Here is a 288,358-nt window from a genome sequence, read left to right as displayed (position 1 = left end):
TGATTGTGAGGCCTTCTGGGCTATGACCAATACAATGATTAGATATACATTAAAATAAATCCATCTTGATACAACTATGATCATATATTTTCATTCTATCTCACTAACTTCTAAAATTCTTCTATTGATCTCCTTCACTAAACCTAAACTAGACTCATACCTTATACTTTTCAAAATGACTTACAAAAGGTCCTAGATCTTCACATTAGATAAGGTCAACCTCATAATGGTCTACATGAATCCAACTGCATGATCCTTACATTAAGTTTACAACTCAAATGAAATAAACAAGTTGGCTCTGACTAAGAATGAGATGCAGACAAATGTGGTCAAAGAAGGAATCGAGCATCAAAAAACCACCAGGGTCACTCAAAATATGAAGGAACTTGGAAACCATAAGAACTTGGCCAAAAGTAAAAGAACTTAGATAAAATAGGAACTCAACCAATACTATAGGAACTCAATTAAAATAAGAACTTAACTAACACTGCAGGAAGTTAATAGAAATAGGAGCTTGACCAATGCTACAAAATGAACAAATATGAGTAGAATCATCGAGGATGCTCTTACATCAAATGACCAGGGTTGAAATAAACGATTCTCCTAAATTTGAGGGTATCATAACCTAAGTTGAATCCAACTCAGATTGGGATCTCCATGTAGTATCTTCAACTAGTCATTTCTTCCATTTTACCAAATATTCATAGTAATCTTTTCCTCTTGTGCTATTTCCAACTCTCTGATCCAATACTTGTTCAATCTATTCACTTCACTTCTTAGGATAATCACTAGGGATAACAACTTCATCATGTGACTCATGATACTCATACAAATCAGCAACATTGATATAGAAGATATATCCATGTCATTAGGTAATTCAACTTCATAAGCATTACCATTGTAAAAATTTCTTAAGAGTTTTTAAGGACCAAACTTCTTCATTTTCAACTTACTCTATGTTCCAATAGGAAATATACCTCTTTTCAATTAAACCATCACCTCATCACCAACTTCAAAAACATGGTATCTTCTAGACTTGTTTGCATTCTCCTTCTACTTCTGATTACTTTGGTCCAACCTCAACTTTACTTCCTCATGCAAAGATTTCATAACATTAGAAAACACTTCTCATTCAACACTTCTCTTCTCTTCATTAGGAATATCCATCAAATATGATATACCTCTAGGTTGTATTCCAGTAACTATCTAAAAATTTGTTTTCCCAATACTCCTATTCACTAAATTATTATATGAAAACTCATTTTGTGCCAATACCATATCTCAATTACTTGGCTTATCTCCAACTAAAAATCTCAAAAAATTACCAAGCTTCTATTGACAACCTTTCTTTGTCCATATTTCTATGGATGGAATATAGAAATAAAACTTAACTCAATATCCATCTTCTTCCACAAAGTCTTCCTAAAATAGCCAAGAAACTTCTTGTCTTTGATGGAGACACAACCAAAGACTAGAATGAACACACAGGAAAAGGGAAATATTATTATCAATAAAAATTTCCCTACGGGCTTACAATAGTATGATTATGGAGAAAGAAATCCTCCACACATTACCTTCTCTCTAACTCCACTAAGAGCTACCTTTACAATGCCAGAAATGTTCTTAAATAAGCCCCAAATGGTTTAGGGTTAGGAATACATTCTAGAATATGCCAGTTGGCATCCACCACCAAAATAGAAGGTTCCAAAAATTAGAAGAATCTAGAAATAGGAGTCCAACTTCTAGGAGGCATAACTTTTGAACCATAACTCTGATTGACAAACCGTTTACATTTCCAGAAAGCTCTCAAAGTTCTCTATAGCCCTATAGACTAGATTTTATCATCCCCCATTTTTTGGCCCTATACAAGGCCATTTAGTGCCCCATATCTGACTTTGAAGTGCTCTTAGGAGGTCTCCAGGAAAATTAAAACTACAATAACTTTCTAACCATAAAGCCTTTTGACCTAATTCTTTTTCTAGAGTGTTTTAAATTACAAGTACAATTATCTCTCCAAATTAAACCCTCTAACTCATCATAATTTTGGATCAATTACAAAATAACTCATTTTTTACATTTACATATATCCCAAGGTGCTTAAAAAGTAATAAAACTCTAACCCAAAAAACTAATAGTAGAACTGTGAGAGTTGGAACCTTTATTTGACCCAAATGGGTATTCAGAAATGAAAACACGTTAAATAGAAATTATCGCTAAGCATATTTTTGGGTGATACAGGATTTGCCCTTACTCCACTGGATGCTCCTACATTAGACACCCAGGGTAGATTAAAAAGTGACCCTGTCACTTTATGGTAGAGGAAAACCCAAATGGACAACCTCTGTTGTTGATATCCAAGTTGAGTCCTCTATTTGTTGTCCTTTCCACTTCACCAGGTACTCTTCACACTGCCTATTTTGGGTACTCCTACCCAGATGACTATCCAAAATCTCTTTTATCTCCTCCTTAGAAGTAGGAATTGGACATGGCTCTAGCATCAACCCCTCATCTACACCATCATCATGATATTTTGTTAAGTCTACAATGTTGAAGATAGGAGAAATGTGAATCCCATTTGGCAACTCCACCTCATATGCATTTCTTGAGTCGCGTTTCTTCAAAATTTTGTAGGGGCCAAATTTCTTCATCTTCAGCTTGTTGTAAGTACCCACTGGAAAACTTCCTTTTGTAAGTGTACCATAACTAGATCTCCTACTTGGAATTCCTTATGTCTCCTCCTTTGATCTACCTTAGCTTTATACTATTGATTCATCTTGGTAATGTGTGCATGGACATCCTCATGTAGGCTCTTGACATGTTCAAAAAATTCTTCTACCTCTACACTTGTCCTCACCCCTTGCTCCATCTTCCTTAATTTTGGTGCAGTCCTTGGGCTATTGCCATACACAATTTGGAATGGTGATCTACCAGTACTCCAATTTACAGAATTATTGTAAGAAAATTTTGCCTATGGTAGAATCAAATCCCATCCGTTAGGCTTATCTCCCACTAAACACCTCAACAAATTGCCCAGACTTCTATTTACCACTTCTGTCTGTCCATCAGTCTATGGATGATGTATAGAACTGAACTTCAATTCCTTCCTCAACTTCATCCATAAAGTCCTCCAGAAATACCCCACAAATTTAGTATCTCTTTTGGAAATAATACTCTTTGGGAGACCATGTAGTCTCACCACCTCTCTGAAAAACAAATCTGCAATATGTACAACATCATGAGTCTTGTTCCATGGAATGAAATTTTCCATCTTGGAGAACCTATCAACCACCACAAATACTGAGTCATTACCCATTTGTGTCCTTGGCAATCCAAGAACAAAATCCATACTTATGTCCTCCCATGGCTTTAATGGAATGGGCAATGGTTGATAGAGTCTATTATTGTAACTAAATCCCTTGGCTGCTTGACATACTTGACAACTCTATACAAACTTCTTCAAATCTTGTGACATTTGAGGCCAAAAATAATGTTCTCTAATAATGGAAATGGTCTTATCTCGACCAAAGTGTCCTGCCATCCCCCCCTGTACTTCTCTTTGATCAATTTTTCTTTCATGGAACTCTTTAGAATGCATAATTGACTTACCTTGAACATCATGCCATCCTAAATCAAATAATCTAGCCCCCTGGTCCTATCTACATTAACAGGTTCTTTACAAGCCTTCCATGCTTCAACAAAATCAAGATCCTCAGGGTACAAATTCTTGAGTTCATCAAACAAAACTACTTCAAATTGCATTACTGACAGCAACAACTGTCTCCTACTCAAGGCATCTACAACCCTATTAGACCTTCCACTTCTATTTTTCAACACAAATGTATAGCTCTACATGAACTCTACCCACTTCAAATGTCTTTGGTTCAATTTACCTTGGCTATTTAGGTACTACAATGCCTGGTGATCAGTATACAAGATAAATTCTTTTAGAAATAAATAATGTCTCCATTTCTTTAAACCGTAAACAATTTCATAGAACTCCTAATCATAAACAAAATACTTCTTCTTTGCATCATTACATTTTTCACTAAAATATGCAATAGGCTTACCTTCTTGGCTCAATATAGCCCCAATAGCATTGCCACTAGCATCACAATCTACTTGGAACACTTTACTAAAATTAGGAAGTGCCAACACTGGTTGTTCTGTCACCTTCTTCTTCAACAATTTAAAACTCCTTGCAACTGTTGTAGTCCACTTGAACTCTTTCCTATCCCCCCTTATTGTTTCAGTTTGGGGTGCACATATGCCACTGAAATTCTTAATAAACTTTCTGTAAAAACTAACTACACCATGAAATGATCTCACATTAGTAGTAGACCTTGGAGTAGGCCATTCCAAGATGGCTTTTACCTTCTCTGGATCCATTTTGAGACCCTCATATGATACAACAAACCCCAAGTAGACTAACTCCTTTTTTACAAAGCTATGTTAGGATAAACCACAGACAGAAATAAAAACTACATGCAAATATAACCAATAACAGAAAATAATAGAACACACAGAAATGAACACAAGGCACCAAGATTTAACGTGGTTCACCCAATCCCTGGGCTACGTCCACCAAACAGCAAGTTCGATCTTATTACAATCCAGTGATTACAACCTGATTACAATCCGTAGTCCCTTACAACTCAATACCACTGCCAGAACCAATTTCATATCACCACACATGAAAAATACCCAACCCTAAGCCCTTTTTATACAAGTATTAAACCGCTTTAGGGTTATAACATGTCGGCCATATGTCGGCCATAATATGTCGGCTACCATGTCGGCTACTTCCCAAATTTTTTATTTATGAAGTATGTACAGTACTTTCCTGATCAGTCACCACAATCTAACAAGCTACACTTCTTCAAATTAATCAAAATTTTCTCTTCCCTCAACCTTTCAAGGACTCTAAAAATGTGCAATAAATGTTCATCCAAAGTCTTGCTGAAAATTAAAATATCATCTAAATAGACAATAACAAAATTTCCCAAGAATTTCTTTAGTACCTCATTCATAAGCCGCATGAAGGTGCTTGGCACATTGGTTAGTCCAAAAGGCATGACTAACCACTCATATAGACCCTCGTTGGTCTTGAATGCAGTCTTCCACTCATCTCCCTCTCATATTTGTATCTGGTGGTGGCCACTCTTGAGATCTATCTTTGTGAAGTACTGAGCCCCACTCAAACAGTCCATAAGGACGTCCATTCTTGGCAAAGGGAACTAATACTTGATGGCTATTCTATTTATAGCTCAAGAATCTGTGCACATTCTCCACTCTCCATCCTTCTTTGGTGCTAGTACTGCAGGTACTACACATGGACTCATGCTCTCTCGAATCAACCCCTTCCTCAATAGCTATTGAACTTGTCTATTTAGTTCCTTAGTTTCAGTAGGAGTCATCCTATGAGCAACCTTGTTAGGAAAACTAGCTCCAAGGATTAAATCTATCTGATGACTAATTTTCCTTATTGGTGGTAAACCTTCTGGAACATTATCAGAGATGATGTCTCCATACTCACTTAATAGGCTTGAAACTTCAGGTGGAATTTTAGTACTACCTTCCTTATCTTTTCTAAGAATCAAAGCATGACACATATGCTGATGTTTCATACCATCCAAAAATTTGCTTCCATCAACAAGACATATCCTAGCACTACTACATACCTTTTCATCTTCTTTTACCAAGGGCTTTAGTTTGTGGAAAACTCCATCCTTCGTCAGAGAGTATGTATTTTCATGACCATCATGTACAATATGCCTATCAAATTTCCACAGTCTTCCCAATAATACATGGTAGAGATCCATTGGAATAATGTCACAAAGAACTTCATCATGGTAACTCCCAATCTTGAACTTCACCAAACATTTTTCACTGACCCGAACCTTATGATCATCCTTCACCCAAGCAATCTGATAGGGTTGGGGGTGTTTCTCCCTCTTGAGCTCTAGCTTAGTGACCATCTCCTCAGACACCAAGTTGTCAGTGCTGCCACCATCAAAAATCACATCACAATACTTATCCTCACACTTGCACCTGGTTCGAAACAAACTCCTCCTTTTTCTAGGTTTAGTCTCACCACTTAGTAAGACCCTTTCATTTATGAGAACCTCTCCTCTTTCTACATCTTCATAATGTGATGACTGTGCATCATCATCCACATGAGGAACCCTTTTTGACCATTAGATCTCCTATCTATCCTTCCTTGTCATTGAGGGCATTCAAAGGCATGATGACCTTATTCATTGTAATGAAAATGGGTACCATGAAAGCCTCCTCTTCCTAATATTTTTCCACATCCTCTACCTATTCCTCTCTGATCTCCAAAGTTTTGATCACAAGAGCGGTTGAAACCATCATTTCTCTAGTTTCTGCTAGTACCCACAACTTCAATTTTCTTTTGGGTCTCATTTCAGCCTCTAGATGACCTACTACTACCCCTTCCTCCTTGACCACACCCTCTTTTCCTTCCTTCAAAACTTTTACTTAGCTTTTCTTTGACTCGTAGGGCAAACTGGTATGCCTCTTTAATACTAATCATTCTAACTAGACTTAACTCCTCCTAAATGCTAGGTCATAACCCATTGAGGTAACGGGAAACCTTCTCCTTATTTTCTTTTGCACACCTTGCCCTAATAAGAAGTTGGTAAAATTCCTTTGTATATTCCTAGATAGATTTTCCTACTTGCTTTAATCCTTGCATTTTCTTGAACAAATCAAGCTCGTAGTCAATAGGAATGAACTGCTTCTTTAGTTTGTCCACAATGCAATCCCATCTTGTGATTTTCTCCTTTCCTCTTCTATTTCTTTCTAGTTGGATCTCTTACCACCAAATTTTGGCATGGCCTTTGATTTTGGCCTTTGCAAACTTAACCCTATCTGGATCCCTAATATCCTCATACTCAAAATACTCCTCTAGTTCATTGATCCAGTCGATCAACTCATTCGGGTTTAGATTTCCTAAAAACATATCCACATCAATTTTAGGTCTTTTTCCAAGCTTAGAAATGGCCCTAAAAAGCCTCTCCTCTACCTAATTTAGGACTTCCTCTTCTTCTTCCCCTTCCTATCCAATATTTTCTTCTTCTTCATTTTATTCCTCACTTTTGTTGCCTGTGACAAGATTTAATCCTCTACGGATCTCCTCCTGCAATGCTTGAACTTGTTGCTTGAACTTGTCTCTAGAGGGGTCTAACCTTAGGAGTAACAACTCTAGCCCTTCCACCACATTCCCTTTGTGGAGGCATCTTCTTTTCTCAAACCCACAACCACACAGTCTTGATGCAAACTACCTCACGATCGGCATTTTGTCTATGCACTCAAGAAAACTTGCTCTAATACCACTTGATGAAGACACAAACAAAGACCAGAATGAACACACAAGGAAAAGGAAATATTATTATTAATGAAAAATTCCCTATGGACTTACAACAATATGATTTTGGAGAAAGAAATCCTCCACATAGTACCTTCTTTCTAACTCCACTAAGAGCTGCCTTTACAATGCCAGAAATGTTCTTAAGTAGGCCCCAAATGGTTTAGGGTTAGGAATAAATTCTAGAATATGCTAGTTGTCATCTACCACCAAAATAGAAGGTTCCAAAATTTGCGTTAGAAGTTGGTGTAAAATTAGAAGAATCCAAAAATGGTAGTCCAACTTCTGGGAGGCATAACTTTTGAACCATAACTCCAATTGACAAACTGTTTACATTTCCAAAAAGCTCTCAAAGCACTCTATAACCCTATTGACCAACTTCACTTGTCTCCCATTTTTGGGCCCCATATGATGCCATTTAGTGTGCTATATCTTACTTTGAAGTGCTCTTAGGAGGTCTTCAAGAAAATTAAAAATGCAATAACTTTCTAACTGTAAATCTTTTTTGACTCAATTCTTTCTCTAGAGTGTTTTAAATTACAACTACAATCATCGCTCCAAATTACACCCTCTAAATCACCATAATTTTGGCTCAATTATAAAATAACTCATTTTCTACATTTACACATATCCCAAGGTGCTTAAAACCTAATAATGAAACTGTGAGAGTTGGAACCTTTATTTGACCCAAATGGGTATCCAAAAATGAAAAAACATTAAATAGAATCTATCTCTAAGCATATTTTTGGGTGATACAGGATTGCCCTTAGTCTACTAGATGCTCTTGCATTAGTCTCGGTCACAGATAATGCTCCTTGGAAACCCATGCAATCTAACAATCTCTTTGAAGAAAAATTATGCAACATGTACCACATTAGATGTCTTTTTACACCATATGAAATGTTCCATTTTAGGAAACCTATCCACAACAACAAATATTGAATCATACCTTATTGTTGTCCTAGGTAAGCCAAGGAAAAAATCCATACTAATGTCACTTCAATGTTTCTCAAGAACATAAATAGGTGTATATAATCCAATATTCTAACTTACTCCTTTTGCAACTTGACAAATTTGATAACTCTTCACAAACTTTTGAATATTCTTATACATTTGTGACCAATAATATTTGTCTTTAAGAAAACTCAATGTCTTATCAATTCCCAATTGTTCGACCAATCTTCCACAATGCTTTTTCTTAATCAAATAAACTCTAATAGAACTTCTTGGTATACACAATTGAATCACTTTGAAGAACATACCTTCTTGAATAAAATACTCAACATACTTAATTGGTTAATTTGATAGATTCAATGTTCTACAATCTCTCCATCCCATATAAAAATCAAGGTCAGTGTCATACAACTCCATCTCATCAAAGCCAAGAATTTGAAGCTTCATTCTAGTCAATAAAGAACATTTTCTTCTTAATGCATCTGCAACTTGGTTAGTGACTCCACTTTTATGCTTTATCACAAATGTTAAACTCTATAAGTACTCAACCCACTTCATATGTCACTAATTCAACTTATGTTGACTTACCAAGTACTATAAAGACAAATGATTAGTGTACAACATAAATTACATAGGAATCAAATAATTTCTCCACTTCTTCAAGGCTTGAACAATGACATAGACTATTGATCACACACAATATTTCGTCTTACAATCATTCAATTTATCACTAAATAAAGCAACATGTTTACCTTCTTGACTCAACACAACTCTAATTGCACTTCCACTTCCATCACACTCAACCTGAAATACCTTGTTGAAATCAAGTAAATCCAATACTTGTAACTCAACAACCTTTTGTTTCAAAGTCTCAAAACACTTGTTAGCTCCATGTGTCCATTTGAAGTCCTTTTTATCTTCTCTCATAGTCTTAGTCATAGTATTATGAATAGAACATAAATTCCTTATGAACTTTCAATACAAACTAATCAAACCATGAAATGATCTTATATCACTCACATTCTTAGGTGTAGGCCACTCTAGAATTGCTTTAACCTTCCCAGTGTCCATTTTCAAACCATTCACTAAAATCACAAAATCCAAATACAAAATATACTCTTGCATAAAGAAACACATCTTCAAATTAATTAGCAACTTCTTCACTTTTAGCATCTGCAACACTTGTCTAGTATTCTCAAGATGTTCCTCCTTAGTCTTACTGAATATTACAATATCATCTAAGTACATAATTATAACCTTACCCATGAATCTCTTTATAGCTTTATTCATCAACATCATGAAAGTACTTGGTGCATTAGTGAAACCAAAAGGTATAACTAACCATTCATACAAACCATCTTTTGTTTTGATTAAAGAAGACTTTCACTCAACATCCTCTCTGATTTTGATCTGATGATAGCTACTCTTCAAATCAATTTTGGCAAAGTATTTTTCTATAGTCAAATAATTGACTACATCATCCATCCTCGAGATAGGAAACCTATATTTTACTGTTATCTTGTTAATAGCTCTAGAATCAGTACACATTCTCCATTCTACATTCTTCCTAGGTGTCAATACAAATGTAAAACACATGGACTCAAGCTTTCTTTGATCAAAACATTCTTCAACAACTCCTATACTTGTGTGTTAAATTCTTCGTTCTTGGTAGGTGTCAATCTATATGGTGCTTTATTTAGAAAACTAGCTCTAAGAATCAAATCCATACAGTGACTTATACTTCTTACTGCTGATAAACCATCAGTTATATCTTCTTCAACAAGCTCATTGCACTCCTCAAGAAAATTTTTCATTTCTACTAGTACTCAACTAATACTATCATCTTTTGTCATCGCTTGACCTCTACTACCTTCTGTCACTTAGCCATTACTATCATGAAATGGTGCTCTAGGAATTACAACAAAGAAAATTTGTTATTATTTATGTGCTTTTCAAATTGTTTCTCATTAACCATAAAAACTCCAATAATAGTACAATTTACCTCATATGGAACTTCAATAAAAGATAATGATGTTTTCTTTCTTCCATTCACCCATAGGGTATATCAATTCAATATACCATCATTTAAAACATGCCTATCATACTTCAAAGGTCTACCCAACAAAATATGACAACAATCTATAGCCAAAATATTACACAAAAATTCATCAAAATAGTTTCCAATCTTGAATTTCACAACACATTAATTACTTACCAATAACTAATACACATCCTTAATCCCTAAAATGAGATAGGTTTAGGGTTTCTCAACTTTGTAACTGTGACTTTGTAAATAGCTCCTCAAATGCCAAATTTGTTGAACTTTCACTGTGAAAGATCACTTTGGAACATTTCCTAGCCATCTTACATCTAATGGAAATACTTATCCTTGGCAAAGGTTCCTCATCCTCTATTTCCCTACATAAATTTCTTCTTACCATCAAGTTTTCTCTAGCCTTAGCTCGACTTGATGAACCCTCAAGATATCCTTGACTAGAACATTTTGGCTACCACTACTTGTATTCTTCCTTCCAAAATGTTTACATTCGAAGGCTCAATGTCCTTCTTCACCATATTTAAATAAGTTACCTTTAAATCCTCCTCTCCATAACTACCTTAGTAATAGTTACCTTTTCCTCAATAAGAACTACCTCTTCCTCAACAAGAACTACCAGATTTCCACTTGATCTCACCTCTATCATCACTTTCTCACTCAAATTTTCCCTTATCTTGCATGTAATTGTTAGATTTACTAATTTCTTCATAAGATCTACCTGTGCCTCTTTGAAAAATACCACCGCTACCTCTTTGTCTATGTTCAGGCTTCTTTGTCAAGATCTCCTCAGCTTTCAAGGCATATTTGTGTGCATCTTCCACATAATCTAGTTTCATAAAGCTTATTTCATATTGAATTATAGATCTCAAACTATTCAGATACCTTGCAACTTTTTCAACCTCATCATCAAAATGTCTAGATTTGATGTCCAATCTATAGTCACATTTTACATCTTCCTCAATAAAATAACTTGGTAATCAACATCAATGAACTTCTTCTTCACCTTGTTCACCATTCATAACTACGTTATGATCCTTTTTTTTCCTCTTCTCTATCTATTAGTTTGTAAATGTTCCCACCATAGTGAAGCATGACCTTTCAACCTAGTGACTACAATTTTCACCTTCCTATTATTAAGAGTGCTTTCAAACTCAAAGAAATTTTCCATATCAAAGATCCAATCCAACATAACATTGGCATACAATCTGTTATTTTAAGGAAAAACTTCAACAACATGCTTCACATGTGCCTTAGACAAAAATCTTAACACTATTTCCTCATCTTGATCTTAGTCATGCTCAGGATTAGGGTTTAGTGTTATTGCTTCATCATCACTGACATCATCAAGATGTGCTCCTCTCCTTGGGGCTGTCTCCACAACATCTAATCTAGATTTAATATATCTCAACATGTCCTTATGATATTATCAATGTTTCCTCTTCCCTGAGCCATCTTAAAAAATAGGTTCACGCAAGATCATAACCCTCTACAAGTTATAGGTTAAATCCTTTGATCTGTCATCCTACAACCAAGATCTAGGGTTCTACATGATCCAATCCCATGAACAACTAGGTTCTAATACCACTTGACACAAGGGTAGGTTAGGTAATTAGGGCTAGAGGCATGCCTAACTATTAAACCACCTTGCCGAGTAAACACAATGAAATAAAAATACAAAGAACAATACCAAGGAGAGACAAAAAATAATATCTTATTGATTCATGAAATGATATGCAAACATGCCCGACTATGAGGCCTTCTGGGTTATGGCTAATACAATGATTATATATACATCAAAATGAATCCAACATGATACATCTACGATCATATATCCTAATTTTAGTTCACTAACTTCTACAATTATTCTACATGATCTCCTTCCCTAAACCTAAAGTAGACTTGCTACTTATAATTGCCAAAATGGCTTACATAAGATTCTAGATCTTCAAATTAGAGAAGGTTGATCTCATAATGGTTTTCACACATCCTAATGCACAATTCTTACCTTAAATTCACAACTCAAATTAAATAAACAAGTCATCTTTGACTAGAAACCAAATATAGAAAAACTCGATTGAAGAAGGAATTAAGCATAAGAAAACTAACAAGCTCACTCAACATATGAAGGAACTTGACAACTACAAGAACTCAACCACAATAGGAATTTGGCCAACATTGTAGGAAATCAGCCAAAATAGGAAATTTACCAACACTATAGGAACTTGATTGAAAGAGGAACTCGACCAAACTTGTAAGAACTCAAGAGAAATAGGAACTTGAACAACACTACAAAATGAACAAAGATTACCAACATAACAAGGCAACTTAGGATGCTTCTGCATTAGACCCAGATAGTTGCAAGCCTCACTACTTGAGGGTAGCTCAAATAATAGTCATGAAGTGCAAGAACTTGTGTGAATAACCATCAAAGGGACTAAGTAAAGCACAAAAAGAGAAAAGTGATGTTGCATTGCACTAAATGAAGTTGAAAGAGCACTAAAATAAAGCCATGAAAAGAAAAATAGTGGATGAAGAGAATTCAAAACAAAATAATGAGCATATTCAAATACTAACTAAGGAACTAAGAAGCACCAATGAAATAAATGAGAAGGTGAGAAATTTTAATGATAGCTCCAAGAAGATAGATGAGCAACTCAATGCTCAAAGGAAGACCAAGGACACACCTAGTCTTGGCTATGAAGGATAAATAAAGACTAAAAGTGATCATACATTTGAGAGAAAGAACCCAACCAAAGAAGGATAAGGGGAAACATTTTCTAAAGGTAAGACGACTAAGAAACCAACTTGTCATTGTTGTGGTAAAGTAGGTCATGCCTCAAATATATGCTGGTACAAAAAGACTGCACCTAATGCACAATATACTTTCTATGGTTACTACAACACATGCCACTAGTATGGTCACTCATCTCAAGAGCATAGATTTTATTCTTATGAGAAAATATTTGATGGGTACTATTACTACAATAACAAGTACATACACAAGGTAGAGGTATGTAGATAAAAATAATGGACAAATTAGTAGTCTCAAAGAACCTCCAATCTAGGCTGGAAGAACAGATTCATATGAGAACAAAGGATATACAACATATCACTACCAAACAAGGAACCAATAAATATCATGAAGAAGAACATGCATGACTTATTACTACTACAACAAGATAGGTTATCTTGCTAAAGATATTAAAGCAAGAAAGGCAACCCAAGTAGAAAACTTGGATAATAGAGGGAAGAACAAGACAATGGATAAAGAGGAAATAATAAAGGACTTCAACAAGATATGGGAAGGAAAAATAGATGGAAGAAAAGAGGTCAATTATGAAGAAATAAGAAGTTCATATGTTGCTGGTGAGACTTATATGAGAAACTAAGCTAATCTAAGATTAAAAGGGGTTACATGATAAAGCAAATATCATACACTAATCTCCTATCAGAACATGTATAAAGTTGCATGAAACAAGAACAAGGATCCTATATTGAGGCAAGATAATGTAGAGATTATGATAATTGCTACATAAGTTACTCACATTAATTGCAAAAGGATGGGTAGGTAAGCATTGTGTTTACCATTGCTCATTAATGTTAACCTAATGATAACTCATCAAAGGATATAAATAGTTTAAGAGGGGCTTGATTTATTACTTTGCAATCATGAATTATTGAGTTTAGCAAAATTTGAGAGAACATAATGAAGAAATTGTGTACCATTTTGCCCACAACAAAGTTTCCTAACACTAGTGAGCACAAAATATAAGGAAAATGAGCTAATAAATTTAAGAAAAGCACAAAGAGCATCATGGAAGACAACATTCACAAGATTGAGCTTATCAATAGAAAATAATTGATAAAATTAGAATATGTTGTTACCTCAATAAAGGGAGATGCACAAAACAAGACAATGACACTATCCTCACATCTTATAGATATTCTACTAGTACTAGAAGATGTTGATACTTGTATAAGGGAAAGAATTGTAGAGCTATGAGAAGACAAGGTGTATGAGGTATTCACTAAATTTTTGGAAGATGATATATTGAAGAAAGAATGGTAATACCTGATGAACACAACATTGAATCACATAATAGAAATCCCCAATTTTTTTCACAAGGACTAGGTAGGATTAGTACTAAAAAGATTACATGGAAAATACATATGGCTTAATAGGCCCTATGAAATTAAAAAGTGAGTTATCCTTGGGGTAAAATGATTCAACGACATGGGAGCAGGGCTAAACACATGGATGGTCACACTAAGAAGCTACAAGGTTGACTGGAGAAAGGAAGGATGGACACTGGCCATTGATGAAATACCCGACCATGAAATGAAGTTTACCAAAATGGTAATTGCACACATACTCTATTTTTTAAGTATGCCCAACAACATACCTTGTGGAGCAGTACATGTGTACCAAATCATTTATGAAGGTGCCCCACTTGATTTAGGTGAATGGTTGTATGAGCAACTAATGTTGAACATGAAAAAGATCAAAGAGAATCCCAAGATACATCCATTCAAATTTGGAGCTCTCCTAGTATGTATATTTTTCTACTCTTTACAAAAATTTCCTAGACAAGGTGTAATTAATTAGTTTATGGATAAGCATGTTTGTGAAAAAATCTATAAATCTTACATGATGTTAGGAGATAATAAAGATAATTTGCTCAAAATATATTTTGAAAGATTTGGGAATGTAGTGAGAAAAAGGGAAAGGATACCCTTTACCATAGTAGAAGAATACAAAAATAAGGTATGTTTCCTAGCATGGACAAACATTGGCATGATACAAACTATGAAGCCAAAAACCCATTGGTTCACAACATTCTAGTATGAAATGATAGAGAAAGAGGAAAGGAATGCCATAGAGTTGATACTGTCAATACCTATTCACAACAAGCTACCAACACTTGGTACAAGAACAATGAGAAGGAGTACAATTTCCATAATAGAAAAGATAAGGAAGCGAATTTGAAAGAAGCAAAGAATGCAAGAAAAATGAAGAAAAAAACTAGAACCAAGCCCTCACATTCTAAGAGGGAGAAGAGCGAATAAAACAATATTAATCTAGGAAAAGAGTCAACCTCACCAAACCCAGAGTAAATTAAAGAAGGTGAAAACAAGAAGAATATAACTGAAAGGAAAGATAAGGAAAAATTAGAACTTGCATAGAAAAGAGCAAACCCATCTACAAGTGAGTCACCATCAAGAATAGTGAGACCTATAAGAAGAGGTAGCAATCCTACTTCTCCACTTTCCAACAATGACATAATAAATAACATTTTTCACAATGGAAAATATAACATGATAAGATATAGATACGAAATTATGCATGAAAATTGTCTGAATAGTATTATAAGTGCAGTATTATTTAGCATGAGAACATACAACAGAATTCCTAATAAGGTAAAGAAAGTGCTACCAAAGGACTTAGTAGAATTCATCAAAAAGAAGTGGTGAACTAGTGTAGCCCAACTTAAAGGAATTCCCAATGACTCACTATCAAAGGTTAGACCATAATATACCCCAAAAGAGAGACAAACATATGTGGGGGCATACATCTTTGAATTCCTAACTTAGGAAAATGTTTCATTGATTAAAAAAAGAAAAGAAAGGGAGGTGTTCAAAAGAGAAATCAAAGGATGGATCCTAAAATCACTCCAACATAACACAAACAAGTTGGGACCTCCAAGCCAACTCAGTTACCGCCATTAACAAACAAAAAAAAATCACACAACTCAACTTGAAGAAAGAAGAGAATAAGGTGATGCTCCATAGAGTACACAAGGACATGATCCAAATATGGAGAAAATCGCATCCACAAAGATCAGAGAAGAAGAAGAAAAAGAAAAAAGTATTCCAAGAAGGGACACAATAGAGAAATCCCTACAAGAGTAGAGAGATGTACAAGGGGAAGTTGACCAATTGATCATGCAATCAATGTTAGTGAAGTCCAAGATCTCTACAAGGCCCAAATTTACAAAGAGGAAGCTAAAAATGGGAAGAGATGAGTCTTAACAATATAAGGGGAAAATTAAAAAGAGGATAAGAACACCATCCTCCTTGTCATCATCTTCAAGCTCTAAAAATGAAGGAAAACTATTTGAGCGACATGTTCAAGAAGTAAAGGATCCTAAAAAATTTCAAAATAAATTTGAGAATTATGTCAGAAGAGTGAAGAATTTGAGCATTGAAGAGATCACTCATCATAATCACTTTCTAAAAAAAATTAAAGTGGATAAGAAAGCTCATTTGAAATAGGAATAAATACAAACATTAATCTCGACAACAATAACAGTCACATGAATATTTGGTGATATGCAATAGGATGTTGATATAGACCATATTGGTCAACAAGAGCACATACCCAAGAAAAATAACATCGGAAAAGCACCAAGCTCACTTAGTAAAAGAGGAATACGAGAATCTCAAGAAACTCATTGAGCATCACTCACAAAAATGTGCATAATCGAGAGACACCATAGTTGAATCATTGAAGGATGTCTCTCTAATACTTTACAAGATAATTTCTAATAGATCTAAATGATACCTTGAGAACATCTCATGAGGGTCTCAAAGTCACTCAAACATCTTTCAATGTATCAACTAGTTAAGCCATCATGTATATTGGTCAAATTCAAGAAAAGATTCATCTGATCAACTGGGTTACCATAGAATAACACAAGAGAAACTGTACACTATTTGAGTTACAATGTTTCATATTCCCAAAAATGACTTATCCAAGGACATGCTAAGGATGTAGATGTGTTGCTATCCATAGGCCCTAGGGACACCATCAAAGAAATGGAACAAAACCTCCCGATAATTATGAGTTTGATATTAGCACTCTAGAAAGTCCCAAACACATAGAAGACACAACTAAAATCCACAAAGATAAGATATCATTTTTCATTGATGTAAAAAAGAGGGAGATCAAATAGTAAAAGATACAAAGTAAGAAATGATTACAAAGGCTAAAGGTGAAGGGGGAGATAAAGATGAGAAGAGAAGACCAAAGGGGGAGATAAAGAGATAAATCCTAAAGAGGATGATAAAGAACTTATAACTTGATAAAAAAGGGGAGATAATAGGAAAGAATAAAATATGAATAAATGATAATGATAGGGGGAGTTGACATTGAAGAAAATTGAGAGAAATTTTTTTTGGAGATACATCTTAGAGGTAGTAAAATAAAGGAATATGTGGAAAGGAGGAAAAAAAGATTAAGTTCATTTAGCGATAAAGATTCTATTGGTATCAAACTCAATAAAATATGTTATATGTTTTTCCATCAATACTAAAGGGGGATATTGTTAACCCAACTAGTCACATTAGGATAATGAAGAGTAGTTGGTGTAAGTGTGTTTTCATTGATTAGAACATGATCAAGGAGAATACATCATCTCATGGGAATTGGTAGACATCTTCACTGGTCTACATAGGAGAATGAGACAAGGCAAAGACTATCATAGTTAGCATGAAAAGTCATCACTATGACATGATAGAGCTGGTAGTGAGAAGATTCATATTTTGTTTGTATTCTCAAAAGAATAACAGAGTGCAAAAAGGACAACTAAATTGAGGCGAGACCCAAAATAGATGGAAAACACTACTAGCCTAGGCTCTACATCGTAGGTGTCATAGGATTCTCATGAACCACTCAATAGTCTGAATTCAAAATTTGAATTTACTAGTTTGATCAAATAATCTCCCAGGGTTTTGACACCCATAGATATAAGGATACTTCACACTTTTTTTTTTGCATGTATATGGTATGATGCTAAAGAAATAGAAAGAGCTAGTGTAAGAAAAGGAAAAATAAATGTGAAAAAAAGGTGAAGGGTCAAAATGGTACACTAAGCTAGTTTGAAGGAAGAACATAATGAATGATGAGAGCTATTAAGAAGAGGATTGAGACTCAAATCTACATCTAACCAGAAGTAGAAGTATGCACTACAAACAAGAGTAACTAAAGAAGAGAAAAATAGACTGATATAGAAGGAGATTGTGAAATCTCAAAAGGTATTCACTAGAGATTTATCAAGAAAGAAGTGCTATAAGTTATAGCTCACATTTGATTACTCTCCAAAAATTGTAATCATCTTGTAAGCTATTAACTGAGCATTCTTTCAAAGAAAGAATGTCTTAAATCTTTAACAAGGTGCCTCTCATTAGGAGTGCTAAATCTTGTAACTAGGTAGCTATAGTAGGCTGATTGTAACCCTGACCCTCTTTGCCTTCCATCAAACCTTTTGTTTAGCTTCTCCTCAACTTGCAGGGCAAACTGGTATGCCTCTTCAATGCTAGTTATTCTAACTAGACTTAACTCCTCTTGAATGCTAGGTCTTAATCCACAAAGGTAACAGACAACTTTCTCCTTGTTTTCTTCTACATGCCCTACCTTGATAAGAACTCTGTAAAATTTCTCTATATATTTTTGGACAGATTTTCCTACTTGCTTTAACCCTTGCATTTTCTTCAACAAATCAAGCTCGTAATCAACAGGAATGAATTGCTTCTTTAGTTTGTCCACCATGGGATCCCATCTTGTCATTTTCTCCTTTCCTCCTCTATTTCTTTCTAGTTGAACCTCTTGCCACCAAATTTTGGCATGGCCTTTCAATTTGGCCTTTGCAAACTTAACCCTATCTAGGTCCCTAATATCCTCATACTCAAAAGATTCCTCTAGTTCATTAATCCAATTGATCAACTCATCTAGGTTTAGACTTCCCAAAAACATACCCACGTCAATTTTAGGTCTTTTTCCAAGCTTAGCAATGGCCCTAAAAAGCCTCTTATCTACCTAGTTTAGGACTTCTTTGTCTCCTTCTCCTTTTGGCCCAATATTTCTTTCTTCTTCATTTTCTACCTCACTTTCATCACCTACAAAAATATTCATCCCTCTACATATCTCCTCCTACAATGCTTGGACTTGTCTTTGGAGGGCTCTAACCTCAGGAGTAATGACTCTGGCCCCTCCACCAAATTCCCTTCATGGAGGCATCTTCTTGTCTCAAACTCACAATTGCATAGTTTTGGTGCAAACCACCTCAGAATCAGTGCTCTATCTACATACTAAGGAAAACTTACTCTGATACCACTTGATGAAGACACAAACCACAACTAGAATGAATGCAATAGGGGAATATTATTATCAAAAAATATGCTGCTACATTTAGTACATGTAAACAGACCCAAATACATGCCCTATGGGCTTACAATGGTCAGATCCTAGAGAAAATCCTCCTCACAGTACTTTCCCTTAAACTCCATCAAGAATTGCCTTTACAATGCCAGAAATGTTCTTAAATAAACCCTAATTAGTTTTAGGGTTAGGAATATATTCTAGAATATGCCATTTGGAATCCACTACAATAACTTTCAAATCATAAAGCCTTTTGACTTGTTTCTTTTTCTTGAGTGTTTTAAATTAAAAATATAATAATCCCTCCAACTTACACCCTCTAAATCATCATAATTATGGCTCAATTACAAAATAAACCATTTTCTACATTGACACATATCTCAAGGTGATAAAAAAATCTAACCCAAAAAACCAATAGTGGAACTATGAGAGTTGGAATCTTTATTTGACCCAAATGGGTATCCAAAAATGAAAACACTTTAAACAAAACCTAACACTAAGAATATTTTTGGGTGATATAGGATTTCCCTTACACCATTGGATGCTCTTACATCACATGTTATGTTGCCATTAATGCCAAAGAGGGAGATTGTTGGAACAATTGATTAAATGTGTATTGCCTTCGATGTTACACAAAATGTCATATCATCACTAGTCAATCTCACTCAGGCATTGAAGATAGTTACATTCTAAAGTTTTCCTAGTTTAAAAGATGGTATCCACTGAGTTCACTTGAGCATCTAAGAAAAGTCTTGCAAAAGTTGAGTGTTAATTGAGTTGACTCGATTAATGAAGGAATATTGGGTGGAACCAGTATTAAATAAGTTCACTCCATTACAAAAGGAACATTGCAAATATGCAGTGTTGACCGAGTTCACTTGGTTAACATAGGAAAATCATTTCTAAGTTAGTCTCTACCGAGTAAGGTTGGCTAACAAATAATTTTCTCATTTTGGCATATTAAGTTTAATTGATTTATCTATTGGTTCTAGCCGACTAAGAAGATTAATATTAATTATTCTTAGTTATATTCTAGCTAACTTGACAACATGAAAAATATAAATATAAGGTCAAGTTAGGAATTAAAAGTGTGTATGCATGAAAGATAATTGAAGATAAAATGATGCTAAGAGGAAGTGAATTAGAAGGATAAGCAGAATATCCTTGAGAAGCTGAAAAGACACATTCGATCAAGAAGGATCAAGTATACAAGCCAAAATTAAGATCCATAATTAGAAATTTAGTTGCATCCAAATTAGGTCATCTCATTGGTACTCCCTAACCATTGTAGCAGTGATTTAAATCTCTTAACATAGTTGGCTTAACAGTTATTTGTAAATCCTCTAACAAGGTGGCATTTCTATTGAATTGTCCAAAGACCTCTAACAATGCCACTCCTAATAGGGTGATTAAATCCTATAATAAAATCACACCTAATAGTGTGTTTTGTAACCTTTAATAGAGTTGGCTCCTAACAGGGCTCACTTCAAAAGAGTGAAAAAAGTAACTCATTGCAATTGGCAATTTTCCCAAATTGGATTTCCACGTTAAATCTTGGTGTCAAATGTGTTCATGCTATTTTTCTTATGTTTTTGCACCTAAGATAAAATAATAATAATAATCGTAGATAATATTTTAAGATTTGCATGTTAAGTATTTGTTGAGCATTTTCAGTGCTTACTGAGTTACAACATTTCCTATGTGTTTGCTAAGCTTCAGTAGAGTTCAGTTATCAGAGGTTATTTTGTATTGACATTTAAGGGATCTAGGATTTATTTTGTAGTAATTGATTCACCCCTCCCCTCTCAAATACTCTTCTTATATTTCCAACACCTACCCCCTCAACAATGGCGATGAATGAGGGTTTTCTATGCTTGGTGAATGTGGCTCTAACAAAAAAATGCATTCCCTTTATATGGAAAACAAGATTAACGTGGGCAACCGAAACTGACCATGGATCAAATTTGGTTTAGGAAAAGGTAGAGTTGGAATTGGTTTTCCAATTCCACCTTTTGAAAGGGAAGACTAGTATGCCCATTTTGAGCTAAAATTAGAATTTTCAAATCCTAATTATATTTTTATTTTTAACAAACAAACAATGAATTTGAAACTTCAAGTATTTGCATTTCCCAATTCTACATCAATTCCTGCTACCAAATGGGTCGTCAAAGAATAGATGTATTCTAAAATCAACTCATGGATAACAAATCCACATAGCAATAGTGAGTAGATCCAACACAATAGTGATAAATGTACATCAACTATTTACCAAGTACAAATAAGTTTCTTAATACAAACTATAATAAATATTTGTTTCCAATAGTTTTTGAAATTAAAGGAAATATATTTTAATTAGTCAATATGGGAAATAAGTTGCATTCTGGCACCAAACCCTTGTTGTAGAATTTTATACAAGATCTTCTATTGTATTAGGAGGAATATAATGGTTAATATAGTGATCAAAACATGATAATCTCTACTACTACTATTGCAAATTGACTAAGAGTTATGCCTATATTTTCATAAATGAAATTACACTAGCACTTGCACCTTTTAAAGGGCGCACGGGTTATGCTAATAGTTTTAATTATATTAAATGATACTATTGTGTTGTTGATGTGAAAAACATGGCCATTATATCTATCCTCCCTATCTATTTCTCCTTATTCATTAATCTAACATTAAATTAATGTCTCAATATAGATTAATAATAAGATTATTTGTATTACTTTGGTGAGAAGATTTCATAAAACTCCTATCTTCCTCCTTGCCTATGCTTAGGTAGGGATCCCATGATCGGGGCTTGGGCTCTATTTTTTTAGGAAATAGAGGTCCCATGAGATTTTTTCTTGAAGGCTAAAGAATTATTTAGAATCTTTTCCAACAAAATAGGAGCCCCTATTTTTAGCCCTTTTAACTTAAGCATGTGAAAATGAAAATCTTTGTGCCACATGTTAAAAAATAAAAGAAAATTTGGAAAGAAATGGAAGTTTATTTTATTTTATTTGATATGTTAAATTTAAAATCATCCAAATTCCTTGAGTTTAGGAATTCAAAATTTTAAGTTGTAATACATTGTATGAGTCATGAGACCATTCAACTTTTAACATTCCTACAAAATCTCAACAGTAACTACTCTATTTTCTAGGAAGTCCCCCTCCATGGGACCCCAGGCTTAAGTTCCTATTTTTTTCCCAAAATAAATAATCAAGATCAATGCAAATAATCTTGAACATTCTAATAACTATTATTTTTATAAATTAAATAAAACTTGGTTTACATATGATAACTATTGATTATTTATCAACAAACATAAGAATGAAATCATTAGAAAAGTAGTAATAAAAGAGATATAATTGAGTTGCATATTCTTATTGTAAATTATCATAAAAAAAATGTAAGTTAGAATTTTTCAATTCCTCAATAGTAGATATACATAATTTGCATAACTTTGAAGTACACAAGATAAAGTGTTTGATGTAGATGAGTAGAGAGGCAATGTATGTACCTGATGAAGTATTACAAATAAAAAATCTTAACAATGAGAATAATTTATAGTAAAAATTAATACATAGTAAAGATTTTAAAAGAATGACAAAAATAAATAGCTATTTTGAAACATATGATGTGCTTTAAACTTCTACCTTACTCTACATGTTTCATTAGAATGAAAAGATGCCACATTTATTAACTTTGTGGCAAAATTTTACCATCTTCTAACAAAAGCTAATAACAAGTGTGGATAATCACTTTCACAATGACCCCCATCTTTTCATGTTGATTTTACCAGTAGAAGGGAAGACAAATATTGATGTTGAAAATTTGAATATTTTTTTTTTCCAAAATAGTATATGTTTTACTATCATTATTAATAATATATACTATTTTGGTAATATTACACAGATTGTTAATAATCATAATAGATTATTCAGGTAACAAATGTTACACAGATTGTTGGTCAGGTAAATGTGACAAAAGATTGTAGCACAATCTTCTATATTTGAACATGAGTTCCAAATTTTGTTCAAATATGCTGTGTGAATATGAGAGTTCATTCAAACATGTCCTACAAATATGAGAGTTGGGTTTTTTATCCAAGTCCTAATGGTATATGACTTTAACAATAGTCCACAAAACTTGAAAAAACAAAATGGCTAATATTAGACAAAATTTATTTGTTGGGATTTTAATTGTGATGAATGTGCATGTGTTAACCTAATAGACTAAGAGTCAGACAACATATGTGATGTCATTAGTTTTAATAAACTCTATGTGTAGAGAAAGAACTTTGACAAATCAGTGTGGTAGAATGATAATTTGTTTTGGAAGGTAGAAAAAATCTTACCAATAAGCATAATAATATGTACCTCTCTTCTTCTATATGGAATTATTCAATAATATGCAAGGTCAAAAAACATTGGGTATCGATAGTCTCCTTCAATATCATTCCAAATTATAAAATGAATAACAGATATTCCACATGGGAGTGAACCATTAGTCTAATTATAAATGATGACCCATAATCCTATTAATAGTAATTTGCTTGATTAGTGACAGGTGTTTGGAAGGAAAATATACTTCCATCTCCATTTATGTTAATTCTTGGAATCAATTAGAATTTAAAAAGTCATGATGGTTGACAGTTATGATCAATTTATAAACTTCTTTCAAATTCTCTAAACAATATAGCATTGATGACTAAGGGCCCATTTGGTTCCTAGAATAAGAATATAAATTTTGGAATACATTTTCTATTCTTTGTTTAGTTCGTCAAATGGAATAGGGAATAGGAATACATATACTCATTTTACCTCTAAAATGAGCTTATAACCATTTCAAAAAAATAGTTTTTATTAGAATAGCCATTCCTATTCCCAATATTGCATCCCTAGTCTCCATTCCTATGCCTGTAACCAAACAGACTCCAAAAGAATTCCATGATGGATAGAGTTTTATGTTTGGCATATTAGTTAGATGACAGTTTGTAACCTCTTCAAACTTTCTTCCTACAACGCTCATTATAAATATTCTCTTCATTTGAAAGGTAGGAACATCTATGAAAAATAAAATTGAGAAATACATGAATATAGTAAAGGATATTTTTAGTTAAAAGATCATTGATAAGAAAGATATGATCTTTAATAAGAAAGATGTGATCTTTAATAAGAAAGATGTACATAAGGTGTTGAAATTAATAAGATAAGATAAGATAAATATATTAATGTCTAATAACAAATAACAAAAGGGTCTAAAGGACTAAAAGCATACAAGGAAGGTGACTGCCAACAACAGAATCACCAAATGATGACTGAAGAAGAACTAAGAAAAGAAAAGACCTAATGAAGGAAAAATAGGCAAGGAAAAGTCCACACTAAAGATGATGTCTAGGATGAAGTAGAGATGGAGTGTTGGTGCCAAGTGCACCTATTGTGAGGTCTCACAAGCTTGGTGAGACTGGAAGGAGGGTCAAGTGGTTGCTTTGTGCCCTAAGCAATAGACATTGGCAAGAAAAAGGAAATGATAAGTTGATTAGAAGTTTGTCTTGAAGGGAATAGATCCTATAAAGTTCAGCCATAGAGCCACATGGCCTCTAAGAGGTAAAAAGAAAGGGGACAAACTAATCTCTAGACAAAATACACTAAAGACAAAAAAAAATGTCAAACTTTTGTTTTTTCCAGATTCACAAAAATGTAATGATTTTTTGTCCAAAGTTTTTGTTGTTTTTTACTATAAACTATGTAGATCATGAAGATCAAATGGTGAAATTTTCTGAAAAATTCATGATGTTTTCAATTTTTAAAAAATTGGTCAACTGTACAATATTTAGGGAGGATAGCCATGTCCAAAAAAAAGACACTAATGATCGATGTTTCTAAAGAAAGATGAAAGAGATATGTACTATCTGAACATGTAGTGAAACCTCCCCCTAATGTCATAATAGGTGAGACATTGGATGGCAAAGGAGAAAATCCTAGTGCTTCATCTAGATGTGTAGTTGATGGGAACTGGCTTTGAAGGAACCCAAGGAAATGTAGAGAGAATTCCTCTAGCACTGTAACATATAGAAAGGGCACATAATGAACCCACCTTGAAAGACATCTGCTTTTTGGGGAGCAAAATTATTATACAAAAAGTTTCAAATTAACTATTGTGGCTACAAAACACATGCCTCATTTTTTACTTAAAAAATGGGGACCCCCTTTTTTCTTTTAGGTCATGGAAATAATCTCTTCAAAATAGTGTTGAGATAATGGGTGTTGCACACATTGCATAATATTTTTATACTATATTATTATATTTTATTATGTAATGTTGCACCTAGATGGACATGTAAAGATTCACATGGGATATACTTGATGAGTTATATTGTAACATTGTGATAATATTTCATGTAATTATTTAATATTGGGAAAAATAATTAAATTTCTAATATTAAATGTGGGCTCAATGTGTTAGGTAGCACATGGATTATGTAATACCACTTAGTGGTTTTGTGGGACTATATAAGCAACCACAAGAGTAGTTGTTGATGTGAGAAGAGAAAGTGAAAAAGGCAAGAGTCGAGTAGGACAAGGCTTGATAGGTTAGCAAGGGGATCATTTGTGAAGGTTGGAAGCATGGAATGAAATGTGTGGATTCATGCTTATTCACATGGATTGTTTGGTTGTGGCTGTGACTTTGAAGGCTTCCATGGTTGTATTGCAATGATGTTTTTGTTGAATAATACATGGTGATGGATGCTTTTGGAGGGTGGGTTCTTCCCTCAATGAGGGTTTCCCAGAGTATATCTTGTGTCACAATTTTTGTGGGTATGTTGTCTATTCTCTTGCATGTGAATTTTAATTTCATAGTTATTTCAGATCTATTATGGGTTATGTGGAAACAATTATATTTTTTGTTGCAACTTTCCTTACAAGTGGTATCAGAGCCAAGTTTTATTATTGTAACCCTAGATTGGATCCATGAGAATACATGAGAGGATAAAAGAAATGACAAGATAAATTTTGGGTTTGCTATTATGATGGGATATTGGCAGATTTTGGGCATGTGAAATTGTTGGACACAAGGGTTTTTTTAGATGTTTCATTTAAATGAGGGTTTTAGAGGGAGCTTGTAGAAATAACATCCTAGATAAAAATAGACCTCACCATTGGATTTGAGTCAATTTTTTCATAAATTTGATATATAATATGCCCTAGTTTGGCCATGTTTAGAGGAAATAAAAGAGTTTTTTAGTTTTAGCCCATGATGACCATCAAATTTAATTCCATAAAAATTTTTGTCAAAAAAAAAAATTAATAAAAATTGCAATGAGAATGGTAAAAGACTATCTTAATAAAATGACCATAACTTTCTATTAGGATATCAGATTTTAGATTTCTTATAGGCATTGGAAAGCTAATTCAGAGCACTACAACTTGGTGTAGGTTTGGTTCTATGATTTGGACATTTTGTCAAGTTTTAAGAGTCCTAAAGTTAGATTTTATTTATTTTGAGCACATATTAGGGCATAACTTGGGCATATGAAGTCAAGTTTTGGACTATGAGTAGTCAATAGAAAGCTCTTGGAGAGCTCTACATATTGGTTCATATTTGGTTTAAGTTTGGCATGGTTTATTTGGTGATGTATTAATATAAACAATTTATGATATATATTGAATATGGTAGCATAGTGGGTTTATGAAATTATATGTTTGGAGATTTAATATTTTATGTCATTGTATACTTAGTTCATATTTCAAATTGGTCTCATGATAATATGGTTATGAATGTTTGATTTGGATATGTATGATGACTTTTTTGGTCTAGAAGTTGTGTAGTGTTGTAAATGGTCTATACTTATAGGTTGCATTTATAGCTTGGATATGAGTTGTATTTTACCATTGATCTTTCATTATTGATGCATATTAGATTGGTGGCTTGGATTTGGGTTGTATGTGCCCTACGTCACATGATTTACTAATTTTTTCTCCTTGTGTAAGGGATGAGATGTTGTTACCATGTATAGTCATAGTGAAGCATTATGGTTGACTATTTTATGTTAACATGTTGAAAATATTGAGAACTAGATGCTCAGTTCATGGATGTGATCATGGTGCCATAAATTTTTGCATGACATGATTGGATATACAGGTACATCTTTGATGTTCATTGGTTTGGATTCTTGATTTGGTTATGATGGTATATCTTCTTGGTTGAGGATCATGGTTATTTGGTTTCTTTTGAGGAACTCATGATTTACACTTTGAGTTCTTTTATGATTTTATTCCTTGATTTTTTTCTCATGGTTAGAGGATGTGTTTCATCATGATGTCATGAATAGCTTGGATACACAATTTAGTGGGATCTTGTGACAGTGATGGGGTGAAAGTGCAGGATTAGTTCTTGGTTGGGTTTGTATCTTCTTAGTTCAGAGATCTTGGTTTCACTTTGTACTGACACTTTGGTTGTGTGAGTGTAGACCTAGAGGATCTTCATGTAGAAGATGGGTTTTTTGATTCCTTGGTACCATGGTTGAGTGGGAGGTTTTTTTGACACTGATATAATGATTGAGTGTTTGAAAATATCATAGATTTATCTTAGATTCTATTGTTGCAAAAGAATCTTTCACATTTGCATGGTGCACTTGTTATTTTCATAGTATGTGAAGATGGTTAGATCTTGAGGACTCATAGGGTTCTTGGTCATCTTCATGGTGTGTGGAGATGGTTGCATCTTGAGGACAAATGAGGTTCTTGGTAAAGGTGTGGTTTATGCTTCCATTTGACATGTCATCCTTGGTGTGAGGATGGTTTCATTTTTATGTTATGATATACTCTTGATATTCTTTTAGAGTTGTGATATGTTATGGTATGTTCATATGGAGCATATTATCTCTTTGGTTGAGATGGTTAGATTATGTTGTCATGTTTATGTTCCTAAGGCCATGGTTGGAACTTCGACATTGATCCTGGTTTAGTTTTTTGGTATTGAGTACATTGATCATAAGCTAGATAATTCATGATATTGCTATCTTGCATTTGGAGTTGGCATGGATTAATTGTTTGTAGGTGCTCGTGGATACTTAGAGGTAGTAGTGATGTTGATTTATTTTAAATTAGATAAGTATTTTTTGGGAGGGTTGATGGTTTTAGTAGGAATTTTGAGTGGCATTCATTTGATATGGACTTGAGAGGAGATTGTTTGTAGATGAGTCTTGGTTGGAGACCTTGATATCTTGATGAACATTCTCATTCCCCACTCTTGTTCTACTCAATTGTTTTTTACTTGAGAGGTATAGCCCATTGTTTCTCTTAGGTGCATTATGTTTATGCTTGTTTTTCATGGATATGGATCTTGAGCTACGATACATGAGTTAGTTCTGGAGGGTTCATTTGAGAGATGGTTTAACATTGGTTATCTCTGTGTGCATATGTAGTTATACTAGTTGAGTTTGGGATATGGTTTTATATTGGGCATATTCCTTGGATTAGGAATGGTTTATGAGTTTGATCTTCTTGTGAGAGGCTTACACCCATTATTAGTTATATGATATGGTTTGGGTATTGTTGAGGCTTCTTGGTTGGGGTTTTATGGAGGAGATCATACTTGCACAGTTTACATCTAGAGGTGTGTGTAGAAGGAAATGATATAGGTTATTATTTGGATGATTTCTCTTTGGTCTTGGTTATCTTCTTGGATGTTTGATTTTAATTACATTGGATTTGAGATTGGTTAGAGATTGTGATCACTAGTTTGTACTCGTGTATGTTATGTGAGAGATGAAATGGTTTTTCCTTTATTGCTTTCCTCTGTTGGTTCTAGAGAGCTTGAGAGAGTGTTGGAAATTTTTATTAGATTTTTTCTTGTAGGTTCTTGTTCTATGTGTTGTTAATGTCCTTGAGACTATGTGGATTCACTTCTTTGAGATGTTCTAAGTGGATTGGTTATAGATTTTACATTATCTTTTGCATTGGGAGCTTCTTGGTATATATGTGGAAGGTATTGCTCTTGAGACTTGTGATTGTAGGTTATAGATTGGATATGTTGATGATGTGAGATTCACTTATTATATCTTTGGAGGTATGGATAGGTTGGATGGGTTGGCACTTGTTGTGGGTGTTATTTCAGCTATGGATATTTTGAAAATTATAGATACATACAATTACCTTTGGGTTAGGTTTTTGTGCTTGGCATTTTAGTTGGTACAAGATTTTATGATCTTTTAATGTGATAAGTTGGGTGGCTTTCTCTTTGGATGGCTTCTATTTATGTCTAGTGATAGTGGCATAATAGGAGGTGGCTTCATTCATGTTTGAGATTCTAGATACTTTGATTTTTTTGCAGGTACAAGTATGGAGCACTTTGTGTAGATTGATTCATGATGGTGGATATGCTAGGAGGGATTGTTCCCTTGTTCATTTATGTAGGTACAAATTGACCCTATGCAATGTATACAAAAAGTGAGAGATTATTGAGATAATGGGTGTTGCACACATTGCATAATATTTTTATATTGTATTATTTTATTTATTATGTAATGTTGCACCTAGATGGACATGCACCATGTAAATATTCTCATGGGACATACTCAATGAGTTGTATTGAAACATTATGATAATATTTTATTTAATTATTTAATATTAGAGAAAAGAATTAAATTATCAATATTAAATGTGGGGTCAATGGGTTAGGTAGCACATGGTTTTAGCACATGGCTTATGTAATACCACTTAGTGGTTTTGTGGGACTTGCTACTATATAAAAAAACACAAGGGTAGTTGTTGGTTTGAGAAGAGAAAGGGAAAAAGATAAGAGTCAAGTGGAACATGGCTTGGTAGGTTAGCCAAGGGAGAATTTGTGAAAGTTGGAGCATAGCATGGGATGTGTGGATTCATGCTTGTTCACATGGATTGCTTGGTTGTGGCTATGACTTTGAAAGCTTCCATGGTTGTATTACAATGATATTTTTGTTGAATAATATATGGTGATGGATGCTTTTAGAGGCTTGGTTTTTTCCTTAGTGAGGGTTTCCCAAGGTATATCTTGTGTGACAATTTTTTTGGGTATGTTGTCTATTCTCTTGCATGTGAATTTTAATTCCATATTTATTTCAGATCTATTATGGGTTATGTGGAAATGATTATATTTTGGTTACAAGTTTCCTTACCAATAGAGGGTCTTTCGAGATGCCTCAAAGAGTAGGAGTACCTTGGTTTGGGTCTGGTAGTTGGGAGCAAGTAGTGTCATTCAAATATGGTGGCAAAGAAAGTTAGTCTTTGACATAATCTGCATCATGTGCACCTTACACACTTTCCCAAGGTAAGAAATAAAAGTTACCATCTCTATAATCTTTGCACATGTGCATGTTTCTTAGGTTTGTACCTCTCCCTATAACCATTTTTGCTAAGTGCACTTGCATGCCTTGCGCAGTTGCCCAAGTGCACATGTGTTCAAGGTGCACAAAAATCAACATCTTGCATTTTTTCCAATTTTTCTAGAGCCTTTGCTTTTTTCCTTCTTTTTGAGTCATTAGGATTCTTTTCACCTTCTAAGTACATGGCTTACTGACATCTATTGTTTTTGTGCATATTAGTGTGGTATTGTATGTGCAGATTCAACATAGACACCTTAGGAATTCATATTAAAGAAGTAGTAGTTGAAGTCCATATCAATGTTCAACAATAAGTAGGGCATAAATCATCAAAATGATCATTTATAAGTACACAAGAGTGCTCTCAGATCCCATTTGAAAAAAATCTATAAACTATTTTCAAATCTAGGTACTTTAAATTTTTTGCAAATTGTGCACCTTCTACAAGTCCCCAAGGTTCATAGGTGCGCAAATGGACTTAAATCATCAAACGATCAGAAATAAACACAAAAGAGTGGTCTAAGATCTCATTTGAGAAAAATATAGAAATCCTTTTCAAATTGGGGATCTTTGACTTTTTGGCAAATTTGCACACCTTGTGCAGGTCCCCATGATGATTACTTTTGAATTCTTAAAGATGTTCAAGTGTAAGGTCTCTAAGGTTTGCAAGGTACGCAGGTGTGTAAGTGTGTAGATCCACATTTTAAAGATTTGGTGGAGGAATACATTTTGTCCAAAGGTTTGTAGTTGGTCATGGTGCCCAAGTGCATAACTTTGTAGGTGTGACCATTTTTGAACACTCCCAATTGCACTAGTAGTTCTAGTATTTGAGTGTTTTCATGAAACAAAAGCGTATTTTGACAATAGCTTAACTTCTAGAGACTAGTAGAGAAGGTCAAGATACCATTTTTAGAAATCCCAGAGATTCCCAATCCATCTAAAGTCTTCTTTCTTCTTATCTCCTTTCTGTGGTAGTTTTGAAGTCATGTAGAGGTCCATATAATTAATAAAATAAAGAGTGCAGACATTATTATGGTCTAGTTAGGAGTTTGTTTGTACATTTAATTTCCTTAAAATTAGTATTTTTAGCATGCTTTTTGTAAGGAAAAAGACCTGCATTCAATAATTGCATGAAGGATTGGGTTTCTTATAAATACAGATATATAATATGTATTTAGTGTTGGTATTTTGATACAATAAAGTATGCTATTAACGCTCTCATTCCATGTATACTGTTTCTTATTGGAATGCATGTTTCCTTTATTAATTTTATGTTCATGAACAATGATGGAGCCAATATTTTTTTTGTATGTTAATGCTCGTGTAATCAATTAGTTTTGGTGTTTGTCATATTTTTTAACAAATTCCTCTATTATGATGAATTGGAGAAAAGATCACCTTTGAGTTCGCATTGTTGGTTCTAATGAGTTGAGTTGAGTTAGAGGAGTCAAGTGATGCTCTTTGTTTTTATTTCAAGCTTCTAGTTTGGGTTCCAAGAATCTTGAAGAGAGCATTTATTTATAGTAAGTCTTCCTATCATGTCCATTTGTTGTCTTTCTTCATTACGATCACTCTGGTGTTGCCAGATTTTGATTTTGATGTTGTTGTAGTCATTTTTGCAAGACTGGTGATTTATTATTATTCATCTAAATATGTTGAGGTTACTATTTTTGTTGGTGTTCTATGTTGCTCACCTCAATATCATAGCTCGTTGGAACTAGGTCAAGAAGTTTTAAATCATGAGCACAAGAAGCAATGACCTTATGTGTCAAAATTATCTACAAGGAATTTCTATCAAGGAGGAAGTAGAGTCATGTGAGGACTATGACACAACAAGGGCTTCTATTTCATCAGAGGTGTCGATTGAGGTACCGAGTAGTTGTAGTTTGATTGTAGATGTGTGTGAGGATGGTAGTATGCTTTTTGTAAGGAAAAAGCCCTACATTTCATAATTGCATGAAGGATTTAGTTTCTCATGAATGCAAAGATGTAATATGTATTTAGTGTTGGTATTTTGATGCAATAAAGTATGATATTAATGTTCTCATTTTGTGTGTAGTGTTTCTTATTGGAATGTCTGTTTCCTTTATGAATTCTATGTATAGAGTAGTTGTACTTTTATTACAGGTGTGCATGATGATGGTAGCACATATCAAGTGAGTGATCTTGGGGTGGTAATCTCTATTTCAGTTTCCTATCATAGTGTAGTTAGTGAGACAAAGAGCTTGGATAGGAGGCAAGGGTTACAAAGGCATCATGTGACCAGTTTACTAAAGGTAAGTGATAGTGACGTTTCTCCATCTTTTGAGAATTCTTATGTTATCAATCAGATGCTAGCTACATCTAGTTGGGGTGCTCCTATGTCAAATGAGAACAATGATAGTAGTCTTTCCCTAATAGAGATTCATGAGCTATAAGAGGTTGTCAGATTCATGAAGCATAATTATTCACAGTTAGCTACTAACAAGGATTATATTTTGGAGTGGGGTGTGACCTATTATGAGGCATTGTTAGGGAAAGAGGAGGAGGTGGTGGAGCTCACCAAAGAGATTGAGATAATTATGGACTCTCTTCAGTATACTCAGATGACTCTTTCAGAGTGATAGTCACAATTGGATGAGGTTACCATGGATTTGGAGCATGCTTGATCCACCCAAACCTTGGATCTAGTTCAGTTGCACATTGTGGTGGTTGTTAGTGTGTTTTCTTCTATGATTAGGGATGAGGGATGTGATGATGTGGCATACATATTCATCTAGGATATGAGTGTAGTAGGTACAGAGGAGGTGAGAGCATCAATGGATACATGCTCTCATGGTGATTTACTTCCTTCTATTGGAAGTGAATCTATATCTTCTTTTAATTTAGTTGATACCATTAAATAGTTTGCAGTATTACATTTTCAAAGGGATCAATTGTGGATTGTGAGGGAGCAGGTTGATTCTTCTACATATAATTTATATTGTACCAAATCATTCATGGAGTATTTTCTTGAGAGAAATATTTGTAGGAGGATTCATACAGGGTATTTGAGGGTACTATCATTTGGGATTATCATGTTATACAATGATTTGTGGGGAATATTGTAGAGACCTTGGCTACAATGCTTCCCAACAAGGATTTTTTGGTTGGGTTTGCTAAGAGGGTTGTCCAACCAATAGTTTAGAGTTAGATATGGGAGCAAATATCTTGACTCCTAGTTTGATATTTATGAGCCCTTGATAGAGATTGGGAGTTTTTATTGACATTACACTGTGAGGAGTGCTCATCACTTCTCTCTCAACCCACGAGTAGAGGATTGGGTTTCACATTGGTGCGGGTTGGCTCTAGTTTCATATCATCCAGTATGGGATGGGTTAGCACCATCTTTTGTGGATGGGATCAATAGTTACAAGTTAGATCACTTGTAGTATCCACACACCTAGAACTATTCATCAGAGGTTGGAGTTGGTGATAGTGATTCAAGTACTTATGGTCATTATCATCTTCATGGTGCATTTGGTTATGGTTGTCAATTTGATAGGGACTCAGATGTTGGCAGAGTTGGTATTTATGTTGGATTGAGTTCAGATGAGTTGCTACCACTATCAGTGCCTAGAGTTAATTTCCAAATGATTTTTCCATTGATATTAGTTATTTGGGTGTTGATGTTATAGGAGTTTCTTATACACAATAGGGACAATACACAGTTCTACCATTGGGATCTAGGTGGATTATGATGTTCATTTTGCTTCAAGGTTGCTAGGGGAGAAGCAATCTTAGGGAGGGAGGAGTATAATGTTCCCATTTTAGTAGGTTCCTATAGTTGGCTTGGTTAGTTCACCTTCACGACCCTCATGAGCTGACAATGGGATTTGAGGGTCTCAATTGTGGGATTATAGGCTTTCCAATAACCCATGGTGGGTTTTGGCTCCATTTAAGGGACTTACTATTTATAGTAAGTAGAACAGTTGGTTCCAATGAGCTAAGTTGAGTTTGACAAGTTGAGCGATGCTCTCTATTTTTATTTTGAGCTTTTGGTTTGGGCTCAAAAAATATTGGAGAGAGTATCTATTTAAAGTAAGTCAACTTATCAGGTTTATTTGTCATCTTTCTTTACTAGGATCACTCTAGTATTGTCAGATTTTGATTCTGGTGCTTCTATAGTTGTTTTTGCAAGATGGGTGATTTATTATTATTATCCATCTAAATATGTTGATTTTATTATTTTTGTTGGTGCTGTATGTTGCTCACTTCAGTAACATAGCTCATTGGAACCAGGTCGAGAAATTTTAAAATATGGGTACAAGAAACAATGGCCTTGTGTGTTAAGATATTATGTTATGGTGGATAATGATCATTTTTGGGAGCCAAAAATAATTAAAATTATATTATAATGTTGAGTAGTTTATTTGGGAGATTTTTACCATTTGGAGATTATAAATATGAGCCCATTTTATGAGAAAAGCATCAGATAATTTGATCATCTTATTTTCTTTTGTTGTCTTGGTGACACTTCTAAGGCTTTGATTTTGTACCCTTGTTGAAGTATAAGGGTTTGGGATCTACAATTGAAGTATTACAGATTCAATTATGAGATTTATTCTGATATTGATTGGAAAATTGTGATGAGGTATACAATTTGTCATTTCTCCTATTGTATTAACTATTGCTAAGAAGAAGTTTAACTTATCTTGCTATAAGAGGTTGTTCTAGAATTTGTAAAGGATTTGCAAGAATTGTTATATAAAATTGCGTGTTGGTTGATTTTTTGTTGGTTTAGCACCCATTTATATTTGTTGTTAGGCATTGTTTTCTTCTTGCACTTCGGGAATAGTGTTTTCCATAGCTACAGTTGCATTTGTTGGTTGAAGAATTAATTTGATGTTTCTAGTCTTCGTTTAAGAGGGTTTCAAGGCATATCTTACCTATAATTTCATGGATTGTAACTTCTAATTTTTTCTAGGTAATGTTGATTTTCATAATTGGGGATATTTTATCAATTGGGTTGTTGGTGTTTTCTAAAAATACTAAGTATCTAAGTTGATATTAAAATCAAGAATTTTCAATCGTCTATTCCCAATGTAATATCCAAATATTTGAGTTTAAATTATTATTGCAATATCTTCTATTTCACTGCTATATTGTATCAAAAATCATAAAACCTTAAAAACAAAAATAAAATCAATTCTTCAACAAAAATTGTTTGAGAACCAACAGGGCTCATTACAATGGTATCAAAGCAGTTTCCTAGCATCCTATTGGGTAGGAAAGTTACTGTTATTTTAGATCTTCTTGGTATTGGGAATGACCAACACTCTCGCATTTGCTAGTCATGGACAAACATAGAAGAACTAGTAATTCTATGAGTCGATGGAATAATGTGGATAATACTGAGAAAATAAATGCCTTGAGGGAGAGTAAGGAGAAACTTGAGCTTCATCAACAAAGGATGGAAGAGAGCTCCTCGAATCTACAGATGGTTGCTAGGGTACCAAGGTATATGGTTTATTCTTTTAGGAGACTAGAACTAAGGATGCAGGAAAGAAGGCTTGAGTTAACTCTAGTTGACATTTAAGAGGGAATGACACTTGTGTTCATTAATCCTATTCGTAATTTTGATCACAAAATTTTGACACAAAGACATGTGGATGTGCCAGTGTTATTGGTGGATAGCATCACTAAGCTTCAAAGGGATGGGATTCTAGATTTGTCACTATTGATAGTGTGGGTGCTATTGGGAAAGTAGTTACTATTAATTGTTTTGATTCTCTCGAGGAGGGGATTGTTATTGGAGATTTGTATGTTAGTTGTCATAGTGTTCCTCCTTTACAGGATGCAATTTCTCCCTCAAATGGGACTGATGTATGTACGAAGTCACCTAGTTGTGTTATTGGTCATTTGGGCTTTACAATAGAGTCAAAAAATTTTGGTTTATGCTCTAGCATTATTGCTTCATAGTCTATGATAAAGTCATGTGTGTAGAGTCAGGTGACAATAGCTAAGGCTCTATTAGATGATGGGGATACGTATAGTATGGATAGGTTTGATGATCTATTTGAGGATGCTATGAGTTGCATTGAGTATGACCATCATTGTAAGATATTGGGAGATGACTCTGAGGAGATTTTGGACGGGTCCCAAGAATAGGATTTATAATGACTTTTTGTTGTGGAGAAAGTAGAGTCAAGTGAAGAGTGCAATACAATAAGACTTATGTTTCTTCAGAAGTGTTGGTTGAGGGATCAAGTAGTTGTACTTCAATTGTAGATGTGTGCAAGGATGGTAGCACACATGCAGTGAGCAATGTTGGGGTGACCAATTCTAATTCAATTTCCTATCATAGTGCAGTTAGTGAGACTGAGAGCTTGAATAGGAGGCAAGGGTTACAAACGCATCATATGAGCAGTTTGTTGAAGGTGAGTGATAGTGAAATTTCTTCAACTCTTGGTCATTATGATGATATTCATTAGATGCTAGCTACATTTAGTTACGGTTCTATGAAAAATGAGCACAATGATAGTAGTATTTCCCTAGCAGAGATTAATGTGCTTCGAGAGTTTGTCAAAATCTTGAAGCATAATCATTCATAGTTAGTTACTAACATAGATTGCCTTCTAGAGTGGGGTGACACCCATTCACAAAACTAGAGAAGATGGTGCCTATAACTCATAAGAGGCCCTGGTTGTCATTGGAAAAGCATTGAATACCCAAGTTGGTCATATCTACCCCAAAAGTATATATTCTGTTAGACTCATAGTCATGGAGGGAGCTCCAAAGATCTCTAGTTTGTGAATTAAAATCTCCTAAGATGATGATGTCACCCATGGTCATAAATTTGGAGATTTACTAGTTTAAATCAACAAAAGGGTCACCATCCTCCACACTATGTACTACATAAGATGAGGAGACTAATAGAACATAATAAAGTACAGTGAAGATATCTTTGCAATACCGAGTGGTGCAAATGATATGGATCCACAAGAATCTAGCCAATGTGTGAGAGTGAACAACAAAATTAGTACTGAAGAGAGGATCACAAATCAAGTAGACAACACCACTTGGTCCCCTAACCCCACCAAAAGTCCTGACCTCATACCTACAAATAGAGTAACTGGTATCCACTGAGTCCAAGTAGAAGATGCGTTGAACACTCATGAGTCTTGGTAACAACAAGAATATCCATAAAGTCGATAGCATCCTAAAAAAGACTCAATAATGATCATAAGGTGTCATTGCTATTCCAATATTTGACAAGAAGGGAACCACTAAGAGGCTTTCTCTTTCCCAACTTTTGTCAAGACCATCATTTGTCCTTGATGGTTGATCTTAGTTCCCAACCACGGGGATCATGAATAATAGCTCCAAGGTTTTGAATAACTACCCACTTGTTACATATAGCCTTTGCAACAAGTTGCCAACATTGTTTTAAATCTACCACCTATGATTTTGTGAGATCCTCATCAAGATAAATCTTAGTGGGAAGAGAGAAAATATTACTCTTTTCTCTAAGAACTCAAAGTCTATTAGTCAATGAAAGGAACCCAAGGGAAAGAGTGCCATTAGGACAAACCCAAACCATATCAAGTGTAATATTTGAGATTTCTAACTGGTCATTAAGGAACGAGTATCCAATCAAAACTAGGTTGGTCAAGGGAGAAAGGATCTAAACTCTCAATTTGATCTTCTAGGCATGTCTAATATGCTCATCAACCAACTTCTCTTGTACAATAGTTTGACAACCAAAATGAGGTGTAATGCTAGTGATGTTAGAAATTGAGGCATAATATTTATTCTATTGTTCTATTTTCAAAATTAGGTAGTTGGTTTGTTATCGAGTCTAGTTTGTTCATCCTTGATGATATTGATTTCCCCAATCTATTTGATAATGGATTCAATTTTGAGATTTGATGTCTATTATTTTTCTGGTAAAGGTTACAAAGAAGTCATTGATAAGCATAGAATTAAAATAAGCTCATTATTTCAAATCATTTATAGATGTAGTTAGGGACTAAACAATATCTTGAAGATTTTGGTTTTCAACTTTAATCTTAACTATCTAGTCTATCAACTGCTGGTAGGTAATAGATAGGTTGACAGATAGTGGAGAAAATGAAGCCTAGAGAAACAAGACCACTAGTAGAGACAAAAAGATGTAGAGGAAACTACAGGAGCATAGTGGAGTAATAGAGCTATAAGAAAGAAGAGAATAGGAGACAAGAAAACCTAAGAACACCAAAAACTTGCAGCAAAGAGAAATTAGGAAGGTTTGATCAAATCAGGAAAAGCAAAGCAATAGCACACTAAAACCATAGAGAAACTATAACAATTACAATATATCAGTTATATTCATGTGAATGAGATTATCAATTTCTCTAAAATAGTGTTGGGCCCAAGGTTTTAGCATTAACCCAACACTTTGATACCATATGTAACACCTAGTTTTATGTTACATCCTAATTTTTTACCAAATTTAAATTGTGCATATAGCCATTGAGGTTCACATGAAGTTAGTTGATAGTTAAATTTGTTATACTCCTATGAAATGGTAAGATGGTTAGTTGTTATAATTTCATTTGAAGATAACATGCTAGTTAATTATTTATCATGAATTCATGGAATTGAAAAGGTGGTTAGCCATTATTATAATTAATGGTTAATAACCTATTATAATAATATGACTTAACTACATAGAATTTCCTTGTAGGGAGCATGTCAAAGGGGTGGAAGCATTGTTAGAAAAGAATTGGGCACATGAGCATCACCATCACTAAGCAAATGGATATGAATCGTCAATCACCATGGTTGAGGACCTAGCAACTGCATAATAGGATACACACATTAGATATGCATGAGCTATTAAATAAAATTTTAAAATATTAATCATTTTAACTTAATTAATGCGTACCTCTAATGGCTTTTGGTTGACTTTTCCACCACATTATTATAATACATATTTATGTATGTACAGAGATATAAATTAAAGGTGACATCATAGTATTATTTTTATACAAGATTTTATCTATTTAATACGTACATTTAAATGCATGTACAAGAAGACAAAATAAATCTTCCAAGATGAAATATGTATTTAGATATACATATTTGAAAGATACAACCTTGGATAAACATTTTACTATGTGCCAACTTAATAAGATATATTTATGTGCAAGTAAATAAATGTGTTTATAATATTATTTTAATTTATAACCCTCAAGTTCTTTTCCATGTTTATTTATTTCCTTTTAAGAGGCCGAAATGAACATTTGACATTTGATAGTGATGATTCAAGAAGACAAATCTTTTAATTGCTCATGAGTTACAACTTTTTGGAAGCTTTTGGTATTTTGGATGCCTCCTTATTTATGGAAATTGAGTGAGGCCATTGATATATTCTTCTTCCATGATTTTACCCTACTCCTTACGTTTTTCTTTTACCTATATAATGCATGTTACTTAGACAAGACGTAGTCTAGATCTGTTCTGAGTTTTCCATTTGGAATTACTCACATCCAAGGAACCGACTACTTGAAATCAAGCCAAGGCTCATGTCTAATGAACCACATATTTGAAACCAAGCCAAGGCTCATGTTTTCCATCCTCAGACCAGGTTATGTGGTGCTTTCATATTCAAATTGTTGTATGTTTTTCTTAAACTATTTTTGTATTTGCAGCAGGAAGAAATGTGTCATGAAATTTTGGTACATTACTTCTGAATTACAATTGAATGGATATTTGATAGTCCAATCTCTCTATGTTGTTGACTCAAGAAAAAATGTGTATGCTATGTTCATACATTTTTTTTTTATTGAAGCATATCAAAATCGAATTATATTTCTTGCAAGCCATTAAGATCATTTCTCAAGTCTTAAAGATTTTGATATGACGTGCTGAAAAATGTAATACATTTACACCAATTGAGGTTCAGCAAAAAGACTTGGTTCACTCTAAGATTTAAACACCTAGGACTCACTTGGTTGTATGGCCAAGCAAGAGGTGAAGAGGTGAGAGAGAGAAATCTACAATAACATGAAACATAATAAAATGTGACATAACAATATATATTATTTTTAAAAGGATTCATTTAAAAGCTCATACATGTCCAATTCATTCTCTATTGTCAAGTCAAGTGGTGTAATTAAGTACTAGGATGCTAAGTGGCTGACAAGGTGTTCCATTTCTGTTCTAGGTAGGGAGGGCCTTTCTAGTTAGAGAAAGTGTGGGGATAAGTTTGAGGTTTGTGGTTGAGAGGTTAAGCCCTTGACAATGTTTCCCCTCTCCATGAGATGTCAGGATGTGCATTATATAAAGATAAGTTGAGCATTCAATATTTATTGGTAATAGGTATTTTTATTTTTAAATATTTATACAAGTAGAAGATATGATGGATTAATTTATATTGTTCAATTCGATTATATAATTTGATGAAAGCAACTCTTATCGTCAATGTAATTGGCAACCAATTAGATTGATTGATCTTCCAACTAAACATGGAATATATTTAATTGCAAGAGATAGGTTTATCTGATGGATTTTTATTTTAGTCTTTCATTTATAAGAATATTGATTATAAAATATCTTCTAATCTTAGGTTATTGCCATAGCTAGCAATAGAAAGAAAAGGAAAGTTACAATGGTATTTGATACCGTAAATGATACAGTAGGATTTGATGTCCTAAATGATATAGTGGTATCTGAAGCCCTAGATGATCCAATAGTAATTGATGCCCTAATTGATATAGTAGTATTGGATGGTAATTATCATTTGATCCTAAGTGGTATTTGTGGACTAACTTGGATTTGGCAAAAGGATCCCTAGATTTATTTTGATTTCAAATTCCACGATATATATATATTTTAAATTCTTGGGTACATTCATTGATAGTATCTTCAATTATTATGAGTTTTCTATTTAAGTAATCATAACTGTTAATCTCATTCACATGAAAATAACTGATATAATTATCTTCCTATGAATATGGAGTAATAATTGTATATCTTTGATATGTTAGTTGTTAGTTAAGACACAAAAAAGTGGTTGCTACATATGGTATCAGAGTGTTGGGTTCGACACTGAACCAAGGACACACTACTTAAATAAAGACTAGTAAACCTAAAAATTCTTAGATTAAATATACATGATGCAAGTATGCAAAATACCTTGAAAAAAGGCACAACATCCCATATTTTTATACCTAATTAGGAACATATTGAACCATGACTACACTTGTTGTTCCATGCCTCAGAAAAATGAAACTCTAAAGTAGGCTTTTCAACGAATGAGCAAAGAAAGAGTTAGGTGGACTCCTGCTAGTAAAGCATCCTATAGAAACAAACTAATTAAAATTCGGAATACCCACCAGACCAATCCTCTTATGCACTTCCATAGATCTTGGATGGCATGGGATATGTAAAAGTCTCAAACTAAACTGAATGCTTAAAATAAAGAAAATTTAGAAAGACTGAATCTATAATGTAAACACTCTAAGGAGGAAATTTTTGTAAATAAAGGTTGTTGTAAATACAACATAAAAAATATTAAAATTGATTAAATAAATTGGTTTATTCTTATGTTTTTATCTACTCACGATCTCTTTATCTTATAGAAAATAAGTTTTTTAAAATATATATATAACTCAACAAATTGACATAAGAATATTGATAATTTTCAAGTCAAACCAATAAACAAGAAATATGAACAGCAAAGAAAACATTGTAGGACAAGACATGGTCCATGAAAATATCCCACATTCTTCCATTGATTTATTACTTCAAATTTCGCAACAAACACAACTGAAGCTAGATAATATGGAAAAAAAGAATGAATGAAATGGAAACCCAAATGGGGCATCACCAAGATGAAATGCAATCATCGTCCCCTCCCAGAATAGAAACAAAAGTCTCTAAACACATCAAGAAAACCCCTCAAACTTCACCTTCCCCCCCAAAAAAAGAAGAAACTTGAAATAGTAAGTGATCTATCCACATATATTAAGAAGATTAAACCACCCAAGTTTGCTGGTTCTAAATTCAGAGAGGATGCAAAGGCCTGGCTATCAAAATGGAACAGTATTTTGAAATTATGATTTTTTTAGAAACTTCAAAAGCAGTTTGGGGAATATACCATTTTACTGGAGAAGCTGCTACATGGTGGGGAAACACCAAGGTTGAGCTAAACATCAAAACCATTGAGATTACTTGAAAAAAGTTTGTACCATTTTAGGAACCATTGGTTACCACAAACCTTTTATGATCAAAAGTTGTTGGATTTTCAAAATCACAAGCAAGGAGATATGACCATACTTAAGTATTGGGAGGAATTCACTTGACTACTAAAGTACATACCACTATACCAATAAGACAGGAACCTAAAGGTGAGGAAATTCATCATGGGATTGAATAATAGAATAAGAGGGGCAGTTGATGTTCTCACTCAAACCATGGAAGAAGCTCTAGAAAAAGTTGTCTGATAGGGATATAAAATCAAGAGAGATGATTCCATCTGGGATAATAAAAGGGAAAAAAATTGTAATATAGAAAGTACAGATACTAGATCTCAAAAGAAATAGTTTAAGGATTATAAATTTAACAAGCTAAAAACAAAAGGGAATGGAATCAAGGATTTAAAAAGTAATTTCAATAAAAATAATAATAAGGGTAGTGGAAAGGAGGGTCCACCTTCAGGATGCTTCACTTGTGGAGGAGATCATTATGCTAATGAATGCCCTATTAAGATTAATACCAATTAACGACCCTGGCCATGCCTTCCACCTCAACAACATGTTTATTAGTAAAGGATTCATGCAACACTTGACAATCGACAAGTAGAACAATAGATAGACATGATCAAAACTCTGGGTAAGATCTATGGGAACCTTGTTTCTATTTTAATTGATATTGGAGCTTCTTAATGATTTATATCACCTAAACTATTAAGTAGATTTCCAAAGAGAACTAGTTTTATGGAAAAACCATGGATAGTCGAGTATGCAAACTAGTCAAGGGCTAAGGTAGAGAAGTGTCTGTTTGAGGCTCAGGGTGATTTTCTAAATTTCTCTACTGAATTGAATTTGTATGTAGCACCTCTTGGGTCTTATGATATTATTATAGGCATTAATTGGCTCAGTAAGCTTAAGGCCAAAGTTGATTGTCTTGCTAAAATTGTAAATTGTTTGGACGACCAAGGAAAACCTATAACCATTAAAAGGGGTTATACATGAAATTAAATAAAAATAGATATCCACCACGCAACTCAAGAAATGTGGAAGAAAAGGTTGTGAGATTTTTGCAATAAGAGTTGAAGATATGAGAGATCCTATAAACACCACTGATGGAGATGATTACATTTTTTAAGATGGGGAGATTAGAGAAAAATTAAAGGAATCTTTGAAGAAAAGTATCCCTACCTAAAATAATATTAGGATATGTTTCCAAAAGAACTCCCTGGATTACCTCCATTTTGAATCTTTGATTTTACCATAGCTCTGATATTAGGAGAAGAACCCATCTCTCGAGCACCTTATCAAATGACCACCATAGGAATTAATGGAGTTGCAAATGTAATTGCAAGATATGTTAAATAAGAAACTTATCTAGCTAAGTGTTTCACCATAGGGAGCCCTAGTATTTTTTGTCAGGAAGAACGACAGAACTATGAGATTATGCATAGATTATAGAATGCTCAATAAGGTCAAAATCAAGAACTGATACCCACTTCCCATAATAGACGACCTCTTTGATAAAATGAAAGGCACTACAATATTTTCAAAGATCGACTTAAGGTCAGGTTATCACCAACTCTGCATCAAGGATGAAGACATTCACAAAATTGCATTCAAAACTAGGTATGGGCATTATGAGCTCATAACATTACCCATTGGGTTAACCAATGCTCTGACAACTTTCATGAATTTAATGAATATTATATTTCAAGATTGTCTAGATAAGTTTGTACTAGTTTTTATAGATGACACCCTAATGTATTCGAAGAATGAGAAAGGACATCAAGAGCATCTAGAAAAAGTCTTGCAAAGGCTAAAAGAATATAAATTATATGGAAAATTGTCTAAATGAACATTTTACCAGAAAAATTTTTAGTATTTAGGACATACTTTATCAACACAAGGAATAATCATAGATCCTTCAAAAATCAAAGAAATTAAGGAATGACCTATACCTAAGAATGTGACAGAAGTCAAGAGTTTCATGGGATTGGCAAGATTATATAGGAAGTTTGTTAGGAATTTTTCCAAGATAGCTTACCCAATCACATCACTTTAGAAAAAAGGAAAGAAATTCGTATGGACTGAAAAATGTCAATCAACTTTTGAGTATTTGAAAGAAAAGTTAACTATTGCAACCATAGTAAGAGTACCCGACCCACAAAAGAAATTTGTAGTCATAACTGATGCATCAAGGAAAGGAGTAGGAGGAGTGCTAATGTAGGATGAATAGGTGATTGCATATGAGTTAAGGAAATTGAAGAATTACAAGCAAAATTATGGCCCCCATGCTCTAGAATTGGCAGCTATGGTACATGTCCTCCAAATGTGGAGACATTACTTGAGTAAGAAATCTTTCAATCTTCCATCTGATCACCATGGTCTAAAATATATCTTTACTCAAACCAACCTTAATGCCAGATAGAGGAGATGGCTAGAATTTTTAGTAGATTATGAATTTGATATTAATTACATCAAGGGTAAGGAAAACAAGGTGGTAGATGCCTTGAGCAGAAGGAGACACATTTCTATGATGGTTGCCATAAATTTCAAACTAAAAAGATCAAGTATTGCAACATCTAGAGCATGATGAATTTTATGCAGAGATTGACCAAGCTCTCATTAGAGACCCACAAGATTTGAGGTATTCAAAATTTAGGATAGAAGAGGACGAATTGTTAAGATATCATGACAGGATTTATATACCCAACAAAACTTAACTTCCAAGAATGATTCTGGAGGAATCACATTCAACTCTATATTCAAGACATCTCAGAGTGACTAAAATAATGTCAGATATTAAACCACTATATTTTTGGAAAGGAATGAAGAGGGAAATAAAAAATTCTATGGTAGGATGCCTGGAATGCCAAAGAGTAAAAGTAGAACATCATTACCCAACTAGCCTTTTACACCCAAATGAAGTACCAAAATGAAAATGGTTGATAATTTCTATGAATTTTGTACAAGGGTTAACTATGACAAACAATAGACACAACACCATTCTAGTAGTAGTGGATAGACTAACTAAAATTGCTCATTTCATACCAAGAAACTTAACCGACAGAGCCCTAAAAATCACTCATAAATTTATAAAGAAGATCTTTAGACTACATGGAATACCGGACAACATTATCTCAGACAGGGATGCAAGGATAACCTCCAAATTTTGGCAAACATTATTTTTGGCATTAGGGACTAAGATAAACATCAGCTCAACATGTCATCCTGAGACTGATTGTCAAACAAAAAGTGTAAACTAGGTTTTGGAGGATTTTTTAAGAGTTTACTCTATGGATTGACAGTACTAGTGGGAAATGTATCTACCCTTGGTAGAATTTTCTTATAACAATTCCTATCAATCCATAATTAAAATGGCTCCCTTTGAGGCTTTATATGGCTGCAAATGTAGAACTCTTGTAAGCTGGAATCGATTAAAGGACAGAATTATTGTTGGACCTAAAATGCTTAAGGAAATGGAAGAATAGGTAATCCAAATTTGTCAAGATTGCAAGAAGCCAATAATAGAGAGAAACATTATGCAGATGAAAAATGGATGCCTAGAGAATTCTTAGTGGGAGAAAAGGTGCTATTAAAAGTAAAACCTCAGAAGAGTACCATCAAATTTGGTAAGAATGCAAAGTTGGCCCCAAGGTACGTAGGACCCTTTGAAATATTGGAAATCATGAACTTGGTAGCCTATAGAATTGCCTTACCTCCAGCTCTTGCTAGGATGCATGACGTCTTCCATGTGTTATATCTTAAGAAGTACTCACTCATCATGATCATATAATTGATTGGAACCTATTACAGGTGCGAGATCTAGAGATGGTGGAAATAGAACCACTCAAAATACTCAAGGTGCGTAAGTTACACTCATGAAATTGAGATGTGACTCAATGCAAGGTTCAATGGGATCAGTCTGTAGAGGATAATGCTACTTAGAAAGATTATCATGAAATTTTCCAAAAATACAATCATCTTTTCTCTAGGGCTAGAGACTGAACTTTTACTTTTTAGTTCTTTTCATTGATATGATGGTTTGGATAGATATTAATTTTAAGTTTTTTTTGTGACATTCATCAAAGATTATGAAAAATTAAGGGGGAGGGTGTGTTACATCCCAATTTTTGACCTAATTTAAATTTATTATAGTCGTTGAATTGAATGGATTTTGTTTCATAATGATGCGAAAAGGGTTGTTAAATATATCTATTATATCTTATGAAAATGTTGTTGTCATTATTTTTTCTAACTATTTAATGATGATGGTCATTATCCATTATTTGTCATATGATGATGATAGTAGTTAGTAGTTTCTTGATTTTAGAATTATGATTAATAATTAAATTCATTACTAATATCTACGTTAAATGTTATTATGGATTTATCATGGAACTTGTTATTATTGTGAGAAATGTTGCATGGGTGATTGTAGGAGAAGATGAAGGGGAGAAGCATAGCTTAATGGGATCATTGGAATGGGGTACTATATTAGTCCATTTATCTGGTTGATAGGTATGACCTATAACTATCTTGGTAAGAACCTAGTGACTTGTATAGTAGGGTACAATCATTTGGACATGCATGATCTATTAGATAAATATTTAAAACATTAATGGTTTTAACTTAATTAAAGTACATACCTTTAACGGCTTGCCGTTGTTATTTCCATCATTTCATTGTTACACATATTTATGTATGTGCACATAGATATAGAAATAAAGGTGACACCATAATATCATTTTTATATAAGATCCTATCTAATACATACATTTAAATACATGTATAAGAAAATAAAATAATCTTCCAAATAAAGCATGTATTTAGATATAGATAATAAAAGATATGATCTTGGATAAAACATATAATATAATTCCATCTTATAAATACATCTATGTGGAAGTAGATAAATATATAATAAATTTTTCTTTGATTTATAACTTTCAAATCCTTTTTCATTATTTATTCAATTCTTTACTAGAAACCAAATTGCACATTTGGCATATTATATCGGCGTCCAAGAAGGCAAAATATTCTTTAAGAGTTACGACTTCTTAGAAGCCTTGATATATTGAATGCCTCTATATATTTGGGAGTCATGAGAAACTCAAGAACAAGAATTTATTTTCTCTTCCTACCCTATTTCTGATTTATCTCTATATTTTTTCTCACGTCATTTCCTTCTCATTTTGAACTCTACTGAAAGTCATGATTGATAATCACTCTAAGTTGTGTGATTGGAATTACTTCAGTGAAGGAACTGGATTGTTAGTGTCCAACCAAGGCACTTCTTTCTTCAAACAACCAAGTCATGTGGTCAGGTTTCTATATTCGATATATATATATATATATATATATATATATATATATATATATATATATATATATATATATATATATATATATATATATATATATATATATATATATATATATATATATATATCAAATTACTACTACATTTGTACTTACAACAGTAAGGTATATTTCCATGAACTGTTGAACTTCATCTTTGTTAGGTATTACTGAATAGGTTCTCAGTGAGTCAAATATTTCCATGCTAAGTCGAGACCAATTATTCATGACAAGTTTATACATCTTTAATTTCACTACTGTATTATAGAATCGAATTGTATTGTTGCAAGTCTTAAATTTATTTCCCTCAAGACATAAAAGTTGATTATATACTGAAACATGTAATATTCATACACTAGCTACGGATCAATAGAATGAGTTGGTTTACTCTAAAATATAGACACTAGGGACTCACCTGACTATATGGCCAGGAAAGAGGTAAAGAGGTGATAAAGAAATCTACAATAACATGGAAACAAAATCAGATATGACATAATAATTATATATTTTTTTAAAAGAACAATCATTTAATAGCTCATGGATGTTCATATTTATTGTTTCCCTGTTGTCAAGTTGAGTAGTGTTGATCGGGTAATTGAACCCATCCAAAAACCTTGGCCAAGGTTGTTAAAGGCATGTTTGTCATCTATGATCATTTGATGTCAGTAGTGCTAGTTATTTAGATGTCCATCTATAACTTTACAAACATTTTAAACATTGGAAATGCTCAGGTGGCTGGACTAGTAGTACCCTAAGCTTGATCCTAGGGTAGGGAGGGTCTTTCTATTCAATAGATTGTGTGGGGATGAATATGGTCTAAGGTTGGGAGGTTAAGCCTAAGTCAATTCTTCTCCTCTTACCGAAAGTCGAGGCTTGCACAACTAGATAAAGACTCGCCAATTACTTCTTGTATGTTTCTTCTTTCCATTCCTAATATACATTTATATTCCTCTTGTAACTGATCATGTATTTACTTTACTATATAGAAGAAAAGATATGAAATTGTTATTTCAATTACTTTAGTTAATCATTATTTCAGTTGCTTCAGTTAATCATTTACAAAGCACAATGAGAAAAAGCACAAAAAAAGAAACAACAAAGAAACATGCCTACCTACTGCAAGAAAAAAAAAGCTTAGAGAAACCACAAAAAACTATCAACAAGCAAGAAGAAGAGAACAATGGTAAGCAAGGACATGGGATAGAGCCATGACCAACTAGTGACATAAAAAAAAAAAAAAAACCCTATATCTACTCAACCCACATGAGGAGCATACAAGAAGGATAGAAGAGAAAATGTTGTGCACAAGTAGGAGACATAGGTAAAGATTTATTCCAAGTTGGAGCTTTGAGAATTGTTTAAGTTTATGCTCAAATTATCCAAGTGGGTAATTAAGTTATGAGAAATTTGATATCTGAGAAGAACACATGCTTGTTTATAGAAGTTGTTGCTCTTGAACTAGGGTTTTTTTAACTCCTTATGGTTGGAGCCCTTAAAGTTGTATTTAAATCTGTATTGGATTTTTTTGCCCCTTTTCCTTAAGCTAGACATGTTCCTATTGACCATTCTTCTTTCATTATTAGAAGGTTGGTATTAGATTCAAAGGAAGACTAACAATTCATAATAAACAACCTTGGGTGAGAAGCTCAAAAGGTTGATATCAGATTCAAAGGGAGTTTGACAATTCATAAAAGGCATCCCTGGGCAAGAAGTTCATAAGGTTGATATCAAATTCAAAGGGAGTCTGACAATTCATTAGAGGAAACCTTGGATGAAGAAGTTAGAAGGTTGATATTAGATCCAGAGGGACTTCGATAATTCATCAAAAGCAATCCTGGATGAAGAGGTCAAAAAAAGGTTAACATATGCTTCATGAGTTATTCTATATGAGGGATAAGTTAGAGGTACAATCCCTCGTTAATGAGTTCTTCTCTATGAGGGATAAGTTTGAGGTACAATCCCTCATTAATGAGTTCTTCTCTATGAGGGATAAGTTTGAGGTACAATCCCTCATTCATGTGTTCTTCTCTATGAGGGATAAGTTCAAGGTGCAATTCCTTGTTATGCATTCTTCCTCTAAGAAAGAAGTTTGAGGTGAAAGCTTTTGTTCCACCCTTTGGAAGTAGCTATGGTGGATCAACCCTCTAATATGATTCATGGTGGATATCATGTGTGTTGCATCAAGCCAATGTTAGAGAATCTATGGTGAATTTCCTTGTACTTGTGATGTGAATATCTTTATAAGGTAATGATATTACAACAATAAAACTCTTGTCCATTGTTACCTTCATTTTGAAGTGACAATCTCAAAATGATGGTTGATATCTCATAGAATAATGGGTATTCATTACACATGTAAATATTTTAAAATCCATTATGGTGGGCAATGCATGTGGTGGTACCCAAGGACATGTCACAATGGTAGATATCACAAATATATTATGCAAGATAACATATAGAGTGGTATCCAAGGCTATTCCCTAAAAGTGAGCTTTATATCCATTATGATGGGTAGCATATGTGGTGGTATCCGAGGACATGCAATAATAGTAAATCTCATAAATTCATTATGGAGGATAGTGTATACAATGGTATCCAAGGACATGTGAATATCGCATAAGGTGATGTCTAGGCACATGCCATGTTGTACATATATCTAAAATGATCATATCACGAGAGGTGATATCAAAGGATGTCATATGAAGATATCTAAAATTTACTATAATGTTTATGGTAAACCTTAATGATAAATTCATTATGACTTGACCTAATACGGAAGCCTCCCTAGCTAAGAGGGAGTGTTGATGTTAGTGTAGCTATGGTCATATTTCATAAGAACAACATAGAAAAGTGATAATATAATTATTGTCAATTTATATATTATATAATATAATAATAAGATATGATAATGAAAATGTGGTATCCCTTGGTGAAGGGGCACCAACCACATATATTAATGAAGAATAAGCCTTCCTCCATGATTGAATTGAATCGAATGGAAACATACACACTAAAAATTAACAAGATGAAGTATGTTTCAAATCAATCTTGCAAAAGTTAATGAAACAAAAATATCAAGATTGACATGGACTAGTACTATGGTTTAAACTCAGACTCCTTCATTGGATAACATCTAACAAGCAATTACTAAACTCTAATATGATTTCTGACTAACAAGAACAACAAAAAGTCCCTGACATGAATCAAATAGATCAGCAAATTAAAGAAAGAGCTTGAGAAATAGCAATGACACATTAAGGGAAATTCAAGATTTAATTCACAACATAAAAATGGTTTGGTTTCATATCAAAAAAGATGTAAGAAAAACAAAGTAAAAAGAAGTTCTTGATGATAACAACTCGAGTATCTAGAAGTTTTGATATGTACCTCTAGAACAATTTTTTTTAATAAGATTCAAAAGAAAATTAGGAGCTTTATTTAAACAAAAATTCAAATGTGTAAATACTAAAAGTGCAATAAATCTCAAAATTCAAACCAGCAAATTAGCCATACAAATCTCTCACCAATTTGTTCATACAATTCACCCCAAATGGCTGGGAAAAATCAAATCTAGCATGACAACAATTAAACTAAATTTGAAATTCCTTTGACTCTGATAATTAAAATATTTTGCAAGAGGAATTGAGGATTTTTATCTCCAAGAACTAAGAGGGTTTTCTTTCCAATTTTTGTACTTGAATGTTGTAACGCCCTGCTAGGGAACCCAAAAGAAATTAACCTAAAAAAATTCAAATCTAGCATGACAAAAATTAAACTAAATTTGAAATTCCTTTGACTCTGATAATTAAAATATTTTACAAGAGGAATTGAGGATTTTTATCTCCAAAAACTAAGAGGGTCTTCTTTCTCAATTTTTGTACTTGAATGTTGTAACGCCCCGCCAGGGAACCCAAAATAAATTAACCTAAAGTTTCACTAAGTTTGCCAAACTTTTTTTTTTGAAAGATTAAAACAACAAGAGATAACATAGCAAAAGCAATAACTCATACACATACTAACCATCCATAAATAGATTACATCTCCTAAGGGTTCTATGATGTTGAATCACATATATATAAGTTTCATTAATACTAAATCCGATACACAACAAATCCACATCATAGAATATTCACAAGTATGAATCTAATTAAATAATATACAATTACATAAGATGTCTCATGGCATAACCGAAATACATAATCATGCTCTCTACAAGTCACATGGTATGAAAAGATTAAAGAATATACATCATGAATGAAATACATCATCTCATAAGATCTCTAATAATCAAGTACAATACAATAAAATATAACTATCCATTAGAACCACAAGATTAGAATGAAAGGAACAACTACACAAGCACATCCAACAATGACATCCAACTGTCGAATCTCAATGGTATAAGAAACACTACCAACTGACTTGGTAGAACCTAAAAGGGTCACTCTCACCATGCTGAGGAGAAAATCTCAAGTCCCATACGGATATCAATCCATAAATAATAACCAACATTTAGGTCAAGGAAAACATGATAGCAATCTATCACAAAGGTACCAAGACAAAAATAACATCTAATCCCAAAGGCAACAAAGACACATAAGAAATCTACTATGTAAGTGGCCAAGTGTCATTACATGAGCCAACTCTAAGGTTACCCTAATAGCCTCTCTGGACTTTGGCCCCCTAGTGTCTCTATGTGGCATTAGTATCCTTTTGTACAAGCAAGGTATACTAACAAGCAATGCCACAACCAAGCATCATCTCTACTCCCATCCTAGCATATACTAGCACTTGAGGAATGGGCGAGGACAAACACTGACTCTTATTAATTCATTTTAAAACTATTTAATAAAATGTTATCACTTATTAAAACAACTTAGAAGGGGTTCCCCAAGCAGCCTCTATGGGGCTCTAACCTCCATTACAAGCCACTTCCCAACATACACATAGATTACCTACCTTAAGCTCATAAAAAGTACAACTCATAAAATCATAATTTTCACCTCAGTCCTTTACAAGCAACTAGAAAGCACCTAAAGAAAAATCACAATATTCACCTTAGTCCTATGCAAGCAACTAGAAAGCACCTATAGATAAATCACAATAATCACCTCAGTCCTATAGAAGCAACTGGAAAGCACCAAAAGATAACTGATCAAAAATTCAAAGGTTACAACAAGAAAGTCACAATAATCATCTCAGTTCTATACAAGCAACTAGAAAGCATCAAAAGATAATTGATCGAAACTCAAAGGTTATATGAAGAAAATCATACCATTCACCTCAGTTTTATACAAGCAATTGGAAAGTACTAACAAACATCTGATCAAAACTCATCATAGAAAGAGTGAATACATCACCATGGTCGGGTATAAAAGATTATGACTAAAATATACATAACATCATCATAGAACAAAACTCCCCAAGCCTTTGATAAACATCCTGATTGGTCAACATATTAAGTCAAACCCGACCCAACACCAATAAACCATACATCACATCAAGTGTAGTTTTATAATTTGTTTGGTTTTGAAAACATAAGATTTTGATTTAGAAACAAGGTTCAAGTTTTTTTTTTTTTCGAGTATTAGATTTGTTAAGGTTTTTGGCTCCACGGGAATCTCAAAAGACTCAACAAATTCCTTAAAATCATCTAAATATAAAAACCCAATTTTTTGTATAAAAATGAATTATCGCTTAATAAAATTTAAACATCATTAAAATAATTTTTTTAATTTTTAAAATAATATAGCTATAAAACTAACTCTTTTATTAAAAATTATTTAAAAAATAAATTATTATTATAATATTAATTATTATTAAATCATTAATAAAATAATATTAATTTATTTATTAATAATAATAATTATTAATTTACTAATATTATAATTTTAAAAATAATTTATAATATTATTACATATTAATTAAACTAATTTATTATATTAAAACTTTATTTAATAAGAATCTTATTAATTTTTTTTGAAATCACATATACATAAGTGTTTATGGCTTGTCGGTCGGCTTCATAAGCTGCGATAGTGTCACTGTTGTTGTACTACCTTAAGGTAGTACCTACTACTTCGGTAGTAGCAAGCTGTCATGTAGCCTACTTATAGCAATCGCAGGGTAGGTAGGGTTTTGGTGGCCCCCGTGCCCCTTCAAACTATTTTATATTATAGTTTAAAAAAAAATATTATAAAAAAATTAATAAAATAATGTCCTTCCAATACAAATTGTAATTCTATTTAAATATATATAATTTAATTATCACAATAATTATGAATTACTGTGGTAATTATATATATATATATATAATTTCCATAATAGATCTAATAGTAAAACAAATACAAGCTATCAAATTTGTAAATTTACTTTTTGGTATTCTTTCCCAACCCTCATCCCGATTTTAACAATCCAATTATGAATCACCAAATTTCTTAAACAAAGGTTTCCAATCTTAAATTCATTCACAAATGTTTCCAAAGAATAATAAATTTCAACACAAGGGTTTCAACCCGAATCAAATTCTGAAAATAGATCCATACAAACACAAAGAAGACAAAGAAAATTTTGAAGTGGAAATTATTGTGCACAACTCAACAAGATCCTACCTCGACCTGATCCTACCCAATCGGATGCTCAAAACTCTCAAGAAATTCTCATCTCCTTGAAAACCCTCTTTCTCAAAATTTGCTCCTTCAAACCTATGTGTAGAGAAATGAGCTCTAATTTCTTAATAAAGAGCCTTCTTCATTTAGGATTTTGATTTTGCAATTACGTGATCTTTTTTTCTTTATTATTTTATTTTAGTTTCACGTGCAAACTTTTTGTATTATAATTAAAATAAACTTTATTAAATTTATTTTCTCCCTTTTATTAAATCGCAAGAGATCTTTAATATATTTATTAATTCAACTAATAAAAATATTTAGAGTTTATTATTAAAATGAAACTCCTAAAAAATTATTATTAAATTAAATAAATATAATTACACCAACTTTAGAACTTTAATTTAATTAATTTCTCAATTAATAAACTATAATTAAAATTTGATTTTTCTTTATAAATTTTTTGTTAAATTAAATCATTTAATAATCATTTAATTTGATTGAATTATAACTGAAAATCACAATAGACAAAACTAAATAAGAAAACTCATTATAAAGTCAAAGTACTAAATCAAACTCAAGAGTCAAAAGTCACGAGTTCACATCACTTAACAAATTCAAAAAGGTAAATAACTCAGATACTTGTCCTACTTTCTAGGACAATTGGCTTAGGGTTAGGATTTGAACTCGAGAACTATCTTCCCTCTTTTACCATTGAGATATTGCGATAGGGCACACTCATCCTAGCAATTCAAGGAAGTCGAAGTCCAATACTTGCAATCTGCATATAATTAGAGCGTGTACATATACATATAAATCTAAACTAAATAGGCAATGGTGGAAAGTGGTGCATCATGCAGATCCCAACTAGCAAGTAACTAGGACTCCCTCCCTCAACCACATCAAAAATGTCAAACATAAGATAAAATCATACATGTACACCATACACATGCAAGTATGAGGTAAGTATCTATAGAAACTGTAGATAAATCATCCATATAACTATCATCATGAAATAACTAAAATCACAGTATATAAGCATCATCATTGAAAGAGTAATCATGCACACATGAAATAACCGAGTATCAAGTAGCTCATCGCATAAATCAACTGAGTATGAAATAACATCCGAACAAACCAGGTAATCAAGTACTACTAATCATCAAACATAACCATAAAGTTGGCCCAAAAGAATTTGACAATATAATATGAGAAGTAAACTAGGAGTAGGCATTACAAAAGCTCTAAGAAAACCATTTTGGATCCAAAGTAATGGGTACTAAGATTTGCCTAAATAGGAAGTACATTTTGGCCCTTGATATTAATTGCTTTTCCCTTCCAAAATAACATAAAAGAAAGACAAAACAAAACAATTATTTGTAAAAAGTACTTTATAGAGGCACCCACTAACTAATTAGGAAAGGAGCCTACATTTTTTTAAAATAGTGCATGGAAGTAGTAAGTGTCAATTCATTATGTAATTCATATTATAACAATTTGTTATCTATTACCGTGGCAAACAATACAACTCTTTAATAATATATTATTGTCACAAACCATTTATTTCTTTAAAAAAAAAGTGAAAAATTACTACTCTTACATAAACATTAAAAAAAATAGCAATGTAGACACAACGTAATGTTCTCACTTTTGTCAACATCAGAGTTTCAAAGATTGGCTTATTATTGCGATCCTAGTAGGCTAATTATTGAGGATAGAGGGTTTTCTAAGACAATGGCTTGGCTTGGGAGGGTCTTGTCTTCTCCACAATTCAGTAAGGTATAGGTTGGAATTTGTTTGGTTCAGAATAGACTTTGTTTAGGCTTAGTTTCATGTACTTACTATTTGTGGTAAGTCGGGTGGTGATTGAGATGGACCCTTTCTATTTTTGGAAATGCATTTGGTCATGTTGGGTGGATATTTTGCAACCAAAAGTTTTGGGTAAAAATTCAGTCACAAAATAAGATGACCAGCCACAACATGTGAGACATTCTCTCTCCTACCTTAAAGGCAAGGCTTTCCCTTCTCACTATTCCTTGGATCAACTCAAGGTAAGAAAGAAGTTGAGAGATTTTATAAAATAGGTGTTACAAATATCCTTTCTTCTTAACTTTCAAGAAAGAATCCACTTACTCGTAGAGTGAATAATGGGCAAGATGAATCTCTAACTACACTTCTATAATCTCTAACTACACTTCTATCAAGAGTTGGAAACAATGATACTGATAAACTATTACTAACTCCAAGGCTAGCTAAAATATATCAGTTTGGCTCTAAGTCCGGTTGTACTTCTATATGAATTTTTTTTTACAATTATGGCACAAAGGCTCCTAAAAGTAAGAATACTACTATTTTACGAATTAAGAAGAAAATATAAGCTACAGACAAAGATTCTAGCTATACACTTTCACAATTGCTCCCAGTCAAAGCTCTAGCTTCAATTGTTTCTTAACTCTTTTCAATTCAACTCACTAGAACAATTACTAATAACACAAGACAATATGAATCAAAGACAACTTGGATGAATCATAGACAAAGCTTACAATTCACACAAATAACAATCTCACTTAATCAAAACCTATCAACAATTTCAACAGTTCAAGCATAAGTCTGGGTGCACAATGCAAAAATTTCAAAAACATGTTGTCTTTGATGTGTACGCTCCTGAGTTGCTTCACCCTCTTCTGTCCTTGATCAAGTTTGGTGTACTCTCGCCTACTGCGTTGGCCTTGGGGGATGGTAGGGTTTGCCTGCCTCCTGTTGGCACTCCTTCAATAGCTCTTCTTGGTGTTGTTGGGTCTTCTGGTTTGGTTTCTCCTACGCCTTCAGGGGGTAGGGGTTGTCTCTTATGTTGACGTGGCTACCTTTGAAGTAGGTCTTCATGGTGCTACTCGTGCTGGTTCTGGGCCTCCTCGTCCCCATGAAGTTTGTTAGATTGTGGTGACTGATCAGGAAAGTACTGTACATACTTCATAAATAGTGGGGTTCGGGGCATCACCCTGAAATTTTTTTTTGGGCTGTGGCCGACATATTATGGCCAACATATGGCTGACACATTCTAACCCTAAAGCGGTTTAATACTTGTATAAAAGGGCTTAGGGTTGGGTATTTTTCATTATGTTGTGATGCAAAATTGGTTCTTGCGGCGGTATTGAGCTGTAAGGGATTATGGATTGTAATCAAGTTGTAATCACTGGATTGTAATAAGATCGAACTTGTTGTTTGGTGGACGTAGCCCAGGGACTGGGTGAACCACGTTAAATCTTGGTGCCTTGTGTCCATTTCTGTGTGATCTATTATTTTTTCAGTTATTGGTTATATTTGCATGTAGTTTTTATTTATGTCTGTGGTTTATCCTAACAAGTTGTATCAGAGCAAGGTTGTCTTTCAGTTATCCTCTACAAGAAAGTCTCACGGTTAAGTGGGAGTCTCACGGTTGAGTGGGAGGGATGGCAGATGAGGGTAAGTTGAGGGTTGATAGGTTTAATGGGTAGAACTTCCAATTATGGAAGATGCAAATGGAAAACTATCTATATCAGAAGGATTTATGGAAGCCGTTGGAAGGCAAAGCCAAGAATCATGGAACTATGTCTGAGGCTGAATGGGATCTTTTGGACAGAAAGGCACTCGGAAGCATTCAATTATGCTTGGCACAACCGGTGGCATTTAATATTACAAAAGCAAAGATGACAGAAGATTTGATGAAAACCCTAGCGACACTGTATGAAAAGCCCTCTGCTTCAAACAAGATATTTCTCATGAAGCGTTTATTTAATATGAAAATGGCAGAAGGTGGATCTGTTGCAAATCATTTAAATGAGTTTAATACTATTACTAGTCAGTTATCTTCTGTCGGTATCAATTTTGATTAAGAAATTAGGGCTCTCTTGATTTTGTGTTCTTTGTCTGAAAGCTGAAATGGCTTGGTAATGGCAGTGAGTAATTCTATTCTTGGATCTAGTACCCTAAAATATGATGATGTGATCGGTGTTGTTTTGAGTGAGGAAACTCGTAGGAAATCCTCAGGTGGATCTACATCAGGAAGTGCTTTGAATGCACAAAGCAGGGGCAGAACGACTGAAAGAGGAAGTAACTCTGGAAATCGTGGAAAATCAAGAGGAAAGTCAAAGGGGAGGAGGTCTCAATCGAGAGGACCAAATGATTGCTGGTACTGTGGGAAACCAGAGCACAAAAAGAAAGATTGCTGGAATCAAAAAAAAAATGAAGGAGATAAATCAGATGGAGACAAGGAGGCAAATGTGGTAAGTAACAAATCCGAAGAGGATGCTTTGCTTCTATCTTTAGAGAGTGTTGATGATTCATGGGTTTTAGATTCTGGTGCTTCATTTCATGCTACACCTCATAGAGGTTATTTCATTGATTATGTCCAAGGGGATTTTGGGCTTGTTTATTTGGGGGATAATGAACCCTGTCAGATTGTTGGAACGGGAAAAATTAAGATTAAGTTACAAAATGAGAATCATTGGCTACTACATGAGGTAAGACATGTTCCAAAACTAAGTAAGAATTTAATTTCAGCAAGGCAACTCGGTGATGAGGGTTGTGTAGTTACTTTTAATGATAAAAATTGGAAGGTTTCAAAAGGTTCCCTTGTAGTAGCAAAAGGTGTGAAAGTAGGCACCTTATATTTTTGTACAGGTCATATTGTTCTTTCTACTTTGATTGTTTCAGAAAAAAATGAATGTTCAGGAACAATTGTTGCAGTTGAGTAGGGAGAACAAATAGCTACTGTAAATTCTGATACAGCGCTGTGGCACAATAGACTTGGGCACATGAGTGTGTATGAAAGTACTTCATTCAAAGAAAGTTTTACCAGGTCTGAAATGTGTGAATATGGATTTCTGTGAAAGTTGTGTCTATGGAAAACAAAAGAGAGTGAGTTTTGTAAAGATTGGGAAGGAAAACAAAAAGGAGAAATTAGAGCTTGTGCATACAGATGTATGAGGACCAGTTCAGGTATCTTCCCTTGGTGGCTCTCATTATTATGCTACATTTATTGATGACGCAACTAGAAAAGTATGGGTTTATTTCCTTAGATAGAAATCTGATGTATTTCAAACTTTTAAGAAATGGAAATGCTTGGTTGAAAATGAGACTAGTAAGAAATTAAAATGTCTCAGATCTGATAATGGTGGTGAGTATTGCAGTCATGAATTTGAAGATTATTGCTCCACTAATGGTATTCGTAGACAGAAAACTGTTCCAAGGACTCCACAGGAAAATGGAGTGGCTGAACGCATGAACAAGACTATAATGGAGCACGTAAGGAGCATGAGGTTGCATGCTGGGTTTCTCTTACACATGTGGGCGGAGGCTGTTAATACTGCAGTATATTTGATTAATAGAGGTCCCTCTACTCCTTTGGGTTGTGGTATTCCAAAGGAAGCATGAACTGGTAAGAAGGTGAGTTATTCTTTTCTCAAGATCATCGATTGTGAAGCTTTTGCTCATATAGACTTTGAAAATAGAACCAAGCTAGAAGCTAAATCAAAGAAATGTGTCTTTGTTGGATATGGCATTAATGAATTTGGTTATAGGCTTTGGGATTTTAAAAACCTTAAAATTGTTAGAAGTCGGGATGTCACATTCAATGAGAAAGTGTTGTACAAAGATCTATTGCAGCAACATGAGAAGAAAGAAGATGATTATGTAGTGCTGGATGATACTCCAAAAGATGATGTTCCAGCCATTCCTCATGATGTGCAACAACTGCAACAACAAATACCACACACACCAGTGAATGTTAGACGGTCAACAAGGCAAATTAGACCTCCACAAAGGTTTTCTCCCTCTTTGTATTCAATTGTACTTACTGATGCTGGTGAACTTGAAAGTTATGATGAAGTTGTGCAGGTGGATACTAAGATTCAGTGGGAGTCTACAATGAAAGATGAAATGGACTCTTTGCTGAAAAATAAGACATGGGATTTGTGCAAGTTTCCTGCAGGTAAAAAAGCTTTACAGCATAAGTGGGTTTACAGGTTGAAAGAAGAGGAAGGAGGTAAGAAAAGATTTAAAGCTAGGTTAGTTGTAAAAGGATTTGCACAGAAAAAGAGAATTGATTTTGATGAAATATTTTCTCCTGTTGTTAAAATGACTTCTATTCGTACTGTTTTAAGTCTTGTGGCTACTAAAGATTTGCATTTAGAGCAGATGCGTGTTAAAACAACCTTTCTTCATGGTGATTTGGATGAAGAAATATATATGGCTCAGCCACAGGGTTTTGAGGTCAAAGGTAAGGAGAACTTAGTGTGAAAATTGAAGAAAAGTTTATATGGCTTGAAGCAAGCACCTCGACAATGGTATCTGAAATTTGACAGTTTTATGCATGAGCATGGATATAACAGGTGTCATTCAGGTTACTGTGTTTATTTTAAGAGGTTGGATGATGATAGCTATATTATTTTATGTTTATATGTTGATGATATGCTTGTAGCTGGGTCTGACATGGATCATATTAAGGGGCTGAAACGCCAGTTAGCACATGCATTTGATATGAAGGATTTGGGGGCAGCAAAACAAATCCTTGATATGAAAATTTGTAGAGATAGGAAGAACATCTCAAGCTGATTATGTTGAGAAGGTGTTGCAACGTTTCTCTATGGAGAATGCTAAAGCTGTCAGCACACCTTTACCCAGTCATTTGAAATTGACTGAGGAAATCTGTCCCAAGACACAGGAAGAGGAGGATAAGATGTCCAAGGTACCCTATGCTTCAGCTGTAGGAAGCTTGATGTATGCTATCGTATGCACTAGGCCAGATATTGCACATGCAGTGGGAGTTGTTAGCAGGTATATGATCATCTAGGATTTGAGCATTGGAATGTTGTCAAATGGATTCTCAGATATTTGAGAGGAACATCCAATAAGTGTTTACACTTTGGGGGCTCTACTACTGATTTACAGGGCTATGTTGACTCAGATTTGGCTGGGGATATTGATACCAGGCGGAGTACTGCAGGTTATGTCTTTACTATTGGTGGTGCAATCGTGAGCTGGGTTTCTAGGTTACAGAAGATTAATGCTCTATCCACTATAGAGGCAGAGTATGTTGCTGCTACAGAGGCAGCCAAGGAGATGATATGGCTTCAATTCTTCTTAGAAGAATTGGGACATCCTTAGAAGGATAATTATTTGTTCACAGATAGTCAGAGTGCCATTCATCTTGCTAAGAATCCAGCTCTGCATTCTAAGACCAAACACATACAGTTGCAGTACCATTTCATTCGGTCAGTTTTGGAGGATGGACAGTTAAAGCTGGCGAAGATACATACCAATGACAATCCAACAGATATGTTGACAAAGGTTGTAACAAGGGAGAAGTTGAACTCCTCTTCAGCTTCGATTGGTCTTTTAGACTGAACATGAATAAAAGAACAGTAGAGTCCAGGGTGGTTTGATCCAGTGGGAGCCCCATGTGGTAGTGGTATTGCTACAGGATCAGTCTCCAAGTGGGAGATTGTTGTTTAGTGTGGAGCCTGATCAGTCCCCAAGTGGAAGATTGCTAGATTGTGGTGACTGGTCAGGAAAGTACTGTACATACTTCATAAATAGTTGGGTTCAGGGCATCGCCCGAATTTTTTTTTTGGGTCGTGGCCGACATGGTAGCTGACATATTACGGCCGACATGTTATAACCCTAAAGCGGTTTAATACTTGTATAAAAGGGCTTAGGGTTGGGTATTTTTCATTATGTTGTGATGCGAAATTGGTTCTTGTGGCAAAATTGAGCTATAAGGGATTACGGATTGTAATTAGGTTGTAATCACTGGATTGTAATAATATCAAACTTGCTATTTGGTGGACGTAGCTCAGGGATTGGGTGAACCACGTTAAATCTTGGTGCCTTGTGTTGATTTCTGTGTGATCTATTATTTTTTCAGTTATTGGCTATATTTGCATGTAGTTTTTATTTCTGTCTGTGGTTTATCCTAAAAAAGTTGTCCCTATAAGTGTCTCCAAACCTGTTAAGGTCCTTTTAGATATTCTCAATATGGAAGAGGAGTTCTCTTCCCTTATTGCTATTTTTCATTTTTAGGGTTTTTGGCCCCCTCTAGCATGGTATGGGAACTAATTTTAGACCATGGTGTCTAGATATTTCCAAATGGTAGAGGATTTTTCATTGTAAAGTTTGCAAGTGCTAAGGACAAGAAGACTATTTTGTGTCATAATTTTTTTTCATGGAAAGACAAATACCCACTCAAACCGTAGCATATGGATTTCGATCCACTTACAAAATCCTTTAATAAAGTCCCTATCTGGGTCTGACTCCCGAACCTCTCGATCCATCTCTAGATAGACCCTGTTTTGGAAACTATCAGGGACTCTCTCAAGAGATTTTTTATATGTGAACTCACCCACTTCTGATGTTCTCCATTCGACGTGTGCACAAATTCTTGTTGAGATGGATGTCTCAAAGGGCCTTCCAAAAAATATTTGTTTGGCCTCTTTGCGGGGCTCCTAGATCGAAACATTAGATTATGAAGGTATTCCCTTCCGTCGCAAAAAATGTCATAAGATAGGTCATGTTATTGCTTTTTGTGTTGCTGTGAAGACTAAACCAAGGCTTCCACCTTCCTGGTGGTCTGGGGTCTCCTCTGAGCACTACACAATGTTTAAGTCCTCAGAAGGTTCCTTGGAGGTTGCGGATGATTCTGGCTTGCCCCATGCTATTGACATCCCAGAGCCTGTGGTTACTGAAGATGTCAGGTCCTCTCCCCCTATTGACGATTCGGTGCCAGTGGTTGCTGAGAAAGGCCAATCTTCGGGTCTAGCCCCTAGTACCTCTCCTGCCCCTGTCCCTATCTGGACTGATCGTCATGCTCCTGTAGAATGCCAGCCCTCCACAGATTCTCCTGGGGAGTTTGTTGTTGCTTCTGCTCCCCCTGGCTTGCACTCTTCAATTTCTTGTGGGGATTGGATTGGTGAGGCAACTAAGCTGGAGGATGGTTGGATTGCAGCAAAAAGAAAGAAAACTAAGCCCTTTGCTCCTCCTTTAGAAATGAATCTTAGGTCAAGCAAGGGAGACTCTAAATTAAAGGGCGTATCATGACCTCCCTTGTTGTGCCTAGTTTTTTTGAGGCAGCTCCTTCCATTCGGATCTTTACTTCCTAGTTGGTTATTTTGTTTTAGGTTGGTGATAGGATTTTTTGCCACCACAGTTACCCCTTTTTGGGGGGTGGCCAGTTCCTCTTAGGTTTGTTTTACTTTTATCTCTGTGGTTATTGAATATCTAAAGCTATGTACAGGGTTTCAGGAACCCTTCAAAACCTATTTTTCTTGATAAAAAACAATCTCACTTAATCAAAGTTAAGTCCTGAATGCTCCTTTGTATTCACTTTCTCTCAAAATGGTGTTTACACAAACAAAGTTCTGCTAGCACAATTTCTCCAGAGTTCTCTTGCATAAAGATAATGACAATTTTACAATGAGGGGGCACTCTTTTATATAGGCATAGGAGTTGAGAAAAAGATGGAGGAAATAGTTGGAGCAACTCAACCAACTTTGACCTAGTCTAACTATAGAAAATAAAGGGTTGCATGCAACTCGCATTACATCCTTTTACATACATGTAAGTTGCATTACATGTAATTACACATCTTCATGTAATGCATCTTCTACAACTACTATCATGAAACAAAATAACAATCTTAAAGATTGTTTCTTAGTGCCTTGAATTTGACAATGATGTTAGCACTGTGGAAAGATCAACAATTTTCATCGTCTTTGATATGGCTTCAACTCTTACTGCATTTTCATGTGTTGATTACACAACTTTGAAATTTGTTGTTGTAGTATCTAACAAATGTTTTGTCAAAGATTTATACAAAAAAAACTTGTTCATTGTGTGCGAAGCAAAATCTTCAGAATCTACATCAGCATTGATCCTAATTGTATATTTGGAAGTCACTCTCTCTATTGCCAAAGAATTACCAAAATCATCAATAATACAACATCCCATCTGTTCCAAATCACAAGTAACATTTGTCTCAACTGCTTGACAATCTCCTAGGGCCACCTGCAACTTTGTAATCAACTTCCTTAATGTCTCCTCCTTATAACCAATGAGCCTTTGAAATCTGAAGAGCATCTCGCATGATGGAAGAATATCACATGAGACCATAGCATCCAGACCAAATTTTATCATTTCATTTTGATCATCAAGGATTTTTTTTAGGTTATCTACTTCTAGAGTCAAAGAAGAAATCAAGTTTTGTTCTATTTCATTCATCTCTTTGACACACTTAAGAATTGCAAATATCTCTGTAATAGCTCAAACTCCTTCAGAAATGATTTCTTGTATCTAAGACTTGGCAACTTCAATTAGCTTTCTTTCTTTAGATGTTTGAGACATAACAACAACACTTTGAGAAGATTGTTTCTGAATAACCTCATTCAAACAAGAGATCTCCTGTTTCAGCTGATTCTTCTTTTCCCAAAGCTCATGATTACTTTTTGATACATTTGTTAATGCATCTTGAGCATTTTGCAAGCAACCCCAATGTGATTGCTTTCCAACTTCAACCTTAATAATCTTGTAATGAGAATGAGTAAGTTCTTCAACAGGTTTATCTACCAAGGGCTCAACAACTTCAACAAATTTAGTTTTATTAGCATTAACCAAAATTATGGAAACAATCTTATTTTTCAAGGATTTAGATTTAATCTTCTTAACAGGAAGATTTTCAGGAGGAACAACCACTTTCTTTCTCTTTGTTGTTATTTTGCTCAATCATGCAGGCAGGCTGAAACTTTCATTTGTAAAAGCAAGCACAATGGAGACCATTGGCATTGATCCAAATTGTATATCTATAACGATTGAGCATGATTCACTCTGTACCGTTGAAGGCATAAGAACATGTTGAGAAGACTCTATCATGAAGAGTTCAAATCCTATCAAAGATGTATCAAGTTAGGAAACTTGACCACTGGTAAGAGTCAGAAAATCTTCAAACACATTTGCTAAGTGATCATATTGTTCATGTGCAAGAACATGAGCAACAACAGATGAAATAGGAAGAGCCATGGTGTTAACCTCTAAGACTGGAATGGAATGAGTGAAAATAGTAGAAAATGAATCTACATCATCATCAACCTCCTGCAAAAAGGGTTCTTCATGTATAGAAGACGTACAAGCTTGTGCAGGCATTGGGGGAGATGTGATCATGATTTCCCCTTCTTCATCTGAATATTCTTTATCAGATTCCATTTCCAATTCTTCTTCTGATTCTACTACTAATTCTTGAATTGGCTGAGGAACTTGAGATGATTTATTTGCTTTTTTGCCCTTCAATTTGAATTTAAAGGAACCCTTGGCACTAGAAGATGAGGGTAATCTCCAGTTGTGATTTCCTGCCAAGAGGACCAAAACTTCCACAATCCAAGCCCATCTTAAGATTTACTCTTTTAAGACATTTACTTTTCAAACATTTGTTAGTGTTTACTAGGATGGATTGAAAACTATCCATGATAAATGTACCTTCCTTTTGTTTCCATTGAATAAGAAAAGGGCACTTCTTATCGAAGCCGGCTTGATGAAATTCTAGATCAAGGACATTGCAATCATCTTTAACTTGAAAATATGAAGGGATTTCCAACATATTAAGATCAATTATTTGCTGCAAAGTTAATCAACAGTAATCCATCTTCATGATGTCAAGTTCTATTCTCATATTAATCCAAATGTCCTCAATGCGATTAACATGAGTATAGGCTCTTTTTATCTGAAAATTTGTTTCTTGATAGTCAAAATCAAACCTAGCCTTAAACTTTTTCAATGTAATCAATTGCAGTTCTACTTCCATATTCTTTTCTTTATGCATAGAAACAATTGAATAATTATCAATAGCCAAAGGCTTAGCTGAGGTAATGCCAAATCTGAGCCTATGTGAAGCATGTCGATCACTCTTCATGTCCATGAGTTGTCTAGCTAGCTCCATTAGGATGATTCAATCTATAGCATACCTAGGTAAGGTATACGACCCTAGATTGAAATATCCAACTCTCAAGTATGTGAAAGTGGGAAACTGAAGAAAAATGTAGTCGTATTGGTTTACCTTCTCCCATGCTGCATCAGATACTCTCTTGATGGACAATTGCTTATCAAACAAGCACCTAAAATGTTTGAAGAAGGCATCTTGGACTCTTCTATAGTGGAACTTATTATTTGCCAAACTGATTTGGTCATAGTGTTCACAAATAGGAACTTGAAGATGATCTCCTTTGATAGAAAGACTAGAGAAAGATCCCATAGTAGCAATGATGTAGACTAGAAAAGAATTCATGTAGAAAGGCGCTGATGTTCTTGTTGCCACAAAAGTTTGCACCCTTCTCCAAAGTTTTTTAACCTAAGGACAACCTTGTAAAACATGGAAACAACCTCCAAGCTGTGGGACTTGAACTATGAGGTTGAGTTTCCAGAGGAGGATGGCCTCCTTTACTATTAGGGTGCACCTAACTACTCTTGGAGAGGAAAAGGGAGAAGGAATGCATAAAAGAAAATCTACCTACTCTAACCTAAAGGGGTGATGCACCAAAATAGAGTGTTTGAACCAATCTCTACCCATACATGCACTATTGAACCATCATGGCACCAAAAGATATACACATTTAGACTTACTTTAATCTAGCAATCACATACATATCAGAAAATCCAGACAAATGACACAAGGAAAGGGAAGATTCACTTATATACCATTCATAGGCCAAAAGAGATACAATCATGCAAGATTGCAGATATCCACAATACATCAATGGGAGGCAAGTAATTCTTGCACTTTCCATCAATGGCTGGAAGAGATAAGGCGGAATGTCATATAGTTTAGAGGCAAAGGGAATTTACACTGAAATTACAAAGCAATATCAAAGAAAAACAGAGAAAAGTTCCACCTTAACAAAATCTACAAAAACTGTGTTTATAGCTCAGACATAATTGAGATTTTTTCTGATTGAAGTTACTCCACAACCACTACCATTAAGTCTTATAGAGACTAATCATGTAAATCTAGGAAAAATCTAACCTTGGCACATACTCAAATACAATGAAATCCAAAATATTGCCAAAATAGGGCCTCAAGAAGATAGAAACAACACCATTAAACCATTCTGACCAAGTAGATGGATAGGATCAGAGGTGGTGGACTTTTTCCTTCATTCACTAGGCACAACATTCATTTGAGAGTGATTGGAATCGATCATGAAGATTAGATTGTGCAAGGAAAGCTAGTTCCCTTCGTTTCTAGCTTATGAGTCAGCAAAATCAAGAAGTTCTGTAACCAAAATGAGCTACGTGGGCCAATGATTTTATTTCGTTTTGCCACCCACAAAGTCTCCATGCAATTGACCACCTTACAACTAACTGAGCCACCTTTTAAAACCTTGATTGTGGCGGCCTCTCAACTGTCAGCCTTAACTGTCAATGCCTTCCTGTACTAATTCCTCAGCCGAGCCCATAGGGACACATGTCCTTCAGGCGCTTCCCTGCAATGTTTAAATACCTTGCATTTTCATAAAGTGGGAAAGCGCTGATTGTTGATCTCCGTAAGATCAACGGTCATAAAAGATCCTTTATTATACTGCGCTTGCCCTCCAAAATTTTTGAGCCCACGAACCACTCGACAGCCACCTCAGCAACCTCGCCCCATTTGGCATCACCTTGCAGCCTGTAAAATATAACCTGACCCCATAAAGACATGCAGCAGCAAGGCGCTTGCCCGCATTCCTTAACATCCTTGCATCTTTATAAAGCGGGGAAGCAACATCCATTGATCTTGGAAGATCTGACAGTCAATGAGAACTCGCAACTTGCTGACGATCTATGTCAGTACTTGACCAGTGAAGTGTCTTCCATATGCCAACTCGACTGACAATCCTTTTCCCTTTCGACGACCCACAAAAGAACATATTTGACCCCATCAATCCACATGGCACGACGACACTTGCCCGCATTGTCAGGAAGTTTGACAAAACACAGAATGCGGGAAAGTGCCTGCCAATCATATTGCCAGCTCACCTAGTAGCTTTCCCCTCTGCGGTCCACAAGAGGAAACAGACCCACCTGTCACGCAGCAACGAGACGCTTGCCCCCATTATGTAAAGGTAGTGCACTTTGATGAAGTGGGAAAGCGCTCGCCGTAGATCTGTGTAAGATCTGACGACGAGGGAAGTTGTGGGCCCATGGAAACAAACTTAGGAAAAAAGGAAATACCATAAGTTTTCATTTGTTTATTTTTTGTATTTCCAGTGGTATTTAAATATTTAAAAGTGGGAAGTGGCCGTTGGGTGGGCTCAGGCATTTGAATTCAAATTTTTGGCGGGAGGCAAAAAATGGCTAACAGTTCCCACATTACATATTTGCTAGCAGGGTGCAGTACTGATAAGTTCTCTCCAAAAAATGTGTTTTTTATTCTCCATAATTTGAAACATAAACTTCTACATCCATGGGTCAAAATCAAAATAATCTTTAAGACCCCAAATCCTACTGAGAAGGATGATGAGATCCTTGTACTCTTGTTTGAAGTTTGATTGATGAAGCATCTTTGGCCATCTGGAAAAATTGCTTCTTTTATTGTCTAACTAGTAAAGGTTGACATACTTCTGATAATTACTCTTTTGCTCATTCCAACAAGTCAATGATGATTCTTAAGTCAAATCAGCACATTCTGATTTACGTGGAACTTTGAAGATTTGTTCTATAATCTCAAGATCAAGGCTAATGATAACCTTGTCATTAGCATCTTTGATAGTCCTCGTCTTAGGAGTAAACCGCTGTGCACATCCATAAACAAAGTCAGTCTATAGCAACCATAGAAAACATAGACACCAAGTGAATGTTGCTTCTCCTAATGCGCTTCATTTTCCTGACTAGCCAAGGCTTCAATTCTTTGTAGAAAATCAGCTATGTCTACATGACCAATCTTCGTCTCCAACACATTATCGAAAACAAATGTGAATGAAGAAGGAGTTGTATGAGTCAATTCTTTATCATATTGATATTTCATTTTTCTTGTGGACTTACATGGAAAGGACATATCTTGTGCTTGTGCTGCAACACAAAAATTCCAAAACATAAATACATCATCAGAAGGAACCTCCATACAAGTGAGTTCTAGATTAGTAGTGAATATTCGAAAATGGATTGGAGACTTCACAAACCCAACAAAGTAATCTCAAAGAGAAAGAATATGCATATGCAATGGAACAAAAAGTGAAATGAAATGAACGGAATATGGAATGAAAATGTGAAAATGGAAGATGAAATGAAATGGAATGTGAAGGTGAAACGCATGAGAATGCGTGCAAAGTGAAAGTTGTTGATTTCAAAAGTGACCTAGCATTTCCAAGGCTTTATTGTAAGAAAAATGAGTACATGTAAATGCAACATGTAACAGAAGGTGGAAGGTGAAATGAGATGCAAATGCAAGTGAAGGATAAACTTTATATGTATGTGCAAATGAAGGTCAAGATGTTTAGCATGGAATGATGCAAAAACATGTATTTACACATGCAAACACAAATGCAAATGAAGAGATGGAAATGAAAAATGGAGATGAGATAATGAGTTTTACAGTCACTTTTAGTCAAAAGGAGAAGTCAAAGTACATAAGAAGTGAAAATGACATATTTTTTACTTTCCAAAATGTGACTTTTAATCAAAATCAGACCTTTTGGATGCAATTACACGTAAAACATTTTGTGTAATTGTGTCATGCAAATGGAAGCGAAAAGTGAGATGGGTGAAAACAGACGCGAAAAATGGGATTACATGTATGTGCAAATGGCAAATGAGATGGAAAACATGTAAGTACATTTCGTTGAGTGTGAGATGAAGTGTCATGACATGAAAATGGAATATGAAAGATTATGATGCTTTCACATGAAATGAAACAAAAATAAGTTTTTGGGGAAAAAACTTGAAACTTCTCCAAGTGGAGAAAAACTGACAAACAAGCACAAAACACAAAAAGCAAAAGAAACAATGTACCTTCCGAAAATAACTCAAACATGCCAAGATGCAATGCACTTCAAAGCTCAAATTTGAAATTTGAACTTGGGAAAGAACCAAAAACATGAAAATGAAAGAAAACTTCATATTTAAAAGAAAAATGCACTTTCCATGGTAAGAATCTTCACAAATGGCAACCATCTAATAATTTCATGCATAAAATCAGCAAGATAAGCATAAAATAAATTACAAGAAGGAAGAAGTCCACTTACTTGAAGAATAGGTGCCAAATATGAAGGAAAAAGATGCTCTTTTGTTTGAATTTTTTTTCAAAAATGGTGAAACCTTTTCCAACCTTGCAAATTTGAATGAGAGAGGGCAGAAAACAAGGAGAATTTGTTGCAAAATGCCAAAACGTGACCTAAACACTCTCCAACTTCCAATATTTTTGAAGATTTATGCTCATGGGACGTTTTTAGAAAAGAAACATGTTTCACCATGGATTTCCAAATAAAACATTTTGGTGTTTAAACACCAAAATATGAACCAAGATGCAATGTAATCACTCAAAAAGAGCAAATTGATTCATCTGCATGCAAAAACGTTGGGCAAAAATGATTTTTTTGGAGTTTTCCACAAAAACATGCCTCAGATATGAACTCCCAAAAACAATTTTCAACACATTAAACTCATTTTTGATACAAGCAAAATCATCACCAAGCAAAAACGCCTTGAATGCAAAAGATTTCATTCAAATTCATAAAGAAAATCTTGAGTTATGGCTAAAATCGGATTCTTGGGGAGCAAGAACACATTTTCTTCTCAAAATCGAACTTTTCAATGAATATAACACATTTTAAAATATGTCTTCATGCAAAGTCAGACCTTTTGAGGTCACTTGCATATTTTAAAGTGTCTTCATGCAAAAGCACACTTTTTGGAGTGCATTACATGTTTTAAAACATGCTTATGGGCAAAATCAGACTTTTTCAAGTCACTAGCATATTTAGAAGTGTGTCTCACCTTTTTATGCTTAGGCATAAAAACTTGTCGTTTCATGTCATAGCATCAAAAAGGTCCACTTTTGAGGCACTTTTGATGTAATGGCATGAAAAGTATCCTCGAAAGTGAGTTTTATATGCAATGGCATGAAAAGTTTCCAATTTTCATAGTTTTTACATGCAATTGCATATAAAAAGTCCATTTTTGAAGCCTTTTAGTCATTTAATTCATTTAAAATTATAAAAATGTTACGAAATGGGTCAACAAAACAATATTCATTTATCATATTATTCAATATAATACATAAACATCATTTTAAAGTGACATTTAAATAAGTATTTGATTTTAAAACCAAAAATTTAAAATGTAACTATATAGTTATACAATTACTTTAAGTGAAAAATTTAAAAGTAATTCAACTTAAGATTATAACATAAAATGCACTATATTGAAACTTATAACATAATATTATAACCTACTACTACTGCTGAAATTGAGGTCATTCAACAATTTGTTGATGACACTTTCCTATTTGGAAAATCTTTAGTTAGGGAGACAGAAGCTTGGAAGATGATTTTACATAATTATGAAGAAAGTTCAAGGCAGAGAGTGAATTACCACAAGAGTAAGATCTATTTCTTTAATACTGAAGCCTCACTACAAAGAAGGATAACAAACATTTTGGAATGTCAATCTGCTAGCCTCTCGGATACTTATCTCGGATTACCACTTACAACTAAGGAAGTGAGTAATGATATCCGGATTACGATAGTGGAGAGAATTCAGAGGAAGCTTGCGAGGTGGAAAGGGAGGATATTAAGTAATGCTGGAAAATTACAATTGCTCTTTGCTGCCCTTCAGGGTATCCCTATTTACTTCTTATCCATTTTCAAAATCAATCAAACCATGGCGGAGAAAATTGAGAGAATACAAAAGAATTTTCTTTGGTCAAGGATAGAGGAGAAAAATAAATTGAATTTAGTAAATTGGGAGGAGGTGTGCAAGCCAAAGATTAAGGGAGGGTTGGGTGTAAGAGGCTTTAGGATCTTAACAAAGCTCTCCTTACAAAAATTGGATGGAGACTGGCTGAAGAGAATACGGATTGGGGCAACATCATGAAAGCTAAGTATTTATCTAATAGCTCCTTTGAGTGGAATCTATTTAGTAACGACCTCCCAGGAGGTTCAAAAATATGGCAGAATGTTGTTAGAAATAGGGGTTTATTAAGAGAAGGTTTAAGGTGGATTGTGGGGAATGGTTTCAATATCAGATTTTGGGAAGATAGGTGGATGGGTGGGAATTCGTTGGTCTTCAATAAATTCAAAAGATTGATGGAATTACTTAAAGAATATGTGGGGGGGGGGAATCAGAGACTATATTGATCAGGGGAGGAGGTGGAAGAAGCTTTACAAGGAAGACTACTCTCAAGAGGATATTCTTCTCATCAAGGAGCTAGAAGAGTTGATAAAGGAAAAGAGACTCCCCTTACTACCTCAGGAGGACACTATAGCTTGGGACTTAACTCCAACTGGTAACTTCTCGGTCAAATCTGCATACACACTCATGTTTATTAAGGACCACTGCCCAACATTGTGGCAGAAGGCGTGGATTACTGGCCTTATTCCTAAAATTAATTTCTTTTGGTGGACGGTTCAACATGATAAAATCTTGACTTTGAACAACTTGAAAAGACAGGGGTTTTATATTACAAATCACTGTTGTCTTTGTAAAGAAAAGGAAGAAAGTATCTCCCACCTTTTCTTAGAATGCCAGTATGCTTTAGGGATTCGGGCTAAGGTCTGGGAAAGATTTGGCTTGGAATGGGTTATGAAAGATAATCTGGGACAATTTGTGGAGAATTCGTGCTGCCCATTTTATCACCCTAGATTAGTTTTTCTATGGAAAATTGTTCCTCCATATGTTTGCTAGCACATATGGAAAGAAAGAAATAATAGATTGTTTAGGGAGGAGAGTAAACTGGAGGAAGTGGTTTTTGGAATTATGGACAAATTGTTGAAGGAAAACTTAAGAGTGGCTAAATGTAAAATGCCAAAAGAAGAACCAGTTAGACATGCAGGCCTAGTTGCTGAAAAATGGGGTTGTCATGAGGATTTCTACCTGTTTGATAACTCAAAGATGATGATGAGACAGTAGACGAGATGGAGACACCCCACCATAACGTAGTATAAACTGAACTTTGATGGTGCTGCTATTGGAGGATTAGGATCGGCGGGAGGTGTGCTGCAAGACAGGAATGGTGATGTGTTGCTGGTATATATTGGAAAGGTGGGAATTGGAAGCAATAACTTGGCTGAGGCCATATCGTTGTTATGGGGACTTCAGTTGGCTACACCAATGCAAATTAAAGAGCTAACAATTGAGGGGGACTCCAAATTAATCATTGACTTAGGGAGTGGCTAGACCAGGCTGGAATATTCGAAATACCATTATGGATGTCAAACAAGTCTTGAATGAAATGGAAAGTGTCCACTTGCGGCACATTTACAGGGAAGGCAATAAGGTGGCAGATGTGATGACATCCATGGGGTTCAATGCAATGGCATTGATGTGCTGGAGGAATTGGATTGATCTCAAGGAAGATATTAAGTTGTTGATAATCAAGGAAAGTGGTGGGAATAGTATATGATGTCGACTATAAATTCTAAAAGTAGGGCCAAATTTGGCAACATGGTAATTATGTTCGCTAAATATAACAATGGCTTTTTGGAAATAATGGAAAGACGTGGCCGTACAAACGGTAATACGAGTGATTATGAATCAAGAAAGATATCATTTCATAATTATCGTAAACCATGGTGAGTTCTAAATTACTTCCCAATTGGAAGTACAAAAGATATCATTAATCAAGTTGTTAGAAAATGTCGAGGGGCGAAAATTATGATTTTATACATTCACAAATCCCATCATAATCTCGCATGGGATTTGGAAGCACATCAAGCACGGGTCTGCAAATTATATTTTGTTGTTAAGGGGTTTAAGGCGGAGAGTAGTTACAAAAAAATTGCAATTGAGAAAGTTCAGATGCGTATTACTGAAGAAGGGGAATCAGAAACTGGTGAAGTTGAGATTGGAGGGGACTTGAATAGGCTGGAACCCACGAAAATTGAGAATTTTAAAGATAGGATGGCCACCTGGTTTCTTCTGAAGGAAGGGGGTTTTTTGCCCTACATGCAGTTGATGGTCGGGTACGACAAGAACTATGCACTCCAATTTGTTAATGGTTGGAATGATAGAAAGGTCACCATTAATGGAATCACATTCCAAGTCACTGAGGAAGTGATTGCCATGGCGACTGGCCTCTCAATGAAGGGGAAAAAATGGAGAAAGGTAACCAAAGTCATGGATGAGGCCAGTATGAATAGCTTCTTTGCGGATGATGAGGAGTCGATTCATTACAGAGGAAGGTTTAAAAGAGACAAGCTGCCCGCCCCATGGGATGATGTGTGCCTAGTCCTTATGAGGTATTTGACGCTGGAGGGCAGGTTCGATGTTTGCTATTACTATCATTTCCCTTTGTTAAATCATTTTAGGAATAGGGATTTCATTTCTATCCCTTTTTGCCTCTTGCACTCTCTTGAGGATATGGTAGCTGATGTTAGGGAAAAAATGAGTAAAGGTTTAAATTTTACCATAATTTATCAAGGTTTAATTTTCTGCCTCTATTAGTTTCACCTTACCTTGTGGCCCCCAAGGGTGATGGTGGTTGATAACCAGCGCCATCGACAAAATTCACCCCCAAGCTCCAGTACGGCCACCAAAATCCACACCTCCCAACCCTTCCCTAGTAGGGAAATCAAGAAAAAGAGAAAACCTGATATAACAATGGAACAAAAAGGAAACAAGAAGTTAAATATTGAAAAACTGGTTGAGGTTGATGGAGAGGTTTCAGAGGAGGAGATAGGGGGTAAGGCTAGGAGGAGATCTGGTAGGCTTGCACAATCTCAGGCTAGGTGCAAACAAAAATCCATCAGAGTCCCGGTTGAGGAGGTTGAGGAAGATAGTTCAGAAAATAATAATGAAGGGAGGGAGGAGGAAGATATTTCCAACTCCAAGAAGGAGGATGGCAAGGATGAGGGGGAGAAAAGTTTTTAACTCGAGGGATAACTCGGTGGATAATGCCCAGACCCAGGCATCTGCTGGTAATGCTGGGAATATGGAGATCACCCATGTGACTGCTAGCTTCTCTCTTAAACCCATCACCTTTTGTGAAGAGAGCAACAGAATGGATACCTCCCCCATAACTATTTCCTCCCCCGTTACAGATAATTATAAGGTTTCCTCTAACCCAAGAGTTTTGCGAGAGGATTTCCAAGAGTAGAATGCTAAGGAGGAAGCTGTAAAGGTGGAAGCCAAGACTAAAGAAGGGACTGAGAGGTTGCAGGAACGATATACCAAACTAGAAAGGAGGGTTAAAACTTTGGAGGAAGGGTTTTTTACCTTCTCCAAATTCGGCCTCAAAGTTACACATGCTGCTGCCACCACCCTCCAGTTGCTGGCAGAGGAAAAGGAGGACACGGGTATCGACATGGAAGACCACAAGTTGCTCTTTAAGTTCCTTGTAGATGACTGGGCACGGATCCTACTGGATGCGAAAGGGAAGGGGAAAAAAAAAAATTAAGTTGTTTAAGTTTAGTGGGATCCTTGGATCCAAGACTTTTTATGTTTTACTGTTGGCTAAGGTTTTGCTGGTTTATAGCTGTTATTAGGACTCAAGTTGATCGTTGTTGCCAATTTTGGTTATGTTAAACTTACGTAGTTTTCTAATTTTCTCTAGTTGGTGTTAGCTTAGTTGTTCTATTTCTCTGTTGGTTCTTGCAGACTACTAGTTCTTGATGTTTAGTTAGTCTTTTGTCTACTGGTGGTTCTGTTGGTAATGTGTTGGTTACCAACTTTTTGCTTGTTTGGGTCGACCCCCTTGTTTTGGTCACTTTTAATTTCAAAAACATAAAATGCACTATAGTCACTTTAAGTTATAAATTTAAAGTAAAAGTAACTTTAAAACATAACAAAAAGTGAATATAATATTATATTTTCAAAAAGTGAATATCAAAATGAAAATATAACATCATATTTTTAATTCGTGCTGTTGCACCTAAAATGTCCACTTTTGAGGCACTAAAACGAGCATAACTTTTGACTTACAACTCCGATTGACCTCTAGATTAGACCGAATCGAAGGGAAAATCGAAATGCATGACACGAGCAAAACCAAAAGACTAAAAACAAGAAAACGCAAACTCAAAAGCAAAGAACGGACTATGAAGGCTTCAAAAATCAAACAAAGGCTCGATAGAAAGCAAAACAAAAAGGACTTGACAAAGGCCTTCAGTAAAACAATTTGATATACGAATTGAAATGGATCAATCGATCAACATTAAACAATTGAATATCAAATTGAAGCTTAGAGAAATGCAAAACTAACTTGAAAAAATTTCGTGCTGTTACCAACATTTTGTGGTGACAAAATGCAAGACAACAGGTCACATGAAGAAATAATAGGTGACCCCTATTTTAGACGACATATTTAAATGATCAGTAATTTGGGTGTTATTATATTTTTAGTAGTCAAATTATTATTAATTCATTAACTACCTTATTATAAAATATCAAGTTATAATTGAACTTTATAATTTCACTTAAGTTGAATGTTGAGTTATCATTGGAAGGGGCAACTCATATAATTAGTTAAAAGTCAAGCCAAGTATTAAATACAAAAGGACAAAGAATTGTTGTTCATTTAAAAAAATCTAATGTAAGCTTCTAATCAATGTCGTGTTGGTGAAGGTTGTTGAGTGGAGTCTCCTTTGGAAAACAAATGGTTTTTGAAGATTATAAATATGGGCTCATTGTAAAAGGAAAGACATTTGATTATTTGATTGATTATTTTGTTAAATATGGGCTCATTGTAAAAGGAAAGACATTTGATTATTTGATTGATTATTTTGTTTGTTGCCTTTGTGATATTTCATTGCTGAAGTACAAGTGTTTAAAGTTGATTGTGCTTTCCACAATAGAGGTATTGTGGTTAAGTCTGATAATTAAATTATCTTCCATGTTTGTATTTTCTGTTGTTATGGAAGAAAGCTTTGACTAATTATCCAAGGGTTTGAGAATCATCATATTTCTCCATTGCTGGGGTATTGTGAGAACTGGTACATTTTGAACTCTGGAAATTTCAGCATGACTTCTATAACTGTTTCCTCTGTGGCTAAGTGATCTGCTTGCTGAGGTAAAGAGGGTTTGCAATTTGAATCCTGGAAATTGTTCCGACATCTTCCATTACTATATTTACCATGGCTAGGAAGATTTTGTGTGCCGAAGAATTTAGTGTTTGAGATCATTGACTTGCATGCCCGATTTCATCAATTGTTGGGTGAGGATTTATGCTGCAAATTGGAATTATTTAATCGGGGGTCGAAAGCCCTATCAGGCTGCATTATTATATCCTGGGCTGGACGTTATTCCTGCAATTTCCTGTGTCTGTTCATCTGCACTACTGGGTGCCTGGCTACTGAAGATTGGGGCCTCCTAAATACTGATTTTTGGGAGGCTATAATTGGTGATTAGTGTGTCTGTTCTGGGCAGTAATTTCTCTTCCATTCCATCTGCTTGGGACTGCCTGCTATCATTTTGATAGGCCTGGTGTTACCGTGCAAGCTGGCCAAATGTCCTCCTTCCCAATAATGGTGACTATGTGAGGGAATTACCAATAAATGTGTGCATTCTCAGTCTGCTGCGATTTGGAGCTACTTATCTTAATCAGGTTCCTTGTTTAAAATTTATTGTGAAGAATAAAATGTGTCTGTGCTGAGAATACTTAGGTTGCAACTGGACGAAGTTATGTACTACTGCAAGTGGCATTGTCTCCAAATTTCCTTGCATATTGAATAACATTTTGCTTGATCATGAGCAATTGAGGTGTACTAATTATCACATTGAATTAAAATCATTAGTGGTGGAACAATAATTGTCTTTATTGCAAGTCTGAACATATTTTGATGGTTTACTTAGCTAGCTGTGAAAAGTTTATTTGCATATGTCAGTATTGTGTTGGAAATTTTGTAGAAACTTATTTTCAGCAGCAAGAGCCAGTTGGGTTCTTTACACATGACCAGGCTAGAAAGACTGAGTAAAGGGTTCTACAAAGGAAAAACAGTTTATTTTAAAATAAAGAAGAGGAAAATCAGAGGGAAGAGATCTTTCAGAAATGCTACAAACAACTTATTTGTGAGTTATTTTACAGAAAATGCAAAATATGTTATCATTCGAGTCCATGCACACAATATTAAAAGTATGTGTTATAATATACAGTTAATACAATAAGGATGTGCGATGAAGATTTCAAATGGGCAATTATAACACACATACTGAACTTCTCCATTATGAGAGTTCTTATTAACTAATGTCCTTTGGTAACACAACAAATGCAACTAAAATTTTATCAAATGTTTCACTCAAGGATCTTAGAAAGTCGATCTTACTTTATTTAGTGTCCTCAAGTAACAATAAAAGGAATTTACCACACATTTTCACCACTCCCAAGCAACTACAATGGCAAAAACTTGTGTACGATATATTCTACACTAAGACTAATGCTGCAGGTGTCAAGTAAAACATTCAACGGACTACTACTCAGGACCAGTAACAACTCGTTTATAACTAGCAAAAACAAATCTTTAACCAAAATGTAGAGGATTAATATGAAGTACAGATACTATTGTTTGGTCCAAAATTGGAGGTTAAATTGATGTCAAGAGTCTTGCAAGTATGATGAGAAGTGAACAGAGAAATGATCCTTAAAAATTGTTTTTCAAAATTTTAGATAACATATTTCTCCTTAAAATTTGTTTTTAAAATTTTGAGATAGTATATTTCTTTTACCAAGTCTGAGTCAAAATTAGCTTCCCAAGTACTTCCAAAATCAGTTTCATAATTGTGAATTAAAACTAATGCACAAGTTGGAAAAAAGGAAAAAGCAAAAAATCAATTTTGGCTGGATAGATAGATGGACGGATGGATGTGTATTTAGTTTTACTATTTTTGTTATAAAGTTTCAAGGTTAGCAAGAACCAAAAAGCATGCTTTCTGGATAAGGACCTCACAGTGATTTTTCCTCTATCACTTCCATTCTTACAAAGTATATAGCTGCAGGTACAAGGATTGGAATTCAATTGAAACATATTCCTTTACTTTGAAGAATAGTCAATGATGGGTTCAATCAATTGTCAACCTCTTTACAACACCAGTGAAAAAATAATACTGACATCATTGGAATATGGTTACCATCACCTTCTCCTTTGCTCAGTGTTTTTATAAGAGTAAACTAGGTTGCATTAATCCTCAATTGAATATCAACATTAAAGGCCTCTGTAATTGTTACTGGCTAATGTTATACAATACATGAATGATGCAATATACCAGGCTAGCAACTTGTTGGAAGGATATTTAATTCAAGCTTGAAGAACCAATTTTCATACTGCCATAGCAGATCAAATTGCTCAGACAGATTCTGGCCCATTTCATAAGATGACACATGGCCAAACTATACAAGGAATCCAGGCACTTCAGGAGACTTGAATTGTGGTTAGTACATGATTAACAGTCGTGTCCCCTTGTTGGATTGAAGCATTTCATTATGTCTCTTGCAATGATGAGGATAGGCATGCAATATGAGAAAATGGTTGTATGAGATAGACAACAGATAAGACTGATATGTAGTAGCGTGTAAATGGTAGATGACATACACACAAAGGACAGGTAAATTGAATTGGAGATCTTAAATGGCTGTGTTTTCTCATACATTTTGTCTAGAAAGTCATGGAAGAGATTGAAGAATAATCACTATTTTGCAGTCAAATGATCATTTTTAGTCAATGCCAATGATCCTGTCTTAGAAGTCGATTGCTGAGCTTTGTGAAGAGAATCATCTTCTTCTTCTAGACCAGCAAAGCTTGGCTGGTGCTTGGAATTGCCTGTATTTGATGTACTGGATTCAAATGTGTGTAAAAACTTTTTAATCATCTCATAACTCGTAATTGTTATCACAGCAGCTGGGGTTGTCCTCATAAGATTTGTTGCACAGCCACAGTAGAAACCTGAAATACCTTCCCTGTGAAATACCTTTTTAATGCAATCAAGCACACCCGAATACCGTATTTCGACATCCTTTGCATGACCTTGTTCCTGAAGCCTGGAGCGTATTACCTGTTAGAAATGAAGGAATTTTCAAACTAAAAAAATGAAGTGCAAGACTGACTACTTCAGTGATAACGTGCATGGATTTTAAAGGTAAAAATTTAGAAGAAAAAACCTAATAGCATATGCCTTGGTTTCTACATCAACTTTCTCAAAACCACAGAGTAAACTTTCGAAGCAATAAATTAATTGCAAATACCTAAATTTCTACATCAAATCTATTCTGTTGCACAATTAATCAAATAAAAAACCTAGAGTCTAGACCCATTAATTCCATTAGAAATCACAGATTATGTTGCATGTTTACACCCCAAGGAGAGCATAAAATAACAAGTTTGTAATACCAAAATAAATTTAACCATAAAAGTTCAATGCCATAAATCCCACCTCATGAGGATAAGTCATTGTCGATGCAATTATTTTGGAGACAGAAGTGGCAACAGCAACATCAACTGGACCAAGTTTGTCTGGGGTATTCCCACCTGTACCAATACAACTCTTTGCATAAGTTTAGGAGCAAAAAGAGCTCAAACACAAAATGATAAAATTCGACACAGTGAATTAGAGTTCAAATGCTGTGTGGATTTTTGGGGGTGGTATCTAACCCTGACTTGCCAAGTATGCCTTCATCTTCTCATATACAGGAAATTGGATCACAACATGACTTACTCCTGCCAATGCAGGCACAAGTCCACTGTACAGGTAATAAGATGCATCATTTGTAGAAAACAACATTGATCTATGAAGTAAAATAGCATTCAACTTAAAAAGACAATAAATTTAAATTTTAAAACAGACCTATACAAACCCCGGATCCCTTCTTCTCGAGCAATTCTACTCAGAGCAGAAAGTGTACCCTTGTATGGAACTACTTCAGGCCTCATTCCTTGTGTCTACAAAAGCCTCAGTTAAACATGAACTTAGAAGCAAATTTAGCCAGAATAGTGTTTTGAATAAGCAGAAATTTTATATTAAATGTTTTTCCATGTTAGGTTACAGTACAATATGGCGGGCAATTTAAAAAATATGCCAGATGAATCGAAACACTGTTCAAACAGTTAAAAAATCCATTCATGATGCATATTAAGGAAAATAATCGATGACAGGCAAAAAGTATATTGTGGGTCTAGTCATAATGCAACAAATTACATTCATCACAGAATCCTTTTTCAATCTCATAATATAATGTTTACCTGCTACTTCCAGGAATTATTATTGTTTTCAACAGAAACGTCACTTCTCACTGATTCATTCAGAGTTCAGGCTGAGATCGAGTACTGGAAGGCATCGCTTGTAATGACCATCAAGAATGCTTGTCAACCCAAATAATCATCATTTTGAAAAAGACAATTTTGATTTGGAACAATGAATCCCTGGTTCTACTGTTTTGGCATTGTAATAAAGATAATCAAAGTGACCATTTTAATGGTACATAGATTAGTGGGAACTCTTTCTTCAGAACCTAATATACTTAAGCTCCATCACTGTAGAGAATACAAACCCATTTTATATCTATTGTAAACAACTAATTACTCCAGGGGTCAGAGATATGGTAATAAGAGTTCATTGTTTTAACCATAGTTCAAAATCCGTTCTCTGCCACTTATCGAAGAGGCATAAATATGTTTTCTCAGCAAATATCAGAGATAAATCGGTAACTTCTCGGGTGTCATTGGTAGAAATTGTGTATCGGCCGACGGGTCCCTTCGCAAAGGAAATTGTGTATCAGCCGACGGGTCCCTTCGGGAAAGTTCTTGTTATGTAGCCGACGGTAAATAGTTTGTAGCGGACATGATGTATCTGGCCAACGGATACCTTCGGGAAGGTTCCTCGGAAAGTATTTATAACCCCTTCGGCAAGCATGGTAATCATAATATCATAGGAGATCATATCTTCTCGTCGAAGTATAATGTACTGTGGGCATATGCGAATAATAATAATAAGAGTTCTGTTGGTTGCTGTTCATGTTCATATTCATTGTCTGTTTCTTAATTAACCTATGCGGTAAACATTTGGCGCCGTTGCCCGATGGACCTGGTACGCGGATATGAATTAAATGTCGAATCAGTTGAACAAAGATAAGAGTAAGCTGAAGGAAAAAGATGACATACGCGTTGCGCAGGAAAATTTAATTTTGTCTCAGCAGATAGAGTGTCGAAGGAGATTTTAGAAGATTCCCGACCGAAACAAGAGCGCCGAAGGATTGTTGAAGGAGAGTCGACAACGGTTGGATTTGGTGGAAGAAGCGAGGGAGGAGTTTTTGAACCTGCATACGCCACGAGAAGAGAATCTTGACGAAAGGAGATCGACTCGCACGGCTTGGAGTGCCGAAGGAGCACGAGCATGGAGTGACCTCTTCGTCCCAGATATAATTCCAGAACGAATAGCTTCGGTTGACAAACCCTCTTCTTCACCAAATAGTGCGGGTGTTGAAAATAGCGCAGAAGTCCAAAACAGTGCGGGTGTTGAAAACAGCGCGGAAGCAGAAAACAACGCAAGAACAGCGTGGGTGTCTAGAACAGCACGGGTGTGCAGAACAGCGCGGGTGTCCAGAACAGCGCGGGTGTTCAAAACAGCGTGGGAGTGCAAAACAGTGCAGGTACACAACAAAACCCTCAGCATACAGTGATAATGGCAGGTCCGAAGGAAAAGTTGCCTAAATTTGATGGTGATGAAGCAGCTGATCCCATTCGACATTGTAAAACATGTGAAACAATCTGGAGGGCAAATGGCATAACAGATACAAACGAATGGATCCGACAATTTCCCGCTACCCTACGGGGTGTTGCGATTGATTGGTTTACTGATGCTGATCCACAGAAATTAAATAGTTGGGACAATATTAAGGAGTTCATCGCAGAATTTCAACTTTTGCGTGATGATAATGAAATTGTAGCCGAGATATTCAATACCAAGCAAAAGAAGAATGAAACAGTACGGGTCTTCGCCAGGAGATTGAAGGACTTAATCAGTAAAATGGAGAATAAGCCGGCAGATGGACTCCAAAAAAGATGGTTCATTGAAGGCCTTCACCCAAAGCTGCGGAAAAAGATGAAGATCGTGCCACCATCGACGTACATTGAAGCGTACAATCGGGCAATGAACCTCGAAAGTGACCAGAAGACAAAGAAGAAAAAGAAGACCAGCTCATCAAATTCAGATAATGATGACCCTTCAGGAGAAGATAGCAGCGACGATGACGAGGGCAGCAACAAGAAGGTCCGCGCCCTCCAAAAGGACATGATGCGGATGATGAAGGAATTCAAAAACATGAACAAGGAGACTAAGGGTAATGATCTATGGTGCACGGAGTGTAAGAAAGAAGGCCATATGAAGGGATCCTGCCCGAAAGATCAATTTTGTGAAATCTACCAGATCCTTGGACACTCGGTAAAGGAATGCCCTTTCAATTTAAAAACAAGGACACCGTAGCAAGTGTTCTTGTCACAGGAGGCATCCCCGTCAGGAGGGAATGGGAACACCAGTACGGAAGGTGCCACATTAGGCGGATATAGAAACAACCAGAGCGGTCCAAACAACAACAGCAATAACAATGGAGGAAGGAGTCGAATTCAGTATGATGCGAATGGGCGACCAATTGTTCAATGCCGCGCATGCAATTTGTGGGGTCACTTCGCCCGAGAGTGCACAACGACGAACACACCAAAGTTGCTATGCCGATGGTGTGGACCTGGCGATCATGATGATACTAAGTGCCCGAAGTCCGGAGTAAACTTGATTACCGTAGGGACAGACGAGGAAGAAGTTCTGGCAATCACTCAGAAGCAGGCGAAGCTATACCCTGACCCAGCGGAAGAAAAGAAGAGACTGGAGGAAGCAAGGGAAGAGATCCAGAAAGTAACACAGGCAGAAACAACACACCTGAAGGACCCACCAAGTACCTCAGTCCGGAACTGTGCAGAACAAAACATTGTACGACAAATATTGCAAGCTGAAATACCTGTCAAGATAAATGATCTGTTGCTAACTATGCCTCAACTCTGTACGGCCCTCACAAATATAGTCCCGAGTGCTAAGCAACCTGTAGAGCAAGACAACGAGAAACAGGGGGGTACAAGTGCAGAAGATTCGATGTTGTTAGCTCTCTCATCTGGACACTATCCGACGGTTGTTGAAATGGGCATTCTCGGGACTGTGCTAACGGACACGATTGTCGACGGAGGATCTGGTGTCAATGTGTTGCCTGAAGACACTTGGAAAAAGTTGGGACAACTGACATTATGGCCGCCTACATTCCAGCTGCTAATGGCCGATCAACATGGAATCAAGCCATTGGGAGTCCTGACAGCACAACCAGTGATGATTGGAACATAGCCATTCCTGTTGGACTTTGTCGTGATCCCACTGAAGCGAAGAGGATATGATGCCATTCTAGGCCAGGGGTGGCTGATACAAGCCAAGGCGAAGCACGATTGGAAGAAAAATACTTTATCACTTGAAAGCAAAGGCCGGAAGTATGTCATTGATCTACACACTCAGATGGTTGGAGAAGAAGCTCTATCGTCGGATTCTGAAGGAGAAGACGATGAGAGGAGACAGAGTATGGAACCCGATCAGGAGGGAGTCCTACGATTGGAAGGAGATGATGATTTGGATTCAGTAAATGGTCTTTACCACTGGCAGATAGAGGATTACGAGCTCTTTCCAAGTTGTAATATGCTAAGGATCGATGAAGGTAAGAAAGAAGGAAATGAATGTCCGAAGGAACACAGAGAAGCCGACGGAGGAAATGAATGTCTGAAGGAACATGGAGAAGCCGAAGGAGGAAATGAATGTTCGAAGCAACACAGAAAAGCCGAAGAAGGAAACGCGAGTATGACTGAAGCTGAAGAACAGAACATACAGTACGAACCCAAAAGAAGGAAAGATTCTACTGTACGACTGCGCCGGAAGAAAGTATTACGTTGAACCACAAATATAGCAGAAAGGTACCGGCAGCAAGGAAGACACACGATACCGTCTGCACAGGCAACAAAGAGGAAGGGCTCAATAAAAATTGTAGCAGTACAGAGTGAAAGTGTTATTGACGGACAGAAGGGGCAGTTGACGGAGTCCATGGTACGGAGCTTCGGGAACAAACTGGGCGATATGGAGATGATAGAACAGGCATAGCAGGTTTCAACTCGGACAGTGGGTGTTGAAGTACGACGATCGGAATGAGATCAAACCAGGCAAGTTCAAAATTAAATGGGTCGGGCTGTACCAGATGCGGGAAGTAAGCAATAACGGAGCAATAAAACAGTGGATGCTAGACCGAAAGGAAGTATTCGATGTAGTGAAGAGGTCGAAGTTGAATGTCTGCAATGAAAGAAGTAACGCACCCCCGTGGACGAATAACTGAGAGAAGACTGTAAGTACTGTATATATGTAAATATTGTACATAATTATTCCAGAAGTGAGATTTTCAAAAATAAAAAATAAAAAAGTATCGTACGGATTTTGTCTGCTCACCGTACGGTTTCCAGTTGGTTTTGAGTTGTACGGTTTTTAAGTTGGGAGCTAGTATACGGTTTATTAAATTTTGAAGCACCGTACGAATTTAACCTGCTTATCGTACGAAATTTGGAGGAAGAGTACGGTTTTGCAGATTGTAAAGTCTGAGAGGTACGGCTTTCTAGCAAGTGTACGATTTTTCCCTTCCCTGGAAAGTACGGATTTGATGTAGTTTGGAATTCATCATTTTGCATCCGTACGGTGTACGATTTTTTTAAGGAGCTAAAGTGAAGACAATGTACGGATTTTTGAGCTTTGAACAATACGGGTTTTAATGTATGATGTACGGATTTTATAACAATGATGCACTGTACGGATTTCCATCATTCCTGCCATACGGATTCAGGGAGGGAAACTGTTGTACGGATTTGTGGTCTTCTGGTGCAGGCAGGCTATGTACGGATTTTATGTAGTCACCATACGGCTTTTGATCTTTATCACCGTACGGACTTTTCAGATGCAGTGTGGCCGTACGGATTTATCAGATGCAGTCGTACAGCTTTTGAGTCCCTATCACCGTACGGACTTTCAGATGGTGTGGCCGTACGGATTTATCAGATGCAATCAAATAGGCACTGTACGGATTTCTTAGTGAAAGGAAGAATACCGTACGGCTTCCTTATGTATCGCACGGTGTTTAGGGAAAGGAGTGCCATACGGTTTTCAGGAAAAGTACCGTACGGCTTCATACTTGAAGGAGAGAGTACCATACGGTTTTTTACATCTGAAGGATGATGTACGGTTTTTCAGATAAATTAATATGTGCAGTATGGTTTTCAAACTTGAAGTACGGTTTTGTAGACAAGTACGGATTTTCCAAAAGATTGAAATAGTGAAGACGCCTTCAAAATTGTTTCATCAAAACCCGTGTGCGTGGCAGCTCCAGGAAGGAGGCATCCATATTCAATCAGCAGACAGTGTCAAGATTGAAGCTGTACGGATTTCATCACAGAAGGGTGACAGGAGGTTTTCTTTAAAAAAAAAGAAAAAAACGTCGACAAATCAAGAGTGCTCAGAATGAGTATCAGATGATGCCATAGGGAAGGGGAAGCATCAGAGATTGCCAAAAAGAGTGTAGAATCGGCAGAAAATGACAAAAATGGTGTGTTCCGTGCAGTTTTGTGTGGGTTTCAAAGTGCTAATTTGGTCCAGGGAGTGGACTCGAGGCGCTGCCCCAGGACCTTGCGAGGGCGCTGGCCCTCGACCCCACCGGGGGCGTTGCCCCCTGGACTCCCAGTCGTTGCAAATATCAGTCGTGGGAGTCTGACCAGTTGAGCAGAGTTGAAGTTGCTGCAGGCATAAACTTTCTGTGTACCAGAGGCAGTGGGAGCAGGTGTTGGCTGTGAGGCTGTCTTGGTGGATGCGTAGAGAGCTCGGGAGGAGCTGATCATCCAGTTGGAGGCAGTGCAGCGACACTTGGCTCAGGGTACCAAGGAATTGGAAGCAAAGAAAGCAGCACAGGTGGCTATCAAGGTCAGCTTGAAGAGTCAGTATTGTGTTAGCAAAGGCTATAGATGCAACGGGATGAATGTGAAAGTGATATTGTTGTATTAGTTGTTTGAGTTTTGTTCTGTAGTCGTCGGGAGACGACTTTTCTTTTTGGGGGGGATGATGTCATCAGTAGAAATTGTGTATCGGCCGACGGGTCCCTTCGGGAAAGTTCTTGTTATGTAGCTGACGGTAAATAGTTTGTAGCAAACATGATGTATCTGGCCGATGAATACCTTCGGGAAGGTTCCTCGGAAAGTATTTATAACCCCTTCGGGAAGCATGGTAATCATAATATCATAGGAGATCATATCTTATCATCGAAGTATAATGTACTGTGGGCATATGCGAATAATAATAATAAGAGTTCTGCTGGTTGCTGTTCATGTTCATATTCATTATCTGTGTGCAATTCTTAATTAATCCATGCGGTAGACATCGGGAAAATATCAGGAAATTTAAGAAGACTTAAATTTAATGAAGGTAAAATCTTCATTATCATGATTGATACAGATACACAAGGCGAAATTCCATCTGTCACACCTTCAGTTCTGGACACCACAATTCAAGATAACATCACGGCCACATCAAAGGTAAAAGACAGGGTACTGGATACTATCACAGTCACGCCTACTTCATCCATGAAAACATTGTTGGCAAGCAATCTGAGAAATGCAATTGCGTGCATGGACAAAGATGATATTTTAGATGAAGATTCTCTAATGAAGATATCATTAATAGCATTTGCCAAAGCCAAGGAAAGATCAACAAAGAAGTCCAAAAAACATGTGAGGATCTTAAATAAGGCATTAGACAGATTGCAGGAAGCATTACCTAAACAGAAGACATTTGAAGGAAATGATGTGATTGAGAATTTGACCATTGTACTTTGATGACTTTGATACACGTTTCACCTTGCTGGTAGAATTTGCTAAGGCCAAGGCAGAACATGATTACATTGCAGGGCAATTTTATAAGGTATCTGCAAAAATTGAAAATGATGTGAAAGTTATTGATGAGAGCATTAAGGATATCAAAGAATGTGTGAATGAAGGAAAACAATTGTATATTGTTTGTACAAATTCTGCAAAATATGTAGGAGATGTTAGCAAGGGCATTAAGGAAGAGGAAGAAAAGTTAGAAAAGTTTGCAAAAGATTTTGCCAAGTCAGAACAGAATGTTGTGGACATAGATAAATCTGTAAGTAAAGCTTTTGATGTAATTGATGTTATTCAGAAGGAAAGAGACAGAGTTTTACATGGATTCTCCTTGTTGCGAAGTTTGGTAACACCCAAGTTAGAACTTTTGCAGAAGCAATTGGACCTATTGGAGACTTCAAAGAAAACATATATCAAGCCAACAGATCTTCATGCAACAAAGACAGCAGCATATGCTATCTGTGAAGAAATTCAAGTGGCAGAAACATGAAGGCATGGAATGTTGATTTTGCAACATTAAAGAGGACTTTTGCAGATGTCTTAAGATTTGTGTAGAAGGTATTGGAGAAAATCAAATTTTTGATTTGTACATAGTATATTTTGATCTCGCTTTTGCCATTGATGTCAAAAAGAGGGAGTATAGCAGTGAAAAATATAAGTATAAAAGATAGAAATAGAAGCTATAAAGGCGAATAATCAATCATAGCATGTACAAATTAGGTTTTGTGAAAGATCCCCAATCCCAATGACCTTGGAAATTGATGTTTGTTTCAAAATTCCAGACTTTGACCAGAATTTTGTACCTTTGAATAGACTTTCATAGAATTCTGATTCCTTTTTGGTTTTTTCTTGTTTTTAGGTGTTTTTGAAGATATATTCAAGTAAATGACAAATAACAAATAAGTTTGAACTAAGAATGATGAACAACACTCATATATTGAAAACACTTAACAATCTGGAAATGATTCAAATCATACCAGGCATAATATTCTGATTTTTGCAGTCAAAGAAATAAATCTATCAAATGGATTTGCTGCTGTCTATAATGAACTTGATGCCAGCTGTAGAAGGGTTTGACAATCACAAAAGATGGAGAGCTTGTTGTCACAAACCCCTGTATGATCTCCAAACTGAAAAACGTGGCTGCTAATAAGAAATGGCGCCCATAATACAAGCCCAAGCTGCCTCTAGAAGAAACGCCCAAGTTGGAATATGCTGGTCGCCTAGCTGAATGTGATGTTTCCTTCTAATAAATGGTGCTATGACGAATGTCGATCCTTGCCACAACGAATAATACCTTCGAACTCCAATACTGAATCACCAAATTCTTGTTGAGGTTTGTGTCCCAACACTCTAGACTTAGCGTTTTCGTCCCAAGCCTCTAAATCCCTCCACTAGAGCAATTTCCAATCTCACAAGTTTCAAAATGTCAGATACTTGACAATAAGGTTTTCATCTCCTTATAACTCCTCCCGAGTGCAAATCGAAACCTAAATGAGAATTACACTTTGCATTCTATAATAAAATAATATTTTCCCAAACAAAGGCATGCAGGCTATAGGAAAAACATTACTTTATTAAAATGTCATAACTCAACGTGCCAAAAAGTCTTTGAATAGTGAAAATAGTTTATAATAATTCAAGACCTTTCCAACGAGCTATAACACAAGGGCACAACTAACCAAATGAGGCCGTATTCCCCTTATTACTCTGAAACGGCTATATAAATAGCCTTATTATAAATTATTTAAATGTGAACTTAGGAAATATTAAAATATTCCCCATTTTGCCTCTAAAAGCCCAAACCAACCAAATTAACGTGAAATTGACCATTTCACTTGTCTGTGACTAATACCGGACGAGATGGGTCAACTAGTAGTCCCTTCCCTATAATCTAGGGATGCTCCTAGAAACTAGGGAACACACCCTATCATCCTAAAACTGAAACCATGGAATGCTCCCATGGAAACTCACATTCGGAAACTGCCACATCCTCCTAAAATGTAGGGATACCCTATAAAATCAACAAACTGCACCCAGTTGGCTCCCGACTACCTGTAAAGTCAATCCTGGTCACTGAATATCCTATAAGAGTGTCTATCTGTGACTGCTAGCCTACGAGACTCCCATGATAGGCTAACTCACATAACTTTGCTAGTTAGACTAAAGAGGGGACATGAAATTTTGTGAAGAAATTTTGGATAAAGATGTTTTGCTATTGGCACTTGGTTAATTTTTCACAGGTGTTGCCATCAATGCCAAAGGGGGAGATTGTTGGCAAGTGACTAGATATAAAGGCACAAATGTTGTCATTAATGGCAATAGAATCTTCTGGTAAGGTCGCTTGGACTTATGTTCAGTTTTGGTTTTGGTTTATTGAAAAAATTGACTAAGTATCTGGTTTATCCACTGAGATTGATCTGTCTACTTCTAGATTTCAGCATATCTCTGAAGATGTTCTTGGACCTATTTCCTGCTATGGTCGTCATCTTTTACAGCTATGTGAGTCTTATGGTCTTGTGATCTTGAATGGTCTATTTTGCTTTCCTAGCTTAGAGCTCTTTACTTGCTGGCCTCATTGCGGTGGTGCTAGTGTGGTTGATTATGCCCTTGCCTCTCCCTCCTTCATCCCCTTCATCCATAGCTTAACCATCTTACGCCTTCCTCTGGCAAATCATTCTCTCCTTAGTATCCATTTTCATCTTTCTCCGTATTCATCGCCTCCTCTTCAATCACCTCTTCTTGTCCCTTCCACTACCGCTCCCCTGCTTGCTTCCGTTTCCTTGATGGTAACAATGAGCTCTTTTGCTTACATCTTTCGAGACTCCCTAGTCTTGAGAGTTTTGATGATTCTTGTGAGGCCTCCTCTATGTTTGACTTGCTTGCGACGACTATTTAGGAGTTCGACCTCCTTTCCATACCTCACTGCCCATCACTTTCTCTCTGTAGCAAACGTCATAATACATGTCCTATGAACCAGTGGTTTGATATTGACTGCAAAGCTCTTCATTGCTCTATTCATTCTACTTTCGAGGCTCACTCCCCTAATTATGCTCATCTTCAGTTGGCTTACCTTCGTCTTCTTCACTGCAAGACATGATCTTTTACCGCTTCCCAATGTAAATCTCTTTGCTCCACGGTGATTTGTAATCTCCATCTTTTTTGGCGAACTCTTTTCCCCCGTAGTTCCTCCCAATCTTCCATTCTTGACTTTCGCTCCCTTATCACTCACACCATGGCTCTTTATGATATTCCAAGACAGCCTTCTATTCATCCCATTCTGCCTCCTTTCTGTCACCTATTCACCTCCTCCCACATTTTTGAGTCCATCAAATCCATTAGATGCAACAAAGCGACAGATGATGAGGGGTTTCAGGCTTAACTCTTCAAGTTTGGTGCCTCCATTCTAGGCCCCTATCTCTTAATATTATTTAATAAGGTAATTTGTACTAGGTTTTTTGATTTCTTGGTCTAGACATCTGATTTATCGAATCCATAAGACTAGTCCTGCCTCTGACCTTGAGAATCATAGGACTATTATGATCGGGCACACATTTTCCAAACTATATGCTACTGTACTTAATACTATGTTATCTAGTGAGCTCGACAGGAAGGGTTGTAGAGCTAGAGGACAAACTGGTTTTTGGGCTAACTACCAGACTATGGATCACATTTTCACTTTACGAGCTATTAATGAGGAGGCTACACACAGATCGAAGAAAATTTATTGTTGCTTTGTTGATTTTTGAAAGGCTTTTTATTTGCTCCTAGGATGGCTTTATTTCAGAGGCTTCAGGAGATTGGGATTCTAGACGTTACTAATGGCTATCATGAGTTTATACAAAACTGTTGTGGGTTGATTCAAAACTCCTGATGGTTTCTCAGTCCCAATCCATAACACCATTGGGGTAAAACAAGGTTGCCCTCTATATCCCACTTTGTTCGGATTACACATTGATGAGCTTGAAGACTTCCTTTTGAAGTCTTCGCTCCCAGGGGATGGTTGCTATTTACACCAAGTCTTGATCTCCAATCTCCTTTTCGCGGATGATGTGGTTCTTCTTGCTTCTTCTCCAGAGAGTTTACAAAGGCTTTTGGATGGTTTGGCTTCCTTTTGTATTCAGAAACAACTTGTGGTTAATTTGGGTAAGACACGGATTATGATCTTTAATTGCTTAAAGACTTCTCATCTTCATTTCTTTTTTCAGGGGCAAGAGATTGATATTACTTATTCCTATATGAATTTGGGAGTTAAGTTTTTAGGCCTCACTTTAGCATGAGACCAGCAATAGAGTCCAGAGTTAGTATGGGTATGGGTTCTCTTGCTATGCTTGAGAAAGAATGCTTTAGACACCATTTTCAAGATACCTTGTCCAAGTTATCCCACTTGGACTCCCTTGTTCGGCTGATTGTTCTTTATGGCTCAGTGGTGTGGGGGTCTTCTCTCTTTAGTTCTGACAGGGCCTTGATTGAGCAGGTTTAGACATTGCTCCTACGACACATTATCCGATGTCATAGATTTACTCCTCACAGTATTATTCTTGCTGAGTTTGGTGCTCATCCCTTTAGTCTTGCGGCTATTTTTTAACTAATTTGGTTCCTTCACTATCTATGTGGTTTTGCGGATTTAGTCGGTGAGTGTGATAGATATTCCTACTTGGCATATTGTTCTTCTGTTGCTATTGGATGTTTCGATATTAGCTCTCATGCTCGTTGCTGGTATTCACAGGCTTCTCTATTGAGCTTGATTGAGATTGACATTGATTGTCTCCCTCCTTATCAGTTCTCTTTGAATGCCCCTACTCATATCCTCCCTTCTAGACAAGAGTTAAATGAGCATGTCAGACTTGATATTTAGAAACAGTATATTACTACTACCTGGACTAAGCCTCATGGTGGCTTATATCCAAGGATGGCCTTTTATGCGGAGCACTTTCTAGAGATCAATGATGGGATTATTGTCCGTCCTAGCTACCTTTATCGACGATGAAGTCATGACTTTTGTATTTCTCTAGGGTCTTTAAGAGTTGGTTTTGTAATGCCCCCATTTTTACTAGGTTCCTACAATTGGCCAGGTCAGTTCACCATTGCGACCCTCATAAGCTGACAATGGGATTTGAGGGTCTCAGTTGTGTGGTTATAGGCTTTCCAGCAACCTAGGGTGTGTTTCGGCTCTGTTTGAGGGACTTACTATTTATAGAAAGTCAATTTGTTGGTTCCGATGAGCTCAGTTGAGTTAGAGGAGTTGGAAAATGCTCTCAGTTTTTATCTCAGGATTCCAATTTGAGCCCCAAGAATCTTGGAGGGAGCATCTTTTTATAGTAAGTCACCCCATCAAGTTCATTCATCATCTTTTATCATCAGGATCACTTTGGTGCTGTCAAATTTTGATTTTGATGCCTCTTCAGTTGTTTTTGCAAGACGGCTGAATTATTATTATTATTCATATAAATACGTTGAGGTTGCTATTTTTTCTAGTGTTGTTGGTTGGCCACCTCAGTATCATAGCTCGTTGGAACTGAGACGAAAAGTCTTAAATCATGGGAATAAGAAACAATGGCCTTACCTGTCAGAATTTTAAGTTATGGTGGAAAAGGTCATTTTCGGAGACAAAAGCAATTAATAAATCAAATTATAGTGGCACTTTTATATTTTAATGCTGTGTGTGGGAAGCTTCTTAACTTTAGTTCATTTGGGAAACTTTGTGCCATTTGGAGATTATAAATATGAGCCCATTTGATGAGTAAAGCATCCAATTATTTGACTATCTTATTTTTCTCTTGTTGTCTTTATGACATTTCTGAGTCTGAAGTTTGTGCCCTTGCTTCTAAGGGTTTGGGATCTATGGCTGAAGTATTGTAGATTTAATTCTGAGAATTCACAGCTGAAGTATTGTAGATTTAATTCTAAGAATTGTGGACTTTTGAGTTTTATTATCGTCTCCTCTTTCTGTATTAACTGTAGCTGAGGAGCATTTATACAATTGAATATTATAATTTCTCTATTGTTGGACGATGGTGTAGTTTGCAGATTGGAGTTTGTTTTAGGCAACATTTGTAAGGGTAGACTGTGAATGCCAAATTGAAATTGGACCAAGTGGCTTTTAGTTTGACTTTGCAATTGCACTCTACGGCAAAGACCAAGTTCTTAATTTTTAAAATTCAGTCCATATTACATAGTTCAAAGAAAAATAGGCTGGCTTCAAATTCTGATTTATAATCAGCCAACAATTAAATTCTATAAGGTTTGATGATGAATGAATTCAGAGGCTGGTGTGAATCATTTCAGAATTGTTTATTGGTGTTTGGTATTTATTTATGCAAAACTTATAAGGCCAAAATTAAATGAATTTGTGATTAGTTTCTTATACATCTTGCTATTGTGTTTGAAAATTTAAGACATCATATATTAAGTGGTAATTGGGCTGCTTGCCAAGTGTTTGACAAATTGTCAAACCATTGAAATGTGAAAGAAATTGATGCTTGATTTAACGATAAACAGACAAGGTTATTACAGTGGTATCAAAGCGGTTTCTTGCCATTCTATGGGGTGAATTTTTTTTATTTTTTTCAGATCTGCTATTACATCATCTCTCCAGTTATGGACAAACATAGGATTGGCAAATCTAGAAGTCATTGGAGTAATGAGGAAGTTAGCGTAAAAATAAATGCTTTGCAAGAAAGTATGGAGAAACTTAAGTTTCATTAACAAAGGTTGGAAAAGAGCTTGTTCGATCCAGCTACAATTGAGAGGCTAGCAAGGTATATGGTTTCCGCCTTTAGAAGGCCAACATCGAGGTTGCAGAGAAGGAAGCTTGAATTTTCCTCGACAGGTATCCATGATGCTGATGTATCTATATTTATGTTGATGATGGACTCATTTCACAGGGACATGTGGATGTGTCAGTGATGGATAGCAACACTGAGCTTCAACAAGTTGAGGCTCCCAAAGTAGTCGCTATGGTTAGTTCAGAGGCAGTTGATGATGTAGTTATCACTGACTTTTCAAACTCACAAGAGGAGGGAGTTGTTATTGGCAACTTATATGTCAGCTACTGTAGTATTTCTCTTGTGCAGGAGGCAACTGCTTCCTCAGGTGGGACCGATGCATGTATGGAGTCACCCAGCTATGATGTTGGTGATTTGGATGTTACAACGGACTTAGTGGATGTGGGTTCATGCTTTAGCGTGATTGATTCATAGCCTAACATAGAGTTGTGTGCAGAGTCAGATGACGACAATTGAGGCTCTGTCAGGTGGTGGGGATGCAAATAGTATGAACACATCTGATGATACATTTGATGATGCTATGAGTTGCACCGGGTATGATATCCCTTGCCAAGTATCAATTGATGACTTTGAGGTGGTTTTGGATAGGTCCTAGGATCAGTGTTTACAAGATCTATCTTTTGAGGTGGAAGCTGAAACATGCAGGGATATTGATATTGTGAGGGCTTCCATTTCTTCAGAGGAGGAGTTGACTGAGGTACATATTAGTTGTACCTCGAATTCAGAGTTGTGTGAGGGCGATAGCACACACGCAGTGAGTGATCTTGTGGGAGGTAGTTCTGATTCGATTTCCTATCATAGTGCAATTAGTGAGACATAGAGCTCGCATAGGAGGCAGGAGTTACAAAGGCATCATGTGATCAATCAGTTGAAGGTGAGTGAAAATGACATCTCTTTAGCTTTTGAGCATTATGATGTGATCCGTCAGATGCTGGCTACATCTGGTTAGGGTGCTCCTATGTCTGATGAGCACGGTGATAGTAATCTTTCTCTAGCAGAGGTTCATGCGCTTTGAGAGGCTGTCAGGATCTTGAAGCATAACTATTCATAGCTAGTTGCTAACAGGGATTACCTTCTGGAGTGGGGTAGCACCTGTTATGAGACATTGCTAGAGAAAGAGGAGGTGGTGGAGCTCACCCAAGAGCTTGAGGTGACTGTGGACTCTCTTCAGTGTACTCAGTGGGCTCTTCAAGAATCACAGTCATGATTGGATGTAGTGACCATGGAGTTGGAGCATGTTCAGACCACACTAGCCCCAGATCTAGTTCAGTTGCATATCGTGGTTGGTGGTGAGTTTGCTTCTACGGTTGGGGATGATGGACGTGATGATGTGGCCAACACATTCGTCCAAGATATGGGTGCAATAGTTATGGATGAGATGAGAGTATCAAGGGAGTTAGGCTCTCATGCTGATTTTCTTTTTTATGTTGGAAGTGAATTTATTTCTTCATCTCATACATCTGATAGCATTGGACAGTTGCCAATGCCACATTTTTAGAGGGATCAACTGTGGGTCATAGGGGAGCAAGTTGATGCTTTCACATATACTTTCTACTGCACAGAGTCCATGGAGTATCTACTAAAGAGTTCAGATGTGAGGGAGGATTCATACGGTGTTTGAGGGTAGTCTCATTTGAGGCTCTCGTGCTATTCGGAGATTGGTGGGAAATATTGTAGAGACTTTGTCTACTATGCTTCCCCACAGGGATTTCGAAGTTGGGTTTGCTGAGATGGTTGCTCAGGATCCTTCTCGACCAATAGTTGGAGTCAGAGATTGGAGCCATCTTCTGATTCCCACTTTCATGATGATGAGCCCTTGACAAAGATCAAGAGTTTTTATCAGCATTACACTGTGAGGAGTGCACATCACTTTTCTTTTGATCCACAGGTAGAGGACTTGGTTTCATGACGATGTGGGTTGGCTCTAGTTTCATGCCATCCATTATGGGATGGGTTAGCACCATCTTTTGCAGATGGGATTGACAACTACAAGTTAGACCCCTTGCAGTATCTACACACCCAAGACAGTTTGGCAGAGGTTGGAGTTAGTGGTAATGTTTCAATTACCTATGGTTATTACCATCTCCACAATGCAGTTGGGTGTGAGTATTAGTTTGATGGGGTGTGGACAAAGTTGCTATATCAATTGGATTAAGTTTCGATGGGTTGTCATCACCATTAACATCTACAATCAGTTCCCAGATGATTTTGTCCTTCATATTAGTTATCTCGGTGCTGATGCTACAGGAGTTTCTTGTACATAGCAGGGATAGTACGCAATTCTACCTTTGGGATCCAGGGTGATTGTGATGTTTATTTTGCTCCGAAATTGCTTGGGGACAAGCAATCTTAGGGAGGGAGGACTGTAATGTCCCTATTCTTAGCAGGTTCCTGCAGTTGGCTAGGCCAGTTCATCATCACGACCCTCATGAGCTGACAGTGGAATTTGAGGGTCTCAGTTGTGTGGTTATAGGCTTTCCAACAACCTAGGGTGTGTTTTGGCTCTGTTTGAGTGATTTACTATTTATAGTAAGTCAATTTGTTGATTCCAATGAACTCAGTTGAGTTAGAGGAGTTGGAGGATGCTCTCAGTTTTTATTTCGGGTTTCCAGTTTGAGCTCCAAGACTCTTGGAGGGAGCGTCCATATATAGTAAGTCACCCCGTTAAGTTCATTATGGTGTTGTCAGATTTTGATTCTGATGCCTCTTCAGTTGTTTTTGCAAGATAGGTGAAGTATTATTATTATTCATATAAATAGGCAGAGGTTATTTTTATAGTGTTGTTGGTTGGTCACCCTAATATCATACTCATTAGAACCAAGACAAAATGTTTTAAATCATAGGAACAAGTAACAATGGCCTTACGTGTCAAAATTTTAAGTTATGGTGGAAAAGGTCATTTTCAGAGCCCAAAGCTATTAATAAATCAGATTATAATGACACTTTTATATTTTAATGTTGTGTGTGGGAAGCTTCTTAAGTGAAGTTCATTTGGTAAACTTTGTGCCATTTGGAGATTATAAATATGAGCCCATTTGATGAGTAAAACATCCAATTATTTGATTATCTTATTTTGCTCTTGTTATCTTTGTGACATTTATGAGTCTGAAGTTTGTGCCCTTGCTGTAGTATAAGGGTTTGGAATCTATAGCTGAAGTATTGTAGATTTAATTTTGAGAATCCACAATTGAAGTATTGTGGACTTTTAAATTTTACTATCGGCTCCTCTTTTTGTATTAACTGTGGCTGAGGAGTATTTATACAATTGAATATTATAATTTCTCTGTTGCTAGATGAGGGTTTAGTTTGCAGATTGGAGTTTGTTTTGGGCAGCATTTGTAAGGGTAGACTATGAACGTCATATTGAAATTGGACCAAGCAGCTTTCAGTTTGACTTTGCAATTACATTCTATGGCAAAGACCAGGTTCTTAATTTGTAAAATTAAGTAAATATTACATAGTTTGAAAGTAAACAGGTTGGCTTCAAATTCTGATTTATAATCAGCCAACAATTAAATTCCCTTTTCATTATATTGCTATATGGTTTGTTGATGAATGAATTCAGAGGCTAATGTGAATCATTTCAGAATTATTTATTCGTGTTTGGTATTTATTTATGCAAAACTTATAATACCAAAATTAAATAAATTTGTGATCAATTTCCTGTACATCCTGATATTGTGTTTGAAAGTTTAAGACATCATATATTCAGTGGTAATTGGGATACTTGCAAGTGTTTGACAAAATGTCAAACCATTGAAATGTGAAAGAAATTGATGCTTGATTTAGCAATAGCCAGACAGGGTTATTACAGGTTCTCACCATCTTTGTGCTCAGACTGATCATCATATTGACAGAGAACGGATTTGTAAGCTGTGTACTTTTGCTGAGGTTGAGATAGAGACCCACTTTATTTTTAGATGCTCTATTTTTTATGAGATCAGAGAGAGATTTCATTGTTTGTTCCGAGACTGCTTTTATCTTGCAGCCTTCTTTTGTTATTATGATGAGCAATGTCTAGCGCTCTATCTTCAAAAGACCACTCTACTTTGTGATGATACTTTATAATCACTACTTCCTCATTGGCATAGCTCTATTCAGCCTATTATTGCTTTTTTTGCACCTTTATCTCCTTTGTGAATTGCGAAAAGGCCGGCTAGTTCTATCAATGGTCATTCTAGATCTGTTAGATCTGTCAGATCTCGTAGTGGTTTCTTGCATCAGCAACACTCCTCCATGAGTTCACAGAGACAACTCAGAGCTCTTGTCCATTCACAATCTTATCCTTCTATGACTGATTTCTATTTGCCAAGAAAGGAATCCTAGTTTTTTTCTTCTCCTCTCTCCTCTTCTTTTTCTTGTTGTTTCATGTTTTTCGCTTTTCTCAAACACCATTTGGTGCTCCTGCTGCTTTCAGCTTTCTGGTTGTATACTCTCAGTCCCATAGACCTTTTGTGGTCTTTTGTTCAACATTAATAATTTTATTTTATCTTATCTTGTCTTGTCTTAGATTGGCGTGCAATTCATTTCTACAATAACCCTCAGCTAGTTATAGCTTAATAATTTAGTTTAAACAACACCAATTTCCTTAACTAATTAGAAGTTTGACATTTTGTCAAACACTTGGCAAGCAACTTAATAGCATTGATATGAATTCCAAATAATTTAAAGATAAAGGAAATTTCTCGATAATGATAATGATTGCCAAAACTAGTTAAGATTTCAAGGAAATATTTTGCAAATTGTTTGCTAGGTCAAATGAACACTAAAATTCTGAAATCTTCAATGAACACTAGTTTTGACATTTATCGCAAATATATTCTTCAAACTAATTATGAAATCAAAATTTCAAAATCAATTGCTTGGACTTGATGTTCACTACACATACCAATTGCAGATATTTAGACCACTATTTAAATGAGCAGTAAATTTGAAAATGTCAAACCCCAAAGACAAGAATGCAAACCTTCACAATTTTGAACTCAGGTCTGCAATTATCGTTACAAATTTCAAAGATGCCCAGAATGATAGCAGTATTAATCTGGTGTCCAATACCAAATTAGTCCACTCTCTGAATTATCAAAACTGACACTTCAATTAGTGAATTCTTCAGCCAGTAGCCACCTCCTAGTAACAACAAAAACATAGATTAAGAGACCTCAAATGCATATAGATCCAATCGCCCAACACAATTTAATTCAACTTAACCATTTCATAGTATTACATCTGACACAAACTCTCAACACTGGTGATTTATAACACAAGAGCAAGGAAGCTCAATCCAATGTAATCAAAGTCAAACTCTAATCTGCTATACCTCAGCAGTAGATGACATGCAGAACTCAGAGATTCAAAACCCTTCTAGGAAGTATCAAGTAATAAATAATATCTCCCAACCACAGTTTATACGGTAAGAGGTATCAATAATAATTATCAAAATTTTAATCCACAATACCTCAACTATGGATTAAAGGCACATCCCAGCTTCAAAACACTTATACTAGCAAGGGAATGAAAATCAAAACTTTAGAAAAAGCCACAAAAGCAACAAAAGGAAATAAATATCCAAACGTGCTTTTCTCAACAAATGGGCTTGTATTTATAACCTCCAAATACCCTTGTTCTTGCCAAAATGTAACTTCACTCAAGAAGCTTCACCACACAACATTAATTAGAAGTTTTCATTAGATTATTTCACTTGAGTTGGCTTAACTAATTCATAGATGGCTCTTTCTAAAGATAATCCTCAACTTAAGTTCAATTATGAAGTTAAATTATAACTTTATAATAAGTCATTTAATAATTTAATAATAATTTGGCCACTAAAAATATAATAACTCCCAATATACTCATCATTTAAATATGTCGTTTGAAAATAGGAGTCATACCTATTATTTCTCAATGTGACCAAATGCACTTTCCAAAAATTGAAAGGGTCCATCTAAATTAATACCCAACTTACCCACAAATAGTAAGTACACAAAACTAAGCCTAAACGAAGTCCAATTTGAGCCAAACGAAGACCAATCTGTACCTTACTGAATAGTGGAGAAGATAAGACCCTCCCAAACCAAACCACTGCCTCAGAAGACCATCTATCCACAATAATTAGCCTACAAGGATCACAATAATAGGCTAATCTCTCAAACTCCAATGCCAACAAAAATAGGGACATTATTTTGTAATGTCCTTGCTCAAATCTGCTCTCAAAATGCTGATAAAGGCTCAAGGAATTTCATTAAACAACTCACATGCAAGGGTCATATAACTGATATAGTATTTCAGTTTGCTTTAATGACTCTTTCTTCAATTTGCATCAATGAGAATCTTTTTCAAGAAGACTCAAAATTGACTATACAATGACCTAACATTAATGTGCAACTTATTTTGACAATATTCAATGCATATATGTAACTAAAAACTACTTGCAATATTATGCTGTTATAGCAAATAGTAATTATGAAAAACACTTTGGATGCAACCTATGATGGCGTTAATGCACTTATAGCCAAGTGGCATTAATACAAACACTTGTTATGCAAAATTATAACATTATTTATGCCAAAAGAGAACTTACAGCCAATTGACATTTTGTCAAACAATTGACATGCAAACTGATAAGCTGATCATGAATGATAAATACATATTCAATTACAACTATATCAAACCAGCAACTTATATCTCCTTTATTGCACATAAAATGTCAACTACAATGCTAGTATGAAATTGCCAAGACTTTTGACTTACATTCGCAAGAATAATGCTTAAATCTGTTAGAAACTTTCACCTACAGCCTTACCTTCTAATATGCATCTAAATGATAAGAAAAATGCATGAAATATCCAAAGGAACCTGATTGTAGATGACTGTAATAGTTTTCACCCATGCTGCCTTTCTGCTTTGCTATTTTGGATTTTCTTTTTTGCTTTGCTTTTTCGGATCTGCTTTATCCGATCATTTTTTTGGATTGCTTTTTCGGACTGCTTTTTCAAACTGCTTTTTGTACTCAAATATTTTTTCTCAATGTAGCACAAATAGAACACTGAAGTATCTTCCTCCCAGCTGCAATAATTCAAGTGATATTTCACACCCTCAAAATTGTTATCAATACGAAGTTTTCGTTTCCTATGACAAAAAAGTAATCTGCAGAAACCCTAGGCTCCACAAAGTGAAACAACAATAACAACATCAAATCTGCCCTACCGAGAATGGAGCCCAAGATGCCTATTTATTCTTTTTTCTCCACTTTCTCTAGAAACTTCTAGAACATTATTTTATTTATTGACTTTATAAAATATTCTATAATTCAAGTCACTTTATTAAATTAATTAAATATAAAGTTACCTTTTAATATTTGTTTATTTGATAACTTTATAAATAATTAACTTAATACCACTTATTTATTTAATTAAAATAATTAATTAGTCATCCTCATAAAATATTCATTATTTTGGACAACTTAATTAATTAAATTACCTCCAAAAAAAAATGACATGACAGTCCGCCCCTCTGAAATTGCTTGTCCCCAAGCAATCTCAACAACAAGTACCATTCTCCTGCACTTGGATCCCAAGTGAAAACCTGTGTAATGTCCCAATCCTCACCATACCCGTGAAGAAATCATCAGCATCAACAATACAAAAATTAGCAACTAAGAAACTGCACTCAACACCCAAACAACTGATATCACTGACAAAATCATCTAAAGACCAACTATAGATGCCGATAGAAGAAACCACTCTACGGAACTCAAGCCAACTGAAACATCGACTCTGTCAAAACTCAAGTCCCTGTCTAACTTGTTGGTAAACAGATTGTTCTTCTTCTGACTCTATTTTCAACTTGCCCAATTTGTAATGAAGAACAACTTTACACAACAGTTGGGAAACTGTTTATGAGAATAACTAGTTTCCCTCTAAATTAAGGTACAGCTCCCTATGTGAAAAATATTCAATGAATTATGTTTTGATCCTAAAACTAATGCAGGGTATGCTCTTAACCTGAGAGCAAAAGAGGCAAACCGAATTAAGCCTAAACAGAACTTAATCCAGGCAAGAAAAACTTTCTAATCTATAAATCAAGCAATAGAACTCACAATTCTTATGAATCCATATACTCAGCAACTTTCTATAGAAACGTAAATGAAACATAAAGAGCTTCTAATTAGTTCCTCTCTGAGAATCCCACAGCACATCTTACTGAGGTTTATTCACATCTTTGCAACAAAAGAATGAAATCCTTTCCTTCCTATTGTAACTCAGATTAAGAGAAAGAACCATCTAATTAACTAACTGGAACAGAAATTATTGACATAAAACACCCTTTATTGACTCTGCAATATCAAGTCTTGTTACATCAACAAATTAGCCCCCTCTACTCCAGCTCTATGACTGTATGCAGAAAAGGTTGAACCCTCTACATGCAATGAAATGAAATATCTAAACTAAAATGCCCCCTCTTTCCCTTCAGCTCTCTGACTGTATCCAGAAAAAAAAGAACCCCTAAAAGAAGACCCCCCCTTTTTTGATTACTTCAATGAAATTCCTATTTAACAATTCCCTTCTCATGACCTTTCGGTTACCAATGTAACTCTCTCTTTGGAAGAAGTCATTATTTCCTCTAATCCCCTTTTGGTTGATAGCCTTTTGTTTTTAAATATAATGCCTTTGTAATTTTGAATTTGAAACTTTACATCAATTACACTTTGGTTAGTGTAATCGAACCATGGATTAATAATTGATATTCTGCATTTATAAACAAGTGTCTATTTTGCATTCAGTGGGTTCCTCCTATACATCTTTTCTGACCTTTCATATTCTTCAAACTTCAAGGGGTTATCTTCTTCAATAACTTTAGTTACTGGGGCAATGAATGAATTTGCGAGGGCATCATCCAGAGTTAATGTCCAAGGCTCTTCAAATTCGAGAAGCTTTCTCAAATGACTATCAAAATCTTGCCACTTTCTTTGCTTCCATTCATCTGCACTGTTACCAATACTAAATCCATGCACTCTCCTCAGATTTTCACTAATTGTGCTGATAAGCTCCTCAACAGTCGTAACAAGACCAACAAGAGTGCCAGGAGCAAGTTCCAAATGTAGTTCTGGAACGATAACCCTTGCACTATCTGACTTTATAACATCCTGACTAAGGTCTTCTTTGTTTAAAATATGGGTAGTAATCTTCTTTCCCTTCTCAGATATACTACCGCTTGGCTTTACCTCAGAGTTATGATAACTGCATATATCACAGGTGGAAGCCATAATGATCACTTCCTTGAAGTATGGAATATTAGTTACGAACATTCGAGTTTCGCATTGTGCTGCACATGCCCCACAAGTTGCTGGAAAAGTCATTACCTCTTCAAGGGTTGAATATTTAAAGAGCATTGCAGCAACCTCAGCACTATTACCTTGAGCAATAGCTCGGTGCACTAACAGTGTCCCAACAGAACCATGTGGTTCTCATTTAGTTCCTGTAGGTACATATCTTGTTCCGTCCTTGCAAGTAAGGGAATTCTGGTCCATAGTTTTTTTAGCAGCTATTTGACCATTATCAGGAAGAAATCCTAAAGCTTCTTGTTGCTCAGATGTACGGTTGTAGAAATTTACAGAAAGTAACGGATTTTGAGATGGAGAAAACGGGTTCTCAATGAAGCTATTTCCAGCTGGATCATCAACCATGAATGTGAAAGGTTTTTTTTTTCTTTTTTGTTGCACATAAATTCAAGTTCACTAGGAAGTAGTCTAATGCTTCTATTGTCTTCGGATCTATTTTCCTACGCTCTTCCTAAAGTGCTTGAATTTCATCAAAGTCTAATTCTGGGGCCTTTATACAAGCAGAATCTGATTTTACAACTTGTCGATTCAGTAGCAAAGGATCCTCTGGAACATTTAATGTGTACACGCATTCATGAGGCTGAAGTTGGCCAGCAAACTGAACTTCATTGTTCTTTTCACCACAGTGTGGGCACTCAAAGGCCATCAAGACCACCTCCCTAAAATGCAGGATTTGTGTAAGAAGCAATCGTGTTGTACCCTCTTATGGCAGAAGAGGCTATATTCGAATCGTCAACATGAAGGAAGTGGAGGAGTGCAGAGAAAGCTTCGCCAACGTATTCAAATGCAATTACAGGTCTTGAGCAACAAAGATTTGATACTAGAATGCCACAAGGCTGGTAGGTGAGAGCTAACAAATAACAATAGCCTGCTGCAATTTGTACCACAGGAACATTCTCTAGATCACCTTTCAGCAAATGTGGTCTCTGATCTTGTGGCTCAGTTTGGTGACCAAGTGCAATGGCTGCTTGGACTGTAAAAAGTCCATCTAGTGATTCCACAAGTCGTGGAGTAGTGGCAGATCAGGAATAGTAAGAACAAATATTCGAAGAACATAGCACCGAATTTCTCCAATGACAGTCCAGAAAGGAAGTATGCACAAAGAGTATATACAAGTGCTTCTAGTAACATTTGGGGCAAATTAACTACACTGTGTGCAACACAATATGAAGAAACTCTGAAGAATCTTTGGGATCTTTGTTTGTAAAAGGCTGATCGTTGTAGCATGTGAAGAGGAAGCTGAACTAAGTTGATGAGCATCACATTCATTATTGTAACAAACCCCAAGGCTCTGACTAAATTCATTTCTACTTGAGAATAGACTCCTCCCACTTATAATGATCTTGGTTCCTTTGAGGATTTGAAAATTTAGGTTCTGAGCAATGGATGCTTGTAGAGTTCTCAAGATCTTTTTTATTGACTGAGCTACTTATCACAAGTATGCCTGCGAAATTAGATGCCTCGGATTCTACATCATCAATCACTTTGCTGAATCCTAAGACATGTTCCTCACTTGAAAGGGGGAGATCATTTTTAGTGTTGCTCATAGCAGAATTAGCATATCCTATTGAGAGAGCCTCGATGGATTTATCAATGACTGAATTGCATGATCCTTCACCCACAGAAGCTTCAAATTCTCCCTTTACACTCATATCTTCTGCTACATCTAAAGCCTTCTCCATTTTGTTCAAATTGGTTTCTTCAAGATCATCAAAATGGGAAACAAAGAGGGTGTCAGAAATCACCTGAGAGGAAGTCTCGGTAATGAATTCCACATTGCCATCTCCTGTAGTTTTCTCTGGAAGAGCATCTTCCAGTTCTTTGCTTTCACGTATATCCAATGGAGGCCCAGATACTTCAACCTTCTCGGTGTTGATTTGAGTTTCAAGTTCTGCCTTCAACTCAATGGGCATCACTTCTTCTTGGTGCAGAGAGTTAATTTTGTCTGAAACATTTCTATTCTCATCCAGGATGTTTGAATTGACAGGACTAACCTCTTTTTCTGCTACAAGAGACTGGGTTGAGTCTGGCTCATTGAAGTTGTTAGGTTCCAGTTTCTCCTCTATAGTAATATTTCCCATAGATGCTTCAGACTTCTCTACCTTAGCCTCAGTAAGCATTCTTCTTGCTTCTGGCTTGAGAGTAACATTCTTCTCAAAATCTGGAGCCTGAATTGATGTTTTGCATATATCATTCTCTACAATAGGAGGCAGAGTTGAATTTGGTTCTTTGAGGTCATCAGGTTCATAATTCTCCTCTCTATCAACAAAATCAATCTGAGGTGATGATTTTGACTTGTCTTCTTCAGGCTCAAACCCAGTAACCTTCATTTTTTCCTTGCTCCAAAGTAGCAATCTCCTGCAAAGTGTTTGCCTTACCATCCAATGCAATCGAACTGTTTGAAACTTCAGCTCCTTGCTCTTGATCAAGAATTGATGATGCGCAAATTTTGTTGCCTTCAACAAGCGGCGGGTTATCTATAGTTTCTCTGTTGTTGTTAATTGTGTTTTTAGCATCCTCTTTACTTTCAGCTTTGCCTACCTATAACGACTTAGACCTAGACTCAAGACTGACTAGATTGACTTGAGACGACCATGTGACTCCAATAATGCCAAAAAAAATGGGTGACTTAGAGTCAAGCAACATAACTAACACTCACACCCAATTGCACTGTGGATATGAAAATAGCCATAGGTACCTGAGTCACTGCCACCAAATCAAATCTCTGATAAACTATCCTGGGTGTGTCGATACTGCAGGCTATGTGACTTGCAATTGCCAATTCAATCAGCAAAAGATGGTGCCAATCCATCCCATAATGGATGTTAAGAAATTGGAGCCGATCTACACCTGCGTGAAATCAAATCTTCTATCTCTAAGTCAAAAGAAAAATGATGAGCGTACCCCCACCATATAATGCTGGTAGGAATCCCCAAACTCCGCTACTGACTTACCATCATTGAACTGGGAATCAACAGATGGCTCCAATCTCTGACTCCGAGTGGCTGTAGGCTGGATAGGACCCTGTGCAATCCACTCAACAAACCAAACCTCAAAATCCTTGACAGCTTCACACAAGGCATGAACCTCTGCCAAAGAAAGGTAACCCCCACAGGACTCATTTGTCATAGAAGCACCCCAACCAATAATGGCCAACAACTGACGAACAATATCAAAATGCTCAAGAGCAGTAGTGATATCTCTCTTGCCAACTCTCAACTAGTCAGTCACATGGTGACTCTGTACTACGGGCCTCCTATTAACCGTCTTGAATACGCTGTCCATACTATGAGAGAAAGCTGAATCAAACGAACTCCCCTCAAGATCACCAACGCTCAATGTACTTACATCTAAGTACACCTCCACACTCTGAACACAAGCATCAAACTCATCCTCATCTAACTCTGAAGAAGCTGCTGCTGAAACTATCTCATCATCACAATCTCCAGCTCCCTTGTCCTCTATAACTAACTGAGAGGCCAGATCCTAACAAATATTATCAAGGGTCACTGACAAAGTAACTCCCTCAACTGACAAGGTAGCCCTGGCTGAAACAAACTCCTGCCACTCAAACTCTACCTCATCCTCATTCATCTTTAGTTGGTTCCTCAAACTGTGTAAACCATGCGGAGTATCTCTAGCTTCATCCTTGAAGTCCTCCTGAAGTATTGTGTGCCCAACATCTTCCTCCAAGCTAGTCTGATTTTTGTCCTCCCTAGATTTGGCTATATGCTGGTCACCAACTGTTGCAAACTCCTTCTAGAGGTTTCTAGATACCTCACTTGTAGAGACCTCTTATTCCTCTTTCTCTTTGTTCTGTGATGTAGTGCTCGTAAACATGGAAACCATCAATTCATTCATCCTTTTCTGACTTTCATCAAACATTTTCAAATTTTGTTTAAGCTTCTTCATATCCTTGTCCCACTGCTTCTGGGTACTTTAAGTAAACATGATTAACTAACTGATCCAATGTCCAATCTACTCAACAGAATGGTAGGTCAATAGCTTTGATACCACTGTAATGTCCCTGCTCAAATCTGCTGTCAAAATGCTGATAAAGGCTCAAAGAATTTCATTAAACAACTCACATGCAAGGGTCATATGACTGATATAGTATTTCAGTTTGCTTTAATGACTTTTTTTTAATTTGCATCAATGAAAATCTTTTGCAAAAAGACTCAAAATTGACTACACAATGACCTAACATGAATGTGCAACTTAATTTTGACAATATTCAATGCATATATGTAACTAAAAACTACTTGCAATATGCTGTTACAGCAAATAGTAATTATGACAAACACTTTGGATGCAACCTATGATGGCATTAATGCATTTATAGCCAAGTGGCATTAATACAAACACTTGGTATGCAGAATTATAACATTATTTATGCCAAAAGAGAACCTACAGCCAATTGACATTTTGTCAAACAATTGACATGCAAACTAATAAGCTAATCATGAATGATAAATACATATTCAATTACAACTATATCAGACCAGCAACTTATGTCTCCTTTATTGCACATAAAATGTCAACTACAATGCTAGTATGAAATGGCCAAGACTCTTGGCTTACATTCACAAGAATAGTGCTTAAATCTGTTACAAACTTTCACTTACAGCCTTACCTTCTAATATGCATCTAAATAATAAGAAGAATGCATGAAATATCCAAAGGAACTTGATTGTAGATGGCTGTAATAATTTTCACCAATGCTGCCTTTCCGCTTTGCTATTTCGGATCTGCTTTTTCGGATTGTTTTTTCGGACTGCTTTTTTCAGACTGCTTTTTCGAATTGCTTTTTGTACTCAAATATTTTTTCTCAATGTAGCACAAATAGAAGATTGAAGTATCTTCCTCCCAGCTACAATAATTCAAGTGATATTTCACACCCTCAAAATTGCTATCAATAGGAAGTTTTCGTTTCCTATGACAAAGAAGTAATCTGTAGAAAGTTCCCTAGGCTCCACAAAGTGAAACAACAACAACAACATCAAATCTGCCTTGCCAAGAATGAAGCCTAGGATGCCTATTTATTCTTTTTCTCCACTTTCTCTAGAAACTTCTAGAACATTATTTTATTTATTAAGTGACTTTATAAAATATTCTATAATTCAAGTCACTTTATTAAATTAATTAAATATAAAGTTACCTTTTAATATTTGTTTATTTGATAACTATATAAATTATTTACTTAATACCACTTATTTATTTAATTAAAATAATTAATTAGTCATCCTCATAAAATATTTATTATTTTGGATAACTTAATTAATTAAATTAATTAAATCAAATTACCTCCAAAAAAAGGGACATGACAAATTTCAAGGTATCAAATTCAATATCTCAACATAAAACCAGCTTGAACATGGTAACTAAACTAAAGATTTTTCATTAGAGCAAGAAGACGACAAAACAAGGTCATACAAGCAAAAATGTTGATGCAAAAGAAGTCCCATAACCAAATTTAGAAGCAAATACAGCAAGATAAAGCATAACAAGTTATTAGACTCAAAGCACAACAAATATTAGACTCACCTGAAGCCTGGTCTTTATAACCCATAAAGGATTGGTAACAGTGGCAGTGGCAGCACCTGCGCCTGCTGCTGCTATCATATTGGCTCCTACTGAGATTTCACTATGTGGATCTAAAGAATAAACAATCATACAATATTATACAAGAGTAATAATTTCAAAAACCACACTAATTAAAATCATATCAAATAAACAGATATTAATTATTCAAGCTACGATTAATCCATAAATCTCAATAAAAATAAAAATTTAGCAAGATGGCAGCAAATATACATTACCATTTTGTGGCTGCAGAAAAAACTTCAGTTGCTCATATACAGTGAAGTACACCTGCAATTCCCAAAATTAAATTGACTTGATGTCATTTCAATAATTAAGTGAAATAATACATCCACCATTACCATGCCAATTTATAAATTTATATCTAGTTTATTTTTAAGGGGAACAAACAGAATGCCTATCATGACATGTGCAACTAAGCAAGTTATAGAAGTTAGAAAAATAAAACCAAACAAATATAGCTAGTTTAACAGGTGTATCCTCTTTAACTATTGCATCAAGAGGCATCCAAAACTGATCCTACTAGAATGAAGCATGGACGAAACAGTGTAGCCCCATAAAATGAGCTCAACTGAATTTCTCTCGAGTATTGTCAAATGTTTGATGAAATGCCAATGGATTAATTCTGGCATTCACTATAATTTTTTTCTTTCTCGTCGAATGTTTCAGAAATTAACATGATGTTCATAGCAGAGAATTATAAATAAACAATTTGATTAAAAAAAAATTCCTAAAAGGCTGAACTCAGAATTATTGTTCAGTTTTTATTTAAATGTTCGATGTAACAAACAAATTTTCCTAACAAATTTAAAACTCCTGATGATCTAATACTTGATTCCATTTCACATGAAAAAGACTTCCCTCAACTATTTTAACTAGAAGGTAATAACTACTTCCTATTCAGTTTACAAATTATAATCATCTAATGTAATTAAATAAATGAATATGCTGCTAACATTTTTAATCATTCTAACTGATAACATGTTCAACGGAAAGTAAAGTACAACTATCAACTAATATCTTTAATCTAATTGATAACATGTTTAGCTGAAAGTAAAGTAACAACTATCTATAGTAACAACTATCTATTTAATCTTTTAGGAATCTAAAGGTAGGTGCAAAGAACATACAAAATTAATGGAGAAATCCCTTTATCATGTTGTTCAAGCCTTGGCATTGGTGAAAGGAGAAGCATTGACATAGGCTCGACCTCCCAACCACGGACCATACTTATCCCCACACATCCTAACTTAATAGAACGGCCCTCCCTACCTCGGGATCGGGCTTGGGATGTTCTTAAGTCCATCCATTTGAGTTACCCAGTGGTTTGAGTGTCCCATCAGTTATTTCTAAATAGTTGAAGCTTCTGGACAAACAAATAAGATCTCATGATTGGCACATCTGCCTATATCTACCCTGGCCAAGGATTTCAAATTGGATTCGTAAACCCAATCTCCACCACTTGACTTGACAACAGGTTTCATCATTAGGACATGCATGAGCTATTATATGTGTTTGTTACATAGTTATCTGATTTCAATCTTGATTTTTGCAGGTTATCTTCACTTCTTCACCATTTATGGCTTCCATGCCGATGAATCCTAGGTGCATGAGAGGTTATATCCACTCTATCTTGATTACACCTCTTCACCATTGATGGCGTCTTTGCCGGTGAATTTCTCGATGCTTGATCATTATGACATCATTCACACTTCTACTAAATATATGAAAAGAAATGAAATATTACTGACAGGATCTTTATCTCATGGATTTTATTACAGTTTTCCATCTTCCATATAACTAAGACAATCTCATGATTATTGATAATAACCGACATGATATCGGTTTCTTGTAAAGCTCCGACTAAGGAAACTATGTCTTAATACATTCAGCCCAGTATTTTGATCCAACAACAGTAATAGAATTAACAAGGATAGATGAACAATAACAGAACTCAGACTAAGTGTAACATTGAGTAAAGAGAAAAAGAGACAAAGCAAGCAATAATGAAATGAACTTAGCATGACCTATAGCAAGATAATGCTCCCTCCCACGGCCGGATTAGATGAACTTCCACGGCTTCCTTGCTTTGAATTGGTAGACAGATGATGAAGAGAAATAAGGGATTCAATTCAAAATGTTATGATGTGAATTTCAGTGTCAAGTTGAGACTAACTTGGCTTGCTTAGCTTCGGGCAGATGTAAGGAAAAAGATAATGGAGTATGAAGAAAGGTTGTGTCAAATACGATCCATGATATGCTATTAATTGGCCAGCCTTGGCTCTTCGGCTACCTTTGGTTATCAAGTAGGCCATTCAAATACATCCAAATTCGAAATATAGAAGAAAGAAATAAAGAGGGAAAAAGAATAAGGAATTGAAGAGTTCTAATTTTTATTTTATTATTATTATGCACTCTTATATACATTCATGTGTATAGATTGGTGAAATGACATCATTAGATTATAAAGCTATAATTTATTGGTGTCACTTCATTTGTATATATATATATATATATGTTCGTATTTTAAGGGTGTATAATAATGATTAAATAAGAGATTTCAATAATAAATCTTTAAAGGTATGAATTTTATATTTTTAATTTAGATTAATTAAATTTTATTATATTGTTTTCTTAATAGCTCTGTGGTCCTATAATGCAATCTGTGGTCAAGTCTTTGTATCCTTTCCAAGGTAGTCTTAGGTCATACCGGTTGATCCTGATGATTGGACCAATCGACAATCCCCTTCTGATGATCCCGTTTAGCAATGCTTCCCCTCTTTTCAGTCTTGTTCCTGCAATCACCCAAGCAAAACATTCTCGCCAAGACATTAATTCAAAAATATATTGATCATTAATTCCAATCAAACAATTGACAATTATAGGTTGCTTGATTATTTTTATCAACGTCTATAATAACTATTCATTTCACATGATCATGAAAGAAATAATTCATTATTAGTTGGTACAATGTATATCATTAACTAACTTGTTTCACATGATCAGGAAAAATAAATAGTTTGTTAACAGTTGATACAACGTATATAATTGACTAACTTGTTTCACATGATCATGAAAAGAAATGATTCGTTGAACCAACAGTTATGATCAAATTAAAAATCAGGGCAAAATTTGGGATGTAACATTAGAGCTCACACACAAACGAACAAAGTGACAAACAAACCTTCCAAACTGCATATAATATTATTACATTCAACAACCTCCTCAATAGCTAGCAACAGGTTCCACAAAAATTTCAGAATGCTTTCTTTGTAAGAACCCATGTGGTTCGAACTCAGACAAACATTGGATTGTTAACCCAATGATAGACAATATTTTGTTTTGTGTTTGGTTTTGAATGTATTTATGCTTATGTTTCTCAATCTTGAATCTATAAAGATAATTGACAAGAAACAAATATACTTTGCACAAGATATGAACTGAAACTGAAAGCAATTTTTTAAGTGCTGGAAATATTCTTTATTCCTTTTAAGAAAATATATAAAACTCAAGTTTGCACAAGCATACCTGGAAGGACAAACTGATTGCTTGCATTGAAATCTGGAAATAACTCCCAACAATGTCACTTCCAAGTCATATTTGCTGCAGATAACTGTTTCTCCCTCTTGATAATGGCCCACATTACTTCCTTGCTTCTAACTACTCATGATGAGGCCAAGAAATGCCACAAGAGATAGGTATTTAGGGCTAGGAGGGAATAATTTTACCAAAATGCCAACATGTGACGATTGCCTAGGGCTGATGGTCAACCCTACAATGCTGCTGGCAATTCATGGTTATGGCTGCAAGTGTTTCCTCGAAGTAAACTCTGAAATTCTGCCTCTAAACCCTTACTTTCACAAATGTTGCACAATGAAGACTGCTGAATAAAGCCTTTCTAAAGGCTATCTTCAATGGGCATTTCACCACCTTGGTATAGCTGCAACACTAAAGAATCATCCGCTCTCCAATGGCCGATGTGAGAACAAGTAGAGGCAAACCCTTATCTCCACTAACAAATCCCAAGACAAAGCAAAGCAAATTCAATTATCATCAACAATGAGGTTGACTTGCTTTTTGATGTCCCTTTATAACCCTAGTCTCCTTAATAGCATTTAAATCCACTGTTAGCTTTTTAATAAAACTTTATAATAATTCTTCAAACTTAGGCAGTCATTTTCATGGATTATAAATGCACATTAATATCAAAAAATAACTCGTGCACATTGACTTTTTCAAATACTTTAATATTTTGGCCTCCAAAATATAATCCATTAAATGCACTTTGAGTTACTTAAATGAAGTATCATGGCCTCATTAAATATAAAGCTTAGTTGCCAGATTCACAATTCAGAGGCCGGATCTGTATTCAAATCCACTCCAAATTCGGATCCGTGCTTGGATCCGTGGATCCTAACAGATCCATAGGTAAAATCGAGGATCTTTCTTGGATCTTCATGGATCCAAGATGCAGCGTAAGGATCCAGCACGGATCCGTGGCAAAGCATGAGGAAAAAATAAAATATGGTGGGCCCATTTGCAATTTTTTATGTTTTATTTGCTCTAAACTCTATTAACTCCCCTAATTTATGATGCAAGTTCATTTGCTCTCTATTTTGCTCTCTCGTAGTTGCTAGTTTATAGTAAAGTGCTTGGATTCAAATGAGATCGGTTGTGGAGATGCAAATACCTTGCAAGAAGTGTTTAAGGTATGCATTTCAACCATTTTATTTAGTTCTTTCATAGATTATTGAATTATTTCTAGTGTTTAAAATTTTCAAGTTTTTGTACAAGTGTTAAAGCATTGGTTTTCTTTCATTTTTTTTTTTCTAAATTGAAATAATAAAACAATGAGTAGTCAAGGCTCAGTGGGTGGGGCTAGATCACCAAAATTCAAAATTGATAAGGGGTCTCCTTTGTGGAGATACACAACAAGAATCACACAATATCATGGGGATGGGTCATGCATATGGAAATGTACAAGATAGAAGCTCCTATTCTTAAGTGAAACTACATTTTTTGGGCCCTACAAGTGAAGGAATTACTATGTGTGAGGGTAGTGGAGGAGATAAGAAGGGATTACCAGTTGCACAAATAGCAGCATTAGCAAAAGAGCAAGAAGATGTTGATAGAGCAATTACAAGAGGAAAACAAAGTGCTTCCAAAAGAACAAATACACCAATACCACCATCCAATCAAACAAGCACAAGAACACATCATTTTTTGTCTATGCCATCTACAAATGATGAAGTTGCAGACCCATTTCCACTCACCCTCAAAAGAGGCCCATTAAATAGGGCATTCCAAAATGAATTGAGAGACATCATTGATCACAAAGTTGGACATTATTTAATTGCAAATAGTGCTTCATTCAAATTAGTGATATCATCCTATTGGAGGGAGATGGTGCAAGCAATAAATGAAACACCCCATGGTTACAAAGCACCTAGTTATGAAAAATTGCACACTACCATATTACATGATGAGAGGAAAAAATGTAGAGGCTAAGATTCAACCAATAAGAGATTTTTGAGTTCAATCAAGTGTGTCTATTATTTCGGATGGATGGAAAGATTGTAGAAACCGTCCATTGATCAATGTTATTGTTGTATGCCCTAATGGGGCAATGTTCTTGAAGGCAATTGATTGTGAAGGGCAAGTGAAAGATTTAGAATTTATTTCCCGCATTCTCATTGATGTCCTAGAATCAATGGGTCCTGATAATTTTGTCCAAGTGGTCACGGACAATGAGAAAGTATGCAGAGCTGCAGGGTTATTGGTAGAGTCTAGATATGATCATATCTTTTGGACACCATGCACCGTCCACTCTCTCAATTTGGTGATGAAATCAATTGGCACTGAAATAGATTGGGTGAAAAAGATGAGGCTGAAGAGATTCAAATGTTTGTGGCAAATCACATATCACAAGCAATTTCTAGGAGTTTCTCAGACTTGGAATTATTGAAGGTAAATTTTTTAATTTAAAATTTAATTTATATATTATTGGATTACATAATATTTGTTCTTTTGTTGTTTACATTAACATGTTTTAAATGTATTACTAACTTGAGTTTAACATGTTCTTAGGTTGTTGAAACCCGCTTTACCTCTCACACAATCGTCTTTCGACGACTTGTGAAGGTAAAGAAACAGATGGTCATTAGTCCCTAATGGGGCATTTGGAAGAATTTCAGTACAACAAGGGCCCAAAATGTGAAAAGAATGATATTAGATGAGGATTGGTGGGGTCTTGTGACTTATGTGTTGGAATTCACGATCCAATCATGGAAATGCTTTTCTTTGCAGATAGTGATGAGCCATGCCTTGGGGATATTTATGATTCCATGGACACTATATTTGAAAAGATTAAAATGGTAAGTTCTACATTCTTTTACAATTGTTTAATTGAGAGATATCTAGATTCTAAAGTTTAAATTGACATAATCACTACTTATAATTATTATTCATATCTCATATCCTAGGTCATACAAAGGAGGGAGAATGATCCTCATTACACCTTTTACAAAAATGTGGAACCAGATGACCAAGATGACCACACATTTACACCTCCTCGCATATGCTCTATCCTTGAGGCATTGTAGTGCCTATCAAATGTTTGTGCTTATGTTATCTAATGTTTGTGCTATTGATATATAATAATGTTCAATTGTATTATGTTATCCCCAGGTACTATAGTGCAGATGTACTTCACCTTCCACGTAGAGTGACACTATTCAAAGATGCAGAGGTTGCAAATGGGTATAAGAGGGCATTAGCTAACATATTCCAAGATCCAGAAATTGGGGCGATCTTGAGGAATAAATTTGATGCTTTCATCTCAGGAATGATTTCCACCCTCTTGCTATAACGGACCAAAGCAGGATGGATGCCATTAAATGGTGGTACCTTCATGGGCAAGAATTCACATACCTCCAACCTCTTGCCATAAAGATCCTATCCCAGGTAAGTTTGTAAATTTAACACTTAAAGTTAACACTCTCAATTCCTTGAATTTATCTTGATTGTTATATTGATATTCTTTTAATTTCTCTCTAGGTCGTTAGGTCTTCTGTAGCTGAGCGGAATTGGAGTACTTACTCCTTTATCCACTTGGTCAAACGCAATCGGTTGGCTGCAAAAAAAGTGGAAGACCTTGTGTTCAATCACAACAATTTGCACTTGTTGTCACAGAAGGATCCTAAGTACAAAAAAAGGGACCATTTGGGATGTTGTAAGATCCCGTTTTCCCGGGTCTTAATTAACAACTAACATACTCAAAGAAATACAGTTATCACTTCAATTTCATAGGAAGATAGTTATAACAGTCATGTTCAGGTGAATGAGATTTACTGTTAAAATCAGTTAGACAAAATTTCTTAACTAAGATCTTGTTATACCATTAATAAATTTACCATACAAACTAAAATCCACATACCATGAAATTTGAACCAAGAAACATTTTAGGGATGCTTCTACAATCACCCAGATTAGTCCACAATAACCTCCATAACAATATCATATAATGACTTCCATTCAATACTACTAAATCTAAATCAAATGACCATTATCATTAAATACCACTATATAAAAATTAGGGCATCACATACCATGATATTAATTAGGGCATCGATTACCATTGGATCATTTAGGGCTTCTGATACCATTGTATCACTTAGAGATTCGAATATCACTGATTCAATTTAAGGCTTTTGATACCACTGATTCAATTAGGACTTCCAATACCACTGTGTCATTTAGGATTCCAGTTATCACTGAATCAATTAGGGCTTTAAATACCACTGTATCATTTCCTTTCCTTTCGATTTCTTAATTGTGGCAATAACTCAAGATTATAAAATATGCTTATATTTGATATTCATATAAATGAAAGGCAATCCATAAATCTATCTTTCACATCTAAGTGTAAAATAACTGTAACAATGAAATAACTCAATTGATCTTACCTTCTTATATATAAGAGTGATAATACCTATTTCCGATAAACAATTGAATGCATAGCTTATCTCTGTTTGTCACACGTGAGGGGCTTAACCACCCAACCTCGGACCATAACATATCCCCACACAATCTCTAACGAGAAAGGCCCTCCCTACCCGGAATTGGACTTGGAACATCTGTCATCTACTAAGCATCCTAGTATTTATTTACACCACAAGACTTGACAGCAAGAGTTACAACAATGGATCATGCATGAGCTATTAAATAATTCATATTAAAAATGATAAACATTGTTATGTCATAACTGATACTATTTTCATGTTATTGCAAATTCCTCTCCCTCACCTCTTCACCCTTTTCCTTGGCTACACAACCGAGTGAGTCCCAAGTGTTCAAAATTCTCAGAACAACCAGTTCTATCAATTATACAAGAAGATTACATGCATCCAACATTTCACTATCTATGGTTACATGATTATGTTCCTTTAAGATTCCAGAATTGATTCTAATATCCAGTGGCATAATAATCTATACTTTGGTTATTGGTTATTACCTGCCATAAACGAGGCTATATTAAAGTAGTTCAGTCTATAAATTCAAACAAACTAAATCTTGCTACATAGATTCGATGCTTATTACAACTGTGACCAGAAAGAATTTGTTCTTTAGACTACTTGAAAAAAATATATCATTGGATAGTATAATTCATTCTCGATTTTATTGCATTTGGGGAAAATGATTCCATAAGGGTTGTATCTAATTTATTATGAAGGTTAAAAGAAGAGGGCTGTTAACAAAGGACATGGAATATGCAGCAAACTCATATTGGATGGACAAGGAAGATTGTATTGGAGCTGTAGTAGACCTTGTTAAAGAATATTCCGTGTGAGTTTTAAATTTTGCAACAGAGCCCAGAATGAACACACCAATCATGGATAGGAAAACTAGTATTGCTTCGACTTAGATCTCAATAGTGGAGCCAAATTATTAAATACAATAGCCAACAGAGATAGTACAGAAAATTATTGAATATTAGTACTAGTGCAATATGGAGACGTTTCCTATCTCCAACTACAAATAATCTAGCATCAAAATTGAATGAATTTGTTAACAGATATAACACTGTTGTATGAATGCATGGTGCTCACCATACCCGTAGCCAGGTTCGGATGGAACCATGAAGATGCAACAAACTCAAGTGAGAACAAATCCAAAAGTTGTTCCCAATGACATCCAATAGCAAACAATTTGGGTATTGCTCCCACGACAAACAAAAAGCATGCATGACACTAATTAATTCAAGAAGTCGTATCTGAGCTCCACTCTACCACACTTGCTCGTAAATATCATCTAGAATGCCTTTATCCATTTCCTTGCCCGATGCCATTAATATGGGATGCTACGCTGACTGCAAATTGTTTCCATGCACTTGCCAATGTACAGAACACTGTCGATGGTTACACAAAAAGAATGAACTAGAATTTACTACGTCCTATTCCCAACATGGTAAGGGGTTGCATCCTTCCATGAGAAAGCCAAGATTACCTCGCAGAGAAAACTTTTCCAATCATTTGTATTACCTGCATTAAGAATTTGGAAATAAGGAAAATATAAAGAAAGGCAATACATCTGACTCCTCTCTCAGCTTCCATATAAACGAACGAGCCAAGACTTCTTGGTTCCCATCGGATTCAAGAAGTCCATTCAAATTCCAATCATTAATTTGATTTTAACATGCCAAATGTTAATTGGTTAAAAGCAAGAATATTGAAATAAAAAGCATGGAAAGAGAGTTGGAAGATTATAATTTGAAAATTATAATAATTCAAATGTTATTATAATTCGAACATTATTATAATCTTATATAGACATGTAAACATCACTTTATTATTAAATTATAATAGTGCCAAATCATTTTTATATTATATGCACATATATAAATATTTATTAAAATAATATGATGAAAGATAAATTTAACTCAATTATTTTATATTTCTCAATTTATTTATTTAAATAGCTCATGTGGGTCCCACAAATGTATCTTGTTTCAAGTCGCTAGGTTCTCAACCCATCTGCCCAGCAATGGTGATGCCCTTGTGCCTAATTCTTTTCTAACAATGCTTCCACCCCTTCAACATGTTTCCTGCAAGAAAGTTCTCTGCAATTAAATTATATTATCATAATAAATTATTTAATCATAATAGTTAACCATCTTCTCAATACCATGAATTTGTGAATTCCTCGTTGCTTGATCATTATGACATCATTCACACTTCTACTAAATATATGAAAAGAAATGAAATATTACTGACAGGATCTTTATCTCATGAATTTTATTACAATTTCTCATCCTCCATATAACTAAGACAGTCTCATGATTATTGATAATAAGCAAGTGACATGATATCAGTTTCTTGTAAAGCTCCGACTAAGGAAACTATGTCTTAATACATTCAGCCTAGTATTCTGATCCGACAATAGTAATAAAATTAACAAGGATAGATGAACAATAACAGAACTCAAACTTGGTGTAACAATGAGTAAAGAGAAAAAGAGATAGAGTAGGCAATAATGAAATGAACTTAGCGTGACCTGTAGCAAGGTAATCCATCCTCCCACAGCCAAATTAAATGAACTCCACGACTTCCTTTCTCTGAACTGGTAGATGGATGATGAAGAGAAATAAGGGATTCAATTCAAAATGTATGATGTGAATTTCAGTGTCAAGCTAAGACTAACTCGGCTTGCTTAGCTTCGGGCAGATGTAAGGAAAAAGATTATAAAGTTATAATTTATTGGTGTCACTTCATTTATATATATATATATATATATATATATATATATATATATATATATATATCTTCATATTTTAAGGGTGTATAATAATGATGATTAAATAAGAGATTTCAATAATAAATCTTCAAATTTATGAATTTTATATATTTAATTTAGATTATTTAAGTTTTATTATATTGTTTTCTTAATAGCTCATGTGGTCCTATAATGCAATCTGTGGTCAAGTCTTCATATCCTTTCCAAGGTAGTCTTAGGTCATACCTATCGATCCTGATGACTGGACCAATTGACCATCCCCTTCCGATGATCCCATTTAGCAATGCTTCCCCTCTCTTCAGTCTTCTTGCAATCACCCAGGCAAAACATTCTTGCCAAGACATTAATTCATAAATATATTGATCGTTAATTGCAATCAAACAATTGACAATTATAGGTTGCTTGATTATTTTTATCAACGTCTATAATACCTAACTCGTTTCACATGATCATGAAAGAAATAATTCGTTAAGAGTTAATACAACATATATAATTAACTAACTTGTTTCATATGATTAGGAAAAGAAATAATTCGTTGAACCAACAGTTATGATCAAATTAAAAATTAGGGAAAATTTTGGGATGTAACATTAATTTAGATTCTGAAGAATTTGGTTCTCACACAATGAATAGGTTTACTTTGTACAAATCATTTACAAAGTACCTACAAGATCCTCTCCCAGCAAATAGCAAAGTTGTAAAATCAGCATAAGTGGATGTAGTCATAATAGAAGCTATATCAAAGACAACTAAGATCTCAGATCTTCCTACAATGTGTAATGTCATCATCAAGTTCAAGGCACTTAAGCACAATCCTTAGGGTTGTTTCAACCTTTCCCGTTTTTTGCTTTCTTTCCTTTTTCGTGTTTGTAGATTGGAGAGAATGTATTGCATGAATTTGAGTAATTGCATGCAATTTGATTTACATGTCCTTATAACATATAATCCAATAATTTCTCTCGTTTAGTTAGAAATTGTCAAAGTTGGTTGAGTTGCTCCCACTTTTTCCTCCTTTTTCTAAACTCCTTCACCTATGTAAAGTAGTGCCCCCTCATTGTAAAAATCATTTTCTATTGTATGCAAGAAAGCTCTAGAGAACTCTGTTGTGAGGTTCTCACACCATCACCCCAAAATTTTGGGGACCCCCGTTTTTGTTCGCCTTGGCAAAAAAAATTGAAGTTGTCCAAAAAAATTTGATTTGATTTTTTGAAAACTTAAGTCTTGGACACCTTCAGGCCGGAAGGGAGAGGGTTAGATCTATTCTCACCTTGTTTCAACTTGATTTTCCAAAACGACCAATTTCATCCTTAGGCTGAACAAATTTCAAAGAACAACACTTGGTAGGATAAAATTGTAAATTTCGTACTTAGACGATTTTGTTGAAAATTTGGATATAATTGTATATATTTGAATAATTTTCAAAAAATGAAATTTTGTCAGATTTAAGTTTTTTGGAAAATCTTGAATTTTTTTGGTAACAAAATTAATTTTGTGATGATGAAATCAAATAGGAAAATCGATTTTAGACTCTAGGGAAATGATTTATTTTTGTCAAAAAATTAAAATTGCGTAGCAAAATCGATTAGGATTAAATTGCAAAAATTGGCATTAAATGGATTAAATTTGCCTTGAAATTTTTAAGTCTTTAATGAAATTAGTAATTTAATATTGAAAAAAATGGGTTTTGGCAAGCCAAAATCCGATTTTTAATAATATATTAATTACTAAATCATCATTAAATGGAAACATTTAGCATTTCCAAGGCATCATTTACTTTATTTTTGCAATCTTGGTCTAATTGGCAATTTAATAAAGTAAATTTCATCTTGGCAAAGTTAATTTTTGGCTAAGCATTTAATTGGGGCCAGATTTGTGTTCTAATTAAATTTTTTTTCTTTTGCTCCCAAGGTCCTAGTTGGCCAGCTTAGAAGGACAAGCAAATGGGGTATAAAAGGAAGCCTTTTCCCCTTATCTCCTCATTCCTCATTCCTCCTCTTCATGGTGCTTGGCGATTTAGACTAAAGAGCAGATTTCCTTGTGTTTGGGTGATTTTGGAAAGGGCAAATTGGCATTATTTTTGGTAATTTTCTTCATGGTAGAGATCTCCAATGCTTGGTATTTTCTTTGTGGGGCAGATCTACACTCTATATTGGCGATTTTTCATGATTAAATGCAAAATTCCCCTGCTTGGCGATTTTCTCTAAAGCAGATCAAACTTCTCATTCTTGGCGATTTGTTTTCGCAAAAGAAGACATTTTCAGAATTGCAAAGTTGAAGGGCAGATTTGTTATTGTTCAGGTCTGAATTTTATATTTGCTAAAGAGTTGTGATTTTTTTCATGCCCTAGCTGATTTTTGAAGTCTGATTTTACATCTTAAAGAGGCTGCGATTTCTCCCAAGGTTGGACAATTTTTGGTTGAAGAAGGAAACAAGTGATAAGGTCTGATTTGTAGCACATGTATGGACAATTTCAAGTGGGCCAAATTCTGATTTTTTCCAACTAGGGCATCAAGATTTGCAAGAGATTTGAAATTCTCAAGTTTGATCCTAAATTCCAAAAGAATTGGCCATTGGTAAAGGTAAGTTCAAATCATTTGGAGTTGAAAGGGGTCCTTAAGTGGATTTCTCTCTTTCGTTCTTATCTAGTTTTGTTTCCCTTGATTTTTCTTGCATTCATCATCCCATTCTAGGTTGAAGATTGGAGATTGATAAGGGTAGAATCCATGATAGGACATTTGAAGAGGCAGAAATAAGCTAGACCACCCTAGGTTGAAGTTGGGAGATATAAGTTTAGTCCATCCTAAGGTAATGGCGAGGCAGAAATAAATGTAGAATCCATCGATAGAAAGAAGATTAAGAGATTGATAAGGGTAGTCCATATCACTTAGAACAAAAGGGCAAAAATAAATGTTTAGAATGCTAGATGTTAGTGCAAGTAAGAACCCTAAGGAAACAAATACTAAGAAAGACAGAGGATATGATGCCCAAAACAACTTTCTTCTTGAAAATGAGGTGAATAACTGATACCAATGTCAGTATAGTAAACATGATACAGATAAAGGACAAACTAAAGGAAGGACAATCCCTCTTGGCAAAGAAGATATACAGGAGTGGAATTGTACATGCAGTTTCTTTTCCTCCTACATTGCCTTGTCTAGAATTGGTTATGAAGTGCGCATCCAAGTTTGAACTGATTAGTAAATCCATCATTTTTTATGAAGGGAAGAGGGTGTTGGCCAACATTGGCGGGCAGGCAATTGAAGAAGCATTAAACATTCCCTAGTACAAGAGCATAACAGGTGATGATGGATTAGGCAGTCAAATCATTTTAGGATAACTAGAAAGCTTATTTTCCACATCTAAAACAGGATTGGCTACACGAGGGAAAGAAAAGTCACCAGATCATCGAGGCTCAGGGTGGCTGACTTCAAATCAAAATATGGTGATCTCATTGTACATCTCATTGCGAGAATCTAGAGTTGCAACTTAGAACCATACAAAACCAAAAGCAATTCTACATGGGATCCTATCTGTTTTACCTAATCGCTAGATTGTACAAAAGTCTAGGACTTACGGCCGTAGAAGAAGTTGGCAATGGGCTGAGGCAATATTTGGTGCATGAATGATATCCATAGCTTCATTTGCACAACAACAAGGACTATAAGATGTTTTGTGATAACTTTTCCATGAAGACAGTAAGAGTATTACAAGGGACACCTGCTAGGAGACTCTCACCAAAAGTAGAAGCAAAGATAAAGAAATATGGGAGTTGGTTCATCCAATTTTCGCAATTCACATACATTAGAGTAGCAGGAAGCACAGTTTGTCCCAAGAGGCTTCCAAGATACCCACCCGACAAGGTAGTTTTGATGGAATTGGCTAGGCAACTTGAGCATTATGATAGAACAATGAGAAACAAAGGTAAGACAGGGATTACTTTCACATTCGAAATTGGCAATGATAGTTGTCCCAATCGTGTCGCCTTTGCAGTTGCGGAGAAGGAATTGGAATGGTATCTCTAGAATGGTATAGAGCAAGGCAAGAATTCGATCCTAATGGTCTTATCAAGGTATCTCATGGAAATGCGTTTAAACATGTTCCCACTATAGAGGACTTTTGGGCCAATGCCAAGGATGACTTTCATGTGAGAAAGCTAGCTTTCTCAAGATTGTCGGTGAATATGATGAGAGATATCAAATGGAGAGGCCTTGATATTTTTGATCAACTAGAAGATGATGAAAACATGTTGAGAGAAGATTATGATACAATAGAAGGAACAAAGTTGAATCTAGTAGATTGGGATGATCATCAGGATCCTTCCTTGGAGGCAGTTACAAGAGCAGTTGATTTGCATATCAAGTCGTGATAATGAAAGATTAAAGAAGCTACAAAGTCAAAGGATTCCCCTTACTTATGAGAAGATGAAGTCGAAAGAGGGTCCAGCAGAATCAGTCGGACAGAAGGGTGAAGGAAGTAGCCGGCAATAGGGAACAGTTAGAAGTAAGAAAAGAGCTTTGGAGGTTGAGATTGGACAGAAGGGTGAAGGAAGTAGCCGGCAATAGGGAACAGTTAGAAGTAAGAAAAGAGCTTTCGAGGTTGAGAAGAGCAAAGAACATTCAGAACCTCCAAGCAAGAGACAGTATGCGGCACCATCAAGGGAAAGTATAATTGAGGCTAGAAGCCAAGAGGTCAATTCAAGTGATAAAGGAGTCGCAGTAGAGGTGAGCTCTAATTCAAAATCAAGTGGTTACAATGAGAGCGTCGACTACTCTCCTCTCTAAAAAAACCAACAAGGAGATGATATGGCATTAAATAGTGGAAAAGATGGACCAATTGATATTGAGGCAATAAGTCAGGCACACGAGGCCGTTAGTGATGCTTTGTTAGTCGAACCAAATCCAAATTTGAGGAAATGCACCGCACCACTATGGTTAAGGCAAATGCTTATGCCAAGATGCGAGGCAGTAACTGCCCAAATAGTGGAAGACATCCAAGGACTAATAGAGAAGGGTGATAGCGAGAACCAAAACAATGGCAAAAACGATGGCAAAGGTAATCAGGAGTGACAACGATGGTCACCGAAAGGTTCAGATTGCTATACCAACAGTCAACAAGGCATTGGATGAGATTGCAGCTCAAGAATATGAAATAGTGGAGCACAACTTGGGAAGAAACAGATGATATGGAATGTGAAGAGATCCAAGAGGGTATAGCTTTAATTAGAGAAAGGTTGAGGAAGGCAAATGAAAGGATCGTAAAGTTGGAGGCTGAGAAAAAATATTGGAGAAATTGCCAGCCTATCCAACAATTGCACCAAGCAGCCCTTCCTCAAGACAGTGGGAGCAACCTAGAAGAGATATCGGCTTAGCTACATAAAGTAAGGGATTGGATCTACGATACAATCCAAGATGGGCGAAATTTCTTGCCTTCCTTTGTCACGACATTTTGGTCATTAGTGTTTCTTAGAAACAAATTCAAAATATTTGAAGGGAAGTGGAAGGATTTCCTTCTAGTCAAGGATTTAGCTATTCCCAGGCTACAGGCGTTCATTGGGCTACCGAAGGCATATTTGGAAAGGGCCAAGTTGGTTGAAGAAAGAGGATTGAGTGCAGTTAAGTCTTGGTTTGCTACCTTGACTACTAGATTGAAAACACTCGAGGAGATACAGAAGGCAGTTTCACAGCACAGCCCAAGCGTCGACAGGCACTTGATTTTGAAGACATCAAAGAAGAAGACATTGATGAGACAAGACTTGGATCAAGATTGGATGAGTTAGGAAAGGTTGCTATTAAGAAGAAACATTTGGGCACCCTTTCCTCCCTCAATGCCTTTATCGGATTTGCAAAAGAGTATGAGAAGGACCATGAGAAGACACTACAAGCAGCAAGTAGCATGATGAAATTGGCTGAGCTCAAGATAAAATATACACCTTGCCCTCCCATGGAGGAAGTCAGCGAAAGGCTAGCTAGGTTCATTGCCTTAGCTAATAAAATGAAAGAAAATGGGAGATTTATATTAGAAGATCATTTGATGTAAGCCAAAGTGGCACTTTCTCCTTCTTCTAGGGTAGGACAAGTGTCTAATCCTGATTGGCCACCAGTTTGGTGTCTTCTCATTGGTTGCTACTTTTCCACTTTTTTCATTGGTCCATTGGCGAGGTGACATCTTCTCATCGGCCGATGGGGTGGCAACCCTAATTAGGGTTTGTAGGATTCAATCTGGATCGTTGGTTTTGCCTCTATCTCTACCGTCGGTCGTACATTTTGGCCTCATAAGGCCACTTGCTCTCATTTGTAATGGTCAGAGAAAATTGTTGCAAAGATAATGCCAAAATTCACTATTTCTTTCTCATTGTTGTGACTTGCATGGTGATTAAGAGCCTTTGGTATTATTGCATGGTTTCTAATTTCAAATAGTTAGAGTAAAATTTCTTTTCAAGTTGTTAAAGTGGATTGCATTTCAAGTTATCAAGTATGAGTAAAGTAGATGGATAGTTGCATGGCAGCATTAGTAGATGTTTGATAAGGATCAATACTAGGCCACTAGCATCTTAGCGGCTTGTTGGGAAGCCTTGTGTGGTAAACTAGTTTACTTTCCTTTGAATCATTGCATCTATGGAGGTGGAGCTGCCAATTAACTTTCATTAGATTTGATCCCAGTCCATTTTCTAATCTTCCATTCATAGGAGTAAGAGTAGAATAGCAAGTAGTTTAGGAGTTAGAAATTTTGAAGAAGAGAGTTAGGAAGACACCAGTCATAAGAACATTCACCCTCCACCACCATCACCTTCTCCATCAACACCATCTAGCATTCGCACTGAATCACCATCTCCATCATTCCACCAAAGTCCAAATCATCCTCAAACAAACAACATAAGGCTGGCTACGTGATTACCAACAAATCACATCGATACACTGAGTTATTATCCACATGTGTAAGGAACATTGGAGTTATTCTCATGTCCCATGAGTATTAACTTTTCAAGAGAGGAATTGAGGACTTGATATTCCATATCAAGTGTTTATTTGCTAATATGTTATGTGGTATAAAAACTAACATCAACAAAATCGCACAAGCATAACTTTGATTGTGTAGTACTACTATTTTGAAAGAAAAGTGAATACAAAGAAACAATTGAAGCTCAACTTTGATTTAGTGCAATTGTGATTAGTGCAAGTTAAAAGCTTTAACTGTGATTTGCATTTGTTATCTTTGATTCATGTGTTTTTGTGTCTTTAGTAATTGAGCATAAAATATTAAGAAGCAATTATAGCCAAAGCTTTGACTGGGAGCAATTGTGGTGATACATAGACTAGGACCATTAACTGTAGCTTGTGTTGCCTTCTTAATTCATAAAAATAGTTAGAATTCTTTACTTTTGGAAGTCTTTGTGCCCCCATAGTAAAGGTTATTCTTATAGCATAGATTAAGACCAGACTTAGAGCCAAATAGGTACACTTTTAGCTAGCCTTTGAGTTAGTCTAGGTTTATCAGCATCACAGTTTACAACTTTAGATAGAAGTGTAGTTAGAGATTGCATCTTGCTCATTACTTGCTCTGCAGATAAGTGGATTCTTTCTTGAAAGCTAAGAGGAAAGCATAGGGTAATGCCCTTTCAATATCACTCAACTTATTGCTTACCTTGAGTTGATCCAAGGAATAGTAAGAAGGGGAAGCCTTCCCTTTAAGGTAGGAGAGGCTCTGTCTCACACATTGTGGCTGGTCTACGTATTTTGTGACTGAATTTTACCCAAACTGTCAGTTGCAAAACATCCACCCAACTGACAGTGAAGGGAGACCAAACTCGAGAGAGGGAAGCATGGGTTGCAAAGAGAGCAACCATGGAGGCAGGGAGAGTAGTGATGCAAGCTGAGATGGTAATCATGCAAACAAAGAGGGAAACTTTGTCGATTCAGTTGAAAGAGGTCAAGACAGATAAGGGGATGTTGGAGTCATATGTGGCAAGCTCTATGACAAAGCTTGATGTAAAGGAGAAGTTATTAGAGGCATCAATGATGGTAAAGCGAACGATGGAGAGGAAGATGGTTGCAGAACAGAACTTGTAGCTCAGAACACAACAGGCGTTGCAAGCTCTCTTATCACCTACTCCACCAACTTCATCCACCGCCAAGACATCAAGGACGCACTCTCACTCTCTTCTATCTTGAATTTTCTTTTTGTACAATTTGGTGTGGGTTGTGGGTTTTCACATCATGCAATTTTGTTTGTACGTCATTAGAAGACCTTTTTTTGGGGAGGGGGGGGGGAGATGTCGGCTAAATCATGTGTTGTCTTAAAGTTGTTAATGTTAATCATGTCAACTTGAACGAGCTGTAGGTAGTTGTGGTTGTGACAGTTCACATCACAATGACAGCCCCTAAGATATTATATGTACACTCCCTCGAATGGAAGAGAATGGCAATATTATTATCATTTATCATTGTGGCCGATAGCCTTGTTGATGTAATATGTATTTTGATATTAATGGAATACATGGTGGTCCTCTGATATTGTCTTGCATTTACTATCTCAGTTATAACTTCATACAGTAGCATGCATCAAACTTTATTTATCATAGGCAGTGAACCAAGTAGGTAACAATCTTCCATCCTTAATACTAACCATGACACTAACTTGTCAACTCGAAAAACAATCCCAATTGTAGAATGATGATCACCCAAATTTTTAGAACTTGTGAGCTCAATGATTCCCGACCCGGCAGAATGTCAAGAAACTGCTCTAATACCCCTATAAGATCTCCTGTCGTTCAACTCCGACAAAAATTAGATTGATGAGAAAATAAATGATATTGTTTTGTTTTGTGCTTGGCTTTGGATGTATTTATGCTTGTGTTTGTGGATTTTGAATTTACAAAGATATTTGACAAGAAAAAATATACTTTATGCAAGATATAAACTGGAATTGAATGCATTTTTTAATGGTTGGAAGTGATCTTTATTCCCTTTAAGAAAATATACATAGACGCAAATTTGCTCAAGTATACTCGGAAGGACAAGCTGATCCCTTGCATTGAAATCTGCAAAATAACTACCAACAATGTAACTTATGATATAAGTCTGATTTGCTGATCATAATTGTTTCTCCTTCTTGATAATGGCCCAGATTACTTCCTTTCTACTAACCACTCAAAATAGGGCCCCTACAGTTCTGTTAGTAATTCATGGTTATGACTTCAAGTGTTTTTTGGAAGTAATCTCTAAACTTCTGCCTCTAAACTCTTAAGACTTTCACCAATTTCGCACAATGAAGGCCTCTGAATGAAGCCTTTCTAAATGCTATCTTTAATGGGTATTTCACCACCTCATAGTTGCAACACTAATACATCATATGCTCATCAATGGCTGATGTCAGATGTAATAACCCAATTGGCTCTCAAACAATCTATGCTAAAGAGTTGATTTCTTTTTTTTCTTCTTGAGGTTTTGCAATTTTGATACAAGAATATAGCAGCAAACTAGAAGATTTTGCAATAATAATTTCAACTCAAATATTTAGAGATTACATAGGGAATATACAACTGAAAAATTCTAGATTTCCATATCAACATAGATACTGAGTATTTTCACAAAATACTAACAACCCAGTTGATAAAATATCCACTATAATCTAAATCAACAATACCTAGAAAAATTACAAGTTACAATCCATGAACTTACAGGTAAGACATGCCTTGAAACCCTCAAAAATGAAGACTAGCAGCAACAAAGAATTCTTCAACAAACAAATGCAACTGCAGATTTGGAAAATGTTGCTCCCAAAGTGCAAATAGAAAATAACACCCACCAACAAATATAAATTGGCACTCAACCAACTCCAAATTAACCAACACACAATTTGATATAACATTTCTAGTGAATCCCTTCACAAATTCCAGAACAACCTCCAGTAGCACGAAAAATTAAACTTCTTCTTAGCAATAGTTAATACAGTAAGACAAATGACAAATCGTGTATCTCAGCACAACTTGTCAAGCAATCTCAGAATTGAATTTACAATACTTCGGTTGTAGATCTCAGACCCTTATACTTCAGCAAGGGCACAAAATTTCAGAACTTCAGAAGTGTCACAAAGACAACAAAGAAAGATAAGATATTCAAATAATTGGATATTTTACTCATCAAATGGGCTCATATTTATAATCTCCAAATGGCACAAAGTTTCCCAAATAAACTTCACTTAAGAAGTTTCCCACACACAACATTAAAAATAATAAATTGTCATTAATATAATTTATTAATTGCTTTTGGCTCCAAAAATGATCTTTTCCACCATAACTTAGTATTTTGACAGGCAAGGCCACTATTTCTTGTTCCCACAATTTAAAACTTTTTGTCCCGGTTCCAATGAGCTATGATACTGAAGTGACCAACCAACAACACTAACAAAAATAGAAACCTCAGCATTTTTAGATGAATAATAATAATAATTCACCCATCTTGCATAAACAACTAAAAAAGCATCAAAATCAAAATTTGAAAACACCAAAGTGATCCTGATGATGAAAAACGATGAATGAACCTGACAAGGTGACTTACTATAAATAGACGCTCCCTCCAAGATTTTTGGAGACCAAACTAAAAGCCCAAAATAAAAACTGAGAGCATCACACAACTTCTCTAACTCAACTAAGCTCATTGAACCAACAATTTGTCTTCCTATAAATAGTAAGTCCCTCAAATGGAGCCAAAACACACCATAGGCTACTGAAAAGCCTATAACCCCACAACTAAGGCTTTTAAATCCCATTGTCAACTCATGAGGGTCGCGATGGTTAACTGACCAAGCTAACTGCAGGAACCTGCTAAAAATGGGGACATTACAATCCTCTCTTCCTAAGATTACTTGTGCCCAAGCAATCCCAGAGCAAAATGAACATCACAATCCACCTGGATCCCAAAGGTAGAACTGCGTACTATCCCTGTCATGTACAAGCAACTTTTGTAGCACCAACGCCCAAATAACAAGCATCAACATCTGAATCGTCTTAAAACTTACCCTAGGCACTGATGAAGGAAACAATTCATTGGAACTCAACCCAACTGAAATATCAACTCTATCCACACTTGAGTTCCCATCAAAATGATACTCACACCCAACTACACTGTGGAGATGGTAACAACCATAGGTACCTGAATCACTACCACCAACTCCAACCTCTGCCAAAATGTCTTGGGTGTGTAGATACTGCTAGGGGTCTATCTTGTAGTTGTCAATCCAATCTGCAAAAAATGGTGCTAACCCATCACATAATGGATGGTATGAAATTGGTGCCAACCCACACTGACGTAATGTCGATAAAAACTCTCAATCTCTTGAAATGTTCCGAATGGTTTCGGTAATGTTCCCAAAAGTTTCGAAGATTTCCCAAACGGTTTCAAAGATGCTCTCAAATGGTTTCTGCTCTAATACCACTATAATGTTTTGTTCTAGAGTTTCCTTATGAAATTCCATAGTATGCTTCAAGTAGTCTTGTCGTGTGCTTCAGGTAGTCTGGTTGTGTGCTCCAAGTAGTATCCCTCAGTGCTTCGGGTGGTTAGTGCTTTGGGTCTGTGCTTAAGTCAGTGCTTCGGGTCAGTGCTTCAGGTGGCCAATGCTTCAGGTCGGTGCTTCAAGAGCTTGATCCGAAGGGAAACTCAATCTGAAGGGGAAATTGATCTGAAGGGGAAACTTGACCCGAAGGGAAACTCGATCCGAAGGGGATCTTGATCCAAAGGCAATTGTTTTGATACCACTGCTCTAGAAACAATCTCTCCATTAAATACTGGAAATGTCGCTCAGATGGTTCTACCATGGACGCAGTACGACTAAGTGGAGATGATGTACAGACACTGATTGAGGAGGAAGGACGAGTAGCAAGAATGTTGTACGATTACAGAGGGCAGATGGTCGTATGAAGGGATATGGAGCAGGTCGTATGGTGGAACACAAATAGGGCCGTACAGTATTGCTTGGGAATCCATACAAACAGTACGATGGATTGGGTTTGACTGTATGGTAACAAGCTGAGGAAAATGGGAAGGCCGTATGGTAAGAAAGCAATGTGAATGGGTGGCGACATGAATGTCTATAGGGGCCATAAGGTAGATAAGAAGGTTGGTCATAAGGTAAGAAGAATGAAGCCAGAAAATGATTTGGTAGCTAACAGATGGTTAATGTTGCATATCACTGAGGTACGAATGGAAGGCGATTTTAGTCTTTCAAACATAAACTTTAATCATAAATTCATCAAATAAAATCCAAATAATAATGGAGATTGAACATGAATAATCCTTCAATTAACATATGCCAATATGATAGTGCTCCAACTTGCCAGATTTGAGCGAAGTATTACATGCAACGGTATAGGGTGAGGGTTGAATCCCACCGAAACTGAATAAGCCAAGTAGGGAAGATCTTTCACTTCTGAAATGGTGAACAATGGAGAATCCCAACGGGAATTCGCAGTACAAAATAAATAATAAGAATGCATACCTACAACTACATGCAAGCCATGCATAAATACCCGTCAGGGAAAACCTTTCCGAGGGTGTACAAAGATAGCTGATGACAAAACTTACCAACGGAAACTAAAATAAAAATAGGTCCAAGATATATTAAATCGATCGGAACCACAAATACAAATAATAACTTGGGCCCATATTAATTAATTAAAGGTACTTTTATTATATAATTTAAATTTTGGGACTAGTTAATTAATTAATTAAATTTAATTATTACATTCAAATTTGGGGACATGATATCTCTGTCAAGGGCTCATCATCATCAAACTGGGAATTAGAAGATAGCTCCAATCTCTGACTCCGAACTATTAGTCGAGCAAGATCCTCAGCAAACCCAACCTCAAAATCCCTGTGGGGAAGCATAGTAGAGAGTCTACAATCTTTTCCACCAACCTCTGAATAGCATGAGAGCCTCGGATGAGAGTACCCTCAAACAGTATATGAATCCTCCCTCACATCCGAACTCTCCAATAGATACTTCATAGACTCTATGCAGTAGAAATTATATGTGGAAGCATCAACCTGCTCCCCTGCAACCCATAGCTGATTCCTCTGAAAATGTGGCACTGCCAACTGTCCAATGGTACCAACTATATGAAATGAAGAAATAGATTTGCTTCCAATAGAAGGAAGCAAATCACCATGAGAGCTCATCTCAACTAATGCTCTCACCTCCTCTATATTTACTACATCCATATGTTGGACGAATGTGTCGGCCACATTATCACGTCCATCATTCCCAAACGTAGAAGCAAACTCACCACCAACCACAATATGCAACTAAACTGGATCTGGGACTGCTGTGGTCCAAACATGCTCCAACTCCACAATCACCTCATCCAATCATGACTGTGACTCCTAAAGAGCCAACTGAGTATACTGAAGAGAGTCCACAGTCACCTCAAGCTCTTGGGTGAGCTCAACCACCTTGTCCTCTTTCCCTAACAACGTGTCATAGCAGGTGGTATCCCACTCCAGAAGGTAATCCCTATCAGCAACTAACTAAGAGTAACTATGCTTCAAGATCTTGACAGCCTCTTGAAGTGCATGAACCTCTGCTAAAGAAAGACTACTATCACTGTGCTCATCTGACACAAGAGCACTCCAACCATATGTAGCTAGCATCTGACGGATAGCATCATAATGCTCAAGAGTTGAACAAATGTCACTATCACTCATCTTTAGCTGACAAGTCACATGATGCCTTTGTAACCCCTAACTCCTATACAAGCTCTGTCTCACTAACTGCACTTTGATAGGAAATTGAATTAGAACTGCCCACCACAAGATTGCTCATACTTGTGCTATTGTTCCTCCACAACTCTGCATCCGAGATACAACTACTATGTACCTCAATCAACTCCTCATCCAAAGACTGGAAGCCCTCGCAATATCAATATCCCCACATGTCTCAACTTCCACCTCAAAAGATAGATCATGTAAACATTGATCCTAAAACCCATCCAAAACCTCCTCGGAGTCATCAGTTGATACCTGGCAAGGGATACCATACCCAGTGCAACTCATAGCATCGTCAAATGTATCATCAGATGTGTCCATACTATCTCCATCCACATCTCCTAATAAAACCTCAACTACTAACATATGATACTGCACACAGCTCAATGTCAAGTTGTGAATCAATACACTAGAACATGAACCCACATCTACTGACTCCGATGTAACACACAAATCACCAACATCACAGTTGGGTGACTCCATACATGTATCAGTCCCGCTTGAGGAAGTAGCTGCCTCCTATACTGGAGCAACACTATGATAACTCACATACAAATCTCCAAATAATAATCCCCTCCTCGAGAGAGGCAAAAGTGTTAGTAGCAACAATTGCAACAACTATCTCTGCACTAACTGTAGCAACAACTCTGGGAGCCTCAACCTATTGATGCTCAATGCCACTATCCACCAAGGGTACTGACACATCTACTGATCTCTGTGAAATGAGTCCATCATCAACACTGCAGCTAGGACTAGCATGTGCTATACTAAATACAAGTACATCTGCATGATGGGAACCTGTTAAGGGAAACTCAAGCTTCCTTCCTTGCAACCTCGATCTCGGCCTTCTAAAGGAAAAAGCCATATACTTTGCTACCCTCTCAACTATCTCTGTATCCGACAAGCTCTCTACCAACCTTTGTTGATGAAGCTTAAGTTTCTCCATACTCTCTTGCAAATCATTCATTTTCATGCTAACTTCCTCATTACTCTACCAACTTCTAGAATTGTCTTCCTCCTATGTTTGTCCATGGCTAAAAAATGCTAGAGTGCTAGTCACTCCAAATGAAACAACAAATCTGAAAATTAATTAACTTTCCTACCCCACAGGATGGCAGGAAACCACTTTGATACCACTATAATAACCCCAACCAGTGATAACTTCATCAAACACCAATTTTTTTTATAATTCAGTTGTTTGACATTTCGTCAAACACTTTGCAAGCAAGCTTTGATACAACTGTTATAACCCGACTAGCTCTCAAGCAATCTGTGCTGATGAATTGATTTCTTAAATAGTAAGTCCCAATAGTTTAACTTACTATAAATAGTAAGTCCCTCAAATGGAGCCAAAACACACCATAGGCTACTGAAAAGCCTATAACCCCACAATTGAGACCCTTAAATCCCATTATCAATTCACGAGGGTCACAATGGTGAACTGACCAAGCCATCTGCAAGAACCTGCTAAAAATGGGGACATTACATAAGAACAAATTGTAAGAACCTCACCAGGTTCTGACTTCACCAACGCACTAAATCTTTCAAATTTATATCTTTGACATTTTGTCAAACACTTTGGATGCAAATTGATTCTTGTTTGGTCTTTGCAATATTCAAACACTTATTTAGTTTCGTGGAATATATGCTTTTGATCTTTTCAAAATATAAGAAATTACCAAATTGAAACTTCAGTTGTAATTGCACAATTAAGCGCACTATTTCTTTACATATCAAGATGCAATTTCTTACAATGCCAAGTTAATATGCATCAATATTTATCAAATTTTGACAAGGAACCTGGAAAGTCTAAATGTTTACAACTGTTGAATGGCCCAATATAAACTGCAGCCCTCTGGTGTAGCTGAGGGAAGTTGTAAGCATCTAGATGAATTGCAGAAATGACAATCTTCTGTACATCATTGACACTGGGAACCATTACACCCAAATGATAACCCAAAACCCTTCAGTGCCGTGTTATATCACCTGTGGTTCCTTCCCAATGAATCGCATGGCTTATTTACTACTGCAGCTGCCTGCTAATGATCAGGAACATCCTCTATCATCAAATACAGGCCTTCAAATGGCTATGATCTGCAACTTGATGAAGCCCACTGATCATTGCAAAGTCTCTGAAATGAAACTTTGAATCTTCTTCACATTCCAATCACCAAAGTAAGCACATTCATAATCTTTGAATGAGATTATCACAGGAACAATTCACTGGAAATGACCCACAATTTCAAAATGTGATATCTTGTAGAATTCACAATCCTACAAGATCAGAAATCTGAAAACCCTTGGTTCTCAACATAACACAATTCCCCAATTTTCATCAGGTCAAAATGCACAATAGATTGATTTTTTTCCATTGCCTTGAATGCATTTATGATACTCAACTGCAAATCAAATGGAGACTTCTTCATCACACTTCATAACTTAAACATCCCATGTGCTTTTGATGTTGACTTTCATCATAAATAATTCATTCATTCAATGCCCCACATGTGAAATACTATTTGGATTTCATTTTAAATCATTAAATGATATTTTCTTTTCATTTTCTCATGTTGACTTAGGAGAAACATTAAATAATTGAACCCCTTTAATATTATAATCATTAATGTGCTTTTTAAAGTCGGTTGGCCCCACTCATTAAACAACTTTATAATGACTTTATCATTATTTAAGTGACTTTGTTAATGATAAATAATATCAGTGCATGCAATAAAGTCATCCCACTAAGCCAAATGACGAAGTCTACTAATACCAAGTCTGGGTGCAAGCCAATACTAGCAGCATGGGCAATGTGGACTTACTGTATGTTGGGTGGATATTTTGCAACCGACATCTTTTTGGATCAATTGCAAATAGTAGTTCCAACCATAGCATGTGAGATGCAGCCCCTCCTACTTCTCAGGGAAGGCTCCCCCCTCTTATTGCTACAGGAATCAACAAACACTTAACTGCTATTTATACTAAGCTAAGTTAGGGTGAGACATTCATCCTATTCTCTTGTTCTGGAATAGATTTTATTATTACAATACAATCTTAAAGCAATACTGTAATTCACATACAAAGTATCTGTTGGAGCAATAATTCTGATAAACAAAAGTTTAAGCATAAGAATAATCTTCAATGTACTAGCATTTTATGTAACCAAGAAACTCATGAAAGCTTGGTCTTTCCATGGCTCCGTATGAGATTTTGAGAATAAAAATGAAACGCATGTGCAGCTCAGAGCCTCGGCCACATATTTCACCCTACATGCACAAATGAGGAGAATGAAGCAGCACAAAGTCTATAGGTTATCCCTTGCTTAAATGGCCCATGTTAATCTCAGACCTAGTAAACAGCTCAAAGTCTGCAAGACCAAACCTGAAACCAAATTATAACTCTGAACACAATATGCAACTCAAAGTCTGCAAGATTGAGTTGAAATTCCTCTTGAACAAAGCATAAAACTCACAATCAAATCAAGAAAATGGTGTTACATCACAGTTTGGATAGGCACAAAGTCTGAAAACATCCTACCTCTTTTATTGAAAGCAAATTATTTGACTTCCAAGCAAGTCTTTACAGCATATACAAACTGGCAGAGTTCTTCTTTTGTATTCCCAAAAGATGCAAATTACAATGAGCACCCTCCTTTATTTATATGTGAGGGCTTGAGAGAAAAAGGTGCGCCCAAAAAAGTTTTACCTATTCCCTAACTAACTTTGACTTATTCAAACTACAAGCCCTGATGTACTTGACCTGCAATTTGATTACATGTGGTGACTTTATAGGTAAAAAGGTCGCTTGCAATTACGACATGTTTCCCAATTACATGTACTTTGTCAATACAAAATTACAAAATGTATGAGAAAAATAAACTAAGCGTCTAATAAGACACTACTCCTATTACATCATGCTACTACAAAATATTCCAAGATTAACGTGCTCATGTTTAGTGGAAACATCTTGAACTAGCTACTCACCACCAATCTAGTAGAGGCAATGATTTTCACAAGTAGCATTCGACCTCTCCACCGCGTGGGTGCTCAAGCTTCGATTGGGTTATGGGGGGTCTGGGCCCTTCTACAAGTGGCAATATAGGCTGGCTGAATATTGGTGGAGAGAATAGCTAGTCCAGCTCTTCTGAATTGTTCCCACAACTAGCACTAGTAATCTCTCCTTCCAAGGAGGAGCGCAAAAATGGAATTGTTGAGTGTTTCGTGATCTGTCATTTGGCAGGCCACCTGATAGAGGCATAGAGCACATCATAAAGTTAGAGGAAGGCACTAAGCCCATCATGATTACTCCTTACGAGCACCCTAAGCGTCTAAAAGATGAGATAGAGAAGACTATTCAAGAGCAGCTCGCTATAGGTCACATTAGGTCGAGTAAGTCCCCTACTGCTTCATTAATTATTGTAGTGAAGAAAAAACATAGTACACTAAGGACATACATTCATTAGCAGATGTTAAATGAGAGGACAATTAAGAACCGGTATCCTATCCCATGCATTGATGAGTTGATTAATGAGTTCCATTGGACGTATTACTTCTCCAAGGTTGATTGAGTTTTGGTTATCTTCAAATCAAAGTTCAGGAGTAGAATGTTGAGAAGATAGTGTAGAAGTCACTATGGACAGTTTTTAATCATGCCTTTTGGTTTGACTAATGCCCCTGCGACATTCTAATCTACCATGAATAGAGTTTTCTGCAATCTGTTCAGATTTGTTGTGGTCTTCTTTGATGATATTCTTGTATACAACAAGAAATGGGATGATCATATAGCTCATTTCGATGCAGTGTTCGGATATTTTGGATAGGGCTTCCTTGTATGCCAAGAAGTCCAAATGTGCCTTGGGTGTGATACAGTTACTTTATCTTGGGCATATTATCAATTAAATCCTGATATTCACATCACAATTTGACTAGCTGTGGAAATCATCTCCTACTTATCATATTATCAGTGTCGAGAGGGTTTGCATGGATCCTAATAAAGTTCGTGCTATACTCGATTGGCCTACTCCAAAGAACCTAACACAACTTAGAGGATTTATTAGTCTATGAGCATTTTACCAAAGATTGCAGATTTCTCGTCTCGTGCAGCTCCTCTTACTGATTTGACTTGTAAGGGTGCTTTTGAGTGGACCTCTTAGGCACAAAAGTGCTTCAAGAAGTTCAGATATATTATGACCTCATGCCTAGTACTTGCATTGTTGGATTTTTTGAGATCTTTTGAATTGTATTATTTTGCCTCGTGTGAGGTGTCATGTCCCCAAATTTTAATGTAATAAGTAAATTTAATTAATTAATTGATCCCCAAATTTAAATAATATAATAAAAGTACCTTTAATTAATTATCTTAATTGATAAATATGTGACGAAAATTTAATAAAGTAATAAAATATTATTAATGTCCGCTTATTGTAAATCTCTAGAAGCTTCTTGGAGGCCTTTATAAGGAGATGGTTCGGCATTGTAATTGATTGTGGATGGAATTTGACTTGTCTTTGTATTTCGAAGGCTGAAGACTAAGGAATTTGTACCTAGTTTCAGAGGTGGAAAACCCTCCCAATTCTATTTGTCACAATTTCAGTGCTTCAATGCCACTCTATTCTGCCCTTGGAGATATTGCTCGGATATTGCACATTGTGTACCCATTTGTAAGGTCTTCACTTGGAGACAAATCCGTAATAGTTCGACATTGTCTGACTTTCATTGTATGAGAATAGATACACTCTGTTGTCAGCATAGGCAACAATTCTATGTCCATTACATAATTGACTATAGCAACAAATCTACATACTTATGTTTGGCTTATGATCATACTATTTAATATCCTGTTAACTCAATTATCGGAATTGGTGAACAGTACATGCATTATATTAGCAAAGGTGATCTCCGTACAACAACAAAGTTATTATCTCCCTATGAATAACATCATAGGTCATACGACACACATCAAGGTCTCACCGTACGCATCAAAGACAATCACTCCCTAAATCATACAACACTGATCGGTCTGATCACCTAGTTGAGACATTACCACCATACGAGAATAGCTCATAGCACTATACAATCACCCCCACAATGGACAACAGAGCTAGAAGACCGTACAACAACCTCACACCATACAACAATCACTCCATAAGCTGTACAACCATTATGTTTTGGGCACATAAGTATCAAATCCAGACCCGTCATTGTTTGTGTGGGGCACACGGTGGTTACCTTTGTCGAAGGAACGTTATAGAGGGGTGCAAAGTTAGTACAGAGCTAGTACAAAGTGGTATAGTGTTAGTACTAAGGTAGTACAAAACTGGTATGGTGGCAATGTAGACTAGTGTGTTGGCAAAGCCAACTAGTACAAAAGTAGTGCCTACAGAGTATTTTTGAGGAAAAAAGTATAAGCCTACTAGATAATTTGACGAAGAAATCATAAACCCAATAGATAATTTTTGAGGAATAAATTATAAACCCAAAAGATAAGGAAAAAGTTTATGAAAACACATCAAAAAAATTTTAAGGGAAAAATTTATGAAAACCCATTAGAAAAATCTTCATGTGGCAAAACACGAGACTTTGCATGGTAACACGGCACATGTAACTCACAAATAGCACAAGCAACAAAATGCACGTCCAAGAACATGTAACTCACATGCAACCTTCGAAAATTAGAGACTTATGCCCAAACCAACAAAATGTGCAATCAAAACCTTCAACTAGGCTTATGATTTTCAACAAAAATGTTTGTAGACAAACCACAAATTTCATAAAATACTTCTAATAGTTTTTATTAAAATCTAAAAATAAATTTCTGGAAAAAGTTCTAAATCCAAAGAGGCTCGAATATTTCTTAAAAAAATTGTCAATATTATGAAATCCTATTAACCTACTCTGATAACATGTTATGGTAAATCAATGTTGTTGTTGTATTAAAAAAAGAAGATGAAAGCTCCTTATATAGATTTACAAAGACAATGTTTCTAAAAGAAACAATTGTGAACTAAAGATGAAAATAAAAACTATTTAATAAACTAAAGACTAGCTGAGATGACCATTAAAGAAATATTATAATATTTGAATAGACAAGTCTTGAATGAACTAGCATAAGTCCCTAGTGATAACAAGCAATCATAGTATTTCACTGAGCATCCCCAATTAATAGAACCTTGAAGTCGTTTCACCATCTTACATTACAAGCTTAGCATGAGAGATGACCTTATATCAAGAGACGATTGAATGTTTGTTGTTCCATCTTGAAACATTGAGTATTTGATTTTGCATATTGTAGTGGAATAAAACTCACATCAACACTAACCAACTGAGTTCTTAAGAGAGAATGCCCTCTATCCACATCTTATAGAGCCCCTAAATACTAGAGATGATTGACTACTTGAAATGAACCCACAACATCTCCCAACCCAAGTGAACTTCCAAATGTACCAGTCAGTAAGGCATCTTGATGCCAAATGACAAAAGATGCTTCTTGACCAACATCGCCTAAGACTACATTCCATGTAAAGGAATTGTGGCTCCAAGCAGTCCCATATTGTTATCTCCAAAATCTGCACCCTAAGAAATTGCCTTAAGTCCTAAAACTCGCAGCGATTTTGGAGAAACATGGGATCAACCAAAAGTTGTGGGTAACCTATAACTTGGCTGAACCTCCGAATTCTAGGCCGGCTCCTATATGATGTATCTGATACCTTACTTATACTAATGGAAAAAATGACCTTTCAGAGGGAAAAGGGGAGAAAAAAAAATAACCTAAACACGGAAAACTTAAAGAACTAAGATGATGCACCAAGATGATGACACAAATCACTGCTATATCTGAGACACAATGAAAGATTTGATAAGATGATCACAAGAAACCCTTTTTGAAGATCTGCTAATTTATATTAATACTTTAAGAGAAGGTTTATAACTTGAAAAAAAATTCGAAAAGGAAAATTGATCCACAAATCGATTATATCAATGACGAAACACAACTCAAAACTTATGAACAGCTACTTTGATAAAGAAGAAACAAGATAAGACATCATTCAGAAAGGTCTATTATGAAAAACACAGTTTTGAATAATATCAATCACCTCAACGCATACAACTTAATCTGTCACTCCAAATTGGTTCCAAGGAAAACTTTTATTTTGGTCAAAGGCCTAAAAAAAAAATAAACAATACATCTGCATATGGATCAGAAAAATGAAGACAAAATATGCCAAGGATAAAATCACATGAGCATTCCTTCTCCAAAAACTGAACCCCCTTCCTCAAAAATAAGAGGAGTATAAATAAACAATAGAATTCCTCCAAGTAGAAACGCTGGGTCGAAATAATGAATTAACTCATTATTAAAAACCCATAAAACTCCAAAACATGTCCAAAATATCTTGAACTGAGGTTCCAACCTCCATGCATGAGAAAAATCTAAAAAAAAACTCCCCAAACTGCCAAAAAGCCACTCCATAAAACACTCTGAAGTCTTTAATATTATCTTTAAATTGCATGACAGTTATTATTTTAATAATTGATTTATATAATATCAATTATTGAAATAATAATTACATTTTAAATATTATGCAATTAAAGAATAATATAGATATTTATTTAAATGACTTTTAATCTGGCCTTTATTATTATTTTGCATTGGTACAGTTTATTATTATCTTTTTAGTTGATTTGTGAAATATCAACTCAAAAGCATAACAATATTACAATGTATATGCAAAATAATATGAAACCGCCACAAAATATGTTCTAAAACAAAACACTCCTCTTAAGGTGCGGACCCGAAAACTTATCAAAATGGGGTTTAAGAAATGTTAAAAAGGCAACAAAAGGTTTATTCTCTCATTTTCGAATGCATGCATTTTGCTGAAGACAAAACACGGCAGTAGGGTTATTTGCAAACCCTAGCCGTGTGCTCTTCCTGTGGCTTCTCTTCTGGTTTATACGCCATTTCTGCACTCCTGCTTGTGCCTTCTTTCTTAATCTGGACGGTGACAACATGCATTGCTTCTGATACCGTATTTTGTCGGAGTCTCTGTCTTTATTGTAGCTGTAACTTCACTCTTACTGCGGGCTCCTACCATTTCGCTGTATTTTGTATTTTTCCTCCACTTCGACTGCTGTAACCTTTTCTCCATTTTCTTTAACTGCGTATGAAGTTTCATTAAACCATCTGTAAGAAAACTGTAGATAATCGTTTTCTTAAGCTGAAAGTTGCCATGTAGAAACTCTTTACTGCATCTTTGGTGATTGCTGGGTAACTTTGATCATGTGGGTTTTGAGTAAAATGAGAGGAAAAAATCGATATTTCCAGTATAGATCTGTTTGACTAATAATGACAGTTTCTTGCTTGTTTGACATTCTCTCTGCTGCTTTTCACTTTGCTGGAAATGATTATGCCTGAAGATGTTGTATACAACTCAGATTTATGCTATGGTGAAGATCCCTTTGCTTCAAACTGTCATCTAATCATCTTGTCTCCATGCTATGTTGTGTTTCCTTTATATGGATTTCAGCTTGAATTAGGCTGCTTGTACAGATCTAGCTTACTCTTCAAATTTGGGCTATGTTTGTTAAGCTTTTTCTGATGTATGCTAAAACATTACCACATAGTATGTCTTAATGCATCCTTCTTGTATATTTTGATCAATAGATCCTTTGTTATTCAAGCCTCCTGTCAATAATAAGACCCTTTGAATCCTCTGCTTTAAACTCCATACTCAACCAATAGCTTCAACTATTTACCTCTTAAACTGTAACTAAAATAGAGTTCCCTGTTATTGGCTCTTGATGGAAAATATTGTAATGTCAGATTTACTGCTGTATCAGAATTGATGCTTTTGTCTTTTCACTGAATTACATCATTCATGTAATATTACTGACTTGATTTGCACCTTTGACTTGAATCTGATTTCACTTTATCAGATTCAGCTTTTATTGTTGAAAGTTGAAAATACGCTTGACATTTCTATGCAGCTGTGTATCCTTCATATTAGATTTTACTTGCTCTTTGCATGCATCCTCCTCTGTTTTATTCAATCCCCCATTTGATTTTATATGCCTCATTGCTTGCTCAAAGTAAAAGGTTTCAAAACTATAACTAGTTCGTCCCTTTAATACTTTTATTTTATGTTACTTGATCTGCATATCGATTTGATCTGCTACATTTGTATTATTTCACCAGCTTTTAATAAGTAAAAGGTTTCAAAACAAAGATGAATTGTCCCTTTAATACTTATTTTCTGTTGTTGATTTCTCTGTCTGCTGATGTACGCCTGTATCTTACTGAGATGAATAATAGGATAGCAAATGCGAGATTGAGTGAGTCATCAGCATTGCTTAGATCCATTGGATCTAACCTATTTCTTCCTTTTGCACACGCAGGGATTGGAAATGCAAAGTGAGCAAGATCTGACACAGCAAGAGGATGGACACAGCCGAATGCCACATCGCCAGTCATTACAAGCAATGACTGGTGCCCATGAACCTTTCTCCTTTTGCTTTTTTTTTTTTTTTTTTTTTTTAGTAGCATAGAAGTGCATGTTAGCACGTATAGACTACTCCCACAGTCAAATGTGTGGGAAAAATTTACTTCAGCATTTAAAATCTTTTCATCATTTGCTCTATTATGCAAATACTGAATATTATTTCAGAATGAATATAATACTATATTTTGATGCATACTTCTGAATTTTTCTTTGAAAGTAAGTAGCATGTGTCTTCCTTCATTTGAGCATGTGTGAAAAATGAATAACAATCATGTAAAGGTGTTTTAGCTCCAAGCAGTCCCAAACAGGGTTACTGAAGGGGAACCCTTCTATTTGAATCACATTTATGTCATGATAGGATGCATTGATCCCTTACAAACAAGTATACTCCTAAAAGAGCCTGAGGTCTCTATAACACACATTATCCCACCCAAACTACTGCAACAAAGATAATGTTGCTGAGGCACTATTGTCCTATGGTGTTCAACAAAGCACATTAATGGGTGAGAGGATAAGGATTGTAAGAGGTTTACCAAAGAAAATGGAACATCCCATTTCCTCTTTAACACGTGATACTCAATGCTTTCATTCAATAATGGGAGTTACATTTTATGGGTAATAAATTGGCACTGATTACTTAAATAGGTTAGCAATGGCCATTGCCTTGAAAGGAGTAAGATCATTGAGTTCCTAGAAAGTCATATTTTGAAGTTCCCTCTACTATGATCACAAACAATGCCAACACATTTATTGGGGCAAATCTCACAAGTTTTTCCTACAGGCATGGTACCTACATAAAGACCTCTTGCAATGACTACCCAGAGGAAGTAGCCTAACAAAGCCTTATAAGAAACCAAAACATATCATTAATGGGCAAGTGTCTTGACAACCAAAGAGTCCAATACAACTTGCTAAAGTGTGTCCTCTAGAATAACCTAACAATGTTTAAGCGAGACAAAATCACTTCCCTTGAAGCTATAGAACTTTATGTTGCACAAGCTAATTTCATATGTAATGTAAAGATCCTTGCATTGGAATAACACAACATTTGGAAATCCATAGCTAAAAAATATTAGAGTACCATACTTTTTAATCCTTTTTGTTTATTTTTCACAAAGCAAGGTATAAAAACAGCTTAATACCAATTATGATGACTAAAGTTTAAAAAGGTGTTCCATGTATATGTATTCTTATTTGTCTGTAAGGTCAAAAACAAAGCTTTTTGTGAAACTATGGCATTTAAAATTTAATTTTTTTTCATGATTTACCATATATAGTCACAAATTGCTTACATGATACCTTTCAAGAGAATGATAATAAAAGACGATAAAATATAGAAGCCAACAAACTCACCGCCCAATTTGGGAGTAATGCAAGCACTGTCGGTGAAAGCCCGCGGTACATACCTCTGATACCTTCATTATGAATTATTTCTTTCAGGCTATTAACAATAAGGCTACCTGCTTTTATCCACAAGGAAAAATTGGAACATTAGCACTTTAAATAGAAGTCAAAAACCATTAATATAGGTAAAGCAAATACCCAATTTAAGTACATGTATCAAGATTTAGGTTTCAGTGGTATGGCATGTTTTAGCTATAACAAGTTATGTGATAAAGTTAAGGATGTGCATGTTTTAAGTCAAGTCTAAAACAAGTAAAGAGATTCCTCCTAGAAGTCAAGGAAATAAATTCATACATCAAACATGTTGGAAGAGACGGAAAATAATAGCAATAGATCAAACTAGTAGATCATTAATGTTTAACAGTTGCATGGTGGTATTTTGAAATAAGCATGTGAAACCTTCTTTTGAACATCATGTGGTAGAGTTCATATATGGAGGCAACTGCATTTGGTAGACTTCATACATGGAGGCAGTCGGTAAATTTTCTAACATTACATAAGCCAAAGACTGCAGACAGACTTATGGCATGATGAAACAAATCAGTGTACCGTGGCATTAAAAGCATTGATAGACAAACATATGAAATACAAATAGCATTTATACATTCATGTTGCATGTTAGGGCATGAATAATTGCAAGATTGTAATGTTTATGAACCCAGGAAACCTAAATTGCTAGATTAGCCCAGAATGTAAGAACCTTGTGGGTTCTACCTCCAACAAATACTGAATTTGTTTCAATTTGTAATGTTTGACATTTCGTCAAACACTTTGCGTGAAACGTTTACCTTGGTGCCATTTATTTTCAGATTTTTTTGTTTGCTTGAAATGGTTTCAAATGTAGTTTAGATGCTTGCAAAAGATTACTAGATATCCTGGAAAAGTACTAAGATACAAATGCAATCTTTTTTAATCCTTTCCATGCAAACATATGATTTCTGTATGTAAGATGTGCATCTACAGCCAAAGGACATTTTCACAAACACTTAGCATGTTAACTCCAAACTTCTTTTGATTGAAAGAGATGCAAGTAATAATACTGTAAATAATTACATATATAAAGAATTAAAAAAACCTGGAATGAATTGCAAGTCTGAAAACTATTATGACAGCAAATTCTGGAGCTACAAACAGACAATCAAAGTCCCATAAATATTCTCCAACAAGTATGTAATCTGCACTTGATGAACTTTAACCATTGCTTGATGTAAAACCCACATGCCAAGAGGAAATAACTGTAGCAGGTATTGTTCAAAGTACTGTAGCATCACTGTTCAGGGGTACTGTAGCAGCCTTTTAATTAATTAAACCTGATTTAGAATGGCTACTAAGAATGAATCTGCTACAGATATACAGATATATCACTTCTTAAGCACAAATAGAACTCTTTAATGAAGCTCACTTGAATGCCAAATTCATTGGATATTTCACCAACTCAAATGGCTGCAGTAACATTGAAGAATTCTCAATTCTTCAAGCAAATGTTGAAACCCTTGGAAACTCCAAGTCTTCACAAGAACACAAGCAAAATTCATCAATCACATAATGAAATCCTTTCCATGAAGAGACCTTATATACCTTTTCCCACTTGATTCTATTTCCTTCATGTGCACTTTAAATCTTTTAAAATGATACAAATTCTTTGTTTCCAACATCAATGAATGCTTTAATAAATAGCCTCTCAAAAGTAATATTTTTAATAATCATATAAAACATACTTTATATTTTCTTTTGACTTTATAAAGTGCATCAATAAATGGACTTTAAATATTAAAATCAATGATTGCACTTTAAGTCACTTAAATGAAGGGTCATGGCCCCATTCAATATAAAGTGCACATAAAATTTTATATTATATCCTTAAAGACCAATTATATTACTCTATTCATAATTAGAATAGCATTACTAAACAAATACTCATTATTTCTCAATTTCATCTATAAAAGGGAGTCAATCATTGCACCCTTCGCCGGTATGACTGTTGTTACATCCCAAATTTTGACCTAATTTAAATTTATTTCTAGCGATTGAATTGAATGGATTTTCTTTCATAATCATGGGAAAAGGGTAGTTAAATATATCTGTTGTATTCATTGTTTTAACTATTTAATGATAATGGTCGTTATTCGTTGAGCCTCATTCCTCACGACATATCCCTCTGCAGTTTTCCTTACGGTCTATACCTCTAAAAAATTCCTTTCGTTCTTTCCCTGCATAATATTTCTGCCACAATAACTCCCCTTTCATCTATATCCTTGTTGAAATACGTGATTAGTAATCACACTAAGACTTCATTTGGAGTTGTTTTTGTAAAGGAGCTGATTGATAGCGTCCAACCAAGACTCAAATTACTTTCCAAATTTACCAAGTTATGTGGTTGCCTCCCCATATCCCAATGATTATAATATGCTTCATCAAATACAACTACATTTGAAATTACAGCAGTAAGATATAGTTCCAAAATATGCCGTAAATCATCTTTATTTTAATATCATCGGTTAGTTCCTCTTTTGGACAGAACTTCTTATGATGAGTCAAGACCAAATATCTATGACATAATATCATATCCTTATTCTACCGTTGAATGGCAGAATCAAATGGTATTTATCTTGCAAGTCTTAAGATTATATTTCTCAGGTCACAGAAATGTGATATGTTGGAAACATGTAATATTTTTAAAAATGTTGAGGATCAACAGAAAGAGCTGGTTACTCTGAGATTCAAACACTTGGGACTCACCCGAATGTATAGCCAAGGAAGAGGTGAAGAGGTGAAATAGAAGTTTGCAATAACAAGGAAAAAAATCAGATATGACATAACAATTCTAAATTATTTCAAAAAGGAAAATCATTTAATTGCTCATACATGTTCATACTTATTGTTCCCCTATTGTCAAGTCCAACAATGGTGATCGAGTAATTGAACCCATCCGAAAACCTTAGCCAAGGTCATTAAAGGCATGTTTTCCATCTATGATCACTTGACATTAGTAGTCTCAGTTATTCAAACATGTCCGTCCATAACTATGCGGACATTCTAAACACTGGAATGCTCATGTGGCTGGACTAGAAGTATCCCATGCCTGATCTCGGGCTAGGGAGGGCATTTCTATTCAATAGATTGTATGGGTATGAATATGGCCAAGGGTGGGAGGTTAGGCCTAAGTCAATGCTTTTGCTCTTACCAAAAGTCGATGCTTGCACAACTATTTAAAGACTCGTCGGTTACTTCCCGTATGATTTTTCTTCTTTCCATTCCTATTATGCATTTATATTTCTCTTGCAACTGATCATGTATTTACTTTACTATATGCAAGGGAAGATAGGAAATCGTTATTTCAGTTACTTCAGTTAATCGTTATTTCAATTACTTCAATTAATCATTATTTCAGTTATTTCAATTAATCGTTATTTCTATTACTTCAGTTAATTGTTATTTCAGTTATTTCAGTTAATCGTTATTCCAATTATTTCAATTGAGTGGTTATCTCAGTTAATCATTAGTAGTTAAATCAGTTATTTTCTCATGAAAAGGATTTAAGAATGTTTTGTTTCAAAAATTGGTTCAAGAAAACTCTTTCATTTCTAGGTGAAACCAAGTTATAGTTCTTTATTTTGTTATGAAATTCATTCGTTACATATGGTATTAGAGCACTGGGTTCGACACTAAACCTAGGGCACACTACTTAAATAAAGACTAGTAAACCTGAACATTCTTAGATTAAATGTATAGGATGCAAGTACATAAAACACCTCACAAGAAGGCACGACATCCCATCTTGTTATACCTAATTAGGAACATACTGAACTACGACTACACTTGTTGTTCCATGCCTCAAGACAATGAAACACTAAAGCAGGCTTTGCAACAAATAAAGAAAGAAAGAGTCAGGTGGACACCTACCAATAAAGCAATCTATAGAAACAAATTAATTCAAGATTAGAATGCCCATCAGGCTAATCCTCCTATGCACTTCCATAGATCTTGGATGGTGCAGGATATGTACATATTTGAAACTGAACTAAATGTTGAAAATAAAAAAAATTTAGAGTGACTGAATCCATAATGTAAACATCCTCTAAAGACGAAATTTTTGTAAATAAGGTTGACGTAAATACAAAGAAGTATTAAAATTGATTAAATAAATTGGTTTATTCTTGTGTTTTATCTACTCACAATCTCTTTATCTTGTAGAAATTAAGTTTTAAAAAAATGTTATAACGCAACAAATTGACATAAGAATCTTCATAATTTCCAGGTCAAACTAGTAAACAAGAAATATGAGCAGCGAAGAGGACATTGCAGGCCAAGACATGGTCCATGAAAATAACCCACAATCCTCCACTTATTTTGTGCTTCGGATTTTGCAAGAAATGCAACTGAAGTTAGATAATATGGAAAAAAGAATGAATGAAATGACAGTCTAGATGGAGCAAAACCAAGAGAAAATGCAATTCTCACCCCCTCCTAAAATAGAAACAGAAATTTTTGAACACAACAAGAAAACCCCTCAAACTTCACCTTCCCAAAACAAAAAATAGAAGAAACTTGAAATAGTAAGTCACCTATCCGCACATATTAAGAAGATCAAACCACCCAAGTTTGTTGGTTCTGAATCCGAAGAGGATGCAGAGGCTTGGTTAACCAAAATGGAATAGTACTTTGAAATTAGGAATTTTTCAGAAACCTCAAAAGCAGTTTGGGGGATATACCATTTTATTGGAGAAGCTTCTACATGGTGGGGAAACACCAAGATAGAGCTAAACATCAAAACCACTAAGATTACTTCGAAAGAGTTTGTAACCATTTTTAAGAACCATTGGTTACCTCAAACCTTCTACAATCAAAAGTGGCTGGATTTTCAAAATCTCAAGCAAGGAGATATGACCGTACATAAGTACAGGGAGAAATTCACCCAACTACTGAAGTATGTACCACCATACCAACAAGACAGGAACTTGAAGGTGAGGAAATTCATTGTGGGGCTAAATAATAGAACAGGACGGGCAATTGATGTTCTCACTTGAAGCATTGAAGAGGCTTTAAAAAGGTTGCCCACTGGAATATTAAAATCAAGAGAGATGATTTCATTCGAGATAATAAAAGAAAAAAACACTGGAATACAGAAAGTACAAATATTGGATCTCAGAAGAAATAGTTTAAGGATTATAAATTTAGCAAACCACAAAAAAGAGGGAATGGGATAAAGGTTTTTAAAAGTAAATTCAATACAAATAAGAATAATATGAGCAGTGAAAAGAAGGGGCCACCTTCGGGATGTTTCAATTGTGGAGACCATTATGCCAATAAATGCCCTATTAAGATTAATACCAATCAAACACCCCGGCCACCCCTTCCACCTCAACAACGTGTTTATCAGCAAAGGATTCATGCACCACTTGAAAATCGACAAGTAGAACAATAGATAAGCCCGATCAAAACTCCGAGTAAGATCTACGAAAAGCTTGTTTTTATTTTAATTGATACTGGAGCTTCTGAATGCTTTAAATCGCCAAAACTATTAAGTAGATTTCCAAAGAGATCTAGCTATATAGAAAAACCATGGATAGTTGAATATGCAAACCAATCAAGGGCTAAGGTAGAGCAGTGTTTGTTTCAGGCTTGGATTGACTTTCCAAATTTCTCCATTGAATTGAATTTGTATGTAGCACCTCTTGGGTCTTACAATATTTTTATAGGCATTAATTGGGTCAGTGCGCATAAGGTCAAGGTTGATTGTCTTGCAAAGATTTTAGATTGTTTGGATGACCAAGGAAAACTTGCAAGCATTAAAGGGACCATACATGAAAATAAATCAAAATAGATATCTGCCATACAACTCAAGAAATGTGGAAGTAAAGGCTGTGAGATTTTTGCAGTAAGAGTTGAAGATATGAGAGACCCTATAAACACCACTTATGGAGATGATTGCATTTTTGAAGATGGGGAAATCAAAGAAAACTAAAGTAATCTTCTGAAGAATAGTATCCCTATTTAAAAAAATATTAGGATGTGTTTCCCAAAGAAATTCCTAGTTTACCTCCATCTCGAGTCTTTGATTTTACCATAGATTTGATACTAGGAGCAGAACCCTTCTCTCAAGTACTTTATCGAATGACCACCACAAAATTAATGAAGTTACAAATACAATTGCAGAATATGTTAAATAAGAAACTTATCAGGCCTAGTGTTTCACCATGGGGAGCCTGAGTATTGTATGTCAGGAAGGATAGAACTATGAGATTATGCATAGATGATAGAATGCTCAACAATGTCACCATTAAAAACCGATACCCACTTCCTAGAATTGACCTCTTTGATTAAATGAAAGGCACTACAGTATTTTCAAATATCGACTTAAGGTCGAGATATCACCAGCTCCGCATCAAGGATGAAGACATTCAAAAAACTCCATTCAGAACTAGGTATGCGCATATGAGTTCACAGTATTACCCTTCGGTTTAACCAATGCTCCGGCAACTTTCATGAATTTAATGAATAGCATATTCCAAGATTGTCTAGATAAGTTTATATTGGTCTTTATAGATGACATCCTAATCTATTCGAAGAACTAGAAAAAACATCAAGAGCATCTAGAAGAAGTCTTGCAAAGGCTGAGAGAACATAAATAATGTGAAAATTTGTCTAAATGCACATTTTATCAAAAAGAAATCCATTATTTAGGGCATATTATATCAGTGCAAGAAATAGTTGTAGATCCTTCAAAAATCAAAGCAATTAAGGAATGGATTATACCTAAGAATGCGACAAAAGTTGGGAGTTTCATCGGATTGGTAGGATTTTATAGGAAATTTGTCCAAAATTTTTCCAAGATAGCTTACCCAATCACATCACTACAGAAAAAGGGAAAGAAATTTGTATGGACTAAAAAATGTCAATCAACTATTGAGTATTTGAAAGAAAAGTTAACTACTAAACCCATACTAAGAATACCTGACCCACAAAAGAAATTCATAGTCATAACAAATGCATCAAGGGAAGGAGTTGGAGGAGTGCTAATGCAGGATGAGCAGGTAATTACATATGAGTCAAGGAAATTGAAGAATTATGAGCAAAATTACGCCCCCCATGATCTAGAATTGGCAACTATAGTACATGCCCTTCAAATGTGGAGACAATACTTGATAGGGAAACTTTTCGATCTTTGATCCAACCACTAGGGCCTAAAATACATTTTCACCCAACCCAACCTTAATGCTAGACAAAGGAGATGGTTGGAATTTCTAGGAGAATATGAATTTGAAATTAATTACATCAAGGGAAAGGAAAACAAGGTGGCAGATACTTTAAGCAGAAGGAGACACATTTCCGCGATGGCTGTTATAAATTTCAGATTAAAAGATCAGATACTACAACATCTAGAGCATGATGAATTTTATGTAGAAATCAGCCAAGCTCTCATCAAAGACCTACAGGATCCTAGGTATTCTGAATTTAGGATAGAAGAGGATAGATTGTTAAGATATCATGACAAGATTTATATACCCAACAAAACTGAACTTCGAAGAATGATTCTAGAGGAATCTCATTTAGCTCTATATTCAGGACACACTGGAGTGACTAAAATGTTGTTAGATATAAAACCTCTATATTTTTGGAAAGGAATGAAAAGCGAAATAACAAAATTTGTGGCAGGATGCCTGGAATGCCAAAGAGTACAGACAGAACATCATTATCCAGCTGGCCTTTTGCACCCAAATGACATACCAAAATGGAAATGGTATATAATTTCCAAGGATTTTGTACAAGCGTTACCTATATCACGGAATAGACACAATACAAGTCTGGTAGTAGTAGATGGACTGACTAAGGTTGCTCATTTTATACCAGGAAATTTAACCAATGGAGCACCAGAAATCACTCATAAAAATATAAAGGCGATTTTCAGACTACATGGAGTTCCAGAGAAAATCGTCTCAAATAGGAATGCTAGGATAACTTCCAAATTTTGGCAAACATTATTTTCGGCGTTAGGGAATAAGCTAAACATCAACTCAACTTATCATCCAAAGACTGATGGTCAAATAGAAAGAGTAATCCAAGTTTTAGAAGATCTTTTAAGAGTTAACTGTATGGATCAACAGTACAAGTGAGAAACGTATCTACCCTTGGTAGAATTTTCTTATAACAATTCCTATCAATCCACCATTAAAATGCCCCCCTTTAAGGTTCTATATGGCCACAAATGTAGAACCCCTATGAGCTGGAATCGATTAGAGGATAAAATTATTGTTGGACCTGAAATGCTTAAGGAAATATAAGAACACATAATCCAAATTCGTCAAAGATTGAAAGAAGCCAACAATAGACAAAAAAGTTATACAGCTGCAAAAAGGACGCCTAGCGAATTCTCAATGGGAGAAAAGGTGCTATTAAAAGTAAAACCTCAAAAGAGTACCATCAAGTTTGGTAAAAATGCAAAGTTGCCCCAAGGTATGTAGGACCCTTTGAAATATTGGAAATCATGAACCCGGTAGCCTACAGAATTGCCCTACCACCAGCTCTTGCAAAAAGGATGTCTTTCATGTGTCATATCTTAAGAAGTACATCACTCATCATGATCATATAATTGATTGGAGCCTATTACAGGTGCGAGATTCAAGCATGGTGGAAATAGAACCACTGAGAATACTTGAGGTGCGTAAGCTACACTTACGAAATCGAGATGTGACTCAATGCAAGGTCTAGTCGGATCAGTATACAAAGGATAATGCTACTTGGGAGGATTATCATGAAATTTTCAAAAAATACCCTCACCTTTTCTACAATGCTAGAGCCTGAACTTTTACTTTTTAGTTCTTTACATTAATGTAATGGTCTGAATAGATATTAATTTTAAGTTTTGTTATGACATTCATCGGGGACAATAAAAACTTAAGGGGAGGGTATGTTACATCCCAAATTTTGACCTAATTTAAATTTATTTATAGCCGTTGAATTGAATGGACTTTCATTCATAATCATGTGAAAAGGGTAGTTAAATATATCTGTTGTATTCATTATTTTAATTGTTTAATGATGATAGTTGTTATTCATTGTTTGTCATATGATGATTAGTAGTTGCTTGGTTTCAGAATTATGGTTAATAATTAAATTCCTTATCTACATTAAATGTTATTATGGATTTATCATGGAACTTGTTATTATCGTGGAAAATGTTGCACAGGTGATTGCAGGAGAAGATGAAGGGGAGAAGCATTGTTAAACAAGATTAACAGAATGGGATACTATCTTAGTCCACTTATCCGGTCGACAGGTATGACCTCTAACTATCTTGCTAGGGACCTAACAACTTGTATAATAGGGTACAATCATTTGGGCACGCATGAGCTATTAGATAAACATTTAAAACATTAATGATTTTAACTTAATTAAAATACATACCTTTATCGGCTTATGGTTGACATTTTCATCATTTCATTGCTACACATATTTACGTACATGCACATAGGTATAGAAATAAAGGTGACGCCGTAATATAGTTCTTATACAAGATTCTATCTAATATGTACATTTAAATACATGTACAAAAAGATAAAATAATCTTCTAAATAAAGAATGTATTTAGATATACATAATAAGAAATACAACCTTGGATAAAAACATATAATACGATGTCAATCTTATAAATACATCTACGTGCAAGTAGATAAATATATTATAAATTATCCTTGATTCATATCCTTCGAATTCTTTTGCTTATTTAATTCAATTCTTTACTTGAAACTGAAATGTACATTTCGAATTTGATTCTCGATGGATCAACAAAACAAATCTCTTTAAAAACCGATGATGAGTTATGGCTGACGATCTTGGGAAGCCATTATTATGTAAGCCATGAGAGACCAAGATGATATACAAGACCATTGAGTCTCATTCCTCACAACATATCCCTCTGTAGTTTTCCTTACAATCTATCCCTTTGAAATTTTTCTTTCGTTCTTTCCCTGCATAATATTCCTACCATAATAACAACCCTTTCATCTATATCCTTGCTGAAATACATGATTAGTAATCACATTAAGACTGCGTTCAGAGTTCTTTCTGTGAAGGAGCTGATTGATAGCATCCAGCCAAGACTCAAATTACTTTCTGAATTTACCAGGTTATGTGGTTGCCTCCCCATATCCCAATGATTATAACATGTTTTATCAGAGACTATTGCATTTGAAATTACACCAGTAAGATACAGTTCTAGAATATGCCCTAAATCATCTTTGTTTTGATATCATCAATTAGTTCCTCTTTAGGAAAGAACTTCTTATGATGAATCAAAACCAAATATCCATGACATGATATCATATCTTTATTCTACCGTTGAATGTCAAAATCAAATGGTATTTATCTTGCAAGTCTTAAGATTATATTTCTCAAGTCACGGAAATGTGATATGTTGGAAACATGTAATATTCTTATATCAGTTGAGGATCAACAGAAAGAGTTGGTTGCTCTGAGATTCAAAAACCTGGGGCTCAGCCAACTATATAGTTAAGAAAGAGGTGAAGAGGTGAGATAGAAATCTGCAATAACAAGGAATAAAAATCAGACATAAAATAACAATTCTAAATTATTTGAAAAAGGAAAATCCTTTAATAGCTCATGCATGTTCATACTTATTGTTCCCCTATTCTCAAGTCGAGTGGTGGTGATCGGGTAATTGAACCCAGCCGAAAACCTTGGCCAAGGTCGTTAAAGATATGTTTGCCATCTATGATTACTTGATGTGAATAGTGCCAGTTATTTGGACATGTCCATCCATAACTATGCGGACATTTTAAACACCAGAATGCTCAAGTGGTTGGACTAGAAATATCCCAAGCCTAATCTCGGGGTACGAAGGGCCTTTCCATTCAATAAATTGTGTGGGGATGAATATGGTCCGAGGTTGGGAGGTTAATCCTAAGCGAATGCTTCTCTTACCGAAAGTCGAAGCTTACACAACTAGTTAAAGACTCACCAGTTACTTCCTGTATGTTTTTTCTTCTTTCCATTCATGTTATGTTACAAGAGAAATATAAATGCATAACAGGGTGAAGGAAAAGAGCCTGAATAAATAAAGGCGAGAGCTTCATTGTTAGCCATCCGATTATTGTCAATTGCATTTGATATGAACTTGGGAGAAGAAACAAAAGGTTTCTGATTTCAGTTAGCCATTGGAGAGCATCAATTCTTCAGTGTTGCAACCATATGAGGTGGTGAAATATCCACTGAATTTGGCATTCAGGAGAGCTTCATTCTGGAGTTCTATTTGTGCTTAAATTGGAGAATAAATTTATTGCTGGCTGCTACAGTGCTGTGAACAGTACTTGGCTTGATTATGATTGCAATTTCATCTCCTTGATTGGGCAATTTGTATATCAGGTTCTACAATCAATTTGCATCATTTAGCATTGTAAAGGTGGTTGTCATAAGTAGTTGTAGATGCAAAATATTATATCAGATTTATAATGTCATTTCTACTCAGTTTTTTTTGGGTTGCAAAGCCAAGAGTCTTGGAATATCATGTTAAGCATTGAATTAGAAAATATCTCACTAAAGAAGTGATAAGTTGCAGGTCTATATATTTGATGTAATGTGCATATTTATATCTTCCATGATTGACATAATAGTATGCATGCCAAGTGTTCGACAAAATACCAATAGGCTGGTAATGCACATTTTTAATTTAAAATTCATCTATATGCATTCGAAAAGCCAAAAGAGAATTGCATATGCATTTAGTTCTTTTCTTGGATATAGTAACAATCAATTATAGGCTTTTAGATTTCCTTTGATATCATTTCAAGAACGCATAATCAGTCTGAAACTCAGAAACAGCAAGCATAGAGATCGTATTGGAAGTGTTTGACAATATTCCTTGACCTACAAATCAACAAGTTGAGGTTCGAATTGACAAGGGATATTACGATGGTATCAGAGCTTGCTTGCAAAGTGTTTGCCAAAATATGTCAAACAACTAAATTAGAGAAGAATTTGGTGTTTGTCAAAGTTATAACCGGTTGGGGTTATTACATTGGTATCAGAGCTTGCTTGCAAAGTGTTTGAGAAAATGTCAAACAATTGAATTTGAGAAGGATTTGGTGTTTCACAAAGTTATAACCAATTGGAATTATTACACTCTAAGAGAAAAAGGAATTTTTGTGTGAATACGGTGAATTTGGCTAGGTATGAAAAGGAATTGATATTTCAAAGAAGTTGCCAAGGAATTCTTGAGCATTTTGATGTACTTTCTATTTTTCAAAAAAAAAAAAAGAATGTCTATTTTTAGTAAGTTTAACTACAACCCAAAATGGCCTTTTCTTTAGTTTGGAAGTACTTACTAGTTTTACACGTGTTTATTTTTAGTAGATTTGGTTGCCTCAAATTGGCTTGATTTTATGTTTGAAGTTTGAAAAAACAAACAATTTATGGTGACTATTTTTCACAAGTTTGATTTGACAACTAATCATCACAAACAAAAGAAGAGGCAAAAGGGTATCTAGATCTATATTTGGAAGAAAAGGCTTATGAGGCAGTTGATCCTAGAGTGGTTGAGTTTGAAGAAATCAAACTAAGGGAAGGCGATGAAATTTAAATGAGTATGAGAAAATCGATCAAAAATATCCAAAAGTAGAAAATACATCAAAGTTGCTATGTGTTGATGAAAAGAGCATGAAAACAATGAAATAATGGTGGTTGTGTTGTAAAATTCTTCCTCCATATCTCAAATGCACCCAAAATGGAAGAGCATGAAGACATTGGACAAAATGCCTAAGTGTTGGAAAATCCCTCTTCCATGTTTAATATGTGCCAAAGTTGGAGAGGACAAGGAAAGATTAAAAAATGGCTGAGTATAAGAAAATTCCTCTTCCAAGATCTAAGAGCACTCATTGCACTAGTTCTCTACGGTGAATAAATTCTTCTTCAAAGGAAAAAATCTTCCACCCACAAAATAAGGAAATTCTCCATGTGCAAGGAATTCTTCTTCAAAGGAAAAATCCTCCTCTACCCCAAAAGCGCACCCAAGCATTCAAATGGCATGAAAAATCAACAACTTGGCTAAGTATGGAAAGGAATCTAATTTTTCAAAGGACATGCCACTAAAATTTCAAGAGTTTAATGATCTTACTATTTTTGAAAATTTCCAATTTAAGTAAGTTTTACTATGTCCCAAACTAGTCTAATTTTGAGTTTGGATAAACTTACTATTTTTAACATTTCCTATTCTTAGTAAGTTTCAATGTGACACAAATTGGCCTCATTTTTTGTTTGGAAAAACTTCTATTCTTAGAAGTCTAGTTTTGCAGTAAGTGAGTGTTGAATTGAGGAGAAATAGAAAGTATCTAGTTCTAAATCTAGAGGAATGAGCAAAGAGGTAGTTGACTACAAATGCACCCAATCAGAGAACATCCTTGAAAGCATCCAAAATAGGAAAGGAGGGTTGAACTTGACTACATCCTAAATAATTGCCAAAGTGGAAAATGTTAAAAAGGTTATGTTGATCAAAAAGGAAACATGAAGCAATGTAAAATTTATTACGATAATAGATAATAGTCTACTATTAGTTAATGGTAATCTATTTGTAAATTATTATAAATATTAGAATATTTCTAATATTTAGTTAGCTTTAGTTAGTTGTAGCTTTTTTAGCTTTCTTTCAACTAGAATAGAATGTTTCTATTCTTTACGACCATTTCCTAAAGAAACATTGTCCCATTCTTTTGTATATCTAGACCTCTCACTCCATGTTAATAACAAGAAAATATTTTCCAATTACTTTGTAATATGGTATAAGAGCCAATACTTCAAACTTTTTCGAAAAATTTATAATTTCCTTCGAAGTTATTTTCCTTTATTTTTCGAAATTATTTCTAAGTCTAGGGTTTCCATTTTTTTGAGGAATTCGTTTGTTCTATTCCTAGTTTTTGGCTAGGGTTTTCAATAGACATCTCTGCAAATCATTTTCCAACTTGGGTCTGCAAATCGCAAACTAGTAAATCGCGACTAGCTCGGATGCCTATGCTATCATGATTTTCTGGACTTTTTTACAGGCAACATACCAATTCAGATCATTTTTCTTGGGCATTCTTCTCTGCACATCCAATTTTCTTAGAAAATCATGTTTGAAATCGCAGCATCATTCTAGTTTGGTCGTGTTTTAATGGTTTGAAACTCGGCTCGCGTCTTAGCAGAGCAGTTTGTCTCTAGGAATTACAGAAATATTGAAAGCATTGAACAATTTGATGTAATCCCAAGCTAAATCACGGTAATGTCTAAGTCGATCATTTCTTGCTTGATATTGACCCTTAACTTGACATACTACCGACTTAGCATCTCCCTTTACATGCAAATTTTGAATTCCTCTAGCTTGTGCCATGTTCAACCCCAATATCAAGGCTTCATAGTAAGTCATTTTATTGGTGTTAGGAAATTGCAACTTATAAAAAAAAGGGAAAAATTCACCATTGGGTGAAATAAAAACAACTCTAACATCGAATCCCATGGAAGCACAACTACCATCAAATTCCATAACCCAGCAGTAGAACTACTAGAACTTGCTCCCGAATCATTCAAAATGATCTTCCCTTGAAGAGAATCAGTGGAATCACTTTTAAAACAAAAATCTTCTTCTTTAAAACAATCCATAGGATCATCTTCAAGAATAACTCCTTCCCTAAGGCTAACATCTTCTTCTAAGATTTCACCAGCATTAGCAAATCTTTCAATCTTTGATAGTAATGAAGAACTTTCAGAATCAGTCCAATCTTTAGTGAATTCAAATACCTCATCAGTATGCAAGTAGTAGTTAGCCATTCTAATTGATTCAAAAGGAATTTGAGCATGCGGGTCAGTAGACTTGACTATTACATACTTTGTTTCTCTTTCAAAGTAAACTTTTGCATAACACCTTTAACTGGTAGTCTAGCTTCAGTCATATCCATATTGAGTTCCCCTCACTAAATCTTTGCAATAATTGCAACCAAGTAACATACCATAAGAGACTAGTACATCAGCAACTAAGATGGTCATCTTGATCTTTTTGTATGGAAAAGACGCAAAGGCTAACTAAGCATCTTTGATTTGTCCTTTTAGGGGCACTTAATTGTTTTCCACAGAATAACAACTACCAAAAGACTTAGTTAAAGTCAACCCTAAAGCATCTACAACCTTGGTTGATATAACATTATAAGAGGCAAAAGAATCTATAATACAGTTGCTTAACTTGTGTAACAAATGGTTTTCCATATCGAAAACAAGATAGTTTAAATAAAGATTTTCCAACATTCATTTATAGATAACTGAAAATCCTTATCATATGACATTAACTGTTTTAATAATCAACTAAAATAACCATAACCATATCAATGATCATCTGAAAATAACTAGTTTAATGACTAATTGAAGTTAATTGTTTTTATGATCAACTGAAATAACTAGATTAACAAACAACTGAAAATAATTGTATTTATGATCAACTGAAAATAACTAGATTAACGATCAACAGAAAATAACTGGATTAATGATCAACTATCCTTTCTACATACAAGGAGGTAATTGCTTATCAAGAAAAGAAGAAAAGAAACGTACAAGTATCTTCTAGAGAGTCTTTAGTTAGTTGTGCAAGCCTCGGCATTGGTAAGAGAAGAAGCATTGACATAGGCTCAACCTCCCAACCTCGAACCATACTTATCCTCACACAATCTATTCAATTAGAAAGGCCCTCCCTACCTTGGGATCGAGTTTGGGATATTCTTAGTCCAGCCACCTAAGCATCCTAGTGTTTAGAATGTCCACACAATTATGAAACGAACATGCTTGCATAACTGGCACCACTGACATCAAGTGATCATTAGATGGCAAACATGCCTTTAAACTACCTTAGCCAAAGATTTTTGATGGGCCCAACGATCCGATCACCGCCGCTCGACTTGACAACAGGTTACGTTATTAGAGACGAGTATGAGCTATTAAATATGTTTAATTAATTTATTATTCATATGTGATTTCTCTTCTGTTTTCTTGCAGATTCATTCCACCTCTTCACCTTACATGGCTATACAGTCAGTGAGTCCCAGGTGTTGGGAATTCCTGAGCAATCTACTCTATACATAAATTCTAGAAGGATTCACTGATTAGTATACTTATCAGAAACTGTGACCTAAAAGATTATATTCTTGAGACTAATTGAAAATATTATTGGTTTTTAATTTCCATATAGTATTATTCCATTTCAAGTTTTATTTCATTAGGAAAACTCTCCCATAAGAGGTTCTATCTGACATTATCTATGATGAACCTAGTTGATATGAAAGTTTAAAAAAAAGATTTGATAACAAATGAGATGGAGTATTCAGCAAAACTTATATTGTAACTTGAATAAAATCTGGAAAGAAAAGAAGTCTTGTGAGCCTAGCTGGCTGCTATGGAAATCAATAAAAAGATATTTGAATAACATCACATGACCTGATGTATATTCAAATCTGTCTGAAGCCTTACAACCGATTGGTAATCTGTCCTTCAAATGTTGCAGATGTATCCAAAGTGCAAGAATACTTTATTCCTCAAAATGTACTGAACACATCTACTTATGAATAGAAATAAATATGGTTCAATGGTCTTGTAGATGGAAAACGTGTAACGGGTATCGATTAAGAAGAGGCCGTAATAAGAAAAAAAAATTTGCGTTCCCAAAGGAAATAGGAAATGAGAGTTATATTCTTTGTCTCACCCGACTCAATACATAAAAAAGTCTAAAGAGACTCTTTGGCTTCCATAACTTAAAAGATTATTTGATAATTTATCTTGCCAAGTGTTTAATCGGTTAAAAGCAAAGAAAGGATAAAAAATAGAAATAAAGTTGGAAGATTATAATTCGAATACTATTATAATTCGAATATTATTATATTTTGAATATTATTATAATTTGAATATATTATAATTTTATATTTATATATGTATATGTAAGTATATTAATGAGGTGACATCATTTTATTAAATTATTATAATATAATGGTGTCATTTCATTTTTATATCTATATGTACGTATATACATATATATTATAATAATATGGTGAAATCATTTAAAATCCTGAGGTATGTTTTATATTTTAACTCAATTATTTTATGTTTCTCAAATTATTTATTTAAATAGCGCATGCTAGTCCCACAGATGTATCATGTGTTCAAGTCGTGAAGTCCTTACTAAAGAAGTTTAAGGTCATACCTATCAATCCTGTTAACTGAACTAAGCAAGCATCCCATTTTGATGATGTCGTTTAGCAATGCTTCCCCCCTTCATCTTCTCCTGCAATCACCCATGAAAACACCTCTGCCATAATAACAATTCTATAATAATTTTTATATAAACATTTAAAAGATTTTAAATTATTAATCATAATTCCAAAATCAAGTAACTGCTAACATCATATAACAGTTAATGATTAATGACCATCTTCATTAACAGTCAATACAACGGATATAAATAACTACCTACTTCACATGAACATGAAAGAAAAATCCGTTAAACAACAATTATGAGCAAGTTTGAAATTAGGTCAAAAATTTGGGATATAACATACCCTCCCCATTAAATTTTTCATCATCCCTGATGAATATCACAACAAAACTTTAAAAAATACCTAATCAATTTAATTGAAGAAAAGAAAGGAAATGTTCAGGTTCTAGCCCTAGAGAAAAGATGAGGGTATTTTTGAAAGATTTCGTGATAATCCTCCCAAGCGGCATTATCCTCTGCATACTCATCCCACTGGACCTTGCATTGAGTCACTTCTCAATTTCGTAAGTGTAGCTTACGCACCTCAAATATATTGAGTGGTTCTATTTCTACCACTCTTGGTTCTCGCATCTGTAATATGTTCCAATCAATTATATGATCATGATGAGTAATGTATTTGTTAAGGTATGACATATGGAAGACGTCATGCATTGTGGCAAGGGCTGGTAGTAAAATAATTATGTAAGCTATTGGGTTCACAACTTCCAATATTTCAAAGGGTCTTACATACCTTGGGGCTAACTTGGCATTCTTACCAAACTTGATAGTACTCTTCTGAAGTTTTGCTCTTAATAGCACCTTTTCTCTCACTAAGAATTCTCTGGGTGTTCTTTTTGCATCTGCATAACTTTTCTATCTGTCATTAGCTTCCTTCAATCTTTGACAAATCTGGATTATCTGTTCTTCCATTTCCTTAAGCATCTCGGGCCCAACAATAATTCTATCTTCTAATCAATTCCAACTCACAGGAGTTCTACATTTGCTGCCATATAGAGTCTCAAAGGGGGCCATTTTAATGGTGGATTGATAGGAATTGTTATAAGAAAATTCTACCAAAGGTAAATATGTTTCACACTGATGTTGGCGATCCATACAATAGACTCTCAAAACTTCTTCTAATACCTGGTTTACTCTTTCTGTTTGACCATCTATCTCAAGATGATAAGTTGAACTAATGTTTAGTTTAGTACCTAGTGTTGAAAACAATGTTTGTCAAAATCTAAAAGTTATCCTAGCATCCCTGTCTGAAATAATTTTCTCAAGAACTCCATGCAATCTGAAAAATTCTTTTATGAATTTATGAACAATTTCTGGTGCTTCATCAATTAGATTTCCTGATAAAATATGAGCAACTTTTGTCAGTCTATCAACTACTACCAAAATGGTATCGTTTCAATTTCGTGTCATAAGTAATCCTTGTACAAAATTCATGGAAATTATCTTCCATTTCCATTTTGGTACTTCATTAGGGTGCAAAAGGCCGGCTAAGTATGGATGTTCTGCTTTTACTCTTTGGCATTCTGAACATCCTGCCACAATATACTGTTATCTCCCTTTTCATTTCTTTCAAAAATTATAGAGGTTTTATATCAGACAACATTTTAGTTACCCCAAGGTGTCCTAAATATGGAGTTGAATGAAATTCTTCTAGAATCATTCTTCAAAGTTTAGTTTTGTTGGGTACATAAATCCTGTTATGATATCTTAACAATCCATCCTCTTCTAGACTAAATTCTGAATACCTGGAATCTTGTGGGTCCTTGACAAGAGCTAAGCTGATCTCTGCATAAAACTCATCATGCTCTAGATGTTGTAAAACATAGTCCTTTAATCTGAAGTTTATAGTAGCCATGGCAAAAATGTGTCTTCTCCTACTTAAAGCATTTGCCACTTTGTTTTCCTTGCCCTTAATATAGCTTATGTCGAATTCATAGTCTGCTAAAAATTTCAGCCATCTTCTTTGTCTAGCATTTAGATTTGGTTGAGTGAAAATATAGTTTAGACCATGATGGTCGGATCGTAGTTCAAAAGATTATCCAATCAAGTAATGTCTCCACATTTGAAAAGCATGAACAATAGTTGCTAATTCTAGATCATGATGGGCATAATTCTACTCATAATTTTTCAATTTCTTAGATTCATATGCAATTACCTATTCATCCTGCATTAGCACACCTCCTACTCCTTCTCTTGATGCATTTGTTCTAACCACGAATTTCTTTTGTGAGTCAGGTACTCTTATTATGGGTGTTGTGGTTAACTTTTCCTTCAAGTATGCAAAAGCTGATTGACATTTATCTATCCATACAAATTTCTTTCTCTTTCTCTGAAGTGATGTAATCAAATAAGCTATTTTGGAGAAATTCTTGACAAACTTCCTATAAAACCTTGCCAATCCCATAAAACTTCTAACTTCTATCACATTTTTAGGTATAGACCATTCCTTAATAGCTTTGATTTTTGACGGATCTACAACTATTTCCTGAGCTCATATAATGTGTCCTAAATACTGAATTTCCTTTTTAATAAAAAGTACACTTAGACAATTTTCCATGTAGTTTATGTTCTCTTAACCTTTGTAAAAACTTTTTCCAGATGTTCTTGATGTTCTTCCTCATTCTTTGAATAGAATATCTATAAATACCAGCACAAACTTATCCAGGCAATCTTGGAATATGCTATTCATTCAATTCATAAAAGTTGTTGGAGCATTTGTTAACCCAAAAGGTAACACCGTAAATTCATAATGCTGATACCTAGTTCTAAATGCAGTTTTGTGAATATCTTTGTCCTTAATACGAAGTTGGTGATATCCTAACCTCAAATCAATTTTTGAAAACACTATTACACCTTTCATTTGATCAAAAAGGTCATCTATTCTAAGAAGTGGATATCGATTCTTGATGGTAACCTTATTGAGCATCTTGTAATCTATGCATAATCTCATGGTCTCGTCCTTCTTCTTAACAAACAATACTAAGGCTCCCCATGGTGAAACACTGGGCCGGATCAGTTTCTTGTTTAACATATTTTGTAGTTGTATTTGCAACTCCATTAATTCTATAGTAGTCATTCGGTATGGTGCTCGAGAAATGGGTTTTGCTCCTGGTATCAAATCTATGGTAAAATCAAAGACTCGAGACGGTGGTAGACCGGGCAGTTCTTCAGTGAACACACCTTGATAATTCTTTAGATAGGGATATTTTTCTTCGAAAGATACCTTTAACTTTTCTTTGATTTCCCCATCTTCAAAAATGTAGTCATCTCCATATGTGGTGTTTTTAGGATCTCTCATGTCTTCAACTCTTACTGCAAAGATCTCACATCCTTTTCTTCCATATTTTTTAAGTTGCATGGCAGATATCTACTTTGATTTAATTTCATGTTTAATCCCTATAATGCTTGCAGGTCTACCTTGATCATCCAGACAATTTATAGTTTTGGCAAGACAATCCACCTTGGCCTTATGCTCACTAAGCCAATTAATGCCTATGATAATGTCGTAAGACCCAAGAGGTGATACATACAAATTCAATTCCGTGAAAAAATTTGGAAAATCAACTTGAGCCTCGAACAAACATTGCTCTACCTTAGCCCTTCACTAGTTTGCATATTCGACTGTCCATGGTTTTGCCATAAAACTAGATCTCTTTGGAAATCTACTTAATAGTTTAGGTGATATAAAACATTCAAAAGCTCCAGTAACAATTAAAATAGAGAAAGGGTTCTAGTAAATCTTACCCGAAGTTTCAATCGAGCCTATTTGTTGTTCTGCTTGTCTATTGTCTAGGTTGCATGGATCCTTTGCTGATAAACATGTTGTTGTGGAAGAGGTGGTCGTTGCAGCTGATTGGTGTTGGGTTTGACGAGGTATTTATTAGCATAATGATCTCCTCCACAATTGAAACATCTTGAAGGTGGCCCCTTCCTTTCATTACTCTTATTATTCTTACTTGTACTAAAATTACTTTTAACATCCTTGACTCCATTTCCTTTTGATTTTGGCTTACTATACCTGAAATCCTTAAACTGTTTTTTCTGAGATCCAGTATCTGCACCTTTCGTATTCTAGTTTGTTTTCCTTTTATTATCCTGGATGGAGTCATCCTTCTTGATTTTGTATTCCTGTCGAACAGCCTTCTCTAAAGCTTCTTTCATAGTTTGAGGAGTGAGAACATCAACTGCTCCTATTCTGTTATTCAGAACCGTAATGAATTTTCTCACTTTCAGATTTTTATCTTGCTGATATGGTGGTGCATACTTCAATAGTCAAGTAAATTTCTCCCAGTACTTATGTACAGTCATATCTCCTTGCTTCAAGTTTTGGAAGTCCAATAGTTTTTGGTCATAAAAGGTTTGGGGTAGCCAACGATTCCTAGAAATGGTTACAAATTTCTCACAAGTAATCTCAGTGGTTTTAATGTTTTGCTCAACTTTGGTGTTTTCCCACTAGGTTACAGCTTCTACAGAAAATGGTATATTCCCCAAACCGCCTTTGAGGTTTTTGAGAAGTTCCTAATTTCAAAATACTATTCCATTTCAGTTAACCAAGCCTCTGCATCCTCTCCGGATTCAAAACCGAAAAATTTGGGTGGTTTGATTTTCTTAATATTTGCTGACAAATCAACCACTATTTCTTGTTTTTTTTTTTTTCAGTTTGAGTGGGTGAGGAGGTTTTCTTATTATATCCGAAGACTTTTGTCTCTGTTCTAAGAGGAGGTGATGATTGTGTTTCTTCATGGTTATGCCCCATCTGGGCTACCATCTCATTTATTCTCTTTTCCATATTATCCAACTTCAGTTGCATTTCTTGCAAAATCTAAAGTAACAAATCAGAGGATGATTGAGTATTTTCACGGACCATGTCACGATTTGCAATTTTCTCGTTGCTGCCCATTTTATTTGTTTACTAATTTAACCTATGAATATACAAAATTTGTGTCAATTTATTGTATATACATATTAAGTGTATCTACAACAATTAAAGAGTTTGCGAGTGCATACAACACATGAATTAAACCAATTTATTTAACTAACTTAATACTTTGTTGTTGCATTCATGGCAGCCTTATTTACAAAAATTTCCTCTATTGAGGATATTTACATTATGGAATCTAATCATGCTTCTCAGCATTCAGTTCTAACTCAGGTTCGTACATATCCCGCACCATCCAAGATCTGTGGAAATGCAAAAGAGAATTGCCCTGACGAGCGTTCCAATTTTGAATTAGTTTGTTCCTATATGCTGCTTTACTAGCAGGAATCTACTCGATTCTTTCTTTCTTCATTCATTGCAATGCCTAGTTTAGGGTTTCATTATCTTGGGGCATGGAGCAGCGAGTGTACTCGAATTTTGGCATGCTTTTAATTAAGAGAACATGGGATGTCGAGCCTTCTAGCGGGGTATTATGTACTTGCATCCTATACAATTATTCTAATAATTTTTAGGTGTATATAGACGGTAATGTGCCTAGGTTAAGTGTTAAACCCAGCTCTTTGATACCATTTGTAACAAATGTTTTTTCATATCGAAAACAAGACAGTTTAAATAAAGATTTTTCAACATTCATTGATAGATAATTGAACATCCTATTTATATGACATTAACTATTTGAACAATCAACTGATATAACCATAACCATGTCAATGATCATCTAAAAATAACTAGTTTAACGATTAATTGAAGTTAATTGTTTTTATGATCAACTGAAATAACTAGATTAACGATCAACTAAAAATAATTGTATTTATGATCAACTGAAAATAACCAGATTAACGATCCATGAAAATAACTGTATTTATGATCAACTAAAAATAATTAGATTAATGATCAACTATACTTTCTACATACAAGTAGGCAATTGCTTATCAAAAAAAGAAGAAAAGAAACATACAAGTATCTTCGGGAGGGTCTTTAGCTGGTTGTACAAGCCTTGGCTTTGGTAAGAGGAGAAGCATTAACATTGGCTTAACCTCCCAACCTTAAACCATACTTATCCCCACACAATCTATTCAATTAGAAAGACCCTCTCTACCTTGAGGTCGAGCTTAAGATGTTCTTAGTCCAGCCACCTGAGTATCCTGGTGTTTAGAATGTCTGCACAGTTATGAAACGGATATGCTTGCATAACTGGCACCACTGACATCAAGTGATCATTAGATGGCAAACATGCCTTTAAACTACCTTGGTCAAGGATTTCTAATGGGCTCAATGACCCGATCACCACCGCTCAACTTAACAACAGGTTACGTTATCAGAGACAAGCATGAGCTATTAAGTATGTTTAATTAATTTATTATTCATATCTGATTTCTCTTTTGCTTTCTTGCAGATTCATTCCACGTCTTCACCTTACATGGTTATACAGTCAATGAGTCCTAGGTGTTGGAAATTTTTGAACAATCTACTCTATGCATAAATTCTAGAAGGATTCACCGCTTAGTAAACTTATCACAAACAGTGTGTAATGTCCCGTTTAGGACATTTACAGTTCTTCTCCAATTTGTATGGTTTCCATTATATTTTCATCTGATTTGTTTCTTTATTCCCCTAAGCCTTCATCATAATTCATAACTGATATATCTTTCTCTATCATTTGTTCTTCTATTTATATATATTATTACTAGTGAATAGTCGTGAAAGGTTGCATCTCTTCAATTAACTAGTTGGTTAAAGTTTAATAGCTATTAATTAACATATATTTACAATATATATTAATATATATTATAACATTTATTAATTATTAAATTTCTTTATTTGTAGTGTATCCTTAGGATTATGGATAATATAAGCAATTTATATAACATAATAATGTTGTCGCCATTATTACCATCCTTATTTATTATATATATAATATTGTATTTATATTAATTCTTGTATCCTTAATATTATATTGATTAATTTATTAATCAATTTATTATAATTATCATTAGTTATTAATATCATATATATTCAAATGTGAATATATTATCATCTTCTTTGGTTTCATAATGTAATTATAATATCTATTCGTTATTATTCTTAATTATTATCATTATATACTATGTTATTCAAATATGCATATATCCTTAAATTTGGGGTCATGACAAGTCCGCCCCTCTCGAATTTGCTTGTCCTCAAGCAAAAATTGTTCTCATATTTGTTCACCTTATATAACAAAATTGACTACTAGATCCTATTCAATTTTTCTTATAAGATTACATCATATAAAGAGCCACACATGTAGTATGTATTTGAATGCAAAGTATACATATGAATGTATGAAGACACAAAGAAAACACGAAGCATACACATTGATGCATGAAGACACGAAGTAGACACGATGTAGACACATCATGCATAACCTTGATTAGATCCTAAAATTAATAATGCACAATGATTATACTTCTTCGTTAGGCTTATAATCCTGCAACCACAAAATAAGAATCAGTACGTGCATATATATAAACTTCAAAGAAATTTTGAATGATAATAAGTTAATCCAAGTCAAATCCATGCTAAGCCCAAGAGTGGAACTTTGGCCCCCTTGACCTCGGTGGTAGGTGTTAGGCATCCACACGAGGTGGTCTACTTAGTGGATTGCTTGTTTGGCTAGAAAGGTTCTTGTGAAAAGTAGTCATTACTATCTTTCCCTTAACTAGCACTACAATAGGGTATCATAGCAACTCTTTCCTGATTGTAGACTCCATAGGAAGAATAGATGCCCTTATAGTCTTTCCCTTAACTAGTACTACAATAAGGTGTCTTAATAGACCTTCCTTAATTGCAGACTCCATAGGAAAGTTAAATATGGCCTTTCCCTTAACTGATCTACAATAAGGTGTCTTAACAGACCTACTTTAATTGCAGACCCCATAGGAAAGTTAAATATGGCCTTTCCCTTAACCGATACTACAATAAGGTGTCTTAACAGACCTACCTTAATTGCAGACCCCATAGAAAAGTTAAATATGGCCTTTCCCTTAACTGATACTTCAATAAGGTGTCTTAACAGACCTACCTTAATTGCAGACCCCATAGGAAAGTTAAATATGGCCTTTCCCTTAACTGATACTACAATAAGGTGTCTTAACAGACCTCTCTTAATTGCAGACCCCATAGGAAAGTTAAATATGGCCTTTCCCTTAACTGATACTACAATAAGGTGTCTTAACAGACCTCCCTTAATTGCAGACCCCATAGGAAAGTTAAATATGGCCTTTCCCTTAACTGATACTACAATAAGGTATCTTAACAAACCTCCCTTAATTGCAGACCCCATAGGAAAGTTAAATATGGCCTTTCCCTTAACTGATACTACAATAAGGTGTCTTAACAGACCTCCCTTAATTGCAAACCCTATAGGAAAGTTAAATATGGTAGGGTTTCTATATAGTCTTTCCCTTAACTAGTACTACAATAAGGCGTCTTATAGACCTTCCTTGATTGTAGACTCCATAGGAAAGCTACTTGAAATCCCTAAATCATTTCTCAAATAATCAATTTTACACCTTTATGATTATACTAATTAAGGAAACTTACAATTTCATATTTTAACTATGGTTGAACTTCCTCGAAGCTCCATTGGCTTCCCTCTCTATTCATTGACTGAATGTTATTGATGTTCCCTCGATCGTATCTCATCTTCTTACTTCATGATAGAGAGCACTCCCCCTTGGGTGGCAGAAATATTCAATGTGTCTATTATTATCTCCAAATGTTTTTGTTGATTTTAGTTCTGAAAGCGCCCTTCTACACTATCATTTTCTCCCAATGGTAGCAGTGGAGGACATGGAAGTTCATGCTCCAGCATTGAAACAAGTATTGATTCGTCTTCAGCAGTGTCACTTTGTTGGTTCTCATGCTTAGTTGTAGAAATAATCACTCATTGGTCAGCATGACTATTTTCTTCACCAAGATTTGAATTCCCTTAATAGTCCATTTAGCAGCGTGGATCCCCATAACAAATCATTGTTGTTGTATTGGAATTCGCTGGAGTGAAGCATCGAATTAACTCCTAATACTCCTGCACATTTTTTAATAATTTGAACTCTCCCTAAACATTCTTTCCACCACATGAATAAGACTACTTGATTTTTGCGAAGCCATGATAGTAGAGTTAATAAGAATATTTCTTATAGCTTGAAAATCCTTTGCTTAGCCCTTTCCGTTGACTGAACCTTCATGTAAACACTTTTTCTCTCGAGTCCTGTGATAACCCTACTAAGAATATCAATGCCAGTCAAGAGCAAATGAACACCCAACCTCAACCTTCCGAGTTTCCAGGAATGGAGGATTCACATACACATGGACATTACACGTGGTTCCTTTAAAAACTAAATTAAAATTGTTGTTTGATATTTAGCGCTCTGTATATAATTTTATTGATGCACCTTCGTATTCATTATTGTTTGAACTCTATGTTCAGTTTATAATATATGTATTTGCTCCAAGATGGATTCAACATCAATGGTTGCTGGGGGCGTCTCTGCTATAAAACTACAATGTCCAACTCCAATACGCATAGGATATGTTGTTGAGTCAAAGCATAAGTCTGACATGAATTCCTCAATTCAAACTTTCATCAACATTAGTTCAATATATCGTTTGATGCCATAGATCTCTTGGCAACATCTATATATGAATTTGACTATGGAAGCCATCAAAAGTCACTGGTCCAATATCTCCTGTGATAGATTAATCTATTCAATTATTCTGTGTCAATCCTGCACAGGGACTATGTATTCATTAGTCAGTCCTCCGTAGGCCTGTGTACCTATCTGTGCACGAGGAGGCCATACAGGCTATGGACAGTATCAACCTTCTGCTGTAGATCGTACATGGTGGGGGAATGATCTATCACGTCCCTTTTGTATATTATTATTTTTCATTCCAAACTTCTGCTTTTTATATTATTACTTCCTTTTTAATTTCCAACTTCGCTTAATGCCTATGGTAGGTACCATCTTGGTTTTAACTATGCCTTAGCTTAAGAAAATTTATAATGGATCACCGTATTTCTCACATTAATGGATTCTTCTATTCGCTGGACTTCCATTGCAAAGAATGGACGCTGGAATATTTGAAACGCATATCTTGGGATATGTGGATATTCAACACTTTAGAAGGCACTTCCTGGCATTTGATCAATTTCTTCTCAATTTTCCTGCTTAAAGTCTTCAGCTTCATGAGCCTATCAATAGCTACAATATCAAATATTGACAACTCCTTTATAAGCTTTGCTAATTGGTATTTTATGACACTTGCTGAGTTGATAGATCTCTGATCATCATAAAAATCATATGGTATTTTTACTATGAACTCTTGAATATCGGCTAAGGCATCATGAGCTATGCCCTCAACCTCCTCGAATACAATTATTCCTTCCTCTAAGATTTTAATTCTCCATTTAGTAGAATTCAGGCACAAAAGAAATTCATCTTGACGGCAGCTTGCTATTCCTTTGCTCTATTTATCTGGATCAAGAAACTCATCATGGACGCGCATAACCCTTCTATTTCTCGTTCCTTAACAATACAATTTTCTGCTCCATTGCTAGCTCAAAGAATTTGGCGCTTTGTCAAAATGCTTCCTCCATAGATTATGCCATGATTTATCAGATTAAAAAAACTGTCAGCAATGATTTGTTTGCATTATCATTCACAGGATGGCAGGAACATGCTCTAATACCATTTGTAATGTCCTGTTTAGGACATTTACAGTTCTTCTCCAATTTGTATGGTTTCCATTATATTTTCATCTGATTTGTTTCTTTATTCCCCTAAGCCTTCATCATAATTCATAACTGATATATCTTTCTCTATCATTTGTTCTTCTATTTATATATATTATTACTAGTGAATAGTCGTGAAAGGTTGCATCTCTTCAATTAACTAGTTGTTATGGTTAAGGTTTAATAGCTATTAATTAACATATATTTACAATATATATTAATATATATTATAACATTTATTAATTATTAAATTTCTTTATTCGTAGTGTATCCTTAGGATTATGGATAATATAAGCTATTTATATAGCATAATAATGTTGTCACCATCATTACCATCCTTATTTATTATATATATAATATTGTATTTATATTAATTCTTGTATCCTTAATATTATATTGATTAATTTATTAATCAATTTATTATAATTATCATTAGTTATTAATATCATATATATTCAAATGTGAATATATTATCATCTTCTTTGGTTTCATAATGTAATTATAATATCTATTCGTTATTATTCTTAATTATTATCATTATATACTATGTTATTCAAATATGCATATATCCTTAAATTTGGGGTCATGACACAGTGCCCTGAAAGATTATGTTCTTGAGACTAATTGAAAATATTTTTGGATTTTAATTTCCATACAATATATTTCATTTCAGGTTTTATTTCATTTGGAAAACATTCCCATAAGAGGTTCTACCCGACATTATCGATGATGAACCTAGTCATTATGAAAGTTTAAAAAAAAGATTTGATAAGACATGACATGGAGTATTCAGCAAAACTTATATTGTAACTTGAATAAAATCTGGAAAGAAAAGAAGTCTTGTCAGCCTAACTAGCTGCTATGGAAATCAATAAAAAGATATTCGAATAACATCACATGACCTGATGTATATTCAAATCTGTCTGAAGCCTTGCAACCGATTGGGAATCTGTCCATCTTCAGATGTTGCAGACATATCCAAAGTGCAGGAATACTTTATTCCTCAAAATGTACTAAACACATCTACTTATGAATGGAAATAAATATGGTTCAATGGTCTTGCAGATGGAAAATGTGTAACAAGTATCGATTAAGAAGAGGCCATAATAAGCAAAGAAGATTTGCGTTCCTAAAGGAAATAGGAAATGAGAGTTATATTCTTTGTCTCACCCGACTCGATACATAAAAAGGTCTAAAGAGACACTTTGGCTTCTGTAGCTTAAAAGATTATTTGATAATTTATCTTGCCAAGTGTTTAATCGGTTAAAAGCAAAGAAAGGATAAAAAATGGAAATAGAGTTGTAAGATTATAATTCGAATATTATTATATTTTTGAATATTATTATAATCTGAATATATTATAATTTTATATTTATATATGTACATGTAAGTATATTGATGAGGTGACATCATTTTATTAAATTATTATAATATAATGGTGTCATTTCATTTTTATATCTATATTTACGTATATACATATATATTATAATAATATGGTGAAAGATCATTTAAAATCCTTTGAGGTACGTTTTATATTTTAACTCAATTATTTTATGTTTTTCAAATTATTTATTTAAATAGCTCATGCAGGTGCCATAGATGTATCCTGCATTCAAGTCATGAAGTCCTTACCAAAGAAGTTGAAGGTCATACCTATCAATCCTATTAACTAAACTAAGCAAACATACCATTCCGATGATCCTGTTTAGCAATACTTTCCCCCCCCTTCATCTTCTCCTGGAATCACCGATGAAAACACTTCCGTCGTAATAACAATTCTATAATAATTTTTATATAAACATTTAAAAGATTTTAAATTATTAATCATAATTCCAAAATCAAGTAACTGCTAACATCATATAACAGTTAATGGTTAACGACCATCTTCATTAATAGTTAATACAATGGATATAATTACTACCTACTTCACATGGTCATGAAAGAAAAATCCGTTAAATCCAACAGTTATGAGCAAGTTTAAAATTAGGTAAAAAATTTAGGATGTAACAACTTGAAACCATTGATTAGTAAGGAAAGATAAAAAGGTTCAATTTTTCTTGGAACTAAGGATTGAACGGTCACTAAGTTATTTGGCATATTTTTATATTCACGGGCAACCAAATGAGTTTGGGTAGGTTGGGATTCTTTGACAAATTTAGTAAGTCTATTTAGTTGATCTGGATAGGCTTGTAGATATTCTACCTCCTACATCTGAATTTTAGTCTTCTTAGCATGATCTATTATATCAAAAGCCTACAAATAATTTGCTAAAGAAGAATTGAAATTTTCAACTTAGGTTTTAATACTAGTAATAGTCATACTGCATTTTGAAAAAATGGATATAGGAGCAATTTGATCTGCACTTACTTGATTTTTAGCTAGCTCATTAGGTAGGCTAGGTAATGTTGTTCCTCTCTTTGCAATTGTCACAGGCATTTGAGGATTATCCAACTTCTTTTCAACCTCTCCTTGTTGAGCCAGCTTGGTTTGTGCACATGTCATGATCCCATAAGCTTGCGCAAAATCAATTTCATGATCTACATCATTGTATTGTACGTACCCAATAGTAGAGTCGTCGGTTGCTTGATGATCATAATTATATAGAGCAGCAATATCCTCGGAAGGATATTCATCTTGATTACCATTAATTGGATCAGCTTCAATTTAACCAATAGTTGTGTTACTTGGTGCTGCTTCAAGAGCAAGCCTCTTTGAGAGAGGAGGAAGCTTATTTTGATTTTTAGCTGCATAATTGTTTGTAGCATTAGGATAGGATCGCCCTAGAATATCCTATTATGGTGCCACAAATGAGCCTTGAGATATTTTCTTTTTGAGAGCAAGAAATTCATTTGCTAACTTCTGAACCAAAGAATCTGATTTATCCAATGAAGAAGATTCTAGAAAGGAATATTTCTTAAATCGATTGGCATCTTTACAAATTTTTCCCGCAAGTATCAGATCATCTTCAATCTTAGTTGCCAAAGATTTCGCAAGAGCCAACGTTGCAAGAGCAACTCTTCTCAACAAAATACTAACTTCAGGAAGCTAAGTGTTGATGAAGAAACATTTCAAATTCGTGGCAGTGGGCTAAGAAGCAATAGGAATTCAATTAGCTAATTTATTGAATTTAGCAATAAACTCCTGCATTATGTCATTTGCTTCCTTCTTCATTTGTGTAAGTTGTGCTAGGAGAGCATGCTCATCTTTTGTAAGCTTGAATCTTTCAAGAAACTTAATATGCAAACATGTCCGATCTGTTATGGAATTAGGTTCCAAATTATAAAACCAATTAGTCGCTATTCCCTGTAAGGTTTCAATGAAAAGCCTTACAGATATAACTTCATGTTCAACACCAAAAACTCCTATAGCAATGAAGAAGGCATTAATGTATTCATCTAGATGTTTCTTTCCATCCTCGTAGAACTTGGGAAAATTCTTATGGGATCCTTGTGGTGATGCATGAAATGGTGCTGGAAGATTTAACGGACCAAAAGTTGTGCCCCATGGACCAGCAACCATATTCAAGATTGGAGGATGAGTAGTATCAATAGCAAGATGTAATTGTGCAGCGAAAACAAGGGTTTGAGGAAAAAATGGGAATCTTCACTAGGAATAACAACCTTCTTTTTAGAAGGATAGCTTGTAGTACAAGAGAGAGAAGAATTTTGGTAAGCAAATCAAAACAAGTTTGTTGCGCCCAAAATGATCCGATAGAACTTGACAAACTATCTCCCTTCTTTCTCCTTGAGTATACATGCTCAAAGCTTGCTAGTGTGATAACCTGTAATGCCAATTAGACCAAGGAAATAAACTTCAAAAGAAACCAAGAGGCTTCCGAATGCGTTTGTATCCCCAATAGAGTCACCAAAAAACTGTTGGGTGGATATTTTGCATTTGACAATTTTGGGTAAAATCTGGTCGCAAAATAGGATGATTAGCCACACAGTATGAGACAGAGTCTCTCCTACCTTAAAAGGAAGGCTCCCCTTTCTCACCGTTCCTTAGATCAACTCAAGGTAAGCAAGAAATTGAGAGATTTTGTAAAAGGGTGTCACCAATACTCTTTCCTCTTAACTTTAAGGAAAGAATTCACTTACCCACGGAGCGAGAAATGGAGAGGTTGAAATCTCTAACTACACTTGTTACATCCCAATTTTTGACATAGCTTGAAATATAGCCGTTGAGGTTTGCATGAACTCAGTTGATAGTTTAATTTGATATAATCTGGCGAAATGGTAAGTTGGTCGTTATGATTTCAAGTGCAAATGACATGTTAGTTGATCGTTAATTGTGAATTCATGAAATTAGGATGAAAGGTTAACTGTTATGATTATTTATGATTATATAATTTATAATTTAATTACGGAGAAAATTCAACTCAAGGTAAGTAAGAAATTGAGAGATTTTGTAAAAGGGTGTCACCAATACTCTTTCCTCTTAACTTTAAGGAAAGAATTCACTTACCCATGGAGCGAGTAATGGGAAGGTTGAAATCTCTAACTACACTTGTTACATCCCAATTTTTGACCGAGCTTGAAATATAGCCGTTGAAGTTCGCATGAACTCAGTTGACAGTTTAATTTGATATAATCTGGCGAAATGGTAAGTTAGTTGGTCGTTATGATTTCAAGTGCAGATGACATGTTAGTTGATCGTTAATCGTGAATTCATGAAATTAGGATGAAAGGTTAACTGTTATGATTATTTATGATTGTATAATTTAATTACGGAGAAAATTCTTGCAAGGAGCATGCCGAAAAGGTGGAAGCATTTCCAAAAAAGAATTAGGCAGGGCGTTACCATCACTGGGTAGACAGATAGAGGACCTAGCGACTTGGAACAGAATACATATGTGGAATCGCATGAGTTATTTTAATAAATAGTTTAATTATAATAATTGAGTTGTTTAATAGATATTTTAATTAAAATAATTAAATTATTTATAAAACGTATCTTAAAGGATTTTAAATTATTTTTGTCGTAGTATTTTTAATAATTGTTTATAAATATTCATTTAAATACAATCAAATGATTTGGCACCATTATTATTTAATAATTTGATAGTTGTACATTATCATAGATGAAAGGTTAACTGTTATGATTATTTATGATTGTATAATTTAATTACGGAGAAAATTCTTGCAAGGAGCATGCCGAAAAGGTGGAAGCATTTTCAAAAAAGAATTAGGCAAAGCGTTACCATCACTGGGCAGACAGATAGAGGACCTAGTGACTTGGAACAGATTACATCTGTGGAATCGCATGAGTTATTTTAATAAATAGTTTAATTATAATAATTGAGTTGTTTAATAGATATTTTAATTAAAATAATTAAATTATTTATAAAACGTATCTTAAAGGATTTTAAATTATTTCTGTCGTAGTATTTTTAATAATTGTTTATAAATATTCATTTAAATATAATCAAATGATTTGGCACCATTATTATTTAATAATTTGATAGTTGTACATTATAATTATGTTTAAATTATTTTTGTCGTAGTATTTTTAATAATTGTTTATAAATATTCATTTAAATATAATCAAATGATTTGGCACCATTATTATTTAATAATTTGATAGTTGTACATTATAATAATTTGATAGTTGTACATTATAATAATCTTTGAACTTTAATCTTCCAATTCTATTTTTTTCCTTGTATTATTCTTGCTTTTAACCGATTATTATTGTCATGTTTGATAGTAATTATGTTTTTAAATTCATTTAGACTTTTGGGGAATTCGAAATGAGTCTTGTAACTATAGGAAGTCGATGAGTCAAATTAACATTTTATATTAGTGTCTCACAAGTTTTTGGAATTCATTCACTCATTCCTCTCTGCAAATCCGTGGATTTTCTTTCACCTGTTTAACGTACTAGGAAGAAACTGAAATTGATACATCTTCTGTGATTTATCTCTTCTCGTATCCATCTAATCTTTCTGACTTCTTTAACCACAAGATCAGTTCAAGGAGAATGAAGATTATTTCCTCTAGCCGCGGGAGGCTGCGTTTTCACCTGTAGTAGTGTTCTGATGTTTATACATACTTGCAATCATTTTCTTTTGGTGGCCCTGAATGGCTTTGAAAGACATGCATTTCTTTTATAGAGGCCTGTGAAATGTCCAAGAGCCCTGCATGAGAGTTTTTGACCTTTGTGATCAAGGTAGGAGGCCCTGCGTACAAATTGGGATGTGTTGGAATGGATTGGGAAGGCTGCTGAACCATTATCTTTCTTACCCGAGTTTGTCTCTGTTCTAGTAAACTTTTATTTTATGTCTTCTTCCTGATTACTTTTGGATTCTAGGTTCGCACCTTAAGTCGTCAGTAACAATGCAATGAATCAAGTGTAAAGAATGTCGTCTTTTTCCTTTTCAAGTTGATGTTTCCTTGAGATAAGGTAACAAATATTAAATACATAAGTTTGTCATAATCCTGGTAAAGATTGTCGTCTACTTAGTAGAATTAGTTGTCTATTTTCCTTAATGGTTACACATATAAGTCTGATGTTTTCTCCTATTTATATAAACATCCAAATTTGTCCATAACGTTGATTGTCCCTTAATCCATAAGCTGTCTCAAATGATGAATGGAAAAACTTTGAAGTTTAGAATCTAAATTCCTCCATTTATACTTAATCTAGAATAAATAAGAAATCATAAAAGAATCCAACGTTCTGGAATTAATGTAATCACAGACTGAATCATATTGGAACGTAATAGATTTCTAGATAACGGAAACTGTTCTTTATCATAGATGTATCTTAATTCTTAAGAGTGTATCAAACCGTGCTTGCAAGAGATTGAAATGCAATGAAAGTTGAGAGCAATTAAATTTAGTTTAGGGAGTTATACATTCTTTCATGCCATGCAAAGATGAAAATATTACTATAAAACCAAACACCAAGTGAAGATGCCAGTATGTAGTGAAGAAGTTGTAAAATATCTTTGTGATCTTCAATCTGAATACACCTGAGAATCACTGGCTTGGAGGCTTGAATAGGGTGAGGAGGTGAAGAGGTTGACATCAGTATTCATATAGTGATACATAAAACATTTCTATAGCTTTTGCATGATTCACTCAGTTAGAATGCTATCGATTTTGAGATCTTTAAAGAATTTAGTCACAGAATGTAAAATAACGATTGTATGTAATTTTCTTGAATAAATGTTAAAGCCATCTGTTTCTGAAAATTATGGATACTTAGGACTCACCCAAAAATGGGTGACGAGGTGTGAGAAAGGAATCATCATTAATATGAACCAGTATCAGTTATGACATTTTAATATTTATCATTTAATATGAATTAATTAATAGCTCATGCATATTCCTATTATGATAATTTTCTACTGCCAAGTCGTATGGCATGTTTATATCTTGAAGTTCAGTGGATGGTAAGATGTTCCTTGTCAATTCCGGGTAGGGAGGGCCTTTCTCGTTAGAGATCGTGTGGTGATATATATATATATATTGTGGTCCGAGGTTGGGTGGTAAAGCCCCTGACAATGTTTCACCTCTCTCAAGATGTCGGATATGCGTTAGACAAAGATAAGCCATGCATTCAATTGTTTATTGGGGACAAGTATTATCATTTTTATTTATGAGAAGGTAAGATCAAATTGAAGTATTTCATTGTTATCATCATTTTACTTTCATATATATGAATATTGAATATAATTATTTATCTAATCTTGAGAAACTGACACAAATAAGTAATCGGAAGGAAAAGAAATCCAAAGCCCTAATTGATTGGGTGACAGTTGGAACCTTAAATGATACAGTGGTATTGAAAGCCCTAATTGAATATGTGGTCACAGAAGCCCTAAAATGACTCTGTGGTATTAGAAGCCCTAAGTGAGATAGCAGTATCAGAAGCCCTAAAAGAACCGATGGTAAACAATGCCCTAATTGATACACGGGTATGTGATGCCCTAATTTAAAATAATTAGAATTATTTAATTAGATAGCGGTTTTTAGATGATAGTTGTCATACGAAATTGTTATAGTGTATTTGTGGACTAACCCAGGTGGTTGCAGAAGCATCCTTAGTTGATTCGAACCTAGTTTTTCGAAGTATGTGGTTTTTTAATTTCTATAGTAACTTAATTTGATGGTAACTCAAGTATTTAGTTAAGAAATTTTGTTTGACGGATTTCAACGGTAAATCTTATTCTCATAAACATGAATGATATAACCGTCTTCCTATGAAACGAAATAGTAACTATATTCCTTAAATATGCTGAATGTTAAATTAGACCCGAAAAAACGAGATGTTACAACACTTCTATCTAAAAGCTAAAAGCGGTGATACCGATTGTTACATCACAAACTTTGACCTAATTTTAAATTTATTCATAGCTGTTAGAATGAACGGATTTTTCTTTCATAATCATGTGAAGTAGGTAGTTATTTATATCCGTTGTATTAAGTGTTTAATGAAGATGGTCATTATCCATTATTGTCATGTGATGTTTAGCAATTGCTTGATTTGGAATTAGGGTTAATAATTAAAATCTTTCAAATGTTAATATGAAAATTATTATGGAACTTGTTATTATTGTCGAAATATTACATGGGTGATTGCAGGAGAAGATGAAGGGGGGAAGCATTGCTAAAACAGGATCAACGGAATGGGATACTAGTTAAGTCCAATCATCAAGTTGACAGCTATGACCTTAAATTGCCTTGGTAAGGACCTAGAGACTTGAACTTCAGCAGACAATTGAAGGACTCGCATGAGCTGTTAAGTAAACATTTTAAAACATAAAATAAATTAATTAAAATATAATACATATCTCAAAGGATTTTGATTGATCTTTCCACCACATAATTATAATAAATACCTATATACATACACAGATATAAGAATAAAATGACACCATAATATTATTATTTCTTTTATAATAGTATGATGTCACCCCATAATTATATTTGTGTGCATGTAGATAGATATAAAACCATAATTATTTTCGATTTATAATCTTTAAATCTTTTTCCATCTTTATTCATTCTTTTTGGTAGAAACTGAATGACACTTGGCATTTTTAATTGGCATCCAAGAACCAAGACTCTTCATCTTATGTTTCGGCTTCTTGGAAGCCAAAAAGTCATTTAACCTTTATTTATCATGAGGTCAAGAGAGATGGAGGATATAGAATTCATTCTTTCCAACTTCTTTTCAACCACCCAATATCTTTGCAATATCATCTGAAACCTCTGCATTTATAACATTGCCAATCTCTATTTTGTTTCTTATTTTTCTTCTTTGCTGAAAACATAATTATAAATCACATTGTGAATGCGCCAGGAGATCGTTCAAAGGAAGAACTGAATCATTAGCATTTCGTAGGGCTCCAAACATTTCCAACATTATATCAGGTGTGGTCCATCAATCTCAAGTAATGTTACGAATTTCATTATCATTTATTACTGGTTTCTAAACTCAATAGCAGTAGGCAGTAGTTGTATATTCATCATGCTTAATTATCATCAATTAGAACCTCTTAAGGAGTTGTTTATCAAAAATAATAGTAAACTATCCATGACATGGAATCATAATTTATTTATGCCATTGATAGTTAGAACCAAATGATATTTTCTACAAGTCTTAAAGAACATATTCTTTCAGATCACAGATTGTGAAAAGCTGGAAACATATAATATTCATGAATCAGTTGAGAATCAACAGACAGAGTCGATTGCTTTGAGATTTCGAGCACCTAAGACTCAACGGCTATATAAACATGAAAAGATGAAGAGGTGAGATGGAATCTGTAATGACATGGAAATAAAGTCAGATATGATACAATAAATCTTAACAACTTTATTTAATAATAGCTCATGCTCGTCCATATTGTTGTTCCCCTGTTGACAAGTCGAGCAGTGGTGATCGGGTCAATGAACTCATCAGAAAACCTTGGCCAAGGTTGTTTAAAGGCATGTTTGTCATCTATGATCACTTGATGTCAGTGGAGCTAGTTATTCAAACATGTCCGTCCATAACTGTGCGGATATTCTAAACATCAGAATGCTCAGGTGGCTGGATTAAAAGTATCCCAAGCCCGATCCCAGGGTAGGGAGGGGCTTTCTAATTCAATAGATTGTGTGGGGATAAGTATGGTCCGAGGTTGGGAGTTTAAGCCTAAGTCAATGCTTCTCCTCTTACCAAAAGCCGAGGCTCGCACAACCAACTAAAGAATCACCGGATATTACTTGCATGTTCTTATTCTTTTCATGTTAAGCAATTACTTTCTTGAATGTAGGGAGAGATAGTTAATCATTATTTTAGTTATTTCAGTTGATCATTGATACAGTTATTTTCAGTTAATCGTTATTATAGTTATTTCAGTTGATCATTGATACAGTTATTTCAGTTAACGTTATTTTAGTTATTTCAGTTGACCATTACAGTTAATTGTTATTATAGTTATTACAATTGATCATTGTTTCAGTTGAATATTGTTATAATTATCTCAGTTGAACATGGTTATTTCAGTTAATCGTCGGTAGTTAAAAGTAGTTAATGTCCCATGAAAAGGAATTTAGTCAGCAAAAACTTTTTATCGATCGTCTTAAATTTGTTATGATAAATTGTTTGTTACACCGACAAACCAACACTTACTCAAAGGCTAGCTGAAAGTGTACCGATTTGGCATCCAAAACTAAAGATATCCTAATTATTTTGTGAATCAAGAAAGAGATATAAGCTACAGACAAGGCTTCTAGTCTATATATCTCTACAATTGCTCCTAGTCAAAGCTCTGGCTCCAATTACTTCTTAACTCGTTTTACACTCAATTATCCAGAACACAAAATAACATGAACCAAAGATAACAAATGCAAATGTAATGTTCTCTTTTTGGAACATTAGAAATATTAAAGACTTATTTTATATAATGTTAAAATTGACTATGAGACGAAGACTCAAATTATTAAAAGGTCAATTTAATGTTATAAAGAGGGCAAAAAGTCAAGGAGGAAGAACATGAAATGTCATAAGGAAGTTGAAGAGCCACAAGGGAATAAGACGAAAGCCAAAGGGGAGTCAAAGAGTCTTAATTTGTGTATTAAAAAGAGAAAGAGGCTTATTGCTGGTTATGCTTGATTTTATGATTCAGTTCAGTTTTCTCTCTTGTGAGAGTTTTCAGAAAGCTCCAGCTTTCAGCTAGTTTGAGGACGTAGCCCCTCGTGTTGGCAGACAGTGGACGCAACCCCATTGTCCCGGGAGACATCAATTCAAGTGTTTCACATGCGCGTACAGGTTCTTATTCTAGTATTCCAATTTGAGTGTTAATCTGTATTTAAAATTGGATTTGTTAGTGTTGGTTATTGTATTGTTGCTATATAATACAATAACATATATTAAGGAGTTATAAGAGTTTTTTGGTTTTTATCTTATTAGTTTGTAATGCATTGTTATATGCTCGAATCTTGAATGCTATTTTGGAAATAACGGATTATTATCTAGTGGAGAAGCTTCTGGTTTTACCGTTGTCTCGTATTATATTCGCTTATAATTGAGTTTGAGTATTATATTCAAGAAGAGGCTGAATAAATGCTGGTTGGTATTTCCATTGTTTTCGATTGTGTTAGTAATACATCTACAATATTCAGTTCTGAATATATTGTAAAAAGGGAAAACGAAAAAATATCCGATTAGGTATACTTCAGTGGTATCAAATCCATTTTTTCTACAATCCTGTGGGGTAAATTCAACATTTCATTCTAAATGTATTGCATTTGTTTTGAAGCACACATTACTGGAAGGTTATCAGAAATTTCTTACTCGAGTTGTCTTGGGAGTTTAATTTTATTTTTAAGACAAGTTTCCAGAAATTTTATCAAGGGTTTTGTCAGGAATTTATGCGATAGATTCATAGGAAGTTCAGAGTTATCTCTGTGTTGGCTAAAAATGTTATACTTCTATCTACCCTTTAAATTCAGGTATTGTCGTACTGTTTCTTTTGTCCATGTTCAATAAATATTGGTTTCGAACAGAGAGTGATGCATGAAATTTCCAATGCAAGATTGAACTTGAAACCTGAGTGGCCTTGGTGTCCTTTCATAGTACATGAGCAATATAAACTCTACAAATTTCCAGCATGTGAAAAAGAAAATAATCACTGCAAATATTCAGAGTTGAGCAGTTATCTGTGAGATCTTTAAGCTTTAGATTTGATTTTGTTATTATCTAACTGCTTTCACGAGGCGAAGCCTTGTTAGGCGAAACACTTTGTATGCCACTTCTTCAGAGGTTACATTGCATATCGATTACATGGAGTCATCGAAACACTTCGTATGCCCTTTTTATAGTGGAGCAAAGACTATCAGGAGTGTTCGAGTTGCGATGGAAAGTTGAATGAAATCGGTTGCAAAATATGGTCTACCGAGCACTCGCATAGAAGTGAAAGCATCTTCATTTTTCCCATCCACATCAAAGTCAAGCCAATGCGGCACTGGAAGACATGTTACCCAGGGTGCCTAGATGTGGGAAATTATTGTGCGTTAATGACATCCTCCATTGCAAAATGGTGGTTTCAATTAGCACAAGGCAATTTCGGATATGACACGGTGATGTGTAGGACATTGTTAGCAGTCATAGCCGTGGGCAACATAGAAAAACTCAGCCACCTAACAACCAGAGTCACACTGATAAAGAGCAGGTTTGATATAGCTATCCCGTGGCTTGGTTATTCACGGAAACAAGATCCCTGAAGTTCTTAACCGACCTTTGAAACAACGATTATTTTGGAGCTCCCTCGGAAAATAATCATCTATAATCCGTGGTGAAAGAAAATGTGAAGACATCAATCTTGAGGAGGTGCTAGTTGCTATTGCCCTTATCGACTCCTATAAGAAGATTCTTGGAGGACATTTCAACTTCTTAATTTGTATTTGCTGAAAGAATGAGCAAAAGTTGAAAACTTTCGTTACTAGTAACACTCGAAGACAATACAAAAAACTGTGGTTCCTTATTTTTGGAGAGACGTTACATATTCTGGTGGTGGAAAAAGACAAATAGCATGTGGAAGGAGTTTTCCGTTGGTGGCAGAAGTAATGCATTTACAAGGGACCAGTAGCAGTCACATGATTGCAATTAGAAAGGCAAGAATCCAGTCAAGGTGAGACGCCAGGTGGGAGGCTTCTTGGATAGAATCGTTATTTTTACATCCACGTGGGAGTCACAAGGTTATAGGAATCGAAAGAGTATAGGCATATACATCAGACATAAAGACAAGGATACAAGGCTAGGTAAAGAGTTCTCTCTGAAACCGAGGGTGACAAGAAACACTTGCAACCAATTGTTTAAAGTGTAATGTGCAACTACCTCTGGGTCGACAGAGTGGGAAATGCATTATAGCCAAGATGCTATATCCGTGTCAGCGGATTTCATTTATAACATATGCATGAGGGGATCATCAGAAGCGGCTATGTGAAAATGGAATCATAATAAGTATTTATGATGCAAGAGGATAACCGAAAGACCACTTTTTGACAGTTAAAGAGATTACTGGCATGAATTGCAACTAGCAATGGATATCCTTAGCGAGAAGAATGTGCTTGGACAGGAAGGCTTTGGCAAAGTCTATAGAGGGGTGCTTGGAGATAACACAAAGGTCGCAGTAAGATGGTTGACTAACTATCACAACTCGATGGAGAGGTAGCTTTTCTGCGGGAGGTCGAGATGATTAGTGTGGTTGTGCACAAGAATCTTTTGCGTCTGATAGGGTTTTTGTGTTGCACCATCAGAATGATTTCTTGTTTATGCTTATATGTAAAACCTTAGTGTTGCACATAGGGTGACAGAACTAAAACCTAAGGGAGAAGGTTTTGGATTGGTCATCTAGGAAACATTAAGCCAACATATTTCTTCTTGTCGTAAGTGCCACGATGAAGGATAGTTGAACCAAGTGTCAAATGAATTCCCAATGGATGAAGGAAAAAACATCTTCAGCCAAAGTTAAGCATAAGTGTGTCTAAAACTTTACAAGCTAGTGGTACAAGGCATTTGTTAAAAACAACAGCAAATTTATACGAAATAATGTTGACAGTATACCACAGATGTAATTTACAAATTGAAAAGCAATAGTTCTTTTTGAGAGTATGGAAAAACTAAATGATAATACGGTGACTGAAAGGAATCTAATGGAATCAAATCTGTACATCTCAAGAGTAACATTCATGACTTTATTCGAGAGACTATTATTTATCTATAAGTAACCACAGTTTTAAGAATCCCTTTTGAGTGGAAGAAGTTTATGCAGATATCAATTGCTAAAATTGCGGGTATTAAATTGTTCAATGAAAAACTCTCAAATTATAGAAAGATCAAACTGTGGTCATTCGCAGTTTTGTTGAATGTGACAAGAAGAGATACCCCAAGAGGTTATTCAGGCATCAGAGTTGTATTATCAAAGCAGCATTGACTGAAAATCCCTGCACATCGGTTTTTCTATCTTATTGAACGAACATACATCTTGACAGCTTGGGAAAATATAGAGTTTGGATAAAACCAAGGAAGGTACTATGAAGCAAAAAGTGCACATAGCCCAGAATCCAGAATCCGATATAAGAGCAGAAATAATTGACATTGACAAAAACTATAAAGAACTTCCTACCCGAATTCAAAATGACTTATCGTTCAATGATTACTTGGAGCTTCATCTAGAGCAGCAAAATAAACGGATATGGCAAAAAGAAGATACTTTGAATTGGTTCAGGATCTCCTTGAAAATGACTAGTGCAAAAGTTTGTACGAAGGATTTCCAACAAACCAAAATCATTTAATGGAGCATCTTGAAAAAGATCTATCAAACGCCTTTGGTTTACAGCCTTCTCATGATCTAGTAGATGATGTTATGCAGTGTGTAAGTTTCTATGTTGGTGAATGGGAGGGTAGCGTTGATGGGCAGATTGATGAGATAGGTTGCACACGAGGTAATAATAGGTCAAGGTTTATGTATGATGAGACCTTATATGCAAACAATAACATGGCAACACTTTGGCCTTTGCATACAAATCAAGAGAATAAGGGAAAGGATTCCTATGATTTTGAGAGAGGTGATGAACCATTTACTCCCGATACCCATGACATGGAAGTGGACGAACAAACTGAAATGACACAGCAAGACAATAAACCACATCAACACAACAACAATGAAAAACATACCTTAAAGAACTAGTTGAAGGTTAGTAATGACATGGTTGTGGCATCATTGGTACGTTATGACAGCATTCACAAGATGGTGGAAGATCTCTACAGAAAAGTTCAAAAGAGAGGGGAAGTAGATTGGCTTGTTTTTAATTTGCAAGTGATCAAAACAGCTCTTGAAACTCTGAAAACAGATTATTTGTATTTACTTTCCGACAAGGATAACATTCTTAAGGTTGCCGAAATACATGTTGATCAGCTAGATAAAGAAAGGAATGAGATTATGAAGTTCAATAGGGAGCTTAAGGATACTCATGAGGCATTAGATGATGCTTGGTTTTCCCTTCAGAATGCAGAAAATCATATTAGGATCACGGATCACTCTCAGGAACAGGAGGATAAAGAGAGGTAGGAATTTTTCCTAGAGGTAATGATGAACTAGATAGCATTTAGTAGATGTATGCTTTGGATAATTGCCCCAAGCAATCAAGTATCAAAGTTTCAAACCACTTTCAGCTTATCAATAACCCCATGTTTGAAGTTGATGCTGATTAGATTGCCGATAATCCCTAGTTTGAGATAAACAAAGACTCTCCTTTTTATTATCATGAAAAAGATGATTCTGATTTCCGCAAATGGAATCTTGGTACAATTCCTAGCAACGAATATGAGTCACAAGTTGGCGGTGGTGATTTGACTACGGTTGTGCATCACTGGATCAGTCCACATAGGGTTCCTAATTTCACATCATACAGGATTTGGTTGGATTATATACATCAATCATTGGATAGTCTTTGGAGTTGTTTTGAGAAGAGTTATGTGTTGACCATAGGGAATGCTCTTTTAGCTTCATTCATATTCATAGTACCTATGTACTTGGAGATTCTCCAGATTGAAAATGACAGTTTAGTATTTGTCGCGCCCAGGGAATCACACTCAATTTTTGAGCGGCTTGTTTACTACATCATCTATTTATGTCGGGCTGTCATCATCTACTAGGTTATGCATAATTCACTGATACATTTCTATCTTATTATATCGGCTGGTTATGACAACAGGGTTTGGGATCCAGGTGTTGATCATATGTATTTTTAGTTTGTTGAGGACCTTGTTGTAATTCTATTCATTTTGAGGTTGGATTCAGTGGTATCAATGATGATCAGAGTTGTTCAAGTTATAGGTGCAGAGTTTTTTCATATCGGCTGGTTATGACAACAGGGTTTGGGATCTAGGTGTTGTTCATATGTATTTTTAGTTGGTTGAGGACTTTGTTGTAATTCTATTCAGTTTGAGGTTGGATTCAGTGGTACCAGTGATGATTAGAGTTGTTCAATTTATAGGTGCAGAGTTTTTTCAAAGAGTTACATGGGATCCAGGGATCCAATTGAGAGATAGATTGTAGAGTGACATCTTGCTTCGCAGTATGGCTGGAATTGTTTTCAGTTTGGGCTACAAGGCTACTTGCAAATTTGTATGAGATCCTGGTACTAATTGCTTAAGGACAAGCAACTTTAAGGAGGGGAGATTTGTAATGTCCCCTTTTTGGGACATTAGAAATATTGAAGACTTATTTTATATAATATTAAAATTGACTATGAGACAAAGACTCAAATTATTAAAAGGTCAATTTAATGTTATAAAGAGGGTAAAAGGTCAATGAGGAATAAGACAAAGTGTCATAAGGAAGTTGAAGAGCCACAAAGGAATAGGACGAAAGCCAAAGGGGAGTTAAAGAGTCTTAGTTTGTGTATTAAAAAGGGAAAGAGGCTCATTGTTGGTTATGCTTGATTTTATGACTCAATTCAGTTTTCTCTCTTGTGAGAGTTTTCAGAAAGCTTCAACTTTCAGCTAATTTGAGGACATAGCCCCTCGTGCTAGCAGACAGTGGATGCAAACCCATTGTCCTGGGAGACATCAGTTCAAGTGTTTCACATGCGCTTACAGGTTCTTATTCTAGTATTCCAATCTAACTATTAATCTATATTTAAAATTGGATTTGTTAGTACTGATTATTGTATTGCTATTGTATAATACAATAACATATTTTAAGGAATTATTAGAGTTTTTTGGTTTTTATCTTACTAGTTTGTAACGCATTGCTATATGTTCGAATCTTGAATGTTATTTTGGCAATAACGGATTATTATCTTGTGGAGAAGCTCTTGGTTATATTGTTGTCTCATATTACATTTGCTTATAATTGAGTTAGAATATTATATTCAACAAGAGGCCAAATAAATGTCGGTTGTTATTTCTACTATTTTCGATTGTGTTCGTAATACATTTGCAATATTCAGTTTTGAATATACTATAAAAAGGGAAAACAAGAAAATATCCAATTAGGAATACTTCAGCAAATTACAAACAAAGCTTCCAATTCGCACAAGCAACAATTGCACTCAATCAAAGTTTTGTTTCAGTTGCTCCTTTCTATTCACTTTTCTATCAAAATATTGCTACACAATCAAAGTTCTGCTAGCACAATTTCTCCAAAGCTCTCTTGCATACAATAAAAGATGATTTTACTTAAGCGGGCACTCCTCTATATAGACAAAGGAGTTGAGAAAAAGATGGAGGAAAAAGTGGGAGCAACTTAACCAACTTTGACTGAGTCTATCTAGAAGAGAAAGTATTGGGTTAAATACAACTACACATGCAACTTGCATTACATGTAATTACATCTTTTTATGCAATGCATTCTCTTTGATCCCCAAATAAAAACAAAATATAATAACAATCTTAAAGATTGTTCTGATGATAACATAACACACTATAGGAAAATCAGAAATCTCCATTGTCTTTGATATTGCCTCTATCCTTAATGTATCTGCATATGCTGATTGCACAACCTTGGAATTTTCTGCCAGAGAATTTGGCAAGTGATTTGCCAAAGATCTATGCGAAGCAAATGTGTTCATTGTGTGAGAATCAAAATCCTAATAATCTAAATCAGCATTGACCCTAATTTAATATTCTGAAGTCATTCTTTCAACTGTAATTAGATTACCCTGTTCATCGAGAATTTGACATCTCGTTTTCTCTAAGTCACATGTGATCCCTATTTTTATTTCTTGGCAATCTCTAAGGGCTACCTACAACTTTGTTATCAGTTTTCTCAATGTTTCTTCTTTGTAGCCCATAAGTCCTTGATATCTGAAGAACATTTCACAGGATGCGAGAATGTCACATGTAATCATGGCATCCAAATCAGCCTTAGCAATCTCGTCCCAATCATTAAGAATCTCTTTCAAATCATCAGCTTCTTGAGTCAATGAGGAAATCAAATCTTGTTCCATTTCATTCATGTCTTTGATATGCCTAAGGACTTGAACTGTATCTATAATAGTTTGAACTCCTTCAAAAATAATTCTCCTACCCAAGAATTGGCAGCTTCAACTATCCTTTGCTCCCTAGATGTTACAGACACAACAACAACATTTTGAGAAGATTGTTGCCAAATAACTTCATTTAAGCAAGCAACCTCATGTTTGAACTGGTTTTTCTTTTCCCAAAATTCATGGTTGCTCTTTGATACATTGGCAAGTGCATCTTGAGCATCCTGTAAGCAACTAAGTTGTGACTTCTTTCCGATCTCTACCTTGGTGAACTTGTAATCAGAATGGGTAAATTCTTCAATAGGTTTGTCCACCAGTGACTCAGCAACCTCTACAAACTTGGTTTTTTCTAAATCAACTAAGATCCTTGCAACAATCTTATCTTTTAAAGATTTGGACTAAGTTTTCTTCACAGGAAAGTTATCTAGAGGTACAACCACCTTCCTTCTCTTCATTGTGATCCTGCTTAACCGTGCAAGCAAGCTCAAACTTTCATTTGTGGAAGCAGGTATAGTGGAGACCACTGGCATTGATCCTGATTGTATCTCTGTTGTAACTGAGCAAGATTCAGTGCACACTACTAAATTCATAGGTGCATGATGAGAGGATTCTATCATGAATAACACAAAACCTGTTAGAAATGTATCAAGTTGAGAAACTTTACCTTTTGCGAGAGTTGGAAAATCCTCGAACACAATCCCCAAATGTTCATATTGTTCATTTGTTAAAATGGGAGGTGTTGAATATATAGGAAGAGCCAATGTATTGACTTTTGAAGTCGGGATGGAATGTGTGAAAATAGTGGAAAATGAATCCACATCATCATCTATCACATCCAAAAAAGGTGCTTCCTGCATAGATGGTCCATGAATTTGCGTAGGTCTTGGGGGAGATATGATTATAACTTCTTCTTCCAACTCATCTTCTTCATCAAGTTCTTCCTCTAATTCTTCCTCTGACTCCTCCTCTGACTCTTGAACTAGTTCAAGGATCTGAGATGATTTAAGTCCCTTTCCACTCTTAACTTGAATTTGAGAGATTTCTTCACATCAAAAGAAAAGCACCATCTTTGCTTGTGATTTCCAACTGTGACTTCCTTCCAAAAGGACCAAAACTTCCACAAACCAAACCCAATTTCGGATTAACCCTTTTTAGGCCTTTAATTTTCAACCACTTGTTTGCCAAAATGGATTGAAATCTATCAAGGATAGATGTACCTTCCTTTTGTTTTCATTGAATGGGAAAAGGGCATCGTCTCTCAAAACTAGCCTAATGATATTTTGGATCAAGAATGTTGCCATCATCTTTGATGTGAAAATCAGACAGGATTTCAAGCATGTAAGATCAATGATCTGCTGCAAAGTCAATCTGCAGTAATCTATTTTCATTATATCCAATTCTAACCACATATCAATCAAACACCCTCGATATAATGAACATGTGTAAAGGCCCTCTTGATTTGAGAATTCATTTCTTTGTAATCAAAGTCAAATTTAGCTTTGAATCTCTCAATGTGATCAATTGAAGTTCTACTTCCACGGGTTTCTCTTTGTATACAAAATTAAATTACCAATTACCAAGGGTTTGACAGAAGAAATACCAAAACCTAGCCTATGCAAAGCATAGTTATCAGATTAAACTTCCATGACTTGTCTGGCCAATTCCATTGAAATGATCCTGTCAGTAGCATGCCTAGGTAAGGTATATGGCTCTCCTTTAAAGTACCCAACAATCAAGTAAAGGTTGGAAACTGGATAAAGATACAACCATACTGATTTACCATCTTCCAAGCTTCATCAACTACCCTTTTTACGGACAATTGTTTATCAAACAAACATTGAAAATGCCCAAAGAAAGCATCTTAAACTCTTTTGTAATGGTATTTACTATTAGCCAGAGCAATCTGAACATAGTAATACCAAACTGAAATTTGAAGACGGGGTCTCCTTTGGTTGAGAATCCAGAAAAAGATCTCATGGCAGCAGCAATATAAACAAGGTAGGAATTCATGTAGAAAGGTATAAAGTACATTGAGCAACTACTGACAAAGTGCAATGCTGATTAGTTCTCCCCAAAAGATATGTTCCTCATTATCTATGATTTGGAAAATGAACTTATACATCCAAGTTTCTAAATCATTTGAATCCTTGAGACCCCATATCCTGCTGAAAATGATAATAAGGTCTTTGTACTCCCGTTTGAAATTAGATCTATGAATGGTTTTTGGCCATCTCGAAAAGTTGTTTCTCTTGGAATCTAACCAACATAGATTTACATACTTCTAATAATCTCCCTTATTCTCATTCCATATCTCCAATGATTATTCTTTAGTTAGATCTACGCATTTTGCATTCTGCAGCACTTTGAAAATCTGCTCTATAACCTTTGGATCAAGACTTATAATAACATTGCCATCACCATCCTCGATCGTCTTTGACTTTGGACTGAAATGTTTTACACATCAAAGAACAAACTTGGTTCCAGAGCAGCCTTTGGAAACGTAGACACCAAGTGAATATGACTCCTTTTGATGTGTTTCATTACATGACTAACAGGAGCTTCTACTCTTCGCAAGAAATTAGTCATGTCTGCATGCCCGATCTTTGTATCTAACATATTGTCAAGAATGGACGATGTAAGATTGAGTTGCATGAGCCAACTCTTTATCAAACTAGTATTTCATTTTGCCCTTAGATTTTGATGGTGAGGCCATCTCTTGTGCTTGTGCTGCAACACAAAAACTCCAAAATGTGAACACATCATGAGAGGATATTGCTATAAAAGGCTGATTCTTGATAAGCAAAAAAAGTTCGAATATGGATTAGATACTTTGAGGACCCAATGAGATGATCTCAAAAGAGACATAATGCATATGTAGAGGATGGAAAATGGTAGGTGGAGAGCGAGAAAACATGAAGTGGGCGATGAATATGCCTTGGGACATGAAAGTGGAACGCATGGGAATGCATGTAAATGAAAACTCGACTTTTGAAAAGTGATTTGGGCTTTCAAAATGTCATTGCACAAAAAGTGAATTACATGTATATGCAACATGTAATGAGAAACGGAAAGTGAGATGACACGCGAATTAGATGGAGGATGAGCTTACATGTAAGTGCGTGTGAAGGATGAGATGAAATGCTTTATGACATGAAATGATAGAATTACATGTATTTTGCTAATAAAGTGCAAGTGCATAAGGAAGAAATAAATGCAATGTGCCTTGAGAAAATGAGGTGAACTGAGCTCTAATAGACGTCCTTAGGAAATGTGAAGTCCAAGTACGTGAAAATGCATGCACATGGCATTCTTTTTTACCTTTTAAAAGTGACTTTTAGTCAAAAATAGGTTCTCAAGATGCAATTACATGTAAAGGAATTTTCATGTAATCATGACATGCAATTGGGTGTGGAGAGTGAGATGCATGAAAATGGAAATGGGGAATGAGATTACATGTACGTGTAGATGATGAATGAAAAGACATATAATCACATGTGAAGTATGAGATGCGAAGTGTTATGACATGGAATGATGGAGGTAGATGAAATGATGCTCTTGCATGAAATGGAAGGTGGAGTGAAATTAAACATGCTCAAGTTCTTGGGAAAGAACTTGCAACTTCTTCAAGATGAAGAAAAACCGAAATGCAAACATGCAAAACACAAGAACAAACACAAAAGAAAAATGTACCTTTCGCAAAAAACTCAAACATGTCAACAAGCAAGCTACTTCAATACGTAAATTCGAATTTGGAGTTTGGGAAAAAACTAAAAACATGAAAATGAACCATATTATCATTTTTAAAGGGAAAATGCACTTTTCATGGCATCCAAATCAACAAGTGCAAAGCATCAAGCCAAAACATGCATAAAATTAGCAAGAAGGAAAATGTCCACTTGATGATTGTGTGCCAAAAATGAAGGAGAAAGAAACTCCAATGCTGTAAAATTCTCATACAAACTTGGACCTCTTCAAACTTGCAATGATGAATTTGAAATGAGCATCTAAAGAACCATTTTCTATGTATATGCCCAAAAACATGATCAATAACTACTAAAACACAAAACATTTTTAGCAAAATGTGTGAAAGGAAACCCGTCTTTGGTAAAAGTGTGGTTCCAAAAGGGCATTACATGGATCAATTTTCACCTTGGAATGTAAAAACATGCCCTCCAATATCATCTAGAATGATCAAGACCCCAAAACGACTCCTCATTTAGCAAAAACGTGAATTTTGAAGACCCAAATCTGGTCGTCCAAACGCAGCTCCAAATGGGGCTGATATGTTTTTGGCAAAGAGATTCAACGTTTTTGGTATGAAGAAGATTGGATTTTCAAAAACGTCCCTAAAGGAGAAGATTTCAAGACATTTCATGGAGAAATCTGAGATTTCTATGCAAAAACATGTTCTTGGGAAGAACTTGCATGAACGATTTTTGCCCTAGGAGCCAAAAAAAGGGGTTCTCAAGGGAGCATTGCATGGATTAAATGCCAAAACGCACTCTTAAGGTGCTATTACACATTTAAAAATATGCATTTGGCCTTTCCAAGCCAAAACGCACTCTTGGAGTGCATATACATATTTAAAATTATGCATCTTGAGAAAAAACAGGTTCTCAAGATGCATATGCATATTCTAAAAACATGCATATGTGTTTTTTAATCTTGGACGCACTCTTGGAGTGCAAGTGCATATTTTAAAAATGTGCTTATGTGTAGCTCATTCTTGAGATGTCATTGCATGTTTTGGATAAGAGGCTTTACATGTTTTTTATTCAAAAGCTCACTCCCTAGATCCATATGCATATTTTAAAAATATGCAATTGGGTCTAGGGAATGAGATGCATGATTCAAGTGACTCAAATAAGCACATGGCTCTTTAATTGTTTTAAAACTCACTCTCTAGATGCATTTACATATTTCGAAAATATGCAATTAAGTCTAGAGAATGAGATTTGTAACTTAAATGACTCAAATAAGCACATGGCAATTTATTTTTGATGAAATATTACTTAAATGGGCCATAAATAATATTTACACTATCATAATAAAAATCTCAGATACCAATGCGTGGCCCTAGGGCCTGGCTTCCGCATCCGATACAGACGGATGCGGGAAGCCTCTGGGTGCTGCCCGGAAGCCACCCGCAGGCATCCGGATGCGGGTGGAAGCTGAGTACCCGCACCCGGATACCTGCGGGTGGCTTCCAGGCAGCACCCGCAGGGAATCTGGGAGCATAAAATCATAAACATTCGTTCAGAGTATTGAAGCACAAATTTTAACCGTTTTCGACTATTTCATTGTATAAAACGTTGTTCAACTTCATCGCAAAAACATTTTAATGGGTTTCGCTGCTAAAATATGTGAGAGTTGATCGTTCAAGGAGGCACGAAAGAAGTTGAGCCAGGTCGCACAACTTTTCTTTTCCTTCGCACCGCGTGACTTCATAATTTAGGCACACGACTCCATTTCTTTTGCCTTTTTGCAATCTTCTTTTCTACATGCAACTCTACATTTGAATTATTAGGTTCTGTTTTAGGTTTTCTTACGTGTCATTCCCATTTCATATCCATATTATTATTATGTTTTTGGTTTACTTATGTTTAATATTAAGTAAGTATTATTAAAAAATTAAATATATATATATTTTATGTTCGATTTTACTTCACATTTCTTTCCTTGTATCATTTTCATGTATGTATTATTATTTTTCTGGTTTATTTTTTATTTTCAGAATATTTAGACTGTCAAAAATCTTATATTAATAATATTTAACAATATTACTAAAAAATAAATCATATATTTAGATATAGTTTACATTTAATAAATAATTCAATCTTTTTATAATTATTTCAAATCTATTTAGCAAAGTAAAATTACTTTCACCTGAGCTAAATCAGTTGCATTTCTTTGCATATATATATATATACACGTTTCCTCTCGCATCCGCATTCTTAAAAAAAAAAAATCCCCGCATCCCGTATCCGCTTCCGGAATCCGCTTCGGAATCCGCATCCGAATTGGTAACTTAGATAAAAATATAATGTACAATTCTCAATTTCAAAGTAATATTGGCTAGAGCATTTTATTTAAAAATTAAATTGAACTATATAGTTATTACACTCACTTAAGTGAAAAATTAAAAAATAACTCAACTTAAAAATATAAAATAAAATGCACTATAGTTACTTTCAGTGAAAATTTTAAGTGATAAATAATTTTAAAACATAAAATAAAGTGAATTTATGTTATATTTTTCAAAAAGTGAATGTCAACTTAAAAATATAACATGATCTTTTTAATCCATCCAGTTGCACCCGAAGAGTCCACTTTTTGGGCACTAAAATTGCATATCTTTTGGTTGCAAACTCCGATTAAACACTAAGATATACTGAATAGAAGGGAAAACTGAAAGCAATGGCTTGAGCAAAACCAAAGGACTAAAAACCAACAAACACACTAAAAAAGAAGAAAAGGGCATTGAAGGCCTCATAAATCAAGTATAGGATTGGCAAATAGAAAAACGAAAAAGACTTGACGAAAGTCTTCAATAAAAGAATGTGTTACATGAATTGGAGTCGATTAATCAATCAACATTAACCAATTGAATAACAAATTCAACTTAAAGAAATGTGAAACTAGTTTTATAAAGTTTCGTATTGTTACCTACATTTTGTGGTGACAAAATGCAAGACAACATGCTTTATAGAAGCTTCGATCTGCTACAAAAAATGCCTGTTTTGGCTTACAAACTCCATTATTCTCTGCAAATTTGACCTTCAATAGCTCTCGACTAGGGTTTTCTTCGAAACGCTAATTTTTTATCTCCAAAAAAGATTGATTTTAGATTCTTAATGGGTTTTCTGAGAGCTCAACTGGGTTATCGTCAGATTTTTTGTGTGCCTTGGTTTTTTTGCCTCGACTTTCGAGCCAGTGGATCCAGAAACTGACAACATCATCTTTGTGGGTTTACCGAGCTCTCTTCTAGGTCATCCTTCAAATTTTCTGGGTCTTTCATTTTTTTGCCTCCAAGAATGTGCCTTTACAAATTTTCACATATTTTCATTGAAAAACATGCCATGGCATCTCTAACAACCATTTTGCTCAAGCACAACTCAAAATTCAATGGTCGAAGTTATGGCACTTGGAAGCAATGGATCATAGCAATTTTTGAATATCAAAATACCGATCAAATTGTTCTGGGTGTTACAAAGTGTCTGTCTGCTCCTAGTACTAATCACGATGTATAAATGGGATCTGAACAATCGAGAGGAGGTGATGCTTCTCAAATTATCCATGGCTGATCATCAACTCTCTCAAATTCCATCCGGCAATACAACTACCAAGATCTGGACACATCTCAAAAGTCTTCATGAGACTTCTAACAAAAGAAAAGTTTTCTTTTTTAAGAACACTCTGTTTTCTACTATTATGGATGAGTGAACCAACCTCTACGCACACCTGAACAGGATTCAAGAAATCCGTAATTTTTTTGCTTGCCATCAGTCGCAAGATGGAGGAAGAGGATATTGTAGTTATCACTCTTCATAGTTTACCAAAGTCCTATGAGCATTTTAATTGAGACTCTAAACATCATGTCTTTTGGTGTTGCCCTGAAGTTCACTGATCTTTGCACACTTCTTCTTTAGCAAGATCGGCGGAAACAACAGTTCGGTAGCAATTCCAACTCCACTTCCACAGAGCAAGCCTTTGTTGCTAAATCCTTTCAGAAGGATAAAGGCAAGTTTCAACAGTCGTCTCAATAGAAATCTTCTGCTCCAACATCAGATGGCTCCCAGAAAAACATTCAATGCAACTATTGCCACAAGTTTGGACACATGAAGGTTAAATGTTAAAAATGCTTAGCTACACAATCTAAGCAATCAAGTTCGCAACCCAAAGCGAACAGTGCATAGGACACTAAGCAAACAGAATCTGCCTTTTACGCCTTCATGGATAAACGACCTGCAGATCATGTAAAGTTGTCTATCTGGTAGATTGATTCAAGTGTCTTTTGTCACTTCACTCACTACAAAAACTAGTTTGCTAACTACCGGCCCTATTCCGATTTTGTTATTTTGGTGGTCGAGAGGAGTACACTATTGTCAGCAAAGGCAACATTCAAATTCAGTATATTAGGAGGAATCTCATCTTCCTCAATGTGTACTATGTTTCACGGATGGAACTAAATCTACTCTCAGTTAGTCAGTTACTGCGACATTCTCCACACTTAGATGTCACCTACAATTCACATCAATATACCATCACTTATACGGCAACTCAATCTACTGTTGCAGTGGTTCTTGAGGATTGTGGTCTTTTCCAACTTACTAATTCTGGTGATTCTCAGGACTTAGCTATGGCTGCTCGATGGTCTTTTGATAACACACTTTCACATCAACGATATGGGCACTTAAATGTGCATTATCTCTCATAGCTTGCTTAAGATGAGCTTGTTCTTGGATTGCCAGAGATTCAGATTCAACAACTTGGAGTTTGTGATGTGTGTTAGGCTGGGAAGCAACATTATACACCTTTCACAAGTGGTGATTCATCGCGAGCTTGTTAGTTACTTTAGCTTATTCATGTCAATATCTAGGGCCCTATGGCCACTATTTCTGTTCTTGGGTCCAAGTATTTTCTGTTGTTTGCTGATGATTTTAGTAGAAAAATGTGAGTGCATTTCCTTAAGAAAGAAATCAGATACATTTCCTATATTTCAGAGGTTTAAACCTTTAGTTGAAAAATAGTCTCAGAAATCTATTATTACTCTTAGATCAGATAATGGAAGGGAATTTTGTTCTAATGATTTCTCTAGTTTCTTGGATACTCAAGGCATCAAACGCCAGTTAACCACACCACAATAGAACTGTGTAGTTGAACGACGGAACAAAACAATCACAGAGATGGCTTGATCCATGCTCAAACACACACACATTCCGAAGAAGTTCTAGGCAAAAGCACTCAACAATGCAGTTTATCTTTTGAACTAGTCACCCACAGTGGTAGTCAAAGGTAAAACTTTGAAAGAAGCCTGGTCACGTCGCAAGCCTAGAATTTTGTTCTAATGATTTCTCTAGCTTCTTGGATACTCATGGCATCAAACACCAATTAACCACACCCCACACACCACAATAGAACTGTGTAGTTGAATGACGGAACAAAACAATCGCAAAGATTGTTTGATCCATGCTTGAACATACATATATTCCGAAGAAGTTCTAGGCAAAAGCAGTCAACAATGCAGTTTATCTTTTGAACTAGTCACCCACAGTGGCAATCAAAGGTAAAACTTCGAAAGAGGCCTGATCAAGTTGCAAGCCCAGAATCAGTCACTAGAAAGTTTTTGGCTCCCTTGCTTTTGTTTGGATCCCTGATGCATCACGCACCAAATTGGATGCCAAGAGTCAGAAACTCATGCTTGCTAGATACAATAGTCTTCACAAAGCCTATCGCTTGATCGACACTGAGACATCATGTCTCATCTATAGTTCTGATGTAGTATTTGATGAGTAGCGAGGACCTGTCATGCTTGTTTCTCATGTTCCTGATCCAGCAACCAACCAATGAAGGCTCATGATTTGGGAGTTAGGCTTCCATTAGGTTCACCTGATGGGAGGGCTCTAGTAGCTCCTACAGTTCCAAATATACCAGTGATCCCCATATAAACGCCTCTAGCTTCTCCTGCAGGATCACCCAGATTTCTAGATGCTTCACCTAAGTTTGATATAGATTCTTTTAATTAAGAACTTGATCACAAGCATCTCCTAATACTAATGTTGGTCGTTCTCTTCTCCGGCCTAAGTGGTGGGCTAAGACACTTGCTGATCTTTGTGATGATGAGCTCGTTGATGGGAGAATTGCTCGGAAAAAGAGCAAACTTACGGAATCTGTTAACTTTACTCTCATGGCCAACATTCACAGTGTGTTTGAACCTCAAACATACTCTGAAGCTAAAAGAATTCCAGAGTGGGAACAGGCCATGACATCTAAACACTAGAGCCTATTGAACAATAACACCTGGGTCCTTTCTAATCTTCCACCAAGGAAGAAATCCATTGGCTGCAAAAGGGTTTATAAAATCAAATACAAATCTTATGGTACTTTGGATAAGTACAAAGCTCGTTTAGTTGCAAAGGGCTTTTCTCATCGTCAGGGCATTGATTATGAGCAGACCTTTTCTCCTACTGCAAAGATGAGCACCATTAGATTAATCCTAGCCATCGCAGGTCAGTTTGGCTAGAAGGTCCATCAGATGGACGTCAAGAGTGATTTCCTGAATGGTGATCTCCATGAAGACGTCTACATGACGCAACCTCCTAGTTTCAAGGTTGCTGGTAAAGACTGTCAAGTTCTCAAATTGTTAAAAGCTCTTTATGGCTTAAAGCAAGCCCACCAGCCATGGTACATAAAAATTGATAAGCACCTCAATGATCAAGGCTTCAAGAGGAGTTCTTCAGACTCGAATTTGTACATCAAGACTATTGACAGTGACATCATCCTTCTGGTTATTTATGTGGATAATTTGAACATCACTGGCAATTGGGCATCTTTGATTCAGGGAATCAAATAGAATTTATGCCATTCTTTTGATATGACTGACCTTGGGCTCATAAATTATTGCCTAGGTGTTGAGGTTTGGCAACAGTCTTCTGGTATATTCATCCCTTAGTCCAAATATTTCAGGGCTCTGTTAGACAAATTTTGTATGCAGGATTGCAAACCTACATCTACACCTATGCAGAAAGGTATCAAGTTATCAGCAAAGTTTGATTTTCCTTCCGTTAATGATACTACATACAGGCAACTAGTAGGCAACCTCATCTACCTCTCCATTACTAGGTCTGATATTAGCTTCGCAATCAACTATATCTCATGCTTTATGACAGCTCCTAAGGTTGATCGTTGGATGGCCGCAAAGCATGTGCTTCATTAGGTAAAGAGCACTTCTGATTATGGACTTTTGTACTCCCAAAGTTCTACTCTTAGACTCAATGGGGTTCACAGATTCAGATTGGGCAGGCTCTGTTGACGATAAAAACTCAAGTTCTGGATGTGTGTTCAATTTGGGATCTGGTGTCGTCACATGAACCAATAAGAAGCAGCAGGCAGTTTCTCTCTCCCTTATAGAGGCCAAATACAAAGGGACTATTAAGGAAGGATATGAAGTTGCTTGGCTTCGTCCGATGCTTCAAGAAATACAGATGTCACCAGCAAGACCGACTACTCTATTTGTTGATAACGAAGGCATTATCAAGTTAGCCTAAAATTCAGTCTTCCATGAACGAACCAAGCATGTGGATGTTCATTGTCACTACATACGACATCTTGTTGAAGATGCGACAATAGACTTGCAGTATTTTCCTACCAAAGATCAGACTAGAGACATTCTCACCAAGCTTCTTGGTCTTGATAAGTTTGTCAAATTCAGAGGACAATTTGGTGTTGTAGATAGATTAACCATTAAGGGAGGGTTTTATGATATTAGATAATAGTTTATTATTAGTTAATGGTAATCTATTTGTAAACTATTGTAAATATTAGAATGTTTTTAATATTTAGTTAGCTTTACTTAGTTGTAGCTTTTTTAGCTTTCTTTCAGTTAAGATAGAATGTTTATATTCTTTACGATTGTTTCCTAAGGAAACATCATTCCATTCTTTTGCATATATAGACCTCTCGGTCTCTGTCAATAACAAGCAAATAATTTCCAATTACTTTGTAATAAAATTGACTAAGAATAAGAATAATCCTCTTCTACATCAAATTACTCCCAAGATGATAAATCGTTCACCATGCTCAAAGCAGCCCATGGGCCCTAATCCTTGGATGCCAAGGAATTTTCTACAACATACAAAATTCTCTAATATGCCGAGGAGCCCTAATGGCAAGGGTTCACACCCAAATCAAAAATTTCACCTCCAATGCCAATATTAGCCCATGAGTGGTATTTCTTTAGTGTTAAGGAATTTTTGAAGTGTTAAAAAATCCACCTCAATGTCTAAATGGTGCTCGTGAGTTCTCATTCATCTATCTCAAGGAAATTCCTTTAGAACTTAAAAATCCAAAGTACATAAATTCCTTGTTCAATTCTCATATGTGCCCATGGAAGAGAAATGACTAGAGGCATAAATCGAAGTTCCTAAAGAGATATTTTGATGAAATACGATGCCTTAGCGTGTTAGAGGAAGAAAGATATCAATACAAGTAGGATTCAAGATGAAGAAATTCAGTCTAAAGAAGTACAAGGATAATGTGTGAAATCTAGTTCATAGAATTCAAATTCCAAAATTCTAGTTCAAGGAATTCAAGGTTGAAGACATCAAAGACCAAAAGTTCAAGAATGAATGTAGAAGGAAGTATGTGACATCTTGAATATCCTCTCAAAATCCAAGACCACAACTAGTAATTTCCATGTGAGAGATTCCAAAATGATAGAATCATTGAAGAGGGAAATCGATCCATTTCAATAAGTTGATTTGCCAAGCAAGTGCATGGAAGCAAGAAAACGATCAAAGGGAGATAATTTCAGAAAAAAGTAATCAAAGTTGGATCTTGGTTACAAATGATGCAATTAGAAAATACCTACACCACATAACTTTGAGCATACTGACATGGTGGTTAGCGATTCCACTAGCTAATCTAAGGTCTTTTAAGTCAAAATTCATTGCATTTAAAGAAATGAACCGAACATAATCTATTATGGGCAAATGGCCATTTAATGCTTAGTGGGCATCCTAACTCATTATGGGTCAGCTTTGAACAGTCTCCCGCTAAGTGGGCAGCCTTCTTCCAATTGGTCCATGTGAGCCCGCTTATATTTATGATGGGATTTATCTCCTTGACCTAACCCTAATTTGGACTAAGATGACAAAATATGTGTCTTCAATGTTGTTTCAATTTGAGCCACACATTGTAATTTGAAAAGCTATATATAGGCCATGTCTTCTCACGTGTAATTCGTAAGATAGGCAAATAGCCAGTTTTAGATTCATTGATCAAGGACAATCAAAGTTTATATAGACATGTCTATATCAGTATTTATGCATGGCATACTTGGAATGCATCCTTTGAGCTTTGCAAGGGTTTTGGGCTGCATACTCCTATTATGAATAATTTGTGTAATTGTGTGTCATATTCCATTTACTATAGGGGATTCATAGGGTTTATAATGGCTCTGGCCAACTTTGGCCCTGTAATTCATATTGGTGCTAAAGTTGTTGTAATGAAAGCTCATAGCACTGCCTCTATACAAATGCCCTCATAAATTCATGCTGAAAGCGTTTCACGAAGTATTGCCCTCACATGATGTTGTGCTTCTTGTTCACGATTTTGATAATGCATGTGAATGGCTATAGAAAAATACTTTGATAGGCTATTTTGTGGTTAGGATCCCTCCTGAAAGCATGTTGCAGAAATAGTGGCCAATGTCAGGACTCCTCATGGAGTTCAAATTGATAGTGTCCAAAGCCTCACCAAGAGCCTTTTTTTGTTTAGTTTTTCCAACCCTTCCCATGTTGAGTCAGTCCTTTGTCATGGGCCACGGTCTGTTCAATCCTCCCTATTGGTTTTTAAGCATTAGTCTCGAGACTTCATTGTTTCAAATGACAAGAAACTGAGGGTTCCCATGTGGGTTGAGCTCCCTGGCCTTCCCCTGTCATGTTGAGATACTAAGCTAAAAAAGTTTCATACTGTTACCTACATTTTGTGGTGACAAAATGCTGGACAACAATCCTCCATCTCCATTTCCTAACCCTTGTTAACAGAAACACTAATGCCTTCGTTTTACTATGCTTAACTGCAAAGGGAACACTAGAGGGACTATCAACAGCCCTAGCTTTGAAATACTCAAAAATAAGCAAGATGAGCCCTTGAAGTTAAACTTGGTGCAAATGAGGGTTTTTCCTATGAGCAGTTATACTTGCATTAAGCAAAGAGAGAAGATAAAAAGGGAAACAAATAAGAATCTTATGTCAAAAATGATTCAACATTACCAGGTGGTAGTCGTAGACCCTAATGAATCTAATATCCAATGTTCCACGATAGCAATGAGGACCTCATGCAAAACTTCCTTTATTTTCTATGGATCAAAATAATAATTGTTACCCCTCACTAGGACTTGATCTTCCTCCTCGGTCTTCGGGAATTTCTCCACTGCTTCCTCCAACAACTTTCCATCTTTGAAAAAAATTATACCCTCCAAAGAGAGACTAATCTCAGCCACCAAACTCTCATTAACCACAACCTCCTTGCCATACAGACTTATCTTCCCATTCCTCTGCTCCTAGACAAAAATCCTTGTAACTTTGTCATCGTAACGATGGAGTCTTTCAAGATACACTGTTACACTAGCTCTAAACAATTGATATCAAATAGTAGCATTGTTTTTCCAAGCATCACGAGTCGCAAGCCCCACTATTCTTAGATCACCTCCCACCTTTACAGTTACAAGGAAGAGAGACAACAAAGAGATGCAAACGACTACAAAACAAAAATCCACTAGCCCAAAATAAGCCCGAGTACTTGACAGCATTAATAACACCCAAGTTGTTCGAACACTTGCCACGTCTTGCAATGAAATCACTTTTTATAATTAACATCTTCATGATTAATAGGCAAGTTTCCAATTCTCCCATGCATATGATTGAATCTAACAAAAGAAATAACGTCATAGCCCAAAGAATTTTCCCCTTACATATTTGAATTTCCTTAGACTTTGTTACATCCCAAATTTTTGACTCATTTTTCTTATAACCGTTGGATTTAACGGATTCTTCTTTCATGATCATGTGAAGTAGGTAGTTATTTTTATCCATTTTATTAACTGTTAATGAAGATGGTCGTTAACCATTAATTGTTATATGATGTTTAGCAATTGCTTGATTTTGGAATTATGGTTAATAATTTAAAGTCTTTTAAATGTTTATATGAAAATTATCATGGAATTGTTATTATGGTGGAAGTGTTTTCACAGGTGATTGCAGGAGAAGATGAAGGGGGGAAGCATTGCTAAATGGGATCATCGGAATGGGATACTTGCTTAGTCCAGTCAACAGGATTGATAGGTATGACCTTAAATTCTTTGGTAAGGACTTAACGACTTGATCATAAGATACATCTGTGGGACCCACATGAGCTATTAAATAAATAATTTAAGAAACATAAAATAATTGAATTAAAATATAAAACGTACCTCAAAGGATTTAAAATAATCTTTCACCATATTATTATAATATATATGTACGTACATATAGATATAAAAATGAAGTGGCACCATTAAATTATTTTCTTATAATATAACGTTGCCACCTCATTAATATATTTACTTGTACATATATAAATATAAATTATAATAATATTTGAATTATAAACTTCCAACTCTTTTTCCATTTTTATTCTTTTCCTTGTTTATAACCGATTAAACACTTGGCATAATAAATTGACAAATATTCTTATGTTACGGAAGCCAAGAAGTCACATCTTATTCCTTTTAATTGAAGTTGTGAAAAGAAGGCGGACATCTTTTCCAAACAACCGACTACCCTGCTTTTGCTACATTTTCCAGTAGTCATTGCCACCTTCCCATAACACCCATTCTCATTCTTCTTGTGCCGATATCTCTACAAATACCAGTCTGCATTTTCTTTCCACAATTTCATGCCATTGAGACATTCTGCTAGAAATTCGTGAGTACTATTTGGTTTAAGCCATGTTAGATATTTGCAAGTATGGTGTGGCAAAATAGTTGAGTGCTAGCAAGGCAATATCTTCAAATTTGTCCAGGTTTTGTGAAACATCCCGAAACCAATTCTTCCAATTTGATTTCCTTGTATAAAAGGTGCAATAACATCGAATTTCATAGCAGCAAGTTTAGTATTTTGATATCATGTTTGATTTTACAAATTGAACTTCTTCTTAATTTAGTTTTGTTCATGGCAAGTGAAAGCCAAGTAACCGTGGTATGGAATCATAAATCATCATGCCAATAGAGATTAGAATTAAACAATAAATTCTGAAATGTTTATTTTATTCAATTCACAGATAGTGATAAGTTGAAATATATATATCACTTATGAACAAATGAGAACCATGGGATAGAGCAAATTGCTCTAAGAATCAGCACCTGGGATTCACCAGCTGTATAGCCATGGAAAGGTGAAGAGGTGACATAGAATCTGCAAATGACAGAGAATAAAAGTCAGATATAAAGAATTAGAAACATATTATAAATTGTTCATGCTTGTGCCTAATAATGTACCCTGTTGTCAACTTGAGCGGTGGTGATCGGGTCATTGAACCTATCAAAAATCCTTGGCCAAGGTAGATTAAAGGCATGTTTGATATCTAATGATTACTTGATGTCAGTGGTGCCAATTATGCAGACATGTCCGTTTCGTAACTGTGCGGACATTCTAAACACCAAAATGCTCAGGTGGCTAGACTAAGAACATCCCAAGCCCGATCCCAAGGTAGGGAGGGCCTTTCTAATTCAATAGATTGTGTGGGAATAAGTATGGTCCGAGGTTGGGAAGTTAAGCCTATGTCAATGCTTCTCCTCTTATCAAAAGCAAAGGTTTGTACAACCAGCTAAAGACTCCCCAGAAGATGCTTGTATGTTTCATTTCTTCTTTTCTTGTTAAGCATTTACTTGTATGTAGAAAAGATAGTTAATTGATAACTTAGTCATTTCAGTTAAATCATTGATATAGTTATTTTCAGTTGATCATTAATCTAGTTGTTTCAGTTGATCATTAATACAATTATTTATAGTTAATTGTTAATATAGTTATTTCAAATGATCATGAATACAGTTATTTTCTATTACTAGTAACTTCAATTGGTCATTAATACAGTTATTTTCAATTAATCGTTATTCTAGTTATTTCATATGATCATGAATACAATTATTTTCAGTTATTTTTAGATGATCATTGATATGGTTATGGTTAATTTCAGTTAATTGTAAAAAACAGTTAATGTCATATGAAAAGGGATTTCAATTAACTATTCAACAAATGTTGGGAAAATCTTTATATAACTGTCTTTGTTTTTGTTATGAAAATTCGTTTGTTATAGACTTGACTCCAAAGTTGGCCAAAAAATGGGCCACAGTGCTTATCTCTCAATAGGCATGAGTAATATACCACTCCTCCAAAGATTGGATTATATCCCTAGCTTTCTTGATAATATTTTCAATAGTATGGGAAGCGTTAATTTTCGCTTCTCAATAATTGATAATATTATTGGAGTCTCCCTCAATCCCAACCTTCCTACAATCTAGTGCCTAGCAAGCCTTAGAGTTTGAGCTATCATGGCTTTGACAAGGTGATTTGACTGAGTTCCCAAGAGAGGTATGACTGCAGAATTACAATTGCCATACTCATCTTTGATCACTCTCCCATAACTAGTCGGCCCCAAGTTTCCCTTAGTTGCCACATCAAAATTAATCTTCATCCAACTTGTGGAAGGATAAAGCCAAACCAAACCCTTTGGGTTCTTCTTTGCTATACTCATAGGTTTGGAAATATCAATTTTAAGATATCAGTCCTTTGAAATTCTAAGATACATATCATTGCAATGAGTCCTTGGAATCAAGCTAAGTTTCTTAGCTAAAACATTAGTGTTCTCCACTATAGTCTAATTATCTTCTCAAAAACTGCATTTGAAGGCAAAGCAACATTCCTAATTACATTTGTTCTATACTATCCAAATCAAATGCAGGAAAAATAAAGGTCCACTCACATAACATGATTAGAAGAGGGACATCACCAATGGTGAAAGAAGTCCTGAATAGACTTGGCGACCGCCCAGCTGAGGTTCTATCTTTGCAAAATATTGGCCCAAATCTCCCTAGTGAACCTACAATGGATCAACAAATGTGGAGTAGATTCTTCTACTTTCGTACACAAGTAGCACCTTTTAGGAATCATAGAACCTCTTCCACAAATATTGTTAGTGGTCAAAACCTTATTTTGTAGGAAGAGCCTGAAAAAAAAAACCCTTGGGGGTGAAACTTTTCACCCAAGCTTTAGCCCAAAAGGGAGGGGGTGAAGGAGAAAGAGACAACAAAGAGATAGTCAAAGCAGCTGCAAGAAGTTCCAGACCAGATGAAGCTATATTCAGAGTCAGGGTTAACAGACTAGGCATTAAGGTAAATCTAGATAAGCATTGAAGCTTCATGCACCTCAAAAAAATTAACCTGATTCCGGCCACACCAATAATCCATCATGAACACACCAAAGCAGTCTTTACATGTCTATGAAAGGGAAAAAAAAAAGGAATGTTGGTAAGGGGTTCCTCGAGGAACCTTCTTCTTGCAATCAAGACTAATTGTTGCATAACTAACATATATCGGTTTCTGCATAAAATTATTACCTTATGACTATCAATTAACTCCAATTTTGATACTAATCAGCATCTTATGTCTTCATGATCATAATCATTGTTATGATTGATATAAGATTACAACCACAATCATTATCTCTATATTTGTTCAAGCCTTTAGTCGATATTTCTTATAGGTGTCAGGCTCCTCCTTGCACATCATTGACTACAATACTCAAAGATGAAGTGTCGTCAACTAGTTCTTTATAAAGGCTTTCATATCGTCGATGTAAGATCCCTCCTTGTATGTACTTGTTAAATATGAATTCCTCTATTGAATCGGTTGGAGGGGATTAGAACGGATATGAAGTAATGTTTTGTGTTGTGAATGTACTAATGAAATTTAGAGTAGTTGATACATCCATGTTTTAATACTCAGTGATTCAAAAACTACTACATTATCTCGACTGTTTAAACATTAAACTTTCACTACCGATGATACGAGGCATTTTCACTTGATGATAAGGGTGTTGATTTTGGTACCTTGATGTTTAAGTTTTATACATTCAGATAGTTCAGTATTTCTTAATCAGTAATATTTATGATGTTAGGTATATGCATGCCTAACAATGATGATTCTAGTATTTTAAATTAATGAATAAGTTATGTTATATTGATTATGTGATTTCTAATAATTAAATCTAAGTAGAAATGAATTAAACAATTAATTATATGAAAGATTCATGTTTTGATTTATGCAATTATCTAGATAGGTTTTGTATATATGCATGAGATTTTTTTTAGCTACTGATGCGTGCAGGATATTTTAGTCGGAAAATCTAACGGAAAAAAGAAACTAAACTCTATGTACCGTTTATAGAAACCAGAGTTAAATCTTATGAAAGATGCAAACCCCATTGTTCGTATTTTATTTGTATTGTGGATTGAATGAATGTATCATTTTGTAATCAGTAAGTGTTAATGTTTTGTAATAGTGACTTTTCAGTGTCACTTGACACTCGTGAATTGTATATGCATTCCAGCATGATACTCAGGGTTAACCGAGTAACCTAAAGATCTAAGTCGAACTAAGTTAGTGACCTTTTTGCTAATCAGTTTATCATCGAGATTAATTACCCCTAATCAGGATTAGTGAGTAATCTGCTTTTTGAAGGTTGTAAGTCCTTAAATTTCCTAGCTTTTGATAGGTCCATAATTAATCCTAAAGCCCTAAAATCATGAAATCTAAGTACCCAAGGGTTATGGGTATGGGTTGGGGGCATTTTCCACCCCCTAGCCCCTTTTGTTGACTTTTATGGTCACTCAAAAACCGCATTTTTGCTTTATTGCGAAAATTGATTAATTTCATCATGGGTTGGATAACTTTAACTCTACCTTGAGGCTAGCCTTAGGTCTAGTTGAGTTAGAAGCCTCTAGAACTTTAGGCAAGTGGGAGAGTTATTGCTTTTTAGAGGTGGTTGAGTTTATGATTTCATTTAGAGGCATTTTTGAAAGGGTTTTGAGTGTTCACCCAACCTCTAGTTTTAGAGTGGAATTCAGAATTGGAGGAGAGGAAACCAACCGCACCTCAAATTTGTTCATTTGCCATAACCCGATTTTTGAAGGTAGGAATACTTCACCTCATTTGGTTCATGTTGTGTTTCATGTTTCAATTTGATTGCATATGTATGTTCGTATGTGTGTTGAGTATGTTTGGGAGGGATTGAAACTGGTTTTCTTAAATGTCTTTCCTTTGTGTTTTTATTTGAAATTTCGAAGGGATTGTATGCGTTGTATTGGCATTACTCACCCTCGAATAAGGCAGAAGTGGCCATGTACGAGGGAAGGTCTTTAGTTGGACTCCGACAGTGTAGAGTCTCTTCTCAAGACGAGAAGAGGGAGAGAGGGTAGGGTGTTATGGGCCCCTACTCATTAGCACAAACCACGTATGAGTTTTGAAATATGAGAATGGAAAAACGGAAGTTCTTGAGTTTATAGCCCCAAAAGGGCACCTGTTTTGGTGTTGTGTCTGACGTCTCCTGTTGGAAAAATCCACCTTCTCCCTAGTCTAGTTCAATGTCGAACCTATTGTGAAAACCCGGGGTGGAAGTAAATGTCTGATTTTGTCTTCATGATATGATTGGTTGTCTCCTAATCAATTTTCATTCTCTCCATGGTCACCGTGATATATTGCAGAATTCGTAATGGATCCAAGAAGGAAATTCAAAATGGTTAATGAATTTCAATTATGTTGGGCAATTTCTCCTCAGGATTGGAATCCCATGTAAAAATGTTATTTAAACTTATTGTTGAAATGGCAACAATGTCAAGATTTCTTCCTGGTTCTTTCCCGGCAGAGCCTTTGAACCAGGTAGTTCAATAAAAAAATTTAAAAATGAGTAGTATTCCTTCATATGAGTTTCTTCTTGTAATTCAATTTATGCATGTGTATTGAAAAATAGATCAAATGGTGATATACAATTATGCAATTTTAAGTTGAAATATATTAAGGAAAAATTTATGTTATGGTTGGAACTTCAATTGAATTTCGTGATTAATAGGAGAAAATAAATCTTATATTGTTGTTAAAACAAATTATTCAACCCCTTTGTTTAACTAAGCATTTGGTAATTCCAATTAGAAAAGAGAAATATGTACCTTCTTGTCATAAAAATAATTTACTTAGAAAATCCATACTTAGACAAAAATATGAACTTAAAAAATATATATATATACCCTCTCAAGAGCAAAAATGCTCACTGGATTTTGTATGGGAAAAAAATTAATCATTCTCCTTTTTGGAACAGAGAATCTCAAGGATTCCCTAAATACCCTTCTTTTGAACTTATTAAATATTAAATATATAAATAAAAAGAAAACAAAACAAAGAGAAAATTACTATAACAAATATCTTAAATATCCTAAGCCTATCCAAATCTCTACCAAATAAACCTTTAACATTTATTACCTCTTGCATATTCCTAGGCTTTGAAATCAATGGGAGTTGGGAATTATTTTTTTAAATAACAAAAGTCAATGTCTTTAATGCTTTTAAGGGGGATGACATCACCCCTGCATCCTCATAAAGTTGACAGACCATTGTATTTGAATGGGAAATTAAGTGAGGTTTGTATAAAGTTTAGACTTTGTTTCTGTTTCACTTTTTTTAGCTTTTCTCTTACAACAGGCGTACCTTTTTTTAGGAAATATCTTGCTGCATTTTTTTTGCAGCCTTGGGTCCATGTGGGGTGAGAAGAATTCAAGGTTGGTGGGTAGAGTGGTTAGGTAGTTAAGGGATGGGTTAGTATTTGAAAATTTAGATGTTAGTAATTTTTTTTATTATTATATGTAGTTAGTTGCTAATTTAGCTTTTAGTATTTATAAAGATTTAGTTAGTATTTTTAATTAAAGTTTTAAAGTTTAGTTAGTATTTTTCATTAAAGTGTTATAATTTAGCTTAATCTTAGTTTAAGTGTATAAGTTAGTAGCTTTTAGTTGTAGTTTTAAATATTAGTTAGTTTTATATTTTTTTAGTAATTTAATTTGTATGTTCTTAACTATTGTTAGTATATTTTATTTTTAGAATTTATTTATTATTAGTTAAAGGTATTTAATGTTTGGTTATAATAGATTTTTGAATATTTAAATTAAATAATGTTAAATGTTATTAGAGTTAGATACGTGATTTGTTATATTGTTTTAATTTCTTTGAATAAGGTTAGTAGTTAGAAATGAAGATTACAATTTATTTTAATTATTTTTCTTTTTTTTTAAAGGTACTATGTCATAATAGTTAGATTAAGAGATAAATTGTTACGTTAGTTTTAAATAAAGTTTAGTTATTTGAATGTTAGATGATTATATTATTTAGTTAGTCCTTTTGATTTCAATATTTTGAAATAGTTTGATTTATCTTTATTTTTATTTAAATTGTTATTTGAATAATTTTAAATATATTGTTTTAAAATTAATGTAATGATGAGACAAACGTCGAAATCGATTTACTAACGAATGTTCAAATTTAACGATCTATTCATACTCATTGTTTACAAACCTAAATGGAATGTCGAGGTATTGATTCAAGAACCTATTTCTGTCTTACAATGTACCTACAGTTTAACTTATGAAAACAAACATATCAAAATTAGTGGTGTTATTAATCTTTAAAAAAAAAAAAATTACGTGTGTTTTTGCCCTTGTATTTTGGGCATGACAGTCAATAAATTATTATTGGTCTTTTCAATTCTTAATATCATACATATCTTCATCGAGCAGTGAGAGCATCCATGATGTTGTCTTCTTAGATGATCAATCCTTTGATTAACGTATTATCAATAACTAAATATGATCATGGTTCTCATTGCTGAATAATATATCTTCTCTAATCATTGACTAGGTATGCCAGAGGATAATCAAAAAAAGTTTTTAATCAATGATTGATTCTTATGACTTAAAGCATCATTTGCTAAATTACTAACAATATAAGTCGCTATCTTCCACTCATTGTCTTTGATAGTCTAAGACTCATCATTATCGATTTTTTTTTTTTTTTAATTTGATTTTATTATTAAATCCTATTTCTGATTATAAAATATAATTGTTACTCTTCACAAGGAAGAGATAGGAAAGAAAAGATAATGGTATAAAAAAAATGTATAATCTAAATAAGTCATTCATTGACTATGTCATAAGCATAGTGTAATAGCAAATAAAACAAAACATACCTAAATTAGATACCGAATTATAGGAGGCTACATATATATGTGATTCGCGATAAAAAGTCACCATATGGTCTTAAATATTACTCTATATGTGTGTGTGTGTGTGTGTGTGTGTGTGTGTGTGTTCACACACATAATACATATAAAATAATATAGATATAGTAAATATATTTATGTAAAAATAATAATCATACATATATATTCTTATTTGGCCTACTGCTCTTCCAAGGTCATTGCAGGATCTAGTCCTACTGGCAGAGCTCGTTGTTGATTTTCCTAGGCTTCTACTCTTCTTGGTTGTCATGTCTCCAAATTTGAATGTAATAATTTAATTTAATTAATTAATTAACTGGTCCCAGAATTTAAATAATATAATAAAAAGACCTTTAATTAGTTAGTTTAATTAATTAATATGGGCCCAAGTTATTATTTGTATTTGTGGTTCTGATTGATTTAATATATCTCAGACCTATTTTTATTTTAGTTTCCGTTGGTAACTTATGTCGTCGTCTATCTTTGTACACCCTCGGAAAGGTTTTCCTCGACCGGTATTTAAGCACAACTTGTATGTATTTGTAGGGATGTATTCTGATTATTTATTTTGTACTGTGAATTCCCATTGGGATTCTCTGTTATTCGCCATTTCAAAAGTGAAAGATCTTCCCTACTTGGCTTATTCGGTTTTGGTAGGATTCAACCCTCACAGTATTTTGTTGCACATAATACTTCGCTCAAATCTGGCAAATGAAAGCTCCATCTTATTGCAAATATTTAATTGAAGAATATTTGTGTTCAATCTCCATTCTTGTTTGGTTTATTGATGAATTCGGATCTATAAATTAATGGCTGCATAATTCAGCATTCCTCCTCTATCTGTACACCATCCATCTCCCACATCACGAAGTGCATCTTCCATACTGCAACCGTACGACTTGGACAACTCTGTAACTATACTGTTGCTTGTCTTCTCCCCACATCGTACAACCGTTGCACCTCCATCCCGTACGGCCATAGTGACATTCCACCATACAGCCACCACACTACTGTATGGCCTCCAAGGGAAAATCATATAGCCTTCAAGCATCCACTGTACAATCACTTACACTACCATACAAGCTTCAATAGAACACCGTACCACCTTCAGGCCTACACCGTATGGCCATACACTGCCGTACGACCATCAAGATAATACTGTACTACCTAAAGCACTAGCCACCCAAAGCACTGAGGGAGAACTACCTAAAGCACTGGCCACCCAAAGCACTAAGGGAGAACTACCTAAAGCACTGACTTGAAGAACTAGCCACCATAAGCACTGACTGAAGCACTGACCTGAAGCACTAGCCACCCGAAGCATTGACTTGAAGCACTGACCAAAGCACTAACCTATAGCACTGACCTGAAGCACTGAGGGATACTAATTGGAGCATACAACCAAACTACCTGAAGCACACAACAAGACTACCTAAAGCATACTATGGGACTTCATAAGGAAACTCTAGAACAAAACATTACAGCGGTATCAGAGCTGGTGATCTTGCTAGTCTGCAAGGATGATTGAGAGATTTTGGTACTTGGATCACACTATAGCCCCGAACAACAATGGAGAGTGGTGGTTGAAGACACTACAAAGGATTGGCAAAGAGCTCAGTGAGGGTGTTGATCTTCCATTAGATATATTAGAAGTTTGTTTGTGTCAGGTGAACCAATTACCTTCAAGATTTATACAGAAAATCCTCTCGTCGATTAAGGAGGCCTTAAGTCAACCCAGGCTTTTGAGACACCATGACAAGGATAAAAGATTGGCGATTGCAGCATGTCTTAGTGAGGTCTTGAGAATTTCGGCACCTAAAGCACCGTATGATGATAGCACCATGATAGAGATATTGCAATTGATAGTTGACAACTTTCAGAGTCTTAACAACTTCAGTAGTGATGCTTTTGGTAGGAGATCTACAATATTGGAGAATTGTACAAATGTCAAAGTAACCTTCTCTTAGATCTCAAATTGCAAAATTTGGTCCATGATATGTTTCATCACTTCTTGGTCACCATCAAGGAAGATCATGATACTGAGATTTCAGTTGCTATGAAGAGTCTTATGATTTCGTGCATTGAAGAGATGGATGAAATATCTTAACCCATCACATCTATGTTATGTTATGGGTTGTTCGTAATCTAGAATGTATTCCCTCTATAGCAGCATATAGATTGGTTAGTAATGTTTTCAAGCATTGTGAAGAAAAACTAATATCTCATTTGCACAAGTGGGAGAAAATGAATATCAACGATAAGGGTGATGCTTTACGTGAGGAGAATGAAGGCATGATTACAGGGCTGCTCTAGGAGGATTCGCTAAATCTTTCTACTACACCATGGGGAGAACACCAAAAAAATGAAGTTTCTTGCATGGATCTTGTGAAGACATGGACAAATCAAATTGTGCCCCATCATCAAAGTTGTGCCCAAGGCTGTGTCTGTCATGGAGGTTGTGTTTGTTGTCGAGGTTGTGTCTGTCACCGAAGCAATGTCCATCATTGTGGTCTTGCCCGTTGCTGAGGTTGTCTATCCATCACCGTCCTTATGTCTATCATTGTCATGTCCCTCACCGATGCCAAGTTTGTGTCCGTCATCGAGTTCATGTCTGCCACCACCATGTTCGTCACTGTTGTGTTTGTCACCGTCATGTTCATCACCATCATGTTCGTCACCGATGCTGAGTTCATGTCCGTCATCAAGTTTGTGTCCGTCACCATCACGTTTGTCATCGTTGTGTCTATCATTGTCGTGTCCATCACCGTCATGTTTGTCACCGACACCGAGTTCGTGTCCGTCACTGTCATGTTTGTCACTGATGCCAAGTTTGTGTCTGTCACTGATGTTGAATCCATATCCTCGTCATGTTCTTGTTCGTCATCGTTGTGTCTATCACCATCATGTTCGTCATCGACGCCAAGTTCGTGTTCATCGTCAAGTTCATGTCCATCACTGTCATCGTGTCTGTCACTGCCATGTTCATCACCGAAGCGAAGTCCGCGTCTGTCGTCGAGTTCGTGTCCGTTACCGTCGTGTCCATCACCGACATCAAGTTTGTGTCCGTTGTCGAGTTCGTATATGTCACCAACACTGAGTCCGTGTCCATCGTCGAGTTTGTATCCATCATGATCGTGTCTGTCACTAACGTAAAGTCCGTGTCCATCGTCGAGTCCATGTTCGTCACCGATGCCAAGTCTGTGTCCATCGTTGAGTTTGTGTCCGTCACTGTCGAGTCCGCTACCAACACTGAGTTTGTCTATCGAGTTAGTGTCTGTCACCATCATTGTGTCCGTTGTCACCGTCGCCATATTCGTCATCGTGATTGTATCCGTTGTCATCACTGCCGCCTTGTTTGTTTCCATGTCCGACATTGTTGTCATCATCATGTATGTCATCCTCATTTTGTCCATTGTTGTCACCACAAGTGTGTGTCCATCAATGACATCATGGTTGTCTCCATCATAATGGTGTGTTCGTCATTGTGGTTGCATCGGTCGCAATAACTATGTTTGTTGCCATTAAGACATTACTCATTGTCAAGGCTCTATCCATCATCAAGGCTTCAACTGGGGTTCTATGTCCCATTGAGGTTTTATTTGTAGCTAAAATTTTAGCTGTCACCGAGGTACTCTCTATTGAGGTTTTTCTGCCAAGGTTCTCTTTACTGAGGTACTCTTTGTTGAGGATCCCATCATCACGGCACCTTTCACCGAAGCTCCTATCACCGAGGTACTCATAGTCGAGGCCCCCTTTGTCAACATCCTCACCCCTAAAGCTCTCTTCGTCAAGGTTTCATCTGTCAAAAATATAATAGTGGTCATTGTGATTGTGGCAGTGGCTAAGTTTGCGTCAGCATCAGCGTTTGTGTACATGACCATACCCAAAGAGATTTTTGAACATAATGACGTGAAAGATTTCAACAATTTGTGTCATTGGGACCCTGGTGAAGGCTACAACAATGTTTGTATCATAGCAGAGCAACGGATGCTTAATGACAGTGTGGTGCAAGGGAGGTTTGATGACCATTCATTCATTTCACATGCGTGTTTGGTTTGAGTCCCTAGTGACTCAAGATACGACAATATTTATATTAGAGTGGCACAGCGAAAGTTTGATAGCAATGTGGTACTATGGAGGATTGACGTCATTTCACTTGTCTTGCCTACGCATTTGATTTGGGACCTAAGAGATGTTGGTGTTTCGTTTGATGATGGATTGCTTGAGGGAAAACAATTTTGGGCAGCAAGGATTTATCATGTCCCCAAATTTGAATTTAATAATTTAATTTAATTAATTAATTAACTGGTCCCAAAATTTAAATATTATAATAAAAGACCTTTAATTAGTTAGTTTAATTAATTAATATAGGCCCAAGTTATTATTTGTATTTGTGGTTCCGATTAATTTAATATATCTCGGACCTATTTTTATTTTAGTTTCCGTTGGTAAGTTCTACCGTCGGCCATCTTTGTACACCCTTGGGTTTTTAAGCATGGCTTATATATAGTTGTAGGTATGCATTCTGATTATTTATTTTGTACTGCGAATTTCCGTTGGGATTCTCAGTTGTTCGCCATTTTGAAAGTGAAAGATCTTCCCTACTTGGCTTATTTGGTTTCGATGGGATTCAACCTTCACCTTATTCCATTGCATGTAATACTTTGCTCAAATCTGGAAAATCAGAGCACCATCTTATTGCAAATATTAATTGAAGGATATTCTTCAATCTCCATTCTTGTTTGGTTTATTGATGAATTCGGATCTATAAATTTATGGTTGCATAACTCAGCATTCCTCCTCTATCCGTACACCATCCATCCCCCACATCACGAAGTGCATCTTTCCTACTGCAACCATATGACTTGGACAACTCCGTCACTGTATTGTTGCTTGTCTTCTCCCCACACCATACGATCCTGGCACCTCCATCCTATACGGCCATAGTGACATTCCACCGTACAGCCTCCAAGGGAAAACCATACAGCCTTCAAGCATCCACCGTATGGCCACTTACACTACTGTACAACCTTCAAGAGAACATCGTACCACCTTCAGGCCTATACCATATGGCCATACACTCTACTCTACGACCATCAAGATAATACCGTACTACTTGAAGCACTAGCCACCCGAAGCACTAAGGGAGAACTACCTAAAGCACGGACCTGAAGCACTAAGGGAGAACTACCTAAAGCACTAACCTAAAGCACTAGCCACCCAAAGCACTGAAGGAAAACTACCTGAAGCACTGGCCACCTAAAGCACTGACCACCCGAAGCACTGACCTGAAGCACTAACTAAAGCACTGGCCATCCAAAGCACTTACCTAGAGGACTAACCAAAGCACTGACCTAAAGAACTGGCCACCCGAAGCACTGACTGAAGGAAGCACTGACCTGAAGCATTGGCCACCCGAAGCACTGAGGGATACTACTTGGAGCACACAACCAGACTACCTGAAGCACACGACAAGAATACCTAAAGCATACGGGACTTCATAAGGGAACTCTAGAACAGAACATTACATTGGTTTGATTGGGATCTCAATGGACCGCCTTCCCCCCTTTCAGTTCTCCCTAGATGTCCCTTCTTATCTTCTTCCTCCTTTGCAAGAGCTGAACAAGCACATCAAGACCGACATTTATAGACAATGTATCATCACAACATGGAGAAACCTTCCCAAGGGACTCCGCCAGAGGATGGCTTTTTATACCGAGCACTTTAGGACCCTTCAGGACAGGATCATTGTTTGCCCACACTACCTCACACATTCTTGGTCTCACACCCCTTGCATCTCCTTTGGTTCTTTTCAAGTGAGCTCCCATGGACTGCATGTACAGACGGATCATCAGATTGACAAAGAGGACATGCCTTGCCACCTTTGCCCTCTCAAAGAAGTGGAGACAAAGAGCCATTTTATTTTTCGTTGCCCTATTTATTATGAGATCCAGGGGAGGTTGCACTACTTGTTAGGGAGCGTAGAAGCCTATCCTCATTCTTCAATTACATCAACTAATGGTGCCTTGCCCTCTACATATAGGAGGCCATGTCGCTGTGCGACTACACCCCCAAGCTTCAGTTCCTACAAAGACAGACTTCAAGTCAGCACATCACCTCCTTCACTCTTGGGTCTCCCGCCCAAGGAACGAAGAGATCGCTTGGCCCTTCCTTGAACCATACTAGATTTGTGAGACCCCACAGTGTGTTCACTCGGCAGCACCACCCTACCTTCAGCAGCTCCTTCAGATGGTCTAGAACCTCCACAGACCTTTGCCCTGGACCACATCCTTCAGTTCTGACAACGGTTCAAGAGTTATGGCTTTCCGAAGTTGGGCTACCGAAATTTCTAAAATAATTTGTCAAATATGTATTTAGCAGACTCTATATGTCTTGTTAGAGTTTGTTAGCCCTAGGTATTAAGTTTGAGCATCTACAACCTTCTCGAGCGGCATAAAATTGCCTATTTAAGAAAGGCCCAAACATTGTCTAGGGCAGCTCTAGGTGATATAACAAACTAGAAACAAAAATTCCATTAAATATAATTTTTCAAAAATGCGACATGTAGAATTTAAAATCAAATTATTCAATTCCAAATTGGATTGCGTTGACTTCATAATACTACCTCTCGCCAGTGAGAGTAACTAGGCTTTCATGTTTTTCTTTCTTTCTGCTTTCCTGTTTTGTTCTTTCAGCGGACACCGTTTGGTGATCCCACTTCTAGTTGTGGCTATATGTACACTTTTTGGTCTCTTAGATCCGTTTGTAGTCTCTTGTTCAACATTAATAAATTTATCTTAGCTTACTTTAAGGATAAAGAGCCATCATATGGTCTTACATATTAATTTATATACATACATGTCTAATTAGTAATTATTATTATTACATAAATTTATTTACTGTCTCTCTCCCCCTCTCTCTATATGTGTGTGTATACTATATGTGCATTCAAAAACAATGTGTATGAATATATATATATATAAAATGTGCATTCAGTAACAATAAGAATATATATATATATATATAGTGCAATCATATATATATATACAGTGCAATCATATATGTATGTGTGTGTTATACTTTGGAGTATAACATACATATATATAATTCACAAGATATATATATATATATATATATATATATATATATATATATATATATATATATATATATATATATATATATATATATATTAAAATAATCGAAAGATTATTTTGTGTGTTGAATAATCAAATTGAATAATTACAACGAGCTTACAAGCTCATATATACAAAACGGAAATACAGAAATTAGAAACTATCAGAAAATAGAAACTATCTACATACAATAGATAGAGCATTATTAGAAATATTCTAATACCCTCCCATAATGCTTAATCTATCAATAACACGAAGAGCCTCCCTGAATTTTACAAATTTATCAAAACCAAGAGACTTGGTGAAGATATCAGCAAACTGCTCTAAGGTGGGAACATACAACAACTGAATAGATTTGTCTTCAACTAGCTGAAGAATATAATGACAATGTGTTTCGACATGCTTGGTTCGTTCATGGAAGACCGAATTCTTTGTCAATTTGAGTACTCCCTGATTATCACACAATATAGGAGTCGCTCTTGATTGAGGAACATGCATATCTGCAAGCATCCGCCGAAGCCAAACTACCTCACAAGCTGCCTTAACTGCTCCCCAATACTCTGCTTCAGTTGAAGACAGGGCCACCGCCTGTTGCTTCTTAATAGTCCATGTCACAACAGCATATCCTAAATTAAACACATATCTAGCGGTAGACTTACGATCGTCAAGTCTGGTGGTAGTAAGAAAAATAAGACTACCCACTAGTTGTCTAAACAAGGATTCATCTACAATAGGTGAATCAAATTGAGCAGATAATTTGAGCCTGGGTTCCATAGGAATGAGAGCAGGTTTACAATCCTACATTCTGAACCTGTCTAGAAGGCTTCTAGCATACTTGGACTGAGAAAGAAAGATAATATGTTCAGTTTGCCAAACCTCAATCCCGAGACAATAATGCAAGAGTCCCAAATATGTCATATCAAAAGTGCTACACAAATCTTGTTTGATTTCCACGATCACATGTGTTGAACTTCCAATGATGATCAAATCATCCACACAAACAACGATAAACAAGACTTCATCACCTACATGTTTGATATATAGGTTTGAATCCAATGGACTCCTCTAAAAACCATGGTTGGTTAAATATTTATCAATTTTCATGTACCAAGTCTAAGGAGCTTGTTTCAAACCATAGAGAGCTTTGACAAGTTTACAGACTTTGTGTTCCTGACCAACAACCTTAAATCCAGAAGGTTGTGTCATGTAGACCTCTTCCTGGAAGTCACCATTCAAAAAAGCACTCTTGACATCCATCTAATGAACTTTCCAACTGAACTAAGCCACTAGAGCAAGAACAAGCCGTATGGTACTCATTTTAGATGTAGGAGCAAAAGTCTCCTCATAGTCAATAACTTCCCTTTGTGAGAACCCTCGAGCAACAAGACGAGCCTTATACTTGTCTAAGGTGCCATCAGCTTTATATTTGACCTTGTATACCCATTTGCAGCTAACGAGCTTCTTCCCTACAGGAAGATCAGAAAGAACCCAAGTTTGATTTTTCTGAATGATTTGAAGTTCAGCTTCCATAGCCTATTCCCATTCAGGAATACCTTTAGCCTCGGAATAAGTCTAGGGTTCATAAACAATATGAATGTTAGCCATAAGAGCAAAATTAACTGTTTGTTTGCGCTTATTTTGAGAAACTCTACCTTCAATGAGCTCATCATCCCTTAGATTACTAATAGTTTTAACCCACCATTTGTGTTGGAGAGTAGAAGAGCTGACCTCTGGAGGAGCTGAAGGAGCAAGAAGAGGTTCAGGAGCAACAATAGGAAGAGGATCATTCTCAAGAGCCTCAATAAGATCAACATCAAGTATCCCAGGGCAGGCACTATCTGTATCATTCTGCCCATCAGATGATGTTAAAGGAAGGGGAACACTGTGATTCTATTCCTCAGAACATTGCTCAGAAGGACAGAAATGGTCCTCAAGTTTCATTAAAAACAACATCACAACTAAAGATAAGATGATCAGTGTCGATATCTATCAATTTGTAGGCCTTATGGTTGTCACTATACCCTATCATCATGAGTCTCTGAGTCTTGGAATCTAATTTGGAACGTTTAGCATCGGGAATCCAGACATAAACAAGAGAGCCAAAAATCTTCAGGTGGCTAATCGTGGGCTTACGACTAGACCACAATTCTTCGAGAGTTTTGTTGTTGACAGCCTGAGTAGGGGAACGATTCAAAAGGTAAACAACAATAAACACTGCAACTGCCCAATACTTATTAGGAACACTCCTGTGTTGTAACATAGAACGAGCCATCTCAACAATCGTACGATTGCATCGCTCAACAACGTTGTTTTGTTGAGAAGTGTAAGGTGTGGTGAATTGGCGCTTGATGCCATGTTCAACAAAAAAACTGAAGAATGCATGAGAACAAAATTTCTCCCCATTATTTGTTCTAAGCAAAACGATACTACAGCCAAACTTGTTTTCAACCAACAACTTAAAATTCTGAAATGTACTAAGTGCATCTGATTTTTGTTTAAGAAAGTACACCCACATTTTTCTACTAAAATCATCAACAATAAGCAAAAAATATTTGCAACTAGTAACTGAAGATGTATTCATAGGACCACAAATGTCAGCATGAAGTAATTGAAGTACCTAAGATGCATGCCAAGAATCTCCATCTTTAAAAGGAGTCCGATGTTGTTTACCAGCTTGACAAGCGTCACATACTCCAAGATGTTGCGGCTGAATCGGAGGCAGTCCAGAAATAAGTTCCTCCCGGGGTAGCCGAGAGAGATACCGGAAGTTGAGATGTCCATATCTTTGATGCCACAAAGTGTTGAGAGATAAATCACAAGCTGCCATAGCTATTTCAAGAGAATAACCAGTGTCAGTAAGCCGATATAGGCCATGATCCTCTAGACCAATAGCAACAGTAAGACGAGTCTCTCGATCAATAATGGAGCATTTGTGGGCACTAAACACCACATCCAACTGAGGAGAATTTCTCATGATCTGACTCACAAAGAGAAGATTGAGTGCCATACTAGGAACGTAGCAAACATTGAGAAAGATGAGTTGACACCCACCAAACTGTATCTGAACATTTCCTCCGCCAATAATTTTGAACTCCTCTCCTCCGCCAAACACAACTGAATCGCTGTAGGGATAGAAATCCATAAACCAGTCACACCGATGAGAGAAATGACGTGAAGCACCAGAGTCAATATACCAAGCAGAGGATCAGGCTAAATCGGAAGGACTTTTAGCCATAAAAGCATAGAACACAAACTCCTTTGTCTCAGAATGTTCGGTAACATTGACCTGCTAATTGGACCCTTCCAACTTCTTTTGTTTGGAAGCGAGCCGCCAACGACAATCTTTCTTCATGTGGTCATACTTACGGCAGTAATGACACTGAACACTCTTCTGCTGAAAATTGCCTGAGGATTGATGGGAACTACCCTGTGGAGATGAATGAGATGGCTGAAACTTAGCTACAAAGGCTTTTTCTAATGAGGGTGAGGAAGCACTGCTGCCAAACTACTGCTTCCAGCGATCCTGCTGTAGGAGTTTGGTGCACAACTCTAGGAATTTCAGATCAACATTAGTTGAGGTAATGTTGAGAGTCTATGAAATGCTCATAAGATGTTGGCAAGCTTTTTAGGGTAATAACTATCATATTTTTCTTCCTCCATTGTCCAACCGATGGCTTCAAGCTGATCACGAATGTCCTTAATCTTCGTGAGATGTTCCTGTAAGGACATACGTTCATCCATCATAATGGAAAACAACTGATTCTTCAGAAAGAATGCTCGACTCTTGTCGAATGTTTCATGCAACTCCTTTAAATATTTCCAGATGTTTGCAGCCGACTTGCCAAAGGGAATTTGAGGTAGCTGATCATCTGTGACAGAGAGCTTAAGAAGCATAATAGCTTCACGATTCTGATCATCAAACTTATCTTGATCTGTTGTAACTGAGGTCCCATCAAGCGTGCTAGTGGGGGTAGGACAAGTTTCTATGCCTAGAACAAGTGCGTCCAAACGACGATACTCGAAGATGTTTAACATGTGCTACTTCCAGTGGTTGTAATTGCTGCCATTAAACCGCTGACTGTTTTCCAGCATCAAGTTGGTCAAGGATGCCATTTGCGTGAAGTTCGAGGCAATGTGTAGGCTAACCCAGAAAATAAAAGACAAGTACTCAAAAGAGTAGACTAAAAACCCAGAAGGAATATGCTATCGATTTCTGGATTCACTGACTCCAAAATCAAGGCACCTAGAAAAAACAGACAACCCAATTGAGCCCTCGAAAAACCCACAAAGAATCTACAATCAAAAAAAATTCCCAACCCAACAAATTAGGGTTTCAGGCAAAACCCTAGTCAGTGGCTTGGAAGGTTGAAGTTGCAGAAAAAATGGCGGATTGAACGTATTTGATGCCTTGACATTTCTGCAAAAACCCTGGACGCCGTAGATGAAGTCGTGCAGACCAAGAAATGAAGATAAAACAATCTTTTGCTTGTGTCCACAACAAAAACCGCCCGACTCGAGCTGTTCAAACGCAAAGAAATGGAGGTAAAATAATCTTTTGCTTGCGTCCATAACAGAAACCGCCCAATCTGAGTTGTTCAGACACAAAGAAAAAAACGTTTGTTTGCTTCCACAACAAAAAAAAACCGCCCAATCTCGAGCCATGAGCCGTTTTTGTTTGTAAAATTGCTCGAGAGTTCCAAAAAAAAAACGCACAACTTTTCCTTAGTGAAAATCCTGATGTACAAACGTAGGTGGACGCAAATGCGTGTTGAAGTCACGATTTTTCTTTAACTCTTCCAATACACGACTTGAAATTTTAAAAAAAAACTCAAACAAAAACCCTAGTCAAAAATCTCAAGGTTTTGAGATTAGAAAGAAAGGATCACAGAATAATTTCGGAAAAGAATTATAATTTTCGAAAAAATTAAGAAATAAGCTCTAATAACATAAAATAATCGACGAAAGATTATTTTGTGTATTGAATAATCAAATTGAATAATTACAATGAGCTTACAAGCTCATATATACAAAATGGGAATACAGAAATTCTCATATATACAAAATGGAAATATAGAAATTAAAAACTATCAGAAAATAAAAACTATCTACATACGATAGATAGAGCATTTTTAGAAATATTCTAATAAGGGATAAAGAACCTTATATAGTCTACTATATGTGTCTTATATGTTAATAAGGATGAAATCAAATCATATACATATCTATCTTTCAAAGATCATATTTGCATCTATAATAAATATACTCAGTAGTATTAATGGAGTTATAATTATATATGTTGATGTTCAGATTTGTTACTATTTAGTATTAATGGAGTTATAATTATATATGTTGATGTTCAGATTTGTTACTATTTAGAACCTGAAGAAGAAGGGCCTGAAGTGTTTCCAAAGAGAGGCATGTCTAAATCCAGCCAAAAAGTTGCTTCTCAAGGAAGGGAAGGGATTAGTGTCCCTTTAAAACTTTAAGGGCATAGTCCCGAGATAGGCTAAGGCTTGGACCTGTAAAGTTTGAGGGAACCTATTGTGATTGATATCTAAGCAACTTGGTTATGGACATTTAAGGATAATAAAAAGTGAGATTGCTTAATATGTTTTGTGAATGTATAACTTTCCTTGCTTTGAATAATGGAATAACATAGATTTGATTCAGTGCAACTTTGTCCATTCAGTTTAGGCCATAATGATATTAAATACAGGATAATTCTGGTTATGCCAGGCCTAAACCTAGCAGGGGGCATTACAAAGAGGATAAGATACCTTGGTATTTTATTTTCTGTTGATGCAGTCACAAAACACCCATCAACAAACCCCCAAAACCTAATTAAGAGAGCAGAACAATGCTTCAACAACGTTAATCCAAGGTTGGTCCTTAAAACATACAAGCCCAGAAAACGTTAAGGAAAAAGTGATATTCAAATAGAATTTTTCAGGCCGCCCAGCATCATTTATTGTCAGCAACGCCATTGTGTAAACAATCGACCCTGAAAAATAGAAGCATAAGTTGACATATCAATGATAGCTTTTGCTAGTAAGCTACTAAAGTCAATCTTGTTCTGAACTACTTCCATTTAGAACATTCTGTGTTTTGACCACACAGATTTGTGCTTTCATGATAAAAAAAAAAAAGTTGATATAGAAGCTGTTGAAGTATTGACAGTGATTTTGTTTGCTATGTGCAATACTGAATGTTATACATTATTCAATAAATCGGTGATCAGGTTCACATCTTGTGTCAATTTTAGATAACACCAACTGCATGACATATATATAAATAGTTTGGCCAACCAAAGTGTCATGCATTGATGATCAAAGTTCTCATGTATTTGTTATATGCCTGGACTATAGCAATTATTCTTTGGATTCAACTTCATATCATATCTGAAAAGTGTGAATCATGTATAGACAAAGGAAAATCAATCAACATGCTGCCAGATTTTTGTCAACAAGCTGGAGTTCAGTCCTGAATTAGTTCCCTTCATTGGCACAACCTCAAATGATGCCTTACCAGACTAGCAGATTCATTGAAAATAGTTTTCATTTAACTATCATATGGCCCTAATTTAGTTATTTTTCATAGCACTCGGCTTCAGATGAGAGATGAGAGTCACATAAAAGAAAATCAACATCATTCTTCCACAGTTTTATCAATAATTAAGGCCCCGTTTGGTTGCGGGCATAGGAATGGAGAATAGGCATGTAATATTGGGAATAGGAATGGCTATTCCAATAACAGGTATTTTTTGGAATGGGTATAAGCTCATTTTAGAGGCAAAATGAGAATACGTATTCCTATTCCCTATTCCAAGTGACGAACCAAACAGAAAATGGAAAATGTATTCCAACTTTTCTATTCCTATTCCAGCGACCAAACGGGCCCTAAGAGTTAAGTCATCAGTGCATTCCCTCCATTGCCACTTATATTTTTTTAAGCAATGGGAACCAAGGATTAATAACCAGACTAGCAGATTCTTGAGGGAGATTTAGCTTTCATCTTTGTAGACAAGGAACTGAATACTAGTGCACAAGTCTTTCAAGAAAATAATTAACCACTGTACCTTTAACTCTATCCTGACTTTGCTTAGGTAGTCCTTGCACTTGAAGCCGTGTCTTGATGACATCCAGTGGGCACACAAATGTGGCAGAAATAGCTCCTGCATTATTTATTCAACAGGTAACTCACCCCAAACACTTCTCTATATTACTCTAGAAACATGTTAGAAATATAAATGAAATGCTTCAGAAGCAAAAAACATGGAGAATGGAAAAGCAACAACCGTAATTAAGCACAATCTAAGAGCATAAAACATAAAATAAAAAAATATATCATAGCTCAGTCAAAGACTTCTGAAGATGATCAATAGATGAAATCCTAAATTTGAAATGAAGGTGATTCAACTATAGGATACTGATACATTTTATTGTTGGCTTAGTTATATTCAGTAGAAAAGATCCTTAATTTATTTTCTACAATACTTCACATAGTATGAGCATGATGCAACCTTATCCAACCATAGTACAAGAAAATAGAATATTTTACAACCAAACTTCAAAGGCAACACAGTTTAGGACAAATTTTGAAGAGAGTTAATGCGTTACAAATAGTTTTTTGTAATGTCCCCTATCAAGATATATAGGGATTTCAGGACAATTGCTCTGATTCTATATACTTACTCTATCCACTTTCTGAAATTCGACTTTAAATTAGCAAAGGATCTGATATTACAACTGATATAGAAGTTTGATGGGATTTCTGATATGGGTATCCTCCATGGATTGGATAAGTTACAATTTCTGATTAACCCCAAGATGCTGGTTGAACAGATGTTGCAGAGGTCAACCGTTTGTAGACCAGATGTGGAAATGTATAGGCAAGAGTTATCAGTGCAATTACTGTTGTCTTGTGTATGCAATGACGTAACTACCGCTGTTCTTTACCATTGATCCCTCTGACTTCTGCAATAAACTGGGATCGTGGTTTCTGATTCTTGGCTCTATGCTGTATACTTGTCTCCTATGGGTTTCTTCATTCTATAACCCTCAAGAGCTAACTGGACCAATTTTGTTGATTATATCCCTGCTTCTCTTGCAGAGATGTTATCATATTTATACATATATGTTGACCACTGCCTAAAACTCCTTCAAACGGTCACTGTGTGGAAACTGATTGCTTGCTGTGTGAAATACAAATTGCTGACTGTGCCATTCTTCTGCAAGAATCCTCCTCTGATGATATTATGCTGACTATGCTATCTCCTGCTGATTGGATGCTGAGTATATAAAATGTTATTTCTCTGATTCAATGTTTTCTTCCTGCTTGATGATGCCAACTCGCCATTTCTGCCTTCATATATTCATGCAAGGTTTGGGGGAAGAGCACCCTTTGAAAGGTCATGACCATTCACTTCAGTTTCTATTTAATTTATATTCGATATATCTGTGGGGGTATGTTTAATAATATATTTTTAATTTATGTTTTACAATATAATGTTAAAAATATTAATCTGTTTATGTTTTTATTTTTATTTTTATTGTTGAAAGTATGTCGTTATCATTATTATTATATATTATTATATTAATAATTATTAATTATTAAAAATATGTTATTATAATATTATTATTATATGAAAAAGAGATTATATTTTAGGCAAGAGCCTAGAACACAACGGTAAATTGTTAGTGTCTCATCTGGAAGGTCTTGGGTTTGAGTCTGCTAGAGTTTAACTCATAATAATAACTAATCTCAACAAATAACAATAATCTAGGCTTGAGCCCATTGCCTATCAAAAAAAATAATAATACATTTTTATTATTAATTATTAATTTATTTTTAATATGTATTATTAAATTCTATTTTAGAAATGGGATCATTAGACGTTTCTAATGAAATCAAAGGATTGGAACAGGTCTCTTAACCATCTAAGATTCTCAGTTATTAACTTATTGTAGGAAATTTTAGTGGTTTTATTTTACTAATGTAATTGCTTAACACTGTCTAAAATTTAAAGAAATCAGATAAGATGATTGGAAAACCTTCAAAAATGCATTAGCGAGGCTTTATGTGGGCTATGTTTTTTCTTATTAACAATTTTTTAAATCAATTTCAAAAATCAAACTACCCAATTAGCAATAGTAAATATTCCAGAAGATGTTCACGACTAGTTTTTAGATGCACCACTCTTATCTCATTAACTAATCTTGTATAAATTACCAAAAATTTAAATTAAGAAAAGTGCAACTGGTTCATAAGACCCAAGCTTTTACAAAGAATATATACATATCTATTAGATTCGGCATAATTTTGCATGTATTATTAGCAAATTATATGTTAATTGGTGGCATATGACAAGGTGACCTCGTCCTGTCATTCCTGGAAAAAAATGTGCACCCATACCAAAATTTTTTTGTATTGACTCTGATTTCAAGCCAAAAACTGATCAATTCTTCTCTTAATTCATTCTCGAATCCTTCCCTTAAAGTATTCATGTGGTCATTGTTAACTAATTTCATTCTCCATGCAAAACCATGGCTACTTTATTCAGGGCTAAGTACCATCACTATGGACTGAGTTCTTAGTTGTTAGTACATAACAGAAATGTTAAAACAAAAGCAAACAAATAGGAAGAAATTCAAGATTATATTCAGTCAAATCTCTAAGTCTCTCATTACATTTTCTAATCATTCTTATCCTTCTGATCGTTACATATTTGGGGTTTTATAGATGCTGCCAATTCCTCCAGCTAGCCTGTGCATGTAGCACAAACACAACTGCACATGGTGATTGCAACAAAACTGGATGTGTATGCATGAATTGAGGTAAAAATCGTAAATAATCTCTAGTGAATTGAACAAATTGGGTCTCAATAACTCAACTTCTTGATAACCACTACATAACTGGTTAGCACCTATTAACGAGGTGTTCAATACAACACAGCAAGGGAGGAGGCAACTTTGGTGCCAACATCCTCCTAGCACAAAGTTTACTTTGGTCCTCCAAAGTAGTACCACAAGAAGAAAAATGTAGGAATAATTCTCCAAAAAGCACCAACTTACTGGAATATCTTTCGAGGCACAATGAAGTTGAGCTCAAGTGTTGTTAGAAATTTTTCCTTCCATTTTAAACTCAAACCACAATACCATGTCCTATGTTTGTGGAATTTATTAGTGATTAGTTAATGCTCTCATTTCTAAAGTGTAAAGTTTTGTGGTTTGTAAGGTACAACCATGGGGAAATCCAACAAGTGTAGACTTTCAAAGTCAGTAACTCGTAAGAGGTAATAATATGTTTCGAGTGGAGAACTAGAGGTTCTAGGAAGAACAAGCTTGGTTGAGAGTAATGCAAAGTTCCTTGAAGAAATTTAGGGAAAGATTGAAGAAAAATTGAGTCACACACCTTTTTGGAACTACTAATTTTCACAACACGTATTATTTTGTGCTCTAGATGGTTTGTCTTTAATTAGACAATGGTTTTGTAAATGTTCCCTAAGTGGTTTGTAGTTGCTTAAACAATGGTTTTCATTCCATAAGTGGTTTTGGTTTTACATTATAGGGTGGTTTTACTAGAGTGCCCTAAGTGGTTTTATTTGGACTAAACCATGATTTTGCAAGTTATGCCCTAAGCAAATTCCAGTTTCTGGTTTCATGAACATTGTGTAATGGAACCTGCATGATTTAAATTACATTTTGATGTCTTAATGTTGTAATTAAGGTTATTAACGAACTTGATTTGATCAAATAATTTAATACCTGTTGAAAACATTTCCATTTGAATAGGAGTAATCTTATGTTGAAGTGATTACTGTTAAAATCCAATTGTTAATGGTCTAACCACGTTTTTTGGAATTGGTTGCAGGAGCAATGTGGTCAATCCTTTGAGAAAGGAGGAAGAGGTACAATGATCCAAAGAGGGAACAAGATCTTTTGATACTATTAAGACTGACTAGGCAAGAGAATATTAAGACTGACTAGGCAAGAGAATAGTACAACCTAGTAGGGCTTAGGTCTTCCAAACATGATGTTTAATACCTCTCCACTATAAGGGTAACCAACTCAAATAATTCTTCTAGACACTCAAAAATTCTATTACTATCATCATAACCTTTTAGTTCTTGTATTATCTATGATCAAGCCATCTGAGCTCCTTAGGATGAATAACCAACATGTATAGTCATCTATAACATGAATTGTTAAATTATTCCGTGAATCATGCTTGGGTGATTACAGATACACAAGATCATGGATCGTGAATAATCATGTTACATGAATGGGCAATGTGGGTTAAGTATTATGAACATAAATAAATGAATACTTTCCCCAACAATTTACTACCTTGATATTCATTTATATTAAATCAATAATACTTTAATCTCTATTTCTAGCAACCACCTTGGTTTTAATTGCTTCTACATTGACAAAGTATTATACTTATTAAATCATTCATCACTGCAAAGTTTACATGATTCATACCACCTTAGACCCAACTAGAAGCTTTCTAGTCGACATTTATTATGGCAAGGAAGCCACAATTATTAAATCAAAAATTGATCATGAACCATAGAAAAACAGTGAGATCTTTCTCGTTCCAAATTACAAGTAGGAGTGGCAAAGAAACAATATCATGTCATAGCATCAAACAATAGAGATGTTTGATGAGATTAGGGTGGATGTAATGGGTGGTTGGCAAGAACAAATTTAATCTAGTTTGGCATCATTCTTGGTTAGGAATTACGGTGGAAGAATACATTTTGGAAACAAGTGACTTCTTGCAAGAACTGTAGCTGATTAAAAATTTGAGTAGCTCAAATAGAACTTAGTTAGTATATATCCTAAATCAACTTCTTATAGAAATCACTTTGAGTTAGAGGATGTAGGAGGTTAGTGAAAGTTGTTTACATTCCTAGTCATCTTGTTACTTTTTGCATCAATAAACCTCATTAATCTAGTCCAACATCTCTATGGTCCTTCTATTTAGTCTTTCACTGCACAAATATACCTTAGGAATCACCACTTTCAAAGCCTTGGCAGATATCCAAAGGTTGCACATTGTCAACTTCTACTCCAAGGATATCTAAAGATTGCGAAGCATGTTAGAATTTCACTCTTTATCTGGTTATAATCTCTTCCTTAAAACTTAAAGCTCTAAATTAGTAGAAATCTAAGGAACTTAGTATTGTATAGATGATATACTCTACGCTGGTTTCTAGTTAGAGTCGCACAAAATTTACTCATTCTTCCAATTTGAGTTGGTACTATGAAAACAACACGATGGTAGTAAGCACATATTTGCTCTTGATGATTGTGGTTTAAATAAAACATAAGTCTTGTTTAGGTTTTGCACCCTCAAGCATGACACCCTACATTCTCATTACCTTTTAAAATCTGGTTCATCTAACACAATCATGCATGAGTCTGTATCTGATTGCACAGCAAGTCCAATGACTAAGATCAAATAGTTGTAAGTTTAAACAATTTACTTAACCGAAGATTGATCCTTCTTCAATACTAGTAAGGAAAACAACTCGCTTGGTTCATTCTAGACTTCTTAAGTCCCTGTCTATGAATCCTTCCTTCTCATTCCGAACAATTTGATCAATTTGTTGTCCTTCATTTTGTCATCACAAAATGGAGGCAACCCTACGAAAATTTTCCAATTAAGTTTCATATTTCTCTAAGGTAAATCACTATTTGATTGGTGAAGATTGATCAATCAATTGTTTCAATTCATATAATGAGTCTTTATATTGAAGGTTCTGTTGATGCGAGTTTTGTATCACTTACATAATATATTAGGATTTGAATATTCGATATGGGATATCAAACATGCAACTCCTCTCTTGAAAAGTTAATGCTCATGAGACATGAGTATAACTCCAATGTTCCTTACATCGTTGGATACTTGCTCAGTTTTATTGATGTGATTCGTTGGTAATCACATAGGCAGCCTTATGCAAATTATTGAGGATGACTTGGACTTTGGTGGGATGAAGGTGATGGTGGTTCGGTTTGTGAAATGTGCGGAGGCAGATAATGTTGATGGTGATGATGATGGAAAATGTGTCTGCCAACGATGGTGTTGGTGGGAAAGTGATGGTGGTGGAAGGTGAATGGATGTGTTCTAATCATAGTTCCAAAAATCGCCATGAAATCGCCGAAATCGCGAAAAGATTCATGGCTCCCGATTTTTTTGGAATCGGAAATCGCTGGTGGCGATTTTTTCGCATGAATCGCCAAAATCGGCGATTCATGGAAAAAATCGCCAGAATCGCCATCGGGTATCGCCAGAAATCGGCCGCGGCAACAAGGATAGAAAGTTCAATTTTTTAAAAAAAACACATGTTTTATTTGCTTTCTAAGTTGACTTTCCTCTTTGTTATAACCCTAAAGAGCCTTCTATTTGCTTAGTATGAGTAGAAGAGAGGAAGAGTGAGAGAGAAGAAGAGAAAAGAGAATCCATAGATTTCCAACCGGCAAGAAGGAAGAGCACCAAAGAGATCAGAAGTCCATTTGGGGAGGCCATAAATTGCATTGGGAGCATTAAGGAGTCAATATCAACACTCCTCAACTCATTTGCAAGAGGTAAGTGTTGGTTTTTTTTTTGCATGTTAGTGTAGTATGCATTTTTTGTTAAATTTTTTTAGTGTTCATTTGCAAATCTTGAATGTTTTTTATTTTTAGTTTTACTAAATTGCAAACTAGGGTTTGTTGTTTTGTAGTTTTTGTTTATTAGTTGCAAACTTTGATTTTTTACATGAATTTTTTTATTGCAGCAGCCCTTTGCTTTCATTTTCCAATTTCCACAATGGGTAAAAAAGATGAATGCTGGAAATATAATGAAGAGTTTCCTGGGAGAACCAAATATCAAACAAAATGTATATTTTGCAAAGAAAAAATAAATTCGGGAGGTTTCTATAGATTGAAATACCACATTGCTGGCATACCTGGCCATGATGTCACAGTTTGCACTCAACAAACCGCTGAGGCAAAACGCTCGTGTTTAGTGGCATTAGAAAAAATTGAACAAGACAAGTTGACTAAGAAAATGCAACTTGAAGGGTTAAGAGGTATTGGCTCCCGTGCTCCCACATCCGCAACCGCATCTACATCTGCAAGTGCATCTGCATCAGCTTCCGCATCCGTAGGTTGTGTTGGGGAGGGTTCTTCTAGGCCTCCTTTTCATCCTAGTGCTAGTGCTCATGTGAGTGTTAGTGGTAGTCGGTCTCATACTGAGACAGAGTCCAACACCAACTTATTGCGGCCTAGAGTGCGGAAAAGCAGAATGGATAGTTACTTTGTGCCCCGCACTACTCCTGGCTCCCAACCCACGCTTGAGGGCATGGGTTTGAACAAGGAGATTCATGATGCTGCCAGAAAAGAGATTTGCAAATTCTGGTACTTTTGCAACATTCCATTTATTGCAGCCAGGTAATTGATTCTTTTTTCTTTGTTATCTTCAAAGTTAAAGTTAAAAGTAAAAGTAAAACTTCAATTATATCTACTTGTTTTATGATTTTAGTTTTTGACATCTAAATTTCTAATCAATATCATTATCTATTTGTGACAGGACTCCTTATTGGCAGAACATGATAGATGCAGTTGCCATTTGTGGTCCGGGGTTTAAAGCCCCAACTGAGGCTGAGTTGAGTGGATACCTCCTGGAGGAAATGGTTGAGGATATGAGGCATGAGCTTGAGGACAACCGAAAGGAGTGGATCGAAAAGGGTTGCACCATCATGACTGATGGTTGGACAGATAGGAGGGGAAGAACACTCCTCAATTTTCTTGTATCCTGTGGAGGTGATTGATCATTCTACTTTCCTACATACATAATTTTGAATCGTGATTGACTATTTCAAATTTTGATTTGTTGATTGCTAATAGTAATTATAATTCGTTGTTTTGTTACTTGTAGGATATACCATGTTCCTCAAATCCATTGATGCTTCTGCTCATGTAAAAAACGCCACATACTTATGTGAGGTTATTGAGGAAGTTATAGCAGAGGTGGGGGAACAACATGTGGTGCAAGTGGTGACGGATAATGCAGCAAGTTATGTTGCTGCAGGTAAACTTTTAACTTTTTAAGTTTTGAAAATAAATTTATTTGAATTTTGAACTTTTTCTAATTCTAACTTAGAATTTCTAAGTTTCCTAAGTTCTAAGTTCTAACATGTTTGAAATTTGAATTTCTAATTATCTTAAAATTGTTGTAGGCAAACTTTTGATGGAGAGGCACCCCACCATATTTTGGTCCCCTTGTGCAGCACACTGCCTTGACCTCATGTTGGAGGAAATTGGTAAACTTGAGTGGGTCAAGTCATGTGTGGAAAGGGCAAAAAACATATGTAAGTTTATTTATAATCATTCATTTGTCCTTAGCACAATGAGGAAGTACACAGAAGACAAAGAGTTAGCTCGTCCAGGGATCACGAGGTTTGCCTCGAATTTCATCACCTTGCAGTCCTTGTTGACATCAAGGGATGATTTGAGGAGCATGTTTGTTGGGCGGGAGTGGATTTCATCTTCCTATGCTACGACCACTGCAGGGATAGATGTGGTGGATTGCATATTTGATAATGATGGTTTTTGGAAACCTGCTAGAGAAATACTTAAGGTAATTTTATTGCAATTTAACATTTAATATTTTACAGTTTACTATGCTAATTGTTTAATGATTTAGTTTTACCTTATATTATTGAATTATTCTATGTTTAAGTTTTGACTCAAATTTTTGTTTTACTTTATATGTAGGCCACTGAGCCTCTTGTATCTCTCCTACGAACTGCTGATGGGGAGAAGCCCTCTATGGGCTACATATATGAGGGCATGGATAGGGCCAAGGAGGCCATTAAAGCTCAGTATGCAGGAGTGCAGGAGAAGTATGCCCCTATTTGGGACATCATTGATAGGAGATGGCAGAATCAGCTCCACAGACCCATCCATGCAGCAGCTTACTTTTTGAATTCGGCATTTCGTTTCCGTCCTGACTTCAAGGCGGATGAGGAGGTTCTCACCGGATTATATACAGTGATCCAGAGGTTGAGTACTAATGAGGATAGCAGTGCTGCAATTATTGAGCTTGATAAGTTCAATAATAAAGAAGGGCCACTTTTCTCTAGCAGGGTAGCCATAGATGCTCGGGAAACAATACAGCCAGGTAAAAATTAAATAATATATTCAGTGTTCATGAATCTAGATTCTAAACTTAAAGTTGATTATGTAATTTTAGAGTTAACTTGTAATTTGTAATTTGTAAATGAGACTAATTATTTTTGTTTTCCCTTATTTCAGATAGATGGTGGCAAATGTTTGGGGCCACAACCCCAAAACTTCAAAAAATTGCCATTCGTATTCTGAGTCAGCCAAGCAGCGCTTCTGGATGTGAGCGCAGTTGGTCCATGTTCGAGCACATCCACTCGAAGAGGAGAAACAGGTTGACAGTGCAGAGGTTGAATGATCTTGTCTTCGTTCATTACAACCTCCGTCTTAGGATCAGACAGATTTTGGGCACTGACTCCTCTCCGATCATTCTGGAGGAGATTGATCCAGAATCAAAGTGGCTCACAGAGGTTGTAGATCCAGTCTTCACTGAGGAAGACCGTGCGTGGATTGACCAGGTGGATATAGAGGCTGAGGCAGCTAGAGCACGTTCTTCAGGCATTGGTAGACGCACACGTGCACGCACAGACACAGGCCCTAGCGACATTCGTGAGCCCATCTTATATGCGGGAGATATGGCTCGACAGTCCTCTAGGACCTACATTAGACGCCTTGCTACTAGGCAGACTGGATACTCAGAGGCTGAGGCTGAGGCTGTAGCCGAGCTTGAGGATGATGTTGAGGATGATGATGACTATGAGCCTGAGGCTTGAGCTGGAGCCTTGTTTTTATATTTTGTTTACAGATATTGATACTGAATCATTGATAGACATATGTTTCAAAGTTTCAAACTTTCATGGATCTTCATCTTAGATTCTTACATAAATTTATGATTTGATGTCTTATGGATCATCTTACATACATTCTATGATTTAAATCATTATGATCATTTGATTTCTATTTACTTCAGCTAGCCTACAATTTACATTTTAGAATCTTAGATAACATAGTTACGTATGTGATGGATTTTATGTTTCATGTTTATGTATGTTAAGTTTTAACTTCTATTTGATGATGTTATAGTGTGCTTAAGTTATATTCAATAAAGGGTGCATGAAATAAGTTTTAAATTGTTAAAATCTTTAAATTTAACGGGTTTTTTCAAATTTGCCGATTCATCGCCGATTCATTGCCGATTCATTGCCGATTCACGATTCGATTCGACCTTGCCGATTCCGATCCGATTCCGATTCACGTTTCTTTGGTTCTAATACTTGAACTACTCTAACTTCCTTCTCTAAGCTTCAACTACCCAACTACTCACTATTCTACTCCTACTCTTATGAATGGAAGGTTAGCAAATGGATGGGAATCGAACCTAATGAGAGCTGACCAGTGGCCTCACTTCCACAAGTGCAATGATTCGAAGGAATAATACACTAGTTTGCCACACAAAGCTTCCCAACCAGCCGCTAGGATGCTAGTGGTCTAGTATTGATCCCTATCAAACATTTACCAATGCTACCATACAACTATCCATCTACTTTAACCTCACTTAAACAACTTGAAATGAAATCAACTTTAACAACTTGAAAGGAAATCTAACTATGTGGAAGTAGAAAACATGCAATAACACCCAATGTTCTTAATCGCCATGCAAGTCACAACAATGAAAAAGAAAGCAATTTTGGTATTATTTTAGCAACAATTTCTCCAACACTTTACAAATGAGAGCAAATGGCCTTATATAGGGGCCAGAAATACAACGGACGGTGGAGATCAAAACAAGATCAACGATCCAGATTGGATCCTCAAAACCCTAATTAGGGTTGCCACCCCATCGGCCAATGAGACGTTGCCACCTCGTCAATGGACCAATGAAAAAAGTCTAAAAGCGGCAACAAATGAGAAGGCACCAAAATGGCAGCCAATCAAAAATAAACACTTGTCATATTCTAAAAGAAAAAGAAATTTCCACTTGGCCTTACATCAAATGATCTTCTAATATAACTCTTCCCTTTTCTTTCATTTTCTTAGCTAACACAATGAACTTAGCTAGCCTTTCGTTAACTTCTTCCATAGGAGGACAAGGTGTGTGCTTCGCCCTGAGTTTCACTGACTTCACCACACTGCTTGATGCTTGTAGTATCCTTTCATGGTCCTTCTCATATTCCTTCGCAAATCCAATAAAAGCATTGAGAGAGGAAAGGGTGCCCAAATGTCTTTTCTTGATAGCAACCTTTCCTAACTCATCCAACCTCAATCCAAAATCTGTCTCATTGATATCCTCTTTGCCAAGGGAGATTGTCCTTCCTTTAGTCTGTGCTTCATCTGTATCATGTCCACTGCACCGATATTGGTGTCGGTTATTCGCTTCATTTTCGAGAAGAAGGGTGTTTTGGGCATCATATTCTCTTTGTCTTTCTTAGTGTTTGTCCGCTTGGGATTCTTACTTGCACTAACATCCTCCATACTCGTCGCCCTATTACAGGATGGTAGAGTGGTGGACCACAAGGCAAGTAGAACCAAGGGAAGCAATTCTTAGACTAGAACGAAAGAAGGATGTTAGCGTAAGGACCCCTTTCAACTCGAAATGATTAAAATTCACCTTAACCAATAACCGGACAGCGACTTTTCGGAATTTAGGATCAGACTTCAAGAACTTCAAATCCTTTTGCAAATAGAAAATTTATCATGTAATTCACCTTCAAATAAAATCGCCCAACCTAGGGCAAAAATAGCAGCTTCTTGCAAAAATCAGAATTTTATCTTCCACAAATTTTGGCTCCCACAAAATTTGCCTTCCACAAAATTCAGCCAAGGTCTGAAAATGCCTAAATGCAAGCAAAAATTGCCCAACAATGCAAAAATCTGCCTCTCAAGTGAAATCACCAAGGGAAGAGAAGAGCTGCTCCAAGTCTAAATTCGCCAAAAATGGAGAGAGGACTGCTCTTGCTAAATCGCCAACCTTGAGGAGGAAAAGTGAGAAGTGAGGAGAAAATGGGAGAGAGGCCTCCTCTTATACCCAACTTTCTTATTTCCTCCTAGCTGGCCGACTTGGACCTTGGGAGCAAGAAAAAGAATAATTAATACTAAATTATGGCCCACAATTAAATGCTTAGCTAAATATTAACTTTGCAAAAATGAAAATTGTCTTTTAAAATTGCCAATTAGTTCTAAATTGCAAAAAGAAACTAAATGGTGCTTTGGAGATGTTAAATATTTCCATTTAATGAGGATATAGTAATTAATACGTCATTAAAATTGGATTTTGGCTAACCAAAAGCCATTTTCCAATATTAAATTACCAATTTCATTAAAGGCAAAAAGTTTTAAAGGCAATTTTAATTTATTAAAGCCAAATTTTTTGCAATTTTCCTCCAAATTGATTTTGCTATGCCATTTAAAATTTTATGACAAAAAACAAAATTGCCTCTAGAGTCAAAAATCAATTTCGCAATTTAGCTTCATTTCCGTAAAATTAAAATTTTCACCAAAGAAAAAAACTTTAAGATTTTCCAAAACTCAAGTCTAACAAAATTTTTCTTTTGAAAATTATTCAAATTTACACAATTATATCCAAATTTTCAGAAGAAAAACATCTAAGTACAAATTTACGATTTTATCCTACCAAATGCTGCTTTTTGAATTTTGTCCGGCCTAAGTATGAAATTGGTTGCTCTAGAAAATCAAGCAAAATCGGGTGAAAATAAGCTAAGTTTCTACCACTGGCCTGGAGATGTCCAAGGCTCAAAATTTTCAAAAGAATCAAAATTTTTTGGAGAACTCAAAAAATTTGCCAAGGCGATAGAAAAAGGGGGGGCCCCAAAGTTTTGGGGCGATGGTGTGAGAACCTCACAACATCTAGCATCAACCCAAAGAAATGTTCCTGAACATTTCAAGAAATAAGTAACTTAGAACAAAAATCTCAGGATGGCTTATCTGAAAATCTACTTAAGGACAAGCACTCAACAAGGGAAAGGACTCCCAAGTTGAACCTAAGCATCCTGAACATTGTTAGCCGACTGGATAGTTCCGGCGGTGTTTCCTACTTTGTAGCCGACGGGTAAATAGTTTGTAGCGGATGCAATATTGTGGCCAACGGACTCCTTCGGGAAGGTTCGGCGGTAGTATTTATAGCCCATCTGGGAGCATTGTAAATGATGATTCATCTACTATTGCAAATCTTATGAAGTATATTGTATGTCTGGCATATGCGAATATTATTCTGCTATTATTGTCTGTATGCGTTGATTTCTTTACCACTACGGTAAACATTTGGCGTCGTTGCCTTATGAATCTGGAAGGTGGGAGGAATGCCAAATCAGCTTAACAAGGACCAAAATAAAGCAAAGGGAAAAGATGGAATCTGTACTGCGCAAGAGAATTTAATTCTGGCACAGCAAGCCGAACGCCGACGGAGATTTCAGAAGATTGCCGACGGACACCAGAGCGCGAAAGAATTGCTGGAGGAGACTCGGCAGCGGGTGGAATTGGTGGAAGAAGCACGGGAGGAGTTCTTGAACTTGTGTTCGCCAAGGGAGGAAAACTCAGACGGAAGAGCATTAACTTGCACGGCTCGCAGTGCCGACGGAGCACAAGCGTGGGGTGACCTCTTCGTCCACGATAGACTTCCGCGGGAAACAATTTCAAAGGATCCTTCCCCTTCACCAAGGTTCGCAGCTGTCGACACCTCCGGTGTGGGAGTGCAGACCGCCGATACAGGAGTTCTGACCGCCGGTGTGGGAGTGCAAACTACCAGTGCGGGAGTGCAAACCTCCAGCATTGTGATGGCGGGACCCAAAGAGAAGCTGCCAAAATTTGAAGGCGATGGTACAGTCGACCCCATCCGACATTGTAAGACATGTGAGACGATCTGGCGGGCAAATGGAATCACAGATGCCGACGAATGGGTCAGGCAATTTCCGGCAACCCTACGGGGTGTCGCGATTGATTGGTTTTCGGATATGGATCCGCAGGAGCTGGATACCTGGGATAAGATTAAAAAGGAGTTCCTAGCAGAATTTAAACTCTTACAGGACGATAATGAAATCGTAGCAGAGATTTTCAATACAAAACAGGGGAAGCACGAAACTGTCCGCGTCTACGCCAAGAGATTAAAAGACCTAATAAACAAAATGGAAAGCAAGCCGGCAAACGGATTGCAGAAAAGGTGGTTTGTGGACGGCCTACGCTCACAGTTGCGGAGGAAAATGAAAATTGTGCCACCGTCGCCATATGTGGATGCTTATAACAAAGCACTGGACCTTGAAAGTGCGCATAAGACAAAGAAGAAGAAAACTAGCTCCTCTGACTCTAATGACGACGAATCTGCTGGAGATGATAGCAGCGACGACGAAGGTAGTAGCAAAAAGGTTCGTGCCTTACAGAAGGATATGGTTCGAATGATGGAGTTTAAAAATATGCAGAAAGAGCCAAAAGGTAGTGAACTGTGGTGCACGGAATGTAAGACCGACGGTCATACTAAAGGATCGTGTCCGAAGAACCAATTCTGTGACATCTGTCAGATCATGGGCCATTCGACAAAAGACTGCCCCTTTAACATGAAAACAAGAGGATCTCCGCAGGTGCTTCTCACACAGGAGGCTTCCCCATCAGGTAGTAACAAAAACCCGAATGTCGTCGGCGCTACATCTGGAGGATACAGGAATAATTGGCGTGGACAGAATAACAACAATAACAATACCAATACGAGCAGAAGCCGGATCCAGTATGATGCAAATGGACGGCCGATTATTCAATGTCGAGCATGTAACTTGTGGGGGCATTTTGCGCGGGAATGTCCAGCAGCAAATACACCTCAACTATTGTGCCGATGGTGCGGACCCGGCGATCACGACGACTCAAAATGTCCAAAATCCAGAGTGAACTTGATCACTGTTGGAGCGGATGAGGAAGAAGTTCTGGCAATTACGCGGCAACAAGCAAAAGAATACCCGGACCCCGCCAAAGAAAAGAAGAAATTTGCGGCAGCACGGGCGAAGGTTGGAAAAGTATCTCAAGCAGTAACACCTCCAGACACCGCCGGCACTTCAGCAAGGAATTCCGCAGAACAAAACATAGTACGACAAATTTTGCAAACGGAGGTGCAAGTAAAGGTAAGTGATTTGCTTCTCACCATGCCCCAACTTCGATCTGCTCTTTCAAATATGGCAGGGGAATCAAGCCTCGAGAAGGAAAAGTCACCGGGAGAACCAAGTCGACAAAAAGAAAAGGAAATTGTTATGGGAGGAGAAGATCAGATGTTGCTGGCCCTAACATCCAGACGGCACCCTACAGTTGTCGAGATGGGGATACTTGGACATGTTCTCACAGACACCATAGTGGACGGAGGGTCCGGCGTAAATGTATTGCCAAAAGAAACTTGGAGGAAACTTGGACAGCCGACATTGTGGCCTCCAAGATTTCAGCTGTTGACTGCCGATCAACATGGCATTAAACCACTCGGGATTCTCATGGCACAGCCGGTAACCATTGGCACCCAACCATTCCTGATGGATTTCGTGGTGATTCCGTTGAAAAGGAAAGGCTATGACGCCATCCTAGGCCGCGGGTGGCTTATCGAAGCAAGAGCTCAACACGACTGGAAGAAGAACACTTTATCCCTCAAAAGTAAAGGCTGCCGATTCGTCATTGATCTGCATACCCAAATGGTAGGGGAAGATGCCCTCTCGTCAGATTCTAAGGGAGAGGAGGACGAAGGTAGACGACGGATGGAACCGGATCAGGAGGGCGTCCTCCAATTGGACGGGGGAACAATGGATGACGACTTGGATTCCGTCAATGGTCTCTACCACTGGCAAATGGAGGACTATGAATTATTTCACAGCTGCAATGTTCTGTCAATTGAGAACGAATATCCGAAGGAGTTTAGTGAAGTAAAGGAGGGGGAGGCACCGTTGGATGTTACACCCGCCCATGCATTCAGTGAAGGAGAGACAATCAAGTATAATGAAGCTACGCTGCAAACGATGAATTTGGGGGACGAGGCAGAGCCGAAGAACATACTAGTCGGAGATAATTGGGATCCAGTACTCAAGGCCGCAGCATTCAAGATATTTATGGACTACAAGGATGTGTTTGCATGGACATACAAGGACCTCAAAGGAGTACCGCCGGAATTGTGTGTGCACTGCATCCCACTAGTGAAAGGAGCTGTACCTGTACGAAAGCGACCCTACAGGATGAACAAGAACTATGCCGCACGGGTTACGGAGGAAATCAACCGGATGCTGGAAGCTGGCATTATCTTCAAGGTACAGACCAGCGAATGGGTGTCACCGATAGTCATTTCATTGAAGAAGGATACTATTCATATCCGGATATGCGTTGATTTCAGATGCCTGAATGCAGTGACGATCAAAGATCTTTTTCCGATTCCATTCACAGATAGCATTCTGGAGGAGGTCGCGGGACATGAAATCTACTCTTTTATGGACGGGTTCTTCGGATACAATTAGATTTCTATAGCGGAGGAGGATAAGTTGAAGACAACATTTGTTGTCGAAGATGGGGTCTACGCGTACAACCGGATGCCTTTTGGGTTGTGTAACGCGCCGACCACATTCCAGCGGATTATACTGCATATCTTCAACAGGATGTCTGTGGGAAATTTCAAAGCCTTCTTGGATGATTGGTCAATATTTAGCACGGAGGACAGACACCTGGCAGCACTTGGTGAATGCATGGAGAGATGTCGCAGAGCTCGGCTAGCGTTGAATCCCAAGAAGTGTCGATTCATGGTTCCGCACAGCAGACTGCTCGGACACATCGTCTGTAAGGAAGGGTTAAAGACGGGTCTCGACAAGGTGAGAGTCATTCTTGAAATGCAACCATCTACTAATGTAACGGAGGTAAAATCTTTTCTCAGGCATATAGGTTATTATAGGCGATTTATTAAAAAATTTGCCAAGGTGTCCCAACTGTTAGATAAGCTAACCTGCAAGGAAGAATCATTTAGATGGGCTAAAGAGCAGGACGAAGCATTTGAAGGGCTAAAGATACGACTAGCTACGACACCTATCTTGGCATATCCAAACTGGAATAAGGAGTTTCATGTTCATGTGGATGCCTCCAACTATGCGATCGGCGCAACCCTGGCACAGACTGGTAATCACGGACTGGATCATCCAATATACTTTGCTAGCCGGTTACTCTCAAAGGCCGAGCAGAACTATAGCACGACTGAAAGAGAAGCGTTGGGGATGGTTTATGCTGTGCAAAAATTCCGTCATTATTTGCTTGCTACACCGTTTGTGTTTTATGTTGATCACCAGGCCCTGTTATACATGATTAATAAACCCATCATCCAAGGGAGGATCAGTAGATGGCTATTATTGTTACAGGAATTCACTTTCAAAATCATTGTCCAACCAGGAAAGAAACATGTCAGTGCCGACCACTTGTCGCGGATCAAAATAGGGGAACCAGCGGATGGGGTGAATGACGACTTCCCTGACGCACAGCTATTTCAGATTGGGGTACTGCCGGAATGGTACAGGAGTATTGGCGAGTACCTGTCAACAGGACAGTTTCCCACAGGGATGTCACCGAGTGATAGGCGCAAGTTGATAATCAAGAGTCGTACGTTTCAATTGATCAATGGGTTGCTATACAAAATGGGGCCGGATCATATTCTTCGGTGGTGTGTCTTGGAAGAGGAGATACCGCAGGTGTTAAAAGAAGCACATGAGGGTCCCGCGGGAGGGCACATGGGACCCGACACCACTGCACGGAAGATATTACTCGCAGGACTCTAGTGGCCGACGGTGTACAATGATGCACGGGAATGGGTCGTCGGATGTGACACTTGCCAACGGGCCGGGAAGCCGCTGAAGAGAGATTTCATGCCACTTCAACCCTCTCATGCGCAGGAACTTTTTGAGAGATGAGGACTAGATTTCATTGGACCACTAAGGGTGAGCAAGACTCGACGGTGGTCAGGTGGAGGCCCGTGCGTTACCAGATAACTCGGCCGTCAGCACCGCAAAATTTATCTATGAACAGATCATCACAAAGTATGGAATCCCGTTACAATTAACAAGTGATAGGGGAGGTCATTTTGTTAATCATGTTATTCGACTGCTCACCACTCAGTTCAAAATTTATCATTCACTATCAAGTCCGTACTATCCAAGAGCGAACGGATAGGCAGAGGCCACCAATAAAATTCTAGTATCCATCATCTACAAATCCTGCGTGTTGGAAGGTGCCGATTGGGAGAACTTACCCGCTGCCCTGTGGGCGTACCGCACGGCGTACAAGGTGACGACAAGGCACACACCATTCCAGTTAATGTTTGGACAGGAAGCAGTGGTCCCAGCGGAATTCATGATTCCGAGTCTCCAAATAGCGTTGGAAAACAAATTGAATGATGACGGAAGCTTACAAGAGCGATTGAATAATTTGAATAAACTGGAGGAGAAACGGTTGTTGGCACAGTGGGCGACAGAAGTGGCACAGAACAGACGCAAGCTCTGGCATGATAAGCATCTGAAACGTAGCAGATTCCAGCCGGGACAGTTAGTACTGAAGTATGATGGCCGTAATGAAATCAAGCCGGGAAAATTCAAAGTGCGATGGGTTGGACCATATCAGATCCGAGAAATTGGCGACACTGGGGCAATCAAACTAGCGACCTTGGACGGACAAGAGATGGCTCAGTCAGTTAACGGATCTAAGTTGCAACCATATCGCGCAAGAAAGTTCTCGCCGTCATTGAATCCTCCATCGTCGTCATTACAGGACTCTCTGGTGGCGACGTCATCTAGAGGTACCTCTGTTATTTGATGTGTTAGAAAAAAATTATAAAATAAATAAATAAATAAATAATTCGGGGCCCAGCGGACAGAAAGGCCCGTGAACTGAAAAGTCCCACAGGCAACAGCCTGTCCACGAGCAGAGAAAGACCCCGCGGGCAGCAGCCTGTCCGCATGAGCGAAGCGGAAGAAGGTTGTTAAAAGCCTCGCGGGCAAATGTCCGCAGGCATAAAACTTTAATAAAACGTTCTTGCCAAAGAAAGCCCCGCGGGCTTAAAATCATTTCCTCCAAAACTTATAACTCTCTCCGCCGGTAAAAGGAAAGGTCTGCAGGCTTGGAACTTCATCAATTCAACCAGGTTTGAATTTCTTTTTACTAGCTAAGCAGCGAATCACCAAGAATCGGTTTCCCACATAGAATCTATACTAGAAATTCTGGAGTTTGTCCATCAAGCACAGCCTTGTTTCGGCTCTTCCCAACCAAACCTGTCATTTCCTGCAGCCTCTATTAGAAGATCTGTTAAAAGCGACGGGCACTAGATTATTGTCAAGTGCTCATTGTACTACAGCGAATGACAACCAATTGTAGCATCAACGAGCAGAGTCGAGCATCACGATTCATCCGCATATGGTGGTTTCCGTCTAAACCTACATGGGGTATGACTTTCTTGCTATCAAGACATTTGTAATCCGTAGTGTTGGGAAGGAATCAGCATGAAATTTTTCTAGCCGAGCTAATGGATCGAATTGTTGGTCGTAAGCAGGAAGGAAATTTGGAGGGAACGTTTTGATTGTTTTCACTACCCAACAATTGCCTCCAGGGGTTATCTCTGCTACCGTAACGGTCCGTGGGGAAGGTGACTTGAACACATCCAGAGTGACATTTTTGTAGCGGTCGGAGGAAACAAATATAAGGCGAAATAAACCATCTTTGCATGGAGTCAGCGGGCAAGCGGAAGCCGTGGAAGAGTCAGTTGGCAGCTAGCATGGAAAAGAATTCAAGAGTTTTGGCATCGGGAATTCGAGTTGCAGGCCCCTCCGGTTCAAGTAGCAAGAAACAGAAGACCAAGGAGGAACTCACCTATCTCACTGTCCAGTTTGAGAGTCTTAGTGGAAGCGAATGCTGGAAGTGGTGGCAGGAGACCCCTGAGGCAGACCAAATTAAACAAATTTTGATGCGAGCACAGGTACATTGGGCTATTCAGCTTCCCATTTTTTCCATCCGGTTGTTTGAATCAGTATTGCGCACTATGATAAAGACATATAGCACCCGGAGCAGAACGAGTACATTCCTGTACAAAGAGCATCAGATGACAGTGTCTTTTAAACCTAGGGATTTCACTAGGGTTTTTGGCATCCCTGGCCCCGATGGGAGGAAAGTGGAAATCAAGAATCATAAACTGTCACGGGAACGGAAGGAGCATTGGATAGCTCTAGTGTGCAGGGACCTTACACCCATGGAGAGGGAGACAGTAGTTCAAGGGACAAAGTGTAGAGGGCTTCGCAGAGACTTTATTCAGGAGGGTCATTGGTGGTGTATCATGGATGTCATCAAGAGCAGGTTGACAGGCGCCACCCGAGCTTCGTATATAGCGTTGCCGCAGATTGTGTTTATGAATGGTATCATGCAGGGAGTGGTATATGATTGGGCCTCAGTGCTTGCCGACAGGATGGAGGAATTCATGACGCTTCAACACCGAACATTTTTTATGCCGCACCATGCCATCAGGTTGTTTCTAGAGGCTACAGGTAGCCAGATTCCAATGGATGGCTTTGAGGCTCCTCCAAGGGGCAAGTTGGCAGACGGGGAGCCTCCCATATTCTACCGGCGACACTTAGATACAGGAGGATCAGCAGCAGGTCACAAGAAAGTACTCCGTGGATTGGCTCCTTCCGGACAGACAAATAACGGACTGGAGGGCACTTCGATGAGTGACGAGGCTGAGTCCGTGGAAGAAGAGGTGAGCACATCGGCGGAAGTTGATGGTGAGGCAGCAAGTAGTGGGCCCACATTCTTTACCCCTCCTTAGCTGTCAACTTCAGCGCACTTGACTACCTTTTCGACAGCCATTCCGGCGTTTGGTCAGTGCCGTCCCGGTCCTTATGACTCCTCCAGCAGAGGCAGATATCCCACGGACAGTGACGGAGGTGGCCCTACAGGCACTGACGGATGATGTCCCATGGACAATGGCGGAGGTGGTTCAACAGACAGTGACGGATGTTGTCCCACGAACAGTCACCGCGTCATTGTCAACGACTGTAGCGGAGGTGATTCCAGTTGTACCAGCAGATGTCACCGTCGCATTCACACCGAGAGCACAGTTGCCACCACCACAGTCTGAGCCGCAGGTTCAGTTGGAGGTCATTGATTGTGATGCAGTGGTCACCGTTTCATCATCCTTTTTAGCAGGGGCCGAGTCAGCCCAACCAGTACCGAAGGCAAACATGGAGCTTGCGTAGTTTGACCAACCGGAGGTGATGGATAGAGCTAGTGAGTTTTTGAGGCAGCAGTTCCGACTCACTCCTGCCAAGCGGAGTCCGTTCATTCAGTCTCTTAGGCGTTCAGGAACATCACCAGCAATACCAGAGCCTCAGCTTCAGGAGGAGGGAATGCCACATGCCGTGGTTGCGCCAACAGCAGAGAAGACGGCACCAGATGTGGGCATGGCTCCCGCTGATGAGGAGAACAGTGATGCGGAATGGTCGTTGGAGGCCTTCGCCAAGGAGAACTATGGGTCAGATGAGGATAGGTGCCGAGATTACCTCAGGACTATGAAGTCTGCATTAAAGAAGGGACACGATGTGGCAATTCAGGCCCTGACTCGGCGGAGGGAGTGGCACTTGATCAGAGCATATATCCGTTGGATTTGTCCTCGGCGATTTCAGACTTTCTTTGTAGACAGGGGCTGGCCGGCGACAGAGACAACTGAGATGTTGGCAGATTGGGCCACTGAGCTGGAGTTGGGACCTATTGACACCCCTATGATGAAGCTAGCACATGAGATTGTGGGATTGTACAAAGATGTTTACTATGGTCGTCGGCATGCAAAGGCGGACAGGGTTGTAGCAGAGAGATCATTGGCAGCTGAGACTGAGGCTAGACAGAAGCTAGCCGCCGACTTGGCCGACCAACAGGCAGCATGGGCCGCAGAGCGGGCAGCACTACTGGCAGATTTGGCAGCAGCGGTGTAGGAGAGGGACGTGGCTAAGCAAGGTACGGAGGCAGCGGTTCGAGATAAGGATGCGGTTGAGCACGAGATGCAGTTAGCTAGGATGCAAGCCATGGATGCGGCGCTTCTTTTAAAGGAGGCCGTTGAAGTTAATTCTCAGATTCAGACAGATCTCCGCATCAGGACAGAGCAGGTGTACGAGTTACGTCGCCAGCAGCACACTTCTAGGACACCCCCTTCTCTCTAGTATTTCTTCTGTGGTCTGTAAGTTGTCTCCTAATTTTGTTAGTCGTCAGGAGACGACTGTTTTTTTGGGGGGATGGTGTTAGCCGACTAGATGGTTCCGGCGGTGTTTTCTATTTTGTAGCCGACGGGTAAATAGTTTGTAGCAGATGTAATATTGTGGCCGACGGACTTCTTCGGGAAGGTTCAGCGGTAGTATTTATAGCCCGTCTGGGAGCATTGTAAATGATGATTCATCTACTATTGCAAATCTTATGAAGCATATTGTATGTCTAGCGTATGCGAATATTATTCTGCTATTATTGTCTGTATGCATTGATTTCTTTACCACTACGATAAACAAACATAAGTTACCCACGTGTGTGCAAATGATTTATTTCCTGCTCGACAAGAACTTGAAAACCTCTCAGATCCACTAAACTTAGCTATTACAATATCCTTACTTCAAAAGCAACCTGGATAGAGCCCCACTGCCAATTAGGCGTCTATAGCCTCGACGGAGTTATCGCTGTGGCACCAAAATCATGGTTCTACCTTTAGTGATTATTTTTATAGCACCAATAGAGATGATTGCACACCCTTGAACCAGATTTCATCTTTATTTTCACTTTCATAATGCTTTTTCTCTTTTCCCATGATATTCTCTCTCTCTCTCTCTCTCTCTCTCTCTCTCTCTCTCTCTTTTAAATTTTTTGTTTGGTTTGCAAGCAATGAAGCTTGCAGAGGGTTTGGAAGACCACAGTGGGGCTGAAGCAGGTGTATGATTTTTACTAAGTCCAATTTCACTTCAAGACATCAAGAACTCAGAGCAATTAAGTGTGAGTAGAATGTTGTAACCATGTCAGAGATAACTTAAGAACCTCCATTGAGTTTGACCCAAATTTAGTACAAGTCCTACCATAGACCAACAGCTAAACACATCCTTCAATCTTTGAACCTTGTTAAATGTATTCGAAAAATGAACAAGACAGACTTCGTTTTGTCACCAAAAAAATGTAAAATCTACACACCTTGCCCACGAGTGATAACATGGACCCCCTTTGCACTTGCAAAGACCCAAAACCAAAACTCTCCAACTAAGGGAAGCTAAAAGATTTCCAGTCAAATGACTTGATACAAATCAAGCTCAAGCTCCCTCACACTCCTAAACTAAACAACTAAAAGAAATCTATTCTAATCAACTCTAAACTAAATAGCTAAAAGAAAACTACTCTAACCAACTGAAAGAAAAACTTTAATCTACCCAACTCAAAGGAAACTAAACTACTCTCCTGAACCAAATGGTCCAAGACAAACCTACCCTAACTATGTACAAGACTTTGAAGGGAAAGCACTAACTGATCTAATATATACACTGGAACTAACAAGGTTTCTCAGGATGTTCAAGAGTAACAAGGTTTGGGTGATAATTCTCAATCTCGCAAACTCATCCTTGTACTCTGAAAAAAATTTGGTCACCTCAAACTCAAACTCTAGAAAATTATCATGCAAGATCAACAATTGAGGCAACTCATCGGGTCCATGATTAATCCAAATGCAAGTTGTTTCTCCAGAATTTCCATAATCAAAATAAAGACTTTCAAACCTTTCATCTTTAAGAGCAGGGAAAGAAACAACCTGGTGTGCTTCAAATTCAAATGGAACCTACAAATTCTCCATGGCCTCAGGAGGTCGAAGTTGGTGGTGAACCATCCCAATAGCATCAACACCAAATTAATTGGTAGCCCAGGCAGGATCAACCTTGGAATCAACCTCATGAAATATCATCTTTGGTGGCTTGTCCTTGTGAACAGTAAGCCATGAATCCTTGTGAATCTCCTCAAGTGTATCCTCAAAAATCAAGGATTTTTTGATATTCTCCCCATCAAACACCTCTCCAAGTTGCTCAAACACAATATCCAACTGTAGCATCAACCCAAACTGTTCTTTGTTTTCCTTTTCTATGGGAGCAACTTGATCATCACTCAACAATCCTTGCATATCCCTACAAATAGGAGCTTCATCCTCTAGCATGTAATTTCCCTTTGAACTCTCTCCAGGAACATCTTGCCATTCTTTATGTAGACTCTCACCAAACATAGCACCTTCAAGACTAGTAGGAGAACCATCATACATCTTTGTGGGTTGCCCATCAACTTCCATTTTAAGAGACAAAATTTCTGGAGGTCGAAGTTGATGGTGAGTCATGGGACCTGCAACAACTTGGTCACCTTGAAAGGCCTTGGGCAATGACTCCTTTTGTATTTCCTTCCTAGGATCTTCAAGCATCCCCCCAAAGAATGTAGTGGAGATAGCGCCTTGTATTGGTTTATCAATATTTTCCTCATATTTGAACTCTCTTGTGATATCTTGTAATTCACTATTCAACTCACCCACTTGATTATCTTCCTCTTTAATTAAGGATATTTGAAACTTCTTGCAACCCATCTTCAAGAGTCACCCCTTGAATTATGCATGAAGGCTCACTAAGATTTCCTCTTCGTCCACCTTTATATGTTCCATTTGTAGTTCTTCGTGTGCCCTCACATGTTGACCTTTGCCTACCAACCTTTCTCTCTCTTGGATAAATTCAATTGTTTCCTCAATTTTCTTGTCAACCTCTCCACCTCATGATATAATGTGTGAAGGTTCATCCACTCGGTTATCTTGAACATTAGAATCAACCATATCATCTTGATACATCTTATCTTCTTCATTCTTTGGTGTCCAACTTGAGAGCTGAAAGAAAAACTTACCACCCCCCACTAATATTTCCCCATACCAAACCAATTGAAACTTGACCAAGTCAATGATGTCTTGGCAAGATGGGCAAGTAGACTCTGAATGTGAGTAACTATGTATGCTGCACCAATATCTTCTTCCACATATGATTTTTGGTTCCTTATTGATATCTTCTTTGAAAACAAGAAAATCTTCCTCTGAATTGACAAAGACCGCAACTCATGTATTTGTGAAAAAGAAAATTTTCCTCTTAATGCCAAGTCCACTCTCAAGAGAAACACCAAACAATCCAACTCCTCATGATCTCTAGTGCCATGTATCCTACACTTCCTTGATGTTGCAAGTTGAGACAAATTCAATGGAGGTAACCTTTTGTTCAAATCAAACCAAATGGGAAGAATGTCCACCTGTCTATCCATTGAGAAACCTTCCTTTCTTCTTTTCTTTTCTTTCTTTCTTTTTTTTTTTTTTGAATTTTTTGATATTTTGATTTTTTTGATTTTCACTTTTAAAAGAGATCTCTCATTTCAGATCTAATTTTGAAAGCTCATTCTTTGTAAATCTCTACTTTAATTCAACCTTCCAATGAACCTCGATCAGGCCCTCCTTCTAAAGTTAGATAATGTTGATGCGAGTTTTGTATCACTTACATAACATATTAGGATTTGAATATTCGATATGGGATATCAAACATGCAACTCCTCTCTTGAAAAGTTAATTCTCATGAGACATGAGTATAACTCCAATGTTCCTTACACCATTGGATACTCGCTCAGTTTTATCAATGTGATTCGCTGGTAATCACATAGGCGGCCTTATGCAAATTGTTGAGGATGACTTGGACTTTGGTGGGATGAAGGTGATGGTGGTTTGGTTTGTGAAATGTGCGAGGGCAAATAATGTTGATGGTGGTGATGATGGAGAATGTGTTTGCCAAGGATGATGTTGGTGGGAAAGTGATGGTGGTGGAAGGTGAATGGATGTGTTCTAATACTTGAGCTACTCCTCTAACTTCCTTCTCTAAGCCTCGACTACCCAGCTACTCACTATTGTACTCCTACTCCTATGAATGGAAGGTTAGCAAATGGACAGGGATCAAACCTAATGAGAGCTGACTAACAGCCTCACTTCTACAAGTGCAATGATTCGAAGGAATAATAAACTAGTTTGCCACACAAAGCTTCCCAACCAGCTGCTAGGATGCTAGTGGTCTAGTATTGATCCCTATCAAACATTTACCAATGTTACCATCCAACTATCCATCTACTTTAACCTCACTTAGACAACTTGAAATGAAATCAACGTTAACAACTTGAAAGGAAATCTAACTATGTGGAAGTAGAAAACATGCAATAACACCAAATGTTCTTAATCACCATGCAAGTCACAACAATGAAAAAGAGAGCGATTTTGGTATTATTTTAGCAACAATTTCTCCAACATTTTACAAATGAGAGCAAATGGCCTTATATAGGGGCCACAAATACAACGGACGGTGGAGATCAAAACAAGATCAACGATCCAGATTGGATCCTCAAAACCCTAATTAGAGTTGCCACCCCATCGGCCAATGAGAAGCTGCCACCTCATCAATGGACCAATGAAAAAAGTCTAAAAGTGGCAACCAATGAGAAGGCACCAAAATGATGGCCAATCAGAAATAGACACTTGTCCTATTCTAAAAGAAAGAGAAATTTCCACTTAGGCTTACATCAAATGCTCTAATATAACTCTTCCCTTTTCTTTCATTTTCTTAACTAAGGCAATGAACTTAGCTAGCCTTTCATTAACTTCTTCCATAGGAGGACAAGGTGTGTGCTTCGCCCTAAGTTCCGCTGACTTCACCACGCTACTTGCTACTTGTAGTATCCTTTCATGGTCCTCATATTCCTTCGCAAATTTAATAAAAGCATTGAGAGAGGAAAGGATGCCCAAATGCCTTTTCTCGATAGCAACCTTTCCTAACTCATCCAACCTCGATCCAAAATCTGTCTCATTGATATCCTCTTTGCCAAGGGGGATTGTCCTTCCTTTAGTCTATCCTTCATCCATATCATGTCCACTGCACCGATATTGGTGTCGGTTATTCGCTTTTCATTTTCGAGAAGAAGGGTGTTTTAGGCATCATATCCTCTTTGTCTTTCTTAGTGTTTGTCCGCTTGGGATTCTTACTTGCACTAACATCCTCCATACTCGTCACCCTATTATGGGATGATAGAGTGGTGGACCAAAAAGCAAGTAGAACCAAGGGAAGCAATCCTTAGACTAGAACGAAAGAAGGATGTCAGCTTAAGAACCCCTTTCAACTCTAAATGATTAAAATTCACTTTAACCAATAATTGGACAGCGACTTTTCGGAATTTAGGATCAGACTTTAAGAACTTCAAATCCTTTTGCAAATCGAAAATTTATCATGTAATTCACCTTCAAATAAAAATTGCCCAACCTAGGGCAAAAATCGCAGCTTCTTGCAAAAATCAAAATTTAATCTCCCACAAAATTCGGCTACCACAAAATTCGCCTTCCACAAAATTCGGCCAAGGTCTGAAAATGCCTAAATGCAAGCAAAAAATGTCCAACAATGCAAAAATCTGCCTCTCAAGTGAAATCACAGAGGGAAGAGAAGAGCTGCTCCAAGTCTAAATTTGCCAAAAATGGAGAGAGGATTGCTCTTGCTAAATCCCCAACCTTGAGGAGGAAAAGTGAGAAATGAGGAGAAAATGAGAGAGAGGCCTCCTCTTATACCCAACTTTCTTATTTCCTCCTAGCTGGCTGACTTGGACCCTGGGAGCAAGAGAAACAATAATTAATGCTAAATTATGGCCCACAACTAAATGCTTAGCTAAATATTAACTTTGCAAAAATGAAAATTGCCAATTAGTTCTAAATTACAAAAGGAAATTAAATGGTGCCTTGGAGATGTTATATATTTCCATTTAATGAGGATATAGTAATTAATGTCATTAAAATTGGATTTTGGCTAACCCAAACCCATTTTTCAATATTAAATTACTAATTTCATTAAAGACTAAAAAATTTTCAAGGCAATTTTAATCCAATTAAAGCCAAATTTTGCAATTTTAATTCGAATTGATTTAGCTAAGCAATTTTAGCATTTTAACACAAATAAATCATTTCTCTTAGAGCCTAAAAATCGATTTTGCAATTTGATTTCATCATCACAAAAATTAATTTTCTTCACCAAAAAAAAATTAAGATTTTCCAAAAGACCAAATTTAACAAAATTTTCATTTATTGAAAATTATTCAAATTTATACGATTATATCCAAATTTTCAAAAGAAAATGTCTAAGTACAAAATTCACGACTTTATCCTGCCAAAAGTTGTTCTTTAAAATTTGTTCAGCCTAAGGATGAAATTGGTGGCTCTGGAAAATCAAGTTGAAACTAGGTGAAAATAAATCTAAGTCTCTCCCACTGCCCTAGAGATGTCCAAGGCTCAAAATTTTCAAAAGAATCAAAACTTTTTGGAGAACTCAAAAAATTTGCCAAGGCAGTAAAAAAAGGGGGGGCCCCAAAGTTTTGGGGCGATGGTGTGAGAACCTCACAACAGGTTCTCATCAAGACCTTTTTGTTTTTTCAGTTTGTTAGCCTATGGAGGCCTTCAAAGTCCTTTTTACATTTTTTAGTGTTTGTTTCAATTGCTTTCACCTTTTTGTTTCCTTCAATCTCTTACTTTCAATCACGCCCTCATTTCAAGATATCTTGGGGCTTAATCAAAGTTGTTAATCAAAAGTTATTAAGGTTTGCGTGCATGTGTGAGTGGGGTTTAGAACCCTCAGTGCATATTTAAAATATTAAACCTTATAATTTGATGTTGAGTTGCACTTTTTGAAATATATGACTTAAGATCACTTTATGTTATGTTTTTAAATTGTATAGTTTCACTTATTGATATTTTAAGTCATACCTTAAGTGATTTAAGTTATATAGTGCAATTTCTAATCTGATTTGATGTTGAGTTGCACTTTTTTTTTTAAACTTAAATCGTTTAAGTGAAAATCTCACTTTTCAACCTATTTACACATAACACAATAAAATGTTAGTGTAAATATATAATTGATCCTTTAAAGTGAGATTCACTAAGGTGAATCAATAAGACACGTGCTAAATGAATAGAAACTTCAAGTGGTGCAAGTCTTGCATGTTTCATATTATATTTTGAATGTGCAATATGTAATTGCTCTTCCAAACCACAATTTGGCTCGTAAAACCACTACTTTCTCACCAAAAAACCTAGCTGTTAAAGTAATAGCTTCGGTTGAATTTGATATCAGTATGTGAACCAAATATATATATATAGTCTCACTCGCATACTAATATCACAAGCTATTCCAAATACTTGTGATTATGCCTAGATCGGGCCTGTCATATTATGAGAATAGTCAAAGTTATGATCTGATATTCCAATCTGCTCGAAGCAGATTTATCTTAATAGTTTCAACCTATGATCGAGCACTATGAGGATGAAGGATGGAAATGTGATGGAAACTTGCATTCTTTGAGACAACTTTCATCATTTTCTTCACAAACTTGCTCTCTAAAAGCACCAAAAATAAGCAAAAACAAACAAACGTATTTACAAAAAAAGAAAAAGAGAAGAAAAACATACCCTCTTGCTTTGACACAAAATGTAGACTTTCAAACACCTCAAGCTTGCAAGCAATTTCATTTTTGAGAGGAAGAACCTTTTTGCATTTACAAGAAATGAGAGTTTGAACTTATGTGTTTAGAACAAAAATCTAGGGCTGTTAATAAACAAATGGAAGAGAGAGAGAAAAAGAATGCATCAAATATGCAACAAAATCTAGAAATGCAAACAAAAAACAAAGTTTCACGCTTACTTGGAGAGCTAAGAGCAAAACTTAGAGCAAAGATGAAGTTGGAATGAAACACTCCTCTTCAAATCGGATTTTTCAAATGCATTTGCATATTGCATTCGAAACTTTTAAATGTCTTTCATTCCCAGCCCTAAATCGGGTTTCTCAAAGCACGTTGCACATTTAAATGATATGCAAGTGATGCATCTAAGTGCAGATCACACTTTTGAAGTTTCATTGCACATTGAAATGAAACACCTAAGGGCAGACCACACTTTTTGAGACCCTTTACACGTTAAAGAAGTAAATCACACCTTTTAGGGAGGTTTACACATTACTTTTGGCAATGCTAAATGCAAGTAGAATGAGTTGTGGTTTTGGGTGTGGATTGCATGTTGCTTTTGGCAACCTTTTGCCAACGAGAAGCCAATCGTACTTTTGGAGGTCCATTGCATATTTCATTTGGTACTCATGTGCAATTGCAGTTTTGGGAATGATTTACACATTGCAAGGATAATGCTTAAGTGCAGATCATGCTTTTGGAGGCTATTTACACATTGTTTTTTGCATGAAATGTGCAGCCAAGAGGCAATTTGTGGTTTTCAAAATAAAATGCATATTGCATAAGTATAAGTGGAGTTGCCTTTGTGTTTTTAGAGTACATATGCCGTCGCACTTTAAAACTGCAATTACATGTGCTTTCTTTAAAAATAATATAATGCCCGGCCAAGTAGTTTTAAAAATACAAGTTGTTTTACATTCAAACAAGCCAAATCGTGGTTTTGATGTTCACTTGCATATTCCATATGAAACAAAAAAGTGATCTAATATGCAATGTGTCTCAAGAAGTGTGATTTAGCACATTTGAAGCCAAGTCGTGGTTTTGAAGTTCACTTGCATATATTGCATATGAAGGGAAAAGTGATGTAATATGCAATGTGTCTCAAGAAGTGTGATTTAGCACTTGAAATGAGAGCATTTGAAGCCAAATTGCACTTTTCAACTTCATTCATATATTTAAATGATAGCAAATCATGCTTTTCAAGACTCATTTGCATATTCACTTGCATGCATATGAAAATGACAAATTTTAACTTGTTGGATTTAAATTATAGCTTAAAAGATCAAAAAGTGCAACTTTATAACTTATTAACACATTTAAAAGTGGCTTTTTTAAAAACATCAAAAAGTGCAACTATTAACTTCAAAAAATTGCACCCGATTGCCATTAGCAATTTTCGAGTAACATTGGAACAATCATGAGCTTGTGGGTAAACTACTAAAATGACTGAACCTTTAGGTTCTAGGTCGGCTCCTATATGATATTAACTTGATATGTCACTTATCCTAATGAAACTACAAAGTTAATGGAAAAGGGAAGAAGATAGTACTTTTAAATAGAAAATTTAAATGAAATGCAGAAAATGAAGGTGATACACCAAAGAAGCAATGGTGAACAAGAAGCCAATTGCACTTTTGGAGGTCCATTGCATATTTCATTTGGTACTCATGTGCAATTGCAGTTTTAAGAGTGATTTACACATTGCAAGGGAAACGAGCAAGTGCAGATCCTGCTTTTGGAGGCCATTTACACATTGTCTTTTGCATGAAATGTGCAGCCAAGAGGCAATTTGTGGTTTTCAAAATAAAATGCATATTGTATAAAATTGGAGTTTCCTTTGAGTTTTTAGAGTACACATGCCATCGCATTTTAAAAGTACAATTACATGTGCTTTCTTTAAAAACAATAAAATACCCAGCCAAATAGTTTTAAAAATACAAGTTGTTTTGCATTCAAACAAGCCAAATCATGTTTTTGAAGTTCACTTGCATATTGCATATGAAGGGAAAAGTGATGTAATATGCAATGTGACTCAAGAAGTGTGATTTAGCACTTGAAGTGAGAGCATTTGATGCCAAATCACACTTTTCAACTTCATTCATATATTTAAATGATAGCAAATCACACTTTTCAAGATTCATTTGCATATTCACTTGCATGCATATGCAAATGACTTATTTTAACTTGTTGGATTTAAGTTATAGCTTAAAAGATCAAAAAGTGCAACTTTATAACTTATTAACACATTTAAAAGTGACTTTAAGTTAAAAACTCCGAGTACTAGCTACCACCCCCAGACAGATGGTAAGACAGAGATAGTGAATAAATGGTTGGAAGGATACTTTGGGAATTACATGGTAGGGCAACAGAAAGCTTGGGTTAAGTGGATATATCTATGTGAATACTGTTATAATTCCACTTATCACATGTCTATTCAAATGTCACCACTCATGGCATTTTATGGATATGAGGCACCAAGTTTCATTAATTTGTTTCTATCAAATAATAGAGTGCCCAGTGCTGGATACTTATTACAGGAGAGCCAGGACATTGTGAAGGCTCTTAAGGATAATATCACCAAGGCACAAAATCAACAGAAGCAATATGTTGATCAAAAGAGGACTGAGCGAACTTTTGAGGTAGGTGATATGGTATATTTGATGTTGTAGCCTTACCACCAATCCACTCTCAATAAGAGTAATGCTGAAAAACTTAAGCCACGTTATTATGGGACTTTTAGGGTGATCAGGAGAGTTGGAGAGGTGGCTTACGAGTTGGATTTGTCGGCAAAGAGCAAAGTGCATAATATTTTTCAAGTGTCACGTCTCAAAAAGGCAATAGGACACCAGATTGTTCCTTCTACAGTGCTTTCACCCTTGGATGATGAGGGTAAATTGGTTTTAGTCCCAGAGGCTATCATTGAGTTCAGGGAGAGGAATTAAAGGACACGTACTATCAGGGAATACGTGGTGAAGTGGAAGGACCTGCCAGTAGAGGATGCCACTTGGGAGAGTGAAGAAATTTTCCAGCATTCAGAGTTGAGATTGCTTGGGGACAAGCAATTTCAAGAGGGGCACATCTTTTTAGCATCTCAATGGAGTTATTAGCCTTTACATTCTCTGAAGGCTAAGTGGAGAAATAAGGAGAAAATGATTAAATTAATTTCTTATAAAGTCATTAAATAAATTAAAATTAAAAGGTGATTTTATATTTAATTATTTTAATTTTCTAGAAGCAAAATTAATTATTGTATTGGAAAGGGAGAAGCTTCTAGAGAGTGCATTTTTTAGAAATACAACTGATTATTGTATTGGAAAGGGGAAGCTTCTAGAAAGTGCAATTAAATAATAATTTATTTCCTTCTAGAAGGGTAAAGGAAAAGAATAAATAGAGGCGAGAGCTTCATTGTTAAGCATTTGATTATTGTCAATTGCATTTGATATGAACTTGGGAGAAGAAACTAAGGGTTTCTGATTTCAATTAGCCATTGAAAGCATCAATTCTTCAGTGTTGCAACTATTTGAGGTGGTGAAATATCCATTGAATTTGGCATTCAGGAGAGTTTCATTCTGGAGTTCTATTTGTGCTTAAATTGAAAAATTCATCTATTGTTTGCTGCTATAGTATGCATGAACAGTGTCGCACTATAGTATTTATGCTTGATTCCGATTGCAACTTTCATCTCCATCCTTGGGCATCACTATTATCAAGTTCCTCTTGCAACTATCAGTAGTTAGCATTGTAATCTTAAGCATATAATTGTGCTGTTGTAAGTGATAATTCAGAATCAAATTTTGGCATTGTTGTAGTCATTATTGTAAACCCATTTGTCTTAGCAAACTCATAGCAACATTGTACATGGGAATGAATTCAATAAAGGAGATATATTTTGCATACCATTTGTTTGACGAAATGTCCATCTAATAGCATATATGATCAGCATAATAGTTGTATGCCAATTGTTTGTCAAAATATCAACTGGCTGTAGGTATGCATTCCATATCTAGTTTCCATGTATATGCATTTTTTTTAAAAATACCAAAAGTATTGCCAAAGTAACGAGAATCGAAATCGTATCGGAATCGGCACGGCCGAATCGAATCGTGAATCGAGGGTGAATCGCCGGTGAATCGGCGATGAATCGGCAAATTTGAAAAAACCCTTTAAATGTAGAGATTTTAACAATTTAAGATTTATTTCATGCACCCTTTATTGAATATAACTTAAACACACTATAACATCATCAAATAAAAGTTGAAACTTAACATATATAAACATGGAAGTTTGTGTTTACCACATGGGGTAAAGAGTTTTTATAAGACAACTTCACATCCAACACCTACTCCAAGTGCTTCAAAGCATATCACCCCTCTCGAAAGGCTTGCTCTATTGTTCTCTCCACCACAGACACTCCATGCCTACAACAGCTTCAGGTCTCATCAACTGGTGAGACTTCCCACGACTGATAACCGCAGCAACTGGGGGTCCAGGGGATAACGCCCCCAGTGGGGTCGAGGGGCAGCGCCCCCGTCGCCAAAACCAAATTTGCACTCTGAAACCCACACAAAACTATATGGAATACAGTGTTTTTGTGATTTTCTTCTGATCCCACACTCTTTCTGGGAATCGCTGATGTTTTACTACCTGATTATGTCTTTCCCTTCCCTTGGGCATCATCCGTTATGCATTCTAAACATTTTTTATTTGTCGTCGTTTTTTTTTTTTTTTTTTTTTTTAATAACCTATGGTTCTTCTTTTCTCTTCTCCTCTCTTCTAGTCATGCTTAACAATTAGAAGGCCCTTTAGGGTTATAACAAAGAGGAAAGGTAAAAAAGAAAGCAAAAAACATAAGTGATTTTTTTATTATTTCCAACTAAACATGCATGCTGTTGCCAGCCGATTTTTGGCGATTTCTAATGGCGATTCAGGCGATTTTTTGAGTGAATCGCCGATACATGCGATTCAGGCGATTCACCCGATGAAATCGCCGATCACGATTTCTGACTCCAAAAAAATCGAGGTGCATGAATCTGATCGCTGAATCGGCGATTCACGCAATTTCAGCGCGATTCTCATTACTCTGAGTATTGCACATGCCTATTAGTTCATTGTAAGAGGCATTGTAATAACATTTGCGAACATTCTAAATTTCTTAGCATCATTCAAACTATATCAGATAATCTAAAACACAAAAAAAATCAAAAAAAAAAAGGCAGTATACAAGTGTTTGACAATATTCCTTGAGCTAAAATCAATCAGTTTGGGCAAGGGATATTACATTGGTATCAGAGCTAAATCCTGTCATCATGAGGGTTTAGCAATCACATGCAACCACCTCGGGTTGGCTCTCACAGATTTTACACTCGCAAGCAAGCTTTGTTTGACAAGGAACAAGATTTTAACAGGTAGCCAGACACCATGGATGACAAGCAAGAGCGTAGCCCATCAAGAGACAATAGGAATGAGGATTAGGAAACAAAGGAATTTTACTAAACAATAGTTATAAGACAAGAGTGGATGGCTCAGGCTTTGTAGGCACTCACCACCATGGTTGAGCGCATAAACCCACAAGACAGACAAAATCAGGAACAACGAGATAACAGGAGTGCAGTGGGATCACCTAGAGCTCATAGAACTCTTTCCAGAACAGCAGAGAGGCCCACACATCCTACCTTTTTTAGAGAGGAACCAGTACAGGAGCTAGCAGAGGAAGTTGAGGATAGGACATTTGTAGATATCCTTATGGCTGCTAATGATGAATGGGAATTATTGGCACCGTAGGTACGGGAGAGAATGACATTTGGGAGGTTTGTGAACCAGAGAAGAGAACACTACCGTGTAGTCAAACAAAATAGGAGACCTCGTGGCGAGGATAATGAATTAAAGTGGGCTACAGGGAAGCTTTCCTTGACTACATTCGATGGCAGTAACAGAATGATGAATGGGAATTATTAGCACCACAAGTACAAGAGAGAATGACTTTTGAGAGGTTTGTGAACCAAAGAGTAGAACACTACCATGCAATCAAACAGAATAGGAGACCTTGTGGCGAGGATAATGAATTAAAGCGGGCTACAGGGAAGCTTTCCTTCACTACATTTGATGGGAGTAGTAGAATGACAGCACAAGCTTCGATTCACAAGCTTGATACCTTCTTAGCACTAAGACCTATGACAGAAGTGGAGGCAATAAAATATGCCACGCTAAATTTAGAAGAAGTTGCACATGACTGGTGGTACCATGGGATGGTTACCCAAGACTTTGTGGACCGGTTGCTAGAGAGGTTTGATACGAAGGATCCAGAAGTCTACTTCAGGGAGTTGGCACAATAAAAACAGATAGGCAGATTGGTGTATTTCATTAGTGACTTTCAAAGGCTATCCATTATGGTGCCAGATATATTAGATAGTAGATTGGTTATTTTGTTCATGGAGGGATTATTCAAACCACTGAAAGGTCAGGTAAAAGCCTTTGATCCATTCAATTTGCAAAAAGAAATTAATAAGGCTAGAAGTATGTAACAAGCAGTCCCAGTAAATAAATTTCAGTCAAAGGATGCATCATCTAGCAAAGACAGACCATTCTTCAAGAAACCTAACAAGAATGAAACAAAGGCTGAAAATAAAGATAAATCATTTGCTTCTTTGAATAGAGAGACATTGAATGATTTAAGGAAGAAAAAACTTTGTTTTTATTGCAAAAGACCCTATGACATGAACCATGACTATCCCTTGAGGCCAAAGGGGAAAGCAAACAAGGTTATGTGGGCATATTATGAGAATTCTGATTCTAAAATTTCAGACCAGCAATCTGAAAATGAGGAATCAATTAAAGAAAAGGAAGGCACAGATGATATAAGTAATAAGAAGACTAAGGATAGACTTAAGGAGGGCCGCCTCACTAGTCTACAACAAGAGAGATCATTAAGGATGAGAGAGGTATTGGCTGGTCAGCAAGCTATTACTTTGTTTGATACAAGTGTTACTCACAATTTTATTGATTGAGAGGTGTGGGATTCAGACAAAGCAATTTGAGGGTCTGAGAGTGAGGGTAGCTGATTGCTACATCCTCAAATGTGATAGGAAGATTATAGGTTTGCCCCTAAAGATTAACAACTTTGATTTTAAAGCAGATTTTTGTGTTGTTAACATGAGTGATATAGATTTAGTTCTTGACATGACTTGGTTACATGATATAGGGGAGTTCACTCTCAATTTGAGAGATATAGAGATGAGGTTTTAGTCAGAAAGGAAGACCCATACACTTAAGGCCATTCGTGACAGTGGGTCTAGGATGATGTCTTCCAGACTCATGGAGAGCTTGTTGAGACATGACTAAGTTGAGTGGGCATCCCGTTGCACTTTAATGTCATCACAGTTGGCAGCAAAAATCAGAATATCACCCGAACATACAGAAATTGAGAAACAAGCACTACAAGGTTTTCAGTGAAATACCACCAGGTAGACCTCCAAATAGAGGTATTGAGCATATTATTGAGTTAGAGGAGGGTGTTAAACCCATCATGATCACACCTTACAGGCATCCGAAGAGATTGAAGGATGAGATCGAGAAAACCATTAAGGAACTACTTGCCATGGGGCACATTAGACAAAGTAAGTCGCCTTTCGCTTCTTTTGTGGTTTTGGTGAAGAAGGATGGAACTCTTAGGATGTGGATAGATTACAAGATCCTGAACAAGAAGACTATCAAAAATAGGTACCCCATCCCACGGATTGATGAGTTATTAGATGAGCTATATGGACCATGTTTCTTCTCCAAAATTGATTTGAGATCAAGCTATCATCAAATCCGAGTCAGAGGGCAAGATATAGAGAAGATGGCATTTAGATGTCATTGTGGCCATTTTGAGTTTGTAGTTATGCCATTTGAGCTAACTAATGCTCCAGCTACTTTTCAGTCCACAATGAACAGGGTTTTTCAGCATCAGTTGAGGAAATTTGTGTTAGTTTTCTTTGATGACATCCTGGTGTATAGTAGGACATGGGATGAGCATGTGCGGAACTTAGACACCGTATTGAGTATTCTGAGCAGGGAATCCTTGTATGCAAAGAAGTCAAAATGTGATTTGGGATTATCAGTGCTCAGGGAGTTCATATGGATCCTGAAAAGATTTGTGCTATTATTGAGTGGCCTACTCTAGTAAACTGACACAGTTGAGAGGATTTTTGGGGTTGTGTGGGTTCTATAGGAGGTTTGTTAGTAGATATTCCAAGCATGTAGCACCCTTGACAAACTTGATGGGAAAGGGGGCTTTCTTATGGACTCTTGAGGCACAGGAGTGTTTTGATAAATTCAAGGAGTTGATGACTTTTTGTCCAATGCTAGCATTACCAAATTTTAGCAAACCTTTTGAGTTGCACTGTGATGCATCAAGCGAAGGTGTTGGAGCAGTGCTTATGTGAGACAAGCACTCGATTGCTTATGAGAGTAGGATGCTCAGAAGGCCTAAGAGGAGCTTCAGCATTTATGGTAAGGAAATGTTGGCCATAATGCATGCTTTGGCCAAATTCAGGCAATATTTAGTGGGTAGAAAATTCAAGATAAAAACCGATCCACAATAGCCTGAAACATTTCCTGGGGCAATGAGATCTTAATTGCAGGCAATTAAGATATAGAGAAGATGGCATTTAGATGTCATTGTGGCCATTTTGAGTTTGTAGTTATGCCATTTGAGCTAACTAATGCTCCAGCTACTTTTCAGTCCACAATGAACAGGGTTTTTCAGCATCAGTTGAGGAAATTTGTGTTAGTTTTCTTTGATGACATCCTGGTGTATAGTAGGACATGGGATGAGCATGTGCGGAACTTAGACACCGTATTGAGTATTCTGAGCAGGGAATCCTTGTATGCAAAGAAGTCAAAATGTGATTTGGGATTATCAGTGCTCAGGGAGTTCATATGGATCCTGAAAAGATTTGTGCTATTATTGAGTGGCCTACTCTAGTAAACTGACACAGTTGAGAGGATTTTTGGGGTTGTGTGGGTTCTATAGGAGGTTTGTTAGTAGATATTCCAAGCATGTAGCACCCTTGACAAACTTGATGGGAAAGGGGGCTTTCTTATGGACTCTTGAGGCACAGGAGTGTTTTGATAAATTCAAGGAGTTGATGACTTTTTGTCCAATGCTAGCATTACCAAATTTTAGCAAACCTTTTGAGTTGCACTGTGATGCATCAAGCGAAGGTGTTGGAGCAGTGCTTATGTGAGACAAGCACTCGATTGCTTATGAGAGTAGGATGCTCAGAAGGCCTAAGAGGAGCTTCAGCATTTATGGTAAGGAAATGTTGGCCATAATGCATGCTTTGGCCAAATTCAGGCAATATTTAGTGGGTAGAAAATTCAAGATAAAAACCGATCCACAATAGCCTGAAACATTTCCTGGGGCAATGAGATCTTAATTGCAGGCAATAGAAATGGGTAAGTAAATTACAAGCATATGATTTTGACATTACCTATTTCAAGACGGAATGTAGTAGCAGATGCCTTGTTAAGAAGACCTCGCTTGAGCTTGATGACCGATATATCAGAGGATTGGAGATATTTGATCCTTGCAGAGTATGCAAAGGATACATGGGCATCAGTATTCATAGATGGATCGATCCAAAATAGTGATTTCACCCTTGTGAATGAAATCATCATTTACAAAGGGAGCATTTATTTGGTGCCAGGGTCAGAGGTAAAGAGCATGTTGTTGAAAGTTTATCATGACTCACCTATAGCAGGACATCCAGGTTTTTACAAAACCTACCAGTAGATTCGTGAGTGTTTTTCATGGAAAGGACTCAAAGATGAGGTGTTGCAATATGTTAAGAGTGTCCTACTTTCCAACAGAATAAACAGAAGCACTCTTACCTAGTCTGCTTACTTAAGCCACTTCTGATTCCTAACAGGAAGTGGGAGTGTTTATCCATGGACTTCATCACAAGACTACCGAGAGCCCATGGTAGAGATTGTATATATGTTGTTGTTGATTGGCTTACAAAGTTTGCCCGCTTCTTCCCAATCAACACTACATACACTGCTACACAGGTCTCACATTTATTCTTTAGAGAGGTATTTAGATTGCATGGTTCACCTTGGAGCATTGTCAACAACAAGGATAGCAGGTTCATGAGTCACTTCTGGCAAGAGTTGTTCAGATTGTGCGGGATAGAGCTCCCTCTGAGTACTAGCTACCACCCTCAGACAGATGGTCAGACAAAGATAGTGAACAAATGGGTGGAGGGATACCTCAAGAATTACATAACAGGGCAACAAAAGGCTTGGGTTAAGTGGATATATCTATGTGAGTATTGTTAGAATTCCACTTATCACATGTATATCCAGATGTCACCATTCATGGCATTATATGGATATGAGGCACCAAGTTTCTTGGATTTGTTGCTATCAGATAGTAGAGTGCCCCATGCTGAGGACTTATTACAAGAGAGTCAGGACATTGTGAAGGCTCTTAAGGATAATATCACCAAGGCACAAAATCAACAGAAGCGGCATGCTGATTAGAGGAGGACTTAGCAAACTTTTGAGGTAGGTGATATTGTATATTTGATGCTGCAGCCTTACCATCAATCCAATCTCAAGAAGAGTGGTGCCGAAAAACTTAAGCCACGTTATTATGGGCCTTTTAGGGTGATCAGGAGAGTTAGAGAGGTGGCTTACGAGTTGGATTTGCCAGCAGAGAGTAGAGTCCATAATATTTTTCAAGTGTCACGTCTCAAAAAGGCATTCGAACACCAAATTGTTCCTTCTACAGTGCTTCCACCCTTGGACGATGAGGGGAAATTGGTTTTAGTACCAGAGGCTATCATTGAGTTCAGGGAGAGAAATTTCAGGAGACGTACTATCAAGGAGTACTTGGTGAAGTGGAAGGACCTGCCAGTAGAGGATGCCATTTGGGAGAGTGAAGAAATTTTGCAACATCCAAAGTTGAGATTGCTTGGGGACAAGCAATTTCAAGAGAGGCAGACTGTAATGTCCCCAGCTTTTTAGCATCTCAATGGAGTTCTTAGCCTTTACATTCTCCGAAGGCTAAGTAGAGAAATAAGAGAAAATTATTAAATTAATTTCTTATAAAGTCATTAAATAAATTAAAATTAAAAGATAACTTTATATTTAATTAATTTAATTTTCTAGAAGCACAGCTAATTATTGTATTGGAAAGGGAGAAACTTCTAAAAAGTGCATTTTCTAGAAATACAACTAATTATTGTATTGGAAAGGGGAAAGCTTCTTGAGAGTGCAATTAAATAATATTTTATTTCCTTCTAGAAGGGTGAAGGAAAAGAATAAATAGAGGCGAGAGCTTCATTGTTAAGCATCCAATTATTTTCAATTGCATTTGGTATGAACTTGAGAGAAAAAACTAAGGGTTTCTGATTTCAGTTAGTCATTGGAGAGCGTCAATTCTTCAGTGTTGCAACTATTTGAGGTGGTGAAATATCCACTGAATTTGGCATTCAAGAGAGCTTCATTATGAAGTTCTATTTGTGCTTAAATTGAAGAATACATTTATTGTTGGCCGCTACAATATGCGTGAATAGTGTCACACTATGGTATTTATGCTTGATTCTGATTGCAACTTTCATTTTCATCCTTGGGCATCACTGTTATCAAGTTCCTCTTGCAACTATCAGTAGTTAGCATTGTAATCTTAGGCATATAATTGTGTTGTTGTAAGTGATAATTCAAAATCAGATTTTGGCATTGTTGTAGTCATTATTGTAAGCCCATTTGTCTTGGCAAACTCATAGCAACAACATGGGAATGAATTCAATAAAGGAGATATATGTTGCATACCATTTGTTTGACAAAATGTCCATCTAATAGCATATATGATCAGCATAATAGTTGTATGGCAATTGTTTGTCAAAATATCAGTTGGCTGTAGGTATGCATTCCATATCTAGTTTTCATATATATGCATTAAAAAAAATACCAAAAGAACTGCACTTGCATATTAGTTCATTGTAAAAGGCATCGTAATATCATTTGCGAACATTCTAAATTTCTTAGCATCATTCAAACTATATCAAACAATCTGAAACACAAACAAAATCAAAAAAGAGAAAGGCAACATACAAGTGTTTGACAATATTCCTTTAGCTAAAATCAGTCAGTTTGGGCAAGAGATATTACAAAACTTGGGGATGGCCAACAGTACCGGGGACGGCAAAGCCAAAACTTCTAGCTATCCCCTTTTTTCCAGCTAGTCAGGTAAAGGCAAAATAGTAAATTTTTCTTTTTGTGTGGGTCCATAGTTGTCTTAAAGACATAATAAAAATGTGCAAATCATATTTGTCCTTTGAAACACTAAAACACTAACTCTTCTACTCATTTTAAGATATGTTGTACTTGCTAAGAGGGAGAAAAACATAAAGCAACAGCAGTAGCAACAGTGAGAAAAGATTGCATTTAGAATTTCTATTTAGTACTTATTATTTTAGTTGCACTTCTCTCTATTCCGTTCTGATTTGTATTAAATTAATGAAAGTTTCCACGAGCGCTTACTATTAAATCTTTCATGCGTCTGAGATTTTTTTGGACTTTTCAACTGTCTGAGATGTGAAAGATGACTTCCAAAAAATAAAAAATTTGACGTAAATTCTGTGTTACCCTATCATCAACCTAAAAGCAGTAAAGACGCCGATCAATTTATTTGTAAATATGAATTCTATGTTCTCAGTCAATTACCAATCTACTTCTTTCTCCTCGGGATTTGTTAATAATCGTTAACCGGTGTATAGTGTATATTTTCAAAATATATCCCCTCCTTGAAATTTTCTCTGTTCTAAACAAAATTCATCTTCCATAAGAATTGTGAGGTTTCTTTCTTCGTTATTTTCAACGCCGTTGCTAATGCCGACCCTCAACTTCTGAGACGGAGAAACAATTGACACAATACAGGTTTAATTCCGAACATTCGGTACAGATAACAGAATTTGCACTAAGAAGATTAATACTACAACTATATGAAACATGACAAAATTATACAGACTGATCTGCTAAAGATTAGTCGCCAAATGTTTTCAACTGTCCATATTGAGGAGGAGAGAAAATTATACAGACTGACCTGCTGAAGCTCCAGCGAGGGCATTGTAAAAACGCTCCCTGCCTTTGCGGGACTGAATTTCTTCGCTCGTCATCAAATTTTATATATAAAAAGTAAAAGAACCTCTGAAATTCTTTTGACGACAGAAAAAACAAGCAAATGCGACCTCTCTCCAGAGGAACGTTGTAACGATCCAGCGTAGCATCGCCAAGGCACGCCTTCGGGGGATTCGAACACCGCACCGACGAAATGAACTTAAAGATAATCGGCCATCTGGTAGCTCAATATCATGCGAACAAAGCCTTTATTACTTCCTCAAAACCCGCTCTGAGCATAATTTAAATATACTTCGTATATATATGTATCTGCTTGTAGCTATCTTGTCCGAAATTTTCCGTGCTTTTTCCCTTATTCGTCCGTTGTCTTAAAAGCTAAGTAAAAATCTCATTTTGAAACGTTGATGACGAACTGTAGATGACGGCGGGTATTAACGGCAGATGGACGTTAGGAAGATCATTTCATTTCATTCATTCCATCAATAAACGGAAAAATATGCTCCACAATGTGCAACAAAACGTTTTTAAGAAGATGATAGAATTGTTTAAATGATGAATCAAGGTGGCACTCAAATAATTTGGTATGCTTGGTGTATCTAGGTAGCAATTAATCCTTTTGCCCGAAAAAATTCAATTGACCAATCGACTGATAGAATTTTATATCTTTTTCTAATTTTTCATTATTGTATTTGTCATAAGTTACTACTATTAGTGAATTAATTTTCTAAAAATCAACCAATTATATTCATGTATTTTTTCTTAATTTCATTATTTCTAAAGTTTATATATTTATTATCAATTAAATATATTATGAAAAATGATTTATCTAGATTATAATTGGTTCAATTTATTTGGTCTTATAGGACCCCTTTTCTTGGAGCTCCCTCCATATTACATTTTTAGCGGCCAAATTCTCAAAGATTATGTAAGCTCAATTATATTTAGATTATATCTAGTGTACAATTACTATACTAAGTATAGAGAAGATCAATTATCTACTTTAGACATTATTGATTAAACAATGCTAATATCATCTTACATCTTGTGAAAAAAGAGTGAGCTTATTTTGGATAATGAATTCAAAGATGTGATTATATTAAAAGTAAGAATATAAAATATTATGATATTAATTTATTTTCAAATATGTTTTTCTACTAAACAAAGAAATTAGAAAAGTGTATCATTTAATCAATAGTTGAGAATTATCTAAATATAACCAGTTTTTAGTTTAGTTAACAATAAAATATCTCATATAATTTGAATATTTGTAATATTTCACTCACTTTACTATATTAAATATACTGAACTATTTTCTTTGATATTTTTAAGTATCATGGTTTAGATACTTTTCATAAATATTTCAATTTTTTTGGTTAGAATTCCACAAAATTAAATTACTCTATATTTTTTCAAATAAAATATTTTTTTCCTAACAAATCCTCCATGTGGATAAGAACTAATATTTAACTAAATATGACGAATTACCTAAGGAAAGCAGGAAAAATGATCATGTCTAAAAATAGGCCTCCCCCAAACCACTATTTGAATCATCATCAAACAACAAGGAGCAACACTCTCCAAGTTAAAAATCAATTTGAAGTACTCACCACAATCTAGGACTAACAATGAATCCACAAATCATCAAAAAATTGGAACGGCTTTAAAACCCTAATCTGGCTTCACACAAAATGAAATGCAGTCATTCATAAGAATCAGAATAGCAAAAATGAAAATGGATGGAAGATCGTTCAAAATAGAAAGAAGTATGGACAAGAAGACAAAATATAGATCACAAAACCATATAATAGAAACGAAGGTATGGACTAGCGATTGAAGAATCAAGAGGTCCTCTTTAACAAAACCAAATACACTAGCAGAGAAGATCAAAAGTCTTTGTCAAGGCAAAGTAAACACAAAAAGAAAATAGACCAACCCATCCTGATCTCTAAGCCTAACAACATACCCTTAGGCCCTTCCTCGTCTCGAACATGGGCTCCAGCCAAAAGACATGAAACATATGTTTCTATACTAAAAAACCATCTAGAAAAGCTAATTCAGAAAGGAGCTAAGACATCATCGATGTCAGCATGCATCCCTCCACTTTGGAAGAAGCAATATGCATTAAGCAAACCTAATGAAGGAATATACCTTTGTATGCCTAAAATGTGGGCACACTTCTATGAGTCATTATATACAAGATTTCTCAAAAATGAGGTCTCAAATGGCGACTCATAGCTCCCTATTCATGGAGTGCAGGGGTTTGTAATGGAGGCCCTCAATCTGACCTAGTTTGTGCCCATGCAAGTACACCACAAAACAAGAGATTCAATGATCTAATATGCATGCAAATGGAAATGAAAAACTAATCTAAATGATAACTATGCAAAACAATGCAAGAAATGAAATCTAATCTATGAAAAGAAATAACAATGCAAATTTAATCTATGAAAGCAAGATCTAATCTATCAATGCAAGATCTAAGCTAACATGAAAATCAAAGTATGGATCATGATGATGGAAGCCATGCATGCAAGAGAGAATGAGACAAGAAGATAGAAGTTCTACACAAAAGCTTTAATATTTAAAACTCCTTCTTCAAAAATCACTCTCCAAACCTGCAACATAACAATAGCATAATAATGGGTGTCTCAAAAATGAGGAGAAGGCTCTCCCTTATAAAGAAGATTGGACGATCTAGATTGAGAGAAAAAAGATCTAATCAAGAGTGGAGAAATAATGATCCATGTGAAATAAAGATCCACCAATGAGAAAAGTGGAGTGGTTGAGAAGAAAGTGGAGAGAGGATGAAGATAAGTCCCATATTAAGTGTAGATAAAAGATTTATTTAATTTTTTATTTGTTTTAACTCCTTTTTCATCAAAAAGAGATTTAAGTGGGATATTTTATTTAATTAAAAGGGAGCGAGTTCTTTTAATTGAATAGAAAATATTTAATTAAATTAAAAGAATGGTTTTTCTCTTAATTAATTAAATGTAGATGAATCATTTAATTAAAAGAGAAGTTTTCTTTTAATTAAACGGGGACTTATTTTATTTAATTAAAACAGAACAAGTTCTTTTAATTAAATAAGACTTAGGATAAAATGATCAACCTTAGAAATAAAACAAATTGAATTTGATCAAGGAAATTGATTTGAATTGATTTAATAAAATATTGCAAACCATTGATTCAACAAATTTGATAATTGATCAATTAAATAATGGGGCCCATAGTTTAGGCGACCATTTTAGGGTGCATACATTTGCCCCTCTTTGACTAATGTGTGATCAATTTGGGAATACATGTAGTCAAAGAAAGAAATTGAAGTGTGAAGTCAATTTGGGATCACAAAACAATCTAGATGTATGGTCAATTCGAGAACACATCAAGACAAACAATGCAAATAAATTTTGACTTGAAAAAGTCAAGGATAAAATTGATAAATATGAATCAAGGATTGAAGTTGATAATTACTACCCCCTCGTGATCGAAATTGAAATGAGATAGAGGAGAAACAACAAATTGGTAAATTTGATCAAATCAAACAAAAGATAAAGTTCTTGATGTAAGATGAAAGATATAAGAATCACAGAACTAAGGTAGATCAAGCAAAAAATATTATGCCCCAAAGGTGATTTAGAAGAAAAGAAGTGGGGGAAAAAGAAAATGGAAGATAGGAGTTTGGAAGATATGGAAAGAAACAGAAGGAAGAAAAGAAAATGCCCCAAAATCAATCAACTGTTTAAGATAGAAATTTCGATCGAGATCACGAAAGAAGATAAGGAAATGAAGATCAAAACATGACCATAGTTGATTAAAAGTCCACAATAAAGATGAAAGGAGAACCCTCGCAAACTCATAATGCAGCCTAAAAATGCAAACTAATATGAAGTCTAATAATGCAAGCTACATGAAAATGCAATGGTGTACTTGCAAAAGAGCAACTGTAACATAGGATTTTTGTGTTCATCATTCATTAGAGAATGTAAAAGAACTTATTTTATCATTGGGCCATTATTAACGGACATCAAAAAATTACACAATCATCACTAGTCACAAAAGCAACTATGAAGATATGAATGTAATTTATATCGGATTGTAATGTGGAAAGATTCTAACATAAGCATCAAAGACATAAAGGTTTAGATGACTTCGTTGTTAGCTTACCAAATTTAACGTAGCAAAACCATGCTCGCATCAAGGCATAGATGCCAAGATGACCATAAGAATGGTTGTGTAAAAACAATTAAGGATGATGCCTCAAATCTCCTAAGTGTTTCAAGGGAACAACAAGAGACACTCTAGAGTTCAGGACCACACCTATAAGTAGAAAACAAATAAAAACATGCCCCATGCCCCAAGTCCTCTAGCTATGCATCATGGAGAGACTTATTAGACAAGGACACTCAACAAAAATCAATAATAGTCAGCACACAAAGAAAAGATCATGACATAAGTCAAGCAGTAAGTGTTGCGTTTAAAATTTAAGTGTGTTAATTGATACTGAGTTCTGAGGATAAGGATCAAATGCTTGCAAATAGGTAAGATCACATGACAAAATTGGGTAAGACCAAACCAATAAGTGCAGAAAAGTACTTGAAGTTAATGGGTGTTGAAAAACACCATTTGCGAGGTGTCCTAAAGACTAACACATCCAAGAGACCAAAGCTAACATAGTTATTCCCCCTAGAAAAAAACCAATTCCAAACCAAGGTAACAAGGACAAGGCATGATGGAGAAAGGCTAAGTGTCGAGGACATGCGCTAAGAAATAGGGGTGCAAAGGCCTCAAGTAGCGCCCGTTTCCAAGTTTTCACCACTTGGGTTCTTTTTTTTCTTTTGTTTTCTTTTTCCAAGACTTTTTATAATTTTTTTGTATTTTTTCTACCAAGGCACCTATTTCCAGGTTTTCACCAAGGCACTTTTTTTATAAAAAAAATTGTTTTTGAATTTTTTGAATTTTTTTTTTTCGAATTTTTGGAATATATAATTTTTTTTGGAGATACATCAAAGTGCCTATTGCTAGGTTGTCACTAAGAAGATCATTTTTTTAGGACATTTTTCAATTTTTAGACTTTTTTACAATATATCATTTTTTTGGATTTTTGAAATACATTATTTTTTAAATTTTTTTCAGGATCAATAAATATATACAAAGATGCCCCTAGAGAGAATGGGCATTATAGATAGAACTTCTTCAAGTGCAAGACATTTATAGGATCAGGGAATTGCTCTCCCTCTGCTGTAGATAGTAAATAAGCACCAGAACCAAAAGTTGTTGTGATAATGTAAGGTCCAAGCCAATTAGGTTCAAACTCACCCTTTTGATCTCTATTCAGTTGATTCTTATGATTTACAGATAAGAAAAGGGTAGCGAAAGACTAGAATGGATGGAGAGAAAAAGATGTGAAGGCTAAACATGAAAGGAATGAAAACAAGATAATCATAAGATAGCTCACAAGATAGCTAAATGTTTGTGTATAGGTCAACATTATCAAGATCAAAGAGAGAAGACAGAATGGATGAAAGATGTAGAAGAACTATGCATGATGCCCGATTGTCAGGTTTTCATCATGATACTTATCCAAGGTGCCACAAGGAAGTGGTTTTCACCATAGGAAAAATTTATTTGTCTTTACTTTTGCTACCAAGGTGCCTGATTATTAGGTTTTCACCGAGGCACATTTTCAAAATTTTCATTTTTTTTTCTTTTTTCATTTTTTTTCAATTTTTTTTTTCAATTTTTTGTTTTGAATTTTTTGGAAGAAGTCAAGCTTTTTAAATAATGCTCCTTGAAAATTTAAACCATGACATGCAAAGGAGTTGAAATGATATGCTCAAAGATGCTAATAGGGAAAGGAAGAGGGAAGACAAAAATGGAGGATATGGCTTTATGGAAAGCAAGTAAGATTGGAAGATGGAAATGAAGGAAAGATCAACATCAACACACACCTTGAAGGGTGGCAAAAGGATGGAGAAAATGTGAATGAAGGAATATGGTGAGTGTATAGAACAGGTTGCAGTTTAGGCACATGGAATGGAAGAATGCTTTTGGAAGAAGATGAAGCGGAATTCTTTGGAAGCTTGAATGTCAAATTCAATTGTTGTTCAACATTAGACTCTCTCAAGAGAGATTTTGGAATCCATATAGCCATAGGCCTCTTTTCATTTCTTTTCGGTGATGTAGAGATAATATTTTCAATGATGGATTTTGGAACCCATACTTGTCTTATAATTTTTTTCTTAGATATCTCTTTTGACTTTATGCCCCCATGTCGATTAGAGGAGACATGGTGGTCTTCTTTTTTATATGGATTCTTCGAATTGCTTCTTTTTCTTGTATTGAACATTCAGGTTACTTCCAAAAGACTTGGGACTTGTGGAAGAAGAAGGATGATATGACTGGTTTAGGTGAGTGGGTGGATGAAAAGAATTCAAGGATATGCATCTACGTTGATCTTAAGGAAAGATAGGAGAGTGAGGGATGTAAGGACCCAAGATGGATGATGAATTAGGAGAGTTGGGAGGAGAAACTAAAGGGACATAAGGACCCAAGATGGAAGGAAGACGTGAAGCATTTAGTATCGGTGGGGGAGGTCCAAGGATGGATGTGGAAGATGCAAAAGGGTAATCAATAAGTTCATTAACATCTGTATGACAATCAAGGACATTAGCATCTTTAGAGTGAGCATTAGGATTTCCAATAAGATCATGAACATCTTGAATAGGAGCAACTTCTTTGATAGGTGTACTTGAAGCTTGAGAAGACTTAGGAAGAGTAGAAAGTGGAAGCGAACATGGAGTGGTAGAACAAAAAAATGGAAGACTTTGATCTTGACAAGGATCTTTGGATAACATAAGCATAGAATTGTTCTCTTGATTTTCAATAGGCTCAACATTGGAAGTAACAACATCATTTTTAATAACCTTAATGGAAGTATCATCTTTGGAAGGAGCAAGTGTACTAAGGTCATTTTTATTGTCAATAAGCTCAGTGGTGCAAGCAGTATCTTGATCTTGCTTAGGAGAAGACTTAAGACATGGTAGACTGAATGAGAAAGGGCATAAGGGATCAAAAGAACCATGAAATGTATCAGAGACATCGTGAAAATAATTGGATGACATTGAAGGTCCTTGATCTTGATCTTTCTTTATATTCTTTTCTTTATCATTTTTAGAGCCCTCTTGACATGAAGCCACTGCTAAGGAGAAGGAAGCATGTTGGAATTGTATGGAAGACTTTGGAATAGATGATGAAGGACTAGCTGAAGTAGGCATTATAGTGCATGAAGGCTTAGGCTCTTTAGGTTTAGCATTGTCAAAGGTATTTGCAGCCAAGTGAAGGTTATCTTGAGTTTCTTTAAGAGGTAGACTTTGAGGATAACTATAGAGAACTGCATGAAAAGCATTAGGATCTTTTTTGGATGAAGGATTTGTAGAAGATTTGAGAGACTCGAAATCTTTAAGGGATGTATGGATAGTGGAGGAAGTAGAAGATGGAAGAGAACCATCACAAGACAAAGGTTCAACATTAACATGATCTTGCTCAAGAGTGTAATCTTTATTTTCAACATGAGTATTTTGAGAAGAGAAACTCTTGTGGCATTGATGTTTTATTTCAGCTGAGAAAAATGCTTTCTCTTCCTCAAAAAATGCAGATTTATCATTTAGGTATTGTTCACAAAATTAATCAATGTTGTTTTCAATATTTGAGTCATATGGATTACCATCAATATCTATATGTGACTCATCCCCTTTAAGCATAAACATAGAACTGGAAGGACTTTTAGGACACGTAGGAATATAATAGTCATCATCATCATAATCATTGTCACTATAGTCATGATAGATAGGCATACCACTAGACTTTTCATGTTGTTCATTATGGTCTATCTCAATAAGAGGAATAAGACTCTTGGTAGAAGTAGAAGAAGAGGTAAGTGAAGACTTAGGTGAATGATATTTAGAAGAATCATGATAAGACTTAGAAAATGAAGAATGTGAATGATATTTAGAAGAATCATGATAAGACTTAGAAGATGAAGAATGTGAATGATATTTAGAAGAATCATGATAAGCCTTAGAAGATGAAGAATTTGAATGATATTTAGAAGAATTATCATAAGACTTAGAAGATGAAGAATGTGAACGATATTTAGAAGAATCATGATAAACCTTAGAAGATGAAGAATGTGAAGGATATTTAGAAGAATCATGATAAGACTTGGAAGATGAGGAATATTTAGAAGAAGGATATTGTGATTTGATCATGCACATGATCCTAGCAAAGGTGTCTGATTTATCCATTTTTTAAATCATTTTTGTCGCAATGTTAGCATCCATGTATCTATTGGAGCGACAACAATTTTTAAATTCAGAAAGAAGGTCAAGATCATCTTCTCTCAAGTCAGGGTCCCTAACAAGATATTCAAGATCCATGGTTCTAGAAGAAGAAGAAGAATAAAGCATGGAAGAAGAGAAAGGATGGATAGAAGAAGGTAGACTATATGATAATAAGAGGAAAAGAATCAAGAAGACACGAAGAAGAGGAAAAATGGAAATAGGAGATTAGAAATACATGAAAGATGAAAAAGAAAGAAGACCAAGAGTCATTTTGTAAAATTTGATACCATTTGAGTTCATTTGAATATTGAGCAACATGTAATAGCACTTGTAACCAATCATGAAAAAAAAGGTACTAGTTGATAGGATAACCCTAAAAAATGTTGGTACAAAATTAAGATAGAAAAAACACTCACTTGTCCAAAAGAGATGTGATAAGATAGAATTTTGCAATAGGCATAAACTGACACTGCCATAGAGGTGCTCACAACTTTGGGTGAATACCCTAGCACATGTGGACCAGGAGGATGATTTATTCAAATTATAATTAATTAAAATTAAATTTTTATGAAAGTGAATGGACAAGAGATTACTAAGACTCTCCAAGTGTAATATCAAAGGATCCAAGTGTATATCTTTCTCAACAAAGACGGTTTCTAACTCACCAACTCCAAACAAGATCTCTTGTGAAATCAATGACTACCAATTCAAGAGGTCAAAGCACAATAACCTAAGGTGCAAAAAGGCTTGTAACAATGGGGTAAGTAGCCTAATCCAAATAGGACCAACCTAGGGAGACTATAAATAATGGGATAACAAAGTTATTCAATCGTAAAGTCTCAACTCAAGAACTCAGATTTTGATCATTTTCAATATCCAACTAGATGTATCAATAGATTCCTTATCATGAACCAAGCACACAAGATAGCAAACAGAGATTTCAAGCAAACAGTCTTCAAACTATGAGCAAGGGGCAAAGCAACCTTGCGCATGAACAAGTATAGTGACTTAGTATTTCTACTCCTTAAAGGTTCTACTTGTGTATGTTCTTGACAATATTTTAGCAAGCACTTAGAACACAACAACACCTTATCAAGTTGTCTACAAGGATTTACGAGGCTTTCTAAAAGGAGTCCTCGATATACGCAAGGTACATGAGGCCCAAATTCGTAGATGAGAAGAATCCAAAATCACACAACCGGGGGGAGACGGTAACCCAAATCTCCTTCACTTCTCAAAGGTATAAAGTTCTTTGAGGCTTAGCCAAGAGTAATATCAAACTCAATTCCCAAGAGAGGTGTCTTTGGATTCACCTTCCGATATTTATACTCTGCTAGAACACAAGAGTTGAGGTCGTCCCAAGGGGTGATGAAATCTCCAAGCAGGCCTCCTAGAAATAAAAACTAAGTAATTTACTATCAAAAGTATTTAGAGCACTAAAGGTGGAACACTTAACTCTTCAACTAAATGTGAAGTGAGTCCAAAAGTGGAACATTTAAGCCTTTAAGATAATGTGAAGTGAGTCCAAAAGTGGAACATTTAACCCTTCACACAAACTCAAAGTGAGTCCAAAAGTGGAACATTTAACTCTTCACACCAACTCAAAGTGAGTCCACACCTTAGAAAATAAGTGAGTTCCAAAAGCACAAAAGGGTTGCCTAGTGGAGCAATTAACGCTTCTTTCTTGTAGACCACCCCCCCCCCCCCCCCACCCTTAATGTGGCGCTGATCTTGCAACCATGGCGTGAAAATGAGGGGTCAACGGATTAGCAAGTCCAATAACCCAAGATAGCAATCTAGATCAATCAAAAGTAATCTAAGACTATGAAATGTCCCTTTTCTGATTTTGTATGATATTTCCAACCTTTAATCAGATCTTTAAGATCAAACAACTGATATCCCAAAGATCTACCAAATTCCTCAAGAAACCCCAAATCGGGTATGTTCAAATTAGTGCCAAAAACTTCACAACTTCACAAATTATTAATGAATCTGAAAATGGAAATTTTTACAGAAATTTCAGCAGCATAACAGCCTACAAATTTACATTTTCAGATCCGTATAGCCTTTACACAACAGCTCGAAAATGTAAGACCAAAACTATGCTCATCGGGCTCCCGAAATAGCACAAAATATGCCCGAAAACACCACAAGAACACTAATAATCTATCTTAGAAGTTTAATCACGTCCCAATATATATATTCAGATATATTTTAATAGCTTAAAGTATAAAATACAGCAGCAACCAAAACTGATATGAAATACTCAACCGGAAACACCAAACTCTTACAAAAATACATCCGGAAACTCACAAATCTGCACTGTTCAGCACAAAGGCAAACTCTGTATGAGCATGCACATGGAATGGCTTCAAACTCCCATCCTTAGCCTTCCTGAAAACCTGCAAACTCCCGTTCTTGGGTCTCCCTGGAAACCTGCAAACTCCCGTTCTTGGGTCTCCTTCTCCACAGGTTTGGCAGCCTCTGAAGAATAACAAAGAATGAGCCAAAAATCAAGTTCTGGAATACCCCCCAAAATGCCTCCAAACCTCTTTAAAAAGGGCATAACTGTAACTCACGTCCAAGAGAGGTTAATGAAACATATTTTAATAATAATTATCATTTATTAGTCCAACGGTTTCCAAAGATTAACTCCCTTTTTCCGAAACTTCACTTTCTTGGGCCTGCCTGTCTTAGCAAAGATTATTATTTTTTAATTATTTGAAAAGGGGACATGACAAGTCCTCCCCTCCCAAACATTGCTTGTCCTTAAGCAATGGCTAAACAATAAACCAATCAATCCTCCTGAATCCCAAATGTAGTCATGAACTATACTACTACCAATTAACACAGACTCCTGCAAGATCCTCTACAATATGACCAAGAGGAATCCATAATCAAACTGGCAATTATAGCTCAACCAAACTCCAAAATCACCATTACCACAGTCAAAAACCCATGAGACACAAACTCTTAGAATATCAAAACCCAAGTAAAGTGGACTACCAACATAGTAAATACCATCAATGCATTCCACTGGCCTATATGGAATGTACAATCCAACTCTGCAACAATGGTGAATGCTCTCAAATGAAACTATACCAAGTATGGAGAATCCACACACTGTACAACTCCTGCAGTCAACACAACTCTGTAGATCATTGGCCACTGTCTCATAACCATAACTCCCATGCACCCTTGATGGTGAAAAGCCATCACAAGATAAACAACAAGAAATGGAACCCAAACCAAATTTTCCTGCCATCAACTCCTCAGCATAAGGATCAATTGTTAACTGATGTACATACCCTGCAATATAATGTTGATTAAAAAAACCAACCTCAGTCAATAGCTCACTATGAACCAGTGATACAACCCACTGTGACTGATCACTAGCTAAGTTAGGAGATGTCATAGCCAAAGGAGTAGAATCAATAACAACACTTGCTGAAGCATCACTCCAAAACTCCTGCTCTAAGTCATGTATTATCAAGCTATCAACTACAGAACCTGTCGCCATGTCATGCCCATAACAACTCTCATCTCGAGGCATCAAACTATTCCATAACTGATGATAAGCACTAGGAACCCAAGTACATCTCTGTATCATAATCTCATCAACATGGTCATCAAAGGTAAATTGATGAGCGTACCTCACAGTGTAATGCTGATAGAATGCGCCAATCTCAGTCAGTGGCTCAAACTGTAATCCAGATGAAACTAACTGCAATTGATCATCAACCATGTTGGAACTGACTACTACCTCCAAAGATATCACCAAGGGAGTAGTATTACTAGCAGGAACCATGCCAACTGTCGACTCACCAACATCACACATGACCTTTGATACATCTCTAGTCTCTGTGCCTTCAGTACTAGAGGCCACCACCCTGTCAGGCATACAATAATCTGCTACAATACCCAACTCAACTAAACCTGACTCTAGTGGGAATGAACCTGATATGCCAATGTTAGTATCAAGGATGGATGCATCCCCATCTCCACTGTCTCTGACAATCTCAGCCATGGACATCCTTGAATCACCAAACACCATAGCTTGTGACTGTATAGAATCAGATAAAGACTGTAGTTGCTCTAACTCCATGGTCACCTTAGCCAAATGAAACTGTGACTCCTTGAAAGCCAACTGTGTACTCTCAAGAATCTCAGAAGTCACCTCAAGCTGCTCAGTAAGCTCACTCACCTCATCTTCCTTGGCCAACAATGCATCATATGCTGTACTACCCCACTCCATAAGATAATCTCTGTCAGCTACCAACTGCATATAATTCTGTCTCAAAATCCGAATAGCCTCCCATAAAGAGTGGATCTCTGTCAAGGAAAGATAACTTCCTTCCTGCTCATCACTAGTAGGAGAACCCCATCCATAAACTGCTAATAACTGACGAGCATCATCAAAATGTTGGCAAGTGATAGCAATGTCTCGGTCACTAACGCTCAACTGATTAGACACATGATGGCATTGGCTTGACTGTCTCCTACAAACCTCCTTTGATGCATTGTCTAAAGGAGTATCCTCAAAGTTACTAGTCTCTAGAGTATTACCATCCATATCCTGTGAATCAAATCTAAAGCTCATATCAGCATACAGAGTATCAAAAACATTAGCATTACTGTCCAACTCCTCTGTACCCAAGGAAACTAAGTCTTCACAATTGCCCACTGCATCCTCCTGGATGTCATTAATGCCAATATGATCCTTGGACTCATCTGTACACACTACCAAATATGAAATATCATCAACACATTCCAGCAAGTATGGTCGACTGGATATATGAACAAAGCCCAACACTGGTGTATAAAAACTAATACCAACATCGGATAAGCTCCTGGCACAAGAAAAGACAACACCATGCAATCTACTAATCAAATCCATGATAGCACCCAAATAATCACTGCTGCCAAAAAGTGTTAAAGATTTCCAGTCAACTGAATCCCAAATGCCAATATAACAATCTCGAGTCCATATCCATAAACTATAATCAGCTGGTAACTCAAGCAAAATCTTCACTTGAGTAATATGACCAATACCAACTAATTTCACATACCTGTCATGATGAGAGAATGTAGTCACAATACTGCCTTCACTCACCTTCAGCTGGCTGGAAAAATCATGTGAAGTACTACCAGCCTCAACCTCATGTGATGAAGCATCTAACTGTGCCTGGTATTCTTTCTCAGCAAAGTCATGAATGCTCAATGTCTGCTCATCTCTACCAGGTATCTCACCATCCTGCACAACAACATCCTCATAATCATCATCTGAACCCACTACACTGTAGTCACTGCCTGTTGTAACTATACCATCCTGAATACTTTTGGCATCACCCTTTGACGACCTGTAAACAATTGTCTCAATCTGAGTATCAAGTTGACCGTTACTATCAATCTGTGTAATATCTTTTCCCACCACCTCCTGTGGTAGAGTAGAATCTGAGACCTCTACCTGGCTATCAGCTAGTTTCTCAAACTCCTCATGCAAGTTCTTGGGAATTGTGTCATCTGTCCTGTGAGAAAATCTGCCAAATAGAAATCCAGTCAACTTATCCACCTTAGCTGGGTCAGATAACATGTCATTTATACGGTGGTGCTCAACCAACTATTTAGACATGTCATGGCTTATTTTCATAAGTTTATCTCGAATGTCTAAATAACCATCCTTTCTACTATTTTGACTCTGGCTATCAATTGTCCAAGATTGTTCCCTCTGAGACTCTGTACTATACCTGTCCATTTTGGATAAAGTAGAGTGTAACCCCAATAGGATATAACTTCTTCAAGCACCAAGAACTAACATGCAAATGATTAGAAGTAGCATGCAACCATAGATTTGGACATGCAACTGATTAGAAGCAACATGCAACCACCAAATTATGACATGCAAGATCTGGGTAGTTGTCAAAACTGACATGCAAGATCTGGGTAGTTGTCAAAACTGACATGCAAACTTCTACAACCACCAAATTCACCAAGAACTAACATGAAAATGATTAGAAGTAGCATGAAACCATAGATTTTGACATGAAACTAATTAGAAGCAACATGCAACCACCAAATTATGACATGCAAGATCTGGGTAGTTG

At 35.9% G+C, this 288,358-nt stretch overlaps 2 protein-coding genes and 1 pseudogene across 4 annotated transcripts; 1 reads left to right on the top strand and 2 right to left on the bottom strand.

Annotated features, from left to right (window-relative positions):
* Nucleotides 1-80,219: 80,219 nt before the first annotated feature.
* LOC149571553 (nicotinamide adenine dinucleotide transporter 1, chloroplastic-like) lies at nucleotides 80,220-274,185 on the bottom strand. Of its 3 annotated transcripts, none has more exons than XM_089813068.1 (9): nucleotides 273,878-274,185; nucleotides 231,156-231,251; nucleotides 147,320-147,426; nucleotides 111,139-111,190; nucleotides 110,864-110,973; nucleotides 82,053-82,147; nucleotides 81,860-81,948; nucleotides 81,642-81,736; nucleotides 80,220-81,263 (listed from the first exon to the last, which is right to left on the bottom strand). In XM_089813068.1, the coding sequence occupies exons 1-9, from the start codon at nucleotides 273,948-273,950 to the stop codon at nucleotides 80,901-80,903; spliced, it is 1,080 nt and encodes a 359-aa protein (XP_089669194.1). In that variant the 5' UTR covers nucleotides 273,951-274,185; the 3' UTR covers nucleotides 80,220-80,900. The 3 variants fall into 3 exon arrangements, with proteins under 3 accessions (XP_089669194.1, XP_089669196.1, XP_089669195.1); XM_089813070.1 differs by having other exon boundaries at nucleotides 80,220-81,249; XM_089813069.1 differs by lacking the exon at nucleotides 231,156-231,251.
* Nucleotides 104,747-107,649, bottom strand: LOC149571555 (zinc finger chaperone ZPR1-like; annotated as a pseudogene).
* On the top strand, nucleotides 238,353-241,156 carry LOC149571554 (uncharacterized). The gene is made up of 6 exons (XM_089813067.1): nucleotides 238,353-238,518; nucleotides 238,658-238,890; nucleotides 239,006-239,158; nucleotides 239,307-239,707; nucleotides 239,845-240,250; nucleotides 240,385-241,156. The coding sequence occupies exons 1-6, from the start codon at nucleotides 238,373-238,375 to the stop codon at nucleotides 240,963-240,965; spliced, it is 1,920 nt and encodes a 639-aa protein (XP_089669193.1). The 5' UTR covers nucleotides 238,353-238,372; the 3' UTR covers nucleotides 240,966-241,156.
* Nucleotides 274,186-288,358: the final 14,173 nt, after the last annotated feature.

This window comes from Cupressus sempervirens, chromosome 2 (assembly GCF_028749045.1).
Source record: "Cupressus sempervirens isolate cs-2001-9-10 chromosome 2, ASM2874904v1, whole genome shotgun sequence".
Lineage (NCBI taxonomy): Eukaryota > Viridiplantae > Streptophyta > Pinopsida > Cupressales > Cupressaceae > Cupressus > Cupressus sempervirens.
This window is presented reverse-complemented; position numbering and strand designations above follow the sequence as displayed.

Coding starts and splice junctions, on each gene's coding strand:
- LOC149571553 (XM_089813068.1), bottom strand. CDS start 273,950: ATGACGAGCGAAGAAATTCAGTCCCGCAAAGGCAGGGAGCGTTTTTAC. Junction 110,974..111,138: donor TTTTCTGCAGCCACAAAATG/GTAATGTATATT, acceptor TTTATTCTTTAG/ATCCACATAGTGAAATCTCA. Junction 81,949..82,052: donor GGGATCCGGGGTTTGTATAG/GTCTGTTTTAAA, acceptor TTACCTGTACAG/TGGACTTGTGCCTGCATTGG.
- LOC149571554 (XM_089813067.1), top strand. CDS start 238,373: ATGGATAGTTACTTTGTGCCCCGCACTACTCCTGGCTCCCAACCCACG. Junction 238,519..238,657: donor ATTCCATTTATTGCAGCCAG/GTAATTGATTCT, acceptor TATTTGTGACAG/GACTCCTTATTGGCAGAACA. Junction 239,159..239,306: donor AGCAAGTTATGTTGCTGCAG/GTAAACTTTTAA, acceptor AAATTGTTGTAG/GCAAACTTTTGATGGAGAGG.